General features: G+C 41.0%; 2 protein-coding genes and 1 long non-coding RNA gene across 9 annotated transcripts; 1 reads left to right on the plus strand and 2 right to left on the minus strand.

Annotated features, from left to right (window-relative positions):
* Positions 1 to 24102: 24102 nt before the first annotated feature.
* Positions 24103 to 229655, minus strand: CPVL (carboxypeptidase vitellogenic like). 5 transcript variants are annotated; one of them, XM_009203175.4, is made up of 14 exons: positions 229128 to 229655; positions 215310 to 215432; positions 154636 to 154814; positions 146714 to 146832; positions 129836 to 129950; positions 128845 to 128903; positions 126138 to 126217; positions 119966 to 120032; positions 105720 to 105842; positions 105196 to 105327; positions 99795 to 99893; positions 98078 to 98251; positions 58567 to 58749; positions 24103 to 24354 (listed from the first exon to the last, which is right to left on the minus strand). In XM_009203175.4, the coding sequence occupies exons 3-14, from the start codon at positions 154802 to 154804 to the stop codon at positions 24244 to 24246; spliced, it is 1431 nt and encodes a 476-aa protein (XP_009201439.1). In that variant the 5' UTR covers positions 154805 to 154814; positions 215310 to 215432; positions 229128 to 229655; the 3' UTR covers positions 24103 to 24243. The 5 variants fall into 5 exon arrangements, with proteins under 5 accessions (XP_009201439.1, XP_021790920.1, XP_003896208.1 ...); XM_021935228.2 differs by lacking the exon at positions 229128 to 229655 and having other exon boundaries at positions 215310 to 215539; XM_003896159.4 differs by lacking the exons at positions 215310 to 215432; positions 229128 to 229655 and adding an exon at positions 180424 to 180736.
* Positions 158746 to 167286, plus strand: LOC103882935. 3 transcript variants are annotated; one of them, XR_004183455.1, is made up of 5 exons: positions 158746 to 158824; positions 160178 to 160357; positions 160732 to 160834; positions 161752 to 161973; positions 167204 to 167286. It is a non-coding gene; the product is annotated as an uncharacterized LOC103882935 (long non-coding RNA). The 3 variants fall into 3 exon arrangements; XR_004183457.1 differs by lacking the exon at positions 167204 to 167286 and adding an exon at positions 164614 to 164742; XR_004183456.1 differs by having other exon boundaries at positions 158754 to 158824; positions 160175 to 160357.
* Positions 225630 to 232310, minus strand: LOC103882937 (translation initiation factor IF-2-like). Its single transcript, XM_031665860.1, has 2 exons — positions 232153 to 232310; positions 225630 to 229429 (listed from the first exon to the last, which is right to left on the minus strand). Exons 1-2 carry the CDS (start codon positions 232308 to 232310, stop codon positions 228265 to 228267), a joined length of 1323 nt encoding a protein of 440 aa, XP_031521720.1. The 3' UTR covers positions 225630 to 228264.
* Positions 232311 to 288358: the final 56048 nt, after the last annotated feature.

Genomic DNA, 288358 nt, shown 5'->3' on the forward strand with positions numbered 1-288358 from the left:
CCTGTTAATTCAGTATAGTTACACGTTTAAACTCCAGCCTCAGGGATAATTTCTGCTTCTGGAAATTGGTCTTCTTCTCATTTTCCTTTTCACCCTTAATTCATAACTTCTCACTTGTTAATATGATTAAATAGTTTGCTAAATTATATCAAAATGGCTTTCTGCTTTGGCTCATAGCATTGTTATATTCTGTCCAATAGGCTGAAAATAAAAAAATGCTAATCTTTATCAAGCACACATATATGTATACACACACACAAATTCACCTTTAAAAAAGAGGAAGCCTTGATAGTGTTTCCTATTTAAATTCTATTTCCCAAATGCATAGGGTTGACATTCATCTAATTAGTGATCAGATTTAACCCAACAAGTTTTTATTGAATGCATGTAGTGTGCCCAACAGAAACACACTTTGAAACCCAAAGCCTTTTACATTGGGTATACAGAGAGAACTTATATTCTAAAATTGCAAATTATTGAATAAAGACCTTGCTGGTTACTGGTTCAGTAAAAATTTATTTAAAAAAATTTATTGGGTATCTTTTTTCATTATCTTCTAAAACAACACTAGAAGATAGTGGTATTTCTCCCTTAAACACTATGTAAGAACATTTACATTAATAAAATAATGTACAGCCAGAATTATTAAATTTATTTTTTTCTTTTGGGTAAATCCTTTTGTATACTTTCATTAATTTTTAATGAAAAATAAATTAATTTATTAAATGGAAACACTGGAAAATCATATTCAATGGAAAGTCTCTATAAGATCTCTCAGAAATGTTTTATGCACATATAAAAATCTGTTTTCTATATAACTTTATGTGTTACTTTATTCTGGTTTTTCCCCCACAGGTGGAAGTATACCATGTACTCTTCTCTACCTTGGTATTTTTTACTTGAGTAATTTTGGAGATGCTTCCATATCAGCACATGTAGATCACCTCATTTTCAATGCTGTGTAATATTCCAAGTATGGATTCAACCATTGCTATCAATATACATTTAAATGTTTAAATGTTTTTCCTGGTTTTTACAATCTTGTAATGAATGATGTTGTAATAAATAACATGTAAATATGTCTTTGCATTTCAGTGCAGAATAGAATATCGAAAATAAAACAGCTATACCAAAGAGTATGTGCATCTATCATTTTTATATATAATGCCCACTTTTCTTTCAAAGAGCTCGAGCCAGTATACAGTTTTTGAGCCAGTACCCAACAGTGAGAGTGTTGTTTGCCTCGTGGGCACCCACACATCGCTTGAACGATTCTCTCCTTTCTCTCATTAATGTCTCCCTTTCTCAACTGGATCATTCTAATCACAGCACAAACATGTTGTCATTTCTTACATCTGGAAAGAATAATTCCTTAATGGACTTCACTTGCCCTTTCAACTACTGCTCCATTTATGTGCTCCCTTTTGCATCAAAACTTCTAGAAAAATGATGTATAAACTCCATGTCTTCGTTTTTCTCTTTCCATCCTCTCAAGTCTTCTCCAGTTAGGACTTTCAGCCTCACTACTTTACCAAAACTGCTCTTAGCAAGTCACTGATGACTGTTGCTGTATCTAGTGGTGAGTACTTGGCCTTCATCTTACTCTGCTTGAGCAGCCTTTGATAGAGCTGATGCATTCTTCTTGGACCACTGTCTTCACTTGGCTTTGATGATACCACACCCTCTTCTGACCTTAACTGCTCCTTCCAACTCTCTGTTGCTGATTTGTTCCTGTATCCATGATGTCTTGATGTTGGTGTGCCCGGGACCCAGTCTTTGGATCTTATCCCTTCTGTGCTCCCTCCCTCAGTGATCTACTGTAATCACATGGCATTAAATACTGTTTCTACCCTAAAGACACCCAAATTGTCCGTGGCCTTGATGTCTCTCTTAAACACAAGACTTGTGTCTTATGCTGCCTACTGGACATTTCTACTCAAATACCATAGAGATATATCAAATTAAACATGTCTAAAATGTGGTCTTATCCCTAAAGCCTGCTCCTCCCATATTCTTCCCCACGTTAGGCAACAGTCATTCCATCCTTCTAGTTACTCAGACAAAAACCCTTACACTCATTCTTGACCTCACTCTTTTGTTCACACTCCAGTCCATTAGGAAGTCTCATTGGTTCCAGCCTCAGTAGATATCCAGATTCTGACCACTTCGCATCACTTTAATCTCCAACGCGCTAGTACAGGCAGCAGTCCTCTCTCCTCTGGATTATTTCCACACTCTCCTGCTTCTACTCTTGCCCCCACCGTCTGTTCTCCATAGAACAACACAGCAGCTGTGCGATCCTGTTAATACTCATCGAGTCATGTCACCCCTCTGATCAAACCCCTGCAATGGCTCCCGTCTCATTGAGCATTTAAAGGTTGTATGTGATATCCCCCCAACCCACACACACAAACCATCCCTCTCTGATCTCACCTTCTATTACCCTTCTTGCTCACATTGCCGTGGTCCCAGTAGCCTTTTTGCTGTCCTGGTGCCCATGTAGAGCAGAATCCAGAAACAGACTTGTGTATATATTTAAATGCTTCATTTAAATAGCTCATTTTATTCACTAAGGAGAGGAATTGATAGGCTCTCCAACAAATGGGGACATTCAGGATTGAACTCAGACAGGCTAAAGTCTGGACCTCCTGGGGGGTTGCTCCATGAAACTGCCTTTCACTTTGCTTGATCTTTTATTTAACACTCAGAAATGCCTTGAGGTAGTTTTGCACACAGTGAGTGAGTAGGCACATTTGCAGACTCTTCAGAGTAATCAGGTGTGAGAGAGGGCCAGGTGGGTGTGAAAACCCATGGGTTGCTTCTTGGGCATGGCAGAATCCTCACGGCTCACGGTAGGACCATCCACAGCTGCCTTTCTCCATGGTCTCTTGGGGATCTGGGAAACTGTGTCTGTGTCTGAGAACATGCTGTTTTGTTGTCTGCCTTCTCTATGGAGATATAACTATCGCCATATGTTTTCACACCATTTGCCATTATTACTGGTACATTGAACAAACAGGTCTTAGAGGGTTCAATTATAAAGCAACCTTATTTGTACTTCCCAATATCTTTTTTTTTTTTTTTTTTTTGAGACAGAGTCTCACTGTGTCACCCAGGCTGGAGTGCAGTGGCACATCTTGGCTCACTGCAGCCTCCACCTCCTGGGTTCAAGTGATTCTCCTGCCTCAGCCTCCTGAGTAGCTAGGACTACAGGCACATGCCCCTATGCCTGGCTAATTTTTATATTTTTAGTAAAGATGGGTTTTTACCATGTTGGCCAGGCTGGTCTTGAACTGACCTCATGTGATCGACCTGCCTCAGCCTCCCAAAGTACTGGGATTACAGGCGTGAGCCACTGCACCTGGCCCCCAATATCATTTAAAATCCAATCCTTGAGATATTTCTTTTTTGTTGCCTGGATGAAATTCAGGCACGCCACAGTTTCTGGCCCCTCCAGGATGCAGGGAATGCAGGGAGATAGAGTGGTAAGAGCAGAAAAGCTCTTTCTTGATTGGCATTATTGTGGTCAGGTTTCTCCAGAGTTGGCAAATGTTTCAAGCCAACTGTCTTGTTGGGGCTTCTTAAGAATCCCCACTGAGAGAAGACCTCTTCATTAAAATAGACTTCTTGATTTTAATGGATGATGGGTTCCTGGAGGGGCAGAACCAGGTGGCAGCTCTTATCATCCAGGAGCAAGTTGGGGACAGCTGCCATAATGGTCAGAGAGCCTGGAGCAGCAAGTGGAACGTCATAGCACACAGAGACCTTTGCTATTGGCTCACTCTTCTTAGTGGCCCTAGGACCAAACTAGATGGGCAGTCTGCTAAGAATTATCTGATTTATATAATCAGAAAATCTCTAGGTCTAGTGAATAGAAACCTGAGTTGTTCAATGGAGAGTCATTGCCTGTCATCTACATTCCAGATCTGAGTCAGTTCTAAAACATAGAAATCCTTAGATTGCTGATTTTCAAACCGTGGCCAAGAAGTTCCAGCAACAACATCACCTGGGACTTTGTTAGAAATGCACATTTTCAGACCCTGCCCCCAAACCCACTGACACAAGAACTCAGGAGATAAGTCCTAGCAGTCTTCACTTCAGCTGATTCCGATGCATGCTAAGGCTTGAGAACCCTAAAGTTTAGATGAAGGAGAGGCTTGGGAAGTTTGAGGAAGGACTATATAACATTGCTATAAGTATCTAGCATAAATCTTCCTTTCAGTCTTCCCCAAAAGACATGCAGCCATTCACTAGGGTAACTGTGTACTGAGGAAGGAGGAATATCCAGGTTTTTGGTAGATTTCTGGACATTGGTTCTGAGTCTATGCTAATCTCTAGAGACCCAGAATGTCTCTGACTGACCCATTGGAGGGGGGTATCACTTATTGGTAATCAGGTAGTAAATGAAATTTGGACCTGCGGCTGCTCCATTGAATTCCAATGGGTCTCTTCACCCATGGTGTGGTTATTTTGCCATTCCTGAATGGACTTGTCATCTCAGAAACAAAAAGAGCTCACCTCCATATGGATTTTCTGACCTGTGTGGTGAGTATTAGTACGGTAGGCAGGGCCAAGTGAAAACTTCTTGGGATTTCTCTTTCCTATGTGAGAGTAAACTGAAAGCACTGCCTTATCCCTGGGGAAATGACAGAGATTGGTACTTCTATCTAACGTTAGAACAGTACAGGAGTTGTTCTACTGTGTCCTCATTTAGCTCCTCTGTCTGGCACATACAGAAGGAAGATGGTTATTGGAGAATGACTGTGAATTCTTACAACATTAACCAGTTACTAGACCAGATGTAGTCTCTTTTATTGGATAACACAGCAGTGCTGTTGGCACTTGGTATGCAGCTACAGATCTGGTGGATGCTTTTTCCCCCAATACCAAATTAGCAAAGATCACCAGAAGCAGCTTACTCTCAACCAGCTGGAGGAATGGCAAAACACCTCCCTATCTTACCTCAGGCCTGCGTTGCCTCTCCTGCTCTCTGACGAGAAATAGTCTGCAGGAGCCTGGACTGTCTTGGTATCCTGCAGAACATCCTGCTGATGTGTAGTTGACATGGTGAGCAGCAAGGAGCAAATATCGTACGTGCCTTAATGAGACAAATGTATGCCAGAGGGTGGGAGATGATCCCCAAGAAAAATCAAAGGCCTATTGCTTTGGTGAAGATGCTAGGGGTCCAGTGTGGTCTGGAGAATATTGGCATTTCCTCTCCAAAGTGAAAGACAAATTATTGTACTTTGTACCACCTACCACGAAGAAGAGCTATAGTATTCTGTGAGTCTTTTTATTTTTGAGGTAACATACACCCTTTGAGAGTCTAACGTTCAGAGCAATGTTTTGAGTTACCTACTAAACTGCAAGTATTGTGTAGGGACCAGTGCAAAAAAGGGCTCAAGAGAGAGCAGGATTTCTCAGTCTTAGAACTATTGACATTTGCGGGACAGGCAATTCTTTACTGTGGGGCTGTCCTGTGCATTGCAGGGTGTTTAGTAACATCCCTGGCCTCCACCTACCAGATGTTAGTAGCATCGCTTCCCATAGTTTTGAGAACTGAAAATGTCTACAGACATTGCCAAATATTTTCTGGGGTGCAAAATCACCCCCATTGGAGAACCACTGGGCTACAGCATGTCTAGTTAAACTTTAAGGTTAGAACTATTGGGCTACAGCATGTGTAGTTAAGTTTTAAGGTGACTACAGTACTGGCTGACAACTGGGACTGCAGGCTCGTGAGAGACCCTCAGCCAGATTCTGCCAACTGTGCTGTTCCCAGATTCCTGACCCTCAGAAACGACGTGAGATGATAAATGCATGTTGCAAAGTTTTGGGGTAATTTATTACTCAGGATACTCAGACAACTAATACACCAGTCCTCTGAGCCGTAAGGTTAGGCATGCATGGCAGAAATCCATCATCAGGTGTAAGTAGTAAAACAGTATATACCAGGCTTAGTTTGAGCAGGTCCTTCAGGCACAAGTAAGTTTCAAGAGCAAGTGGCTGTGACTCCCATAGCATCTACTTTTGCTGCCATTTTAATTCACCAATTAGTCCACATCTGTGACCTCTAGGACTGACTGTTGACAGAGGAGGAAAACATTTGGGCCTGGTTTGGAGGCACCAGGTAGATGTGGACTGCTGAAGCATTGCAGCCCAAATCAGGAATGTGGTAAGACGAGCTCTCTCAGGACCAAACACTGAGCATGTTGTCTGGAGGGAGAGATGGCCAGAAGTAGAGATATATACAAATGTACGGGTCATTAATGGTTTTATTAGTGTACTGGTGACAAGGAAGTCTAGGAAAAGGGTTTGCAGATGGACCTCTCCCTATGGGCACTGTCACATGTAAATTCTTGTTAGAGAGCATCCACTGATGAGGCCCTCAGGAGGCCACTGACGGGATGGCCTATTCTGTGGATGTCGGTCAGTCCATTCCCAGCAATCCCAAGGCTTGCTTAATAGGCTCATGAAGAGCATGGCCATTGTGGCAGGGAGAGAAGCCAGACATAGGTTCAACAATGTGGACTTCCCCTCACCAAACTGGTCTGGCTCCTGTCACTGATAAATGACTAACTTGCTGACAGGGGCTCTACCATCTAGTCTGTGATGTGGAGTCATTCCCCAGGGGGACCAGTCAGCCGTCAGATTATTGCATGGAACTTCTATTATGAAGGACATGATTTTGTCCTCTGGAATAGGCACTATTTATTTATTTATTTATTTATTTATTTATTTTTAAATAGAGACAAGGTCTCGCTCTGTCACCCAGGCTGGAGTGCAATGGTGCAGTCATAGCTCACTGTAACCTTGAACTCCTGGGCTCAAGTGATCCTCCTGCCACAGCCTCCCAAGTAGCTAGGACTACAGGCACTCACCACCATGCCCAGCTCTTTTTTTAAAAAAAAACTCTGTTTGTAGAGCCAGGGCCTCGCTATGTTGCCCAGGACACTATTTCTAAATATGCTGTGCATTCACTGCCTGCAATGGGTTTATCAGTACCACCATCTGTGAACTTAACACAGAGCCTTATTCAATAGCATGATGATTATGACCAGAGAAGTTCTTTGCTTATGATCAAAGAACTAATTTTACAGCAAAAGAAATACAGCATTGGTATCATGCCCATGGGACTTACTGGATTACCATGTACTCCAGCACCCAAAAGTGGTCATCATTACAAAATTTAGAAATAGAAAACTGAAGTTTCAAAAATGGTACCATCTGGAAGATAACTGCCTGCAGTCTAGGTGACTTTCTTACTGCACGCAGATTATGCTTTGAATCAGCAACAAATGAGCAGTGCTGTGTCTCTCATAGTCAGGATACACAGACCTGGGTCAAGGGGTAAAAATGGGAGTGGCTCCTCTCACTATCACATCCTGAGTATCACTCACGGAGTATTTGCCCTCCTTTCTACAAAACATAGATCAGCTGGTTTAAAGGTCTTGATTCCAAGGAGAGAATGCTTCCTCTAGGGGACACAATAGCATTCCACTGAACTGGAATTTGATACTTCTGTCTGCCCATTTCAAGTTTCTTCTGCCACTAAATGGACAGGCAAAGAAGAGGGTGACTTTTCTGGCTGGGGTGACTGATCAGAATTACCAGGAAGTAATTGGGTTGCCATGACACACAATGGTGGCAGGGAGGATTACATCTGAAGCCCAGGAAATTCTCTTGGGTGCCTCTTAGCACTTCCATGTCCAGGAGTAAAAGTTACTGGGATAATATTGCAACCTGCAGGACAACTAAAGACTTAGACCCTTCAGAAATGAAGGTTTAAATAATCTTGCCAAAAAAAGAACCCCAGACAACTAACTTCAGGTGCTGGCTGAAGGTAAAAGGAAGATAGAATGGACATTGGAAGAAGCTCATTCTCAATTATTATTTAACTATTATCATCATCAGTCAACTAGTTTTGTTAGCAGTCACCAAAACAAAACCTGTAGCAGCTATGCACATTTTCTTCTTTGTTTACTCTGCATAACACTGAGTATTGGTGGTTAATTTTACAACTTAGCCTTTAGGTTGTAGAACATCCATTATAAAAGGTGCAATGGTGACTGAAAAGAGGGAAAAATTTAACATCACCCTGGGATGAATACAGTGGGCTGAGGCCACTATCTTACAGTGGTTTTACTCTGAATTCTCTGTTTTGGGGAGAGAGTGAACTTGTATTCATTCATGTGAGGAATAAAATTGCATTCTGTGAGGAAGAAGTGTGATGTTGCTATTGGGTGCATACAATGGAATGTGTGGATGCTGAGTAGCAAAAGGGTGGATGTGCCGGATTGTGTCTCTTGACTCTTAAGTTCAAGTCCACCCTTCTGGATAATCCTCCATCCCCTTTCCCAGACTCACTCATCCAGCTGGTTTCATGGGAGGTGCTGGTGCTAGATTCCAGTGTGGGAGGAGGAGATTAGCCATTTTTCCCATCTGGCCTGGACTGCCTGTGCTCTGGGCTCCAGCAGTCCAGGGATAGTTTCGACAAGATCAACACTGAGTATCCCTGACAGGATTCAGTCAAGGGACAGTGGCAGCTTCCCAGCCTCTTTGGGTAAGAGCCCCTTGTTTTTTTGCTCCTCAGTCCTTCCAGTAGTTTTTAACCAGTTTCCTGTGTTCCATCCTACTCTACTTGAGAGACATAGAGTGGTTTCTACTTTTGTGTTTGAGCACTGAATGATACATAGTTCCTTCCATATCAGTCTATAGCGAGTTTCCACATTGTCTAGTTAAAAAAAAACCAAACAAACAGGAATACATCATATTTATATGAGAAGACCCAATAATGGATATTTAGGCTGCTCTCAATCTGCTCTTTTAATCAGTAAGAGTAGTAAGTACATTTCCATTTCAGGAAAGTATTATCAAAGCATATATTTGGAAATTTTTGTGTCTTACCCCACTTGGAATTATACACGCCAGAGCTCTTATGCAGGAATCTAAATGGCTGAAATAGGATTAAACTAGACTCTGGAATCCAGAGAGCATTCAACTGCAGCTGGTTATTTATTGCTTAATAAGTATTTTGAAGCATTGTTCGGGTATGTCCTAGCCTTATCTCTTCCAAATGAATTGCAAGCACGCGGAGGCTTGATTTTTTTGTCATCTTTGGAATATGTAAATGTGTCACGTTGGGAGGGGGGTTGGTAGTACCTCCCTCCTCTGCGATTCATGTCACCTGAATGTGTCATCCTACTGGCAGTTTAGGAAGAGCCCTGCATAAGTCTTAGGTTTTCTCTTGAGGAAGGAGGTCATGACACAGCCAGCACTTCCACATAGGGTAGTAGCTCAAATAGAGGTCCAGTTTGTTTTATTATTGGGCTTATTCCAAATTCCTTTCATGGGGCACTGTGCTTTAGAAATGATTTTTTCTTAATTATGAAATATTTTAATTGATTTGTGGGCAGTGCCTCTTATTCAGCCTGTGCAGCCAGTCCCTTTGGTCCAGCTCGGGGTTGGAGGGCTGCCTGGACCTGTCCAATGCCCTCAGCCCTGTGAGCCTGCCTCAGGCCATGTCACCCATCTGACACTCTGCTTCCACTGACCGCAGAATGAAGGCCTCTTTAGCTCTTTGCTAGCTCCACCCCCAACTCTGCTTCTTGATTTTATCTTCTTTAATTAGTGAAGCGCACTTTTGCTATCTTCTTAACTTTTAGGTATTCAGATGATTCTGCCATTCCATTTCCAGCTCTTAGACTCGTTGAATGTTCTAAAATGGGAAAGGCTGGGTCCTGTTTACAGTTGCCTTGCCAACTCCCCATCAGCCTTTTCCTAAGGAAGATTTTTCTTTAGCCAGTCTACACTTTCATAGCAACTTAGAGTGTGACAGGAATCCTCAAACATTCACAAGCGACTTGGCCGGTAGAGATATGGAGTTGCATTTCTAGCATGAATATCCAGCCTTGTTCCTTGAGGGTTCAACTTTAATAATCTTTAACATAATCCCTTTAAAACACAAATCCCTGGCAAATCCAAGCTGCTTTGCTACAAAAGTTCTAGAGATTAAAACCAAAGCTGCTTTTGGTGGTAATGCTGTTATGCTGTCAATCCCATTGTCAGGCAAATTAACAGAATACATTTCTAATAACCCACCTAATGCTGGTAAGCAATCAATGGCCACATCCATTTAACTCGCAGAAGCTTAAATGCGGTTAAATCACATTTCCTGTTTGTGGGGCTGAATCCTAGAAGATGTGCAAGGGTTGTTTTTCCCAATACTCAGTGGAAAAAGGTAAGAAGGCATGTAAAGGAACAGGTTTTAGTACTCATATTTTATGTTAATTATCCGTAACATTTATATTCACTGTAATATTGAACAAAAATAGTTTATACTGATCATTTACTACATGAAACAGCGTTACCTAGGATAAATGGTAACTGATTTGCTAATTTTCTAGATAGCCACATTCACAAGTAAGATCACAGCTGCATCAGATACACAATGAACAGAAACTGAGTTTTAAAACTATCAAAACAGGAAGAACATAGAAATTTCATCCCCAAATCCTCAGTGGCACATTGGAGATTTCTTAATGCATACTGCTTTTCTTTTCACTGGAATTCCACATGTAAGTTGTGAAGTGCAAGAACGAACTATTAGAAGCTCCAGGTTTGACATGATCGCAAATTAGTTTTACCTCTTGCTGGTACATATTCCCTATGTTCAGGTTCATAGAAATCCCAGAAAACACATAGGTCTCCATCTGAATTTTGGTCAAAGGATTCAGTTCTACCTCTTTCATCCTGGCCCAGTTTTACTGCTGGGAGTCTCGCTGCCTTTCTCTTTAACTGTCAACAAATTTGGAGCAAGGTTCTCTCTCTGGGAAAAGATTATATATGGCAGTCTGGATTTTAGTTTATATTTTCATTATAAATGAGAGAGTCTTTTAAAAAGCCACTTAAGAATCACTGCACAGCTTCATGTGGGATTTGGCCAACAGTTGTTGGAGTTCTAAGCTATTAAATCAGCTTTTTTTCTAACTGTGAAAAGCAGAGGTTGAAATTTTATATTTTTTCAACTCCTCAACCACTGGTTTAAGTAGTTGAGTTATTAAGAAGAAAACAATATGGAGTATTTTTCAGAATTATATGTTCGCTTTTGGTTTGTTTATCCACAGATGAAGAGAGTTGAGAAGGTTTCATCTTAGCATATCTAATTTGTATTACATATCTTCTACCCGAATCCTTTTCTCAGGCATAATGTAGGGGGAACCATCAGTTTGTTATTGCTGGCAGATCTCAGCTTGTAACCAACAGAGGAATATTCCAGTCCTGCCATGACACAAAATAGAATTTTCTATTTGTAATGGAAGAAAGGGTTGACTTTCTAAATACCTTATTGTAGTTTACGAGTTTAAATTAAGCTAGATTTTTTAAAAAAATCTATTTTTAAGGGTCTCATTGCCTCTGAAGAGCGAAACTAGGTCAAAATTTCCCTTAAAGGTGGATAAATAATTCTGTTTCACATAAAATGCCGTGAAATTGAAAAGATGACCAAACTCACAATTTCCCATTAGAAAACACCTCTGTTCACTCAACAATAAATATGAATGAACATTTACGAAGTGTCAGGTGCTCCACTAGGAGCTGTGAACACAGGACAGAACAAAACAGACAAAAGTACCTGTCCTCCTGGCTTTTCTTAAGGCTTTCTGGCATGAACTAAAACATCAATGAATTGTTAACATGAAAAACAAACTAGTGTTCTTCATTAAATGGGTGTAGTTGCCAATGTAATAAAAATTTTAAGTTAAAAATACTACACCAAGAATTTCTGTGACACCAAGACCTCTGAAGGTCTTCACTACTGTGCTGATTGTAATGAACAGAACTTTTATATCCATTTGTTCTAGGAAAGTGTTGTTTTCTCTGGATACCATCTCACCAAAGAAAAAAAATGTCTTTTCTGGGTAGATTCAGAAACAGAGCTGTAAATGATTCTGGCAGGATGAACCTGGAAGGGAGACGATATTAACAACTGGAAAGTGGCCTTGTTGCCAGAGGCTCCGTATGATGGCATTAGAAGCCACATGATAGAATTAGACTTGAGGTTATGTGCAGGTCTGGTTAAGCTCTAGGCACCCATCAACTCCTTATGAATTGATTATAAGACAGCCATAGAGGCAGCTGAATGCACCTTTTATTATCTCAGGGAGGGAAGTCTTAGTTTGAAATCCAATGTGTGGGGAGAGTGATAAGGAATCATGTCGACATTCCTAGATGACTACCATCCTACAATCCCACCCACCCATCCCTCAGTTTCCATCTTTAACCCCATCACACAGGACCCTCTCATTCTGAAAAGTTTCAACCTAGAACATTCCTGTTGCTCCAGGGAAAGAGGAAAGAAGAACAGAAGAAACAGGAGGAGGAGACAGAAGGAGGGTGGAAGGAAGTAATTCTGTGTTTGCAAGTGGTTTAGATGTTCTGGGAGGTGCCAGCTGAGACGCAGCTGCTTTTGTCCTCGGACATCCTCCCATCTGTGCACCTGGGTGCCATTCTCCATCTGATGCTAATCATCTCCACCAAACTGCGGGTTGTTTGTTGGTGGTGATTGTGGAGTTTTTGGGGTTTTTTTTCCTTATATTTCCCATTAATTTTGTCCTGGCTTAGGTTTGTTTTCCTTCTGGTAATACAAGTCTTGAATGAATTCATTTGTTGCTTATGGGCAAAAGCAAATCTAACACAGCCAAAGACATCTTCAGACCTTAAGAATGTTGGTTCACCTGTAAAATTTGCATCTACTCCAAGAACACTTAACAGAGCTCTCCCTTTTGGCTGTGAACATGTACCTTCCACTTCTCCTGGGGCTAAGAGGACACCTCAGAACAGGTCCCACAGCTTCTTCAGAAAGAGCTATGCCCAAAGCAAATGGAAGGATAGGAGGCTGCATCAGAGAAGAGTGTAGACTTGCTGTCTGATTTCTATTAAGTTCTTTCTGATTTTTTTTTTTAACTCAGGCATGTGTTTATTTTCATAGTCAAAGAGTTATAATCTTGGACATTGAAAATAAATACATTTTATGTATTTTAATTTATGGCTGTACTCTTCGGTGAGTTTACTTGGTTTGAGCTCTGTTTCATTGTTTTACAAAATGGTCTGGCTCCTTTAAGACGCCACAAGTTGTAGACATTGAATCAAGCTGAGTCATTCATCCAGAGAGAGAATTAGGAACAGCTGGGGGCAGCCACTAGTGGTAAAAGCAGAGGCCTGAGAGGAACAAAATGCCTCTCTAGGAAATGTTCCAATACTTCAACCCCAAACAGAGACGGGAAAATCTCACAGGCACCATCTTACTAATGATGGCAAATCTCTGAGCACTGTGAAGCAAGGATGTTCCTGGGCCGGAGACCAGACTCTGGCACCATGCAGCCAGGGGCCAGGAGGGGCTGTGTGGGCCAGCACACCGCCACAGGATCTTGGTCTTCAAAGGGTTTGGTGGCCCACGGGTCTCCCTTTCTATAAAATTCAGGGCTACTGAGCACCCTCTGTGACCCTTGAAAGGGTCAATTGCCTCATGACGTCTTTGCCCCAGTTGTTGGAGCCAGTAAGAGAGAAACTGAATTTCAGTGAGTTAAAGGATGATATTAAAAGTTGCAGTATGATTAAGTGAAGACAACAGGACATAGTATTGTCTCTGGTGTGGAAAAAATAGAATCTGCAAATAATGAAAGACTAGATAATAATACCGTGGTTATGTCTGGGCTATGGGCATTTTGGCCATTTTTTGTGCTCTATGTATTTATTTATATTTGTATGTGTTATGTCTTACTTCTCAGTGTGGCATAAATACCCACATTTGGCCCATCCCTTTTTCAGTTAGTATTTTCTAAGCATGTACTGTGTGCCTTGCACTCTGCTGGGGAAGCAGAGGAAGCAAGTCCCAAGGCTTTACCTTGAGCGACCACCTTCCATGGCACTGAAATCACCAAGCTCTCCCTGGGGTGGCTGAGCTTCTCTTCTCAGGGCCTGGGCCCCTTGCTGGTCCTCAGTGCCGGTCGTGGACTCTGCCCAATACAAGTAAGATTCCTGGCTGTGCTTCGCTCCAGCCCGGCTCAGATATCAGCTGTTAGGAAGGTCTTTCCTGGCCCCTCCAGGATCACACTCTCACCTCCCATCAGGCTTTACTCCCCTTACCCTGCTGAGATTTTCGTTGTAGCACTTAGCAATATGTCTTTCTGTATGCATGTAGATATGTGTGCATGTTGAACACTGACCTGTCACCGGAATGCACCGTCTTTGAGGAAGGGTCTTCAATCCTGCTCATTGCTGTATCTCCACCACGCAGAACAGTGGCACACAATAAGTCTTGTTGAATTGAAGTCAGGTGCTCTTCCTCAAAGGGAAAAGTTGTGTTATGTGTACTTGAATATATAGAGAATGAATCCCGATCCACAAATGCAGGTGATAAGAAATGTGGTGTCTATTTTCTACAATGATATTTTTAAAATTATGAGTTCCCACTCTGCTGGCACAGTGGGAAATTTCAGAGGGTCCTCTGCCAATCAGGCCATCACATTGTGCCTGTTCCCAAAGTCCCTTCATGCCTGGCAGCCTTCTGCTGCTTCTGGGAAAGGCTGAAAACCTCAGTACCTGTGGCCCCCACTCCCCAGCTCCTCCACCTGGAAGCTCTTCCTCTCCTGGCTCTGGCCCAGACCTGGCCCTGGCCAGGAAGAAGAACCCGCCGAACTTGCTCCTTGCCTCAGCTAGGGGAATTACCTTTTAGTCTGACAATTCTTGCCTGTTTTTCCAAGCCATTCTGTTTCCTCAAACCCAATCCTCCCCTTGGACTCTGGCTTTTTAGAACACAAAAGCCAGGAATGCTCCCAGGGTCCTTCTGCATCTCATCCTGCTGCTCACCTCCCTAAAGCAAGGACACGGGGTCAGCTATACCTGCTCAAAAGGGGAATGAAGAAGGAAAACGGCAGTAACTCTGACTAAAGGCAGAAATGTGCTTTCCCAGAGTTAGACAGAGAATACACAGAAGAATATGATTATAAACGGGGTGGCCAAAGGGAACGGGGAAGGCGGGAGGCTTACTGGCTCTCTTATGCTTTTGAGGTGGGTCTCGAAGGCTGGGCAGGATTTGATTTGACAGAGCACGCCGAACAGAAAGGCAGGAGCAGAAAGAAAATAGAGGTAGTGTTTGCATGAAGGTAAATAATCTCATCTGACTGAACACTTTTGAGCAGTGAGAAAATAAACCAAAAAAAGTAGGCTGGAGTCAGTTTATGGCAGGCCTTCAGAGCCAGGGTGTTTTGACGTCAACCTAAGTAGTTGGCAGCCATTGAGTCAGAGTGAGTTGATTAGACCGCTGCATTAGAAAATGAAATAGCAACGCTGTCTAGGATGGATTAATGGCTGGGACTGGTGAAAGACTAGAGCAGGCAGACCTTTCAGTAGGTTGTGCAATCATCTAGAAACTGGAAGGAAAAGGAGGAGCGAGCTACAAAAGATACTGCTGAAGTAGAGTAAACAGACTTTGGCCACTGGGTGAATGTAAAAGAAGGACAAGAGAAAGCTGTTGATGGTAAGAATGTGGATGTTCTCCCAGACCAGGGAAAATGAAGGGAAGCTGCTGGTTTGCAGGAGGGTGAGCAGGCTGGTCATGTTGAATCTGAGTTTCCATCAGGACAGCTGGAGCTATGGGCAGGGAGCTCAGAAGAGAGGCAGGACTTTCCCTGTGATAGGAAGAGAACATGGGTCATGATGCTGTGGGAGTATGTGGTGGTGAAAAAGGAAAATTGAGGGATATGGTGTTGGGTTGCTTTGATCTTCTCAGTAAGGTAGGAGACAAGGCCATTCGCTGAGAGTAAGGGAAGCCACTCTGTGTCATCTTGGAGTTTGAGAGTGGACACGGTTTGAAACACCTGCACCAGTGAACAAAAAAGGTATCAATTACTGAGGAACAAATGTGTAGACCTGTGCAACCTCAAGTGTTCTCTCACATAAATACAGAATCCTTTTATGGTGGTTTTATGAAATCTGTCCAGGCAGATGTGAGAAGAAATAGCCTTTAAATCGCATATCTAGTTTGAGGCATGTATTACGTTTTATACGGTCTGATTTCTGATAGCTAGTTCTCTCTTTCTTATTGTTATGCCATTTATTAGCAATTTGTCCATTTTATAAATTTATCAAGATGCTAGAATCCCTCATGGTACACATGGAAACATAGCAACCAGTCATTGCCAGCTCTCATAGTATATTTCCCGGTGTTGAACTTCTGTCCGCAGAGACGCTTGTCATCATCACCTGCTGTCTACTCCAAATGCCAAGTTGTTTTCTTCACTTGGTGGCTTTGGACAGAGGGGGAGAAGCGGCTCATCACAAAGACCAGCAGCACCTTGGGCTTCAAAGGTGGGGGTTACACCTGCACCTGGGGCTAGGGAGAAAGGGACAAGCCTAACATTCATCTCACTTTCTGGGGTGGTACCAAACGTTGCTGCTGGTGGCTTGAGAACTCATCCCATTTCACCTCCTTTTGGTCTTTTCCAAAACTTCCCACACCTTCCTTGTTCTCTATATTCTCATCTCTGTTTTCATTTTATGGTATCTGCTGTTGGGGATCTAAGGATTTGTTTGGAGTGAGAAGTAGGGGAGAATAACACAAACCTCTCTGCATTCTCAGCCTTACCAGCATTTTCTTTACTAAAAGACAACTCCATTGGAGTTGTCGGCACTGGTAGTTTTAAGCCACCTGGTTTCAGTTTACGTAACTGAGTATGTCCTAATCACACAGGATTACTGAATTGTTTTTCTCTTCCTTTAATGCTTCTACATTGAATATGTGACTATCAACTGTTTTTTTTTACTCTACTCCAGCCCAAGAAGAGAAAAATATTCCACTGAAGGGTAGGAAATGGCAGAAGATTTGGAACCAGGGCTCAGAATCGCATGCTTCCCAGGGTGGTGCACCTTTCCCTTCTGACTGTCCAGTGAGGGAGGAATGTGGCCTAGAAGCAAAGCAAGATGGAGCTTGTTTTACTTATGAGGCCAAAACAGAATTGCATTTCTCATTCCTTAAGAAACTAGAACTCTTAAGGAATTTTCTGAGGCTCTAGTCTAACAAATATTAACATTTTTCGAGGACAGAGGAGCTCATTTGAGGGAACCATGACTGATAAGAGATTCCTTTTCCTCTGCCCTAACAAGGAAGACACATTCTAGTGGAATTTTACCCTGAACAAACTACCTCATTGGAGTAAACAAAATCCTCCCTTCATCCAGTCCAAGATCAGCTTCCATTTTCCAGGGCAACATCACTCCAAACCTTTTTTGATAGAATCTTTTTTTGTTTTGTTTTGTTTATTTTTGCCCCAAAGCCTTCGGCATTGTCCTCCAGTGAGTCACACTGTGGAGCCATTTCAAAATATCCTCCTTAAAGAATGTTTCTCTTCCCAGGGGAGATGGGAAATTGGTCAATGACAGCATGTTCTGGCATGTTACCGTGCAACGTGTGAGGATTTTAGTAAGGAAATGCCATTTCACACGCCACCAAGGCCACTTGATGGATGGGCTTGCAGGAAGACAGCCTTCTAGATCTTTCCTGGCTCTACAGAGACAAGATGGGAAAACTAAAGCAGGCCATTAGGGGTTTCTTCCAATCAGCATAATATGGGAATCAATCCTTCTACTCTCCCATGACGGAAATTTAGGGCAGTCGTTTGTAAATTCAGATTTTGCAACAAAATAGTTAAATCTTCATGGGATAGAAGGCAAAAATAAGAGAAGGCAGATACTGGCATGTTTGGAGCCTTATCAGGCTCCAGCACAGTAATGCTGATGCCCAGGCCTGTACCAGTGATAGATACTCTCTTCCCCTGGAAGGTCTCCAGTCTCACCCCCACTCCTTAGTTTGGAGTAATTAGTCATCCTCTGTCCTCTGTTCTCAAAGCACTTTGGACCTTCATCTATTAAAGTAGGTGGCACACTGGGATTATTTATGCAGTGGTCACCAGCCTTCCCTTCATAAGCGCCTGTCCCCATTTAGAGCATCTCAGTGGCAGAGGAGTTGGATAGATTTGTCTTCATATCTTCAGCACTCAGAGCAGGTCTTCAAGAAGATTAACATGGCACATCCTGCTGTAAGATGGAAGCGTGACTGAGCCAGGAGTCCAGGGCAATTTCTGTTCCTGGTACTGAGTGTCTAGATTTTCCTATTCTCACACAACATCCCCCCATACTCGCAGGTCACTCAGGCACTTCTTTTGCTCCCTTTGACTCATGTATGAAAATTTAAAGTATCATCAAACATTAGTAGGTGTACATGTGAATTTTGATTGTAAACATTCATTGGGAAATTAGGGAAATTAGCAGTGCATATTCCCACTGCATGTCAACATGGAGACACTGGCTTTAATATTTTTACTGAGCTTTGATAGCTGCATATGGTGGATGTTTTTTGGCTCCTGGCTGCACAACATCCAGGCTCCCTTTCTTCTAATGATAATGCCCTGGGTTTGTTTTGTTTTTTTTGGTGGGGGGCAATTGTCTCTCCCGCACTGGGTGCAGTCTTGAGGACACTGAGTTCAAGGTGGCCCACCCTCCCTCCTCAGCCTGGGATGAGTTATGAGTGGCTGCCACTGGCTGTGGTGTGGGATTGGTGAGGGCAAGTTTTTACATTTGAATTTTTTGCAATGAACAGCTCTTTCTTTTGCAATTTGAAAATTAAAGATTTAAGAAAAAAATTAACATTTGCCCAAAAGACCCGGCTAGATACAGTGAAGTTTCCTGTGAATCTGTGTGAGCGGCAGCCACAGCCCTGGCTTGCTGTCCTCACACACACAGCGCCCAGGGGGACGCAGACAGCCCGCCTCATACTCCTGAAGTTGCCAAAAATCCCTTTAAAATGATTGAGCAGATGTCTTTTCTTGGGTTTGAGTGGATATAAATCACAGCAGTCTGCTTTTAATTCTTAGGCTCGGTGTCTTAGGGGCAAAAAAATCAATCCCTTTCAGGTTGGTTTTCTGAATGTTTTTTAAATCTTCAGAATTTTAATAACAATAACTGCTGCAATATGCAAGAAAAAGTAAACACATCTGTGCAGGTAGCTATATTTCACCCCTGGGCACACACTTCCTGTGTGATGGTGGAGTTAAACAGGCCACTCCCAGTCATCTCTGCAGCTGGCCCTGACCACCAGCGGTCAACCCCTCAGGGCCCAGCATGGAGAATGAAATGGTTTCTGAGCTTAGAGCCAGAGGCTTACATGGCACAAAATGGACACAGCCCAGGCCCATATATCATTAGCAGTAAGAGTGGCGGGGCGTGGCGGGGCGGGGCGGGGGGGGCTGTTATTCACAAGAAGAAACAAAGGGAACACCAGACCTTCCTCAGGAAATCAGGGTTTAAGTCAAGCAGCTCACCACAAGATCTTAGCCCTTGGTTTCTGGTCTTACCTGTCATATTTTTGGTGGCATTAGAAAAGATAACTTGGGAACTTCACATCAATCAATAATTAAATCAAAGCTCTTAGTACTTTCCAGAGAATCGCAATTCAAATTTACATTAGCCCCTCTTGGGTCTCCAGAGCAGAAACTGCATCAAAAAGTTACCAAGGATCTGGTTTACACCACTTTCAAAGTAAAGCCCATTATTAATGACAGTACAGACCCTAACGCCTACCCACTGATAGGCGAGGAAGAGCTGAGGGATCGGGAGCAGGGTGCCTGATGGGAAGACAATGGGGTTGAACAGAGACCCACTTTGATTCCTGATGGGCTCTGCCCATCTGCTGTGGAAACTCCTCAGGGGTGTGTGTGCGTGTGTGTGTGGGTGTCTTCCTTTTCTTTCTTTTATAGAAAAGAAAGCATCATATATTGTTAGATGCCTTGCGTTTTTTTTAAATAATATAACGAAATTGGAACAAAGTTTAAGGCTGCTTTTAGACTTTCTGTCATCTCAAACAGTGGTCTCCAAATCTTTTTGCTGTCAACTTTATCATTAAAAAATTACTGAAGATACATATATATAATCTATGTATTTAATATATAATATATACCAATTCGATTAAAATTTCATAAGGTTAATATTGTTAATACAGCAGTGGCATGATTATACTCTCTAAAGAAATAATTATATACATTATAAATATGTTATATATTTATTTTTATATAAATATATAAAATATATTTATACATTATAAATATGTTATATATTTATTATATATAATTATATAACATAATAAATTATATAATTATAAGAATTATATTTATGTGATATATTATAAATATGTTATAAATATATCATATATAAAATTATTTCATTTATAAAGTATAATCATGCCACTACTGTACTAACAATATTTACATTATGAAATTTTAATCGAAGTGGAAACTGCAAAAGGATAAATTTTAAATACTTAATTTTAAAAAATTGATTTTGATTTTTAATGGTAAAAAAATGCTTTCTAAAATATTACTGTTAATATCTTCGATAGGACCAATGTGTTGAATATGCCTTGTCATTTTCAAAAAGTCCTGGGTTACCCTTTTGTCATATAGCCATTCAAACGTCTGGCTATACATACAGTTTATTTTAATGCTTGGTTTCAAAGTCCATCAGAGCTGAAAAAGACACTTAACAGAGATATGTAGATTCAACAGAAGAAATGCCTCACCAGATGAGCTTTAGTAATTCCCAAAACTTATTTTTCAGTCTCATCTATTACACAGAGACAATTGTTGAAATTTTCTTTGCTTTTAAGGGTTTTTTAGTTTTGTTTTTGTAATGTGCATGTAGTAAGATGGGAACATTTCCAAACATCTGTTTTCAAAAGGCTCTTGCCATAGATTCAATTTCTTTGGAAAAGAAGTTAACTTCCTCACTAATTAATTTCACTAAGTGAAAATATCACTTCTACCTTGAAAAGATGGATTGTGTGTTTACTTTAAAAAATATATCTGCTAGGCAACATACTAACAATCGCCACTTGCCATGACAGCACGTCTGCAATGCTTGTCTTTTTGTCAAAGAAAGGATCCAGGACTCAACCTCAGGTTCCACAACTCCTTTAAATGCACTACCATGAGATAAGCAGTGTAGTACAGGAGTCCCCCTTGACCACTGGCCATCAAATTGCAGTGTTATAATCAGCCTACTCTTTGAAAGGCTTTGCTTTTATAAAACTAATCACATTGATAACATCCTATATGAATGTCAATTGCAATTATTGACAATACGCTAGATGCGGGACCGTGAGAAGATGCTTCGGTGGACCTCCTCCATGTGCCTCTCCCTCTTTGCAGATGTTGTCTGCCTACAGCAACTGCAGTCACATAAGACATCTGACTGTGTCATGTCTGTACTGAGGGAGGGCATCATGAGAATCCAGCATTACATACTAGGCAAGCTTAATTGTGTTCTCATTTTGAAATGAAGCAAATATAGACAGACATTCTGGTATTTTCTCCTTGGACTATAACAGATTGTCTTGAACATCTATGGAGGGCTTGCACTGTACTTGGAGAGTCTCTACACAAAGGACTCTCTACAATTAAATCCAAAAACAAGTTTTTCTTTAGTTTCCCTTTCTTCTAAAGTAAAATGCTTGCCAGATTCAATCTTTTCCTTTCTTCTTCTAAAGTAAAATACTTGCCAGATTCAATCTTCATAGAACTGTATCCTCAAATGAGTTGGCTAGGGTTGCTCCTGGAAGATCTGGCAACTCGTGCCCCCACCACCACCTCAGCGCTCCCCACTGGCCTCATAGCTGGCAGCATGATGATAAAAATGAAAACATCTACAATGTCCACATATTGAGCTATTATCCTGTGCTACTCCCTATGCTAAACGCTCTAGAAAGATAGTCAATTCTCTTTACCCACTGTAGCTATGTTCTATAATGTCTATGCAGACAGAATTAGCAAATTCTGAACCATTGCTTCTAAGGGAAATATACGTTTAGGTTCCTTCAAGCTTGTGGGTCACAACATTCTTGTCAACTGATCAATACATAACCTTGAGTGTGTTTCTTAGTCACCTTTAAAATGTTGATTCATTAATGTGGAACTCAGGGCCAACAGCACTTTAACTCATGCCTGAAAAAAACAAAATACCTGCTTGTATTTTCTCTGTAAGTCGCTTCACAGTCTTCTCGCACACTGGTCAGAACTTCAGCACTGTGCTTGGGGCCATTTTAAACAGCAAAATCAGCCACAAAAAAAGCACAAAAATGCCCCCAAAAATGTAGCACTAAACAGACTTAGAAAAGGACAATTGGGCTGGGTGTGGTGGTTCACGCCTGTAATCCCAGCACTTTGGGAGGCCAAGGTGGGAGGATCACCTGAGATTAAGAGTTCAAGACCAGCCTGACCAGCATGACAAAACCCCATCTCTACTAAAAATACAAAAATTAGCTGGGCTTGGTGGCGTGCACCTGTAATCCCAGCTACTTGGGAGGCTGAGGCAGGAGAATTGCTTTAATCCAGGAGGCAGAGGTTGCAGTGAGCCAAGAGCACACTACTGCACTCCAGCCTGGGCAATGAAGCGAGACTCCGTCTTAGTAAGAAAAAAGCAAACAAACAAACAAACAAAGAAAAAGGCGATTGTTTACAGTATGAAAGCTGAAACAAGAAGGCAGAGTGTCTCCTTCTTTGGCCCCAGCTGGGAATGTGTATGCTGGGCAACTGAAATGTTTTGCCACTCTGTACATGACCTCAAAAGAGCAAGTGTATTGATATTGGGGTTACAAATACATTTTTTTAGCAAGTAGACTTCATTTGCAAACATAGAATTCTTGAATAACAAGGATCGACTGGGTCATCTCATAGTACCCTTGTAAATAGGTACTACTCTAGTGACATGTGAACCCAAAAGAACCTCAGAAGTCTCTTCTTCTGGCTACCTTCCTTGGATTTGGGAGGCTGGTATGGTGAAGTGACTTCTCCTAAAACGTCCAGCGCATGTGTGATCCATATGAAACTAAACCTAGGTCTCCCAGCCAGTCAGTGCCCTTTCCAGTACATAGTTATGGGACATGGGACCAAATACAGCTAATTTAACTTGCAGATGGGACTACATGGAAAACTTCTTGCATCCTACCCTGCCCCAGTTTATTCTCTGCAATAATTAAAATCTGCTTTTGATCAGAATATTTGATTTAATGACTTCTAGGACATGGGTACAATGAACACTTTAAAAAGGAAGATCACAAACCTGAATGAAATCAGGCACAAAATGAGAAATTAAAGGAATAAACTCCATAAAATATCTGCCGCAAGAACAGGCTTTGACTTTTTAAATTTAATTCTCCACTGAGCCAATTCATAGATGGCTAATATGAGAAGGAAGTGATGTGGAAAAATCCACACATCTTGTAGAATTTAAAAGAGATGAGAGCACATGATGCATAAATCGAAAAGATGTGCCAGGATGTGATATTTTAGTTAGAAAACTGCTAATGAATGTATATTTATAAAGGTATATATTGATGCCAGCTTATCTTAATTTTTTTGATATTCTAACAATGATACAAAATTAGGTTGTTCTTTATTTGGGGAAAAGAAGTAGAGAATTTGAAGCCCAAATTAAAATGGCTCTTATAACTAATGTTGTAGCCTGCAGGCTCTTTGAGAAGTGTGTACACCTCAAACTCAAAGAAGGAAAAAGAAAACGAAAAGGCAAAGATTAAGTTGGTTCTCTGCATAAGAGCCTCTGCTTATCAAGAATTGGTTCATCATTACTTTTATATATAAGATTTTTATTTCAAAGAATTCGTTTGTTCTAAGACTTTATACATTTGAGAATCTTTTCCCCAGAACGATTATAGCTTCATCCATTTATCTGGGATGATAATTGAGTGATTCTTATCCAATAATATTTCCAAACACCTTCATATGCATGGCATGCCAAACTTCCGTTACTGGCAGAAAAAGATGCTGTTACAGCTTTGTTTGTTACAACTGCACTTTTCACTTACTCTTAGAAGAAACTAAAAATTCCTGTTCAAGACCCTAAATTTTCATTTATACCTCTTGTCTCAGTGTCACATCATCCATTCCTTTCATCCTTTAAGTTAAATCCTGTAAATCTTACTCATGTACTCATGTTAATTTTATAATAAACCATCTGCCCCCCAAAACAAAAGCTCACTTGTTTCAAGGATACTTTTTATTGATGAAAAAAATCTTGCAGATATGAAAAGATAATTTTCTTATTCCTATGACATTTTCTGTTTTTACAATTTTCTTTTCAGCAATGAAAACCTCTGATGTTCTCTTTTGGGAAGGTAGTTTATCCAACGTAAGGATCCCATCCTCTTCCATAAATGAATCGATTAATCATGTCAAAAGCTCTCAGAGGCTGGTCATAGGGTAAAATATGTCCTCCACCTCGAATAATTACCTTAAAAAGAAAAAGAACGGAAATTTAGAGAAATGGATATTCTAAATACATGAAAAGTTTTCATTCAGATTAAACTCTATTTAAAACTCACATGAAATACAGAACATACTCTCCCAATGCATGCCTTTGGATAGGCTTTAATAATAGGCATGTTAAGGTAGAAAAGTTTTAAAACTTAGTTAATTTTACGCAAAGTTGTGTTCATTTCTCATGAGTGTAAAAATTGAAAATTATTCCTTGTCTTTTTCCTCTTGAGAGTGATCTGCCTGCTCCCCGCAGTTGGGAGTGCTGGGCTGCAGCTGTTACCTGGTGAGGCCGACCTCCAGCCCACTACTTCTGGGGTATGTCAGGTCTGCCTGCAATGGGGTGGATTGTCTACTTAATTCCACCCTTCAATTAGCCAGCCCAATTGTCCCTCACACTGAGCCATACCTTCCATCTTAGCCTTTATCAGTAATAAAGCGGAAATTTTGGTTCTCAAAAAAAATAAAGAAACCAAAACATCCTTGATGGAGGCAGGAGGATGACCTGAGCCCAGAAGTTGGAGGCTGCAGTGAGCTAGGATTATGCCACATGCACTGCACTGCAGCCTGGGTGACAGAATGAGACCCCATCTCTAAAAAAAAAAAAACCTTGACACTTGAAATAAAAGAAAGTCATGTTTTGAGCAGCATAGAGTTAGAACATTCTTTTTTTTTTCTTTCTAATATTAGATTATAAAATATTTTAAAACATAGCAAATTTGAAAACAATTCATATAGTGATGATTTTGAGTCTCTCCTGAACATTCACTTTACTTGCTTTCTCACATAAGGGTGCCTCTCTCCATCCCACACCCATCCATTAATCCATCTTATCTTTCTGATACATCTCAAAGTGGGCACATAGCGCACTTCCCCCAAACACTTCAGCATCACATTATTCGTCAGAGTTCAATATGTGTTTACAGATTTTCTTCTTTTGAGTGAAGACACAATGAAATGCACTAGTCTTAAGTGTAGACTCACCACTTCTGACAAATGCATACACCTATGTAACTCAAGCCCTTGTTGGGTGATATAAAGCATTCCTAAAACATCTCTAATGACGAGTTCAAATCAACAAAAGGGGACTGGTCTCTGTACTCATTAAGCCTCTAGCATCAGCTAATATTCCAAGTAGAGGGAAACAGGAAGCTGTCATGATTCAATGCCAGAAGGGCAAGGACTGACACTGAGGGTTGGGAAGTTACATGCAGGAGAGGTCAGCCTGGCCTGAGGTATCTTGTTCCATATGTGGAGAATGCACAGGAGGTACCAGAGAACGAAGTGAATAAACATATGCAAAAAGGGCATCACTTTCAGTAACTTCTAGCTGCTGAATCACAATCAGCAATTAAACGTCACTTTCACAAGGCCCTTCCTAAGAGGTTGGGTTCTTTTACTTGTCTCAATCTGAAGGAAACTGAGGCAGAAAAAGTATATTTGGATAGTGCATTTATTATATTGAAAATCTGCCCCTGCCTCCCAACACATTCCATCTTACAACCTTGATGTGCGGTAAGTAGGATTAACACTATTAGATGATACTTACCTTGCAGCTCGCAGCTATACAAACTGTGCACTGCACAACTGCAGGGAGCACCATTCACATGAGCATTGAGATGACTGAGCTATTTGGAATCATTTAGTAGCTTGTCCAAGTCACACAACTGTAAGTGAGATAACTAGCTAGAACCCTGACTTCTGATGCAAACACCGGTGTGGTGTTTTTAATCAAATCCTAGTACTCACACAATCATTCCTTATCTTTGAACTGGACTTCGCAGCTTAGTCATGGAACATTTTTATTCACCTCTCAATAGCCCTCTGAGGTTTATTGATGAAACAAAAAAATCTTGCAGATATAAACAGATAATTTTCTATATTTTTGTATTTCACATATTACAGTGAGGGAGGCAGATCTCATTTGCAGATGTGGGACCAGACTTAACTCTTTCACATGCAAATGTGAAACTTTTGTGTTTTGCTGCAGTTGATCAAAGGTCATGTGTGCCTCACTGCAATGACAGCGAAACCCATCGACCATTTGTGTACAAGCTTGCAACTGGAAACCCAACATGTCCACTTTTTATCACAAACTGAAAGTAAACATGTGTGACAAGAACCCCTTCATAGGACTCTAGAGGGAAACTTTTGCCGCCCCGCAATCCCAGGCTACACATTTCTTCCTGCAGATTTTCATCTGTATCTCTGGCCCTGGCAGGAATCTGATGAGTGATTTCTGTGTGGCTTCAGCTCAGCTGAGGACACTTAACAAAGTCCTATGTGTGACAAAACCCAGCTGCTTCAACTGGAAATGAGTTTGGCAGCAATGGTCCGGAACAGCAATAAATTGAATATCCGAGAGCTAAAGGTCATCCTGCCCCCAGAACCAGTGCTGCAGCTGACAAAGGATAAACAAAGGATAGCACAGTGCTTCACAGCCCGGGCTCAGAAGTCAGAGTGCAGGAGCATGGCGAGAGGCACTGCACATTGTGTGACATTGGGCAAGGAACTTAACCTCACTGAGCCTCAGGTTCCTTTACTTTACAATTGGGAAACAAGTATTACCTCATAGGGTAGTTGTGAGTTGTGTGAGGAGTTAGTGGAATAACGTCCCTGGAATATTTAGTACAGTGCCCGACCTGGGATGGTCTTCAGTAAATATTGGTCATTTTCAGTATTCTTCCAACACTTATCTATATTCAAAATCCAAAATCCAAATGCCTATATCAGGAGGATCGCTTGAGTGCAGGAGTTTGAGGCTGCAGTGAGCTGACTGAGCCACTGCACTCCAGCCTGGGCAACAAAAGGAGATCCCATCTCTAAGTATAAATCAATAAATATATATGTATCTATGCCTATGTGAACCTAACTACCCTAGAACATGGTGTTCCTACATTTTCATAAAAAACCTTGGTTTAAAAAGGTTGTTTAAAACAATGGTTCTTGGCTGGGTGCAGTGGCTCACGCCTGTAATCCCAACACTTTGGGAGGCTGAGGTGGGTGGATCATTTGAAGTCAGGAGTTTGAAACCAGCCTGGCCAAGATAGCGAAACCCCGTCTCTACTAAAAATTTAAAAAAAAAAAAAAATTAGCCGGGTGTGGTGATGCATGCCTGTAATCCCAACTACTGGGGAGGCTGAGGCAGGAGACTCACTTGAACCCAGGAGTCAGAGGTTACAGTGAGCCCAAGATAGCACCACTGCACTCCAGCCTGTGCGACAGAGCGAGACTCCACCTCAAAAACAAACAAAAAAAACAAAGCAATGGCTCTCAGACTTGAACGTGCATAAAAACACCTGCGCTCATTAAAAGAGATTGTGAGGCGTCACCTCCAGACTCTCCAGTTCTGAAGGTCCAGGACAGGGCCTAAGAATTTGCATATCTAACAATTCCAAAGCAATGCTGATGCTGTTGTTCCATCTACTTGTTGAGAACTACTGTTGATAATTTTTTCTATTCTGTGGCAAACCAGGGAATTCTGTTTACATCAAGGTAATTTCATTAACGCCTACTCATGAATACAAGTAGAAATCTGTTTAATACCTACTCATGACCTCACTTCCTGGGCATCCAGTCTCCTGGTATTTATTCACACACACGCACACTCACACACACCTTCCCTGTCCATAATTATCAAGTGCTGAAGGAGAGCTGAAGGGGTCAGGTGTTCTTACTCTTCCTCTCAGTGACCTACCTGACCCTGGTCCAATTTCTGAGCTGCCATGTGTAATGACCCAATGACATTGTAAATTGTGTCATTAAGATTGGGGGAAAAGAAAGCTCGTTAAGGAACAAAGGTTGTTTCACATGCCACAAAATTCCCAAACAAAACATGTTCGCTCAAGCAGATTCACATACAGCATTTTACTGATATTAACTTCAAAAATAAATATATTTTTGAGTGTGGAAAAATAAACCACTTTGTCGTTTATAGTTAAGCCACTCAGCATTCACAAATCAAAGATACAGATCACTCGGCAGCTTTTAGAGGTGAGTAACAAAATGTGGCGGGGCTGTAATTACATATTTAAATGTGACAAGATTAATCTCAGGGCTCCCTGAATAGAGCTGTCTATTTTGGGTGCCTCCACACTATAGCTGTAGCCTCTAACCTCATGTGTTCCAGATGTTCCAGGGGGTCACAAGTGTGTCATTAATTTCAACAGGGTTATACAAACACTTTAAAGCTTCATTCCACTTTATTTTTTAGAAAACGATATAATTCTCCATGGAACTAGAAACACAGACCTGCCAGTAAAGGTTTCCCAGTTATGCCTGTTTAGATGACAGAAAAGAGAGGGAAGTTCACAGTGGGCTTGTTGATGTAGATGTGTCAGGGGAAGCTTCTTGGGGGTCTTGAAGGAGATCACTGGACGGAGAATGCTGGGTAGGGTGGGGGTGGAGGGATCACTGCAGATAGAGGAAACTGCGTGAAAATGCTGAGGCCGTGAAGCTGCGGGCACGTGCAGCACAGGGATCACCGCAGACAGAGGAAACTGCGTGGAAATGCAGGGGGGCGTGAAGCTGCGGGCACGTGCAGCAGTCTGTGTGTCGTCCCATTCGTCCGGGAATAGAGGGAAACAGAAGAGACAGATGAACAGGCAGACACTAGCGGGACCATGTGATGCCCCAAGTGACATGCTGGGATGAGTGGACCTTATCCTGTCGGGCTTTAAAAGCAACTGTGGTAAAATACACTTAACATAAAATTACCACTTTAACCATTTTAAAGTGTACAATTCGGTTAGTAGATTCACACTATCTAGTTGCAGAATATTTTCATCACCCCAAGGGAAACCCATATACATCAGTAATCACTTCCCACTCCCCTCTCCCCAACAGCCCCTGGCAACCATTAATCTGCTTTCTGTCTCTATAGACTTGCCTATTCTGGATATATCCTAGAGGGTTTTAAGTAGGGTAGTGACGTGCTTATGTTTGCATTGTAGAAAAATGACTTAATGTCTAAGGAGGAGGCTAATTTGGAAGGGAGTGATACTGGCACAAGGAGGCAAATTAGGAGACTACCAAATCAGGTGAGAGGATGTGGGCTCATGGGAGAGACGGGGAAAAGGGGAAGGAGAAGAGGTGAGGTGGAACCAACAAAATCAGTGATTAATCCGATATGAAGATTAAGTGAGACTTTCTCTACCCCATCCCCAACACATGCTCCGCATTTCAGGCTTCTGACATGGGCCAGTTTGCAAAGGTGGTGCTACTCACCAGGAAAGAGAAAAGAGCCACATGGGAGCTGCAAGTTTAGGAGGCAGAATATGCAGGATTGGTTTATTGTTTCTGCTTCCCAGTATAGAATGATGCATACCCTCAAGAGAATCTTGCTTGTTGTGGTTTCTGATTTACATGGAAGTTCTTTTCACTACTTTTATTCCATTCCACATTTACTAAATCTTATATTTTAGTTTGCTTTCAGACGCTAACTATAAGTAGAAATAAACAGCATTCAAATAAAAATATATTGAAAAGGAACTTAGGAATGAGAATAAAAAACAAGCCAAAGCTTGTTAGCAGACACTTCCTAACAAAGAATGCAATAAGTCACTTTTGAAAGAATGAAAAACCACAGCAGAGATCAAGGCTGGGAGTTGCTTCAACAGCACTCAGGGAAACGATTCTTGAGGTCTCCCACTGTGCATTTCCGGTGTAGCAAATGGTTATTATTGAACAGAAGGAGAAAAGGAGCTTCTAAGTGCTTCAGGAGACCCACATGTAGCCATCATAATGGTATACATTCCTAGAGCATGTACTCCTTTACAGCATCCCCAAGGGGTTTCCTATGTACACCATCTTAAACAGTTGCAACAATACTGTTTGTAATTTAGGACTTCCGCTTCTGACTGTGACACAATAAAGCTTGTATCAAACCAACCTCATTCCATAGAAAACAATATAAGCTGAATTAAAAAGAAAATAAGCTCTTTAGAGGTATCAGAGAGCAACCAAGCCTCGAGAGAGGCCACGATCATAGAGAAAAGAGAATCACAAGGAAGTGAACCTAACATTTTGTGCTGCTTTTCCCTTTGGGAAATTCACCAGTTTTAAAGCTTCTCTGACCAAGACGCCAAGTCAAAAGTGGCAGATAAGAGAATGAAAAGCTCATTAGTCTTATGGTGCTTGAGAGACCAAAAAACAAAAACAAAGAAAACCCCAAAAGAAAGAACAACGACGACAAAAATTGGAGTTGTAAAAGCCTGTCAAGGAGGGACAGCACTGGTAAGCACTACAGGCTTTCCATTAGTTCCATGAAAGACAATGCCTTGGAAGTAATGAAAAACCAGAAACACGTTAGTCCTCAAAAACCTTGAAATCAAGCACTGAATCAATCATCTCAATCCCAGACTGAATCAAGGTGATAATGCCTCTACTCTGCCTGCCTTCTAGAAAACATTGAATCCTTTTGGAAGAAGAATAACACTTTTCTTCACATATTTCTTGTACATTTTCTTCAACATTTAATAAAATTTAGTAGGCATGACAAAGAACAAGAGCAAATGACTAAAATTTAAGGAGAAAAAAAGATAACAGAGACCACAAGTGATCCAGATATTAGAGTTACCAGGTACACATTTTAAAGTAACTGTGAACAAAATATACAAGATGTTAGGTACAGAAAAATGATTCACAAGAGAATTAGAATATATAAAAGTGAATCAAATGGAAGTTCTTTAAAAAGTTATTCATTCATTGTTCATTGAAATTAAGAACTCAATCGATGTTTTAGCAATAGATTAGGCATGGTAGAAGAAACACTATATGAACTGGAAGTTAGGTCAGTAGAGGATATCCAAAATGAAGCATGGAGAATAAAGGTATGGAAAATACAAAAAAAAAAAAAAAAAGTAAGGAAGAAATGGGGCAAAAGAAATAAATAGTAACATTCAGAGATATTGACTGAAAATGTTCCAGAATTGACAAAAGTTACCAAGCCAGTTTTGAGAAGCTCTATGAATCCTAGATAGAATAAACACAAAGCAAACTAACTACATCATAGTACACATAACAGTATATTAGTAATAGTATATTATACTATAGTATATGTATGTGCATACACACAGACATACACACAGAATAGTATTTTGCTAAAACCAAAGAGAGAGAAAATCTTGAAAGCTGTCATAGAAAAGGAAACAGTACTTTCAGTACCTTCAAAGAAGCAAGAAAGCTGACTACTGAACAGAAACAATGAAAGCTGGAAGGCAGTGAAATAATATCTTGAAAGTTTTGAAATAAAATATCTGCCAACCTTGGACTTCTATAGAAATGAAGGCCTTGTAAAGATATTTTCAAGGAAAGAAAAAATTGGAAAACGTTTTTGTTAGCAGACCTGCACTAAAAGAAGTATGAAAGACTGTTCTTCAGACAGAAGGAAAATTGTCCGTAATGGAAACATGAAAATGCAGAGGAGAATGAATAGCAGCTGAGAATTTACGTATGTGAACAGAAGTAAGGAGTATCAATAATTAATAATGTCTTCTGGAGTTTGAACTATGTAGAAGTTTTTCAAAAGACAGTATTTGCACAAAGATGGTGTAAAGTGAGTTAAAGTGTTGTAAGGCAGCAGTCTCCAACCTTTTTGGCACCAGGGACCAATTTTGTGGGAGACAGTTTTTCTATGCACAGGGGTGGGGAGTGGGGGATGGTTTGGGGATGGCACTGTTCACCTCAGATCATCAGGCATTAGATTCTCATGAGGAGCACACAACCTAGATCCTTCACATGCGCAGTTCACAATAGGGGTCTCCTCTTACGATAATCTAATGCTGCCAGTGATTTGACAGGAGGTGGAGCTCAGACAGTAATGCTTGCCTGCACTCACCTCCTGCTGTGTGGTCTGCTTCCTAAAAGGTCACAAACAGGTACCAGTCTGTGATCCAGGGATTGGGGGCCCCTGTTGTAAGATACACTTTTATATCTGGACAATGGTAAATGTATTGACTCAAAACTGACTTTCTTAAACCAGGATATATGTCATAATCTCTACATAAACATAAAGGATAGATAAAATAATCTATTATTATCAAGTTAATAGTGGTCAAAGGGGAGGGCAGTATGACTTCCAAATAAGAGATCGGATAAAAGGATGAGAGTAAGTGGAAGAGGCATTACTGCATGATATGAGAAACAGACTTCTGACAATCAGGGTACTCAAATGAGAAGAAATCTTGTGGTCAAATAATACGCTCCTTCCTTTTAGAGAGATACAGAATGAACACCTGAGAGGTGAAGACTGTTCAGTCAAATCTGTTAGCCTTCACCAGATCAGTCAGATGTGCTTTGAATGTGTCTATTAAAAAAAAAAAAAAAGTCATGGAAAATTTTCTCTATACTGACTCCAAGAATTTCTGTGTTAACTTCAGCAAGGTTGGGATGAATGATTAAAGTTGAAGCTTTCTCTTTCCTTGGTCATTATAGTTAATGAAAATCTAAAAGCAGAGTACAGGATAGTAGGAAGCCATTTGGCCTGATGGCATGGACTTGGGATTTGGCAGCTCTAGGTTTGAGCCCAGTTCTGAGACCTTGGCATAATGACTGAACTATCTCTGTTTTCTCATTTGTAAAATAGGGATAAGAATTTTGGTGACCACTTGTCCCATTGTGCCTAGGGCCAAAAGGTTTCTGGGAACATAGGGCTTTGAGTGCTAAAAGTAAAAAAGGGTCAGACAATCTGGAATGGTTGCTCACTCTATGAATATTTAACTTTTTGTAAGGATTCAGAGACAATACCTATAAAATGATGCAGGGCACCCGGTCTACAAATATGTCTTTCTTTCTTTTCTTTTTTTCTTTCTTTTTTTTTTTGAGACAGGGTCTCTCTCTGTGGCCCAGGCTGGAGTACAGTGGTGTGATCCTGGCTCCCTGCAGCCTCTGCTTGCTGAGTTCAAGTGATTCTTGTGCCTCAGCCTCCCGAGTAGCTGGGACTACAGGCATATGCTACTACACCTGGCTAATTTTTTGTATTTTCAGTAGAAACGGGGTTTCAGGCTGGTCTCCAACTCCTGAGCTCAAGGGATCCTCCTGCCTTGGCCTCCCAAAGTGCTGGATTACCCATCACGGCTGGCCCATTTACAAATAGGTCTTAAGTTTGTACCATGTGCCAGAGTATTAGAAAGATAACAGGACTCAACCAATGGTCACTCTACTACTATCATCTGAGTTTTTATGACCAACAGAATATTTTTTTTCCCTTTAAGAAGCAGAGTAAGAGCAGAAGTTACAACACTAATAAATATAACTTCATTACTTTTTCAGAAAAAACGATTATAATACAGTCTTCAGAAGCGGAAATGTTTCTTTTCCAGGCTTCTTTGATTTCCCTTTTATGAATCCTCCCTTTCCTTGGAAAAGGCCCCAATTAAATTAATGAAGCAGCTTGAATGTGAAAGCAAACCTCTGTCATTGCACTCAACTGTGTCTGCAGTGAGTTTTATCCCTGCCAATGCCATGATCCATCCCATTCTTTCCCTCTGTCTCCTCTCCCCTTTCACCACATGCAATGCCAAACACCCTCTTCTTCCTACACAGAAATGCCAGGAAAGCAAGACCTTACTTGTCTTAGCAGAATGGCAAAAAACTGTTCCATCTTTTTCCCTTTTAGGAACCCACTTTACCACATAGGACTTGATGCAATTAAAAAGTAATCAAGATTTCCCATCCTCATTCTCTCCTTCCCTGTCCAGTTTTTATATTTGATATCCACAAGAGGATAAAAAGCACAATCCAGTTCATTATTTATACTTACTCAATATCTAGCTTTATGATCTACATTTGTAGTTTTCTTTTGGAAGACAGAATAAGAGTGGGGGAGGAAGGGGCAGAGGTTATAGCAGTAAATGCTCTCGCCAGGAGTGTTGCAAGGACTTAGATCCTGACTCATCATCTTCTGTGTACCATGGAAACAAGAGCCAGCTAACCTGCTAAAGATTTACTTCCTGCAAACAGCAATGCAAGACAGTTTTAGCAGCAGTGTGCAGGTACTCCCTGTCACTGCATCAGGAGAGCCAATTGTGCACATTGCTGCCCGACTCCATGTTTAGTGGTATGAAGTTGGTAGCTTGAAATTGGCTGTGTGAGAGTATTTACACTATGGAAATTGGCAAACACTACAAATCAGTGCCCTCTCTCCTCAGTTTCCCCTCAGACTCCTGGTTCTCTGACATTTTGGCTGTCCTGGGGAAAGAGGAAACATTCTGACATTCTTCTTCTTTCCAAGGTGAACTTAAGGAACATCCACCTATCGTAAATTACAAGGTCTAAAACTTCTTTGAAACCTTGGGTCCAGAAATCAGATGAGCCAAACTTCAAAAATTTGCAGAAAAGTGAGAAAGGCCTGTCACTTGTTTCCACTTCTGCCTACCCTCACTGAGTTCTAGCATAATTGACAATGATAGAATTTCAAGGCCATGCTACAACATCTACAAGACGCTTCCATTTATATCAGAACACCGTGAGATGCTCCAGAGCTGATCTGTTTAGGACAACTCCAGACCAGACAGGTATCTGGATTCAACTATGTTCTCAACCCACAGCCTAAGGGGACCCCAGAACCCCTAAATGTCTCTAGGTTCTGGGAATTTAGAATACAGAATTTAGATTTGGCAAATATCATTGCCAAATAGCATGATATTTTCATGATGCCATTTGTTAAAATAAAACAAGGTACACAGTTTTTACTGCCAACCCCAAAGCTGTACAAGGCAAAAGTACTGCTTTAGTCTAATTGACAATGTAGCACTATGTTAACACAATTTTTCCCATCCCTCTATTTCTCTACGCCACTCCATCGTCCGCCTTGTTTATTTCTTGCTTTGTTTAACATCCCCACAAGTGATTTTCTGAGTCTTTGGTTACACTTCAAATTAAAACAACAAAAAGTTACTGTTTAAAAAGCAAACCCCAATTCCCTAGTTGTTCCTCAAATATCATTCTCCATGTGTGGATAATACTCTAAAATATAGACTTCTTAGTATTTATCCTCTTTCCATTTAATGAAATTGTTCTCTGTTAAATTTCAATAGATGATTAAAAACCACTCAACAGCCAAGAGAAAGTTATGGATTGTTGCCTAGCTGTTATACCTCAATAAACAGATTTGCTAGCCAATTTATATTTTAAATAATGCAATAAATTAGCTTCCAGAGTACTAACTAAGTGCATATTTGAGTAGCTTAATTTAGAAGCATTCTTCTTATGCTAATCGGTTCTCTCTAATGAAACAGAACCACATGCACTAAGAAGACTCTTGGCAAATAATCAGAGTCAAATTGGGAGTTGCTATTGTTTATTATTTCCTTTGTCTTCAGGAAGCAAGCTGTGTGGTTTTTAAGAGAAGGGGAAAAAACAAAAACCAGGAATTCGATTATTTTTAAAGGAGAGGATGCTCTAGTCAGCACTGAGGTAATGAAATTTCTACAACTCTTATAAATTCGTGTCCCAGAATATTTCTCATTTTTTCTCCCATGCAACACAGAAAGGAAATAGTCTTTAGCTGACATAAACAATGCAGGCTTCAGTTTGAAGGGTATTTTGAACTGTTCATTATCTCAGCACGTCTACTCTGTTTCCTCCAAGATACTTTGGTGTGCACAATTGGTGAACAATCATAGCACTCCTTGAGAGATGCAGTATTAAAACACACACACACAGTCAGAGGCAAAGGAGAGGGGCATGGGAATGAGGGGGAGGCCGATTTGAGTTTAATTCACTGAACATTTAAATACTCAGTGCCATGAACTGTGCTAAGGGGTATGCTACAAAAATAAATGAGTATTTTAAAAATAAATTATTCCTGTCCTCAAGGAACTCAGCATCCAGGAAAGGAGGAAGGCAATTAAAGAGTTGAAGTGTGAAACCCCAGTGTAGTACATACAATAGAAGATGTACGTAGATGGAGAGAGTTGCCGAGAAGGAGGTATTCTGGGGAAGGATCAAGTATACCAAGATTGCCAAGATTGAAAGGCAAATGGGAGTTTTCCAGGTGTGTTAGAGGAGTAGAAAGGGCCTTATAAGGCAAGAGGAGGGAATCCCATGTGAATTTCTGGGTGCGTGTTTGGGGGATGATGTGGTATTTTGTTTTTCAACATTTTAATTGCAAAGGAGGGAGAGGGTAAGAGTTAAGGTTGGGAAAGGAAACAGAGGCCAGATCAAATCTTTTCATTAATCCAGGTAGACTTTGGACTTTATCCTGAAGGTATCAGAGTTAGTGAGCAGTTTTAAACAAGGAAAAAAACCACAATTAAACTTGCATTTTGGAAAAAGCACAGAGAGGAGGGCAGATTGGTGAGGAAGCAGATCAGTTAAGACCAGCCAAGTGGGCTATTGGAAAAGGAAAAAAAGTTTAAACAACAATTTAAAACAGTCATTCAGAGTGTTCTTGAATAGCATCTTAAAACTTTTAAAATACCACAAGGCAAAAACTTGCATTTTGAACTTTATAATGTGGGATAGCCCTCATGTTTCTTTTAATGTCCACAAAATGCTCACTAGTTTTATTGGTTTACATAATGCAGTGTTTTTCTTTTTTGCTAGTTCTTGTGGTTTCTATGCTGAGCACTAGGAAATGAATAAAATCAGGCCAGCAAGGATGTCATAAAGCAGATGTGAGAAGTGCTAGCTAAGGAACTGGGTGGGTAATATTTGCCAATTACTATTATTCTTCATTTTCTGGTAAGACTCACAGCAAAGCAACTCGACAAAGTAACTCTCTACCTTGTTGTTTCCATGGAAAAATGATGGAAGTGAGAGGAATTCTGTGAGAAAAAGATTCATTTTCTCCCTGTGTTCTGGGGATTGCTGGCGAACCCAAGGCATAAGCTGAAATCTGTTGATTTTATTTACTTGCTGCTTCTTCCTGAGCCACTGTTGGCAGAGCTGAATTGAAAAGGTGCTAAGGGAATAACTTTCTGATTTTTTTTTTTGAGCTGGATAGTTCGCTAGCCAACCTTAGCACAGGACACCCAGGAAGAAAAACGGACTTGGATGTAAAATGTCCACTCCACCTTCACTGTGTGTGTGTATGCCAGAGTCCTTTAATTTGATGGCATTCCAAAAAAAAAAAAACAAAACAGACAGGAGACAGCCATGGAAAGAGAATATAAACCATGACTTTTAGACATGAGAAAGGACAGTAAGCCTTCCTGTAATTTAACAAGCTCCAGTGAAAGAACTAGAGGCAAGTCCAAGTGTTTGCTGAGATTATGGAATGATCAGAACTCTTATACTTTACTGCCAAGAATAATCAATTTGGAAAAACAGTTTGACATTATCTAGTGAGGTTGACACAGGCACAAGGAGATATGTGCAAAAATGTCCATAGCAGCACTATCTGTAGAAGCAAAATACTGAAAACAACCCAAATGTCCATCAGCAATGGAATGGGTGAATAATACTTATATGATGGAATACTATGCAGCAATGAAAAAGAATAAGACACAATTGAGCATATCAACATGGGTGAATCTCACATGCAGTGCTGAATAGCAAAAGTATGTTTTTGCAAAATACATACAAAATAATTCCTTTTCTATAAAATTAAACATGAAAAATAAAATATTATATATGGATATGTACATCTGCAGTAAAACTATTAACAAAGCAAAAAGAAAGGGGATGATAAAAGCAAAATTCAGGACAGTAGTCTACCTCCAGGGGTAATTGGGAAGGGCAATGTTGTATTTTTTAAACTGGCTGGTGAGTGCAAAAGTGTTCATTTATCACTGTTTTATCTTACACAGCACTGTAAATATTCTTTGGTATGTATTCAATTTTAAATTTAAAAAAAGAAAAGAAAAACCACCTGCTGATGCTGCCATCCTTGCAAAAATGAATCTTTAGGAAATTTAACGTGTTCTCTGCTGTGCTTTTTTCTTCTCCCCTGCATAGAGATGATGAGATTGGCCCCATGTCTGAAAAACAGTATGTGGGGAAGGCATGGAGAAGCAATTGAACTGAAACAAAGTCAAAAGTGGGAAGTTCCCCTCTGGCAAGCAGCTCTAAGATGACAGAGCTGGTGCCAGAATCTAAACCTTGGGACTCTGGTTGCTGTATAAAAAAATAAATATTAGAAACAAAAATAAATACCCACATCTCCATGCTGGACAGCAGAAGAGCAATAAGTTGCCAAATATTTGGGTTCGTTTTGATAGTTTTTTACTCTCTAAATGTAAGCTCCTATATTTCCTGTCTTCCGTATGTTAGAAGCTCAGTACAAACAGGAGAAAAAGAAAAAAAAGCTGGATGCGCCTCGTTTGTTGTCAACAGGGATGTTTCAGATTATCGTTAAACTAGAAGGGACTCAATACTTTAGAAACAACTCATTACTCAACTCAGCCATTTTTATTTCCTATTAGGCTGTCATATAGCAAAATGTCCAACACTGCCCCATCCCTTTCTGCTACTACTACCTTTTGACAAGACAGTCTGTTTGTTACAGTCAGGTTAAAACTGGATACAACTGTGGTAGTTTCAGGCCTATCTGACAGACAATATTGAACTCATTCCATCATCTGAAACTTCAATACAAAATGTCTTATAAGGACTCTATGAACAGAGCGAGAGCTTCTTGCCCTGTGAAAATAGATTAATGCTAAGAGAGCTCCCTAATGGCAACAGAAACCAACATTTATTTTATGCTTATTAGGTGCCAGGTAGAGAGAGGGTCAAGTAATCTATAAGCATTATCTCAATTCATCCTAATAATGAGCCCTCCTGTGAGAGTGATGGGTGATAACATTATCCCAATTTCACAGGTGAGGGGGTTCTTGGAGAGGTTAAGTAACTTGCCCAAGGTCATACAGCTGGTACATGGTACAGCAGGGATCTATTCCAAGTCTAACACAGTATCGATTCTCTTAATCCCTATATTAGAACATCACTTGGATATGGTAACAGAAGTAGTTAGAATTGCCAGTGTAATCAACTAGAAACAAAATTCAAGCCTACTTGATAGTTTAGCTCATGAAGTCTGTCTGGTATCACCAATTGTGATAAGTGATTTAGGCTGGGGAGAGTCTATAAATTATTCTCAACAATTCAAATAGTCGAATGCGTGGGTTCTTCATCTGTTTTTGTGCTACAGTCTCCTGGAGACTGGTGCAGCCTATGGACATCTTTTCACAGTAATGTTTCTAAATACATGCTGGCTGGGTCTGGCGGCTCATGCCTATAATCCTAGCACTTTGGGAGGCCAAGGCAGGAGGATTACTTGAGCTCAGGAGTTCGAAACCAGCCTGAACAGCATGGCAAGACCCCATCTCTACAAGAAAATACAAAAATTAGCCAGGCGTGGTATCATGTACGTATGGTCCCACGTACCTGGGATGCTGAGGTGGGAGGATTTGTGGAGCCTGAGAGTTCAAGGCTGAAGTGAGCCATGATGGTGCCACTGCACTTCAGCCTGGGCGACAGGGTAAGACCCTGCCTTAAAATAAATAAATACCTAAATAATACACAGCGCACATGTACCCACACATATACATATATAATATACAGTGAATTAAAATCAAATCCTAGGCTTTGCTAGGATTGCAAATGAAACATTCCATTGAAATCATCAAAACAGTAAAAAAAAAAAATTGTGAGATAGCACATATATACTTCTATATTAGCACATTCAGTAGGAGAAACCAGAGGGTCTGAAAACTACTATAATTTTAATTTTAGTGATAAGGATAAAAGGTTTTCAAGGTATCTCCAACAGTGTATGTGGTATTTGGTATGAGAATGTCTCTGCTTTCTATTGGTGACAGAAGTCAAAGGTACTGCTGTGCCACTGTGATTTGTTGCCTACATTTATAAAGGAAGGAAATGTGAAATTTCACAATTCATAATGAAAGGAAATGCTATTTCAGTTAGAGGTTAGTGAAAATAAAGATGCAATTTTTTTCCCTTCCAAGTTCACTGACAACTCCTTGAATCCTAACCACAGACCCTGACTCCAGATTAAGAATCCTTATTAAATAACCTAATGACTAACTAATGGAAATACTGAGCTTACTTGTAATAAGACTTCACAGTCTAAAAGGCTGCACTTTTTTTTTTTTTTTTTGCGTTGACATGGAATTGTATGAATCTATTATCCAGAAAAAAATTCACTGTGGCTGGTGGACATCTTTGCTGCAAACCATCACTCTGGATGATGTTTAAAGCAGACACTGCTTGATAGTTTTTTCTTTGTTGAAAGGCAACACAGACACACTACTATCTAAGAGCACTGCACACCAGGACCACATAGTTTCAGTACAGCACAAAACTGCTGGGAAAAGGAAACCATGCTTTTAAACAAATAAAAGAGTTTTCTTACAAGTCTAAATTGCCAGTGATCTATCAGTAATTTAAGAGAACAAAGACCACTTGTAAACCTACAGTGCATGGCAGGGATTGAAGTCTACAATTTAGATTCAGGTTTTGGCTGATGATGTCAGAGAACCAGTGTCATACCAGTTGGTACTACTGACTGGAAGACAGACACAATGCTTCAGGTCAATGGCTGATTTGTAAAGAGTAAAACTGTGTTCTCCAATTTCTGGTTGGCTTGTAAATAAAAAATGGATTTAGAACACACTTCAGGAATCAGAATGAAAGTTTCTCCAAACATAAGCCACATGGGGGTTCCTGCAAGATGGAAGCCATGTCATCAATAGAGGGACAAAAGACATCATAGTGTAGGGTTCCCAAACTGGCTACATATTAGAAACCTCTATGAAGCTTCAATACCAATGCCCAGGTTCTACCCCAGACTAATAAAATCAGGATATCTGGACAGCAGGAGTGGAAATCTGTATCTGCAAAAGTTGAGACACATTGGTTTAGGGCAAAGGAGCAGATTAAAGATGGCTCCAAATTCTTTGCTATTCTTTCCACCAAAAGAAATCTGCTTTGCTCTGTGTTTTGCATTGACCAAGAGAGAATGAAATGGAAATATCTGGGACTTTTGAGTACAGGCCTTAAAAGGACTGGCATCTTTTGCTTTTCCGTTTGGAAGACCAGCCTGCTGTATTGGGGAAAAGTCCAGGCCAGGGACATGATTAGAGGCCGAATGGAGAGAGCACTGGAGTAGAGGAGATCATCTTGGATGTTCCGGCTTTAGCCAAACTCCCAGCTGAATGCAGCTGCACATATGACCTCAGCCTGCCCCATCTGAATCAGATCTACCCAGCTGAGCCCACTCAATCCACATATTTGTGAGAAATACTACATTGTCTTAAGCCACTGAGTTTTGGAGTGATTTATTATTCCATGATAAATAACTGAAAAAGGGAAATATTTTCTGATGATTCTTTTATCTTTTTCTTGAAAGATCCATCTTGCCTATCTTGGAATCTTGATATGAGTTAAAAACCAAGGCCCGATTCATCTTTGTAAGGCAAACATCAGAGATCATTACACTGAGAGCTTAGGCAAAATTTTATGTCATGCAAACAAAGGAAGACCAAGTTCCCATATTAGGCAAACCACCAGCTCCTGCTGCTCCCAACTCCCTGCCCCCAAATCCATGAGAGCTAGCAAGTACATTATCTGGGTGGCCTTTGTGGTAGACATAGAGATGCACCCCACTGGACCTCTCTTCAAGGATGTACTTGCCACTCAGCTGCAGGGAGTGCATTCAGCAGAAAGCCCCCAGCTGTCAGCTCCTTCAGGGTCTGCCTCAGCTGCAAAGAACTGCTTTTCCAAAATGATGACCTTCCTGGGGCAGCCCAAATTTGGTGAGTGAATGAGCTGGGCATAAAAGGCCTCACTATTTTGGCCCAGTGTGCAACGCTGATAGAAAATATGCTCTCGAAAGTTCCCCGCCTGGTTTGTCTGGCCTGTATCACAGTTTTATTTCTCCCTTCGTCCAATCCTGCCCCTATACCCTTCCTTCCACGGGTGTTGGTCTCTAACAAACTATTTGCACCCCAAACTTTGCCTCAGTGCCTGCTTTTGGAAGTCCTAACCTGTGACTTCAGGGAAGCTCTCTGGCTGGGAGGCGGGGTGTGGTTTGATTACTGTGTTCTGGTTTTCTGCCCACAATCTGATTCCCATAAATGGACAGAGGAACTTTGCCCATGTCTGGAAGATAGAGACAAAGAACCCATGAAAGAGGACACCCATCATTGTAGAAGGCAAGTGCTGGTGGGGGAGATGAAGATTCTGTTTGCCGATTTCTGTAATAAAGCCAAAACATATTGTTTTGTTTTGTTTTGTTTGAGACAGGGTCTTACTCTGATGCCCAGGCTGGAGTGCAGTGGCATGAACATGGCTCACTACAGCCTCAACCTCCTGGGCTCAAGTGATACTCCCATCTCAGCTTCCCATGTAGCTGGGACTACAGGCATGCACCACCACACCTGGTTAATTCTTATAAAATATATATATTTTGTAGGGACAAGGTCTCACTATATTGCCTACCCAGGCTGGTCTTGAACTCCTGGGCTCAAGCGATCCTCCCACCTCAACCTCCCAAAGTGTTGAGATTACAGGTGTGAGCCACCATGCCCAGCCAAAGCTAAAACATTTTTCCAGGGAATTAACTATATTTGATTATCATTGCCTTAAGCCTATTTAACAGTTATTTTCCTCCATTCAATATGTTTTTGAAAACTTCTCATTCCCTCTCATCTGGTCAAATGCAAAAGTGACATTTTTTGCTTGTTGCTTCCTCTGACCATGTCAATGTTATCAAGGACCTGCTGAAGACCTTTCTGGAACTGTTCCTTCAGAAACAGTTCATAATGCTTCCTAAGCTGTTTAAAATTCTTAATAAAACACACAAAAATGAATTCTCAGCAGTAATTCCAAGAAAGGCAGGTGGCTAGCTGTCTGTCATTCCCTCTGTGGCCTATCCGTGAAAATGTTCGAATCCTAGTCTGATCGTCCACTCGAAGGACTATAGTCATTCTTTCCTCCATATTCTAGTTGTGCATATTCAAGAAACAAACAAAAGTTAATGTGAGTTTTAGAAAAGCACAATTAGGAAGCTGTGGTTGTTACTGCTTTCTGCAGACAAACCATGCCTTCTCCATCCTCCTCCGTATAAGAACTCCTCCTTCCTTTAGGGGACAAAGTCTTCTATGGTGGTTAGGAACGTGCTGCCAAATATTCTGTCCACCACCATCATGCCACCCCCTTGCCACCACCACCACATACCCCAAGGGCAGTAGTATGGTTTGGATCTGTGTCCCCACCCAAGTCGCTTGTCTAATGGCAATCCCCAGTGTTGGAGGTGGGGCCTGGTGGGAGGTGACTGGATCATGGGACAGATTTCTCATGAATGGTGCTGTCCCCACCACGTCTCCTTTGGTGCTGTCCTGGCAATAGTGAGTGAGTTCTCATGAGATCAGGCTGTCTAAAGGTTTAAAGGTTTAAAGGTGTGTGGCATCTCCCCTGCTGATTCTCATGTCTGCTCCAGCTTTGCCCTCTGCCATAAGTAAAACTCCCTGAGGCCTCGTCAGAAGGAGATGCCGCCATGCTTCCTGTACAGCCTGCAGAACCGTGAGCCAATTAAACCTCTTTTCTTAGAAATTACCCCGTCTTAGGTATTTCCTTATAGTAGTATGAGAACAGACTAATACAGGGGGGCATGTAGCCTAGATCCGGCTACAGTTCATCCCTCCCCACTGCACTCCCCTCACAGGTACTTAAAGACAGTTTGGGGTGGTGGAAAGATCGAAATTTGGATTTTCAAATCTCAGATACTATTGCTGTTCAAAGCCTTAAGCAAGCTTGTCTGGTGAAGCTTCTGTTTGCTCAGTTATGAGTTAGTAAATACCATGACATAGTTTATAGGATAGCTACTCTGATTCCATAAAATTGTGGATTAAAAAAGTGTGTGGTAGACTATGGCCTGAGAGCTCACAGATGCTGAATCATCAGTTGCCATCCTTATCATCTATTTTGAACTTCCCATCACCCCTATGAAGTAACTGTTCTCACTCAAGAGTTTCCAGCATGGTGGCTCATGCCTGTAATCCCAGAACTTTGGGAGGCCAAGGTGGGTGGATCACCTGAGGTCAGGAGCTCGAGACCAGCTTGGCCAATACGGTGAAACCCTGTCTCTACTAAAAACACAAAAATCAGCCAGGTGTGGTGGTGGGCACCTGTAATCCCAGCTACTTGGGAGGCTGAGGCAGAAGAATCGCTTGAACCCAGGAAGTGGAGGTTACAGTGAGCCAAGATCATGCCACTGCACTCCAGCCTGGATGACAGAGTAAGACTCCATATCAAAAAAAACCCAAAACACAAAAAACAAAGTTTCCAGGACCAGTAACCAGCCCATAGCTAGCAAGTGACAAAATGAAAGTTTAAACCAGGCTTGTCTAACGCCACCTTCTTCTCCTGTCATAGACCCCCTCCAATTGGTGAGGGCTTTCCAGAACAGTCAAGCTTCGGGGTGGCATGCTGCTTCTCTTTGGTTTCCCTAGATGTAACCTCTAGCTGAAGGTCTGATTCCTGTTGGAAACCAGGACATTCTGGGAGAAGCCCCTGAGCACAGTGTGGCAGACCATAGGCCTGAGGGCTCTATATACTAAACCCAGGTCAAGGTCAAGGTGCAAGTCTTGGTGCAGGGCTTGCGCTTTAGGGGGCTGAGGATGCTTACTAGAGCCAGGGACACCAGCACTGAGTGATCTCCCTGTGGATACCGAGCCTTTAAGTTGGTGTGGACACACAGTTAACACCGTCTCTCAAACAGGGAATCAGTCCTCACAGCCTGGGCATTCCAAAGCTTATTCCCCCTGACCTCTATTTCAGGACTTCCAAACCAGTATCAATAAGGTGGACGTATGAAATAGATGGAGAATCTTCTTCCAAGAAAGCTCCTTATATGACTTCCTATTTCTAGAGTTTCCTCACCCTGAATTCATCCTAAAGTTACCATTATAAAGTTCCCAAAGAACAGCTTTTAAAATGTGCTTTGAAACCTCTGATGGTTCCCCACTGCTTAAACAATGGAACACACACTCCTTACGTACTATCCAGGCCCCATGTTCCCATTCTGGTTTCTCTCCCATTTCTCACTCTCCAAGCTGCAGGCTATGAGCCAGACTATGCACTCTGCCCTGTGCCCTGCCCCGTATTCTCTTATCCATGACACTGCCCACCATATTCTCTCTGCTCATTTTGGCCAATTTCAGCATGCGTTCTTTTATTAATATCACAAGTTCCCAGATAAAGCCATAACTTTTCTTAACATTATATGAACCTTGACTCACCACCAAATCTTAGTGCCTTTGTAAAAAACCCAATTGGCTGGATGTCGTGGCTCATGCCTATAATCCCAGCACTTTGGGAGGCCGAGGCAGGCGTATCACCTCAGGTCAGGAGTTTGAGACCAGCCTGGCTGACACGGTGAAATCCCATCTCTACTAAAAATACAAAATTAGCTGGGCATGATGGTGCATGCCTATAATCCCAGCTACTCGGGAGGCTGAGACAGGAGAATTGCTTGTACCTGGGAGGTGGAGGTTGCAGTGAGCCAAGATCATGCCACTGCACTCCAGCCTGGGCAACAGAGCGGGACTCCCTCTCAAAAGCAAAACAAAACAAAACAAAAAACCCCAATCTTCTCTCTGTCTATAGGAGGTGGTCATCTTGGGTGTGGATTCAGAGCTAACACTAGATGTGAAATACCTTATTTCTTGGCCCTGCTTTAATTATGGCAGGCATGCATATAGACTCCAATTTTAACTGTACCAGCATACTGCTGTGACTCCATTATTCCAGTAGTGGGTATGCTTGTGAAGTGGAGAAACTCTGGGGTGGAAGCCAAGACTCTAACCTCAGCTCAGACGTGAAATGGGTAGGATACTTTAGGGAAGTCATTTAACCTCTGGGTTTCAGTTTCGCTTCCCTGGAAAAGGAGACCTAAAATTCATTCCAGCCATTAAATACAACCTAGCTGAGATAATCCATCTTGTAGCTTTGGAAGAAAACGGAATTGATATTGACAGTGAAAACATAAAATAAAAAGGGCTCAAATTGCAGTCAGGAAAATCAGCCTGTTGGAGATCATGCAAAACTCATGATTGTAGAAGCGACACCCAGTAAGATTCGGGAAAAATGAAAACTGCTCAATGACTCAACATTTTTTCAATGTTTATATGAAAAATAATTTGTGTCAATAAAGATATTTTCAATAAAATAATGATGGAAAAAACAGAAGTGTTTTCTTTCTCCAGGACATTTAGCTTAATGACATTTATTCTAAAAAAAAAAAAAAAAAAAAAAAATCTTAAAGCAATTTGTCTGTATGGCTATTATTCCGATGAAAATTTTTAATTTTTTTTTTTTTTTTGAGATAGGGTCTCACTCTGTTGCTCAGTCTGGAGTGTAATGGTGTGATCTCAGCTCACTGCAACCTCCACCTCCCAAGTTCAAGCGATTCTCATGCCTCTGACTCCTGAGTAGCTGGGATTATAGGCATGTGCCACCATGCCTGGCTAATTTTTGTATTTTTAGTGGAGATGAGGTTTCACTGTCGGCCAGGCTGGTCTTGAACTCCTGGCCTCAAGTGATCTACCTGCCTCAGCCTCCCAAAGTGCTGGGATTACAGGTATGAGCCACCAGACCCAGCCAAAGTTTTAAATTTCTAAATGTGGAGTCAAGACTTCCTTAGGGCTGGCATGTTAAGAACAAAATGTCCTACACTTCAAATGCAGTGACAATATCAACTCAGATAATGAACAGCAACTTTGATATTTGGAGAAAGGCACAGAAAGATCCCAAAAGGGTGGCCTTGAGAGTGATGGCCATTGGTTGTCAGCAGACAAGGAGAAAGAGGACTCAACTTCTGGGACCCAGGGATAACACTAGTAAGGGTTTATGGTCAATGCCAGTGCAGAGGCTACTCATGACTTTGGTTATCATGTAGCCTGGGATTTACATGTTGTATATATTTCTCTCTGTCTCAGTGGCTAGAGATAGGTATATGCACATATATATATATTTACATACCTATGTAAGCATAGAGAGCATTATGACATTTGCTGAAAGTCACTACCCTATTCCACATTGCATTGCTGGCTAACTGAGCCCCTCTGGGCATTAATAAAATATAGATATTTCAGATTTTTGTTAGATAGTATCTTAGAAATAAGTTAGTCCAAACCTTGCATTTTACAGACAACTTCTAAATTTTACAGAAGCTCAGAAAGTCTGCTGCTCAGATTATATAACAGGACAGTGTCCAATCCTTAAAATGGCACCAATACCAAAGACTTGTTACCTTCTAGGTCAGAGCCACCAAGGAGGAACAAGAAGCACTCGCTCTTCCTTGGATCTCTGAAGGCTGGTGGGAGCTGCGTTTGATTTCTCTGGGCATGGCTTGATGTGAATACATAGGGAAAATTGCTCCCTCTCTCAGTACCCTGCTGCTCCCCTAGGAGAGCTGTCATTTCTTTAAGTGGACATTTTAGGTAACCATCCAGAGACAAGTCTACTTTGGTTTCAATTTTTTAAATTAAGAGCTGTGGTGTTTGGCAGAGAATGGGGTTGTTTTTTTGGCAGACACATACTCATGCTTCTGTTTTGTGTGTCTAATGCTGAAAAGCAAGTCCATAGCTAAGGTCCGTTTTCTTCATTATTAGACGCTTGACATTTGGACAGTATTCTTAGATCCAAGCCTCACAGAGAATGCCTTTGTTCACACGGGAGTGCTTTTCCCTCCTCATAACCCTCATCTCCACAAACCACCCCAAACCAACGCTGAGGCACTAAGGAGGAAGGATCTCTGCCAACATTTTAAAATCACCTACACAAAATGCAGATCCCTTGCTGCGTGGTAAAACACTCACTATCACAAACATATGTGGGCCTTGCTTCTTTTGTTACTTGTTTTTTGGCAGCCAGAGAAGTACCATTTCATCTCTAAATGTGTTTTGCATTCACAAGAAGAGTCAGCGGGTTGAGTGTGATATTTGCCACCAGTTTCTGACTGGCGGCCAATTCCTTTTCCCACCTCTGTGGGACATGTTGCCCTGAAGCAGCAATCTGGCCTCCCAAGCTGGACGTTTTATGCAAAGAGCCAAGCAGGACACATGTGGGATGCCACGCCTGGGAGCATTTCACAAGGCTGGTCCAGGGGATATGAAATAACAGGTGGTGGAGGCAGCCATCAAATAATCTTGAGGAGATCCTGTGTGTGCCTGGTGAGATGTTCATCACAAAGTAGTGTAGCAGACAGGGGTGGGTAACATGTCCATCACTCCCTGGCAGCTCAACATTTGAATATGCCCTTAATGGCGTGAATATTAATATTCCGACTTTCCCTTATATGTCGATTTTCAATAAACATATTTTCCTGAATCTTGACTATTACTATTTATAATTTTTTCTTTGTTATATGTACTCTTGTAAGCAATCCAGGGTAATAATAATAAAAATAAAAATAGCAAAATTTATTATAAGCCAGGAATTGCTCTAAGCTTATTAACTTATCTGAACCCTCTCAACAGTCCTATAAGGATACGATACTGGATGGCTTAAACAACAGGAATTTATTTCTCCCATTGGATGCATATATTAGAAATAAAGAAAGTCTAAAAATTCATGTTGCTTTCAAAAAAAGAATAGTAAGTCACACACAATGAAAAGAATAGCAGCAAGATAATAAGGATAAAGAACAAATTAATAAAACAGAAAGCAAAAATATAATCGAGAAAAATAAAGATAAAAATTGGTTCTTGGAAAAGAATAAAATTGTTAAACCTCAGGCAAGAGAGGTGCTAATTACTAAAAACACCAGAGATCTTAAGAAACATTAAATCATATTAAGATGATGTTACAGGCTGAGCACGGTGGCTCATGCCTGTAATCCCAGCACTCTGGGAGGCCAAGGTGGGTGGATCACTTGAGGTCAAGAGTTCGAGAACAGCCTGGCCAGCAAGGTGAAACCCTGTCTCTACTAAAAATACAAATAAATTAGCCAGGTGTGGTGGTGCACGCCTGTAGTCCCAGCTACTTGGGAGGCTGAGACATGACCTCATGTCTTAGAAGGCGGAGGCTGTAGTGAGCCAAGATCATGCCACTGCACTCCAGCCTGGGCAGACAGAGTGGGATTGTCTCGAAAAAAATAAAGAGATGATATTATAAAGCAACTTTATGTTAATGAATCTGAAATTTTGGATGAAATAGACAAATTCTTGAAAAAAAATAACAGCCTATGAAAACTGACACATGAAGAAACAGAAAAGGTAATTAATCTCATATCTACTTTAGAAATTGAATCTGCAATTGAAAACCTTCCGTTGGAGGGGCTTCAAGATGGCTGCCTGAGGCACCCGGCTGTCACCTCCTCCACAAAGAAGGACCAGAATGGCAAATAGATAATTAGATGTCAAATAGAACATCTAAAGAAAACAATGGAATTCAGCAGGAAAGTGACTGGGAACTTCTGAGGCATAGAAGGAAAGGGAAGTGAAGCAGCTGGCCCAGCCAAGATTAACTCAGAATCAGGGGAAACTCCCACTGTGGGGAAAAGGTAAGTAAGAGAGCTCCAGCAGTTGGCAGTCCATATTCCCACCACAGACTCCTACAATTTTAGCCACAGGAGAGCCCCTCAGCCCTCACGAGCCCTGAGACTAGTATAAAGAGATGCCTGGAGTCCATGTAATGACATTGTTCTACAGAAGATGTTCACACTGGGTCCCACACATCCCCTGAGATTCAAGCAGCTACAGCATGGTGCCATTTTGAGAGCCTGGCCCCCACCAGACTACATCACACCTTGGGGCCCAATATCCCCTACATATCTACATCCCTGAACCCCTGTAGACACCCCGCTACATCTCCCCAAAGGTTTACAGCATCACGATACTGGCTGGAGCCAGCAGTGCAGATGCATCCCCAAAACTTTAGCTCATGCAATGTCTTACACCCCAAGGAATGGGTAGTGAAACACATTGGGGAGGCTGCCCTAGGGACAAAGGGAGCCAGGGCATGCACTCTCCAGAGCCTGAGAGCTGCCTGCCTGGGGGTGTTGCCACTGAAAGCAAATCCTTACCCCTCAACAGCACGGCTGCTGCACACCTACACATATCTTAAGGGGCCTGGGAACTGGCTCACCCAGGTACTGTCCCAGGACCTGAGGACAGGCCCATCTAGCCTGCCTCTTGGCCCAAGGGCACCATCCAGGGTCCTGGAGGTCAACCTGGTCTGCTTGCCACCAGGAGACCTAAAAACAGGTCTGCTTGTCTGCCACCACCACCAGTGCCCATACATGTCATCTGGGAACCAGGAGATCAACCTACCACCCCCCACTGCCACTGGTGCCCACAAACACCATCAGAGTGCCTAAAGACACCCATTGCTACTACTACTGGCATCCTAGTGTGACATTCGAGGGCCTGGGGATTGATCCACCCCACACACTGCCACAGGCATCACCCACATATGCCATCTAGGGGCCTAAGCATAGGCCTGCCTCCGTACTGCCTTCACCTGTGCCCATGCACATTGTCCAGGAGTCTGGGGATTGACCTACACCACCCACTGCTACTGGCATGCATACATGCCTTCCATGGAGCTGAAGATGGGCCCACACAGGTTGCCAGTGCCTATGCATGTTGTCTGGGGGCCTGGGAATTGATCAGTCCTGCCTGCCACAGCCTTTGTATGCACACACCATTGAGGGGCCTGAGGACAGCTCCAGCTCACCTGGTCCCACCCTCACCAGTGCCTGTGGGCATTGTCCTGAGGCCTGGGAATAGGCCTTCCCTGCCCATCCACACCTGGGGGTGCTAAGGACAGGCCTCCCCAGCCTGCCAGTGCATATGTGCATTATCCAGAGGCCCAGGGATCAATACACCTTTCCTGCCAATGCTGGAGCCCATGCATTCCTTCCAGGGACCCGAGGATGTCCACTCCCAGCCTGCTGCCACTACCTCCACCAGCACTCACCTGCATATGTACCACCTTGGGGCTGGCGGACTGGCCCACCAAGTTTGCTGCCATCAGTGCTAGTGCCCACTGCTGCTATCGCCATTGCTGATGCCATGCACACTGCCCAGGAGTTCAGTGATCCACTTGCAAGCCTAGCCCACTGCTGCCACTGCCAGCACTTCAGCAAGCCACCTGGAAGCCTGTATTAGTCTGTTCTCATGCTGCTAATAAAGACATACCTGAGACTGGGTAATTTATAAAGGAAAGAGGTTTAATGGACTTACAGTTCCACATGGCTTGGGGCCCTCACAATCATGATGGAAGGCAAAGGAGAAGCAAAGGCCTATCTTACATGGCAGCAGGCAAGAGAGCTTGTGTAGAGCAACTCCCTTTTATAAAACCATCAGATCTCATGAGACTTATTCACTGTCACGAGAACAGCACAGGAAAGACCTGCTCCCATGATTCAATTAGCTCCCACCGGGTCCCTCCCATGACATGTGGGGATTATGGGAGCCACAATTCAGGATGAGATTGGGGTGGGGACTCAGCCAAATAATATGAAGGCCCATGGATCAGCCCATTCAGACCTGCTTCTACCAGTTTCCATGTATGCCACCTGGGAACCCAAGAAACAGCATACTGGTGCCAAAGAACTGGCCCACCTGGTGCCCCAATCCATAGCAAAACCTCACTACAGCGTCTACTAACAATCACAGCCTAACCCACTGAGGAACTCAAAGATATCACTGACACTGATTATAGCTGAAGAAGTCATCTGAAGACTACATTACTGTGTCCACCCAAAATCAAAACCAAAGTGCCCTACACAACCAACCCTATAGATACATCTATTGGAAAACATCTTTCCTATAAAAGTCAATTCAAAAAATCAGAATAAGGGACTGTTACACCAGATTCACAGATATCAATGTAAAAACAAACAAAGACGAAAAAGCAAGGAAATGTGACATGTGTAAAGAAACAATAATTCTCTAGCGACAGATTTCAATGAAAAATAAATCTATGAAATGTCTGGGAAAGATTTCGTAACACTGTTATTAAAGAAGTTTAGCGAGATACAAGATAATACAGATAAATAATACAAGGAAATCAGAAAAACAGTTCACAGTCAGAATGAGAAATTCATCAAAGAGACTGATACATAAAAAAGAACCAATCAGAAATTCTGTAACTGAAGAATTCAATGAATGAAACAAAAAAATATAATCAGGAGCTTCAATAATAGAGATCAAACAGAATACTTTTTGAACTAGAAGAAATGTCTTTTGAAATAACTCAGACAAAACAGTACATATATATAAAGTTTAATAAAGAGCGAAGAAAGCCTACATGACATATGGAACACCACAAAGCAGGCAATCAAATATTCACATTTTGGGTGTTCCAAAAGAAGAAGAGATAAGCAAAGGCATAGAAAGCTTACTTAATGACATTACAGCCCAAAACTTCCCAAGTCTTGCAAGAGATATAGGCATCCAGAACAAAAGCTCAAACATCTCCAAATGGACTCAATCCAAAAATGTTTTCTCCAGGGCATATTACAGTTAAGACTGTCAAAAGTCAAAAACAAAGAAAGAATTCTAAAATTAGCAAGAGAAAATTGTCAAGGCACATATAAGGGAATCCCCATCAGACTAAGTTTTCTCAGCAGCAACTTATAGGCCAAGAGAAAATGAGAAGATATATTCAAAGTGCTGAAAGAACAAAACTGACAACCAAGATTACTATACCCACAAAGCCATCCTTCAAAAAAGAAAGAGAAAGAAAGTCTTTCCCAGACAAGCAGAAACTGAGGAAATGCATTACCATGGGACTGGCCCTACAAGAAATACTTAGGGGACTCCTATATCTGGAAGTGAAAGGACGATACCTACCATCAAGAAAACATGAAAGTATAAACTCACTGGCTTCTCACAAATGAGAAAGATAAAAGATTCAAATGTTACCACTACAAAAAACCATCAAACCACAATGATAAGCAATAAGAGAGGAAGAAAGGAACAAAGGATATACAAAACAACTAGAAAACAATTAACAAAATGGCAGAAATAAGTTCTCACCTATCAATAATAACTTTGAATGTAAATGGATTAAATCCCCCACTTAAAAGACATAAACTGGCTGAATGGATAAAAATAAAACATGATCTAACTATATGCTACTACGTTAGGCCATTCTGCATCACAATAAAAACATACCTGAGGCTGGGTAATTTATAAAGAAAAGAGGTTTAATTGGCTCACAATTCTGTAGTATATACAAGCATGGCACCAACATTTGCTCAGCTTCTGATGAGGGCTTCAGGAAGCTTACAATTATGGCAGAAGGCAAAGTGGGTACATGTGTTTCACATGACAAGAACAGGAACAAGAGAGACAGAAGGAGGAGGTCCCAGACTCTGTTAAATAACCAGGTTTCACATGAACTGAGTGAAAACTCACTTATCACCAAGGGGTTGGTGCATAGGCATTCATGAGGAATCTCCCCCATCATCCAATCACCTTCCATCAGGCCCCATTTCCAATATTGGGAATCACACTTCAACATGAGACTTGGAGGGGACAAACATGCAATCCATATCAGCTATCAGCTACCTACAAGAAACTCACATCAGCTGCAAAGACATACACAGACTGAAAGTAAAGGAATAAAAAATTATATTCCATGTAAACAGAAACCAAAAGTGAGAAGGAGTAGCTGTACTTATATTAGATAAAATAGATTTCAAGATAAAAATTGTAAGAAAAGAAAAAGTTTTCAATTTAGCAAGAGGATATAACCATCCCAATCATATTAAATATACGCAGTCAACACAGGAGCACCCAAATATATAAAGCAAATAGTATTAAATCTAAAGGGAGAGATAGGCTCCAATACAATAATAGTTGAGGACTTCAACAAACAGTCTCAGAATTGGCCATCATTTAGACAGAAAAATAAGAAAGAAACATCAGATTTAAACTGCACTTTAGACAAAATAGAACTAACAGATATTTATAGAACATGTTATCCAGCTGCTACATAATGCATTTTTTTCTCATCAGCACAGGAAACATTCTCCAGGACAGATCATTTGTTATGCCATTAAACAAGCCTCAACAAATGTAAAATAATCAGAATCATATCAACTATCTTCTAAGACTACAATGGAATTAAACTAGAAATCGGTACCAAGGAAAACTTTGGAAACTGTACAAATACATGAAAATTTAAAACATGCTCCTGAATGACCACTGAATCAATTAATAAATCAAGAAGAAAATTTAAAAATTTCTTGAAACAAATGAAAATGGAAACACAAAATACCAAAACCTATAGGATATAGCAAAAGTATGCTAAGATGGAAGTTTATAGTAATAGATAAATAAATAAATAAATAAAAGTAGAGAGTTTAAATATACAACCTAAAGATGCATCTTTAAAAAACTGGAAAATCAAGAACAAACCAAACCCAGTATCTTTTGTTCTAAACCCAAAATTAGAACAAAAGAAATAATAAAAATCAGAGCAGAACTAAATGGAATAGAAACTAAAAAGAAATACAAAGGATCAATGAAACAAAGAAGCCTGTTTTTAAAAAAGATAAATAAAATCAATAAACTAGACTAGGCTATACTGATCAAGAAAAAAAGAGAGAAAACTCAAATAAATAAAATTGGAAATGAAAAAGGAGACATTACAACCGATATCACAGAAATACAAAGCATCATCAGAGACTATTATGGACAACTTTAGCCTAACAAACTGGAAAACCTAGGGGAATGGATAAATTCCCGGACACATACAGCCTAACAAGATTGAACCAGGAAGATATAGAAAACTTGAACAGACCAATAAAGAATAATGAGATTGAATCAGTAATAAAAATTATCCCAACAAAGAAAAGTCTAGGACTGGATGGCTTTTCTGCCAAATTCTGCCAAACTCAGGAAAGAGCTAACGCAAATTCTTCTCAAACTAATTCTTTAAAATTAAAGAGGAGGGAATTCTTTCTAATTAATTCTACAAGGCTATCATCCTGATACCAAAACCAGACAAGGATACACACAAAAAGAAAACTACAATCTCCCTAATGAATATAGATGTAAAAATCCTCAACAAAATACTAGCAAACAGAATCCAACAACACATCAAAAAGATAATATACCATAATCAAGTGGAATTTATCCCAGAAATGCAAGAATGGTTCAACATATGCAAATCAATAAACATGATACATCACATCAACAGAATGAAAGACAAAAACCGTAAGTTCATCTCAATAGATTAAGAAAAAGATTTGATAAAATCCAACATACCTTCTTCATGATAAAAACTGTCAACAAATCAGGCATAGAAGGAACATACCACAACATAATACAGGCCATATACAACAAACATCATCATACTGAATAGGGAAAAGCTGAAAGCATTTCCTCTAAGAATTGGAACAAGACAAGAATGTCCCCTTTCAGCACTTCTATTCAACATAGTACCAGAAGTCCTAGCCAGAGCAATTGGGTAAGAAAAAGAAACAAAAGGCATTCATACTGAAAGAGAGCAAGTCAAACTGTTTTTCTTTGCAAATGACACAATCTTTTATACAGAAAAAACTAAATACTCCACCAAAAAACTTTTAGAACTGATAAATGAATTCAGTAAAGTTGCAGGATACAAAATCAACATACAAAACTCACTAGCATTTCTATACACTAATAATGAACTAGCTAAAATGAAATAAAGAAAGCAATCCCATTTACAATAGCTACAAAATAAATAAATAACCTTAAAATAGATTGAATCAAGGAGGTGAAAGGTCTGTATAAGGAAAACTATAAAATGCTGATGTAAGAAGTTGAAGAGGACACAAACAAATGGAAGACATTTCATGCTCATGGTTGGAAAAATTAACATCGTTAAAATGATCATACTGACTCTAAAGCAATCTACAGGTTCAATGCATAATTATTAAAATACCAATGGCATTTGTCACAGAAACAGAAAAAAAAGTTCTAAAGTTCACATGGACCACAAAAGACCCCAAATAGTCATAGCAATACTGAGCAAAAAGAACAAAGTTGGAGGCATCACACTACCTGATTTCAAAATATACTACAAAGCAATAATAACCAAAATGGCAAGGTATTAGTATAAAAACAGGCACATAGACTAATGGCACAGAATAGGAAACCCAGAAATAAATCCATGTATTTATAGCCAAATAATCTTTGACAAAGCTGACAAGAACATACACTGGGGAAAGGACACCCTCTTCAATGAATGGTGCTGGGTAAACTGGGATCCATATGCAGAAGAATGAAACTAAACCCCCGTCTCTCACCATATACACGTAGAATAAGCTCAAAAACTAAACCCCTATCTCTCACCATATACATGTAAAATAAGCTCAAATGGATTAAATATTTAAACATAAGACTCAAAATGGTAAAACCACTAAAAGAAAACAGGGCAAACACTTCAGGACACTCATGTATGTAAAGCTTTTATGGCTAAGACCCAAAAAGCATAGGCAACAAAACCACAAATGGACAAATAGACAAAAACTAAAAAGTTTCTTCACAGCAAAGGGAACAATCAATACAGTGAAGAGACAACCTGTAGAATGGGAGAAAATATCTGCCAACTATCCATCTGACCGAAGACTAATATCCAGAATATACAAGGAACTCAAGCAACTGAGGAGCACAAAACACAAATAATACCATTAAAAAATGAGGAAAGGATCTTAATAGATATTTCTCAAAAGAAGACATACAGGTGCCCAACAGGTATATGGACAAATGCTCAACATCACTAATCATCAGGGAAATGCAAATTAAAACCACAATGAGGTATCATCTCATTGGAGTTAGAATGGTTATTACCAAAAAGACAAAAAATAACAGATGCTGATGAGGATGCAGAGAAAATGAACTCATACACTATTAGCAGGAATGTAAATTAGTACAACCATTATAGAAAACAATATGGAGGTTTCTAAAAAAACTACAAATAGAATTACCATATGCTGCAGTAATTCCACTACTCAGTATTTTTCTAAAGGAAAAGAAATCAGTATATCAAAGGAATACTGCACTCCATGTTTATTATAGTACTATTCACAAAAGCCATGACATGGAATCACCCTAAGTGTCCATAAACAGATGAATGGATTTAAAAAATGTGGCATATCTACACAATGGAATATTACTAAGCCATAAAAAGAATGAAATCCTATCACTTGCAGTGACATGGATGGAACTGGAGGTCATTATGTTAAATGAAATAAGACAGGCACAGAAAGACAAATATTGTATGTTCTCACTCATATGTGGGAGCGTAAAAAGTTAATTTCACAGAGGTAAAGAATAGAATGATAGTTACCAGAGGCTGGGAAGTGGGGATGGGTGGAAAGATGAAGAGAGATTGGTTAATGGGTGCAGACAGTTAGATAGAAGGAATAAATTCTAGTGTTCAATAGCACAGTAGGGTGACTATAGTTAAGAACGATATATTGTATATTTCAAAATAGCTAGAAGAGATTTGAAATGTTCCCAATATAACGAAATGATACATGTTTGAAGTGATGGATAGCCTAAATACACTGATTTGGTCATTAACATTAAATGCATGTATCAAAATATTACATGTATTCTATAAAGATGTACACTTATTATATACCAACAACAAAACCCTTCCTTCAAAAGAATCTCCAGGCCCAGATGGCTTCACCAGTGAATTCTCCTAACACTTAAAGATACTGTTTCCAACAACAGAAAGAGGAAACACTTCCCAACTTATGAGGCCAATATAACCATCATTCCAAAACTTGAAGAGGACATTACAAGAAAGGAAGATGATGAGAGTAACATCTGACCCCAAAGTGGAGGTTGCACTAGGATATCAGCTAGAGAGATTTTGTCCTGAGGCTCCACATGTAATACAAAAATGTGATCACACGTTTGCCAGAACAGATTGTGGTGAAAGTTCCTCTTACAATTTGTCAAGTTCTCTCCCCAAATACAATGCAATTCTCTCATTAATGATCTGCCTCTTTGGACTGAGCACTGTCTTTTTAATGAATTGTCTCCTCACCTCTTGAACAATGCCTAAACTTTTGTCTGGTTTTATATTTAGTCCTATGTATGTATGAACTCAGACCACTCTTCTCTGTGGAAAGCAGGGCCACAGAAGACACACACTGGCTGTTGTATGGCTTTGCTTAAGGTCGGCCATGTCTCATTGGTATTCAGGCTTTCCTTTCAATCCCATTCTCCCATTCCCACAACCTGCCTGCTCCCAAGCATCGTCCTACCTGATGGAAGTCACCCACTTGCCGGACGTAACCAGCCACTTCATTGTCAGATTTAAAGATCTTCCAAACTTTTTTCTCTGCCTTCTTGTATTCCTGGGATCCTTTCCAGTCCATACCCATCAAGGAGCGCTCTGTCAGGGCAGCTGCCACAATGATGTCCAGCTGGCCATTGTACATCAGAACCTGAAATGAAATCAAGCCATCAGCAAATGCAAGATTCAGGAGGTGAAGCTCATGAATCAAGCCAGGTATAAACAGTGAGCCAGCGAGAGAGAAAAAGAGACAAGAATCTCTCTGAGATTTTCTTCTAGTTAGCCATAAACAACAATCTGAAATAAACTCAAGCCTTGTCTCTACCACTGCATTCTTCATAGTAATCTGCATAAAGGCCTCTCTTGGTTGCAAAAACATTTGTGTTGTATTACCCAGTGATACATATATACAGGTTTTACTTGGATTTATGGCTATGTTAAGACAGAGGACTGTGGTTACATTTTAGTGGAACTAAGGAATACTACCCCCTAGGATTTTCATGAAGCCTGCATTTCATTAACTTCAACTTCAGGCACTGCAGTCACTGGCAAGCTGAGCATTCTCTTGGGTATTGCCAATCCATATTGTCCTCCTCTCCTACACTGATTTCAGTGGCAAGTATAATTTTTTTGCAGCAGCAGACAGAGATTCAGGTGCCTCAAATTTGTTTCTTATTGGAAGCAACTATGCCTGCCATGCCACTTGTAAAACTTCCTTTTTAAAAATATGACAGCTGCTTGTCAACAGTGAGGAATGTTCTTTCTTCCTAGAATACAATTTTTTTGTGTGTGTCAAACTGATGGTTATCATAGGAAAAACAACACTGAAGTAATTCTTTTCTTTAATCCTACAACAATTTTCCATTTGCTTGTAAAAAGAATTCAGATAACTCCCAATTCTGATAAAGTTGAAGAACTAATGGGGACAGTATAAAATGGCTCTACTTTTCAGAAAAGCAATAGCCAATTTTCTGCCCCCAAACTTAAAAATGTTGAAATTCCTTGTCCCAGTAATTTCAACTTATAGAATATATTCTAGGAAAACAGGTCCAAAGAATTTTTTTAAAATTATATATATTCATTGAGTCTTATAATGAAAAACTCAAACACAATCCAGAAGTCCTATAATTGAGTAGGTAAATGCACAGTACAGGAATTCTATAGGATATTATAACACCATTTAAAAATGTTTCATTGAACCATGATGCAATGTGGGAAACGCTTATCACATAATGTTACATATGAAAGCAGAAAGTCAAATATAATGTATATCACAATTATAACTATAAAAATCAGTGTACATATTCACATATATGGAATACAAAGTTTGAAAAATGTTAATAATTAATTTAGATGTTGGAAATCTGAGTAATATACCCTCCTTTTTTCTACTTTAATGCTACTTCTATGCAACTAACATATTATCATAAAGTATTGCCACTCCATCTCCAACAAAGAGGTCAGCCTCAACTCCATGCTACCTTTGATCTATTTGAAGGCTCTGATCTATTTGGCCCGGGTGGAGACCTTTGGTTGAATCCTCAAATTGGATATAAAATATTTCACTGCATATGTTTCTGTCTTTCCCTTTATGGTGCGGGCTTCTTAAAAGGCTCAAACATAATTAAAAAGTCCAGGACTTTTACACACTCCAAATCCTCAAGCAGCAGTGGGACAGCAGTCAGACTAAGATGAAAGAGCCCCGGGCCCCCACTGCAGGAACATGAGGCCTTTCAAGTTAGTCAGTCACCATCACCACCCCCACTCCCCTAAGAAGAAACCCACAGGAAAATCCTGATAGATTTAAAGCCTGTGAAAAAAATTCAACTCAACTCCAGTCATAAAATATTTGCATTGTTTATACAGAGAAATTACCTCAAAGACCTTGAGTACTTATGGCCTCTGCAAAACCTCCTATACTTGTTTTGGCCAACAGTATGGAAACAATTACATATGATCAGTACCAGTGAACAAGGTTTAATTACTTCGCCATTCTAGGAAGACCTGATTATAGCTGATTAGCAAAGATCATCATGCATAAAGTGATTCTTCTTCTAGAATTCGGTGTAAAAGATGCTGATCAATCAGGAAATTCATAGCACATCCATTTAGTTTTACTCTTCATGGCCACTATAGGCAGCTTGCATCTCTCATGTGTCTCCCACAGCTTTCTTTACTGACAATCATTACTATATTTTGAAATCAATGTGATGTTTTTTCATCCTTAAGGGGCAACAGCAAAGTCCCCATGTTACAGCAAAAACAAATTTATATGTACAGCACTATATTACATGTTGAACTGACGTGGAATGAGGACCATCCCTGAGTTGCTTCTCTTGTTAGTCAAGACTTATCATAACAAGAGCACCAACTCTCTGGACCAAAAAACAGTGAAGAGCTGAACTGCACAATCTCACACAGGCGATGTGTACTTTTGGGTACAAATGGAAACCCTTCCTTTGCAAAGCAAGGAAACCATTTTGTATTTCTGAAGGGCACATAAGTCAAATGCAACAAAAAATAAACCAGAATAATGATCATGAGAAGTGATTTCAAAGCTGACGCTTAAGGCAGGCCAGCATTAAACATAAGAATTCCAGAGCTCTTATTTTCACCTAAATGTCACATTTATTCTCATGAGCCCCTACAGGAATATCCCAGTTAGGTGCCTCTAGGCTGGATGAGTGGATGAGATAGCCCAGAATCCAGTGACTGAGCATGAGAAGCAGGTGGGCATGGCATAGAGGTGGTCCTGAAGCCCAAGGGCACACGCTGGCTGCCCACATCCTGATAGAAAAGTTACAGGCAGGACCTTAGCTCTGACAGGGACAGGTTGGCCAAATATGTCTGCACACTCATCTCACTTCTCCCCTGGTAGGTTGACCAACTGTCCCAGTTTGCCCTGGACAGGAGTTGCCCAGCAAGACATTCAGTGCTAAAACTGGGACACTCTGGAGCAAACCTACCCTGAGGCTTGCTGTTATTTTAAGCAACAAAGTCTAAAGACAGAAGGGAGGAGACAGAGATGAATGCAGCTTTTAGCTACACTTCCCTTGTCAATAGTGATTGGAACAAAACAAGGAACAAGGAAAGAGCTGGTTGGAGTTGGTTTCCAGCGACGTACCACGCAGTGCCCTGAACACGCATGTCCTCACTTTCCTTTCTGGTCAGCTGCAGGCCTCTGGTAAGGGAGCAAAGCCACTGCTTTTAGAGACTTCTTTTACTCCTTAGAGAGCTGGCTGCTTAGCTTATTGAAACTGACGGTTATGCAATGTCACAGAAAAATGTTTATCTTATGAAAAAAATCAATGAAAAACTGAGACTTCACTTGTTTGTACTCTAATTATCACATATTTAAAAATGCTTCAAACCTGGGGAAAGAACAAATCAAAATACAGTTAAGTTATTTGAACTGTGGTTGATTGTTTTAGATTGGCTATTTTCTAGGTTTTTGTTTTGTTTTGTTTTTGGCAAATGTGGTTACAATCCCTTTTTATTTATTTATTTATAAGAGACAGAGTCTCACTATGTTCCCCAAGCTGGAGTGCAATGGCACAATCTTGGCTCACTGCAACCTCCACCTCCTGGGCTCAAGTCATCCTCCTATTGGGACTACAGGTGTACGCCACTACACCCAGCTAATTTTTTTGTATATTTTGTAGAGATGGGGTTTCGCCACGTTGCCCAGGCTGGTCTTGAACTCCTCGGCTCAAGCAATCTATCCACCTCAGCTTCCTTCCCAAAGTGCTGGGATTACAGGCATGAGCCACTGCAACCTGGCCATAGAATGCTTTTTATTTATTGATTTATTTATTTTTCTTCAACTTTTAAGTTCAGGGGTATATGTGCAGGTCTGTTACACAGGTGAACGTGTGCTATGGTGGTCTGCTGCACAGATCATCTCATCACCTGGGTATTAAGCCCACCAACCACTACCTATTCTTCCTGATGCTCTCCCTCCCCCAACACCCTCCTGACAGGCCTCAGTATGTGTTGTTGCCCCCATGTGCCCATGTGTTCTCATCGTTTTTTAAAAAAATAATTCTTGAATATAGCACACTGATGGGTCTTGACTCCATCCAATTTGCCAGTCTGTGTCTTTTAATTGGAGCATTTAGCCCATTTACATTTAAGGTTAATATTGTTATGTGTGAATTTGATCCTGTCATTATGATGTTAGCTGGTTATTTTGCTCATTAGTTGATGCAGTTTCTTCCTAGCATCGATGGTCTTTACATTTTGGCATGTTTTTGCAGTGGCTGGTACTGGTTGTTCCTTTCCATGTTCACTGCTTCCTTCAGGAGCTCTTGTAGGGCAGGCCTGATGGTGACAAAATCTCTCCGCATTTGCTTGTCTGTAAAGGATTTTATTTCTCCTTCACTTATGAAGCTTAGTTTGGCTGGATATGAAATTCTGGGTTAAAAATTCATTTCTTTAAGAATGTTGAATACTGGCCCCCACTCTCTTCTGGCTTGTAGAGTTTCTGCTGAGTGATCTGCTGTTAGTCTGATGGGCTTCCCTTTATGGGTAACCCGACCTTTCTCTCTGGCTGCCCTTTACATTTTTTCCTTCATTTCAACTTTGGTGAATCTGACAATTATGTGTCTTGGAGTTGCTCTTCTCGAGGAGTTATCTTTGTGCCATTCTCTGTATTTCCCGAAGTTGAATGTTGGCCTGCCTTGCTAGGTTGGGGAAGTTCTCCTGGATAATATCCTGCAGAGTGTTTTCCAACTTGGTTCCATTCTCCCCGTCACTTTCAGGCACATCAATCAGATGTAGATTTGGTCTTTTCACATAGTCCCGTATTTCTTGGAGGCTTTGTTTGTTTCTTTTTAGTCTTTTTTCTCTAAACTTCTCTTCTCACTTCATTTCATTCATTTGATCTTCAATCACTGATACCCTTTCTTCCAGTTGATCGAATCGGCTACTGAAGCTTGTGCATTCGTCACGTAGTTTGAGTGCCATGGCTTTCAGCTCCATCAGGTCATTCAAGGACTTCTCTACACTGGTTATTCTAGTTAGCCATTCATCTAATCTCACATGCAGAGACACATATAGGCTCAAAATAAAGGGATGGAGGAATATCTACCAAGCAAATGGAAAACAAAAAAAAGGCAGGGGTTGCAATCCTAGTCTCTGATAAACCAGACTTTAAACCAACAAAGATCAAAAGAGACAAAAAAGGCCATTACATAATGGTAAAGGTATCAATTCAACAAGAAGAGCTAACTATCCTAAATATGTATGCACCCAAGACAGGAGCACCCAGATTCATAAAGCAAGTCCTTAGAGACTTACAAAGAGACTTAGACTCCCATACAATAATAATGGGAGACTTTAACAACCCACTGTCAACATTAGACAAATCAACGAGACAGAAAGTTAACAAGGATATCCAGGAATTGAACTCAACTCTGCACCAAGCAGACCTAATAGACATCTACAGAACTCTCCATCCCAAATCAACAGAATATACATTCTTCTCAGCATCACATCACATTTATTCCCAAACTGACCACAGAGTTGGAAGAAAAGCACTCCTCAGCAAATGTAAAAGAACAGAAATGACAACAAACTGTCTCTCAGACCACAGTGCAATTAAACTAGAACTCAGGATTAAGAAACTCACTCAAAACAGCTCAACTACATGGAAACTGAACAACCTGCTCCTGAATGACTACTGCGTACATAAGGAAGTGAAGGCAGAAATAAAGATGTTCTTTGAAATCAATGAGAACAAAGATACAACAAACCGGAATCTCTGGGACACATTTAAAGCAGTGTGTAGAGGGAAATTCATAGCACTACATGCCCATAAGAGAAAGCAGGAAAGATCTAAAATTGACACCCTAACATCACAATTAAAAGAACTAGAGAAGCAAGAGCAAACACATTCAAAAGCTAGCAGAAGGCAAGAAATAACTAAGATCAGAGCAGAACTGAAGGAAATAGAGACACAAAAAACCCTTCAAAAAAATCAATGAATCCAGGAGCTGGTTTTCTGAAAAGATCAACAAAGTGGATAGACTGCTAGCAAGACTAATAAAGAAAAAAAGAGAGAAGAACACAAATAGACGCAATAAAAAATGATAAAGGGGATATCACCACTGATCCCACAGAAATACAAACTACCATCAGAGAATACTATAAACATCTCCACACAAATAAACTAGAAAATCTAGAAGAAATGGATAAATTCCTGGACACATACACCCTTCCAAGACTAAACCAGGAATAAGCTGAATCCCTGAATAGACCAATAACAGGCTCTGAAATTGAGGCAATAATTAAGAGCCTACCAACCAAAAAAAGTCTAGGACCAGACGGATTCACAGCCGAATTCTACCAGAGGTACAAGGAGGAGCTGGTACCATTTCTTCTGAAACTATTCCGATCAGTAGAAAAAGAGCGAATCCTCCCTAACTCATTTGAAGAGGCCAGCATCATCCTGATACCAAAGCCTGGCAGAGACAGAACAAAAAAAGAGAATTTTAGACCAATATCCCTGATGAACATCGATGCAAAAATCCTCAATAAAATACTGGCAAACCGAATCCAGCAGCACCTCAAAAAGCTTATCCGCCATGATCAAGTGGGTTTCATCCCTGGGATGCAAGGCTGGTTCAACATACGCAAATCAATAAATGTAATCCAGCATATAAGTAGAACCAAAGACAAAAACCACATGATTATCTCAATAGATGCAGAAAAGGCCTCTGACAAAATTCAACAGCCCTTTATGCTAAAAACTCTCAATAAATTTGGTATTGATGGGATGTATCTCAAAATAATAAGAGCTATTTATGACAAACCCACAGCTGATCCCATACTGAATGGGCAAAAACTGGAAGCATTCCCTTTGAAAACTGGCACATGACAGGGATGCCTCTCTCACCACTCCTATTCAACATAGTGCTGGAAGTTCTGGCCAGGGCAATGAGGCAAGAGAAAGAAATAAAGGGTATTCAATAAGGAAATGAGGAAGTCAAATTGTCCCTGTTTGCAGATGACATGATTGTATATTTAGAAAACCCCATCATCTCAGCCCCAAATCTCCTTAAGCTGATAAGCAACTTCAGCAAAGTCTCAGGATACAAAATCAATGTGCAAAAATCACAAGCTTTCTTATACACCAATAACAGACAAACAGAGAGTCAAATCATGAGTGAACTCCCATTCACAACTGCTTCAAAAAGAATAAACCTAGGAATCCAACTTACAAGGGATGTGAAGGGCCTCTTCAAGGAGAACTACAAACCACTGCTCAACAAAATAAAAGAGGACACAAAAAAATGGAAGAACATTCCACGCTCATGGATAGGAAGAATCAATATCGTGAAAATGGCCATACTGCCCAAGGTAATTTATAGATTCAACGCTATCCCCATCAAGCTACCAATGACTTTTTTTCAAAGAACTGGAAAAAACTACTTTAAAGTTCATATGGAACCAAAAAAGAGCCTGCATTGCCAAGACAATCCTAAGCCAAAAGGACAATGCTGGAGGCATCACGCTACCTAACTTCAAAGTATACTACAAGGCTACAGTAACCAAACAGCATGGTACTGGTACCAAAACAGAGATCTAGACCAGTGGAACAGAACAGAGCCCTCAGAAATAATACCAACCATCTGATCTCTGACAAACCTGACAAAAACAAGAAATGGGGAAAGGATTCCCTATTTAATAAATGGTGCTGGGAAAACTGGCTAGCCATCTGTAGAAAGCTGAAACTGGATCCCTTCCTTACACCTTAAACAAAAATTAATTCAAGATGGATTAAAGACTTAAATATTAGACCTAAAACCATAAAAAAACTAGAAGAAAACCTAGGCAATACCATTCAGGACATAGGCATGGGCAAGGACTTCATGTCTAAAACACCAAAAGCAATGGCAACAAAAGCCAAAATTGACAAATGGGATCTAATTAAACTGAAGAGCTTCTGCACAGCAAAAGAAACTACCATCAGAGTGAACAGGCAACCTACAGAATGGGAGAAAATTTTTGCAATCTACTCATCTGACAAAGGGCTAATATCCAGAATCTACAAAGAACTCAAACAAATTTACAAGAAAAAAACAAGAACCCCATCAAAAAGTAGGCAAAGGATATGAACAAGACACTTCTCAAAAGAAGACATTTATGCAGCCAACAGACACATGAAAAAATGCTCATCATCACTGGCCATCAGAGAAATGCAAATCAAAGCCACAATGAGATACCATCTCACACCAGTTAGAATGGCCATCATTAAAAGTCAGGAAACGGCCGGGCGCGGTGGCTCAAGCCTGTAATCCCAGCACTTTGGGAGGCCGAGGCGGGCGGATCACGAGGTCAGGAGATCGAGACCATCCTGGCTAACATGGTGAAACCCCGTCTCTACTAAAAATACAAAAAACTAGCCGGGCGTGGTGGCGGGCGCCTGTAGTCCCAGCTACTCGGAGGCTGAGGCAGGAGAATGGCCTGAACCTGGGAGGCGGAGCTTGCAGTGAGCCGAGATCGCGCCACTGCACTCCAGCCTGGGTGACACAGCGCGAGACTCCGTCTCAAAAAAAAAAAAAAAAAAAAAAAAAGTCAGGAAACAACAGGTGCTAGAGAGGATGTGGGGAAACAGGAACACTTTTACACTGTTGGTGGGACTGTAAAATAGTTCAACCATTGTGGAAGACAGTCTGGCGATTCCTCAAGGATCTTGAACTAGAAATACCATTTGACCCAGCCATCCCATTAATGGGTGTATACCCAAAGGATTATAAATCATGCTGCTATAAAGACAAGTGCACACGTATGTTTATTGTGGCACTATTCACAATAGCAAAGACTTTGAACCAACTCAAATGTCCATCAATGATAGACTGGATTAAGAAAATGTGGCACATATACACATGGAACACTATGCAGCCATAAAAAAGGATGAGTTCATGTCCTTTGTAGGGATATGGATGAAGCTGGAAACCATCATTCGCAGCAAACTATGGCAAGGACAAAAAAACCAAACACCGCATGTCATAGGTGGGAACTGAACAATGAGAACACTTGGACACAAGAAGGGGAACATCACACACCAGGGCCTGTCGTGGAGTGGGGGCAGGGGGTTGGGATAGCATTAGGAGATATAGCTAATGTAAATAATGAGTTAATGGGTGCAGCACACCAACATGGCACATGCATACATATGTAACAAACCTGCACGTTGTGCACATGTACCCTAGAACTTAAAGTATAATAAAATAATTCTTACAAAATTAATTAATTAATTAATTTAGAGACCAGATTATGAGACTGGCTATTTTTAGTATTTTTGGTAGAGACAGGGTATCACCATGTTGACAAGGCTGGTCTCAAACTTCTGGACTCAAGTGATCCACCTCCCTCGGCCTCCTAAAGTGCTGGGATTACAGGCATAAGCCACTGCACCCAGCCTAGAATGCTTTTATAATGAAAAAAATAAGAAAAAAGAACAATGATGCTATGAGGTTGGACACCTGAGTCTGGCAAAAGATGAGCCTTTTGGAGAAATAATTTGTAAGAATTCAAATACCACCATACCAGCTCTCATTTTTTTTTTTTCATGACAACTAGGTAACAAGTTTAATATTAGTTCATAGACAATCTTTAAAAACTCATTCCAGAATTCAAGCATTTACAAGAGATGGCACTCGGTGACTTGGACCACAAGCATTTTTTTTTTTTTCTCTTTGTCAAAAGGCAGAGATGAGGAAAGCATTTTTATTATTATTAATTCTTTCCTGCTTTTCAACATGCTTTCATGTACATAGGGCTTTATTCTTGTACTGCCTCACGAGGTCAGGAAGAGAAGTGTTTCACTGTCTGCCTCCACTTTACTGTTATGGAAACTGTGATACTGTGAGGCACCAAAATGAATCCTAGATCCCAACTTCCACCCTTCTACCTAAAATTTTTCCTTAAGTTAAGAGCTAAGTTCCTTCCAACCAACAAGCATTTATTGACTCCCCGCAGCTAACCATTTAGTGCTACCAAAAGCTGCTGGAAGCTGAGAGTTAGTTGCATATGAGACAGTTTACATCTCCAGTTGAGAAACGATCTTGCTCTGTTTGTCTGGCCCTGGTGACATCTCTTAGTCACCTCTCACTTTGGCTCTATGGACAGGATGTGTGCGAGGGCATTACTCACAGTTGGTGGGGAGTGGCCTTGCTAAACAGCTATGAAATACCAGCAGTGCCTTAAAAACAGGAGCTCCCCAAGTGTGTGCTACATCCCCAAGCCTTGCACCGTGCCTGGTACCCCATAAAACTGATAGACAATTACAGGGTATGGATTCTGCTCTTTAACAGTTTCATGTGGTGGTGTACAGTGATCATCTGCTGCTTTTGCATGCCCAGGTCCACTATTTCTTCTCCTGGAAACTGTACTTTGGGTCACCCACACCCTCAGTGGATATAGCCCTGGTGGGAGCTCTCAACCACAGTGTCCTGCCTCCTCTGGCAAAGGATGAGCCCATGACCTAAGTAAAGGCACCCAAATGCTCTTTCCCTGGAATTGGCATCACGGGCAGAGGGACACAGAGTTCACTGATAAGTCTGCTTATTAGTTTTGCTTCCTAGATCCCTAGAATTTTCCCCGATCTGTTGTCTTTCTTCACCCCACTTCTTCCGTTTTTCGATGAATTCTGAGACCTATCCTGTCTTCCAATCAATTCCTTTCATGCTTCAAGTAACCGGAGTTGTTTCTGTCACTAAAACCATGAAATCCAAACTCATACACCTTCAGACCAGTGCAGTGCATGCCAACACACCATACCTGGGAACCCGCAGACATGTGGGTGAACTTCCAAGAGCTTCAGCCCTTTTTCCGGACGTGAGGATGCTAAGAACTATACTGAATTGTAATGAGGACTAATGAGACCATGTACACAAAGTGCCCAGCACAGTGTGTCTGACACAGAATAAGAGGTCAGTGAGTATTAGGTCCTCCTCCTTCTCAAGCAAGTTGATCATCTGATAATGATTGGAGAGACTCGACAAAGCACTTCTAAATAAACCTTCAGAATATAGGGACGGTCTTTTTGTGTCAAATACTCGGTTGTCAATCTTACTCTTTCAGAAAAAGGCCGACTGTAGAAGAAATCCAGCCAGGAGAAACCTGAACTGTACGTATTCAAGCTCTTCAAATAATAGCACACCCTTGACTACTAATTTTACATGCATTAGCCGCAGCATCTCAGTCTTTTCTTGAAAGTCAGAGCCATAAATTCATGTATTACTCTTTTAAAGGAACTTTTAATTTTGAAGCCTGGAATTCAAAATCATATGGAATTTCCCCACACTTAAATGCTAGAAAAGTGTGGTAAAGACTATAGCTTTTAAAAGGAAATTTTTGAGTAATAATAAGACTCTCTTGTTGTTTTTCTTATTATGTTCCAGGAACTGTGCTAAGCATTTTACAGCATTCTCAGAAGGCAGGTGTTATTTATCCCATTTTAGGCACAAGGAGGCAGAGGTGCAGGGAGGTAAGTCAGTGTACCATGATCCCCCAACAGGTGACTGAAATTCAAGTTCAGATTGACCTGAGCCCAAACCGTGTGCTTCTAAGTGCTCTTCCACATTGCCTCACTGTCTAAGGTCACTAACCTCCGTAAAAACACATTGAACAGGTGCTTTATTCTATATTTGTAATTCCACAAGCAAGTGGCCAACCTAAAGTTAAGTGTGACTCTTTAACATTAAGGATATATGTTTATCGTTAAGAGCATAAACTCTATGGCTGGGTTTGAATCTGACCCCTGCCACTAACTGGCAGTATTATCTTAATTGAGTTAGCCATCTAGAGCTCAGTTTCTTCATCTGTACAATGGGTATAAGAAAAGCACATATGAATCGGGAGAATTTATGAAACATGATGCACGTAAAGCTCTCAGCATCCCAAGCACAGAATGAATGTTCAAAATGTTAGCTTTTATCGCTTGTTATCACCTTTGAAGCATGATAAAGTATACAACAGTACAACAATTTCCAAATGAAATGTTACGTATGGATTAGAATTGTGACTTAGGATGGAGGAGTTAGAACTCCATAAATAACTGCACTAAGCCATTGACTGGACAGAACTAACAGCAGAGCCTTATAAAAGGGGCCAACACTTTCAAACAGAAGTCTTGATCTCTGGCCCTGCCTCAGTCCCGCAAGACCAGTGCTGAGTGATCTTGGATATGTCATCTACTCATTCTGAGCTTTAATTTTCTCCTCTAGAAAGTGGAATAGCTACATCCCACAGCTGTCAGGAAGTGCAAATAGGATACCAGACCTAAAGATGTCCTATAACTTGAAGAGCAGGTTTTACCGATGTTTTTATTACTCTTTATTAAGGATAAACTAAAACATAAATTCCTATACTGGAGTGCAGAGGTCTTAAGTTGGCTGCGTGAGGCTTGCATTCAGCATGCAGATGTATTTGGTTAGTCCAAATGGTGGTGTTCTGTGTTTTCATTTAGATGCCAGTGTTACAGAATGCATGTTTGTGTTGTAATTGTTTTTTCATTTAGATGCCAGTGTTATGGACCCAATGTTTGTATCCTCCAAAAACTCAAATGTGGAAAACCTAACAACCAAAGTGATGGTATTAGGAGGTGGGGCCTTTGGAGGGTGATTAGGGAATAAGAGCAGAGCCCTCATGAACGGAATTAGTGCCCCCACAAGAGAGACCCCACAGAGCTCTCTATCACTCTTTCCACCATGTGAGGATACAAAAAGAAGTCAGCAGTCTGCAACCTAGGAGAAGATCCTCACCAGAACCGATCATGCTGGTAATCTGATCTCAGATTTCCAGCTTCCAGAACTGTAAGAAACATATTTTTCTTGTTTTTAAGCCCTTAGTCTATATTGCTCTATTAGAGCAGCCTGCACTAAGACAGTCAGCATTTAAATATTGGGGGATCTGACCATGCTGGGCCTGTATTTCCTCTCAGCCACAATGAGCTAACACTTTGCAGAGCTGGAACCCTGAGGTACACCCCCACCCCTGCCCTGGTATCCTCACACACAGAGGCACAGGGCGGTTGTCATTTATTCAATGCTTATGCTACTGTTTTTCTTAGAAGAGAAAAATATTCTCTGTATCCATATCTGTGTCATGGGTAAAAAAGAAAGATCAGTAGGTCTCAATCCAACACTATCCATTTATTTCACTTCCTTCCTGGATTTGCAGGTGGTGAAGTGTTCCCTCCATCTGAAATGGAAGGGAAGTGGCCTTTTGTCTGAGTTGGAGAAGAGTGCATGCTCACTTGTATATGTAGTGTGTTTTGTTTGTTTTTTAGTTTACTCATATGAGATCTCTGCCTATTCAACAGACACATGTTTAGGGAGAGACTAAGGACTAAGTACCATGGGAACAGGTATGGAAAGATGTGACCCCTGTCTTCCAAAGGCTTCAAATTTTTTTTTTTTAACTTTTCAAAGCAGTGAATAATCAGAAAAGGAAAGGGAAATTTATGCTTTCATTATTTAAGTTTTCCTTAGGAGAGGGGCCAAGGAAAGTCAGTTTCACTTAAACCTTTCTAAAATGCTAATCTTTTAAACAATTCAAATCATAAATTGAATTTTCAGGTTCTAGATGCACATAAATCAGCAGTTTATTCATGAGTTTAACTCTCTCAGCAAGAAAACCTTTTCCTAGTAAAGACCTAATGGACAGAATCAGAGGAGAATTAACCCTTACTTTAAATGGAGTATGCCTCTGAGGGGTAAATAATTTAAGGCAGATATTAAGCAACCAACTTAGCCAAAGATACCTGCAGAAGAGTACACTTACAGACACCTAGAAAGATTCCACGCTCTATAAACTCAGACTTTCACTTCAAATTTAAGTCAGGCGGTGCCACAATGATAATCAAAGGTGAAAAAAGAACTCTGTGCTTTTAATACAGCCTGAGAGAATAGGGACAGAAATGTATATAAATTGGCATTTTAGTATATTTTCATTGTTGCTAGCATGAAAGGATAAGACTGAAAATAAATCATGTGAGGTCCACTTACTGTTCTAAACTTTATCTGTTTCTGCTGCTCAAAAAAACAAAAAACAAAACAAAACAAACAAACAAACAAAAACGAAGCACACATGTTACTGACAGAGAACACAAAACTTTTCTCTTCATTCCCTGCTTTACTTACTAGGAAAATTACAGAAACACCACAGAAGGAGGCTTTGGTATCTCAGCACAACAGGAAAGCAAATTGTGCTTTTGTGAGAAGGATGGATTTTTGTTGTTGCATTTTTAGACGAAAGATTTATGCTTATATTCTGGCCCATTTACAATATATCATAATACTTTGCAGACAAAGTTATGCTCTTTTCCCAATGATCTAGTGACCTTAATCTCTAACATTCTGTGGTTTCCTGTTTGGGGAAATGATTGAACAGCAGCCTAAGCTATTCCAGGCTGCACAGCATTCCCAGTTGGCCTCTATCTGTCTTAGTTTTGAATGTTCTCCTGTTCACTAATCAAAAAAAAAAAAAAAAAATTCTTTTTTTAAAGGAATTTTCCCTACAGATGCTAAATCAATGAAACTCCTGCAAATCAGCCCTCCAAACTTCCTCTTCTGGCTGCTTTACTTCTCATTCTTCTATTACAAACTCTAATGTGGCCAGGAGTTCTTTCGGACTGAAGCAATTAGCATGTCCCACCAGTGCCTTCCCCCTAAGCAGAAAAGAATTAATTCTGCTATTATCCAGCTCAATAAACAAAAATTCCCATGGGTTTCCAAAAGCTCAGTTGCAGAAGAAAACTTTAATTCAGCTGAGGAGTATAACATTTAAGAAATATCCCTGACTGGGGGCAGCCTTTTTATCTGTCCACGGGCAATGCGTTGGCCTCAGCTGCCCATCACTCTCACTGTTGGCCATACTTCTTCCTGGTAATTGTGCAGAGTCTTAGGGATGTAATACTCAGGAAGCCTGAGTCCCCAAGGCCTGCTTGAAGAAGACTGGTAGAAAAACTGAATTAAACAGTAGTCACTTCTGCAATCAAGTTGTTCTTAAAAAGAGACATATTTTGCTTTCAGGTTTTAAGAAAAAGGGAAGACAAGAGAGTAAGTGAACTTAGAATAAACAGCCCCATGTGCCTCCCATCCTCCAACCAGCTGGTTTTGTCAAGATGAATAAAGAAGAATGGAAGTGGAACAGCAAGTTTGAGTCAGTGTCCAGCGATTATATAAATAATGTCTTTCAGCCAAAAAAAATTATTCCTGCTGTCTTGCACCTTAACTCTAAATAATTTTGCTGCTTTTAGTGGGGAACAACAAAGTCAACTTGAAAAGGATCCAGAAAGCCATCATTCTGATGCAATGATCTTTGAAAAAAAGCTCCCTACCTAGAACAGCACACTTTTAAACGACTTTTAAGAATGACCCAGAATAATCCTTGTCCTCTCACTTGAATATAAAAGTCCTGGGGCCCCCTCTAGTCAGTCCTTTACTCTGCTTCTTGTTTCAGGGTCTGCTCTCGTGGTTGTTTTCTGATCCCCTTGCCTCTCAAGAATCTCCTCTGACCATAATCAATAACTGGGTTTTTTTTTTTTTTTTTTTTTGAGACAGGGTCTCGCTCTGTTACCCAGGCTGGAGTGCAGTGGTGTGATCTCGGCTCACTGCAACTTCTGCCTCCCATGTTCACACCTGGCTAATTTTTGTATTTTTTGGTAGAGACAAGGTTTCACCATGTTGCCCAGGCTGGTCTTGGACTCCTGACCTCAAGTGATCCACCCGCCTTGGTCTCCCAAAGTACTGGGATTACAGGCCTGAGCCACCACGCCCGGCCCAGTAACTGGATTTTAATACACTGAAAGTGTCCCAGGAGCAAGCTCGCCCACTCCCACAGACAAATCTCTCCAGAAGAGGAATGTACCCCAGCCTGTCAGAAGGTCAGCTTCAAGGTCACACCTAAGGGTCATCTCCAAAGACTGCAATGTGCTTGACAAAGTTATTACCCTACTAGGAGGCGGGTCAAGGAGCCAATTTCTTTCTTTTTCCATAGCATTAAATGTATTTAATTAACAAATTCACATTTGCATACAACCCAACCAACAAGAAACAGCCCTGCAGAGCAAAGAAAAAATGCTTTAATTTATAGACAGTTAAATATATGGTATCGACTTACATTCTTCAATAAAAGTGTCTTATAAGCGCTTAAAATGTGGCTAGTCAAAATTGTTATGTGCATCTAAGACACACACAGGATTCTGAAGACTCAGTACAAAGAAAAGAATGTAAAATATTTCAGTAATTTCTTAGTATCAATTGCAAGTTAATATGATGACATTACATATATAGTGTTAAGGACAATGTATTGTTAAAATTGATTTCACCTGTTTCTTTTATAGCTTTCGCGTACTTTCTAGTACATTTAAATGCACATATTTCCCTTGCATTTTGGTATATTTCTATTGGACAGCACTGCTATACCTTGGATTTGGCATATACTGGAAAGAAAATTGGTCTCTTTGTCAATAGCTGCAAAGTAACAGAAATAACTTCTAAGGACAGCCACTCTCGGATGAGCGGTCTGTGGTTCATGCAGTTGGATTAAGGAAATTGGAAACTATGTCCATGTGGAGGAGGAACAGCAGATACTCCCACAATATCTATCATTACAGGGCAGTAGACAGGAACTACGGGAAAACCTGCTTGTTATTGGCTTGCTCTGCCAGCTCCCCACTCCCCAACATTAGAACTGTCACTTAAGTTCAAAATATAATAGTAATGGGCCAGGTGCCATGGCTCACACCTTTAATCCTAGCACTGTGGGAAGCTGAGGTAGGAGGATCACTTGAGGCCTGCAGTTTGAGACCAGTCTGGGCAACACAGCAATACCCTCTCTCTACAAAAAAAGTTTAAAAATTAGCCAAACACAGCAGCATGCTCCTGTAGTCCCAGCTGCTTGGGAGGCTGAGGCGAGAGGGTCTTTTGAGTCCAGGAGGTTGAGGTTTTTGAATTCAGGAGGTGAGCTATGATTATGGCACTCGCTGTAGCCTGGGCGACAGTGAGACCCTGTCTCTAAAACAAAATAAAATACAAAACAAAAAATAATAGTACCACTAGTAATGGAGTGAATACATTAAGGATTATGAAGAGGGGGAAAAAATAACACAGGAAAGCTTTGCTCCCTTTCACTAACGGGAATGAAATGATCTTTCCCAGCTAAAGTGGTCCTGAAGGCCAGCAGAAAGCAGGACAGCCTCATCACAGGAGAAATGCTGAACAACCTGCAAAAAGTGTTAACCTAGAGATGCTGAGAAGCTCTCAAAACAAATATGGACAGTAGATGGGGAGGCTCTAGCATGGTCAGGGAGCAGAGCATTCTGCAAAGGGCAGCCCTCCTTGGATTCTGGCTGACCCATTGGCATTCCCTCTTCCCATAACAAACTTGCCTTCCAGCTTGAGAAAATTCCAGTTTGAATAAAGGTTACTTTGCCTTTCTCTGAAAACAGGACTCAGAGTGACAGTAGTAGGCACACATCCAAAGAACCAGAAAAGCTACTGCCAGGAGTCTCATTCCCACCTGTTGTTATCAATCCCCACACCCACTCCCTGGTAGACAGCAAAGTTAGTGAAAGGTTTCCAACCAAGTTGATCTCATAAAAGAAGGCAAGTGCCTGGTTACACAGCTTACTGTTCTTTACCTTTTTTAAAAAAAGTCTGTGCTCTGTGCTCTTTATGTTTTTATCTAGACAGGAAAACCTGGTATCAGTCAGGTGCAAGACTTTGTGCCCCATGCTCTCAATGGTTCTATTCACCAAAGCCACTCCATTACCTTGCAATTAGGTTTTTTGGTGTTTTTTTCCTTCCAAAAACACAACTCTCCCCTGTTGGGAGAATAAAGCATCCTTTTCCCTTTTCTTTCCAGAGAATGTCAAACAGGCTTAGAAGGAATGTGCAAATCACTGTAATAAATATGGGGACCATCAGGAGGCTGAAGAAACAGACATGAATCTTCAGAGTGAAACAAGCAGAGGAGAAAGCCAGAAATCAAGAAGGAGGGTGTTAGGAGCTTCTGCCCAGAGCTAAAGGTTTCCGCTTTTATGTGTAATCCTGTGCTGTTGCGTTGATCATTACCCAATGACAAGACTTGGGAACAATAATAATAATAGTCATAAGCAAGTAGATGGCACAGACTGACTCATGGCAGAAGTGTGGGTGGTTAGACAACTTCTACACCACAGACCAGGCAAATCCAACGAAAAAGCCCTAGAAAGAGCCCAGAACATACGACTGGGGCTTCCGTCGCCAGTGGGAAGTGTGACAATGCAGCTTTCTCTTTTTGATAACAGACCAGGGTCAACTGGTACAGAATTAAGTCATCCACTCTTACACGAAAGAAGAGGAAACTGGAGTGGAAAGAGCATGGGGCCTGGAGTCAGACTGTATGGCAGACAGACTCAAATCAGGATGATGCTAATGACGATGATGACTGGAAAAACAAAAGACAAAAGCATTGGCTTTCCATTCTGGCTCTAGACCATCTGATGTGTGACCTTGACATACAGACCAAATCAGCCCCCTAGGACCAATCTGTACATTAAACATCAGGCTGGGCATGGTGACATCCCTGTAGTCCCAGCAGTTTGGGATGCCAAGTCGGGTGGATCACCTGAAGTCAGGAGTTCGAGACCAGCCTGGCCAACATGGTGAAATCTCATCTCTACTAAAAATACAAAAATTAACCAGGTGTGGTGGCAGGCACCAGTAATCCTAGCTACTTGGGAGGCTGAGGCATGAGAATCGCTTGAACCCAGGAGGTGGAGGTTGCAGTGAGCTGAGATCATGCCACTGCGCTCCAACCTGGGTGACAGAGTGAGACTCTGTCTCAAAATAATAATAATAATAAAAAGAGTCAGCAAAGCTTATTTTCTTATTTCCTTTTGTTTTAAATTAAAAAATTAAACCTTTCTAATAACCTCTCACACTTTATTGGATGGTGGTGGGCACACACTGCTTTGGATTCCTACTGATTCCCAGTGGCCAATCTTTTAAAACATCTACATCGACTTTTTGCATCTCCTGTTATATTATGACATGAGGAATAAAGATGGAGTAGCCACTACAGCATGTGACATTTATTACACAACAGATACTACTAATTGTATCCAGAAAAGCATACTCTCCCCACCCTTTCTCGATTTGTCTTTTCAAAGTAAAGTCAACTGATGTATTGCCTGTGTTTCATACCAGTTGGGTTTCACAGCAACTGAATTTAAATATACATTTCTTAGCTTACTGGTTTTTAGATCTCTGGAATCTGCACAGCAAATGGTATTGTCATTTATTATCTTCTCTCTGAACCACCCTCACCTTGCCATATTTAAGTCACTCTAGATTAATTCTACATTTCCTGTAGCCACAATCACGAGTGCATTTTCTAATGTTTTAAGCATGAGACACTTTGAAACAACAATAAAATAAAGCCCTGACGACATGATGGTGGTGTGGACCAAGCAAAACAGCTTAAACCATCTCATGGGGAAGAATACATTATTAAATGGCTTAATGAAAGAACGAAGAGAAACTACACACACACACACTGATTATCATGTGAACATTTCATCTAACATAAACTATGAACAAGAGAAGATGTCGAAAGCATGGCAAGTTTGGGCGAATCAATATCCATTTCATAATTTATAGGTATTCTCTTTTCCCTTTATTCACTGAAATGCTTAAAAATCAAAAAAGCCCAGAGGCATGTCTCATTAAAAAAATTAATGCTACTCTTGCATTTGGATTATAACAGATACAGGTAAAGTGAACTCACAAGGAACTCTGCAGTATAAATTGGTTTTCGAATGTACACTATTTTTATTTGCCGATAATGCAGCAGTTGCTTCTCTATAGACTACAGTTACATAAAATAAATGTCCTAGAGTTAGCTTCCTTCTCTGCAGAAGTCATGCTTCACTGGGAGCTACTTCCTCCTCCCAGCAGTTTTTGTGGAATGATACTGGCGTTCCCTTCATTGTCTTCAAAGGGCTTGGGAGAAAAAATGATCACATAAAGCTCACAGTCAACAAAGTCAGACTTTTCCCATCATGGTTTGATAGAAGCTTAAAGTCCAACTAACAGTTGAAGAATTAGCCTCGTTTAACTGTTAATTGTTTCTTGATATGCATGCCATTTATCAAATCTAGTTTCCTGGCCACTGTTACCATCAACATTTTGCCATCAAAAAATGTTATGATGGAAAATGCCACCAGCAATTAGAATGACTAATAAAATGAGTTAGATTTACTGGAATATTTACCTTTCAAACTTCTAAGTCACATTTATTACTCAGGAACTCGCCATTCCTAAAGGAAGATCTTTTGATAGCCTGGGATAAGTAAATAAAACTCTCATGACCTGGGTGTTAAGATTTCAGTCTGGTAGTGAAGCTGAGAAACACTAACATCCTGAATCCTGAAGATGCAATTAGGTGAAATTTAATGAGCTGTAGAATGATAAGTGACAGGGAAATGTAACTTTATATTTACCATTTCCTGACTAGATGAACTTTTTTTTTTTGAGACGGAGTCTTGCTCTGTCACCCAGGCTGGAGTGCAGTGGCGCAATCTCGGCTCACTGCAACCTCCACCTCCCAGGTTCAAGCAGTTCTCCTGCTTCAGCCTCCCGAGCAGCTGAGATTAAAGGCATGCACCACCATGCCCAGCTAATTTTTTTGTACTTTTAGTAGAGACGGGTTTCACCATACTGGCCAGGTTGGTCTCAAACTCCTGACCTGGTGATCTGCCAGCCTCGGACTCCCAAAGTGCTGGGATTATAGGCATGAGCCACCGCACCTGGCCAGGTGAACTTTTAAACACAGCATATTAAGCCTAACCCAAAGGCAACTTAACCTTTAAAAGCACAAGTGCAAGTAACAATTGGCACCTGCAGATAGTTCCTCTTAAAACTGCAGTGACCTTCCAGACCACTTAGAAACACAAACAACCTCAAATCCAAGGACACATACATGCACACGCATGCAAACACACACACACACACACACACACACACACACACACGGTCTTTGAAAATACAGCACAAATGATTTTTTTTTTTTAAAGCAAGGCAGGAACTATAACCAGACAGAAAAGGGGGTTGAAAACATTTTCAGAATCTTCAAGAAAAACAAGAACAATGTAACTCCTGTATCACAAGGAGTATGGAACCAGGGTACAAAGAGCAGAAGTTTCAAAGCCAAAGCTCCTAGAGACTGTGGGTTGCATTTCCTAGATTCTAGAGATACTCTATCCTTTCATCACCACATTTAATTATATTTAAAATCAGGATACATCTTACAATCAATGTATGAGAGTACATTTGCATTTTTTAATGCTTCTGAAAAGACTAAGGAATATACATGATATAGTCAATGGTACTTGAGGTGGTGGATTATTTGCACTTATAATTGAATATACGTTTATTGTAAAGGTGGTTTATAGTACAAATGAACAAACCATTTGTCTTCCTTCTGTGATTCCATCCTTTCTTTTCCTTCGCTTCCTTCCTTCCAACTTTATTGCATACTACTATGTGCTGGCTGCTATAGTAGGCAGCTAAATCAGAATCTTTGGTGGAGTGGGCCTGATTAGGTGTTTTTAGAGCACCCCAGGTGTTTCTAATGCAAAGGGAACCATTAGAACCACCGCTGTAGTGGAAGTGCAGTTTCAGAATGGTTGGAAAAGGGAAGATTAAAGAAAGTCAAATGTATTAAGCAACACTTATTCTCCATCAAACCTTTTTTTGTTCCTATAAAAATTATTCTTTCATTTCTTACAGGTTACTGAGAATCTACTATGTACCCGCCAGTGTGCGAGGCCCTGGGTATACAGTGGTGAACAAGACAGGTAACATAGCTGCCCTCATAATGCTTAATGTCCATGAGATAGCATTTTACAGATTAGGGAGTAAAAGGGAAACTTTAAATTCCAAGCACTGAGGCTTCTGACATTGAATGCACTTCAATGCTACCATCAGGGAGATGTAACAGAATATGACCTGCAAGGTAAATCAGCTGCTCATCAACGGGCACGTACAGCCAGGTAGAAAAGATGATTTTAGTTACCTGCTATTTTGGATTGTGTCCTCATTTTCTGTCCGTGAGGAAAACTGATGGAACTCCCCATGGGAGTGTATACAGTGACTTTGCCTCCACCATAATGCCTCCTACTCCTTTGTAGTGTGCTGAGAGACTTTAAAGACATTGCCTTGCTAAGCAGACCAAATCCTCACAACATGGTCAATTAAATCTCTGCAGAGCATTTAATCACAGTTGCCTCCTTTAAAATCTTATTATTGGCCGGGCGTGGTGACTCACACATGGGGAGGCCAAGGTGGGTGGATCACTTGAGGTCAGGAGTTTGAGACCAGCCTGGGCAACATGATGAAACCCCGTCTCTACTGAAAATACAAAACTAAGCCGGGCATGGTGGCACACGCCTGTAGTCCCAGCTACTAGGGAGGCTGACACATAAGAATTGCTTTAACCTGGGAGGCGGAGGCTACAGTGAGTTGAGGTTACACCACTGCACTCCAGCCTGGGAAACAGAGTAACACCTCGTCTCAAAATAAATATATATATAGAGAGAGTTATTATTTCCTAGCCTACATATCTGTAAGTTAGGGAGCTTAATAAAAAACAGATACCCACAAATGCACCATCCACCTTAAGAACTTCTATGCTACCAATACTATTGAATCTACCCAATGTACTTCTTCCCCGTCCCAGTCCCAGCTTTCTATCTCCTGGACAGAGATATTCACTATCCTGGAGTTTAGACATAGAATTTTCTAATGTTTGAAAAAAGTTTTACAATATATGTTTGTATCTCAAAATAATAAATGATTTATTTTTGTTTGTTTCTGTGCTTTCTTTTATTTGTAATCAGTGACATGCCTTCTTCACTGAACACTGTGTTTCTAAGAGTCTTCATGTTGTTGCATCTAGCTAAGTTTATTAATTTTTACTGATGAAAAGTATACGTGAAAACTACAGAACTCTTGGAAGAAAACATATGACTAAATCTTTGTTCCCTTGGGTTAGGCAACGGTTTATTGGGTATGACATCAAAAGCGTAAGTGATCCTTTCCAGTAGATTTATCAGGTCAATAGGAATTTTTAAATTTACTAGTAACCACATTAAAAAAGTAAAGAGGCCAGGTACGGTGGCTCACCATGTAATCCCCAGCACTTTGGGAGGGCGAGGTGGGTGGATCACAAGGTCAGGAGATCGAGACCATCCTGGCCAACATGGTGGAACCCCATTTCTACTAAAAATACAAAAATTAGCTGGGCATGGTGGTGGGCGCCTGTAGTCCCAGCTCCTCAGGAGGCTGAGGCAGGAGAATGGCTTGAACCTGGGAGGTGGAGGTTGCAGTGAGCCGAGATCGCGCCACTGCACTCCAGCATGGGTGACAGAGCAAAACTCCATGTTGGGGGGAAAAAAAAAAAAAAAGCAAAACGAAAGAGTGACATTCATTTCAAAACTACATTTTATTTAGCCCAATGTCTTCAAAAGATTCTCATTTTAACATGTAACCAGTATAAAAATGATTAGTGAGATACCTTACATTCTTTTTTTAATACCAAGTTTTAAAAATCCTGTATTTTACACTTTTACATTTCAATTTGTACGCCACATTTTCCTCAGAAACACTTGATCTGTATTAAGATTTTATAAAATAAAGATTGCAGCGCCAACTTAGAGCAGCGTGCAGAGGCTCGCACCGTGAATTTTAGCTCCAGAATGACTGCAAGAACAAACCAAGAATCCTGAGAGAACCCACAGACCCTCTGAAGAAGTGGACTGCTCTTGCAGGACCCAGGAGACACCCCAAATACTCAGCCGCAGCAAGACCTGCCCAAGGAGAGTCTGAGCTCAGACTCGCCTAGCTTTGCCCTCACCTGATGGGCCTTCCCTACCCACCCTGGTAGCTGAAGGCAAACAGCATATACTCTTGGGAGTTCTAGGGCCCTGCCCACGGCTGGTTCCTCTCCATACCACCACAGCTGATGCTCTCTGGAAAGTGGCACCTCCTGGCAGGAGGCCAACCAGCACGAAAATAGAACATTAAACCACCAAAGCTAAGAACCCTCACAGAGTTCATTTCACCCCCCTGCTACCTCCACCAGAACAGGTGCTGGTATCCACGGCTGACAGACCCATAGACAGTTCACAGGACAGGACTCTGTGCAGACAACCTCCAGCACCAGCCCAGAGCCTGGGAGACATGCTGGGTGGCTGGACTCAGAAGAGAGGTAACAATCACTGCAGCTCAGCTCACAGGAAGCCACATCTACAGGAAAAAGGACAGAGTACCACATCAAGGGAACACCCCCACCCAGTGGGACAAAAGAATCTGAACAACAGCCTTCAGCCCCAGACCTTCTGACAGTGCCTACCCAAATGAGAAGGAACCAGAAAACTGACTGGTAAAATGACAAAACAAGGCTCTTTAGCACCCCCGCAAAATCACACTAGCTCACCAGAAATGGATTCAAACCAAGAAGAAATTCCTGATTTAACTAAAAAAGAATTCAGAAGGTCAGTTATTAAGCTAATCAGGGAGGCACCAGAGAAAGGCAAGGCCCAATGCAATTAAATCCAAAACATGATACAAGAAGTAAAGGGAAATAGATTGCCTAAAGAAAAAAACAATAAAAGCTTCAGGAAACATTGGACACACTTATAGAAATGCAAAATACTCTGTAAAGTCTCAGCAATAGAACTGAACAAATAGAAGAAAAAAATTCAGAGCTTGATGACAAGGTCTTCAAATTAACCCAGCCCAACAAAGACAAATAAAAAAAATAAATAAGAAAATATGAACAAAGCCTCCAAGAAGTCTGGGATTATGTTGAATGACCAAACCTAAGAATAATCGGTGTTCCTGAGAAAGAAGACAAACCCAAAGTTTGGAAAACAGATTTGGGGGAATAATCAAGGAAAACTTCCCTGGCCTTGCTAGAGACCCAGACATCGAAATACAAGAAGCACAAAGAACACCTGGGAAATTTATCACAAAAAGATCATCACCTAGGCACATTGTCATCAGGTTATCTAAAGTTAAGACGAAGGAAGGAATCTTAAGAGCTGTGAGACAAAAGTGCCAGGTAACCTATAAAGGAAAACCTATCAGGTTAACAGCAGATTTCTCAGCAAAAACCATACAAGCTAGAAGGGATTAGAGCCCTATCTTCAGCCTCCTCAAACAAAACAATTATCAGCCAAGAATTTTGTATCCAGTGAAACTAAGCATCATATATGAAGGAAAGATTCAGCCTTTTTCAGACAAACAGATGCTGAGAAAATTCACCACTACCAAGCCACCACTACAAGAACTGCTAAAAGGAGTTCTAAATCTTGAAACAAATCCTGGAAACACATCAAAACAGAACCTTTTTAAAGCATAAATCACACAGCACCTATAAAACAAAAATACAATTTAAAGGACAAAAATAAATAGCAAAAAAACCAAGGTACACAGATAACAAATAGCAGATGAATTCTATGGTACCTCATATTTCAATAGTAACATTGAATGCAAATGGCCTAAATGCTCCACTTAAAAGATACAGAACTGCAAAATGGATAAGAACTCACCAACCAACTATCTGCTGTCTTTAGGAGACTCACCTAATACATAAGGATTTACATAAAGTAAAGGGGTGGAAAAAGGCATTTCATGCAAAGGGACACCAAAAGTGAGCAGGAATAGCTATTCTTATATCAGACAAAACAAACTTAAAGCAACAGCAGTTAAAAGAGACAAAGAGGGACATTATATAATGGTAAAAGGTCTAAACACATATGCACCTAACACTGGAGCTCCCAAATTTATAAAACAATTACTAATAGACCTAAAAAATGAGATAGACAGCAACACATTAATAGTGGGGGATTTCAGTACTCCATTGACAGCACTAGACAGGTCATCAAGAGAGAAAGGCAACAAAGAAACAATGGATTTAAACTATACCTTGGAACAAAGGGACTTAACAGATATATACAGAACATTTCGTCCAATAACCAAAGAATACACATTCTATTCAACAGCACATGGAACTTTCTCCAAGATAGACCAAATGACAGGCCACAAAATGAGCTTCAATAGATTTAAGAAAATTGAAATTATATCAAGTACTCTCTCAGACCACAGTGGAATAAAACTGGAAATCAACTCCAAAAGGAACCTTCGAAACCATGTGAACACACGGAAATTAAATAACCTGCTCCTGAATGATCACTGGGTCAAAAATGAAATCAAGATGGAAATTTAAAAATTATTCAAGCTGAATGACAATAATGACACAACCTATCAAAACCTCTGGGATACAGCAAAGGCAGTGCTAAGAGGAAAGTTCATAGCCCTAAACACCTACATCAAAAAGACTGAAAGAGCACAAACTGATATCCTAAGGTCAAACCTTAAGGAACTAGAGAAACAAGAACAAACCAAACCCAAACCCAGTAGAAGAAAGGAAATAACCAAGATAAGAGCAGAAATCAATGAAATCAAAACAAGAAAAAAATGCAAAAGATAAATGAAACAAAGAGCTGGTTCTTTGAAAAGATAAATAAAATTGATAAGCCATTAGTGAGATTAACCAAGAAAAGAGGAGAGAAAATCCAAATAACCTCATTAAGAAACAAAATTGGAGATATTACAACCAACACCACTGAAATATAAAAGATCATTTGAGGCTACTATGAACACCTTTACACACATAAAATAGAAAACCTAGAAGAGATGGATAAAATCCTGGAAAAATACAACCCTCCTAGCTTAAATCAGGAAGAATTAGATACCCTGAACAGACCAATAACAAGCAGCGAGATTAAAATGGTAATTAAAGAATTACCAACAAAAAAAGTTCAGAACCAGATAGATTTACGCAGAATTCTGCCAGACACTCAAAGAAGAATTGATGCCAATCCTTTTGATACTATTCCACGAGATAGAGAAAGAGGAAACCCTCTCTAATTCATTCAAGGAAACCAGCAACACCCTAATACAAAAACCAGGAAAGGACATAACCAGAAAAGAAAACTACAGACTGATATCCCTGATGAACACAGATGCTAAAATCCTTAACAAAATACTAGCTAACTGAATCCTATAACATATCAAAAAGAAAATCCATCATGATCAAGTGGGTTTCATACCAGGGATACAGGGATGGTTTAACATACACAAATCAATAAATATGATACACCACATAAACAGAATTAAAAACAAAAATCACATGATCATCTCAACAGATGCAGAAAAAGCATTCAACAAATCCAACATCCCTTTATGATTAAAACTCTCAGCAAAATCAGCATATAAGGGACATACCTCACTGTAATAAAAGCTGACAGCCAACATAATACTGAATAGGGAAAAGCTGAAAACATTCCCTCTGAGAACTGGAACAAGACAAGGATGCCCATTCTCACCACTCCTCTTCAACATAGTACTAAAAGTCCTAGCCAGTCCAATCAGACAAGAGAAAGAAATAAAGGGCATCCAAATCGGTAAAGAGGAAGTCAAACTGTCATTGTTTGCTGATATGATTGTTTACCTCGAACACCCTAAAGATCCCTCCAGAAAGCTCCTAGAACTGATAAAATAATTCAACAAAGTTTATGGATACAAGATTAATGTACACAAATCAGTAGCTCTTCTATACACAGTGACCAAGCAGAGAATCAAATAAAGAACTCAACTCCTTTTACAATAGCTGCAAAAATAAAATAAAATAAAATAAAATAATAAAATAAAATAAAACAAAATACTAGGACATAGCTAACCAAGGAGGCAAAAGACCTGGAGAAATTGGAACTCATCTATTTTGGTGGAATTGTAAAATGGCCCAGATACTTTGCAATAAAGTTTGGCAGTTCTTCAAAATGTTAAAGAAAACTACAAAACACTGCTGAAAGAAATGATAGACAATACAAATAGACAAGACAAATAGAAACACATCCCATACTCATGGATGGGTAGAATCAATATTGTGAAAATGACCATATTGCCAAAAACAATCTACAAATTAAATGCAATCCCCATCAAAATACCACCATCATTCTTCACAGAATTCAAAAAGCCAATTCTAAAATTCATATGGAACAACAACAACAAAAAGCCCACATAGCCAAAGCAAGACTAAGCAAAAAGAACAAATCTGGAGGCACCACACTACCTGATTTCAAACCATACTATAAGGCCACAGTCACCGAAACAGTGTGGTACTGGTATAAAAATAGGCACATAGACTGATGGAACAGAATAGAGAACCCAGAAATAAACCCAAATACTTACAGCCAACTGATCTTCGACAAAGCAAATAAAAACATAAAGTGGGGAAAGGACACCCTTTTCAACAAATGGTGCTGGGATAATTGGCTAGCCACATGTAGGAGAATGAAACTGGATCCTCATCTCTCAGCTTATGTAAAAATCAACACAAGATTGATTAAGGACTTAAATCTAAGACCTGAAACTATAAAAATTCTAGAAGATAACATTGGAAAAACTCTTCTAGACATTGGCTTAGGCAAGGATTTAATGACCAAGAACCCAAAAGCAAATGCAATAAAAACAAAGATTAATAGCTGGGACTTAATTGAACAAACGAGCTTTTGCACGGCAAAAGGAACAGTCCGGAGAGTAAACAGACAACCCACAGAGTGGGAGAAAATCTTCACAATCTGTACATCTGACAAAGGACTAATATCCAGAATCTACAACAAACTCAAATAAATCAGTAAGAAAAAAATCCCATCAAAAAGTGGGCTAAAGACATGAATAGACAATTCTCAAAAGAAGATATACAAATGGCCAACAAACATGAAAAAACGCTCAACATCACTAATGATTAGGGAAATGCAAATTAAAACCACCATGCAATACCACCTCACTCCTGCAAGGATGGCCATAATCAAAAATTCAAAAAATAGTAGACGTTAGCATGGATGCAGTGATCAAGGAACACTCCTACACTGCTGGTGGGAATGTAAACTAGTACAGTCACTATGGAAAACAGTGTGGAGGTGTCTTAAAGAACTAAAAGAACTACCATGTGATCCAGCAATCCCACTACTAGGTATCTGCCCAGAGGAAAAGAAGTCATTATATGAAAAAGACACTTGCACACAGGTTTATAGCAGCACAACTCGCAATTGCAAAATTGTGGAACCAAAAGCAACCCAAATGCCCATCAACCAACAAGTGGATAAAGAAACTGTGGTATATATATATACACACAAAATGGAATACTACTCAACCATAAAAAGGAATGAATTAATGGCATTTGCAGCGACCTAGATGAGATTGGAGACTATTAAGTGAAGTAACTCAGAAACGGAAAACCAGACATCATATGTTCTCACTGATACGTGGGAACTAAGCTATGAGGACACAAAGGCATAAGAATGATACAATGGACTTTGGGGACTTTGGGGGAAGGGAGGGAGGGCGGAAAGGGATAAAAGACTACAAATAGGGTGTGTTGTACACTGTTCGGGTGATGGGTGCACCAAAATCTCACAAATCTCCACTAAAGAACTTACTCATGTAACCAAATACTACCTGTACCCCAATAACCTTTGGAGAAAAAAAAGTTTTATAAAATAGAGACAGAAAAAAAAAAGTTGATTCACACACCTAAATTGTGAATGCTTGGATGTTTTCCAATAACCAACGTAAGTATTAGTTTTTAAACCTATTTTTAACTTGACTAAAGTGAAATAAAATTAAGATTCAGTTCAAAAAAAAAAAAAAAAACCAAAAGCATAAGTGATGAAATAAAACACAAATTGGATTTTATCAAAATTAAAACTTTTGGACTTTGATGGGCAACATCAAGAAAATAAAAAGACAACCCAGAGAATAGGAAAAAAATCATATCTGATAAGGGACTTGTATTCAGAATATATAAAGAACTCTCAGGTTGGGTGAGGTGGCTCATGCCTGTAATTCCAGCACTTCGGGAGGCCGAGGTGGGCAGATCATGAGGTCAGGACATTCAGACCATCCTGGCTCACACGGTGAAACCCCGTCTCTATGAAAAATACAAAAAATTAGCCAGGCGTGGTAACATGCACTTGTAATCCCAGCTACTCAGGAGGCTGAGGCAGGAGAACTGTTTGAACCTGGGAGGCGGAGGTTGCAGTGAGCCAGGATCACGCCACTGCACTCCAGCCTGGGTGACAGAGCGAGACTCCATCTCAAAAAAAAAAACAAAAAACAAAAAACAAAAAAACTCTTACACCTCAATAATAAAAAACAAATAACCCAATTAATTAGCAACCCAATTAACAGGCAAAGTATTTGGATAGACATTTCTCCAAAAAACATAAAAATGAACAATAAAAAGCACATAGAAAGATGCTCATCGTTCATCATTAGGGAAATGCCAATCAAAGCCCAATGAAATAGCACTTTAAATCACTAGGATGGCTAGAAACAAAATGTCAGACACTAACAAGTGCTGACAAGGATATGGAGAAATCGGAACTCATCCATTTTGGTAGAATTGTAGAATGGCCCAGATACTTTGCAATAAACAGTTTGGCAGTTCTTCAAAATGTTAAATATAGATTTAACATATGACCCAGTAATTCCACTCTTAGGCATCTATCTACCCAAGAGAATGGAAAACACATATTCACACCAACACTGTACATGAATATTCATAGCAGCATTTTTCACAATAACCAAAAAATGGAAACATGCCAAATGTCCATCAATAAATGAACGGATGAATAGAATGTGGTATAACCATACACAGGAATATTATTTAGCAGTAAAAAGAATGAACATGCTACAACATGTATGAACCCTGAAAACATATAAAGTGAAAGAAACAGTTACAAAAGGCCACACACTGCACAATTTCATTTATATGAAATATACAAAATAGGCAAATCCATACAGACAGAAAGTAGATTAGTGGCTGCCAGGGGCTGGAAGAGGAAGTGGAAATCATTGCTAATGGATAGGGGATTTTTTTCTTTTTTCTTTCAGATACGATGAAGATGTTCAGAAATTAGATAGTGGTGATGGCTGCAGAGAAAACTGCAGTTGCAAAAACCACTAACTTGTACATTTGAAATGAGTGAATTCTGTGGTATGTAAATTATATCTCAGTAAATCTGTTACAGAGGCTGGTTGCAGTGGCTCACACCTGTAATCCCAGCACTTTGGAAGGCTGAGGTGGGAGGCCTGCTCGAAGCCAGGAGTTTGAGACCACCCTGGGCAACAGAACAAAACTCCATTTCTACAAAAAAAAAAAAAAAGAAAAAGAAAAAAGAAAAACCAACAACATTAGCCAGCACGTGCCTGTAGTCCCAGCTACCTGGGGGACTGAGGCTGGAGGATAGCTTGAGCCTAGGAGTTTGAGACAGTACATATGACCACACCACTGCACTCCAGCCTAGGTGATAGAGCAAGATCCTGTCACAAAACAAAACAAATGAAATCTGTTAAATAAATAGTATACCCTTTACATAGCCTTCACAAATGTTAACATTTTACACAACCATTGTATAATGATCAAAACCAGAAAATTAAAATTGATAAAATATTATTTCTTCTATAGTTAGTATTTCTTCTCATAGCTCAGATTTTCTTCCTGGAATAATTCTGGAATAATTCATTTTATAAAGAATATAAAAAATACATTCTTTAGAAGCTCCTTTAGTGAAAATCTGTTGATTCTAAATGCACTTGAAATAACTTTTTTGTTAAATCTGAAAATACTTTTATTCTACCATTTTACTTGAAATATAGTTCTAGATTATTATCTCATTTTAGTACTATGAAGATGTTATGCCTTCCATTGCTGTCATTGACAAGTCTGTCAGTCTGATTGTCCACCTTTTGTAGATGGCCTGCCTTTTCTTTCTGGACTTTTAAAACATTGTCTTTGCTTTTTGCTATTGTTCAATTTCATTAAAACCAGCTGAAATATGAATTAATTTTCTCTTTCCCACTGCTTACTGTATATAACAGGCAATTATGAATAAAGCTGCTATAAATATCGCTGTGCAGATTTTTGTGTGGACACAAGCTTACAATTCATTTGGGTAAATACGAAAGAGCATGGCTGCTGAATGGTATAGTAAGAGTATATTAAATTTTGTAAGAAATTTTCAAACTGTCTTCCAAGGTGGCTGTATCATTTTGCGCATTCCCACCAGAATGAGAGTTCCTACTGCTCCACATCCTTGCAAGCATTTAGTGTTGTCAGTATTTTGGATTTTGGCTATTCTAATAGGTCTGGAAGTGGTATCTCATAACTTTAATTTGTACTTTAATTTGTAATACCCTAATGACATATGATATTGAACATCTTTTCCTTTTCTTCTTCCTTTTGTTTTTTTTTTTGAGACAGGGTCTCTGTTGCCTAGGCTAGAGTGTGGTGGCAGTCATGACTTGCTGCAATCTTGAACTCCTGGGGTCAAGCAATCCACCCACCTCAGCCTCTTAGGTAGCCATGACTACAGGTGCATACCACCACATCCAGCTAATTAATTTATTAATTATTTTTATTTTGTAGAGACAGGGTCTCTCTATGTTGTCCAGGCTGGTCTCAAATTCCTGGGTGATCCTCTCACCTTGGCCTCCTGGAGTGCTGGGATTATAGACATGAGCCACTGGCACCCAGTCAACATCTTTTCATATGTTTACTCACCATCTGTATATTTTCACTGGTTAGGTCCCCAGGTCTTTTGCCCATTCCTAAATTGGGTTGTTCATTTTCTTATTGTTGAGCTACAAGGGTTTTTAAAAACATATTTTGGTTAACAGTCCATTATTGGATGTGTCTTCTGCAAACATTTTCTCCCAGTCTGTGGCTTATCTTCTCATTTACTTGACATTGTTTTTTGTAAAGCAGAAGTTATTAATTTTAATGATGTCCAATTTCTCAATTATTTCTTTCATGGATTGTTCCTTTAGCATTGTATCTGAAACATCAACACCATATCCAAGGTCATTTAGATTTTCTCCTAAGTTAATGTCTACAAGTATTATAGTTTTATGTTTTACCTTTAGGTCTATAATCCATTCTGAGAACATTTTTGTGAGGGGTGTAAGATCTGTGACTAGATTCATTATTTTGTTTTGTATGTGGATATATCCATTTGTTCCTGTGCCATTTGTTGTAAAGACTATTTTTGCTACATTGTATTATCTTTGCTCCTTTATCAAAGATCAGTTGACTATATTTATGTGGGTATATTTCCAGGCCCTCTATTCTAGTCCATCAATCTATTTGCCTATTCTTTTGCCAATGCCATTCTTAATTATTACAATAAATAATATCTTAATTATTGTAGCTTTACGGTAAACCTTGAAGTTGGGTAATGTCAATCTTCCAACTTTATTCCTCTTGTTCAATATTGTGTTGGTTATTCTGTGTCTTTTGCCTCTCCATAGAAACTTTAGAACAATTTATCCTTATCTATAAAATGTTACTGATATTTTGATTGGGATTGTATTGAATCCATGGATCAAGTTGGGAAGAACTGACATCTTGACAATATTGAGTCTTCCTATCCATGAACACAAAATATTTTCCCAACTATTAGTTGTTCTTAATGTCTTTTATCAGAGTTTTGTAGTTTTCCTAATATAGATCTTATACATATTTTGTTGCATTTATACCTAAGTATTTCATTTTTGAAGGGTGCTAACATAAATAGTCCTGTGTTTTAGTTTCAAATTTCACTTGTTTATTGGGAGTACATAGGAAAGTGATTAACTTTTATATATTAACCTTATATCCTGCAACCTTGTTATGATTAATCACTTATTAATTCCAAGAGGTTTTTTTGTTGATTCTTTTGGATTTTCTACATAATCATGTCATCTTCATTCAGTCATTATCCAATGCTCTTTTCTTTATATAGATGTGAGTTTCTGACCTATATCACTTATCTTCTCTTTGAAAACTTATTCTAACATTTCTTACAAAGCAGGTCTACTAGCAACAAATTCCCTCAATTTTTGTTTGTCTGAGACAGTCTTTATTTCTCTTTCACTTTTTGAGGAATACTTTTGCAGGGTGCAGAACTCTAAGTTGGTGGGTTTTATTCTCTCAGCACCTCAAATATTTCACTCCATTCTCTTCTTGTTGGCATGATTTCTGAGGAGAACCTAGACGTAATTCTTACCTTTGCTTCTCTATTGGTAAGGTTTTTCTCCCCTTTGGCTTCTTTTGAGACTTTTTTTCTTTATCTTTGTTTTTTTGAAGTTTCCATATGACTTGCCTCCTTTTCTTGGTTATTTGATTTTGACATTTATCTGGCTCCATGTTTTCTGAGCTGCTGGGATCTGTGGTTTGGTGTTTTACATTAATCTGGGAAAGTTTGCAATCATTATTGCTTTAAATATTGCTTCCATTTCCTTCTCTTTCTTCTTGTTCTGGTATTCCCTTTATGGTATGTTACATCTTTTGTAGTTGTCCTACAGTTAAGGCTAGTCAAAAAAAACTTTTTTAAGTCGTTGTTCTCTTTACTTTTCAGTTTTGGAAGCTTCTATTTATTGCATTCTCATGCTACTCTTAGCTGAGCTGTGTCCAGTCTGATAGTGAGCCCACCAAAGACATTCTTTATCTCTGTTACAGTGTTTTTGATCTCTAACAGTTCCTTTTGATTCTTATAATTTCCATATCTCTATTTTCAATATCCATCTGTTCTTGCAGGTTGTCTACTTTTTCCATTAAAATCCTTAGTATGTTACTCATAGATGTTTTGGCAAGTATTATCTTGATTCCTAAGCCAGGCAAAGATATCATAAGAAAAAAGAAAACTGCAAGGCAGTAACTCTGACATTCATGCAAAAATTATCAATAAAATATTAGCAAATCAAATTCAACAATACATCAAAAAGATTCTACAGTATGATCAAGTGGGATTTACCCGTAGCAGGCAAGACTGGTTTAACATAGGTAAGCCAATCAAAGTGACACATCACAGACTGAAAGACAAAACCACATGATCATCTCAATTGACACAGGAAGTATTCAACAAAATCCAACATCCTTTTTTGATAAAAACTCTCAACAGTTTGCGTATACAAGAAAAGTCCCTCAACATAAAAAAGGTCATTTACAAATGACCTTTGGCTGAGTCCTCACCCCACCCATGGTGTTTTAAACTCTCAGACAGGTCCCTATGGAGCCTCTAGTAATTTACCAATTACAGTTCAGGTTTTCCTGCCTCAGCATTTGTTTCCATGGAGGGTTCTACTTACGGGTTTGCTCTTGTTAAGTTGTGACTCCCCATATTCACCTCTCTCTCTACTATGACCTCAGTTTCGACAAATCTAAAAACAGTTCTTGATTGTATTTCAGTTTGTTTGGCTTTTTACTGTTGTTACAATGGAGTGGAGACTTCTAAGCTCCTTACACACTGGACTGGAAACAGGAAGCCTGCCCATTCTTTTTTATTTCTGTTTTCCAGGGTTTCTTGCATAACTTTTGAATGTAGCAAGAACTCAAAGGCTTTTAAAAATTTGTTGAACATTTTTGGTAATAGCTTATATATAAATAAATAAGCACCTTCTAACCACCAGGCACTCTTCTAAGTGTGTTTACATATATAATCTCATTTAAACCTCACAGAAACTCACACATAAATACTGTTTTTATTCTTGTTTTATAGACAAGGAAGCCAAAGCGCAGAGAGTTTAAGTTTCCTGTCCCAAAGGAGCATAGCCAGTGAGTGGCATAACCAGAACTCAAACTCAAGATGTGCAACTAAAGAACATGTTCGTAACCACCATACTGTATTAACCAGCTAACTCCTAAAAGTCCTGATCATGTTTTGACCTCATTCAGTCACAAAGAATTCAAATAGTCCAACAGATTGTTTCTCATTCTAGTTATTTTGGAAACTGCCAATATGATATTTCAATTTACCATCCAAACATCTGAAATTACTGAAAGGAAAATTTGAGTATGCACCTCCTGTATATCATTGTAAGAAAAGGATTATGTTTTCATGTAGTTTACATAGAAACTAACATAGTTTACAGAGAAGCTAATTTTTATATAAAAACTACATGAAAACATAATTCTAGAAACCCAGGAAGGTCTTCCTTCAACCATTAGAGATGCTCCTCACTGGCTAAAATGAACCCAGTGCTCGAAAAAGATCTCTACTTCCTATGAATAGAAACCGGCATGCTATTTTCTATGACAAATTAGTACCGAGTCTTACATAAATATGACTTTAATGGTACTAATGTTTTAAGCCAACCTAGGTTGTTCTGATTCCTGTTCTGAACATTGAGGTTCAACATCATTAACAGACAAGCCAAAGATAATCACTATCCTGAGGGCTTTGCCAGCTGCGTGAGTGAACATGCTGTCTGTTTTAGCATCAGCCATTTTTTGGTCTGCATTAGATTGATGGCATATTTTGTTCTGTTTCTTTATGGAAATATGGTTTATCTATATCAATAAACTCTTCTTTTTCTAGCAACCGATTCAGAGTTGAAAAGTTTATGCCGGGCACGGTGGCTCACGCCTGTAATCCCAGCAATTTGGGAGGATGAGGCGGGTGGATCACTTGAGGTCAGGAGTTTGAAACCAGCCTGGGCAACATGGTGAAACCCCGTCTCTACTAAAAATACGAAAAAAAAAAAATTAGCCAGGCATGGTGCCATGCGCCTGTAATCCCAGCTATTGGGGAGGCTGAGGCAGGAGAATCGCTTGAACCTGGGATGCGGAGTTTGCAGTGAGCCACGATCGTGCCACTGCACTCCAGCCGGAGCAACAGTGCACTCCAGCCTGAGCAACAGAGTAAAATTCTGTCTCAAAAAAAAGAAAACAAAAGAAAACAAAAGAAAAATTTAGAAAATATTGGATTCTGATTTTATTGGAATTCATAGTGGTAGGTTTAGGATACATGGGCAAGAGAGACAGAGATGTTTAAATATAAAAATGCAGGTTCATCTCTAATCAACATATTCTCCTTTATCAATCAAAACATAAAGAGAGTTTATGTCATCAGGTAAGCTGTTTGTTCCACCCTATCCCCACATGGCTGACAAAGGAATCATACTCTAGTTAAATTTGTACAGTGAGGCCAGGCGTGGTGGTTCATGCCTGTAATCCCAGCACTTTGGAAGGCCAAGGCAGGTGGATCACCTGAGGTCAGAAGTTTGAGATCAGTCTGACCAACATGGAGAAACCTCATCTCTACTAAAAATACAAAATTAACTGGACATGGTGGCACATGCCTGTAATCCCAGCTACTCGGGAGGCTGAGGCAGGAGAATTGCTTGAACTCAGGAGTTGGAGGTTGCAGTGAGCCAGTTGTGCCACTACACTACAACTGGGCAACAAGAACTCCATCTCAAAAAAAAAAAAAAAGGTTTGTACAGTGAGAAAATACATCTCCCAAGGGTGCAAATAACACATACCGAACTTCCTTATCTGCTCTCCTCTCAAAAAAACTCACTCTTTCCGTTCCTTAACATCACATTACAGAACATCATCTTTAAGACATGAATGCTAACCTCTTTCTGGTTTAACAAATTTGTGGATAATAAGCACCTAATGGATTATGGACAGGTTTATAGATATATTTTTGATACAGCACTAATCATTCATTCATTCATTCCTGACATCTGCTCCAGGCTGGTGGTGGTATGGGTGTCAGACTGAGAGTCTGCACATTAGAGTGTGCCATGTACAACTATGGGGGTAAAGACAATGCATTCCGAGAGCTCAGAGAAAAGGACAAACAGCAGTACCTTCTGGAGGTGCTCTGAGAAGGCTTGAAGCAGCAAGCACTAAGGGTCACTACCTGCACCCAAGTAAACCAAACACAAGGATGGCTGAAATGCTGGCCTGACCTAGTTAAACCCTTTCTTTCCTAGAAAGTAAGTATATCATCAAGTTTTGCAGGTTTATAATGGGTTTGTAGACTTGGCATAGCATTGGTCTCAGACTATTTTCAACAATGGTTATGTGTCCAAAACTGTACTAGGAGCAAGACCCGAAAATGGGCCTCCTACGTCTGGCATATTCTAAACCACAGTCTAGTTAGGGTGCATTGGCCAGGGACTCCCTGGATGGTATTGCAGATTGTGCACTGAACATTAATAAGAGACACCATTCCTAATACAGACATTATAGAAATGAATATTCATCATGCCAGCAAATGGCAGTAAAGAGTCTGGTTTTAACTAAGGTAAAACCTTAGTTATCAGGACAATTTCTGAAAGATGGAAATAAAGTATCTTGAGGAGAGGATGCCTTTTTTCTAATTCATTCAAAAATCCTGTGGGCAGTTGACTGCCCTGTTTTTTGTTCATTCAAAAAAGGATATAGGGAGGAAGTGGATCACTCAGTGGTGGTCTTCCCAATCATTAGTACAGGCATCCTTCAGAGTTGCCCCAGAGACGATCCCTCGGGCAAAGGCTAACAGCACTGGAGGACCAGAGGAGGAGCTGAGAGTGTAGTACGAGGAAAGAAATAATACACAGGATGACTTTCCCCATGTCACTTGCTCTTGGTGTCCTCCCTCCCAGTGGGAGTTCTAGGGCCCATGCCTCTTTGCCTGAACCTCCAGGGCTCCTTTTCTGTGACCTCACTCTCCACTGGCACCTCCAGCAGCAGAGGCAGAGCATTTCAACCAGACAGCATAGTGGCTTGACTTGACCTACTTCCAAACAAGGACCCTTTCTCATTCATCATTTCAACCTCACAGCCTAAGGAGAGACTCAAAACACTGTGGCTGGGTAAAGTAAATGAATACAATCATTAGGTAAAATGCATTTTTAGAATAACCAGTTGATTTCATTTATCCCTGACGTCATTGGGATTAATGTAACAAAGCAATACATAACAGAAATCTGGCTCTTACACACGGTCAGTCATCTTTTTGGCTCTGCAACTCTTCCTTTCTCAAGAAAGGATGAGAAATGGTATGTGACAAAGGGAACTTCATTTTAAGGAATGATCAGGGGAAAGTGGTTAAATTATTTTATTTTATTTTATTTTAATTTTGAGTTTTTGCTCTGTTGCCCAGGCTGGAGTGTAATCTCGGCTCACTGCAACCTCTGCCTCCCGGGTTCAAGTGATTCTCATGCCTCAGCCTCCCAAGTAGCTGGGATTACAGGCACCCGCCACCATGCCCAGCTAATTTTTGTATTTTTTAGTAGAGAGGAGATTTCACCTTGTTGGCCAGGCTGGTCTCAAAATCTTGACCTCAGGTGATCCACCCACCTCAGGCTCCCAAAGCACTGGGATTACAGTTATGAGCCACCACGACCGGCAAAAGAGGTTAAATTAAAAGGAACAATATAAAACTTTGAATTGGAAATCAAACAAAGAAGGGGTTGGTATTTATGTTAGTGACACATCATAAAAGTTTAAAAAAAAAAAAAAGGCAGGACTCAAATTACAAATCACCTCTGCTCTTGGTAATCTGAAAGTTCCTAAAATAATAACTGAAGTAGCTCTCTTACCTTATAATTATTCATGATTTCAGTTAACCATGGCTTAACTGACTGTACTGTATCTTCTCGCAAGTACTTTTCAACTACAGTTCCATCATTAAAAGTCCGATTTCCCACGTGGATGGCTTGTCTCACCTCTGGGAGTGACAAAAGTTTCACATAGTAAAGCTGATCCTCAGGTTCCTGGCAGAAGGGGGCATCGGAAAGACATAGGGAACATGATTGGTGGCAGGAACAGCACGTTGGGAAAAGCTGTGAATGTCTCATAATATACAACAGGAACAAATGTGATGGGACTATTAACTTGTCGCCATTCTTGAAATTTTAACTCAGAGGTTTCGAGGTAATTTAGGTGGAATCTTTTTACTAACAGGAAACCTGAATGACGTGATACTCTTAGAGCAAATACAGGATTTTCCTTTGCAGAAACTAATATTTTGCAATCTGTGACTCCCATTAGCAACCCCTCTAGAGGCAAAGATTGAGAAAACAAAAGAGGTGAGATTATCAAAATCGATTCACCCCTTGTTGGTGGTTCTTTGGAAAGAAGGTGAAATGGATCACAAGGGCCAGGGTGGTGGCCTGCTGGATTTAAAGCCAAGAATTTCTTTTCTGTGGTCTGCTGTTTATTAAAACCACACACACACACAACTGGATTAACTATAATAAAGGGGAAAAGATGTCAAATGTGAAAAGAGATGATGCTTTATGAAGGACAGAAGACAGAAGAAAAGTTGTCCATGAAGCTCATTAAAAAAAAAAAAAACTGCAATAAAGTCTCTATAATAATCATTATACTGAAAGAAAGGAGTAAATGCTTTTTTAAAAAAACAGTTACACAAGGATTTAAAAAACTGTTAAAGTTTGAGTTTGACAACTCTGTGCTTCATCAACAACTTTTGCTAACTATGAATATATTATGTTGTAAAGAAAAAAAGATATCACAAATTTTGTTTCTGTCTTGTCTACCACATGTTTTTCTCTTGGTAGAACCTAAATCCAAAACTGCAGCACTGGCGAATTCCACTGAAACTAACATACTTTATTTACAAACTAGTTCATAAATCAGGCAATTTAAAAAACAGAATGCATTGTCATAAGCATTAGACAAAGATTATACAAATTCAAACACCTACTTTGGCTCCTTCTGTTTGACTAATTCTACACAAAAGATACCAACTTTGGTCTACTTTTATGAAACAAACTACTTGAATACTTTGAGAAATATTCCAGAAGGCTTGAAGTAAGGGCCATACTAAATGCATTAAACCTCTTAAGTTAAAAGTAAGACAAAGCAAATATTTTCATTAAGGCTTTGGCAGTTTTGATTATCCAAGTGTCTTAAGTACAGAACAAAGAATGTGGGCATTTTCAAGAGACTCGTAAACAGACTTGAAGCTCTGGGACCTGAGACCCAGAACTCCAATCCCAGCCTGTGTCCTTCACAAAAAAGCCTCTATAACAAGTTCTACTGGGGGGAAATTATGTTAATCAGAAGTTGTTTTGAGTTATCTGAAATATCACACATTCTCAGTGGTCAGATTATAACATATACAACACTGATGAGGAAAAGATCCTACGGGTTAGTAGACCACATCATGCAAAACAGTTTGGACATGCTGGTCTAGTATAAAGTCATCTATAATATTTCCCAAATCAAAGGAAGTTCGGTTTTGCCAAAAGTTTTAAGCAAACATTATTATGGTTTTTAAAATGTTGTCATTACCGTGCACCGCAAAAAGTTATAGTAATTACTACATCCTGTAACATTCTGGAAGTAAGAAGGATCACTTGTTAAGTCGCCGTCTAGTAGTTTATCCAGTATCTAGGTTGGGAGAGAGGGAGAAAGAGAGAAAGAAAACATCAGCGTGGGTAAAAATGTACAGACATTTGTCATTTCCTTTATTCAACAACTTTTTCATTCCTCTATTGTTTCATCCAGTGCCCACTTATTGTGCATATTCTCTGTGCTAGACACTGCCATGGCACTGGAGAAACGGCCATCAACAAAACAGATCAATGGTCCTCCCCCATAGAGCTTTCATTCTAGGCGGGGGACAATAAGCATTTCTAAGTAAATTACGTCATGTGGTAGACAGTGACAAACTCTTGAGTATGTTAGGGAATGGTAAGGAGAAAACTAAAGAGGAGTAGGAAGTATCATGCGTGTGCATGTGTGTATGGGACACTGTGGAGAGGAGGTCACAGAGGATCTCACTTAGAAGGTGACATTTGAGTAAAGACATGTTGGATGAGAGGAATAAAGCCACGCAGACATCTAGGGGAAGGAAGGTTCCAGGCAGAGGACACAGCGAGCTCAAAGGCCTTGCCTATGGAAGTAAACCTTGTGGGAAGGGTGCCTTAACATGGATCACGAACTGCTCACCAGATGACATGGAGAGAAGACGCAGGATAAGGTGCAGCTTCAGGTTTCTGGAGCTGGTGGAAGTTATCTTTGGGCTGACATTAAAAAACCCAGTCACCAGCTGAGGGGGAGAGCAATCAGCATGGTTGCATGCTTTCCTCCAGCCATTGTCAGCTACGTGGAGACAAGCACAGCCTGGCAGAGGGGGAGATTGAGCCAGGGCTGTGATTCAGCCAAAGGAGTCGGAAGAAGTGCAAAAGAGGTTTGGGCTTGGAAATGTATGGAATGACTGACCCTGGGTTGAAGACAGGTAATTAGAGAAATGGAGACTTAAGGGTGTTAGAGATAGTGGAGAGGCAGGAGGATCAATGGATTGAAAGGTAGTGAGGGTGCAGGGCTGTAAGACTGGTACATTAGCGGAAGAGAGCTAGGACAGGAGGTGGTAGTTGGAGAAAGATGTTTGAATGTGTGATTGTGGATCAGCTGCCAGCTTTTTAGGGTATGAGAATCAGCAGCTAAGATGAAGAGGAGAACATGATCATTGAAAAACAGGAGGCTGAGGCACCAAGGACCACATCCTAAAAGGATCATCAATGTGGATCCTGGAATTATGACAAGAATAATGCTGGAGAGAGCGACAGGGAGGAAGGAGCTCAGCTATTCAAATGAGAGAGAGTAACCAGGGGTTGGTAGACAGACACAATTGGAAGTGGTCAGAGGCCCTGTCTGAGGACAGGAGAGTCAAAGCTCAATGCTTTAGGAGGAGGCAGGGAACATGATCTGAAAGTCACATGATAAGCAAGGAAGACACCTACTCCACCTATGAACCAAGAGATACAGAGAAACTAAGAGAGAGAACAGCCCCCACTCAAGAGGACCACAAGGACTGCAGCATCATCAGGGGAGAGCCAGGTTTCCGGCAAAGCAAGAGGCTGAAGACATGGAGGGGGGTTGTTGATGATGATATTACGTTGTAAGGAGTTCTTATGAAAGGATTCTAAGAAATGAAGTCAGCACATCTTAAAAACAATCTATCAAGTACAAAGTTAGGTCTCTTATCAGATAAGGTATTATTATTCTAATTTTATGGGTGAGAAAACTGAGACACATGAGTTTAAGCAACTTGCCAAGGATACCCCACTAATAACGTCAGAGGTGAGATGATCAGGCCACAACTCCTGAGCCTGCACACTCAACCACGCACTCACTGGCTCCCAGCAGTCAGCCTGCAATGCTTCCTACTTGCCAATTCCTTCTGGCCATGTTTCAGTGTTTGAGAAATATTCTCATTATTGTATTCATATCCTCTTTTTTTTGAGACAGAGTCTCGCACTGACACCCAGGCTGGAATGAAGTGGCGAGATCTCAGCTCACTGCAACTTCTGCCTTCCAGATTCTAGCAATTCTCCTTCCTCAGCCTACCGAGTACCTGAGATTATAGGTGCCTGCCACCATGCCCAGCTAATTTTTTTTTTTTTTTGTATTTTTAGTAGAGATGGGGTTTCTCCATGTTGGTCGGGCTGGTCTTGAACTCCTGACCTTGTGATCCACCCGCCTCGGCCTCCCAAAGTGCTGGGATTGCAGATATAAGCCACCGTGCCTGGCCTGTATTCATATTCTTTTTCAAACGTGAAAGAACTTATTGAAGTTCCTATTGCCATGGGGAGAGAGGCCAAGAAGGAAAAGGGTTATCGCCGTAGAAGGCGGTATGGGTGGAGGTGGTAGTAAGTATTCTCTACCAATGCTACCATTGCTCAGGGCCCCACATCTGGTTGTGCAGCTCCATGGTGATGCCTGTGGCTAAGGGGTGCGAAGGGACAGGGAACCAGCCAAAGTTCTGCTTGCTGAGCTGGACAGCCTGGTTCAGGGCTGCATCTGGAGAACTGGCCACCTCTTATCCTCACACAATGGAGTCATCTGCTTGCCCAGTCCTGAACCCACAGGACTGCATCACCACAGAGGAGGTGCTTTTTCTAATCTGTTCACCCAGAGGGGGCACCATAGGCCAGGGTCATTCTGAATGCACACATCATTTCTGAAATTCATTGTTAGAAATAATCTTCAACACCAATGGGAAAATAAAATATAAAGTCAACCTTGAAGAATAACTTTGCTTTTAGAAAGAGTTAAAAGTCATTTGTTGGCTGGTCGCGGTGGCTCACAGCTATAATTCCAGCACTTTGGAAGACCGAGGTGGGCAGATCACTTGAGGTCAGGAGTTTGAGACCAGCCCAGCCAACAAGGTGAAACCCCATCTCTACTAAAAATAAGAAAAATTAGCCGTTCGTGGTGGTGAGTGCCTGTCATCCCAGCTACTCGGGAGGCTGCGGCAGGAGAATCGCTTGAACCCAGGAGGTGGAGCTGCAGTGAGCAGAGATCTTGCCACTGCACTCCAACCTGGGCAAGAGAGCGAGACTGCATCTCAAAAAAAAAAAAAAAAAAAAAGTCAGTTGTTGTCAAAAAATAACATGGGTGGTTAGGACCTGTGAAGTTAAGAACTTTGTGATTCAGAAAATCATCATGGAAAAGGAGGTAATACTGGACAGCGGATCAGCCATTTTATATCTTGCAGAATATCTAAGACACCCCAGGATTTTTATAGAATGCCTGCAAATTACCATAGGAGAAATACTGTGGTGGAAATGCGGGGAACAATTCCAGTCCTCAGCCTGCCACAATCCATTTGTGTATCCTTCGGCAATTCATTGCTATCCTCTGAGGCTCGGCATCCTCTCCCCTCACCAGTAAGTGTGTGTGTGTGTGTCTGTGTGTGTATGTGTGTGTGTCTGTGTGTGTGTGTGTGTCTGTGTGTGTGTGTGTCTGTGTGTGCATGTAAATGCATAGGGACAATAGATGACCTATCTCTAGAGTACTCTCCAGCTCTGAGTTACTACTCTTTGATTAATTAAATCATTTTAAAGGATCAGAGCATCAAACAGGCTTTATCATTTTAGGCTTGAGATTCTGACATTTATATTCCCTTGGGTTTCAGGATTTGTTGGAGTCTTCCTTTGCAGTCATTGAAACACATTTCAACTACAAATTGTTTACTGTCCTAAGTATCATTTTATCTATTTTCCTTGAAAAAGCAAAGGTCTTGTTTTAATTCATCACTCAAGATGTGGGACCAATGGTCAAAAAGACATTCCAAGCCTTCAAAGGTTTTGCCTGCTTGGGGTTCCAGTTTCTGATGTATCCGGTTTGGGATAGATTCTAACCTCATGGGTCACGTTCTCATTATCTCTGAATACACAACATACCTGAACTTTTCTACAGCTTCACTAATCCTGTAGGTGTTTAGCCTGCTACATTATGTACCAGTCATCTTTCTGCTTTTTTTCTCAATATGAGCCTCTCAAATGCTCTTGCTCTTGATATTGCTTTATCCCTGTGTGCTTCTTTAAAAACATATCAAATGTTTCATTTGCAAATTGGTCTCATGCCACATAAAATTTGATATTAATTCTAAATAGTGAAGTTTCACTCCTTTGTCCCCTCTCTGACTACCACAGCAGAAAGTCTTGAAAATAATATCATTGCAAGTGGAAGCATGATCCTACATGTCCCCCAGGAGATCCCTCTTCCTTTGTGTTTACAATTACACAAGAAATTCTGAATCCACACTTTGCAGCCACATTTAGTGTCCTGACTCAGAGAAAGGAGAGCCTGGTGGAGCTCTGTAGGATGGCTCAGGACTCCCTTTGCTCCAACCATTTGCACAGCTAGCTGCTATCAGAATTCACAGCAAGGGTGGCCACTGCCTTGGTAGATTTTCTGATAGTGTCCCGACACCCTACTTGTAAAATGAAAAATAACTTTGTGTTATCCTCCACCTTCTCTCCAAGGTTGCACGTCTCCTATTTTGATCTGAACTGGCTGATCTGCAGTGCTCTTAAGACTTAATATCAGATTTCTGCTTTAATAACAATAACAACATTAGATATACTGTTACAGAATGTGTCTAATAACAAACAAATTAAAGCTCTCAAAATTCAGACCTTGCCTCATTTACTACTGTGTCAAACATGATAGCTCTATAGTAAATGTGGCAAAAAGTCTCTCAGGGAGATTGTTTACACATAGCTCTGTCTGCATTGTCCAAAAAAAAAAAAAAACAAAAACTTCCTGTATCCTAATATTTAGTATATTCTTACACTTTAAATAACCGAGAAAGAAAAGAGTGATGAACATAATTATTTATTCTCAAGTTTAATTTTAGGTGAGCAGTGTAAGGATATGCACAAATACCAATGCCCCTTTGTAAGAGTTTCAAATTACTACACTTTATGATCTTTGTTCCCGACACGTGTGTCACATGTCATTTGTTACACACTGTGGTCATTTCTCCCAGCTGAAACCCTGTTTGTGGATATAAAACTCTTCTACATGGTTTAGAGCAGATGGTGAAGCATATGCCTCTACTTCCTGGGTTGCCTTTCTTCTGATTTCCATATGATAGGGTCTGCCTTGAGGGCCTCCACAGTATTTAAAGAAATCAAAACAGTTAATGAAAGACACAGTTAGATAAACACTCCAAGATGATCTCAGGCTTAAAATATAGCCAAAGTAAATTCAAAGGAACACAGACAGTCCTTTTCTTTATTATAAGGCCACTCAACTCGCCTCCCGATCTCGAATGGAATAACAGAGATATACCTTCTTAACAAAAAAATGCCTGAGCACCAAGGTGTTCCTACTGACCCGCCCCCCTCCCCAGATGGTTTTAATTGCTCAAGGGCAGCACAAGGCCCCTAGAACTCACTTCAAAGGCCTGAAACCAGTTCTGCTTCCTGATGTGTTCTATGCATTCGTGGCACTGCTTCTGGAAGTACTTTTTCTGCTTCTCATCCAACAAGCCAATTTGGTACAGGAATGCCGCATAGCCCCCTATAATCTGAGGACAAAAAAGACACACATCAATGCCACAAAGGGAGAAAAAGAGACCTTAAGGAAGCCCATTTGCTTGGTGAAATAATCCTTTGTAATTGTTAATCTTGTGCTGGTTAGCCAAGTAGGATAATTACATGCACACACATATACACCCCACAACACACACAACAGAACACAACACAATACACACACACATATATTTGCACTGACAGCCAATGTAAGCTGACACAGTACATCGATACGTTGAAACATTTGGTAAAAATTAAGAGATTTAAGTCATAAAGCCAACCGGTATTTCCCTTATCAAGTTAGACCTCTAAGAGGAGCCTTCCATCTGATAAAAAGGCTTTTAATCTCCCTAAGAGACAAAATAGAAAGTCAAAAGGAGACACCTACTGATTCGGGATCAGAATATCCATCTCCAATAGCAATTCCTTTCAGGTTGATCTTCTCCTCCTTCACCGGGTTGAGGGAATGGATGAGGTGTGCAATGGCTGGCACATATTTCCCTGCGTAAGACTGAGAAGGACAGATGTTGAAATGGCCAATCACAAATGGATGCTAGTAAAATTAAATGTACTTAAGTTAATTAAAATCACAATGAAGGAGCAATCTTTCCACATGAGGTATACTATCTATTTCCTAACCCCGCATTATAGATTCCATAATAGCAAAAACCTCTGTCTTCCAATTCTTTTCTCGTCTCAAATAGCACCACATGACATGCACAGGTTCGATGCTCAAAAAATCACAAGTGAACATGTAATAAGTGAACATTCTAATTTCCTTCCAAAATAAAATAACTTGGGAGAACACAATTCTGCCATGTGTTAGGCGTCTCTTGCCAGAAAGCTCTATTCAAAGATTAGAGGGGAAAAAAATCTCAAGTTCAAAATTAAGATTTCAAAATCTGATAATGCTGCAAATTTTGAAATCAACATGTACTAATGGAATACATGTTCCATTAGTAGAAAGGAAAATAATATTTACTGCCACTAAAATTTTCACTTAAACTCATCTCTATTTCCAACCTTTTCTAGCACAAGGTCCTTTTTCAAGGTCAAAATATTTTGTAGATATCCTTCCCCCAACAAACGTGATAATAGTTCTACTTTTAGACTGTGCTGGAAGAGCTACTATTGACTCAGCAATATTTTTCAAATAATTTTGCATTTTGCATTCTTTCCATCAAAAGTTGCCTTCTTGATATCTCCACTTGTATGTCTAATATTAAACTGCAGACGTTCAAAATAAAGCTCCCAATCCCCAACCCTGAGGCAGCCTCCCTTTCAATTCATGTTAATTCTGTTTTTCTGCTGCTCAGGCCAACAATCTTGGTGCCATTCTTTATATCTCTCTTTCTCTCATATTCCACAAAAGTCAATCAGCCAAGCTTGTCAGCTCTACCTATTCTATCAAAATCTGTCCAGAGTCCAATGTCTTCCACAACCCCTTCTCCATCACATCATCTCTGGCCTGGATGACTGCAGTAGCCTCCTCATTGGCCTCCTTCTTTTGCCCTTATCCTTTAATGACTTCCCATCTTCCCAAAAGCAAAGGCATAAGGGCTAGCATGATCTGCTCCATTCTCTGCCCTCAACCCCTGCTACCCTCTTGCTCATTCCTCTCCAGCCCACTGGGTTCCACGCTATTCCTTGCACATACCAGGCACATGCCTGCCAGGCCTTTGGACTAGCTGTTCCCTCCACCTGGAATGCTCTTCTCACAGGCATCCATATATATGGCAAATTCTCTCAATTTCCTATATTTTTTCTTTCCTATTTCCTTAATACTTATCATTCTCCAACAAACTTTTACTTACTTATCTCATATACTGTTATGCTCCTACCCATACTAGAATATAAGATCTGTGAATACAGGGACATTTGTCCGTTTTGTTTACTTGAGTTCACTATGACTGATGCGTGTATTTGTTAGTGCTCAATAAATAGTTGTTGAATGAATGAATCTTAAAATGAATCCACAGACACCTGAAAAAGAGCAATGCATCTATGTTCAAAACAGACTAGAGACACTATGTGGATACCTGTGAGTTCACAGCATCTCCAAGGCTCTCCAGGGGGTCTGTAAGTTCAAAGGCTGGGAACCCCTGAACGCTCTTATTTTATCCATACCATAATCATATGCTGAAGATATCATTACTCCCATTTCCAGATGAGGACACTGAGGCTCAGAGAGGTTAAGTCGTAGAGCCAGAATTATACCTGAGCTGACTGACTCCAAAACCTAAACTCCTTCCAAGCAATGATAAAAGAAAGCCATTAATGTAATTTATCCAAGATCTCCTCATTGATGCAGCTCTCTTGTGCAATAATAATTATTTAGACAAAGTATTGAATCAAAGCAATTTATCCATTCATACTTGCAAGTATATTTTAGCTTCCTTGTGTAATATAAAGATATGTCCATATGTCTGAAATTTGGTTTGTTGTCTAACTGTGCTACATTCTCTTGTTAGTGACAATAAGTGAACATTTATCAAATAAAATTTCTGTAAAATGACAAAAAAGCATATTTCCCTGAGTAACCATTTTACTAGTAAAAATGTATTATTATATAGTCTTTATTCAATGATAGTTTATTGGGCAATTCTTCTGTCAAAGGCATTGACATGGTATGCCTCTGTGTCCTCAACCAAATCTCATCTCCAATTGTAATCCCTACGTGTTGAGGAAGGGATCTGGTGCGAGGTGACTGGATCACTGGGGCAGTTTCCCCCATGCTGTTCTCATGATAGTGAGGGAGTTCTCACGAGAGCTGATGGTTTTAAAAGAGCCAGTTTCCCCTGCGCATGCTCTCTCTCTCTCGTAGTATCTTTACAGCAGTGTGAAAATGAACTAATACAGGCATTATACTAGATACTTGAGGAGACACAAAAATGAATAAAGCACAAAACTTGCCCTCATAAAGGTCACAATTGCTTTCAAAACTATATTATGGAAACCATGACTGACACATGATAGAGCAAAGTTTACCATTTCTTAGATTATGATTTCCATAATGTATACATTGCCTAGCACAAAGTAGGTAAATAAAAACATACTTGATAAATGAATGACTTATCTGGCATTACTTCTAAATACTTTTTCCCTATCAGAAATTGGTACAAATGCTAAAAAGTTTATCTTCCAGTGATATTATCACTCCAATTTTCTTGTTATAAGACCTGGTAATAAAACATCTCTCTTGACACTTTCTGACATGGAAGGGCATGTACTTTAAGTTGCTGTGTAGGTAGTCATGAGAAATGTAGGCTGAAACATCTGCATTTTTATGGCACCTTCCCCCAGTGACCATCATGTGTATCTGGGTATCTGGGATACATCCAGACAGGGAATTAAGAAGGAACACCCACTCAGTTTTTGAGCATTACTATGAGCCAGGCTACCTCACCCACTTTAAGCCAATTTAAGATGAACATTATTTTCCAATATTTTACAGTGATGAAAACAAGGGCCCATGCATTTCATTCACATGCCTGGCTGGAATTCTACCCTGGCTTGGCTGTCTCCGCAGCTCCCCTTTGTCATATCTAATTGCATTTCAGTCAATGAAATCTTTTCTATTGAGAAGATACTCTTTAAAAAAAAAAAAAGCCACCATTATTATTATCATCATTATTATTTTTTTAGACGGAGTCTCGCTCTGTTGCCCAGGCTGGACAGTCAATGGTCCTGGAATACACCATGAGTCTGAGGTCCCCTAAGGTGGGACTACATCTTGGGTTTATCTACTCCAGGCTTGCTAAGCTGATCATTTATGAAAAACAAAACAGTGAGATGAGTAGTACTATAACCATATCCAAAATGAAATTCTTCAATATTCAGTCCACATCTGCCAACCTCGCAGTTTTTTTTTCTAACTTTCTAATGACTATCACACACTTCCTTGCTTTGTGTCAGTGTGACAAATCCGTCATTGCCTTTTTCATTAATCATTCCATTGGTTGAGTGACTCAGGCTGTCACAGAAAAGAAAATTATAGAATTATTTTTATGGAAAACAGACACTGAAACATTGTAATAAAATTTCAATTATTTTCACTCTCCTTGTTGAGAGAGGTTTTTTTTTTTTTTGGCAAGATCAGACTCATTTATTCTTTTTGAATCATTTATTTCTCAATTTAATGATTCTCTGACCGCCATTAAGTACTTCAAAAGACAACCGGGTAATAAATCAAGTATGTTTTATTTTACCTCATTTGCCTTTTCCTGTATATATTTTATAGAACCCCATATTTCGGGGGAAGAATTTAGGTGTGACTGCCTTATGGATTAGAAATCGACTATATGGTCCCTTAGGCTTATAACAGTGATTCTGTAATTTTATGAACTATTACTTCTTTTGTTCTGAGTTCTAATGAAAACAGCAACAACAACCAGAACTCTTGGTCCCATGGCTTCTCTGACCTCCCCATGGTGTTCACCAGTGTGGGCAGCAGCTGGTCAATGAAGCCCCTGAAGTCTGTGAATTAACACGAACTTTCTAACATGGGATCAGACGCTGGCCTCATAAAAGCTCAAAGCAATACCAAAGCCATTTTAAAAAGAAAGAGGGAAAGTGTGGCCAGAAACTATCTGAACACATATTATTTTAGAATTTGGCAGGGACCTTCAAATGAGAAACTCAGCCAGATAAACATAACACATCGAACAGAATTCAAACTAGGTTAGCACTCAACACATCAGAATTTTAGGATGTCCTTATTATTCCTTTCTAATTATTAAAGGAGCTTCAAGCTGCAATTTCCAGCACTGCTCTTACTTGGTTAATTTTTCCCATGGTGACCATATTTCGAGCGACCTCCAACAAGAAGGACCAGAGGTATTAGGGTGTGTTTGTACATGCTTGTGTTTGTACATGCTTGTATTTGCTGGAGCTTAAAGAGGCAATAAACTTCCAATTTTCCTCCTACATCAGAAGGATCTCAGAATTCAGCTCTCAGTCTTTTATTTCTCCCAGGAGAGAAAAAGGCCTCAACATCATAGTTGAATAGTAGTTTTGAATCTTGGTCTGCGATTTTTTTTTCCAGCCTGATGGAAATCCCGTGAGGAGTACATTGTACTTGTAAAAACAGAGAGAATGCAATGTTTGGTTAATTATCCAGATGTGTAAAAACACAATGAAATTGGATGTAGAGAAAACCTGTAATTGTGTCTTTTGCCTGAATCTCTCTTTTCTTATATGTTTCAACAACATACGGAGCCTACTTACTGTAACCTGCCATTTGGTTACACTCAAGAAAGGGGAAAAGATTTCATAGCTAAAGTCCAGCTTCAATCAGCTCCTCCAGAGGAAAACAAACAGTGTCAGAGAATAATATTAAAATGGAAACAATGTCCTCTTACAGAAATTTCACATATGGTAGCAGTTACTATTGTTTAAGCTACTCTCATTTGACCACATTTCTCTGAAGTTTAGTAGGAAAAAAATAGATACACTTATACAGTCATTCTCTGCCTTGCTTCTAGGTACACATTTCATGGCAAAAAAATTCACAACTTTGTCAGTGATAATGAGCAACGGCTTTTGAAATGAGACACAGCTAAACCTGGACACAAAGTTTCACCATCCGCAGGCCTTAGTTCCTATCCTTTGCCTGGCAGGTGCAAAGAGGGAGTTGTCAACTTCAGCAATGGTACACTGAGGATCCTGAGGGTCATTCTAAGCTCCTTGCCCTGCTTGAACCCCACTTTCCCCAGCTACACAGGAGAAAAAAAAATCCTTCTTTGAAGAATTCACTACTGGGCTGGTGAGAGCTCCTCTGTATCCCTAGAAGGAATCAAGGCGCACTGCCCTTCTGGAATCAGTCATATCATTCCCTTGTTCTCCAGCTCATCCCAGGCACAGACTACGATAGAGCTGCCACCCATTTATGGGAGAAGACCAGAGGGAACAAGACAGCTTCAATGCCTCAAAGAGAACTTTATACACACATTGAACACCCCAGGAAAGCCACAAAATCTGGTGAAAACCTCGGTGTAATGGGTACCATGTAGCAGCCAATAGGGCAAGATTAGGCTAGGGTGACCTACTTTGGCTTCATCTAGCCTAGGGTAGAATCTTATTTCCTTCAGTACCATTATTTTATCTGAAGAGAGAAGTGTGGCCTTAAAATGGTCAGTTTAGAAAATTAATGAATGAGGAAAGCTGGAATTTCAGTGTTGTGGTAACCTCTATAACTTCCTAGACATTTCTAGACCATGCGTCATCTAATTTCAAGACCACATTGCTGCAATTAAAAAAAAAAAAAAAAGCCTTCCAACAAGAATATGACTTTATCAAAGCATCTATTTCTTTTGGAATATGGGCTTAAAAAGGAACTTGCAAAATCTACAGGCATAGACTTATAGCAAAAACATTTCGATCTATAGCCAATTTTTAGTCACATAAACTTATGCAAAAATACATGCTGCCTCCCAAATGATATATTCTTATTTTCTATTGAGAAGATACTGCTTAAAAAAAAAAAGCCATCACTGACAGGCATAGGTGAACAAGATGCATCCTTTTCCCACCTACTCTGAGTTCAGTGGCAATTTGGAGAAATCCAGCATGAAGCCAGGTGACTCAATGAGATGAATAAACCCTTTTGTTTAAAATGGAGACTACAGTTAATTTGACTTTTAAATAAAGAGTCCGAACACACCGGGCCACAGTCAACAAACTGAATCTTTGTTTGCTCACTGTAGATACAATTCAGAAGGATGAAGCTGCATAATAGATGTAACTTAGCATTTCTCATTTCCAACCTAAACATCTCATCTAATCAAGTACTATTTAGGTCTCTATGCTGCCTGCTCCAGCATGGTAATTCATTCCTGACAAAGCTTATAATGACTTCTGATTTACGCATATTCTTTTCCATGCAACCTCAGTATATATGTATTGACTTGATTTGGATATGCTGTACAAAAGCCAGAGATCAAACTTGCAAACATTTCCATATGCCCTTATTCAGTTCTTTGGTTACAGCTTAAACCTTGATTTTTGTAATATTAAACTCATTAAATAGTCACAAATCCATTTTCAATTCTAAAAGAAAATATTGGCAAGTGCAGATGAACATAACTGAAAATAGAGATTTGTCATAGGTTCAAGAGTTAAAACAGCTTGAATGTTATCTAATAAAATTCAGCAAGTTCCAAGCCTTGAAAAATAATTGCATTCCAAAGACTTCAAGTCCTTATATCACTTGAAACTTCCACTTACTCTATAAAACTTAATGATCAAGGCCAAGTCTTTATGATTAAAACAGTCTTGGCCAGAAAGACATTCAAGAAGCTAGGGAACTTCTTTTCTGTTTGTGTAAGGTTGATAACCTTAGAGTTTCAGCATTAAATATGGAAGGGGACGTTTGGCTCCCTTCTACACAAACAGAATCTGAAGCAGGTCCTGGAGACAGTGCAAGTTCAAGGTGAGAGCACCCAGCTTGGTGAACAAGCATTTTGGTGAACAAGGCTGCACCACTAGCTCACTTCTTCCCCACCATCTTCAGGCTCTGGAGTCTGACTGCTTAGGTTCCAATGCTGGCTCCTCCACTTTCTGGCTGGGTGACCTTGGTAAGGCATACCTAACCTCACTAAGCCTCAGTCACCTCACCTGTAAAATGGGAAGAATAATCATAGCACCTATTTTTTAAGGCAGCTGTTAGGATTAAATGAGGTAATGCATAAAACAGTGCTTAGCATGATGTCTACCATACAGTCCATTCTTAATAAATGTTCTCTAGTAAAATCTACAGATAAAATACGTGAACTAGATGTTCTTGAAGGATCCCTTCTAGCCATTAAATTTAATGATCCCAAGCCCGGGCTAATAGGATGATGGTACAGGCTTACACAGAATGCTAATAATCATAGGCCTACTTCTAGAATTGCTCTCCCACCCCACCTTGGTTGCCAACCCCACTGCATGTCACTGCTTGAAATTACCCTATTACAAATATCTATCCATCAGGTAGGCTCTCTCTTTACTCAAATGCAAACATGTTGAGAGTCCACCATATTGGGTTTAATTTATCAGATCCTTTCTATGGAACAATGAGCTGATAACAAGTCAGAATGGGGAGAGAAACAGAACAATCATGAAAGGGATGGAAGAAGCATGGAGAAATAGAAGTTTGTACACAACAGACTGAGGAGAGGAAGGCTGAGGTGGGAAGATGGCCCTGGAAAACAAGGGAGGCCAAAGGAGAGTCCCAAGGGCCCGGGACATAGCGCAGGAAGAGAAGGGCAATGAAACGGAGGCGAGAAGAGCAGAAAAGATCATTACTGGGTACTGAGCTTAATACCTGGGTGATGTAATAATAGGTACAACAAATCTCTGTGACACGTTTGTCTATGTAACAAACATTCACATGTACCCCCAAACCTAAAATAAAAATTTTTAAAAAAGAAAGGGGCTGGCTGCAGTGGTTTACACCTGTAATCTCAGCACTTTGGGAGACTGAGGTGGGCAGATTACCAGGTCAGGAGTTCAAGGCCAGCCTGGCCAACATAGTGAAACCCCGTCTCTACCAAAAATACAAAAATTAGGCGGGCATGGTGGCACGTGCCTGTAATCCCAGCTACTTGGGAGGCTGAGGCAGGAGAATCACTTGAAGCTGGGAACTGGAGGCTGCAGTGAGCTGAGATCGTGATGCTGCACTCCAGCTTAGGCAACAGAATGACACTTCGTCTCAAAAAAAAAAAAAAAAGTCGGGGTGGGGGAGGTGAAAAGATGCAGGAAAGAAATATCAGTATTTTTATTTTATCTAAAGGCAGTCTTGCATGAACTTCATTCTATAATCATCATTATGCACTGTGCTTAGTATCGAATAAAACAAACAAACATGGCTCTCGCATACTGGGAGCTTGCCACCTAACCCAATGGGCCATGATGACTTCAGTAAAGGTCGTCAGACACTGTACTTCCAACAGGGACTTCACCCATGCAGATGAAGATAAAGTAGCCCATTATGCTCCCTAATTCATTTTTAAATAGCTTCAAAGTTTTGTCTCTATTGGGTCCTCAAATAAATTATGGTTGCAAAACTGTTTATAAAGAGAGTCTGCCCTTTTTTGCTGATGGAGAAGAGATGTCCCGTTTTAACCACAGGCCCTGCTAGTTTGGAAGCATTCCCATCCATTGCCACAACCTCCCACATGCACTGACTCTTCCCCTTGAGCGGCACATAAAGACACAGGCTCAGAGAACAATGGGCGGTCCCCCTGATCGTCACCTGCCTGCCTTCCAGTGAGGGCTGTTTTGCTTTAACTTCTACCTGGGCTCACGTACAATTGAGAGGATGCTAAATGTGTCTGTGCCTCAAGAACAAGGGCAATCTCACTAATAGTTACTGGCTCAGAAAGGATAACACTTATAAAGAAAGTTAATTATGGGAATTAAATGCAGCTTGTTTCTCTTTTTGAAGTATGTTTTTTTCATGTCTTGAGGAGGGTGATTTACAGACACATTTGTCTCTTTTTAGGGAAAATTAATTCCAGTTGGTGTTCTGGGCAGAAATGAAGAGAAGGAAGAAGACAAAGCAGCTTCTCCTCTCTCCTTTGCGCTGAGGGCAGGCCCACGCCACTTTCTCTGGTGTAGCCACACCATCGTCCGCATGGCGAGGCAGGAGCCTGGGGTGGGTCCTGACACATTTTGCCGCTGCCCATATAAAAAACAAGCACAACTTCTAATGTCAACTGCTAAGCTCCATTTTTTTTAGACAAAGTAACTATTGCTTTTAAAAATGATTTCAAAATCATAGACATAGAGTAGAGGGGACAATGCCATATCCCAGCAATGAGTTAGCGGAGCTTCTATTAACACTTCAGCTCTTGTCTACAGGCATTAGGCTGTGTGCTTGGGAGTCATAATATATTAACCCAGCTTTTCAACATGAATGGTAATAGTAGTCATCACGTGTTGGGTACTCACCACAGTCACTAGGCTAATATCTGAGGAGGATTATCTAATTAAATACTCAAAACAACCCTATGCAGTAGGTACTATTATTATTTCCAGACTCCTTTACATCAAATCAAGGTTCTGAACAGCTGCTCCAGACCCCTTGAGCATCAGGTTCCTCTCATTCATAGCACACAAACATGAGATATTTAGGTCTGGTGCATTTACATTGACAAGCAGAAAACCATTCTGAATTTGTGCATTTATTTTTTGAAGATGGCTCTACAAACTGAGCAGCACTATTCCGCTTTCCTAAGAGTGTGAGAAAATGAAGAGTTTAGAAGAGAAAGGAATTTTCTTTCTTGAAAAATCTAGAAGAATTTTTTTTTTTTTTTTTTGGTGGTGGCAGCAGCGAGAGGGAAAATGGGTAGGTACTACATTAAAACTGCAATTACACACAGATGCTTAAAGAGTAAGTCTAAATAACTGCATTTGAACTCCTAGTAAAGCAAAATATCCCTGTAAGTGATCTAATTGAACAACTCCTCTGATTGTTAGATGAAAAGCAGAGGCCCGGGGAGGCTGAAAGACTTTTCTGAAATCATCCAGGGAGGAGCAAAGCCAGCCCTGAGTCCCAGGGCTCCTAATGATTAATCCAGAATGCCTTCCACTTCTCTTTTCTGCCACATGGCCTTAAAACAGAAGACAACCCAGATGGGACCAACGAGACTGGAGAAACACAGCATTCTAATATTCATGATAAACCATCAAGGCATCATTATTTAGTGTTTTTTTCTTCTAGAAAGAGCAGTGCCCCCAGACTGAACGTATCCCATGTAGTTCAGGGAAGAACTGACAACGGCATCTCTACCTCACATCTTCCTTCATCACTCAGAAGGCACAGGTTTCCCTAAAAGTATTCATCCTGGCAGCAAGGAAGGTAAAAAGAAAACTGTCCTCTTCTACACACATTAGGAAATTATAGGCATAAAACCACAAGGCAGATGTGAAATAACCAAGTCAAATTTTTCATCTGGGATTTGGCAGCTTTACCAAACATCATGGTTTGTATCAACATCAGCATCATGGTTAACGACATCACCACATTATTTGCAAGACAAGGCATTACACACGAAGTAGATCACTCTTCTGTAGGAGGTGGAGAATGGGCATTTTCCAAATATTTTGCCAAATAATGGGGAGTGTCACTTCCTATTCGCTTTCCTAACCTGGCTCTGAAATTGGTTAAAAGACAAGGAACAGCCAGAAATTACCAGGAGAGGTTCTAACTCATCCTGACTGCATAACTGGCTTAAGAAACCTAAAGTGCAGTATGCCAAACAGTCAGAATATCCCTTCCAAATAGCTTATAAAGAGAAAAAAGAGAGAAGAAGTTGCTAGCTCCAGTTACTTGCCATTCCCTTGGAAAAACTCAGACCATTTTCCTCTTTCCCTCCCTGAAAGTGTACATCGCAGACATGCTTGCCAGCATCTTTACAGCCCTTCCTCTGGCATCATCACTTGGATCTTCCTCTGGAGACCATTCATCTCCTACTCTCAGGCCTTATGGTTCAGAGTATGAGGGCCCCCATCCCAGTCCCTACCCTTCCAGGGTGTGGAGTGGGCCTCAGGCACCATTCTGGCCAATCTGTATATTCCAACCACCTGGGTCCAGTTGGTGGCTCTAGGATAGGCATGAGATCCAAGTGGATCATCTGAGATTCAGGAATCTGGAGGGCAGGAATTATTGGGAAAGGGAAGTTGAATGGATACGCTATACCTGCCCTGCGATGGATGGAGAAGCGGGAGTGCCACATGAAAAGAACTTGCCTAAGAATGAAACCAGAAAAGTACAAAGCAAAGTACATAGATCAGGAGAGAATGACAGGCAGAATCCTGATGACAAAGTATGGGCAACCAGATCCAGCCACACCTGACGTTAAATCAATCAATGTCCTGTTTCACTAAAGCTGCTTTAAATAGGGTTTCTGTCACTTGCAACCAAAAGAGCCTTAACTAACACACCCTTATTTATCCTTCAAAACTTGGTTTCACTGCCATCTCCTCTGCTTGGCCTTTCCTGAGGATCCCATTCTGAGGTAGCTATTGGTACCTTTCCTGTGGCTATTAGTCTTTACAGTTACTTCTCTAATTTTTTTTCTTAACTTTTTTTTCTTTTTTCAAGATTCGTGGATCAGAGATAATATTTCTCTAATTGTGCCTTTCATCTGTATTGTAATTATTAGACCTTCAGATTTAGGGCAGAGTCAACGTCTGATAAATCACTGAATTCCTAATATTTGTCCAGTGCCTCAAACATAGCAGATACTCAATATATCTGTGCTCAGTTGAATTCGATTCTAAATGTTCTTTCAGTGAACACTGGACCCTCAATGGTTTCCCATTACTCTTAGAATAAAGTCCAAACTCTTTGCCACAGGCAGCCGGACCCTGCAGGATCCACTGGCCTCTTTCTGCTCAGTTTCCACCACGGCAGCTCCGTGCTTTTCCTTGAACCTGCCAAGCCTGTCCCCACTGGAGAGTCTTCGCATTCATTGTTTCTTCTGCCAGGAAAGCTCTTCTTACAGATACTGCAGAAATTACCCCCACCACATCATTCAGAGTTCTGCTCATCATCTCCTTGTCAAAGAGCCTTGCCCAGACAATCTTATCCAAAATAGCACCTCCTTCACTCTCCGGCCCTTGCCCTACTGCATCTCTTTCATGATGCTTGTCACTGCCTGATGGTACAGTACCTAGCACATATTTTAGTTATCACTGTCTGCCTCTCTAGAATGTAGGGCAGGGATTTTTTTTTGTAGTTTTTCAGTGTTATTCACCATTATATTCCTAGCACCTAGAACTGCACCTATGTTCTTAAATGATTGGCTGGTACCTATTTTTAAAATAATCTTAAAAAGGATGAAAAAAGCAAACCCTAAAATTGAAACCAACATAGACAAATGAATGTAACTGTGTATTAAATTTTAACAGAATCACCCTTAAAAAGATAGAATTCTTTTAACTTTTAAACACAGTACTTTGATTGTAAGTGTGTAGTGAGATAAATTTAAGGATAAAAATAATTGCAGCAAAAATATTGAAAGTAATTTTGATGTTTCTTGTTGGTAATGGTACTCATGTAGTAATTCTGAAACCATTTTGGGCATATTGTAGAAGCAAGCAAAAGAGGAAACACACTGATGTCATTAGGAACCACAGCCCTCAATGTGGGAGAAGGGGTAAACAAATATGGAACAGAGAAAAGAGAAGAGAACCTTGTGGTATGGAATCAGAAGTATGGGTATTAGTATGAAGTCATTTGGTTTCCTAGCCCTGCCCACAGACACATCCCAGCAGCAATGGGCCACTTAGTGCTTAGCACTTGCTTTTTAAATGCCATTCCCCATGAAAAAGAACCAGCATTCCATGAAGAACTGACTGATTCCAAGGCTAGGACAGGGAAAGTACAAGAAGTACAAGATGCTTCTGGAACATACATTTGTGTCAAAAAGCAAGGACATGCTTGGAGGCTAATGGGGACCTGTAAAAAGGGCACAGGAGCCAGTTGAAGGGGTTTCCAGTGACCAAATTTAAAACAATGAAAGCATTTAAAACAAAACAAATTTAACAGATCAAATAGAAATAACAGTCTGTGAATCCACAGTACTATTTTTAAAAGTAAGTAATAAGAGGAAAAGGGAAAAATTTTCCCTATGGAAGAATGCCAGGTGATATCCACAGAAAGATACATTAGAAAACTCACCATTTTATCACCCCCAGTGTAATAACTGATTCAGACAGAGATCATCAATGGATGCTAAAACTACTGGGTGGCATTTTTGAGGGAACAGTGTTCAAATGGTCTTGAATTATTAATTAATTACAAACAGAAACAGGTGCCTTTACAATGGCAAGATCTGGCAGACACCACCTTGACAGAGGGATCCAGTTTAGCATCATCAACAGTGGGACAAACTGACTTCTTGTGCCTCCTGATGTGAGGCACCAGAAAGTACACACCATCTATGTAATATTCGTGCTCAACTGTTTTGACATAACCTAAGCACTGAGGAAAAAAATCCGACAAATTCAGAATATGGGACATTCTACAAAGCACCTGGCCTGGACTCTTCAAATCATCACCATGAATGACAAGGAGAACAAACAAGGTAGGTGACTGAGCCTACCTAGTGCACCCATGGTAATATGAGAGCATGCATTGAGTCCTGGGATTTAAAATATGTTATGAAAGGGCCAGATGCAGTGGCTCATGCCTGTAATCCCAGCACTTTGGGAGGCCGAGGCAGGCAGATCACAAGACCTGAATAGGAGTTGGAGACCAGCCTGGCCAACATGGTGAAACCCCATCTCTACTAAAAATACAAAAATTAGCCAGGCATGGTAGCAGGTACCTGTAATCCCAGCTACTTAAGAGGCTGAGGCAGGAGAATGGCTTGAACCCGGGAGGCAGAGGTTGCAGTGAGCTGAGATCGCGCCACTGCACTCCAGCCCTGGGCAACAAGAGCGAAATTCCAACTCAAAAAAAAAAAAAAAGTTATGAAGGGTATTTTGATAATTGGGAGAATTTTGAATATAGGCTGAATCAATATTGATATGTATGTGTACATGTATATATGTATATAGATTTTAAACGAACAAACTACACTCATAATATATGTCAGTTCTGGTGATGTTTGAAGCACACAAGGAAACGTGACTTCTACTTACCTCCCCAGTGACATAAAAGTCATTATCTTTATATTCGGGAAATATCTGGAAAAACTGAATTAGTGCACTGCAAAAAGAAGAACAAAAACAATACAAATTAATCAGAAAAATGATTCAGGAGCTCTTCATGCTAGGATATCAAATCTAACCCTTTGGCAATAGGTTTCACATTTGAAATAAGATACCACTCTGCTATGAGCTCCTGTAGGACATTTTATTTACACAATACGTGTGGGCTTACTTTGATGATAAGAAGTTTGGACAAGTGGACATCAATACTATGGGCATGTTTCCAAATCACTGAGTTACCAGTTTGGATCATCTAACTGTTGAGGGCACTTTGAGCAAATAATACAGGTTTCACATGTTACGTAGCAATTCTTGGAGGTAGTTCTGCAAACTTTATGATCCCATTAGCCCAGATTTGTGGTGAAGTGAGGGAAATCTTAGTTGCTTACCAACCCCCACTGTGGGGGACTCTGAACATTTCTGCTGGAGCTCCAAGAATGTCAGCATTTTAATGACCAAAGAACACAAAAACTGTAAGATGACTATAATTTAAAAGAAAAACAGCAAATGGCCACAGATATTGAAATAAATGTACAGTAGCCTCTGGGCTAAAAAAAAGAAAAACACATTTACTAAAGAATGCCAACAGCTGGCCAGGGGCGGTGGCTCATGCCTGTAATCCCAGCACTTTGGGAGGCTGAGGTGGGCAGATAACGAGGTCAGGAGTTCGAGACCAGCCTAGCCAACATAGTGAAACCCTATCTCTACTAAAATCAGCCAGGCATGGTGGTGCGCACCTCTAGTCCTAGCTACTTGGGAGGCTGAGACAGGAGAATCGCTTCAACCCGGGAGGCTGAGGTTGCAGTGAGCTGAGATTGCACCACTGCACTCCAGCCTAGGCAACAGAGTAAGACCCTGTCTCAAAAAAAAAAAAAAAAAAAAAAAAAAGAATGCCAATAGCCACTTCAGTGATGAAATAGATTTTAACAGACTCAAGGAGTGATTTCATAGTAAGCAAGAAGACAGTGGATTTTTAAATGATTCTTTACTTGAACAAAATATTTCAAAAAAAAAGGAAAACAAAAACTTGTGAAACTCAGTAGCTCTATGAGTGTTTTGACCCAGACTGCAGTGCCTGCGAAGCTAGGGGAGGTTTTTGGCCCAGCTTCCTGCTGAGACACTAAAAGCCATGAACCATTCAGGGAAGATGAAAGGCAAGGAGACTCTGAAAACCCAGGAGGATGGCGAAGTTCAAGGGTTACAAAGAGGCAAAATTGGGTCATTACAATCACCATGATCCTAGCTATAATTAATTTTCAAAGGCTGCATAAAAATTCACCATGAAACACTACTGTAGAGTTTTGTTGTATTTCTGTATTCATTATTTATAGTGGCCTTTATAGCAACTAAATCTGAGAAGCTGTATTTTATAGCTTCTATGTTTGTGCTGGCAATAAGCTGGCTTTAGAACGCAGATAAAAATAGGCATTCATTCTCCACCCTTCCCTCTCCAACCTTCAGGCTAAAATCTACTTCCTTTTCTCTCTTCCTGCTTGTTGGAATGGCAATAGATAATTTAGCATAGTAAATCTCAATTAAGTCTTTGGCTTTAGCTTAAAGCTTATTTCCTTGTAGTATTTGCTGGAGAGTCATTAGGGTTGCTGGATTTAGCAAATGAAAACATAAGACATGGTTTAATTTTGAATTTCAGATAAATAACAAATAATGGCTTAGTATAAGTATGTTCCAAATATCGCATGGAATATACTGACATTAAAATGTTATTTGTTGTTTATCTGAAATTCAAATTTAACTGGGCATTTTGTGTTTTATCTGACAGTCTTATTTGGAGATAATCTCCCAGGTTACTTCTATCTTGAAAATGGCAGGATTCTCCAGCTCAAGTTTCCAAGGCAAGGCTCCACTTGAGGAAATTATCATCAAGTTTCATTTCACAGTTTTGATTTCACAGCCAAAAAAATTGGCTATTTTTTTTAAAGCAAGCACTTGGTAGCATGGTAGCACTCTCTTTTCTTAAAAGAGAGTGAAGAATGAAAAAAGTAAATTTAGTGAATTAGATTTGCATATGCCATTTGCTCATTTAACTGTATTTTAGTCAAGAACTCTTCTTATTACATGGTGAGCATCTTCTAGAAAATAAAATCTAGCATCAAGCCCAAATGAAATTACAAATTTTAGAAGCAGAACTGCTAAACATATATATATATAAAATACGTAAGTGGCCAGGTGCGGTGGCTCACGCCGTGGGAGGCCGAGGCGGGTGGATCACGAGGTCAAGAGATTGAGACCATTCTGGCCAATGTGGTGAAACCCCGTCTCTACTAAAAATACAAAAATTATCTGGGTGTGGTGGTGGGTGCCTGTAGTCCCGGCTACTCAGGAGGCTGAGGCAGAATTGCTTGAGCCTGGGAGGTAGAGGTGGCAGTGAGCCGAGATCACGCCACTGCACTCCAGTCTGGTGACAGAGTGAGAGTCAGTCTCAAAAATAATAATACATAAGCGTTGTGTTCACACGTGCACACTCCATGCATTTACTCAGGTACAAGAGCTACATGGCACAAGACGCATGCTTCTTCCTGGTGATTCCACTTGGCCACCTTGCTGGCATTGTGCCAAGGACTTGTCTAATAAACAGAATTTTAGTTGAGGGCTCTCTGCTCGCAAAAATGTATATTAAAGGACCAAAAAGAGAAACAGAGATTGCAAGGAAGAATGACTACAAGAAAATTATTCCTCAGATAAGTTTTTAAACAGAGATCAGGTGGATGCAGGGCAGAAAAGGTGAGTGGACATGATCATGCATTGTAGACCCAAAGACAGCACTGGAATCTGGTCAGTTCTAATGGACTGAGAAGCATAATCATAAACACAAGCAACATTCAGGATAATCGAGTTTCAGGTAATCTAAGCAAAAGCTCCATACCAACCAAAGCCAAGCAAAGTGTACCTACAGTCACTGGCAGTGGACATGAGGTAGGAGGTGGGACTCAAATACAGAGGTGGGGCTTGGATGCTGGATCAAACTGAGGACTAGCTAAGACAGGGCCTGGGCGGAAGCAGCTTTCCATAAGACACGCCTATCAGTGGGCCATGTCAGTTTACCATCGTGACGGCAACAACCAGGCGTTACCACCCCTTTCCATGGCAGTGACCCAAAGACACAAAAGCGACTATCCATTCCCTAGAAAATTCTGCATGAACCAACCCTTAATCTGCATGTAATTAAAAGTGGGTTTAAATATGACTGCAAAATTGCCCTAAGTTGCTACTCTGACTAGGCAGTAGCCCTGCAGGAGTAGACATGGAGCTGTAACACTGCCCCTTCAATAAAGCTGTTTTCTTCTACCTCCATCTCACCTTGAATTCTCTTTTTTTTTTTTTTTTTTTTTAAATTGAGACATTTTCGCTCTTGTTGTCCAGGCTGGAGTGCAATGGTATGATCTCAGCTCACCGCAACCTCTGCCTCCCAGGTTCAAGCGATTCTCCTGCCACAGCCTCCTGAGTAGCAGGGATTACAGGCATGCACCACCAAGAAGAGGTAATTTTTGTATTTTTAGTAGAGACAGGGTTTCTCCATGTTGGTCAGGCTGGTCTGGAACTCCTGACCTCAGGTGATCTGCCTGCCTCGGCCTCCCAAAGTGCTGGGATTACAGGTGTGAGCCACCACACCCGGCCACCCTTGAATTCTTTTCTGGGCAAAGCCAAAACCCCTCACAGGCTAAGCCCCACTTTGGGGCTCACCTGCCCTGCACTGGACCGACACAAGCTCAGCAACAGGAATCCTGGCAGTGCTGCTCTTGTTGGAGCCGGTGAGGGGAGCCTTTTTTGCATTCATTCAACATCTAGCGAGGCTGAGCCATGATCCTCTCCACCTGGCACAGGACACAGAGTTTTCTCATTTAATATAGGAAGCCTGCTTCCTAGCTGCATTGCTATGAAGCTTTGTTTAGCAACACTACATATCATTTCCCATTGCAAACCAACATGTAGGAGAAAACTATAGTAGCGCTTACATTTGGCTGCTAAGAAAATAACTATAGGTCCACCACTAGACTAAGCACCAGGAGGGCAGGGGCTTTGGGGATTGCTTACTACTGTCTCACCAGCACCAAGAACAGCAGCTGGCACATAATAGGCAATTGGTAAACAATGGCAGAAGAAGAGTGGCACCAGCTAGTGTACTCCAAATCAAAGTTAATAAATTTCATAATTTTTTTTAAACCAGAGAGGCATTGTGACTAAATAGCACATTCCAAATAAGAAAAGAGGGAGAGTATTTTAACATCTTGTTCGTGAAAAAGTTTTATTTCCAAACACAAAAGCAGCAAAACTGTGAATGGTAAATGTCTCCTTACAGCCATGCACTATTAATAGTCCAAAAGAATGGGATTTTCAGAAAAATGAAAGTTGGTTTTCAAAGGGAGCAAATGAAAGCTCCACTCTTTAAACCTGTAGTAGCCCGTTTGCAGGTTTCCAAGCGACCTTCTTATTGCAAACACCCATCTGGAGAGCTGGAGAGAAGAATGTGGCCACAAAGGGAAACGAAGAGTGTAAACTATAAAGGAAACAGCTGAAATCAGTTTTCTGCACTACCCTTGATTAGCTATTTTCCAGTTCTAAGAGCCCAAAGCAAAAAGAACTACAACAGCTATAAACAATAGATGCTTTGAAATAGGTTCCCTTTACATGTCAGGCAAGAGGAGATGGACCACATGTCAGCAGTCGACATCCCCATATGGAGGGGCAACTGGAAGCTGTAACAGTCTTCGGGGGAGGGGAAGGACACACAGAAACGGCTTGGCAGTGATGCTCTGTCTTAGAGGGGGCCGATGCAGCTCTTCAATACAGAACCTCTGCCCTCAGGGTGTTTGCTAGTTAACCACTGAGCTTGTTTGGATTTAAACCAAAGAGGGATGGGAGGTGGGGGTGGGGAGTAGGTCTCTAATCTGAAGAAAGAGAGCACACAGTGCCAAGAGAGCCCTGGCCCTGGCTCTGAGGAAGCCTGTGAGGAGGACTGCCGTCCGTCACGTCTGTGGAGGGAAGGGGAGGGGGTGCTGGGGGGAACACCCCACCAGGAACTTGGCAAATATGTCCCTAGGACCCCACTGTACATGGAAGCAGAAGTGTGGGGTCCTGGGCATCCCCCTAGACACTGAATAGAAGTGATTGAATCATGGAACATGTGAAAAACAAAAGTGGAGAAGACAACAGCCATATTCTTTTCTAGGTGGGCAGAGGGAGAGATCTTTGGGAAAGGGGCTTGGAAGTAGTTCTTTCTTCTCTCCCTCCAGCCACCTATCTGCCTTAGAGAGAAAGAAAAGTGAAACGGAAAGCTTTTGTCAGAGATCAGCGAACTCTGACTCCTATTAGATGCGTTTTCGCTTTGGGGATTGGTAGTAATTAACAGAGTGCTTGGTGGAGGTGTGGGGTAGGGAGCTAGTTAACTCCTTCTGGCCACTAGGGTTCTTTTAGCAAATTATTATAATAATTTAGTAAATTATTATAATGCATAAAGCGGTGCCCTAGTGACCAGAAAGGATTTGGTCTCTAGTAATAATTTGTAGACTGGAAAAATCTGACCAAATAAGAAAGGTCATTTGCTTTTTTTAAAATGCTAAAAATAGCACTGATTAATATGAGTAAATAAAGAAAGGGAGACATTATATGGACACTATTTGGCCAGACTTACAACTTTACATTTTTCCTTTTTTTTTTTTTTTTTTTTAAGCAAAAGAAAACTTTCACAAGAAGAAGGGAGAATACTAGAGACTAACAAGCTAAGTTTTCAGCATGGACAAGTCATGAACTAGACGCAGAAAGTAAAAAATTGCATCCAAAAGCCACAAAAAGAAGAATCCTGGGAAACAAACAAGTATCTGAAAAGATGTTGTCTCCCCAGAAATGCAAAGTTAAATACAATTTTGGAAAACAAGCAGAAACCTTTCAGATGTCTGGTTGAAAGTTTTAAAAAATAATCTTTAATTGAAAAATTCTGCTGTGTGTGGATGTGAAAGTATCCTTAAATTATCTTCAGGAATATTAAGGCTCAGTCAATAATAATTCCAATGCTAGAATAATTTTCCTGTTGAGATAGAAAAATGTTTGGTCTGAAGAAGGCCAAGAGAAAGCGGGAGCATGTTACCTATATAAATCCCGTGCTACGTCGTCCTCATTGACTGCATATCCGTGGGTATCATCAGTAAAACTGAAGCCTGTGCCCACCTGCAGAAGAAATAGACAAGCAGGTATAAATACAGAGAAACACATGCCTTAAGAGACCTGCAGGGAGGTCCCACACTGAAAGGCGACCTTGTTCCAAAGGCCAAGCTCAGACTTCAGATTTTTGCCATCATCTCCCCGTGCCTTTAGCCCTCCTCCCAGGAGGATGCTGAGTGCCACCTATTCTCTCTACCCCTCAAAGCCCAAACAAAACAGCAACACAGAGCTTTGCCCTGGGGTCAGCGGCTGAGCTGCCCTGGTCCTCAGTGGAGACTCTGCCAGATGTTGATTTAAGGAAGAAGAATTCATCTTTTCCATCCCCTGCTACAGTATCAAAAGATCCAAAGTTGTCTCCTCTCCCTGGAGAGTGCTTTGCTCTGTCCTGCCAAGAACAAACTCTTAGTCGGTGTGGTGGGTCACTTCTGTAATCCCAGCACTTTGGGAGGTTGAGGCGGGCAGATCATCTGAGGTCAGGAGTTCAAGACCAGCCTGGCCAACATGGTGAAACACGATTTCTACGAAAAATACAAAAATTAGCCAGGCATGATGGTGGGTGCCTGTAATCCCAGCTATTGGGGAGGCTGAGGCATAAGAATCACCTGAGCCTGGGAGGCGGAGATTGCAGTGAGCTGAAATCATGCCACTGTATTCCAGCCTGGGTGACTGAGCGAGACTCTGTCTCCAAAAAAAAAGAAAAAGAAAAAGAAAAAAAGAAACTCTCTAGGCTGGAGAAAAAGGTAGTTGTATGTTGTCTTCTTCTTCTTCCTCCTCCTCCTCCCCCTTCTTTTCTTTATTTTCGAGAAATATGGCCATTAAGCCATTACATCTTCAGTAGGTAAGGAGTTTTAACATAATTAAGACTAATTTTAAACTAATATTTTCTTATACCTGGAAGTTCACAGACAACTGAACTGTAAATTAAAAGAAGTAGCTACTATTTTTACGTCAACAATTTGCATAAGGAATGCACTCCCTATCTGGTATAAAGATTTTTGTGTTTTTGTTTTTGTTTTCCAAACACCCAAGGATGTTTAATTCATCTTTTATTTAAATACACAGTTGTGGACAAGGAAAATGGAAGGCTGACAAAACAAGGTGGGGGAACGAGCATGTTGACATTTTTTCCCCTTTTTTTGTGTTCTCTTTGGAGCATCTGAAAAGTGAAAGAAGTTAAAGATTTTAGTTAAGGACACAAAGATACTCCAAATCTGTAGAAGCTGATGCTAAGTTTCTCTCCTATTTTGCACCTTAATAGAACCAATATCAGAAGACCTCCCCAAGGAGAGTATCACTTTTGTCCAGAGATGAAGCATTCTGCTTGTCTTAATAAGTGAAGGAGGCCAGGAGCGGTAGCTCACACCTGTAATCCCAGCACTGTGGGAGGCTGAGGTGGGTGGATCACTTGAGGTCAGGAGTTCAAGACCAGCCTGGCCAACATGGTGAAATCCCATCTCCACTAAAAATACAAAAGTTAGCCAGGCGTGGTGGCACAAGTCTGTAATCCCAGCTACTCGGGAGGCTGAGGCAGGAGAATTGCTTCAACCTGGGAAGTGGAGGTCTCCAGTCTGGGTGACAGAGCAAGATTCCATCTCAAAAAAATAAAAATTAAAAAAAAAAAGTGAAGGAGACCCATTTTGACTTTGTATATCTATAACTCTATGTGAAAGATTAGAAGATTGTGAAAGATTAGAAGTTCTGACACTACATAATAACCCGTTATATAGGGAACCCATACTGTCAGTGAAAAGAAACAAATTCCTCCTCCTGGGTTATCTAATTCAGTGAACAGGACATCTCATAGGATTAAAAATAAGGAAACGGGCCAGGCGCGGTGGGCTCAAGCCTATAATCCCATCACTTTGGGAGGCCAAGGCAGGTGGATCACCTGAGGCCAGGAGTTTAAGACCAGCCTATCGGCCGGGCGCGGTGGCTCAAGCCTGTAATCCCAGCACTTTGGGAGGCCAAGATCACGAGGTCAGGAGATCGAGACCATCCTGGCTAACATGGTGAAACCCTGTCTCTACTAAAAAAAATACAAAAAAATAGCCGGGCGAGGTGGCGGGCGCCTGTAGTCCCAGTTACTCGGGAGGCTGAGGCAGGAGAATCACTTGAACCCAGGAGGCGGAGCTTGCAGTGAGCTGAGATCCGGCCACTGAACTCCAGCCTGGGCGACAGAGCGAGACTCCGTTTCAAAAAAAAAAAAAGGACCAGCCTATCTAATATGTGAACACCCCCACCCCCGCTCCCATCTCTACTAAAAATACAAAAATCAGCCAGGTGTGGTGGCAGGTGCCAGCTACTTGGGAGGCTGAGGCAGGAGAATCGGGTTGAACTGGGGACGCAGAGGTTGCAGTGAGCCACCAGCCTGGACGACACAGCAAGGCTCCGTCTCAATAGAAAAAAAAAAATGAGGACACGAGAGAAGGCAGCAAAGAAAACTGCCAAACTCTGATATGATTATATATGTTAACAGAATAACTAAATCTCAAAATGGTTTTAATTTCACAGATTAAATTCTATTTTGAAAAGGAAAAACTAAATCTATTTTTTTAAATGTACTTAGTAAAAAGGAAAAAGTAAAAGACAGGAGAGGCCAGCACTGACAGCTCACAGGATCATCCCAGACTTACTGGATTGTCAATGTAAAGCATGGAGAGCGTTGTGGTCCAGGGGAAGTCTCTGTCACGCACTGTGAAACCAGAGAAGAGGGGTGAGATAGAGTGGACAAGCATTCCACCGAGGCCTCACAGTGGTCAGAAGCCCAACACACTCCCCGGTCCTCGTGAGCTGTTGGTGTCCCCTCTAACATGCTTCATACTGTCATAGTGGGGAACAGGCACCTGCACCTTTACCCTCTCCACTCCTCTCCTTCACGTTCCCCCAGCCCAGAGCGTTTCCACACCTGAGATAAAGCTTGGAAACAAAACCCAACGAAAGCTTGGAACATGAAAAAACACCCACCAACCACCTCTGCAATAATATCCGTATGTCCAATTAAATCAATCATCCTTAAGGCTCCATCTCTTGAAGAGAACTACTTCAACAAAACTGGCACATAAGCCTTTATACTGAGTCATAAACTGGCTCACACTCCAAATTCTAACCCAGGGGAAAGAAAACAAAATTAAAAAAAAAAATTAGATGAAGGTAAACTTAGTGACAGCCAGATGTTGCTCTTTATCCTTCCTCCACCTCAGCCCCCACCTGGAATAGCGTCTTGCTTCCAAGTTATCAGATCCTAAGTGTGACCGAACCACAAAGTGTGTAGTTCATGTGAGTAATTAGGAATATAATTCCACCCATTAGTCCCCTGCAAAGAACTGTCCCAAATTGTAATAAATACCAACTGTTCTGCAAACCCAGAATGCTTGAGTCAGCAGCAGACTGCAAGAAAGCGGATTAGAACTTTTCACCCAAATATCAAGGGAGACAGCAGCCCAGTCAGGACACAGCCCTGAGGCTCCTCCTTCTCGGATGGACATTGCCAGAAAGTTGTGTTTTGGTAATCTGGAACAGTTAAGCTAGTCCTAGTGGTTCCGTGTTTACTCTAAATTAGTTTTGGAGCAGATATGAGGCTCAGATGAAAGATTCTATAGGAAATATAGTGCAAGGGATACTTACAGGTCAGGTTACTTGTGACAACATAAGGCCCATGTTCCACAAAGAGTCCAAACATGGATGAACCTCCTGGCCCACCCTGTAGCCAGAGAACTACTGGGGCATCTTCTGGCTGTATCTAGAGGAAACAATAAAACCAGTGACCACACAGAACACTCACTAAGGCTACAGAACACACACAAGTAAACTCACCCAAATCCTCTCTGTGTTACAGGGCTGTGACTAAATCCCATGAAACCTCCCCAGACCTCAGTAACCATTCGCCGCTATAAGCAAAGTACTGATCGTCTTTGGTTCTGTGAATGAGACTGTGCCTCATATGCTGGTGTCTTCTTGTCATGCAGTCAAGTCCTTTCCCACCAAGAGACAGAAAGCCCCTTAAATGTAGATGCTTGGCTTGTGCATGCTGCCAGACACCTAGCATACTGCCTAGGGCATATTTTTTTAGCTGTTTAAACTAAAAAAGGGACTCTTTAGGACTCTTCCATTTGACATGCATATTCCCAACAGAGGCACAACAAAGAATCCATTCTCAGCGACACTTTCCCTTCTGCACTGAGAGCCCAAATGTCTTTCTGATTTTATTCACTAAGAACATGTTCATAGCTGGGCGCGGTGGCTCACGCCTGTAATCCCAGCACTTTGGGAGGCCAAGGCAGGCGGCCATCAACTGAGGTCAGGAGTTCGAGACCAGCCTGGCCAACATGGTGAAACTGTCTCCGCTAAAAATACAAAAAATTAGCCAGGCATAGTGGCGCACACCTGTAATCCCAGCTACTTGGGAGGCTGAGACAGGAAAATCGCTTGAACCCTGGAGACGGAGGTTGCAGCGAGCCAAGATTGTGCCACTGCAGTCCAGCCTGGGTGACAGAGCAAGACTCTGTCTCAAAAAAAAAAAGAATGTGTTCATAGGGACAAGGACAACTTCATTCAACACCATGGAAAATGAGGAGGAGCAGACAGGCCCTAGGGGCCTTTAGCCAATACAAATAACAATGACGAATCCCTGAATAAGGTACAGATTTATTTAGGAGACGTGGGAGACAAGAACTAGAAAGGGGTATTGGCAGGGCTGTGAGGTTGAAAATGAAGCTCCTGGCCATAGTGTCAATACCATCACCTTCAATGACAGAGACTTTTTCAACTATTTCATTCAATGTGTATTTATTGAGCACCCATTATGGGCCAGGCACAGTGTCAGGAGCTAGGTACACAGAACAGTGAGTGAAGAAGAAAATGCATGTCCTTTTAGAACTTAGAATTGCATGGGCAATGTAGGCAGTAAGTAAGAAATAAAGACAAGGTTGGTCATGGTGGCTCACGCCTATAATCCCAATACTTTGGGAGGCCGAGGTGGGTGGATCACCTGAGTTTGGGAGTTCAAGACTAGCCTGAAACACGGCAAATCTCCACTAAAAATAAAGAAATTAGCTGGGCGTGGTGGCGGGTGCCTGTAATCCCAGCTACTCGGGAGGCTGAGGTAGGAGAATCCCTTGAACCGGGGAGGTGGAGGTTGCAGTGAGCTGAGATACCACCACTGTACTCAAGCCTGGACAACAAGAGTGAAACTCTGTCTCAAATAAATAAATAAATAAGTAAAGACAATGATTGGAGAGTGTGAAAAGGAAATACACGTGATTTAAGAGTCACTGGAGGCTGAAAAGGAGAAGGTGACTAGCGAAGGCTTCAATGAGGTCTGAGTGCTGCCCTGAGCCCTGAAAGCTGAGAAGGATCCAGCCAGGAGCAGAGCCAGGGAGCAGAGCTGTGCACGAGGGAAACGACAAGGGAAACCCTCACAGACCTAGAAAGTGAAGAAGGCACAGTCGCCAGGCGAATCCTCTAGAACCACCTGAAAAAAGCTCTACTTGGCTCCCCGGCTTGGCTTCCAGCAGGACCTAACAGTGGGCCCTTGCATGATGGCCTGGCTCGTTGGATGGTTAGTCAGCAAGGATCCCCTGGCTTCAGCCCAGAATAAAATCCCACCACCTCTGACTTGGCCTGGCTGTATAGACAAATCAAGATGTTGTTGGAAGGTCTGAGTGGATGCGTTCCATTGACCTGGATGGCGGGAGAAGGCTGAGGCAGAAGGCAAGACTGACTCAAAAGAAGGTAACTGGGATGCCACTGCCAAGACCTGCAGGAAGAGCTGAGCAGAGTTCTAACCATGACCACAGAGGGCACAGAGGAACTTCTCTTTCCCAGTCACCAAGAGCCTGACAGAGTCTTTCACGGCTTTGGAAGGGGCACAGGGGGACCTGCTACAAGATAGGGGCTGGTAAGAATGGCCATGAGCTGGGGCACACCATTCCTATGAGGCGCCACCTCTCGGGCTCATTCTTGAGCGTTAACAAATTAAGCGACATAATTAAAGCCCTTGGAACAATGCCTAATATATGATAAAAGCACAATAAATATAAATGCTTATTATGACTAAGGAAACAGGTAGAAATGGTAGAAGCCCAGAGTCCTACTGGGGCCTCTGATGAGCAGGCCTGAAGCTCCAGGGGTCAGCGCAGTATTACATAATGAAGAAGCGCGGAAGCTCTTGTCCCAAACGGTTTGGATTCAAATCTAGGCTTTACTACCTACCAGTGTGAAACTTTGGGCAAGTTGCCTAAGCTCTCTGGATCTCAGTTTCCCCACCCATAACAACAGGATCAATAGGCCAGGCACAGTGGCTCATGCCTATAATCCCAGCACGTTGGGAGGCCGAGGTAGGCCGATTGCCAGAGCTCAAGAGTTCCAGACCAGCCTGACCAACGTGGAGAAGAACCCTGTCTCTACTAAAAATACAAAAAAATTAGCTGGGCCTGGTGGCACGTGTCTGTAATCCTAGCTACGTGGTAGGCTGAGGCAGGAGAATCGCTTGGACCCGGGAGGCAGACATTGCAGTAAGCCGAGATTGCACCATTGCACTCCAGCCTGGGCAACGAGAGCGAAACTCCGTCTCAAAAAAAAAAAGATCAATAATAATAGCTACACTGTATGCTTGCTGGGAGAATTAAATGAATTCCTTTCCATAAACCTCAGCTTTATAGTATATGTTCTCCAAATATTATCTATTGCTGTAATAGATGAACACAAGGAATTTGTAGATGGCTTGAACACAATCTATCTGTAAATGACAGAATAAGAAAGTGGGCCGTGTGGTGGTTTTTTCTCGCTCCTGTAGCCCACAACTTCCCTGATCAGTTTTACTAGTTACTCCCCCTGCCTCAAGTGTTCAAATGTTTATGAACAAATAAACAGAATGAGGGTTTTGTCTCATAAGTCAAAGCAGAGGCTGGGCACGGTAGCTCATGCCTATAATCCTAGCACTTTGGGAGGCCAAGGAGGGCGGATCACCTGAGGTCAGGAGTTCAAGACCAGCCTGGCCAATACGGTGAAACCGCATCTCTACTAAAAATACAAAAATTAGCCAGGCATGGTGGCAGGTGCCTGTAATCCTAGCTACTCAAGAGACTGAGGCAGGAGAATCACTTGAACCCAGGAGGCAGAGGTTGCAGTGAGCCGAGATCATGCCACTACACTTCAGTCTGGGCAACAGAACAAGACTCTGTCTCAAATAATGATGATAATAAGTCAAAGCAGAAAAAATGAAAATCAATGACAGCCTTTTAAAGCTGCTGCTTGGAAGCAGAGTGAGCCCTGGAACTGGGAGCCAGACAGGCTGTGGTTCCAGTTGGCCACATAACAGCTGTGCCATCCTGGCCCTCAGTTTCCTCATCTGTCAAATGACCATAATGCCTGCCCCGCAGGATTGCTTGAAGGCTCTGAGGAGCAAACGTATATGAAATGATGTTGTGAACTCTAATGTGCTGAATAAAAATAACCAGCTTGCCCCAACCTGCCTGTGGAACTGTGTTTTTTTGTTTAAATAAGTGATTTTTATCTCCTCTCGGATTCACTCACCAGTATCACATTCCTCTTGTATTCACTCAGCAGTAGGAGCAAATTACACACATGAGAAGTGGAAAAACAATGGGATCTGGGTGGAAGGTAGTCCCTGCTCTTCCCAGCCTCCCAGGGAATATGAGATGCTGTGAGTCCAACTGATTCCAGCGGATATCCAGCCCCACTTCCTTCCTAAACTACATGTGAACTCCTAGAAGCCACAATGTGCTCATTAAAATTTTGGAGAGCTTTTCTCTTTTGGAGAGTAGTATTTTTATACTACTGCCTAGATCCAAATCTCAGAGATTCCAATTCTGTTGGTCTGTGGGGAGGAGGCCTCATCAGTATTTCTCAAAAGCTCCCAGGTGGTTCGAATGTGTAGGCGAGGCTGAGGGTCTGAAGGAGGATGGAAAGTTTGCCCTCTAAATATCTCAGGCCTCTGGTCTCCAGCCTGTTCTCCCCTATCCTCCACCCTATCCTCCCTTGGCCTTCCATGTCCTTTCCTGTGACCTGGCACAATGAACCGGACCTCTGGACTCTCAGAAAAATAGCCTAATCCTGAGAGGCCACACTACAAAGTCAAGTCAAACACCTCAGTGCCAAACATCTTTATTATGCAACTTTGAAGCACAGGATACTGCATTCTCGGAATGCTTAAATAACAAGATCTGTGTATACACTTCCAGCCTCAGTTGACCTTGCTCCTGATTTACTTTCCTGGAGGAGGTGAATGAGGCTCAACAACCCTGGAAGAAGCCTGTTTTTATTTTTTTATTTTATTTTATTTTATTTTATTTTGAGACGGAGTCTCGCTCTGTCGCCCAGGCTGGAGTGCAGTGGCCGGATCTCGGCTCACTGCAAGCTCCGCCTCCCAGGTTTACGCCATTCTCCTGCCTCAGCCTCCCGGGTAGCTGGGACTACAGGCACCCGCCACCTCGCCCGGCTAGTTTTTTGTATTTTTTAGTAGAGACGGGGTTTCACCGTGTTAGCCACGATGGTCTCGATCTCCTGACCTCGTGATCCGCCCGTCTTGGCCTCCCAAAATGCTGGGATTACAGGCTTGAGCCACCGCGCCCGGCCTAGCCTGTTTTTAAAGAAAAGCCCACACATACATCTTTCTACTTTGATGGGCCAACCAACCTGTGAACTAATGTCACCCTTACCTGTGATAAAATGTGAAAGTCAGATCTGGAAAATAAAGGTGTATGTGTTCAACGTCAAAAGCCCAAGAGTCAGTTGTGTCACGGCATGCAGACTTTTGTAATATAATATGGCATCAGATGTCATGATATGCAGTATAATATTAATTATGTCCATAACAATGGCATGAGGTTATTCTGTGACAATCCTTAGGGTGATATATTCAGCTCTCAATTGTGAGAATGCAGCCCTTCCCCTACTCTCAACTTTGGAAAGAATAAAAGACTTCCTGAACAAAACCACACTGCAATACTTAAGACTGAATGAAGAAATGACCACTTTAATTCATCTACAGCATTACAAAATCCAGGAATTTAAAAACATTTATTATATTGAAGTTATAATTCAAAAGTGTATGAAGCAACACAATTAATGCATTTGTTTTTCCAAAAGCTTTAAAATTTGGCCGGGCGCGGTGGCTCACGCCTGTAACCCCAGCACTTTGGGAGGCCAAGGTGGGTGGATCATGAGGTCAGGAGACGGAGACCATCCTGGCTAACACAGTGAAACCCCGTCTCTACTAAAAATACAAAAAATTAGCTGGGCGTGGTGGCAGGCGCCTGTAGTCCCAGCTACTTGGGAGGCCGAGGCAGAAGGATGGCGTGAACCAGGGAGATGGAGCTTGCAGTGAGCTGAGATTGCGCCACTGCACTCCAGCCTGGGCGACAGAGCGAGACTATCTCAAAAAAAAAAAAAAACTTTAAACTTTTTCTTAAAAGTTTTCTTAAAATTTTTTCTATTATAAAAACAGTACTTATTCTAACTAAAGGTTTTTGTTTTTGTTTTCATTGAAGGTAGTTTTAAAAGCCCCTCTTCCCCGACAAATTCTACTTCCTAGAGATGATCATGGAGATGCTTACGTTTACCCTTCCAGATTTTTCTCTATGGTCCCCCTCCATACAAACACATATATACATATGCTGTAGCTATTACATATGCAATATACATACACACGCTTTTTTCCAAAAATAGGATCAGGCTATACTCTAATATGCTCTAATATGCTGTATTCACTTAACAATATGTTGTGAAGATCTCTTTATATCAGTACATACCATTATTCTGCTGAACAGTATGCACTCTATGAATTTACCACAAGGTATTAACTCATTTAACATATAACGCCAACTACTCACAGGGATTGTCTAAGGCTGTGGATGCAGACCAGCTCCCACCCATGAGCAGGCAGAATACTTTATAGTTACGAGCGTGGATTCTGGAGCCAGAATGCCAAGGTTTGAATTCCAGCTATGCTATTTTAGAATTCTGTGACCTTGGGCAAGTTACTTAACTCCTCTGTGTTTCAGCATCTGCTGACTGAAAATATGGATACTATAATGTCTATCTCCTAAGGTTTTCATGCAGTTTTAGGGTCGATATATGCACAGCACTGAGAACAGTGCCTGGCACATCTATTTAAGTGTCAGCTCTGATGATTTTTCTGCTGGTGTGGGAAGGCAATAAACAAGTAACTAAATAAATGAGTGATATGAAAGAGGAATGGAGAGACACTAGATTAAGCACTTAAAGAAGGCCTCTGGTGGTGGGGTAACATTTGAGCTGAGATCTAAAATATGAGTAATCCCCTCATACTACATATTAAAGAAGAAAATAAAACCTCTACTAATGACTTACAGGTCAGAGTCCTGCAGCAAGAACTGATGATTAAAACGGAAGGGATAAAAAAGTTCTAAATATTAAAGAAAGAACAAAGGAATCCTAAATACTTAAGTGAGAAGCCTCCCTAGCAACAGAAGAGGGTTGGCCCGTGGGTCCCACAAACCTGGGCCCTTTATTGGAGAACAAGAAGCAACTATGGCTTTGCCTCAGAAGCCCTTTCGATTCCTCTGGCGACCCCTGGTGACCAATCCATGAACTTGGACACTCTTTATTCAGTGTTTCTTCCAGAAGGAATGGCCCAGAAGGAGAGACGTTATCTATTCTGCCAGAATCTCTACAAAAGGGAATTTCACAATTTCTCACATTAGCAAATTCCATTGCTTATTCACAATGATGGTGAAAAATCTATTCCATGTCTTAATGGAATGTCATTCAAAGAAAGTGAAACTCATTGAAACAAAACTAGTACTAAATCCTGTCTGCCCTATTGTTCCCCAGGTTGACATACCCTCCCTGAATAGCATCACCTTTGCCCCGAGTCTTCCTTTCCACCCTCATCCTCCACCAGCCCTTATCCCAGGCCCTCCTTTGCATGAGAGAGAGAGAGAGAGAGAAATAGATAACCTCCTGCTCAGACCATATACATATCACTGAAACAGTAAGTTAATATATTGACTAGGGGGGTGCTAAAAACTTGCCAATTTCAGTACTTTAAATAACATAATTTTTTTTTTTTTTTTTTGAGATGGAGTCTTGCTCTGTCGCCCATGCTGGTGTGCAATAGCGTGATCTCGGCACACTGCAACCTCCACCTCCCAGGTTCAAGTGATTATCCTGCCTCAGTCTCCTGAGTAGCTGGGATTAGAGGTGTGCACCACTACGCCCAGCTAATTTTTTTGTATTTTTAGTACAGATAGGGTTTCACCATGTTGGTCAGGCTGGTCTCGAACGCCTGACCTTGTGATCCACCTGCCTCGGTCTCCCAAAGTGCTGGGATTACAGGGTGGGATTACATACCCAGCCTCATGATTCTATTGTATAAGAGGACTTTATTGGAGTGGCCCTAGGAAATTTTAGGTATCTCAGCAAGTGTTAGGGCAACATTCCGGACCAGAGAGTCACTTAAAGTAGACAGGCATCTGCCAATTCTTCAGGACTGGTTACATATCCCTAGCCACCCCTTTTCTCCTGTCTCCAATAAGGAATGCCATGCTTGGTTAGAGAAAACAGCAACTAAACCACTAACAGATCCACATCAACGGCACTGCTTAAGATGAGAAGTGCAATTAGTAAATTAATTAAGGCCCTCTTCACACTTCTATATGCAGAGGCTGATCATTTGCTTGGTTTAAGTAATGTGTTCTACCTTAATTGAAGTCATTAGTACCCCAAGTAAATGTCTTTAAATTCCCACAAGTATGTTTAAATGGACTCCCATTTTGCCATACAGATCCCAGTTCAGCTAATACTTCAGCTGCTACACTAATGGTGTTAATCAAGGCAGAGCTTTTTATTTAAAGCAATTAATTTTGTGACTAGAATTGTTAAAGAGGTACATAACATTTTAACTCTACACATACACACTCAACACATACACACAAGTTGCTAAAGACATTCATGTTTTTCAAAGAAATTTTATTTCAAGTGGTTGGTGTTGACCACTCACTAAATCTTCCTTTACCATGATTGCTGCCATGGTATCGTCATACAGAAAATTAATTTTTTCAAAATCTTTTTTGTTTTTTGTTTTTCAGATGGAGTCTCGCTCTTGTTACCCAGGCTGGAGTGCAATGGCACGACTTGGCTCACTGCAACCTCCACCTTCCCAGTGCAAGCGATTCTCCTGCCTCAGCCTCTGGAGTAGCTGGGATTACAGGTGCCTACCACTACCCCCGGCTAATTTTTGTATTTGTATTAGAGACAGGATTTCACCGTGTTGGCCAGGCTGATCTAGAACGTCTGACCTCAAGCGATCCACCTGCTTTGGCCTCCCAACGTACTGGGATTATAGGCGTGAGCCACTGCATCCAGTCTCAAAATCCTTTTTTGTTTTGAGGCCTCCTTGTGTCATTCCCAAGTTCCCCTGACTCTCATCAAGCTTTGGCTTGTCTCACTGATTTGAACCAGCTTACACCCCATTAGAATCCTAACTTTCTTCTTCCTAACCTTTCTACCTGGCTCATTCCTTCATGAGATAGTTATGGCTGTTCTGTTTGTGCCTCCTACCAGAAACTTACACTTTATAAGGAATAGGGAAGTGGGCGGATGCGGGGAGGTGTGGAGAAGACACCTTACTTTCCCTTCTTGATGCAAAAGTTAGCTACTTTCTGTCTATGTTATTTCATTTCCACAAAGGAAATCGGGCATGCAAAAGTTTCTGCAGAGTGTTCAAATATACCTATGGGTGGTGATCTATAACATCACCTTTAGCTACTGTCTTTTTATTTTGTCTCTGATACCCTCTATTCTTCTATATCCCTGATGCCATTAAGTACGTAGCAAAGAGAAGATAAACAGAATCAGTTTGAAGAAGACAATTATCTGCGATCTCCAAATCTTTGCTGCATTGCTGGTGGATTTGTATCCACCTGTGTTAGATATATTTTGAGACATATTTTAATAAATCTGTCCAGTCCATGCCCCCTTCTCTAAGAACTGAGTCTCCATTCATCCATGGCTAATACCCAGTACCTTCAGTCTTAGCTGATTGGACCAAGGAAGAAGATGTAAGCCAGACTGTGGCAGCCATGGGTGCTAGTTAATCTCTGTTGGCTACATGATGCAAGGAAAGGTAAACTTGGAAATGAAAGGTTGGTCATACTCGGTTGAGTGCTTGGAGAAGCAAAGCATGTTGATCTGCCAAGGGAGAAGAATGAAGCACAGATGAGGGAATCCTGCGGTCTCAGACAGAATAGGGCTGAGACAGAAAGACTGGCTGCCCTGCCTCCTAAGACTTTGCTATTAGTCGTTTCCTAGGCCAGACCACAAGTCCAGCCCTTGGTGTCTCAGGGCTGGAGAAAGATTTAGAATGGTACCTGCATCAGTTAAGGCCCAATCAGAAGTCAGAAACCACAGAGTCATTTTAATTTTTTATTTAATTTTTTTTTTTTTTTGCCTGGAAATATTCACCTTTAATTCTCTTACAAGTTCCAGTGTTTACTCTGGCCCCAGCCAGCCATGGGTATCACAGACACCCCTGGGCAAAAGTGAAGATGAAACACCAGAGGGGCCTGCTCTCCCACAGCCACATCCTCAGTGTTGGCCAAAGACCGGCATGCTAGGTAGGCTTCCTATGTCCACTAAGGAACAGGGAAATGTTAATATCTAGAAGTATTCGTTATAACAGGGGACTAAACATACATATATAAAGAGAACTCCAAACAATGCCCTGGGCTAGGGGGAGTGCTCGCAGATGGACCTTATGGTGGGGAGGAGACCCTTCCCAAGGCTGCTGTCCAGGCCTCGTTGGAGAAGGTATGGTTGCAGCCCTCTGAGTAGCTGAGAATTTCACTGGGTTCCCTGGTCCAAAGCTGGCCAACCATCCTTGGGTAATAGGAACAGGTAGGCTGTGACTGGCAGGTGGACACAGAGAGACTCAGGAGTCTAGGAGCCTGCTTGCCTGAAGGGTGGCGCACAGCCTGGAGTGCACGGTGTCTACACTGGGAGCACCGAGGGAACAACCCTCTGGTGCGCAAATGGTTGAGCTAGTGAGAGGGCTGCAGAGAGAGCAGGGCTATCGGGGGTCTGCTCACCGGCAAGGCCTAGGGTGTATGGTGTTCACACTGGGAAGGCCACAGCCAGGTGATCACCTGGACAGAGCCAGGGATATCATCTTGCTAAGAGTCTTGGTGGTCTGGGTGCATAGCTAAGACAGAGTGCCACTGGATGTCCCCACCCCCTACCTCAACACACTGCTAACAGACTAGGCAGTGGGCCAAGAAAAATCGAAAGGCAGGACACAGAAACAGAAAGAGAAGCCAAATTCCGCCTGCAGTGTCTCTCCAGCACCCTCTACTGACAAAGCTTAACATCGTGCTTGCTGCATAGGAGAAATGCTGAGAGCTCTATTATGGCAGAACAGGGAAGAGGGTAGAATTGGAGCTGAGAGGCAAAAAAAAAAAAAAAAAATTGGAAGTAGCTGGCATAGTAATCCCCACTCCTTATGTCCTTATCCTTCCTCCAGGTTAAGGAGTATATGCTAGTTGTCACAAGATATCACAGCCACAGCCTAAAAGTACAAGACAAGAAGCTATATTAGTTATCTAATGCGACACAACATCTCTCCAAAACTTAATGGCTTAAGACAACAATAATAATTTTTGATCTCTCGGGATTCCCGTGGGTCAGAAATTTGAGGGTGTCTGGCTGGGCAGTTCTGGCTCAGGGTCTCTCATGAAACTGTGGTCAAGGAATCAGCCACAGCTGCAGTCATCAGAAGGCTTGACTGGTACTAGATGAACCTCTTCCAAGGTTGGTACCCACTGGAGGGTAGAGGCCTCACTTCCTCTCCACAGAGGCTCAGCCATGGGGCTGCTTGAGTGTCCGTCCTCCCAATACGGCATCCTCTCCTCAGAATGACGGACTCAAGAGACCAAGGCACAAGTAACATTGCCCTTTATAATGTAGCCATGGAAGTCAAACACCATCATTTCTGCTAGCATGTTGGTCACAAAGCCAGCCTTGATTCAGCAGTGGAGGGGACTGCCCAAGGGCACATACGCCAAGAGATGAAGAGGACTGGGGACTAGCCTGAAGGCTGGCTACCACACAGGCCACACGTTCAAGGGCTCCTTCATTCAATCCACATCCTGATTTGGAGTTATTGGATGTTTTTATACTTAACTATAGAACCACAGAATGTAATGCTGGGATGGAGCCTTAGCAATCCAATAGGTTTAACATCTTTATTTCTATAGGAGAGAACTGAGGCCCAGAGAATACGAATGCCATCTCCCAAGTTATACAGCCGGGAATCGCAGACTTGGAATTAGAATCCCTGTATCCAAACCTCTAGTTCTGTTTTCCCAAATTCCAGCCCACTGACTCGCTGCACTGGGACCACTGTGGAGCACATTGCAAACACTGATCCCTGGGTCCTCTCCAGATCTGCAGAATCAGAATCTATGCTGGGTGCAGCTAGACAATGAGCTGGGAGATCTATCATATTTCCAAAGCTCCCCAGGTATTTCTGATGAGCAGTAGCACATTTGGGAATTCCTGTCCTCTTCCACATTAACTGTGTTACCGGAGAAGTTCAGATGTGCAGATGAGGGAGTGTACATGGCACCATGCTGAAGCATGGTGGGGCCTGATTCCACGCCTTAACCCCGAGGATAGGCTGTTCTGTTGGCTTCCAGGCACTTTTGGGACATGCTCTTCTACTGCCAGAGAGAACGCCTTTTGTTTTGGACCAGGAGCATTAGAGTGGTTCATTTTCCCTCCAATTGACTGCTGATTCAAGGGTACTGTGCTATCTGATCATCCTAGTATCTGATTCAGCAGGGCCCAGCCTGTAGGATCCTGAGCGGCAGTCCTTCTCACAGGTTGCCCCGGCACCTCACGGGCCTCATCAATGTGATCCTGATCTTTCACAGACACTAGATTCTCAAATCCAGGAATCTGGGCCTTTCCTCTTGGCCTGAGGATCAAGGTGGGGTCCTCTGTAAAGAGGCCTAGGCCTGACTCTAAATGCCCCAGGTTTTGGCTCCACGGCATTTGAGGTAACTGATCTGAAGGTTTTGGCTAAATGTGTCCAATGAATTATCTATGTTCCTATATCTATAAGATAAAGTCATACTAGCAATTTTTTTTTTCCAATGAGAAGGATGCTGACTTTAAAGAGTAATAATCTCTATGTCTTTTTTATCTTCTTCAGTGCGAAAAATCCCAGTTTCACTTAGTAATTTCCTGACCTGGTAGCAATGAATCCACCTTGATGGCTGGGGTTCAGGTTCTTCTAATTCAGAATTTCCCTCTATTTGCTGTCATCTTTAACCTCTCAAATTGTGACCCGCTTAGTTCTTGACATTATTTGTGTTAATAATTTAAAAAGTAATAATAACCATAATAATCATAATCATAATGAAATAATGACAATAGCAACTATAGTTACTATGTTTTAGGTACCACTCTAATGCTTTCCCCTATTATCTCTTCTGTCTCAAAACCATTGCCAAGTAGGTATTCTGATCCCCATTTTAAAATGAGGAAACCAGTGCTCAGAGACACTAAGAAATGTCCCCAAGGTCACCTTTAGCATAAGTAGTGAAGCCAGTATTTCTATCCAACCCTGACTTACTGAAGAGACTGTACTTTCAGCCACTATACTCAAGTGCCTTCCACGGCTCGTTTTCTCTAGATCTAACACATGACGGCCAAGATCAAGGATTTCCACATCAGAGGCCTAATTTTATATTCCAGTTCTGCCAATTTCTAGTTGAGTAACTCGGGGCTGATTATTTAATCTCTTCATCTATAAAATGAGGATAACAATGCCTTCTCATGGGGTTCAGGTAAGGATTAGATAAGAAAATGCACAGTGCCTAGCACATAGTCAGTGTTCAATTACCAGCAGCTATAACTGCTACATTTCTGCTGGTTTCCTTATACTTTTTATACCATACAAAATGCCTACTCCTTTCTCTTGCAGGTTGTATTCCCACCGCACACCAATTTCAAGTTCTGGAATTTATTCTGTTCTGATTTGTATACAATAACAGGGCAGTCTCAGAGCAGTAACAGGAAAACAAAACTAATTTGAGAAACAGCATCCCCCCCCAAAAAAACACTCGGAGGATATGACAAGTGTGGCATCCTTCCTGGATCTCTTATTTTCTCTACCTTCAGTTTTTTAAAGGGGTCATTTCTCCCTGGTGACAATATCAGCTGCTTCCCTATGATAGACAATGAACTGATATCTCTGCCAAATACAAAGGACTCCCCCCGTCTCAGTGACCACTGCTGCTTCTTGTCACACCTGCTTTATCTCCTTCACCCAAACTGGTGTGACTCCAAAATTTATAGCCAGAAGCCTCAGCTATCTGGCTCTGCATGTGGGCTTCCTGGTAAGAGGTCTTGGAACAATCTATCTTGGCTGCCACATGGTGGTACCCATCTGTGGATACCGTTTTTTCATCTCTGCCCTTCTTGTCCTGAAGCTTCATCTATCACTTTCACTAGAACACCATGTACTTAAAGGCATTCTTTCCCGTTGTGTCTCCTGGGATCCTCTTAGGTTGTGTTTGTGGCTACAGTACTGGACTCAAAAGAACATAACCTGGTCAGGGGATGCACAGCTAGGTTTTCATTTAATTAAGGGGAAAAAACGAAACCCAGCAGTCCAGTCATTGTTTAATGAAGGGGGTTTTCAGACCTCAATCTGGCAACCAGTAGAGCATGCAAACTAAACTCCTTTCCCTGAACAGGTTTATGGTGCCAAAGCACCACCTACATTCTAGACACAGCTGTTCACCTGACCAGAGGCAACCTGAGAAAGAAAAAAACTGGGTTTTTGCTTTGTTTCCATCTGATCTCTTCTCTCACTCTTAGTTCCTGTTTTTACAAATCTGGATCATTACCAAAGAAGACAACATTCAGAAGGTAATAAGGAACTGACTGGTGTCATAAACAAGTAACAAAGCAGAAGGGAAAGTAAGGAATTGGTATTTTCCAGCTAGAGTGGGGGAGGAGGACGAGAGTGGAAAGAAGATGGGGAAGCAGTCCTAACAGGTCTTAGAGAATCCGCAAGCTGGATTAGGGAAGCCGACCTCCACAGGCTGCATTGGTCTCTTCACTTCCCTCATTTCAACCCTCAACATGGGCAACACATCACCTCTGTCTGGGTTTGGCTGCTCTAGGCATTTCTTTCTGGTAAAAAGTGTGTTGGTCACTTTCCAGCCAGGAGCTTCAGGCAGAGGGTAGTGGCCCATAGGCTGGAGTGATGGTTTCACAGAGCATGGTTCATTTGGTAATTCTGTAACCTGCTGGCCTCTGCCAATTTACAAGTCAGAATCTCTGGGGGGAAGTCAGAGAATTCTTGAATGCAATAACATGTAAGAATCCCTGAGATAAAACATATTGAGACTCAATAATCTAGGCAAATTTTCAAGTATCCATTTTGTACATTATAACAACTCCCTAAAGATGTTTGTGTCTTAATTCCTAGAATACGTTAGGTTACAGGACAAAAGAGAATTCAGGTCGCAGATGGAATTAAAGTTGCTAATCAACTGGCCTTAAAATGGGGAGATTATCCTGGATTATCCAGGTGGCCCAAATGTCATCATAAGAGTCCTTTTAGAAGACAGAGGAAGAAAACAAGAGTCAGAGAAGGAAACATGACCATGGAGATTATGTGATGTGAGAAGGATTCAGGCTGCCTTTGTAGGCTTTGAAGCTGGAGAAAGGGACCATGAGCCAAGGAACGTGAACAGCCTCTAGGCACTGCAAGAGGCAAGAAAAGAGATTCTCCCTTAGAGCCTCCAGAAGTACCACAACCCTACTGGTCCTTGATTTCAGCCCAGGGAGACCCATGTCAGACTTCTGACCTGCAGAATTGTGAAATAAAATGTGCGCTGTTTTAAGACACTAAGTTTGTGGCAATTTGTTATAGCAGCAAGAGAAAACTAATATAAACAGGTTACTGCAGATAAATGACTGCATTCAATGGCATCAATAGATATGATATAAAAAATGCACACACACAGAATGTTTCTGAAAGGCATAAAGTTTAAGAGACTGAAGGCCCATTATCCACCCTCCTCCATCCTGCTCTGTGCCCTGTTAGGCAGACCTCTATGGGCTAAACTACCCAACTCCACCCGGCTCCCAGTTGAGCTCTACCCATGGGAGGCACCAGCAAGAGACTGGAGGGTGCTCAGGCTCCAGTGCTGACCTTGCACTTGTATGACCCTCAGGGTGAGTGTCTCCTTACATCGGACGCTCTAGGCATCTCGCTTGCCTCACTCAACAGGAACAATGATGAAGAAAGAAGCAGCCCTCTCTAGGGTCCAAGAAACCCTTCTAGAGAAGACGGCAGGCTGACGGCTACTGTGAGCCCAACCACAAAGGATCTAGAATTCTTCACCATTTCTGACATGCCCCAACCTGACCACATCCCACCACAGGCTGCTCCGGGGTGAACTATGTCAAGAGGCCATGTAGTTGAGAAAGCAGGAAAGAAACGTCAAGAAAATATAACTCAATAGTACCAAGAGAAACAATGTAACTTGAAAACAACCCTGGATTAAGCAATTTACTCAGTTACTATAGATGCAACCCAGCTATATGCAAATCAATGCAAATATAAACAACACCCTCCATAGGGATAGCTTTTTCTTTGCTTTCTCTAGCCTCTAAAACAAATCCAATTTGGAGGATGAAAATAGAAAATTACGCTGCAGTGGAATAAGATTTGTTTATGCATCTCAGCACTTCTACCACTACCCGCAACAGCACCCCTAAGCTAAAAGTGTCTTGTTCATACAGAAGAAAGGCATGATTTAGAGGCAAACTACATAGAATTGGTGAAGTAGAAAAGCATACCCACCTCTGCCTATAGAGATTTGGGAAAGTGATGGCCTTTCCTGCCAGAAACCTTTCTACATCAGCAATCCTCCCACTCTTCTTCCGAGTGTCTGAGTTCAGTTCTGTCTCCTCTGTGGCCCCACAGCACAGAATATGCTCAATAAGTGGGTACTGAGTGCATGAAGGAGTCCACAGACAGGGCAGTCATACAAGGCCACGGCTGACTAGATATAAACATACTTTGCCATGCATTACCTGTTAACTTCAGGAATCTCCCTACTTCTTATCCCCCTTGGGCACCCCCCACCCATTCCCGCCCTAAGTATTTTTAGAACAAAAATACAACAAAACGATAGGAAGAAGACTGTGGCAGGAAGAAGGTGGTAGTATTAACACTCCAAATAAGGCTGCAAGAAATTTAGAAGCTGGACACTTCCCACTCCCGCCAAAAACATTTGTTTCCTGCCCATAAATAGGAACACCATGCAGATTTGCTTATTTTTAGAAAAAAAAAAAAAATCTTATTTTTAGAAAAAATCTACGAGATTGTTTTAAAGACTTGTAGGTCAGTAGGCTAACATTTCTACCCTCAAACGGCAAGCCAGCTCTTGAACACTGGTGTTCTTTCTGTTGGGCGTCTACCTGAGCCGGGAAGAACCAGAAGAAGAGGTTGCTGTTGTAAGTCTTATTCACGGTGAGGAAGCCGGCATAACTCTTCATGTTCAGTCCTAGGAAAGGACTGACCAAACTCAATTCTTTTCCTAGTGGGAGGGAAAAAAAAAATTTACTCAAGGATTACAGAAAACAACAACAACAACAATGTGAGCCATCTATCTCAGTCTGGATGAAATGAAGTGATTAGATAAGCTAAAAGGGGATTGGTATGAAAGGTAGTTCCTTCAACAAATTCCAGCCTGCCCCTGGCCAGTCCCACATAGTCCACATTCACAATTTAGCCAAGGATACGTGAAAGTTTTAAGTCTTTGGGGAGGGGTGACCAAATATATTTTACAAGCTGTGTTAAGGTTGTTTTTAAAGTTCTTTTAAAAAGAAGAAAAGAAAATCTATCATCACACCTTGCATAAACCAAGGTGTTCACCCTGGGCCACATGGAAAAGAGCAGGATAAAGTAAACTGACCTGAAACAGTGGGGTGCAAGAGTAACAATGTGGTGAAGCAGCTCTCGGCCTCACCCCAAGAAGGCTGGTGTCCTTCATGATCTTGTTTTCATGAAGGCAAAAAGGCTGTCACATCTACTAAGAGGAGTGGGTCGAGGCATATGGGAGTGTGGGCGGCTGTGGACAGTGGGGAGACTGGGGGTGACCTCATGGCTACTCAGGGGGAACCAAACAGGACAATGGGACAGTTGTAGAGGCCAGGGGTCCTGGTTTTTTTATGGCACCATTGGGATAGGCACAGGGAAGGAGTAATTGGGGATGCTTAGATGGCCAAGGATGCCCAGGAGTAAAGAATGCTACTAGGAGCTGACATTTACAAGGCCACATTACCAGGGCTTTTACATGATGCGGGAAGTATAATTCTCATTCCCACTTTAAAGATAAGAAAGCTGAAGCACAGAGAGGTTAAGTGACTTGCCTGAGGTCACACAGCTAGTAGAGGAGAGGCTGGGATTAAACCAAGCAGTCAGGCTGCAGAGTTTGTTCCTTCCTCCAGGGCTTTCAACTAGAGTGAGTCAGAAGGTGCAGGTGGCAGGGAGTGGGAAAGGAAGTAGTGGTCAGGAAGGGAGTGGCAAAGGAACAGAAAACAGCAGAACGTGGTGGGGAAGTAAAAGGGAAAATTTGGGCGAAGGAGAAGAATCCTTTAGTGGTGACAAAGAATGTGTCCCCAGTAGGAACTAATCACGCAAGAAAAGCGATGTAGGTCTGAGCCATATTAAGTTGGAGACTGGTTAGTAGCTTAGGAAGCTTGACTCCTCACATGCCATCAACTAAAGACGCCTTTGGTGGTAGGTGGAGTCCTTAGACTCTGGAGGGCTAATTGTTAGCATCTCTTCCCAGCTCAGCATTCAGAGACAACATTGATAGGATAAAATAAGCCAAGGTGATAATATTTACACTCAAAGGAATAGATGCTGTAAGTCAGGGTCCTGACTCCAAGGGCTGGTTGCTAAACTTTCACCAGCACACTGCTGTTTTGGGACCACTAGCTCCTCTTTTAAAAGAGGCATGCCTCTTAGCCGAGCATGGTGGCAGTGCTTGTAGTCCCAGCAACTTGGGAGGCTGAGGTGGGAGGATCACTTGAGCCCAGGAGGTCAAGTGATCATGCCACTGTATTCCAGCCTGGATGACACAGCAAGACCCTGTCTCAAACACAAACATATATATAGGCATGCCTCTCAAAAGGAAAACCTCTCATCTAGACCACACGGTTCCTATGCTGATCCTAGCACTCCTATCGACCAGCTGGTGACCCTCTGTATTTAACCTCCCTGTACTTCAATTTCTCCTCTGTGGAAGATGGACTGCCCGTGGGCCACCTGGATTAAAAGAGCCCCACATGTAAAACCTATAGAAAGAAGCTGGCAGGTAGGGAGCAGAATTACTGTTGCTATCTGTGAAATGCACCTGCTGATTAGGAACAGGAGCACCTCTGAGCAGAGGAGGTCATGGGGACAAAGGAAAGGTCTCAATAGCTGGTCCTTGAGGGTCCTGTTAGGCCAACACAATAGGAGAGCATGGGTTTCCTAGCCTGACAGAGCTGGGTTTGGAATCCTAACTAGATTAGGACTCCCCAGCAAGTTGCTCCATCTCTCTGAGCCTCTTTCCTTTTATGCAAAATACAAACACTGATTCTGCTACCCTAGGCTTTCTGTGAGGATCAAACAACAAAAATGCATACGAACCCTTAGCCTAGCACTACATATAAAATAAGGGTTCAGTCAATTGGAAGGGAAGGTTATAATTAGCCTTTGGCCACTCCAAGTGAAGTCTAGAAGAATTTCCCTTTTCTGGCTCAGCCTGGTGCTCCCAGGGAAGTCTGCTTAATGCAACCTCTGTAGGTCTTCCCATTCTGTTCCCAATGAGGTCTATCCCTCCTCCATCAGAAAAAAAAAGCCAAAGAAAAAGAGAGAGGGGAGGATCTTATGAGAAAGAAAAGGGAGGTGTTCGGGGAAAGTAGCTTTTGCCGCTCCTCCCCTCCCACTCTTCCCACCATCTGTCTTTTTTCTTCTCCCCTTCTTCACTTCCACTCTTAATTAGCCCACAGAAAGATCACCCCCCAGGGCTGGGCAGCTTTTAAAATGCTTTTGAAATATTTTTAGCAGAACTATTAATCTTCTCAAAATCAAACAGAGATACTAGCCCCCTCCCCACCCCCTGCAAAAAACGAGAGGAGAGAAGTAAAAACTGTGGATCGGAAATGAGTGAGATGTGGACCACAGAGAGGTAAATGGGAAGAAGAGGATTTGAGAAAGAAGACAGAAAAAAGTGAGAAAGGTCCAAGTATAATGAGAAAAAGAGAAAATATATAATAGAAAGGAGCTGGAGGGAATGGAACAGAGGAGAGGATGATTGAATCAATTTATCTCTCCCAAGACCAGCACCCCACAGGGTCCACGGACTGCTCTCAAATGATTCAGATGTTCACTCATCCCTCCCTTCCCGAGGATGCCAAAGTAGCTTCTCTGCTACCTTGTACTTGCGTATATTTCAGGCCTTCCCTCCTAGGTCAGGAGGTTGGGAAGTGGGGAATTTGTCTTATTTAACTTTGCATACCTTGGGACTTGGCATGCTGATTTACACATCTAAGACATTCAATAAATACTTTTTAATGAATGAATGTTAACAAATGAATGGATGAACGAGTCAACAAATGAATGAACTAAAACAAGCCCCACTGACAATGCACTAAGACTAGCTCATTTCTACAAAAACCTCCTAAGGCAGACCTTGTTAAGAGATCTAAAGAAATTTAGAACTTTTCTCTAGCCCATAAAAAGAGTTTTGCCCTGTTTCAAATTTTAAATTTCCACTAACTACATCCCAGTAAAATAATAAAAAATGTCATCAACTAAAATGACTTTTTATATTTTCAAATGTCCTGTGCATCCTATTACTGTAATGTGGAAAACAAACAAACTCCCAAGGTGGAGGAGTTTCTATCTTTCCGGCACCATGACTCACAATCCAAATGTTTAGAACAGTTTTAAAAAGGAAAAGGTTCTCTTTGAAGTGATTTTACTTCCTCCTTGTTTTTTACTGCTGCTACCAGTGTTTATGATATTAACACTTTCAAAAACATTGGAGTGTGACCAACAAAGGGCTTCAACCAGCTAATCAGCATGCATGTCAGATTCACAAACACTCAAGTTATCAGCAGTGTGGACACACAATACCAGATCATAAGTAACAATAAATTAGGACCTACTAGTAGAATAGTCTTTAAAGTGTGAAAATGCAGTGTTTATAAACAAGCTAAAATGTGCCTCCTACGTTCAGTTTGTTTCAGGGAGTAAAGATTTATTCTAGCTTCTGAGAAAGTAAACATGCAATTACAATTACACAAAACTAAGCCAGTTAATTGGGGATTTGAAAAATAAAAATTTCCCTTGTTTTTTTTTGTGAGCTACTGTTTATCTCAAAAATGTTCCATTGCAATAATAAGACTCACATTCCTAGGGTTTTGACAGACTCGATAAACAAAAGGGATTTAGGGGAGTGAGCTGACCATCTGTCCAGAGCTTCCTGAACTTTCAGCAAAGCGGATGAATAAAATTATCCTTAATTATGTTGTCAGGGCTACATTTGAATACCCAGATGTAACAGATTTTGAATCAGCCACTTAAAATTCTGTTCAAAGAATTTGACTGTGTAGCGTAACTTCAGGAAGTGATATTATACACAGATTTACTATTTTAAATGTTGTCAATCATCAGATGAAGATCTACCAATCTTGACATAGAGGGTGGAAGATAAAACTACTTCCCTTGGAATCTTTCTCGGCTGCTACTAGTACCCATAACTGAGGAATGCTTATAGGCAAGAAAGACAGGAACAGAAGGGATGTCAACAGTCTCTCAGATGGATTTCTCTGTATTCTTTTTACTTGGTTCCACCAGATGTATGATACAGATACACCACCACGGTCACTTTCACTTAATGCCTTTGTTTAAGCTGCTTCTCTCCTTTGGTATGCACAGACCTTTCGCTATTTACATAAATCTTACCCAACACTCTGAAGTCCACAGCTGGTCATACAGCACAGTGGTTCATACCATGGGCTCCGGGGTTGGCCAGTATAGGGTTTAATTCAGAGCTGCTCATATAGCATAGTGGTTCATACCACGGGCCCTGGGGTTAGCCAGTACAGGTTTTAATTCCAGCTCTGCCACTTACTAGTTTTATGGCCCTAGGCAAGATATTTGATTTTTCTGGGCCTCAGTGTTCTCATTTGTAAAATGGGAACAATGCTTATGGATTTTTCATTAGAGTTGCTCTGAGAACTAAATGAGCTAATGGATGTAAAGCACAATGCCTGGCACATGGTTGGTACCCAAATTTAAATTCCATACATATTTATACATACATGTATAGGTACTATACTAGGTACTAGGGATATAATGACTAAATGTTAGCTACTTATTATTTTTACTACAACTACTATAGCTTTAGTATTTTCTCCCTAGATTATGCCAACCAACAGGCATACGTTCCTTCTCCGAATCTCCAGTGCACTTACTTCAAATGTACTACTTTAGTACGTTAGTATGCACTACCCAATTCCTTAATTGTTTTGTGTGTATGCATCCGGTCACTTTAGAAGAACACTTTAGAAGCTTGTGAAACAAACAGAACTAAATTATAGTAGGCAAATCACAGAGTAGAAGTCAGAAGATTTGGGTCCTAAACCCATCTCTGCTACCCAACTCTATTGCACACATCCCGTTGGGCAACTCAGGTAAAGTATTTCAGTCTCAATTTCCTCGTATGTGGATTGGTAGAATTTGGTTATAACAATTACTTAACTCCTTTTCAATCCTACAATAAATGGTTTGCTTTGATTTACTGTTAATGAACATAAATCTAAGCCATCAGAATCCACTTGTTGAGAAAGCTGAAATACGTACATGTAATCCAATTTGGAGGGTTTGAGTCAATGATACTTTGCCTCTTCACACGCATCTGTATCAGCCCATACAGTGGGGCAGCCATCTTCCCATGACTTCTCTATGCGAGGTAAAAATCAGTCCTTTTTAAAATACACTAAATACATTATCAAAGTTTTTCATCTTTCCTTAGAAAAGAGATGGTGAAACTTGAAGCCAATGTGTATTTCAGAAAAAGACATATGAGCAGCACTTACACATACCCTTAAAATGTAAGAATGTCTTCGTGTAAAATGAAAACCAAAAAACAATGACATCCTATTGGCTGTGAGAATACTTCGAATGAATAAAATTTGCTTTATTTTAAACTTCTTTGTAGAGTATTTAGATTTGCTTTTGATCTTTAAAATGACCATTTGTGTAAAATTTCCAGTGTTCTTCTTCATTCCCATCACATCTGCCAAGCTGCCAGCTTCACAGGCACCATCTCTGCCTTTCCACCTAAGACAAGGGACAAACTTGGGGCTCCTGTGTGCCAGATCCCTGTCTCTCACCTTCTTAAACACAATCTCCAACAATGGTTCCCCAAACTAAACCAACTCCCCACTCATCATTTCCATCAGCAAACAAACATTCTCTCCTATTCTGTTGAAGACCCTTCCTGGACCCCAGTGCTCCCTCCAGCCACTACGCCATTTCTCTGCTGTCTTTGCAAACAGCTCCTCAGAATAGCTACCTGTCTACTATTTTATAGCCCAGGAACCTACTGAAGTCCAGAAAGTTGAAATCATTTACCTGCACAGTGATTAAGCACAAAGAAGCATTAAGAGCAGATAGATACAGGGCCAGAGGCGGTGGCTCACGCCCATAATCCCAGCACTTTGGGAGGCTGAGGCAGGCGGATGACTTGAGGTTAGGAGTTTGAGACAAGCTTGGCCAACAAGGCGAAACCCCATCTCTACTAAAAATATAAAAATTAGCCGAGCGTGGTAGCGCACGTCTGTAATTCCAGCTACTCAGGAGGCTGAGGCAAGAGAATTGCTTGAACCCAGGAGGCGGAGGGTGCAGTGAGTCGAGGCTGCGCCACTGCACTCCAGCCTGGCAACAGAGCAAGATTCCGTCTCAAAAAAAAAGCAGATGCAGGTCATAAATTTTAGTCTCTGATAACACTAAGCGATATATATTTTCCTATTAGTAATAACAATAGAAAAACCCACAATCTCTAAATAAAGCCATTTGCAAACACTCATATTTGGAGAACAATTTATAGAGTACAAAAAATTTTCATGTGCCTTATCTCGTTGGATTTTCATAATATCTCTGCAAGTTGGGTAAGTTGTTAAATCTCCATCTTATCTTAATGAGAAAACTAAGGCCTAGACTTGCTGGATAAGGGGGCACAGCAGGGAGGCTGCAGTGAGGCTGTCTGAGTATGAAGCCTACACACCAGCTGGTATCTGCGTGAACTCTGGCTAGTAGTTCAGTCTCTTTCTGTGTTGGTTTCACATGTATAAAATGGGTCCACCTCCCTAGGATGTTGACATGTTTAAATAAGTTCATGCAGAAAGCTTGGAACCAGTGACTGACTCATAGTAAGTTTTAAGGATAGTACTAGCAATAAGTGCTCACTGGGGGACAGGCACTCTACTAGTCTTATAAATAAAATGCTGCAACTCACACATGCAGGTAATTCAGCCCTGGCTAATTCTCATTTTAGCTAAAAACTCAGATAACATATGACATCAAGTCATTAATATTTGAAATAGGCCAGGTGCGGTGGCTCATGCCTGTAATCCCAGCACTTCTGAAGGCTGAGGAGGGCGGATCACCAAAGGTTAGGAGTTCAAAACTAGCCTGGCCAACATGGTGAAACCCCGTCTCTACTAAAAATACAAAAATTAGCTAGGTGTGGTGGTAGGCACCTGTAATCCCAGCAACTCGGGAGGCTGAGGCAGGAGAATCACTTGAGCCCGAGAGGCAGAGGTTGCAGTAAGCAGAGGATGCACCACTGCACTCCAGCCTGGGTGACAGAGAAAGACTCTGTCTCAAACAAACAAACAAACAAACATATATATTTGAAATAAAACAACTGAGTAAAAATACTGAAATACATTTTGCATCCTATGGATTGTTTTAAGAAAAACTATTGGCCAGGTGCAGTGGCTCACAACTGTAATCCCAGCACTTTGGGAGGCCGAGGTGGGCGAATCATGAGGTCAAGAGATCGAGACCATCCTGGCCAATATGGTGAAACCCCATCTCTACTAAAAATACAAAAATTAGCTGGGCATGGTAGCGTGGTAGCGTGCGTCTACAATCCCAGCTACTTGGGAGGCTGAGGCAGGAGAATTGCTTGAACCTGGGAGGCAGAGGTTGCAGTGAGCCGAGATCACACCACTGCCCTCCAGCCTAGTGACAGAGTGAGACTTCGTCTCAAAAAAAAAAAGAAAAACTGTTGAATTCATGCCAGTGGTTCTCTGATTTAATTAAACTTACTTACCTTTTTGGATCTTCCCAGCTTCAATGTAAGGGGTGAGAAACAATGGCTGTCCTGAGTCTCCCTTAGGTGGCATGGAAACACTTCTGTATAGGGAGCGAAACAGCCCATCACAGGGGCCAGGCACCAACAGGACCAGCGAAACAATCACCTTCCACATGGTGCCAACCATCTCTCAGGGTCTAGGATAAAAACAGCATTCCAAAAATGAATCAAAAGAGTAAATATTTACCTGGCCCTTTTACATGCAAGAAATTCATTTATTCACTTAAAAACATTATTGTGTGTAAAGGCCCTCTGCAAGGACCTTGGATAGCACCATAAATAAGCACACCCAATCCCTGCTTACCCTTAAATTCACAGGCTAATGGGAGATCCTTCAAGGGATTTACAATGTCAGTAATTTTTAAATTACTGATTTTTTTTTTTTTTTTTTTTTTTAACAGAGTCTTGCTCTGTTGCTCAAGCTAGAGTGCAGTAGCACAATCGCGGCTCACTGCTGCCTTGACCTCCTGGGCTCAAGCAATCCTCCCATCTCAGCCTCCCAAAGTGCTGGGATTATAGGAGTGAACCACTGACATTTTCTAAAATGCAGTTTGGAAAGTAAAGTCAATGGAGGATTCAATAAAGCCTCAGAACAACAAGAACTCTGTAACTGACCATAAATGGGTGGTAGAAATCACTATGTCACCACAGAAGGGCAGAGGATTGAGAGCATATTTCAGGTCAAAAGATCATAGAAAGGCCTTACCCAAGTTGGATGTGGACAAAAGGTGAATGGTTCTCAGACAGGTGGGAGAAATGGGAAAGGCATCACGGGTGGGTGGAAACAGCTTAAGCAAAGGTGAGACCTCAGGCATCCTTGCACACCTTGCAGGGAAATTTCAAAGAAGCAATGGATTTCTGCTTATGTTCTCTATCTCTTATAAGCCCCCAGTTTGTATCAAAGAACAACAACAACAAAAACAAAAACGGAAATGAAGAAAGAAAGGGGGAGGGGGTCCTACAACTACCCTTAGGTCCCTCCCCTTATTGCTAGCTGATAAGTAAATTAAAGACATTAGGCCCCAAACCATTAGCACAAAGCTTTCCAAAGATCTTCAAATCTGATGTTTGCTTAGAATATTCATCTGAGATGATAATAGTAATGGCATAAAATTGTATAATGATTTACTTGTACATCAATATGTAAATTATACATATAGTGGGCTTTCCCATGTATTTGCAGCTGATTTGAATCTCCTAATTTCACCAGTGTTAGAAAAAAATGAATGGTATTTGTTAAAGCACGCAGACAAAGACTTTATTAGGATAATGATAGGCACAGGGACCTTGCAGTCAACAGAGTCTTGCAGCAAGGGAGAGAGATTGGGCTCAACTCCAAATGCAGCATGGGCCAGTGGGAATTTATAGCTAAGGAGCAGTGTGGGGGTCAGTGGATGGAAAATTACTCAAAGGAAGCCTTGGGGTAAGGTGGATCTGGCTAAACCTAATAGGATTCTCGCTGAAGACAGGCCAGGGTGATCAGACATCACCTGGGGGATGGTGCAGGATGAGAAACCTGGTCAAATGTTGAGGTGATCGGATGTTGATGCTGGTGGTTCTTGGTAAAACGACTTACCAGTGTCCTTTGCTAAAACTGGATTTTACAAGGAAGTGCACCAACGGGCCAACCAGAAGATTCAGAAGCCTGACTAAAATTTGGCCAAGGAAAAAATCCTTGTCACCAGGAGAGTGAGGATTATTATCACCAAATTCAGATAAGGAAAACTTGAATCAAAAGAGTGTCTCATGCAAGGACATGAAAGTAGAGAAACCAGGACTTGACCCCACTCAAGGCCAGGACTAGGGAGAAATGAGGGAGGTACGGATGTAGGGTCAGAGCTCATCTTGATCTAAAATGTTGACCATTTTTGTTATCATTAATTTTTCTCTGTATTATACAGTTTTTTAACTATTACCTTAAAATATCACTGATCTTGAGTTTTTTTTGACACTTTATTAAGTTTTACACCTGAGGCAGTGCCTCTCTTGTCTCGCTCTAATCCTGACCTTGCAAAGTAGGGAATTATGACAAGCACACCAGGGCCGTTACATGACTCTGCACTCCTGCTATTTAAGCATGATCTGTGTTCTTAGCTGTAAATTCTAAATCAAATACACGAAATGAATGAGTACTCCACACACATTTCTGGATGCAAAAAGAGATACATAATTATGCAAATACAATGCCTGCTTTGGTTCAGTGCTTTAAAATGCCAAGCCATTAGAACATCTTAAAAATACAAAATGTGTAAAAATCTTTTAACCACATGCTTATTACAACCCAATTTGGCATAACATGAAAATATTGATTATAGCAAATTTTAAAAGCTTTTCAGGCACATTTCCCCAGTAAGATAAAGGTTTATAATTATAACATGATTGAATATATAACCCTTGTCATGTCTCTCAGGGTTAACTTACTAGAATTCTCCACACTTAATGTAAATAAGGCCAGCCGAATCCAGTATGGAGCTAAAAAATGCTTTTGCCTATTACTGACTATAATAAACAACAAAATGAATTTAGGAACTGAAATTAGGTTCCCAAGAAGCCCCAGGGTAATGACCTCTATGGCAATGTTAAAACATTTTTTAAAATTATGTGAACTTGTTTACACTGATGCTTTTATAGCATAGCTACTTTCAAGGGATGCCTGAAATCAACAATCTTACTCTCTAACTGGTTCAGAAAAAAATATATATATATATATGCAATATTAAAAAAATAATGGAAGAAGCTCTTCCAGTAGGAGGTTTTTGTTTTTTGTTTTTTTTTTTCCTGGGGACAGAAACAAGAAACCAATCATGCCGTCTAATTTCTCAATCTTCCTGCTGCCAATCCCCAGCCCCCTTTAATGGAAGCCATTAATATTTAAATAACCAGGGTAGTTACAGCACTTCCCTTGTAAGCAGATGTTGACTCAAAGATGTTAAAGAATGAAAAGAGGTAAAACTGGTCCTGTTTTAATTGATATAAATCTAATACATAAAAGTAAGAACTGGGTCAATTTAGTAGATCTCATTAACATTTAATCAAATAACTATCTGAGTCATGGTTTCCCATGTAGGTGAATTAAAGCGCCGACATATTTCATTTCACAGTTCTCATTCAACAGTCAGAATTCCTGAACTGTGCTTAGCTGTTATCTCTCCTTGTGAGAATGAAAGCTATTATCATAAATGGAGAAGTGGGTTTTTTAAACACCCTCTCGTGTGTTTTTGCTTATCCTAAATTAGCATGAATCTTTTTATTTATTGAATATTTATTGAGCAATTTCTAAACCAAGAAACCTGATACTAGATAGAGGATATCTCCCACAGAAAGTTGAAAAAGAAAACTGTTAACCCTACACTTTATCATACCTACTTGAAATAATGTGAAAACAGTGGTGCTATTTCCAGTTCAAACATATCATATTGAAGAATTCCAACAAAATGTTCTTCTTAATAAATGTTTAGAAACAGAACAAAATCTAGGTAAACACAATACAATATTGATAGAATCAAAGAATCTAAAGGTCAAAAGTATATAATTTGCTAAAACTGTCTTACTAAACCTTACATATTAAAGTTGAAAATCATGTGTCCAATATATAATTTTTGATATGGAACAAAGCTATTTATCCACAGTGTTCTTTAGAATAAAAAAAACTGTCAATAAATAAAATTTCCAACAATAAGACATCAGATAAGTAAGTTACTATACACCAAAAAGATAAAATTATTATACATATAGCAATTAAAATGATTCTACTAAGAATGTTTTGAAAAATATAATATTATTAGGTAAAGAAAAGCAGAATATTAGATTGGATATGTGGTTTTTTCCTTATTTAATACTTCTTAATAATTTCTAAATTTTCTACAAAAATTTTGCACTCAGAAAAAAATAATTTTGTTGCTTCTTTAAAAAAACAAAGTGAAGCAACTGCTAGACATGACAGAAAAAGTGCTTATTCCTTATTCCTTATTACTACCTGGGTATGACCTCTTCTGTTTCCTAGGAATAAGGTTCTATTTGCACTTCTAGAATGGCTTTTTCTCTCTCTAACATTCTGTTAAGATGTGTCCTGATCTCCTAAAGCCACAGAATCCCAGAGACTCACAGTAAATTTTCTCTTCGGTAAATCAGAAGGCTCTGCATAAATGTGAGATGCTATAATAATATTTATTATCATATCTGTAATTCATTCTGCCTGGAGTACAGTTCATAATGAGAGTGCATATAGTTGGTACTAAGCAAATATTACTGAATTGATGAAACTAAATAAGGAACCACATTTTAGACTTACAAGATATTAAATGTTTATGTGGTCCAATTCCTGCATCTTCAGATTAGAAAACTTATACCAGGGAGTAACTGACTTGATCAAGATGACAAGGCCAAGACTCAAAGCCAGAATTTACTTATAGCTCTAAATCTCATCTGCTTTCTACTCTCCCATCTTTTTTTTTTTTCCTTTTTGAGATAGAGTCTCGCTCTGTCACCCAGACTGGAGTGCAGTGGTGCGAACTCAGCTCACTACAACCTCCGCCTCCTGGGTTCAAGGGATTCTCTTGCCTCAGCCCCCCAAGTAGCTGGGATTACAGGCACCCACCACCACACCCAGCTAATTTTTGTATTTTTAGTAGAGACGGGGTTTCACTACGTTGACCAAGCTGACCTCAGGTTCCTGACCTCAGGTGATCCAACCGCCTCGGCCTCCCAAAGTGCTGGGATTACAGGCGTAAGCCATTGCCCCCGGCCCACTCTCCCACCTTTGTTCCAGATATATTCAAATATTCTGACTCTTACTGTCTCAGTAGATAATAACAGCCTGTAATAGTCCTAAATCCCTTTTATGGATTGTTAAAGGATGTAGTAAAGAAATAAACAAATGAATAAAAAGAAACACTGATAAGTAAATCTGTCTAGAGAAGTCTGGTTTTTAGAAACAACTCTGTAATAATCCAGGTCCTGCCGTGACTCATCCAAGGACCTTGTGTAAGACAGTAACTTCTCTGGGTCCCACCTGATGTGCTAGAGCCAGCGCAAGAGACCTGATGGTTAAATTTTCAGGAATACTGAGAGTCAGTTGTTCAACAGAGCCACCGTTAACAATTAAACTGTCATTGAAGAAGTTACATTTTAAAACATAAGTTCAAGTACTCAAAACTTATCATTTCTTAATGATTTTACTACATTTTACTATTACCTGTGATCTCGAGTTATGATTTTTGTATCTGTGTGGTAGACAGCTTATACATATGATGGTTTGCTTCTGGGCATCTTTTTCCAACTATGTGTTCAGTAATCCTGTTGGTAGCTTGAAATAAACTATGGTAGGAGTATTTATACCACAGTAACCAGCAAACACCAAAAATCAGGGCTTCTTTTTCTCAGAGAGCCGATTGTTAAACATTTACCTGCACACACTGGGCTCATCTTCATTATTGGTGAAATGAGCTAGACGCTATTTTCCATTAGCTCACACTCCAATTCCAATCTACCTGACCAGCAGAAGAGACAAAAAGGGAAAATCCTGGCCAGTTCTCCCCTACCTGATCAACCACTAACATAATCAGACTTGCAAGACCTCAAGAAAAGAAACCTGAAAATGCCACTGGAGGTGTGTGTTTTGCCAAAGAAAAACGAATCAAAAACAAAACCTGCAGGATGAGGACAAAGAAACAAAGAGCAGGTATTTAAACCAGTCTTAGGTTCTCCCCTTCACTCATTTCCACTTCCCCACTTTACACTATCGATTACTCCAGTCAAAGGATACATATCTTTCATATAATAACCATTGTAGCTGCAATTAAAATAGTTATTGCCCGGCACATTGGCTCACGCCTGTAATCCTGGCACTTTGGGAGGCCAAGGCGGGAGGATCCCTTGAGCCCAGGAGTTTATTTATTTATTGATTTATTTAAGGGACAGAGTCTCACTATGTTGACATCCTGGACAACACTCTTGTAGTACTCTTTTCCCAGGGGGGACACAGTCATGGCATGTAAGGTAAAGGGCAACATTTTGCTGAAGTGGCACTGAGACACGCCTATCTCCTTTTCACAGGTTCCTCTCTGGCATCAGACGGTGGTGTCTAATCTCTCTAACGAATTAGTCATCCCTGTCTCTGCCACCGCATCCTTGGATGTGCAGGAAAAGGAAACTAGAGGTGTGTGGCAGGGAGAGAACGAGAAAAATCAGGAAGAGGAGAAAATAATATAATCCGACACCAGAGTCTGGAGCTTTATCTTGAAATCCCACTCCAACCAGAAGGAAAATTTAGCTGGGCACGTGGTGGAAAGTAAAATGTAAACATTATCCCAAAATGTTTTTCAACAGTTTTGAAATAGAAGGGCCATGCCTGTGACTAAAGGCACCATCACGATAATGATACCAGTTAATAGCTACCAATTACTGAACGCTTACTCTGTACAAGAAACTGTGCTGATTGCTTTATATTTTTTATTTCTAACCAGGTAGGTAAGGGTTAGAAACAACCTGACCTTGTCATCTCATTTTATAGACGAGATACTGATCCTCAGAGAATTTAAGTGGTTTGCTCAGGTTCACAGTTAGTAAGTGGTAAAGCAAGCAACTGAGGTGTCAGGCCTGGCTCAGAACATGATACCCCAAAATAATGGCACCTTGGCATAGTGAGTATTTTAAACAGCAGGAAATTGAAAAAACAGCAGAGGCAGGAAGGCTGCTCTCTGACCCTTTCCCACCTTTTTCTCCTGAGAGCTGGCCATGAAAGAATTCTCTGACCTACTTCCCCTGAAAGTAGGTCATAAGACCCTCATTCCGGAGGGGTCCTGCCCTGTACCCAGAGGGAAGGAATGTCACACCGAGGTTGAAAAGAATCTGAACAAATAGGCCTTGCTGAGTTCCCCGGTTTATTACTATTAGATCACATTCTTTTGTCCTCCAATTATACTTCTGCACAACTGTCCCTAAACACATATGGTTTTCCCCGGGTCCTTGGGGCTTCGTTTTCTAAAGGTTTCTGTGTCACTGAAAACTTATATTAAATACAACTTTTATACTTTTTTCATTTAATCTATTTTTTTTTCCTTTTATTTGTTATAGGGGTCTCAGCCATGAACCTTGTGATGGATGAGGAAAAGATATTCTTTTTCTCCCCTTACACTTTCTGGCAGCCAACATGGGGTGGCTGAGACACCCCACTAGTTCCAGGACCTGCAGATAAGATCCTGGGGCAACTAATAAAAAAACAACAAAAGGTTAAGAGTTGTTTTTTTGTTTTTTGTTTTTTAACCAAGATCAGCTCTCTGGGATCTCTTCTTCTAGGTAAGAATTTCCTTTCCAAATTCAGATTAGCAGAAGAAAAATCATTTGTTTGCATTGTGACTCATGTAAATCTGATTTGGGGGCACCCATTAGTTATTGATCCTTTCCCTCCCAGGGACAGCTATCTCATTCCTGTTTCTCTCCTTTCGTTTCCTGAGAGCTTCGCTTCATGACTGGTGACAAAACTCTCTCTGGGCCTGGCATGATGGCTGATGCCTGTAATTCCAGCACTTTGGGAGGCCAAGGCAGGCAGATCACTCGAGGTCAAGAGTTTAAGACCAGCCCGGCCAACATGGAGAAACCCTGTCTCTACTAAAAATACAAAAATTAGCCGGGCGTGGTGGCACACACCTGTAATCCCAGCTACTCATGAGGTTAAGGCAGGAGAATCGCTTGAACCCAGGAGGTAGAGGGTGCATGAGCTGAGATTGCACCACTGCACTCCAGCCTGGGCAACAGAGTAAGACTTTCTCAAAAATAATAATAATAATAATTAATTAAAAATTAAAAAAAAAAAGAAAAAAAATTTCTCTGCTCTCTGCCAGATGGGGTGCAAATGTTTCAGCTAACAATGAATGGGAAACACATCTCTGAGTAGATGATCTGAGAATGAGAGGGAGCCGGCCTTGAGGAAACAGTGCAAAGGCCTTGCAGTGCAAACAAGGTGCCTACTGTGGGTTGGTGGGCACAGTCAATAGGGGAGGGAGTGGTACACAATAAGGTTGGAGAGATAAAGCAGAGCTCGGAGAGTCTTATCTTCCTTCACCTGTGTTAGCATTTTATTCTAACAATAATGGGAGACCACTGGAGAGTTTACAGCAAGGGAGGAATATCATCTGATTTACACTGTGACATGATTGCTGTGGTTGCTATCTAACAAGTAGACTTAAGGAGAATCAGGATGGAACCAGGATACCTAATAAGAGGTTGTTGTTATAACCCAGGAGCTATTATGAAGGCTGGGGTCAAAGAGTAGCAGGGAAGGTAATGAGAAATGGTCAGCTACATTTTGAAGGCAGATCTACGAGTATTTACTCATAGACCAGATATAATGGCTGAGGGAAAGACAAGAAGTACAAGAATGGCACCTGTTTTCTGCCCAGAGTAAGTCCAAGGATTATTATGTGCTGAGTTGAAGATATTTTGAAGTCCTAACTCCTAGTACCTCAGAATATGACCTTATTTGAAAACAGGGTCTTTGCAGATGTAGTAAGGTTGATGCAAAAGCAATTGTGGTTTTCGCCATTACTTTTTTTTTGGAGACAAGTCTGTCTTGGTCGCCAGGGTGGAGTGCAGTGGCATAATCTCGGCTCACTACAACCTCTGCCTCCTGGGTTCAAGCGATTTCCCTGGCGCAATCTCAGCTCACTGCAACCTCTGCCCCCTGGGTTCAAACGATTCCCCTGCCTTAGCCTCCCAAGTAGCTGGGACTACAGGTGTGTGCTACCACTCTGGCTAATGTTTTGTATTTCAGTAGAGATGGGGTTTCACCATGTTAGCCAGGATGGTCTCGATCTCCTGACCTCGTGATCTGCCCACCTCGGCCTCCCAAAGTGCTGGGATTACGGGCGTGAGCCACACTACTTTTAATTAAAAGTAATTTTACACCAACCTAATAATTAGCTACAATGAGGTTATACTGGAGTTGGGTGAGGGCAGAGCTTTCATCCAATAAAACTCGTGTCCTTATAATAAGAGGAGGGAACTACAGAGGAGAATGCCATGCGACAACAGACACAGACACTAAGTGATATATCTACAAGCCATGGAGCGCCAGGATTGCTGGCAAACACCAGCAGCTAGAAGAGGCAGGGAAGATTGTAGGCTACAGGTTTCAGGGGGAGCATGGTCCTGCTGACACATTAATTTTGGACTCTAGCATTCAGAACTGTGAGACAATACATTTCTGTTGTTTTATGTTATCCAGATGGTGGTGTTTTGTTATAGTATCCCTAGGAAACTAATACATGAATAGTGGGGCCATGACTGGAGATCAGGAAGACTATGGAAGGAGTTGGGATGGAGGATGTGAAGGCACAAAACCCTAAGAGTTCTACTTTAAGTTGCCTGGTAGGCATCCAGTGAAAATTCTGACTGGCCAACACTAAGCTGGAAAAGGGAAGCAAAATTGATTTCTTACATCAAATATGTCTGGCATTATGCAAGCCAGGATCTCCCACAGGGTCCTTTATGGAATACCAATTCTGCAACATATTAACAGATTTTATAAGGAAAAACATTTGGGAAAGTCTGGGTTAAATACAATTAATGAGGCTGAGGCAGGAGAATCGCTTGAACCCAGGAGGCTCCCTTGTTACAGAACACCTCATAGCCGTTCACTAACAGACAGCACACCTTTATCTTGACTGTGATACTATTCTTAGACAAGCCCTAAGGTCAGAGCTTTATATAAGACATATCCATATGAGTAAACTCAGTCCCAGGTGAAATAATTTTCTCATGCCCCCTAAGCTATTGAGTAGCAAAGCTGGAATTTGAAGCCATATCTAGGTGATGCCAAAGTCCATGTATTTTCCATATACCACTATATAAACGACAGAATATAACAAAATCTGCCTCAATGCAACTGTTGATAAAAGCAGAATTCTGAATAAACTGAACTGTTTTGTCCATTTGCAGCATTTATAGGTACTGAAACTGCAAGTGATTGGAAGGCATACTTATCTGTAAAGATGTGAAAATCGCAGGTCCACAGATTGCTTCATAATGGATTTCTAGTGTACTTCTTTCAGTTTCAAAAATTACTTTTTGGGGATAAGTGAAGCTCTCTACTCTTTGGGACATTAAAATCTCATGGCAAAGTCAATGTCTTCCACTAAGAAATTTTTGTTAGTTTTGCTTAAGACAGTGTAGCCCTGTTCTTCTTAGAATTGCCTCCTTTTGAATGGTGTGAACCCGGGAGGCAGAGGTTGCAGTCAGCCGAGATGGCGTCACTGCATTCCAGTCTGGGCGACAGAGCGAGACTCCGTCTCAAAAAAAAAAAAAAAAAAAAAGAATCGCCTCCTTTTTATTGCCTACTATAATTAGAATTTTCAAATAAAAACATTAGGATACACAGGGTGGCAAATACAAGGCTAAGATTGGGAACAATGAATGAGAACATTTTATATGAGGATAATCCTAGTAAATTTGGCAATGTCATCAGTTTAACCGCCAATCCCTGAAGTGACAGGGGAAACTTCTCCCTGATTCTAAAAGAGCAACTACTGTTTGTAGCAGTAACCACTCTATAGGATTCGCTTCCACGATTCTAGTACATTTCTCAGCTCTTTTCCATATGTTATCTCATTCAAGCTTCACCTCCACTCTTTGTTTTTGTTTTGTTTTGTTTTTTTGAGACAGGGTCTCACTCTGTCGCCAACAATCTTGGCTCACAGGAATTTCTGCCTCCTGGACATAAGTGATCCTACCACCTCATCCTCCAGAGTAGCTAGGACCACTGGTGCATGCCACCACACCCAGCTAATTTTTGTACTTTTTGTAGAGATGGAATTTCGCCATGTTGGCCAGGCTGGTCTCGAGCTCCTGGGCTCAAGTGATTCGCCTGCCTTGGCCTCCCAAAGTGCTGGAATTACAGGCATGAGCCACTGCGCCTTGGCCCACCTCCACTCTTGAAAAGAGTTAGTGTAGTACTTCAATAGAGGCCCAGGCTGACTGGGCCACTTTGCAAGTGATAATACTCCAGGCAGCAGCTGAGCTGGAACGGACTCCAAGTTGACTGGACCATCCACTCATTCACTGAATAAATATATCCTTAGCTCATACAATGAATAAAACAGAAAGCATCTGCCTTCGTGAACTCAGGAAGAAAGACAGGCGAGGCTTTTAAGAAAATCAAAGCAGGATAAACGGAATAGAAAGGAAAGGGGTCAAGCAGTGGCACTACTTGAGATAGGTGGTCAGGGAAGGCACCCCTGAGTAGGTGACACCTGAGCAGATCTGAGGGCATGAGACAGTGTCTAGGAAGAAGAGAGTTCCTGGCAGGAGAACAGTGACCGCAAAGGCCATTAACAGGAAACAGTGCAGATGGAAGCCCACGGTGGGAGCCAGTGAACGATGGTCGGAGTGGTTCGAAGGGGGAACAGGTATAGGCTCGTGCTGGGTATTGAAAGCCAACCTGTGTTTTAGGGCACTGCTTCTTCCCAGCTCTGGATATCTCTATCAGTGTCCAGGAAGTCCAACAGTGTAACACTGCTGGCCCCTTGCTGCTGCCTTCTTCCCTCTGTAGGGGCAGGATGTCAGGCAGAAAGGTTCACCTTACGGGTACATTTGGATAAACTGGTCATGTTGGGCTCACCTCACTCCCCATCCCCACACGGAGTGGTGCTTTTCTCTCTCCACCCTGTGTGAACCTGAGGATTGCTGGGCAAGTCTGCTCAACTCGGGCATCAGTCATAGGAAACCCATTTGCCCAAAAGGCAAAGTGCCATTCCAGCCCAGCCTCCCTCGTTAATCAAGCTGATGTTTCGCTGTCCTGCCGCCTTGCTCTTCTGTCTTATTTCTCAATTTCTTCAGAACTCAGGAGAGAAAGACAAAGTGCTGTGTTTTGGGCTCTCTCAGAGACCTTAAAAATGGAATTTAGGTTTTATTCTAGTGTAACACCTACACTCCACTGTCTTTCTTTTCCTGCAAACATTTCATCATACATACAATTGAAGAAAGGCGTGGTTAACAGTATCAGCTTCATCAGCCATACCCAGAATTTAAAGCCCCACACAGTCTGGCTTGCTCACACCAACCCTGAAAAAGAGCAAGTGGAGCATGAGAAATGATCTCTCAGATCAAACCAGCCAAAATGTCTTCACACAGCTAATCCAAGGGCAACAAAGTCACTGCATTCCCTCATTAGGTATTTGAAAATCCACTGCGTATAGTATCTAAGGTGGAGACAACACAAAAAGCCCACAGACTGGTTCATCTGCTTCATAAGCCACTGAACACCCTCTATTATTGCTTCTGTCAGCAGTTTCTGAAAGCAAAAATATAATAAATAAATAAAACCCTGTTTTCATTCTTACTTAATGTATTCTGACTTCTGTGCATATCATCTTGCTAAAATCATTAATAATCTCCATATTTCTAAATTCAAAAGAAAAATCTGTCTTTATCTTTATTGACTTTTCTGACACGCTGCTACTGCCCCTTTGGTAAATTTATTGATGCCTTGCCTTCTGTAATTTGTGTTTTCATGGTTCTAAAATTCTTCTAGGATTCTATCCTTGGTCCACAGCTTATGATGCTTTCACACACTAAAGAGTGGTCTCATCACTTTAACCAGCACTTTCTGTGGACACCACTCAAAATGAGAGTGCCTCTCAAAAGCTTCCGCCTCATCTATCCAACTGCCTGCCTAACATTTTTACCTGATGCCCCACGGGTATATGAAACTCAACATGTCAAAATGGCATTTAATCCTGCTGAAACGTGGTGAGTGAGAAACATTTATTTCTGTCCCCTCATGAAACCTCTCTAAAATGAGAGTGAAGACATTTTTTAAAGTTATAAATCCCAATACCCAAGAAAATAGGAGAGACAATAGTAAATGGGGCAGATCAAATTTTTGTTGTTAGATGGAAAGTGAACAGATAGTTTGCAGAGAATGAACACAGAATATAAACGAGAAACAAGCTAATTCAAACCATACAACTACAGAAAGGGTCAAAACTGGTAAGTACTATAGAAGGCAAAAGCGAAGTATAGGGCTGAAAATGGAAGAATTGATATGAGTCTATAACAGCATTTAGATCCTCAAGTCCCTCCCCAATCTAAAAGAGGAGGTGAGAGCCTTATTCTGTAGAAAATTCATTATTTGGACATTTTCAGTAGAGACACTCTAGACTTGGGAATATAAGAAACAGTGAAAGTTGGGGAAGAGATACTCTACTGAAAACTCAGAAAGCCTACACACTGACAGACCTCAGCCCCTTGAACACTCAGCTCAAGGGAATGTTGGCAGTAAGGATGTTGGCAGTAAGGACTCTATACCTTCATTCTTCAGCTTCTGCAGGAGACTGAAGGATTCTTTTTTGCAACAACTGCATTCTCTTAGAGAAAGAATATACACATAATGACATGTAGGATCCTCTAACGAAGCGTGTTGAATCCACCAATCAGCTGCAGGGAGCCAGCGAACTGCTGACAAATCCCTTTGACACAGTGTCCAACCACCAATTTAGTATCTCACACTTAATACATAAATAGACTTCAAGGAACCATTGGGTATTTGAGGAAAGCCTCCAGCTTGGTAGAAAATCCAAAAGAAACGGCACAAAAACAAAAACTCACAAGAAATAGCAATATATGAAGCAGAATAACTCTCCAAAAATCAAAATGTCTTTAAGGAGATAAGAGAAGATATTTCATTCATTAAACAACAGAATAAAAAATAAGAACATGCTTCTGAAAATTAAAAATACAATAGTAGAAATCTTAAGAATTTGATAAAAGGACAGTGCAATTAAGTTATAGAAATCTCACGGAAAATATAATTGAAAGATAATAGAACTTTTAAAAATAGGGAGAAAAAAGGTAAGGAAATTAGAAGATTGGCTCCAGAAGATCAATATCTGACTAATGGAAGTTCCAGAAAAAGATGGCAGATAAAATTCAGGGGAGATAAGGTGGCTCATGCCTATAATCCCAGAACTTTGGGAGACCAAGGCAGAAAGATAGCTTGAGCACAGAAGTTCGAGACCAGCCTAGGCAACATAATGAAATTTCATTTCTACAAAAAAAGTCTACAAAATTAGCCAGACATGGTGGCACACACCTGTGATCCCAGTTACTTGGGGAGCTGAAGTGGGAGGATCACTTGGGCCCCAGGAGGTCAAGGCTCCAGTGAGCCATGATCATACCACTGCACTCCAGCCTAGATGACAGAGAGAGACCTTGTCTCAAAAAAAAAAAAAAATCAGGGTAAGAAATTATCAAAGAAATAGTGCAAAAATATCTGCAGAGGTATAGATATGATTTTTCAGATTTAAAGGAACCATCAAGTTCCCGGATCAAGAAATGAAAAGATGAAGAACACATTTCAGAAATAAAGTGACTATTAGAAACTTTCCAGAGAAGAAGAGAGAAAGAGAATGGTATCACATAAAAAGAATCAAGACCCAAAATTGCATTAATTTTTTGTTTATTGTGTTTTTTTTTTTTTTGAGACGGAGTCTTGCTCTGTCATCCAGGCTGGAGTGCAGTGGCGCGATCTCGGCTCACCACAACCTCTACCTCACATGTTCAAGCTATTCTCCTGCCTCAGCCTCCTGAGTAGCTGGGATTACAGGTGCACGCCACCATGCCCAACTAATTTTTTTGTATTTTTAGTAGAGACGGGGTTTCACCATGTTGGTCAGGCTGATCTCGAACTCCTGACTTTGTGATCCACCCACCTCAGCCTCCCAAAGTGCTGGGATTATAGGCATGAGCCACCACGCCCAGCCTCTATCAATCATGAGAATTAAGTAAATATTCAGAAATATATCAGATTTATTTATGTATTTGTTTATTTTTATTTTTTTAGAGATAGGGTCTCAGTCTGTCACCTAGGCTGCAGTGGCAGTACAATGCTGCAATCACAGCTCACTTCAGCTTCTAGCTTGTGGGCTCAAGTGATCCTCCCACCTTAGCCTCCCAGAGTGCTGCTATTACAGGTGTGAGCTACCACGCCCAGCTAGATTTTGATTTTGATTTTTAATTTAATTTTTTTTCACCTAATATACAGCTTGGGAACCAGCCAGTTTTTTTTTTTTTTTTTTTTTTTTTTTAATGTTTTTCATATACCACTTCTCAGAAAGCTACTGGCAAATGTGGTCCACCAAAGCAAGGATGTAAACCAAGAAAGAGGAAGACATGGAAGCCCCGTAACAGGGGAACTAGGACTGAAGAGGGGAAGTGAAATCACAGAATAACAGTTATATCTAAAGAGCCACCAGTGCATAATGGAGCAGTAAGACAGAGGGGGGGTCCACATGAGATGTCCTCAAGGAAGAAATGTTATCTATAACTGACTACTGCATGAGCTTTTGTAAAAAATCATATCAATAAGGATATTACAGTTCTGTCAGCAAGTTTGGACAGAAGTTATAAGAGTGATAGAGAAAACAGAACAATGCAAAGAGGCAATTTTTAAGTTGATGAAAACAAAACTGTACAAGACATGGATTGCAATTATAGTATACTATTTGGCTCAGCAGTGAGCAATATTTACATAATAAGGTAAACATTAGATATTGATTTAGCAAAAGAGAAAAATTATATCACCATTTGGACAGGTTGGAGGGTAGGAAAGTCAGGAGGTAAGGTATGTAAAAGTGGTAAATTCTCACCTTGTTGAATAAGTCAATAGAAAATACCTCAAATAAAAAGTGTAACTCTAAAACCAATAAATCAAGAAACAGATTAGGCAGATTACTTGGAAATTTGGAATTAAAGGCTAGAACAAATAGGTAGAAGTATGAGAAGAGGTCTCAGAGATAAGAGAAGGATGGGGAGGGGTGGAGAAGAAGACTAAAACGTTTTATCATGAGAATTATAACATTACTTTTATTATATTGACAAAAATCAAAAGTAGTTAAGAAGAACTCAAAAACTAAACTTATTATCTCCTTCCCTAAACTTGTCCTTACTTCCCTATTTTTCATCTTGGTTGGAAATACTCCCATCAACTCAAGTACTAAAGCCAGAAATCCAGGATGTATTCTTGATCTATCCATTTTTCTCTGGCCCTGCATTCCCGCAGCCAATCAATCACCAACTGAATCTCCTAGATGTTTTTCAAATTCACCTTCACCTCTCTAAATCTACTCTCATGGCCTAATCCAGTTCTTTATTTTCACTTGTCTGGACTACTGCAAACCTCCAAACTAGTTTCCAACCTTGACTTTAACTCCTAATTAAATGAATCCCTCTATACTTCCCTCATGTGCTGCTGTGTCTCCTATTGAGGTGGCATCACTGTCTGGGGTAAATACCTGGGGTTTGCCATCTCACACCAAGATTAAGGACATGGACACGCACAAGGAGTGAGTTTAGGAGCGGAGGTTTAATAGGCAAAAGAAAAAGGAGAACAGCTCTCTCTTGCAAGAGAGAGGGGCATCTGAATGGGAAATCTGGCCCTCCGTGGAGTGTACCGGATTTTATAGACAGGCTTGAGGGGGTGGTATCTGATTTATATAGACATAGATTGGCTCACAGATTGGCTGGACCAGTTTAACGTTTACATAGCATGCAGGGAAGCTGGCCACCTCACCCTAACCTTATTGTGCAAATGGGCTTTCCACTTAGAAAGCACTACTGTCTGCTCCCTACTGCACACGTGGTTGGAAAGGAAAAGGGAAGATGGAGCTGCCATTTTGAACATGCCTAGTCCAGGTAGCCTTTTCCTATTGGCACAACTGCCGGCATTCACTCGTGCAAGCTTCCAGCTTACTTGTCTATGTGTGTAGCTCAATTTTATAGGCAGGCTGCTCTTTGTTAGAAAAGAAAATGATTTGGGGTCTGCTTTTCATCAAAAGGAAAACCTTACCGAGGACTCCTGTACCCTCACTATCTGCCTAAATAATTTCTTCTTAACGCCTATATCACTATTTTGGCAGGTCATGGAATTTATAGCGTTTAAAAATTTGTTATGCAGCAATAGATAACCAATACAGAGGCAGGAGAAAAGCCTAAGTAGGAAGAGGAGAAATAGGATGGAATCTAGAGAAGTCAGTAGAGAGCCAATCAGAGAGAGTTTTCTAGATAGGTTAAGAATCTTTATCCTCTCGTGACTAGGAACTACTGAAGGGCTTGACAATTTGAAGAGTACTACGGACATCCATGTAAGGATGGACTTAAGCCAGAAAGACAGAAGGCAGGAAGGCCAGTTAATATGTTTCACAATAATCTAGAATAAAGATGATGGGAGTTCGAACTAGGGCAGGAAACTAGTAATAACAGCATGGTGAGGGCAGACTTAAAAATAATTAGAAGGTTGACTGGGAGCAGTGGCTCACGCCTGTAATCCCAGCACTTTGGGAGGCCAAGGTGGGTAGATCACCTGAGGTCAGGAATTCCAGACCAGCCTGGCCAACATGACAAAACCCTGTCTCTACTAAAAATACAAAAATTAGCCAGGCTTGGTGGTATGTGCCCATAATCCTAGCTACTCAGGAGGCTGAGGCAGGAGGATCACTCTAACCCTAGAGGCTGAGGTTGCAGTGAGCCAAGACCACACTGCTGCACTCCAGCCTGGACGACAGAGGGAGACTCTGTCTCCAAATGATGATGATGATAATAATAATAATAATAATAACACTCCAGCCTGGACGACAGAGGGAGACTCTGTCTCCAAATAATAATAATAATAATAATAATAATAACAACACTCCAGCCTGGACGACAGAGGGAGACTCTGTCTCCAAATAATAATAATAATAAGAATAATAATAATAATAATAAAAAAGAAGAAGAAGAAGAAGAAGAAGAAGAAGAAGAAGAAGAAGAAGAAGAAGAAGAAGAAAGTAAAACTGGAAGAAACTTGTGATCATATATTAGAGTTGAAATAGAACAAAGAATCTAGGATGATCCCAGATGTGACTTAGATGGCTGGGTGGGTGGATGATGGTGCCATTAACCGAGAAAGAGAGAGACCCAAATCCCTGAGAGTGAAAATCAGCTCTGCTGCTAATCAGTCTAAGATGCTCCCAACAGAACATTAACAATATTTCTATATACCCAAGGCCACTCTGCAGCTGCAATATGATGGACAGTCCTTTTTTCTGAGCAACTGCTGTATTCTTACCAATGATAGCGCTTTGCCCCACCCATCTCCTGAACAGCGACTGCTGAGAGTCTAAGTTCCTAAGCTGCCATGGGCACTTGGCAGCAGCTAATCCAGTGGGTACCTCTTCCCTGATCCCTCCTTTCACTCATTCAGCACAAGGCCAAACCTTTCAGAGGCCTCTTCCCGCTTCTCCCATCCCTAGGGTATGTGTCCTCCTTTGCGGCACATAATGCTAACAAACCTAACTTTGTGTCATTATACATGTATTTCTCATATTCTCTGCTTAGTGGGTTTCAACTTCCATCCCACTTGAAAGGTACACTTAGAAAAGGTAGAAGGAAACTAAAAAACAGAGAGAAAAGAGACAATAAAGCCAGACCACAGAGGATGGCTGCAGGCTCCCTATAGTACATTTCATTCTAAGATGAGCAGGAGAGGCTCTGCCACAATTCCTGAATGTACAAGGTCAAAAGTTGCAGCCTTCACTTCACCGACAGGTATATCCTTGGGCAAGCCAATTCACTTCTCCCCTTGGACTTCAGTTCCTTCATTTGTAAATTCTGGGGATTAGATGGACTATATAATTCCCAAAATTCCTCTCAGCTTGGAATGTCTAAGATTCTAAAAATGCAGCCAAGGAGATCAGGCTAAAACTGCTTCAGGCTTTGAGTCACAGCGATGATTCACGCAGGCTACCGTAATGAAAGAACTTCCACATCTGCTCTGGGTGCCCTGAACCTACACATTTCTGTCAGTGTTCGTAAGACAACCTAAAAAACCTAAGAAAGGTTGTTTTTTTTTTGGGGGGGGGGGCTACAAAACTGATTAAATTACATCTTTTTTGAGCACGGATTTTTAAAAAATCCTGTCAACAAAATTCTAAATCAGTGGCTTCCAGCAAATTTTCTCTGAAACAAAAGTCTCAGATTTTGCAGACACCAATGTTCACACACATGTGTACACAAGAACGGTGGAAAGAGTCATGGCTTCACATGGATTGTGCAGTCTGCCAGCTCAGAAAGCTCCTGGTTCCCAACGGCACAGGCAGTTCATTCTCCTGCCAGGCAAGTTAATTCCACCAACACGCCAATAGTTAGAAGGGGAGAAAACAAAACAAAACAAATTATTTCCACTTGACTTGCTGATTGCTAATAATATTCTTCATCAAGTAACCCAGGCAGGAACATTTCTCGTTTTCAGAATTAGCTATGGCGGCCATTTCCCCTTGTGTCAAATATAAGGAGATATTTCCTAGGGTCTGCATATGACTCAGAATGGCTTCATCTTTATTTCACATTCTACATTTCTTATTGCTGGACTTAGGAGCATATGAGCTTTTCCCTAGCCAGGCCTTTCCCTGCAACCTACCTACCCTCCCTCAGCACTAAACAATCACATTTCTTGATCCATTCAAACATGCAGGCCTCGGCTGGGCATGGTGGCTCATGCCTGTAATCCCAGCACTTTAGGAGGCCGAGGCAGGAGGATTATTTGAGCCTAGGAGTTTAAGACCAGCCTATGCAATGTGGCAAGACCTCATCTCAAATCAAACAAATAAACATACAGGCTTCTACCCACACTCTTCTATACAAACAGTTTTCTCTCCTTTAACAGATCTCAACTCTTTAGAGATTTTCTAGCCATACAGTAAAGGGTGAGAAACTTTGCTAAAACTTGTGGAGTAAAGATGAAAAGGGGACAGCATCTACCTTCAAGGAGCCCTCATTCTAGCAAAGAGAGACATGCATGAAAACCAGTAAACCCTAAATATTGTCATAAAGCATGAGGAATGCAGTTCTGTGCCCCATTACAAATAAACACTGCACTTAGTAAAGTCCTCACTGGAGGATGACCCCATTTACAACACAAATCCTATTACTCACTATACAACTTGCTACTTCTAACTTTGGGAAAAAAGCATTGAGGAAGCAGCGTCATTCTTACGGCTTCCAGAGTCCACCGGGGCTAATCTTGCTCTAGGCTCCACATTCTATCGCACCTTCTCTCCAAAGACTCGCCAGGGAAGGAAAATAAGAAAAAAGCAAAAAGTGACCTTAGACAGGCACAACTGTGGGACAATGAGGGAAGGCAGAAGATTGATGGGGTAAAACAAACACACAAGTGAAAACAGAGCTTTTCTCCATTTTACCCTTAAATCAGCCAGGGATTGAAGGTATGATCTTAAGGAGAATGAATGAAGTGATTGTTGAACTCAGGGAAGTAGGAAGGTTGCATGACCTTTGTACCAGCTTTAGGGGCTGGCATTTCTGAGAGGGGTTGGCCCTTCTTGTAGAGTTCAAGAAGTTGGGTGAAAACAAGGCACGATCAGAGGGCAGACATCCCACCAATTGTGCAATAACCAATTGTGCAATGTGCTTTGAGCTTCCTTGCTGATCATCTTCCCAAAACAGAGGGGCCACAGTAAGGAGCCTACATGTGCAAACGCCTAATACAGTGCCTAGCATACAGTCAGTAGCATATAGGAAGGCAATGCAGTCCAGTGAGAATAGCATGACAGATTTAAAATATGCCTTCAGACTGAGAGTGGTGGCTGATGCCTGTAATCCCAACAATTTGAGATGCCGAGGTGGGCAGACCACGAGGTCAGGAGTTGCAGACCAGCCTGGCCAACATAGTGAAACCTTGTCTCTACTAAAAATACAAAACTTAGCTGGGCAAGGTGGCACATGCCTGTAGTCCCAGTTATTCGGGAAGGTGAGGCAAGAGAATCACTCGAACCCAGGAGGCGGAGTTGTAGTGAGCCGAGATCGCCCCACTGCACTCCAGCCTGGGTGACAGGGCAAGACTCCATTTCAAAAAATAAAAATAAAAAATAAAAAAACAAAGTATGCCTTCACAGCTTCAAATGTGGTTTCTGCCACTTAAAAACTCTGTACCTTGGCCGGGCATTGTGGCTCATGCCTGTAATCCCAGCATTTTGGGAGGCCGAGACGGGTGAATCATGAGGTCAGGAGATGGAGACCATCCTGACCAACATGGTAAAACCCCGTCTCTACTAAACACACAAAAATTAGCCAGGCGTGGTGGTACGCGACCGTAGTACCAGCTACTGAGTACCAGCTACTCAGGAGGTTGAGGCAGGAGAATCGCTTGAACCCAGGAGGCAGAGGTTGCAGTGAGCCGAGATTGCGCCACAGCTGAGATTGTGCCACTGCACTCCAGCCTGGACAACAGAGTGAGGCTCTGTCTCCAAAAAAAAAAAAAAAAAAAAGGGGGGAGCTGTTGCCTTGTGAAAAGATAGACAAGTTCATTAAATTACCTGGCTTCTGATCTGGAAGTGGGTTACCTGGAAAAAGCACTGTACGCTCTAAAAGTCCTATATTAAAAAAATTATTTAACTTTCTCTTTTTCTTTCCTCTGCCTCACCTTACCCCCTGCACTTCCCAGAATGGGAAAAGGAAGGACTTACTTCACTTTACTAGTGTGGATATGGTCTTCTAGTTAGAGACTGTGGTCAATTATTAAGGAGAACTACAGCTACAATAACACTGTAGATAAACAGGCATTAAAATACTAACAGATCATTGAACACCTGTATTTATTTTTGTTCCAAGAACTCCATATATTCAGATTTTCTTCAAGATCTTGTCCTTCTTTTTTCTTCTTCCGTACATTCCCATTCAACCACCCCTTGAGTATTAATCACTAGTCCAAATGTTTGTTCAGTCCTGACACTGCTATTGGGCATTTCAGGACTGTTATTACCACTGTCAACTGTCACCTCCACAAGGATAACCAATCAGTCCCTCAAAACCACTGACTCTATAACAGGACATCATCATTCTCCTCAAACTTCCTCCTTCTATGACTTGCAGATGCTTTTTTTTTTGAGACAGAGTCTTGCTCTGTTGCCCAGGCTGGAGTACAGTGGCGCAATCTCAGCTCACTGAAGCCTCTGCTCCTGGGTTCCAGTGATTCTCCTGCCTCAGCCTCCTGAGTATCTGGGATTACAGGCATGCACCACCACGCCTGGCTAATTTTCGTATTTTTAGTAGACACAGGGTTTCACCATGTTGGCTAGGCTGGTCTCGAACTCCTGACCTCAGGTGATCCACCTGCCTCGGCCTCCCAAAGTGCTGGGATTACAAGCGTGAGCCACCACACCCAGCAACTTCCAGATTCTTAATGATGCTCCCTTATTATTGCAGACGCCTGAGTTCTGAAACCAGAAGTCCTCAAGTCAAATCTGTCACCAAGTGCTATTCTACTTCCTTTTTTCTCTGTTCTATCCACAGTTAAACCCTTACTTGCCCCGAGACATTTACAAAGCTTCCTAACACATCTCTGAGACTTGCAGTCCTTTTCCCTCCAACTTAGCCTAACGCTGATACTGCAATGAGCTTTCTAAAACACAAGGCACTCCCTTCCTCCCATGCCTTCAATGGCTCCCACCTGCAACCAGGATAAAGTATAAACTTCCTACGATGAAATGTAATGTCCTCTACCGTACAACTCCAACGTAACTTTTCAAACCAAAGTTACATGATCCCTTCACAAACTCTAAGCCTGTGCTCTGCCAAATCAAAACTCTCCTTGTTCCCTAACCCTATCCTGCCTTTTATGTTTTTACGGCTTTGCTTAGCAAACCTCCAGGCAAAGGGTAGGAACTAATCAATGCCAGTTGATTAATCAATTGAAATCAATACCCTGGCTTCTAATCAATAATAGAATATAGGTAGATTCTAGATTGCAAAATTTTTTTGACTTTTCTTAAAGTTTAAACCTTTTCATAATCAAACACTGGGAAAAACATTAGTTAAATGAATAAATAAATGAGAAAATGAATCAGTTGGGAGCTGGGTTACATTGTCTCCCAAGAATCATACAGTACAACAAGATATGTCAAGCAGTCTTTCTGAAAGGGGTAATGGGACAGTCTCAAAAAGGAAAGGAGGAAGGGCTTAGCCTCAGGGTTCTAAGTAAATATTTTGACCTGTAGACAACTCTAAGCAATTTAAAGACAACCAATAACTAGAATCAGACTAGAGATAAAAAGTTGGGAGATAAGTCGCGACTGTATTGGAAAGATAAGCTGCAAAGAATTTGCTTTTTCAGGCTCCAAGATGTAAGGACACAGTCCTTCCCCCTCTTTCACCACCACCACCCTGTCCTGCACTCCAGGGTCTGAGTTAAAGCAATGAAAGCATGTGATTTCATGTTCAAGGTTATACCTATAATATCTCTGAAGGCAGAGAAATCTCAATACCCTGGTTTCAGTTCAGACACGCTGTAATAGCTGTCTTGTAAACTGTCTATTAAGGCTTACATCTTTGAGCTTGCAAATATAGTATAAAAGTTCAAACTCCATTACTGTTTTTACCAGGAAAGTACAGTTCTTAGCTTTTTGCCCAGCTTACCTCTCTCCCAAGTCAATATAGACGTTAATGAGTCATTGTTCTAGAGGTATCTTTCTAATTCTGAGAAGCTTGCCTACTTCTTTTAAATGTTCTTAGTTCAGTCAATGAAAATCCCACACTATAAAGCCATTGGAAATGTTAAACTAAAACAATCATGTTTGATCTTTAGTGAACCATACTTCCTATCAAGAAGGGGTCACTGGCCAGGCACAGTGGCTCATGCCTGTAATCCCAGCACTTTGGAAGGCCGAGGTGGGAGGATCACTTGAGGTCGGGAGTTCGAGATCAGCCTGGACAACATGGCAAAACCCTATCTCCACCAAAGATACAAAACTTAGCCAGGCATGGGTGTACACCTGTAATTCTGGCTACTCAGGAGGCTGAGGCACCAGAATCGCTTGAACCTGGGAGACGGAGGTTGCAGTGAGCCCGAGATGGTGCCACTGCACTCCAGCTTGGGTGACAAAATGCGACTCTTATCTCAAAAAAAGGAAGAATGGGTCATTACCTATTTACCTTGAGTATCTGGGTGATAATAAACAGATATCTGATGATACCTGAGGCAACAACTGAGTTCCTCCCCTCTCACTGCCTTAGTTCTGTGCATCCCGGGGTAGTATTCAACACTCAATGTTTCCTCTGACAAACTAGATGCTCCCCAAAACAAAAACAAACTCATTTTTTAAAATTCTGTTATATCATTTGCTTCTTGTTTTTATTTTTTGTGGGGAGTGAACTGGTAGACCCAGCGGACTTTCTTAACATACTCTTCTAAGTCATTCAAACTGTCAGTTAAAACCCACCTATTTCTCAGGTTAGTAGAATCCCACTATAAAGTGATTTATAAACTGGATTTATATAAACTGGGGGACCAACTGCCCCTCTCAAACAACTCCTATAAAAGATTAATAAAACAACACCGTGTTAAGAACACTGACACTACATTATAAAGGGTTTCCCCTGTATAGATAGCATGAGGTACACATCTAGAATGCCCAGTTAGTCAAAGGGTCTTGACGACCATGCAGACTTTCAGATGCCAACTAAGTCAGTGCAGTGTACTTTTCCAAAAGTGCTCCAATTCTCCTTTTGGACAACTTTCTTAAACGTTATTTATCAAATTAATAAAATGTATTCTCGGTGGACTTTTATTTCTGCTTACATCTTTGTTCTTACTCATCCCAAATCAAAGACAGGAAAAAAAAAAAGGAGTTGAACATTTAAGCGGGGAAGGAAAGGGTAAGTACTGAGAGGCTCCTTTTTCGTTTACTGATGCCAAAACTGAGGCTGTGGAAGATAAGTAACGTCCCTGATGTCATCCAAGTAGTGAACACTAGAATCAGGAATTGCACAGAATTGTCCAGCTCCAAAACCCAAGCACCTTTCTTGGGACCCACTGGGGTTGCAGAGAAGGTGGGGGACTCAAAGGTGACTGCACACGGGTCATGCGTTGCCACAGTCATTATAGGGCCAGAGTTTTAAACATTATTTTGTTCTGTCTTCACCATAGACTTCATCATCAATCATAACTGATGAGGAAAATTACACTTAGCTGAAAAGCCAAGTCCCGCGCTAGGGAGGCATTTTCTATATGTTATTTCTATTTCCAATAAAACAAGTATTTAAAAAGAAAAACTTATTATCTCCATCTTTCAGATGGCAAGACTGAGGTTTAGTAGGCTTAAATAATTTACCCAAGGACACTAACTAGCCAAGGCCAGAGCTGGGATTTAAATCCATAAATATTTCAAAGTCCTTTTGCTTCTGTATCATCAAGCTGATCTACACGTCGCAGGGAGCTGCTTCCATCTGTCTCCTGTGCCCTTGGTTTCTCCTAATCCTACATTCCAAGAATAAAAGTCTTCCTATGTGTTTTCCTTCCTAGGCTGAAGCCAAGTTTCCCTGCTTTGGGCACGTTCAAATAGAAGGCATTTTCCGCCTCTCCTGCTTCTGAGCACCTACGAAATCAACACATCCCCAAAAGACGCGTTGAGGTAGTAAGGGAAAGTGTCCTGCACTCGCCACCCTCCAGCGCTAAGAGCGGTAGAGGACCCCACAGCTTCGCACTTCCCCAGAGGAGCTCCTGCAGTAGGAGGCGCCTTCTAGCCTGGAAGAACGCTGGGTGCGACAGTTGTGCCAGGAACTTTCAAGAGTATTCCCTCGGCTGGGCGCACGCAGTGCATCGCCAATGCTCCAACTTTAAAACTTTGACTCGGCCACAACCACCCCATTCCAGTCTCACCCTGCGGCGCTTTGTCCCCTGTTGGTGCTGAGGGCTTTTGAGATCACCTGTCCCGCGCTCCCTACGTCCGAGGGTCCGAGGCGAGGACCTGTCCCGCTGAGCCGGCACGACCCACGCGGAGCAGCCAGCACTTACGCGGCGCAGTCTGTGCTCCTCCCAGAGCCGCGGTACGCAAGGACCCCAGCCGGTTGTGCTTGCAGCGCTTCCCAAGTCAGGCAGAAGTGAGGCAGCCCCACCCAGTCATGAGGACCCTGCAGAACTCCAGCCTTTAAGCGCTCCTTTAGGCTCACATGACCCAGACCTAGAGGGCAAAAGGTACGTCGTGTCCCCACCTCCTGGTCCCAGAAACCTGTCCGCACCAAGTCAGCGCTTCCCATGCTGGGTGGAATCTTAAAAATTAATAAAGATCGTCGGCTGCGGTGCAATTCAGGTTGGTTTGTCCCTTTGTTTTATTCTGATTTTGTCTCCCACTTTTTAAAATCTGCTATCTTAGAATTTCAACCCTGTATTTTGAAATTATTTCTGCACTGTAGACTTACTTGCAAGCCCAGGATTTACATTTGGAAAGCGAGTCATGTTTGATTCCCACTGTTTAAAAAGGCAACACACATTCACTGATGGTCTGCATTCCAGCTGCACTAGCAGTAAGCGCGCACCAAGTGCCACTGTCCTGCCAAGCACTCTCCTGAATCACTGCGCTGGAGTCTCAGAGCCACCTGATGTGTTCTGTATCATTATACCCATTTTGCAAGTGGGGAACACAAACTAAGTGAGGTTAAGTAACCCATCCAGGGTCACATTGCTTTTAAGTGAGTTGAGTGCGTATTATTAACCATCACCAGGTGCTGGGCATTGAGCCAGACAGTACGGGAGCAAGAACTAAAAAAGGCAAGGCGGTTGCAATGGCAAGTAGATAACACAAAATAAAGGAAGGTCATCATTATCAGCAACAGCAGCATCAACTGCCAGACAAGTGGGAGAGGCCATGGGGAATCCTATGCACTGTCCCCGGCCAACCTCCATCTCCTCACAGCTAGCTGCAGGAGTGAGCCCAGGGAAACCCGCAGCAGAGCAGCCTAGCCAACCTGACAGTCAGGGGAAAAAATTGTTTTACGCCACTTTCAGTTTCGCATAGTTTGTTATGCAACTAAGGCTAACTAAAGCACTAGTTTTATGAGCTGGAACAAACTAATGTCACTGAATATCTTTTTTCCTAAGTACCTACTTTATTGGGTTGCTGTGAGGACTAACTGAAAAAACGATGTGTAAATCACCCCGCACAGAGTATGTGCTCAGTGACTGCAGTCATTCTTTGCTATCATACCTTCTATTTGGAAGTACTTCCTACCCACCTACCTCTTTACGGAGAAAAATCGGTTTGTGGCAAAATAATTTTTTAAGGCCAAAATCAGCCCACCTTTAATATTTGCAGGACCCAGGGCAAAAGTACAAACAGAGATTTGTATGCCAGATATCTAAATATTTAAAAGTTATACACGAAGTTAACAAATGATTAAGTACAATAAGTTCTACCTTCCTACCTAGACAAATATGCCTTGAGAATTGACATGAAAGGCCAGATTGAAACTGTGGATGATCTGCCCTTAAATATGATGGTGCAGGGAGAAGTGGTTTCTAGTTCCTGGTCTGCAGCCACCTCCTCTCTTCCCACAGGGCTCTAGTCCATTGGTGGAAGCTCAGTCCAGCTTCCCAGAAGCAGCTGTCCCCAGCCACCTCTTGGGCTCAAGAGTATGAACACCAGAGTCAGCAATGTTCGCCCATGGGAGTACAGACATTAGCAGACAACACCGCTGCTGGTGTGCAGACCCTTGAAGGAGGCTCAGTGCCATTTGGGGAGGGAATTTGGAATTTGCCTTCTTAAGTGTGGGCCCTGGACAAGGGCTCCTTGGGTCTAAGTATAAGGACAACTACTGGCCAAACAATACCTATGCCCACATGGAACCACTTAAGAATTAAACTGAATTTTACAGTAAACACAGGATGAGTCATACTGTAGCATATTTATTCAAAAACAGTGTGTCCCAAAAGTCTTCCTGCAGTTTTAATAACCTCAAGGCTATAAATGCTGCAACTTATAAGAACACTGTTTGAAAGTTAATTTAACACTATTTATCTCTGTGAAGAGTGTTGAATAACACATTTTAATTTTCATTTTTGTTTCAGTTCCCCTGAGTGAAATATGGCATACATTAACCAGAAAAGAAAATGACAATTACATTTATTAAAATAATTAAAACAGAGTCAAAAGAAGTAAATGTTCAAATGAGTTTTGTAAGTCTGTAACATTTCAACTTAAGAAGTTATTAAAGCTTAAAACTGCAGTAACCTTTTTGGGGTACCCTGTATTTGGATTTGTCGTGTGTCAGGCAGGTTCTGTGCTAGACACTTGATTAAAAAGAAAAAACAAGGAAAAAGATAGTCTTCTTTAAGGTACTTGAAGTTTAGTTGTGGGGAGGGGATGAAGGGGACACAGAGATTGATCCCATCATACAATGTAAGTGCTGTAACTAGGGCTGATAAAGTGTATGGGGGGAACAGAGGACAGGGACCAAATGACTCTGCTCGAAGAGCCAGGGGAATCCTGTCAGAGGAGGTGACTTGAAGCTGGACATTAAAAAATGAATAGCCACTGAGGGAAAAGGTGGCAGCACAGGCAATGAGCAGGCCACCTGCACTCAGGTTGATGCTGTGCTCTCGGACAGATGGACTGTGCGACACCAGGTGTGTTCAGGGTGGGTCGGGGGTTAACTAATACTGAGGTTAGAAAATTAGACTGGAGCCAGCTTGGAAAGGGCGTGAATGCTGAGCTCTGGAGACTGGTGTTGTTCAAAATTAGTAGATTGGGAAATCTGTTTCTCTTTTTTTTTGAGATGCAGTCTTACTGTGTCACCCCGGCTGGAGTGCAATGTCGCAATCTCAGCTAACTGCAACCTCCACCTCCCGGGTTAAAGTGATTCCCCTGCCTCGGCCTCCCGAGTAAGCTGGGACTATAAGCACCCGCCACCACAGCCAGCTAATTTTTTGTATTTGTAGTAGACACGGGGTTTCACCATATTGGCCAGGCTGGTCTCGAACTCCTGACCGCAAGTTATCCACCTGCTTTGGCCTCCCAAAGTGCTGGGATTACAGGTGTAAGCCACCGTGCCCAGCCTGGAAATCCATTTTCTTAAAGAAAGAGAATAAAATAGAACAAAACAGTACAGAACAGAATAGAACAGGAGTATGTGTTTTCCAGGGAGGTTGTGACTGAGTGGCTATGAACAGTAGAAATTTATTGTCTCATAGTTCTGGGGGCTACAAGTCTGAAATTAAAGTGCCAGCAGGGCCGGGTTCCCTCTGAAACCTGGAGGGGAAGGATCCTTCCTCGCCTCTTCTAGGTTCTGGTAGCCCCAGGTGTTCCTTGGCTTGTGGCAGCATCAATCCACCCTCTGCTTCAGCCTTCCGCGGCTTTCTCTCTGTGTCTTTTCACAGTGTCTTCCCTCCATGTGTCTGTCTCTGTGTCCTAATTTCACCTACTTACGAGGACACCAATGACATTGGATTAGGGCCCGCTCTAATGACCTCGTTTTAGCCTGATTACTTCTACGAAGACTCATTTTCAAAATAAGGCCACTTCACTGCTGCAAGAGATATTTTTAACCCTTTTCTTGTACTGAGAATAATCAAAGGTGGGCCAACAAATCGGTTTGCAAAGAGATTTGTTAAGCCTTCTTCTCTGATTGGCTTTCTTGAAAACAAAGATTTAAAACTGTCAGGTCGATCACAAGCCCTTGTGTTCTCTACACTTGCATATTCTAGCGAGGTTTGGGATTGTTAAGCCCTAGTGGTTCAGAGCATGGGTCAGACCCAGTTCGAATCTAGAACCTTGCACCAATGACCATAAGCAAGTTACTTAATCTCAGTTTTCTCATCTGTACATGATAAAAACACTATTAGCTATCTGCAGTGTTATTAAGAGGAAGAAATGAGATAGGAATACATATAAAGTGCTTGTCATATATAAAGGCTCAATAAATGGCAGCTATAACAATAATAATGGTGATCATGACAATCAAGATTCTAGGCTGTGACTGCAGTTCTTTCCAACTGTCTATCCAAGACAACTAAATTGTATCTGGACACCACACAAAAGGATGCCTCTCACTGACCTATAGCCGGAGCTTTGCTGTGCTCCTTAAATTCCAGTTAAGAAGACACAGAGAACAGATCATTTACACATTTTGATCAGGTAAATACAATTCCAATTGTCTAAGTGTGTAGGTTTGATTTTACATTTGCAGCTGCTGCCACCAAGACAAATGTGGAGCTGGAATGGAAACAAGGGGAATTGATTAACCTTGTAGGCAATCATGCCCCTCTCGGAAGTGTCTAGGTCTCTCCCTGCACTTGTCAAGGCTTCTATAGCCATTGTTCCTTTACAGTGTTGTTACTGATCTTCAGTGGGCCGCCTCGCAGCGTGGAAACACAGCTCAGAGGCACAGCAAAAAGAGAAATGTCACAGCCCCCATGCGCCACAATTAATTGTTCAGTAAACACTTTTCTTAAGGAAAGAAGCCAGATGTGTCACACCCACACACTTGCAAAACAACACTGTGCTATTAAAAAAGGGAGGGGTGTGTGGTGGATCCAGCTGAAGAAAGTCTACAGCTGTTCTGCACCTTAGCTATAAGCACTGAAGGCTTCATTAAGTGAGAAGTAGGCCCAGGTGGCGGTAACCAAACTATAAGACACAGGCACATGCCCTGATCAACTTATTGAAGTGCTTCAGTCTTCTTGTACTTGGTAAGGAAGGGGCACCTCCTAAGACTAGCCACAGGCTACAGACTCCAGGGAAGTTGTGGATAATTACATGGTAATTATTTCTAATAAGTGCTTCCACTCTCAGCATGATTATCCTTCCCTGGGTTGCTTGCCTCCTTATGCCTGGTTTATGTAGGGAAACAATGTCCAAATTAATCTACGTCTTTTGTAAGTGAGCCTATACCCCTTTGACAATCCAGATGGTTTAGCGCCCTTTAGCAGCAGGTGTTAAGGCTTTCTTACAAAAGGCATATTTTCAGTTTCCCTTCGGCTATGGAAAAAGCCAGGCAAATAAGACTTTGGTGGTTTAAGGATAAATTATGGGATTAATATAGACATGGCGGCCACTAAGGACAGCTGAGCAAGCCCTGTGTAAAACCAAGAGAAATAATCACAGCCAACCTTTGGAAGGATTTTGTGGTTTGCCCAACAGTTTTCATATATATAATCTCTTAATTTTCACATCAGCCCTGCGAGGTATATTTTGATATTATGATGCACCTGCCAATGTGCTCGGGATAGTATCTGATTAAGGGCATGGCCCTAGGAGTAGACGGAGGGGATCTGAATCCCAGCTCAACCACTCATTAGCTGTGTGACCTTTGCTGTGTTAATTAACCTCTCCAAGTCTTAGCCTTCTCATGTATGGGAAGAAAACATCACCAACCCTACAAGGCTGATCTGAGGATTTGATGAAATTGTATGTGTAGTCATCAACACAATGTCTAGCCTATAGCAAGCAGATCATTCATTGGCTGAAGGAAAGACATTTGCAAATGACTAACAGAGTGTAAAGAAACGTCCTTGGGTGAAGCAGTATTTGGAGTCTCTTCTTTTTCTCTTGTTTAGGTTTTATTTTATTTTCTTCTAATGGCAATAGTGGTTAGTGCAGGTGCTCTCCTCACTCATATTGTGCCTATGAAGACTTGCATGATCCAAAGTGGGTTATCTAGAAAAGTGATTCTACAGCCTCTGAAGGGTTTTCCAGAACATCAAGAACTAGATTACATCACCAAATAAAGGAATACAAGTAAAATGGACAAAAGGTATTTTTTTGGTAGCAATGCTCAAGCAATTGCATAAAACCTTATGTTGCTTTTAATACATGGCAGCTCAGGCTAGACTGCTCAGAACTTCTTGCTGGGTTAGCTGCTATGGGTTTAAAGGATTCCCCCTTGATTCTGAGACAGCTACACCTAGGAGTACCAAGCAGTGAGAAAGAGAAAAGGCGCTAGAAGGCCAGTCCCCAGGTCTCTTTGTTCTCTATTCTCAGTTCCTGGCTAAATCTTTCTTGCTTTCCTCATCTGAAAATGGAAGTCATAACAACTCACCCACTCTATCCACCCTTACTGAGCCAAGGAGTCTGAATGCACTAGCTAAATGATACAGTGCCTGTCTTATGCCACAGGTAACACCATGATCACTAATGTGATATAAATTGCCTGGGCTTAGTTTGTTCCCATCCACCCCACCCAGAGATCTATCAGCAAAAAGAAAAAAGGAATTATCCCTTCTCGTTCTCAGAAGAAAAGTGACCTGACACTGAGTTGTTAAATTCTGGGCTCCTTTGTTCTGAGACGGTTGGAAGAGTTAACGCCATTTTTTCTCTTTCGGTGCACCGCATTGTTAGTTTCTCTCAGTAAATTTTGACAAGAAACAGGCAAACAAAACAAAATACACTTGATCCTTGTTATTCATGGATTCCATATTTGCAAATTCTCCTCCATGGTCCGGATAACAAGGACCTCAGAATTCCTTGTCCAAATGTCCACAAGCTGGCTTCCAGAGCCTCCTTGGAGTCATCCTCCATCTGAGGGATGGCCAAAGGCCATGCTTACAGAGCTGGGGTGTGCAGGGAAGGATGTCCAGGAGAAGGACAGGCGTAGAGGTAGTGCTCTACATCACCATGTTCCAGCACAGAACTTCAGGAAGTCTCAGAATTATAAACTCAAATTGATTTTCTAGGTTGCTATCAAGGTATACTTTTCAAGGTAAGAGGGTATATTTCATTTAACAGTTTGTTCCCTGGTTTATAAGTGTTACATAACTAGACATATGGTACGTGGGCCTCCATGTGTACTCTTGCCCCAACCCTCCAAAGAAAGAGGCAGGCTTGGAAAGAAATAAACATCTGTTGATTTAAACTACAGTTGACCCTTGAACGCATGTGTTTCAACTACACAAGTCCACTTATACAAGGATTTTTTTCCAGAAAAGTGCCACTGAGTGTGTCCACCTTCTCTCCCACCTCCTCTACCTCTTCTGGTTTTGCCACCCCTGAGACATCAGGACCAACCCCTCTTCTTCCTTCTTCTCCTCAGCCTATTCAATGTGAAGACATAGAGGATGAAGACCTTTATGGTGATCCACTTCCACTTAATGAATAGTAAATACATTTTCTCTCCCTTATAATTTTCTTTTCTTTTAAACGGAGTCTCACTCACTTTGTCACCCAGGCTGGAATACAGTGGTATAATCTCGGCTCACTACAACCTCCGCCTCCCAGGTTCAAGTGATTCTCGTGCCTCAGCCTCCCAAGTGGCTGGGATTACAGGTGTGTGCCACCACACCCAGCTAATTTTTGTATTTTTAGTAGAGATGGGGTTTCACCATGTTGGCCAGGCTGGTCTCGAACTCCTGGCCTCAAGTGATCTACCTGCCTTGGCCTCTCAAAGTGCTGAGATTACAGGCATGAGCCACCGCACCTGGCCTCCCTTATGATTTTCTTAATAACATTTTCTTTTCTCCAGCTTACTTTCTTGTAAGAATATAGTATATAATATGTCTAACATACAAAATATATTAATTGTTATGTTATAAGGTTTCCAATCAACAGTAGGCTATTAGTAGTTAAGTTTTGGAGAAGTCAAAAGTTATATGTGGATTTTTGACTACAGAGGGGGCTGACAGCCCTAACCTCTGCATTTCTCAAGAGTCAACTAAACTAATATCTAGGACCTGTTTGTCACCACGTCACAGCCTCGTTTATTCTGACAGTTGCCCCTGGGGAGGAGGGTGGTAGGGTTCCCGTTGCAGAATCTGTGGAATGGGATGCCAGCAGACAGAGGAGGGGCTCCAGCTAGCAGCTCTGAGTAAGTGAAGGAACAATAAGGGCAACAGCGGTGTAAATGCTGGAGATCAGGCCCCTCTCCATTTGTATGCAGTGAATCAGCCTCTAGCATGTCTGTATGATCTAAATGGGAGGGGCTTCCCCATCCCTTCTCTTTGCCTCCCTACACCTATAGATTTTGAATGTTCCTGCCAAACTCAGCAAGTATGAGCTCAAACTGGATTCTTTTTCAAAAACATAAAAATAAATGACATTTATTATACTCTAGATGTCATGAAACAGTTCACACCTGATTGATATTTAAAGAAGTATTGTTATTAGACTGGCACAGTGGCTCATGCTTGTAATCCCAGCACTTTGGGAGGCCAAGGCAGGCGGATCACTTGAGGTCAGGAGTTTGAGACCAGCTTGGCCAACATGGTGAAACTTCATCTCTACTAAAAATTTAAAAAATTAGCCAGGTGTGGTGGCACACACCTGTGGTCCCAGCTACTTGGGAGGCTAAGGCAGGAGAAGCCCTAGAACCCAGGAGGCAGAGGTTGCAGTGAACCAAGATTGCACCACTGCATTCCAGCCTGGGCGACAGAGGGAGACTCCGTGTATTAGTCCGTTTTCATGCTGCTGAGAAAGACATAATCGAGACTGGGCAATTTACAAAAGAAAGATGTTTAATTGTACTTACAGTTCCATGTGGCAGGGGAAGGCTCACAATCATGGTGGAGGGCAAGGAGGAGCAAGTCACATCTTACATGGATGGCGGCAGGCAAAGAGAGGGGTGGTTGTGCAGGGAAACTCCCCTTTTTAAAACCATCAGATGCCCCCATGATTCGATTAACTCCCACCAGGTCCCTCCCACAACACATGGGAATTCAAGATGAGATTTGGGTGGGGACACAGCCAAACCATATCACTCCATCTCAAAAAAATAAATAAATAAAAACGAAATAAAGAAGTATTATTATTATGTAAACTTGGGTTGCACCATTTCAGGGAAAACAAATACATTTTAACAACCTAAGTTAAAAAGCCATTATCAAAAATAAATAAATAAATAGAACTCTTTCCAATGCTAAGAGGAAAGACAAGGCTGAGAGAAGAGAAAGGAATTAAAAGATATTAAATCCTTACTACCAGCCAAAGCCATGCTAAGTATATCACACATGATGTCATTCAGACCTCACTGTAACCCTAGAAGGTAGACATTATATTCTCCATTTTCTAATGGATGTAACAGAAGAATAGAGATGTTCAAACATTTGTCCCAGATCAAAGAGCTACTGAGTGTCAGAACTGGAATTCAAACATAGGTCTCTCTGACACCAAAACTGCCATTCTTCTCACGTCTTTGTCTAGCCACCTGCACTACGATCCGAAGCTTGGAATACAAGCTTTGGATTCTTCCAATCATCGCCCCGCTTCCCTGTTTTTAAATCCTGTCCTTTAGCAAGGTCAACTGTGGACAGTCCTCCCTCATCGGGAGCCAGGAGGGTAGGCTGGCTGGAGGAGTCCTGTTGACAAATCTTATCCTTGTGATGGATTTTTTTTTCTAGGCCTCAAGACACCTGAAGAGGCGAGGACATTTCTCAATGCCCTCTGTCCTTCAGACCACATCGGAGTGTCATGTCAGGGTCTGCGAGCTGGGAAACAGGCCCTGAGCCGATAGATATAGAGACGGCCACGTGCTCTTGCACAGCCTAGCTAGCTGTGCCCCTTGGGCTGTTAGTGAGAAAACTTACTTTTACGTTTAATCTTGGTTTTCTCCCCTTAAATCAAAAGAGTGCTGAGGGATAAACAAGCGAAGCATGGTGAGAGAGGGAGGAGTTAACGTGTGCAAGGTGAACCCTCGGACAGAGGCAACTGGAAAACCATGTATTTACTTTTGAGTTTTTTGACATTCAGATCTATCTTCCCTTCCCCCACTGGACTGGTCTGGTTTTTGCCTGTGTTTAGAAGTTCTTCTGTGGCCTGTCACCTTCCTTGCAAATCTGTTGCAAAGTAATTACATCTCAGTATTGGGATCTGTGTTTCAAAAATGTCAAAACAAATTTCAATGATTAAATGCCACAGATTAAGCTTGTTACTTCTCTAAAATTGATAGGAAGGACACGTTTTAATTAGAAATTATAAATCTGAGGCACTGTACCATCAAGCTACCTCCAAAACCCAAAAACTCCATAAAGCTCTAGCTCTGAGGAAAAAAAAAAGTTAAATTCAATCTAAAGATGGCGATCTTGTGAAATAACCAGCCATATGTCATCTCATTTTATTGAGGCTGAAATTTTGCCCTGAGGCATCTGAAGGAACTCAGCTAAGGCATCCCCAATAAAGGTCATCTGTGAGGGAAACTTTGTGGGGTTTTTTTCCTCTTTAGATATCTATAAACGCTAATTAAATATGCATTATTGGTGTAATTTTGACCAAGGAGCTTTATGTTAGTATGAAAGCGACTATGTATTACTCTCCAGCACAGCTTACATAAGCATTATGCTAAATTATCAGATTTTTAGCTTCTGCATAGCTAAAGACAAAGTCCAAGAAGTCATAATTCTTTATCAAAACTGACAGTTGGTTTATGCACCTGCCGATTTATCTAGCGAACTCTGCCTTGCATTCTCAACATGAAAATCCTGTGCCTGCCAGTAGGTGATACATCTATTTTTAACACAAGAAAAGACATCTAGCAAACATCAAAACAAAAGCTACCCTTCGAGCTCAATTTTCTTTTTCACACATTGGTCCACCCTACCCCCACTTGATGTCAGCAGGAAGTAATCTCATCTGTGGAAAGGAAGCCAGCCTCCTAACTGCAGCGACAAATTGTAGGGAAATGAAAAGGCTTGATGATTGCTGAATTTTATCCCTCTTTATTTCCAAAAGAATAATGAAGAGCTGTCTTTTCTCCCACTTAACATCCTAATCACCCACATCAGCAGTTTACACTGCAGCTACCCACACCTCTGAGTGGGGAGGAAAAAAAGAATGAGATGTGACCCCCTCCCCCACCCTGCTACACCCATTGGAACCTGTCAGTACTGCATCTTTAATCAACCTCAAAATTGCAATCCTCCTCCACTCAATGCCCAGCCCCTGCTGGTTTAGGGCACTACATAGCTTGTGGTAAACTGCTATCCATTATTCGTCTATATTTAGAACTTCTCTAGAGAAATGGCATTATCTCAGTCACTAAGCTGAAAACTGTTTAAAGTTAGCTTTGCACAGTGGCTTATTCACAGTCTCTTTCATGGGTCCTTCATTCACCTTGCTTTAAAATGTTCAGACTGATGCACAACTACAGAAATCCAAAGCATGAAAAGATCACCCTATGGAAAATTGACTGATTTGCATTTTGCTAATGTTGGGATAGGTCAAATGTTATTTCTCTCCTCTCCATAATGTTTCATTGGAGATAAATCCTATTCCCCTTCACTCAATGACCTGAACAAGATCTGGTGATAGAAAACATATTTTCAATAATACTAAACTCATTTTTCTGCCAGAACAAATTAGTCAGTAGCTATCTCATATGTCACAGAGGTTTTCAAGAGGCACTTAGGAGGATGCTAAAAAAAATTCCTTCTATGTAGATTATTAGAAATGTCATGTGCTAATGTAAAAATGCTCTGGCAATCCTTTCGTTTTACTCTTCCTTATGAAAATACTGTTTCTCGTTTGTGATTCCACTCCTAAAGAGATGTTTTTTGAAAATGCTTCCAAAGAGGAACAGAAGGAAGTGTTATCAGTTAGCCCAGAAAAGGCAAGATGGCAGGGAGGTAATCAAATAAAGGACGAAAAGACACAATAAGCTCATCACCCCTCCAAATTTCCATCTCCACTGAAAACTGGTTAAGAAGAGGGGAGCGGGCTGTATTGGTAGGAAGGTTTCTTTAGAGTTGAATATATTAAGAAGAGCATGAATTCCTGAATGAATGAATGTCTACAACCAAGGACTGTCTTCCTTCAGTGTTCCTTGCCATTTGAAGGAAAAGCAGTTTATAGCACACACATATTTTCTTAGGACCTCAGTTTCCACCATTCTATAATAGAGCAAACAATTGATTTTTATTGCTGTAGAGCAGATTAAATAAGATGATGTGACTAAAACATGTAACATGATGTCTGATCCATAACCAAAGAAGACTAGAGGAACATGTAATGAAAGCTATGATGTGTGTGGGTAAGAGTGGGGATAGCTGAATCTTGAAAATTCAGGCAGAATGGCTCACTTTATTTTATTGTGTAGCCTAGTCTTTATGTGATAATATTGCTATTTAAGTTTACCCGAGAGGAAAATATTTCCTTCAACATCCTCTACGAGATCTGTTTTCACATGTGTAGAGCTGACTGTAGGCCTGAATAGGTGAATTATGCATTTCACCCAACTTTCTTTTATAATTTGAGTCATTAGACATGGCCGTAGAGTTAACAGTTTAATATAAAAGTGTTCCTGGAGACTTTGCTTGTTCTTTTTGGACTCTAATCAAACATGAAAGAGATTAGGAGTAGCAATATTTGTGATTTCACCCTATTTTAAGTATTTACAGATGCTTAACTCTTAGAGAGATACTTCTGACATTCCAACACATTTCAACTCTGTATAAACATTCCTTTGGGGGCTTTTATTTTGTTCTGATAGTAAAAATTACTAGAGGAATGTAACTGAAAACTGATTTCCAAATAAGATACCCTGCGGCAATCGAAATATCCTATGTAGTTATTATCCACTGTAAAGTACACTTTCCCTCAGGGAATCTGCTATCAGAGAAAATTAAAACCTAGACACCCATTTTAAAGCCCATTAAGCCATTAGGTGGCTCTTCAGTGTTTTCCTGATGGGCTACACAGCACAAGGAGCCCTCCCAGAGCCAGTGAGAAAGCATTCTGCAGACTCCTGTAAGCAGATTTCTTTATCTGGGAGTCACAGAAGTTTAGACCTGAGATGCACCTTGAAAATTATTCAACTTCTTCCATTTGCAGAAGAGGAAACTGAGCACAGAAGAGGTCACATGGTTTTCCAATATCCACAGCTGGTTAGAGGCAGAATAAGGGTTGAAACCTAAATTCCTGCAGCATTCTGGCATCACAGAGCCTTCATGGTCTTAAAGGTCGGATGAATTATTCTATACCAGAATAATTTTTTGGATGGTGGTATTGGAAAACTATCTGCCTTGGAAGTTGCTTCAGATGGAATAAAAACCTATTATTTTTAAAAAGTAAAGCATTTAAAATGTGTATTATTATGTAACATGTATGTGTTACCATTGTAGTTCTCCTATGTAGAGTGATGAAATGGGGCGGCTAATTGGAGAAACCCTCTTCCCACACAAGTCTTATGCCTCTCTCCTTCCCCACTTTGCACAGAGGACATTTTGCTCAAATGTCACCTTCTCAGTGAGATCTACCCTGACCCCCTATTTAACATACCTCAAGCACACATCCTGGGATTACTGATCCCTTTTACTCTGTCCTATCTCTTCTTCAAAGCACCTATCACCTGCTGACTTACTATGTAGTTCACTCATTCTTATGCTAGAAAATAAGCCATGAAAACAGGAAATTATGAAATTATTGTGATTTGCGTTAACTAGTGTAATGCAAGTGCCTAGAACAGTGCCTGATGTAAAATAATTCTTAAGTATTTGTGGAAGGAATTAATTAATTGTCCCCACATGGCATCCTTTGTGTGCCCATGGGTGCACATCATTTTCTGGTTGGTGGTCATCTTCTGACTAGATGTGCCCTGTTCATCAGCACACAGTGCTGTGGAGAGCCAAGCTTCATTATTACCTTGCCTCACTAAAAGTTAAACATTGTGGCCTGGCTCTCTGATAAAGAAAGCTCACTTTCCTAAGATCAACATGGATTCCTGGTCCTCATAATATTTCTACATGTTTAAATCTTACTCAGTTTGCTACTTTCTATATTCACTTGATCTAAAATATGTACTGGCCACCCATAGTGTGTGAAGTTGGTGCCAGACATTCATGTTGACAGACATGAGCAGTACATTCTGGAACCTATCAGACTAATGTCTCATAAAACTTCTCTGATTCCCTGATGTTCTCCCATCAATTTTCCTGTTCCTCTATGTGGCACATAATGTTACTGGTTTATCTATGTCATTCCCCCTCCTGTTTGGTATCTCCATTTAGTTTGAGCAATAATGTACCCAGGAGTTGAGTGATGTCTGACCCTAGTCAGTCAGGGCAACCCCTTTTCCCTTTGCCACTGATTGGTCTACAAGTGGGTGTGTAATCCAGTCCTGGTCAGTGAAATATAATGAGAAGTCTAATGGAGGGCTTGGGATAGATTTTTCTCCCTGTCAGAAGGTAGGGGAAGTACCACAATCTTCAGCCCTAACCCCAGCACCTTGATTCCTAATTTGGATGGTGTGTTGTGAAAATGTGATGATGCCTGGTTCTGTGGTTGCCATCTTGCGACCATGAGGAAAAACCACATATGCCCTGAGGCGGACAGGAAGGGCTAAAGGAGCCCAGGCTCTTAATGACGTTGATCTAACAAACCCACCCTGAGACCAGTCTACCTTTTGATTTATTTATCGCATTCAAATGATAATATCTATTAATCATTGACACTAGGTTGATAGTCTTTTCCATTTCTTGATTAACGTGAAAAGCTATAGATTAGTTTTTTTTTAATAAATATCTGTCAGCCCTGAGATAATAATATTAAGAACAAGCATCATTTCCTTGAGTCTTTCCTCTATGATTTTTTCCTGCTTTTTTAAACTTTAATTTCTCACCCTTCTTTTCAACTCTATAAACTTATTTTCTGTATAATACCTAGAAGCTACTTGACTTCTTACCAGATATTATATTAAACCCCTTCTTTCTACCTTATCTATAGTGAGCAAGATAGAGGAAGGTGCTCAAGGTTAGGGGAAAAACTGAAATGTTTTCAACATTAGCCTTGACTGGACTCATGTCTTAGCACATGAGGGTTTGTGCAGGAAAACTGAAGCAAAGGAAGGAGAGCATGGTTACTCTCTTTCCAGTCCACTTTGAACCCCATTACCAAGTGAATCTTCCTAAAACATTCCCGATAGCACATCTTTCTCCTGGTCAGAAAAACCTTAGGTCAGAAACCTAAGGATTTCACTGAGCCTGCCAGATGAGATTTCAACAATTTTCTTAGCATTCAGCAACTTTCACAATCTACACCCAACTTCCCTTTCTAGCTGGACCGCCTCTACTTATCTGGAACCCCACATTTTTGCCAGTTGGGTCTGTCTATTCACCTTTAACTTTTCATACCCATTCATGCTCCTGGTCCTGGTTATAGTGGTCCTGGACCTGGAATGATCCCTAACCGAATTCCATTTATTCTCTAAGCCTCTGCTATTCAGTAGGTAACCACAATGGGTAGACTGGCCTTTTCACTGAGTTTTTAATTTAAATCCATTTGAATTTAAAAACAGATATTTGAAAATTAAAAACTTGTGAAAGACCCTGTTAAGAAGATGAAAAAGACGAGCCACCAACTGGAAGAAAATATTTGCAAATCATATGTAAAAGATTCATCTATAGAATATATAAAGAGTTCTCTAAAGTCAACAGTGAGGAAACAATCTGATTTTAAAATGGGCCAAAGAGTTGAACAGACATTTCACTAAAGAAGATAGACAGTTGGCAAATAAGTACATGAAAGATACTCAGCATCACTAGCCATCAGGGAAATGTAAGTTAAAATCACCAAGACAGATCACTTATAGCCCTATTAAAATAGCTAAAATAAAAAATACTAATACCAGACACTGGCATGGATGCAGGGAAGCTGGATCTCTCAGACATCGCTGGTGGCAATGTTAAACAGCATAGCCACTCTGGGTATCTGGCAGTTTCTTAAAAAGTTAAACACGCATTTACTATACAACTGAACAACAGTACCTCTGGGCATTTATCCTAGTCAGGTAAAAACTTATGTTCACACAAAAACTGTTCACAAATGTATGTGTAATAGCCAAAAACTGGAAATGACCCAAATGCTCTTCAAAAGGTGAATGGTTGAACACACAACCATATAGTAGAATACTATTCAGAAATAAAAAGAAACAAACTACTGATACATGAAACAGCTAGGGTGGATCTTAAGAACATTATGATGGCTGGGCGCGGTTGCTCATGCCTGTAATCCCAGCACTTTGGGAGGCCAAGGCGGGCAGATCACCTGAGGTCGGGAGTTCGAGACCAGTCTGACCAACATGGAGAAACCCCGTCTCTACTAAAAATACAAAATTAGCTGGGCGTGGTGGCGCATGCCTGTAATCCCAGCTACTTGGGAGGCTGAGGCAGGAGAATCGCTTGAACCCGGAAGGCGGAGGTTGCAGTGAGCCGAGATCGTGCCATTGCACTCCAGCCTGGGCAACAAGAGTGAAACTCCATATCAAAAAAAAAAAAAGAACATTATGACAAGTGACAAAAGCCAGTCTCAAAGGATTACACATTGTATGATCTCATTTACATAACATTCTTAAAATGGCAAAGTTACAGAAAAAACAGATAAATTAAATGGCTGCCAAAGGTTAGGGAAGGGGAGGGAGAGCCTAACTATAACAGAGCAGCACTAGGAGATCATTTGTGTGATGGAACAGTCCTTCTGTGTTGGTTGTGATTGTGCTTAAACAATTCTGTACATGTGATAAAACGTTATAGAAATATACACAGAGATAAAACATTTGAATGCATATGAATAACAGTGAAATATGCATGAGGTGTAGTTAACTCTACCAATCAATATCCTTGTTTGGATAATGAACTATAGTTATGCAAAATGTTACCACGGGGTGATGGGTTCATGGGATCTGTTTATACTACTTTTACTCCTTATGAGTCTGTAATTATTTCAAAATTAAAAATTAAAAAAAGACACTCGATTCTATTATGGGAAAATGTTTAAGCATGTTTGATATATGAATCTATTTCTGCATTGTAAATTTTATTAAATCTAAGATGTGCTATAAGTGTAAAGTATATACTGGATTTTGAAGACTTAGTATGAAAAACATTGTAAACTACTTTGCTTATAATTTTTATATTGATTAAAATACTCTAAAATATATTGAATTAAGTAAAATATATTATTAAAATTATTTTCACCCTTAAAAAATGTTTTAAAATGTGTATTTTAGATAATTTAAAATTACATATGTGATTCATATTATATTTCTATTTCCTGCTCTAAGCAAAGAATATGGTGCCCTGAAAATTGACACATATGTTAATGGGCATATGCATATGAGCAATTATTACCTAAGAGACAATATCCCTGTTTTTTTTACAATCATATTAAGGTATAACTGGCATACAATAAGCTACATATAAAGTGTACAATTTGATCAGTTTCCGCTACGTATGAACCCATGAAACCCATCATCACAAGATAACAAACATTCTCATTGCCCCCCAAAATTTCCTCACTCCTGCCATCTCTGTCACCAGGCAATTGGTGATCAGCTTTCCATCACTATAGATTAACTTCCATTTTTAAATTTTTAAATAAATACTATTATATTAATTGGTATCTTTCAGTCTGTGTAATTACTTTAAGATTCATGTATGTTGTACATATCAATAGTTCACTCCTTTTCATTGCTGAATTGTATTGTATTGGACTGAAATATATTTGTCCATTTACTTGTTCAAGGACATCTGGGTTGTTCCCAGCTTTTGACTATTACAAATAAAGCTGCTGTTAACATTCGTGGACAAGTCCTTATGTGGACATATGCTTTCATTTCTCTTGGGTAAATACCTAGGTTGACACACATAGTATGGAATGTTTAACTTTTCAAGCTATAAAACTGTTCTCAAAAGTGTTCTGCCATTTTCCATTCCCACCAGCAGTGTATGAGAGTTTTAGTTGCTCCATATCCTTCCCAACACTTATAGGGTCTTTTTGATTATCGCCATCATACTAGGTGTCAACTCACTGTGATTTAAACTTGAATTTTCCTAATGACTAATGATGTCCAGCATCTTTTTATGTGCTTATTTCCTATTTGTACAGTTTCTTTTTTGTAAAATGTCTATTTGATTTTTGCACATTATTTTAATTAGGTTGCTTATCTTCTTATTAAGTTGTAAAGGTTTATTTTATATAAAATGTAAATCCTTTATAAAATATATATTTTGCAGATAATTTTGCCCAGATTTTGGCTTGCCTTTTCATTTCCTTAACAGTTTTTTTTGAAGAGCAAAAGTGTTCAATTTTGGCCAGGCACAGTGGCTCACACCTGTAATCCCAGCACTTCGGGGAGCCGAGATGGGCAGATCACTTGAACTCAGAAGAGACCAGTCTGAGCAATATGGCAAAACCCCATCTCTACTAAAAATACAAAAATTAGCCAGGCGTGGTGGCACATGCCTGTAATCCCAGCATCCCTGGTGGCTGAGGCAGGAGAATTGCTTGAACCTGGGAGGCAGAGGTTGCAGTGAGCCAAGATCTCACCACTGCACTCCAGCCTGGGTGATAGAGCAAAACCTGTCTCAAAACAAAAACAACAAAAAAAAACCCCAAAGATTATTCTTTCTTCACTGAGCTTCCCTTTGAAAGAAGTCAATTGACATATATGTGTAGGTCTATTTCTAAACTTTCTAGAGTGTTCCATTGATCTTTGTATATCTATTATGACAATACCACACTGTCGTGATTACCATAGCTCCATAATAAACCCTACATATAAACTCAAGTGTACAGTGTAAGTTCGACTACTTTATTCTTTTTCAAATGTTTTTGACTATTCTACATCTTTTGAACTTCCATATAAATTTTAGAATCAGTTTGTCAATTTCTAAGAAACAAGCCTGCTGATATTTTTATTGGCATTGCATTTAATCTAAAGATCAATGTGGGGAGAATAGATATCTAAATAATATAGTCTTCTGATTTATGGGCATGTATATCTCTTCATTTATGTCTTTTTAATTATCTCAACAATGTTTTATAGTTTTTGATCTAAAGGTCTTGCATAAGTTTTCTTCAAACCAATACTTAAGTTCATATTTTCGGCTATTTTAAATGGTATATTTATTGCAATTTCGGATTGATCTTTACTACTATATAGAAACAAAATTGATTTTTATATATTACTCTGTCCTTTAACCTTGCTAAACTCACTTAATAGTTCCAATAATTTTTTGTGTGTAGGTTTCTTAGATTTTTTTTTATATCACCTATACTGGTTCAAAGAATTTTCCACAGTCATGTTGTCTGTTACTAGAGACTGCTTTATGCCTTTCTTTTTAACCTGTATGCCATTGTTATTTCTTTTTCTTTCATTAATACATTTGCCATAACCTTTGTTACAATGACAAATAGAAGTGATAGAATGGATATACTTGCACTATTATTAAATTAAAAGCTTTCAGTCTTTCACCATTAGGTGAGGTGTTAACTGTAGGCTTTTCATAGCTGCCCTTTATGTGGTTGAATTTTCTTCTTTTCTTAGTTTGTTAAATTTTTTCATCATGAATAGATGTTGAATTTTTGTCATATGCTTTTCTGCATATATTGAGGTGACCATATGTTGTTTCTTTTTAGGTGTATTAACATGGTGAATTACATGGGTTGATTTTCAAATGTTAAACCAACCCTGCATTCTTGAGATAAACCTTTTATTTGGTAAAATTTGTGAACAGTGTTTGTCACTATGTTCACAGGAGGCATGATTTGTAGATTTTCTTTTGTTGTAATATCTTTGGTTTTGGTGTCAAGGTAATGCTGGCTTCATAGATTGAGTTGCAAAGTGAGTTTTTGCTTGTCTGTTTGTTTTGAGACAGGGTCTCACTCTATGCCTAGGTTGGAGTGCAGTGGTACAATATCAGCTCCCTGCAGCCTTGACTTCCTGGACTCAAGTGATTCCTGCCTCACCCTCCCAAGTAGCTAGGACCACAGGTGTGTGCCACCACACCCAGCTTTTTTTTTTTTTTTTTTTTTTTGGTTTTTGTAGAGGTGGGGTCTCACTATGTTGACCAGGCTAGTCTCAAACTCCTGGCCTCAATCCTCCCACCTCAACCTCTCAGAATGTTGGGATTACAGGCATGAGCCACTGCGCCCAACGTGGATAGCAAAGTGTTTTACCCTCTTTGATTTTCTTGAAGTTTTGTGTAGAATTGATAGTCTTTCTGATTTAAATGTCCGGTAAAATTAACCAGAGAAGCCATCTTGGCTTGATATGTTTTCTGGGTTTTTAGTTTGTTTGTTTGTTTGTTTTATGGGGAGGTTTCTAACTATAATAGCTTTATAGTTAGAAGCCTTTAATAACTTGAATAGCTATTGAGCTATTCAGGTAGTCTATGTCTTCTTGAGTGATCTCTAGTGGATGGTTTCTTTCAAAGAATTTGTCCATTTTATCTAAGCTGTCAAATATTATGGCAAAAAAGTTGGTTGTAATATTTTCTTATACTTTTAGTATCTACAACTGTATTGGTATCCCCTCTCTCATTTCTATAATTAATAATTTGTATCACTTCTATTTTTTTCTTGATGAATCCAGCTAAAGGTTTATCACTCATTGATCTTAAAAAAACAGTTTTTTATTCCAATGATATTCTCTATTTTTTGTTTTCTATTTCTTGTACCTTCTTGAACATTTGAAATATATTTATAATAGCTCTTTTAATGTCCTTGACTACTAGTTCTACTATCTGTGTCATTTTTGTCCTGTTTCCATTGATTGATTTTTCTCCACAATGTAAGATATATTTCTAGGCTTTTTTGCATGCATAGAGTACATATACTATATATGTACAAGTTAAAGAATAATAACAAAGTGAACAATGTTTACAACTCCAAACAACTTAACAAAAAGAATATTATCAATACCTTAAATGTGTCCCTGGTAACATCCCTACCTTGATCCACTCAAAGGTAACTACTATCTTGAATTTTGTGTTAAACTAACTTTTAATTATTTATTTTTGCTTAGGTATGTAATCCTAAAATAATATATTAATTTTAACTTTTTTAGACCTTTGTCAAATACAGTAATTCTAGGCTTACTTTTTTCATTCAATATGTTTTTGAAATTCAACCAGATAAACATGTATCTGTTCATTCATATTCTATCCTAAATGGTATTTCATTAAATGAATATTCAAAAAATTATCTACTATCTGCAGACATGAGAGCTATTTCCAGTTTTTCTTTTTGCTTGTTTGATTTCACTGGTACAAACAGTGCTTCTATGACCCTATTTGAATATGTCTTTGGTGCACATATGCAAAAGCATTTCTAAAATATGTATCTTAGAGTGGTATTGCTGAGTTGAAGGTTATATGAATTTTCACCTTTGCTAAATGATACTAAATTGTTTTCTAAAGTAGTTGCACCAATTTACTCTTCAGTCAAAAGTGTGTTAATGTTTTTATTGCTCTACATCTTCACCAATATTTGGTTTTGTCAGACTATATAGTTTTGCCAATCTGATAGAAAAAAACTGGCATCTATGAAAGTCATTTGTTTTCCCTAAACATTTCCAGTTCTCCCTGCTTCCAAGCACATAGTAGAAGGAATTGCACTTCCTAAATCCTTGTTATAAGTGAGTTTGACTCGTACTGGATTGTGAAGGAATGTCTGCCAGTCCCTGGCTGGAGCAATTACTTACTGATGCAAAAACCTCTATGCTTTCCTTTCCTCTGGCAAGGAGGACTACAACATTGGAGGTAACTGTTGTGTGTCCCTGGGAACAGGAGTGATCATAATGAAAGAGGACTGACCTCAGTTCCCAGATGACCTAAAATGGACATTTAATGTGAGTAAGAAGTAAAATTTTGTTGGTTCCTGAGTGTTGGTGGCAACAATATTACCTAGCATATCATAACACACAGAATATCTCATTGTGGTTTTAATTTGCTTTTTCCTGCTTACTAATGAGACTGCACATCTTCTGATGTTTTGTCTGGCTATTTTTTAATTTCATAAAATGCTCATTTGTTTATTTATTTAAACCATCTTTCAATGAGTTTCTTTGTCTTTCTCTTATTGATTTCTATAAGTTCTTTAGACATTTTGGATTCTCATCTTGCGTCAGTTTTGTTTCAATCCCATTACACAGTTTGTGGTTTTTCTTTTAATGGTTCTTAAACAAAACTTTTTATCTTAGAAAATTTCAAGCACACAAAGGAGAATATTATAATAAGCCTCCTTGTAGCCATAACCAGCTTCTACAATTGTGGACTCATAGTCAATCTTTTTTGCATCTGTAATCTCTACCCATTCCTCCCACCCCTAGATTACTATGAAGAAAATGCCAGACATCCTATAGTTTTATCTATGTATCTCTAAAGATAAGAACTCCTTGCGATTTGGAGGCCCAGTGTTATGTGAGGGTCTCTGTTCCAATCCCCCAACCTGTACAGGCTGAAGGCTTTCCCTCTTCCCTCTCAAACCTCAGCTGTAGACTTCCAGGGAGAGTTTGTGTCTCAGCTAATCAGATGACTAAACACACTTAAAGACTATTTTTCCATTATGCTAAAAGCACTAGAAATAATTTAGTTTGGCATGTATGCATGTTCTTTAGACATGTACTACTAAGTATGTATTATGTGTGCATGATTTTTACATGTGTGTGTTTATCACTATCCATTTAATCTATAAGCTTCCAAGAGGTATGAACTATTTCTATTCGCCATGTTTTAAGTAATACCCAGCCCAATGTGATTCAGAAATAAATGTATAATAAACTCTATTTGATGAAAATAAAAGTCCTGGTGATTATTAGGACATCATGAGGAAAATGAACTCAAATTGTGGCTTGATTTTCATAGGCAATTCTAAAGGACATATAAGAAATTTATCTTACATAGAATAAAATGTGGAATTTTCCCCATTTTATTCATTTCCGTTTTCTTTCTTTCATACTTATTCTAGGTAGTCTATGCATTGTATATTCAGTACTGTTTTTGAAAGGCATGTAACTCAAAATATATGGTTGTACTAGGAATAAATGCACTATGCTGATATTACCACTGTAGAAGATTCTGGGAAGAACATTCTATTATTCAATTCCTTAAAATATGTCATCCTATTGAGTTGCTTCTTCTAAGACATTCATGTACAGTGTGCTCTGTCTTTTAGAGTTTAACAAAATTCCATTTTCATACCTCTCTAAACACACCATTTTCATTGTCATTTTTAAAAACTTACCATTAGTGATTTCTGTCCTATTTTGTTTTTATATAAATGTCTATATACAATAACTGTTTTGTTATTGTTCTATTATCTTTCACTTAAACAAGGGGAAAGGGAGATTAAGTAGCTAAGGGTGTACTAAAGAGTAACTGAAAAGACCAAAACAGGACCATTGGCTTTTTCTACCTAGTCTTCTTCGGCTTCTGCCTTTTCGTGTCCTCTGTGTGGCTGCCATCATGTGCTGCTCTGTCTTTTCTTCTCAGGGCCTGCTTGATACATTTGATCCAGAAAAGCTTCTTCCTCCTTTCTGACTACTGTTTGCTCAGTCAGAGCTGGTGTGCCTATAGATCTTCATACCCTTATTCCATGGCTACCTAGCAGGGACAAGATGTATTTTTTATATATATATATACACACATACACACACACACATATACATACACACACATACAGGTTGCTGCTCTGTTGCTCAGGCTGGGGTGCAGTGGCACCATCATAGCTCATTGCAGCCTTGAACTCCTGGACTCAAGCGATCCTCCTGCCTCTGCCTCCTAAAGCACTGGAGTTACAGGTGTGAGCACCATGCCCAGCTGTGGTGTCCTTTTGATCCTTGTGTTTGGCCTTCTTGACTAATCCATTGCTCCCAGACTTCTACCAGAAGCCCATTCTCTGGAGGTAAACTGCCAGGAATCCTATGGGGTGGAGGGGGATTCTCTGAGCTCTTAAACCTGGTCCTAAAGTGCTTCCTTGGCTACTTTATGTTTCACAACAGATTGCTGGTGATACTGATGAAACTCTTCTTTTGTTTTAATATCTGACAAATTTCTTGCTAATCTTAATTACCAGAGCAACTCTAGGGAACAGTGAATCTTCAAACACAAGATTTTAATATGCTTTCCTTCACGTCAGTGTTCCTTTTATCTATACCTCTAGTAAAACATTTGTTCCATTTGATGCCAAAGATCTGCCCTTTCTTTAATTAATTTTGAATACTACACATGTTAGATTTTCCCCCATCATTCATATTTTCTCCAGTTGTTCATCTTGGGACGAATTTAAGTCATTTGTACATGTCCTTAGTTTAAAATGGGTTTTGTACATTCACTGAATATTTTGAAGAAAAACCAACCATTACATGACAAATGTATGTCTTCTAGAATTTTTATTTCTAAACTCCATGGAACACTTCTGTGTGACTTTCTGTAATATCTAATCTCAGGCAAAAATGACTTACTATATTAGTCTGTTTTCACACTGCTGATAAAGACATACTCGAGATTGGGCAATTTACAAAAGAAAGAGGTTTAATTGGACTTACAGTTCCATATGGCTGGGGGGAGCCTCACAATCATGGCGGAAGGCTAGGAGGAGCAAGTCACATCTTATGTGGACGGGGGCAGGTAAAAAGAGCTTCTGCAGGAAAACTTCCCCTTATAGTACGATCAGATCTCGTGAGACTTACTCACTATCACGGGAATATCATGGGAAAGACCTGCCCCTATGATTCAATTACCTCCCACGGGATCCCTCCCACAACATGTGGGAATTCAAGATGAGATTAGTGTGGGGACACAGCCAAACCATATCAGTTACATTGCTCTATGACTCAGCTGATTCATTTCAAAACGACTGTTTCTGAGTTGTGTCAATAGAGATGGAAGGCGCTGGACATAATGAACTGCCGGTTTCCCCCTAGTTCTGACTCTTGCCTGCAGAGCCCTAACATTGCTTACATATGCGCTGCTCTTTCACATGAAGGAACGGTGCAGACATCAACTAATACGCTTCCTACTGCATTCTTTCTGCTACGCTCGCGGAAACCCCAAAGCTCTTCGGAGCATCCAGGGGATTTCACAGGTCTGTAAAGAAGAACAACCTGTAAATTGGGCTTAGTGATTCTGTGGGGATACAAACCAACATAATACATACGTAATGGAATAAACTACAGCATTAGCCAGTTCAGAGTCTTAAAGCTGAGCTTGTTAGAAGAAGGAGCGTCACAACTCAAGTAAACTAATATGGTGGGGATCCTAGACGGAGAGGAATCTACCCCGAATCCTCCTCAATTCAGCCCCGAGCTTTTTTTCCCCGAGGGCCTTCTTTGTACAGAGTTTAAGGTCAGAGACTTTTTTTTTTTGGAGACGGAGTCTCCCTCTGTCGCCCAGGCTGGAGTGCGGTGGCGCAATCTCCACTCACTGCAAGCTCCGCCTCCCGGGTTCACGCCATTCTCCTGCCTCAGCCTCCCGTGTGGCTGGGACTACAGGCGCCCGCCACCGCGCCCGGCTAATTTTTTTTTTTTTGCATTTTTTAGTAGAGACGGGGTTTCACCGTGTTAGTCAGGATGGTCTCGATCTCCTGACCTCGTGATCCGCCCATCTCGGCCTCCCAAAGTGCTGGGATTACAGGCGTGAGCTACCGCGCCCGGCCAGGTCAGAGACTTTTAACCTTTCTTTCACATGTGGACCGGAAAGACAAACTCTAAAACTTTAAGGGGCACTATTAAATCAAATTCCACAAACTAAATACTTGTCCGGAGATGAACAATTCAGAGTACAGCAGTTATTGCGGGCTAAATCCAAGCATATGACATAATTTAGAAATCTACCAGTGTGTCTCCAGAGAATGCATTTTCATTTTTCCATAAAATAATACATGCCTATCAAATCTATCTAACATTATCGAATCCATCACTTTTTAAGAAATGAAGTTGTTGTAGCTGAAGCTTTTAAGCATGCCCTCACATATAGTTCTTACAAATGGACTTAAGGGCTGATTTGGAGGGATGCCCCCAATTCCCATATGTTTATCTTTAAAGAACAATCCAGCTGTATCTGAAATAATTGTCCTCCTCAACAGAGTGCGCAGTGTAGGGTGCAGTGGATGGTACACAGGAGAAAAAAACTCATGGAATGGTGGAGACAGCCCGCTAGTCAGCCAGATGGGCCAAGTCAGATGTAGGGTCAGCAGGATCACATGTATATGCTTGGATTACATTGCCACCTAGAGGGAACCCAGGAAGTACCTAGGTTTCCATATATGGGGGGATTCTACAATGATTCAGTCTTTTAATGGGGCATCTTATTGTAAATCATTAAAACAGCACCACCTCCTCTTCAGCATCCAGCCCACTGAGTTCTCAGCAGCATGGTTGCTGTGGGCATCGCAGCTGATTTCTGTTAGTTGATTGGTCGTATCCAGTTGATCAACATTCTGCTTCAGGAACACTGGGACTTCTACACCTAGGCTCACCCTTGGTTATGATAGCATCAGTGTTTAAAGTTTCCTTAATATGCTATAACAATAATCTCTGTCTCATCTATCATCATGTTGCCACCTATTTATCATCCAAAAAAATTATTTAAAATAACCAAGCCTTCGGATTCAGGAAAACCACTGGAATCAAATTGATTTCCCTTGTAGTTGGGAAATGAATTTTAAATTATTCATGTTAACACCCTCCAGATAAATTGAATTTTTAGAGAATTTAAGAAAAGCTTAGTAAAGTCGATCTTTGACATTAACAGATTCCATTTTTTAAATATTAATTTCATATTAACCATTGCTTGTTGACATACAGTCATCTGACCAACGATTTCAAGAATCATTAATGTTAATTGGGAAAGAAGTAAAACCTTAACATTTTAATATTATAAAACATTTTTTTTCCAACTTTTGTTTCCAGCTATATGACTCACTAGATACCTGGAGAAGCTTTTCTGCCACTTAAAAATGCTGGATAAGGCCGGGTGTGGTGGCACACTAGCGTTTTGGGAGGCTGAGGCAGGTGGATCACCTGAGGTCAGGAGTTCGAGACCAGCCTGGCCAACATGACAAAAACGTGTCTCTACTAAAAATACAAAAATTAGCTGGGTGTGGTGGCAGGCGCCTGTAATCCCAGACACTCGAGAGGCTGAGGCAGGAGAATCACTTGAACCCGGGAGGCGGAGGTTGCAGTGAGCTGAGATTGTGCCACTGTACTCCAGCCTGGGCGACAGAGCGAGACTCTGTATCAAATGAATAAATAAATAAATAAATTTTAAAAAGCTGAATGAGATAGTTTTTAAGAAAACATAAAAACATTTTTAGAAATGCACACCTAAGCTTAATGGAAAGTCAAGGAAATCTTCAAAGGCCAGAAAAGTAAGCAGGAACCCAGAGAAAAAAAGCCCTGTAGTTGGCATTGTGCTGAATGCATCTGCCAGGTGCTGGTAGCCTCCAGTGGGGGCCTAACCTTCTGCAGCCATATAATTTATCCTCCAGTCCAGAGTGATTGTGAAGTGAAAGGTGGTGTTATTAATAATATATGAGGATTTCTGCCCCTGCTTGGGATGTAGAAAGCTATGAGAGAATGTCACCCCCATCCTAACAATAAGAAAATGATGAACAGTGTACAATATTATAACTTTCTTTCCTTAAACTCATCAGAGACTTGAGGTCACAAGGCAACCAGGAAAGTGAACCTCAAAGGATAAAAAGCATTTCTAATAAGAGTCAGGATATGGAATTGTTGCACCTTTGGCAGAATATAGGAGGAAGAGGGGGGTGCCATGGAGTGAGTAAGAAGAAATATTTTTTTTAAAAAAAATAATGAATTCCTTACTTTGGGAGGCTGAGGCGGGCAGATCACTTGAGGTCAGGTGCCCAGCCTATCCAACATGGTGAAACCCTGTCTCTATCCAAAAAAAAAAAAAAAAAAAAAATTAGTTGGGTGTGGTAGTTCATGCCTGTAACCCCATGTAATCCCATCTACTTGGGGGGGCTGAGGCACTAGAATTACTTGGACTCGGGAGGTGGAGGCTGCAGTGAGCTGAGCATGCCACTGCACTCTAGCCTGGGCGACAGAGGGAGGCTCTGTCTCAAAAAAAAAAAGAATTTCTAAAGACTGAGTGTGCACTCATATCTCATATTAATTTAGAATAACTGAGAGAGGTCCAGACACAAGCAGAGTTCACACACACTCCCGAGCTTCTCTTCACAGTCTCCATGGGGAAGAGAGGGTGCTCTTGAGGAAGACTGGGGCAGGGTAAAAGGCTGGAGAGAGCTCCCCTTTGATGGCACAGGATGCAGGAGGAGGTGGCTGCCCCCACACCTTGATGCTCCTCTCATGGGAGCAAAAGCCTTAATTAAGCTGTCAGGAAGAAGCAGCAAGCCCTTGAGAAGCAAAGCCCTCTGCCTCTGGAGGGGGACCAGCAATCCCGTCTTTCCATATTTTGGTATGCAGGCAGAGATCTGCTTCTGGGGAAAGGATAGAAGCAAAAGCCATCAGCCCCTGAGGAGAGACAGCAAAGCTCTTCGAGGTCTGAAGGCTACACCAGTAGATAGCCAAGGTCTGCTTCTCCTCCCAGAGGGACAGGAACCTGTCCAGACAAGGGACAGGTTGCTCAGCTGATTAGCCACGGGGGCATAAAGCAGGATGGAACATGGTAGAGAGTGGATTTGGAAGGGGTAGAAAGAAAATATCCAGCACAATGATTAAAGAATTTTGAGAGACCAGGTGCAGTGACTCACATCTGTAATCCCAGCACTTTGGGAGGCCGAGGTGGGTGGATCACCTGAGGTCAGGAGTTCAAGATCAGCCTGGCCAACATGGTGAAACCCCTGGCTATGCTAAAGATACAAAATTAGCTGGGCATGGTGGCATACGCCTGTAATCCTAGCTACTTGGGAGGCTGAGGCAGGAGCATTGCTTGAACCCGAGAGGTGGAGGTTGCAGTGAGCCGAGATTGCACCATTGCACTCCAGCCTGGGCAAAAAAGAGCGAAACTCCATCTTGGAAAAAAAAAAAAAAAGAATTTTTAGAGTGACACAGGATCAAGAAGCTAGAAGAGAGACACAAAATAACCAAGCAAAATTCTATAAATGAAAAATATAAAAATTGTGTTCATTTCAGTTGATAAGCAGTAGATTAGACAATGATATGGTTTGGCTGTGTCCCCACCCAAATCTCATATTGAATTGTAGCTCCCATAATTCCCGTATGTTGTGGGAGGGACCCAGTGGGAGATTATTCAATCCTTGGGGTGCTTCCCCCATACTGTTCTCATGGCAGTGAATAAGTCTCACGAGATCTGATGATTTGTTTTTGAGACAGGGCCTCTCTCTGTCGCCCAGGCTGGAGTGTAGTGGCACGATCTCGGCTCACTGCAACCTCTGACTCGTGGGTTCAAGTGATTCTCCTGCCTCAGCCTCCTCAGTAGCTGGGATTACAGGCACATGCCACCACGCCTGACTAATTTTTGTATTTTCAGTAAAGAGGGGATTTCACTATATTGGCAAGGCTGGTCTCAAACTCCTGACTTCAGGTTTTCTGCCCACCTCAGCCTCCCAAAGTGCTGGGATGATAGGCATGAGCCACTGCGCCCGGCTGAGATCTGATGATTTTATAAGGCATTTCCCCTTTTGCTTGGCTCTCATTCTCTCTCTTGCCTGCCACCATGTAAGACATTCCTTGCTCTTCCATCATGATTGTGAGGCCTCCCCAGCCATAGGGAACTGTGAGTCAATTTTTCCTCTTTCCTTTATAAATTACCAGTCTTGCGTATGTCTTTATTAGCAGCAGGAGAACAGACTAATACAGATAAACTGATAGACAGTCAACAGGAAGGAGAGTAGTAGAAGATAAGTTTCCCAAGCAGAGCATAGGGAAACAAAAACAAAACAAAACAACAACAACAACAACAAAAAAACAGTGAAAAACATGAAAGAAGGGTTAGGAAGTATTGAGTGAGAAAGTCTAACATATGTCTAATTCACTGACATTTTAGGACAGATTAGGCAATATTCAAAGAGATCATGGCTATTTTCCATAATAGAAAAAAAAAAAACCATGACTATTTATTTATTCTGACTACAGAGATCCAGAAGAGAAGTCAAGAAAGCCAATAGGTCCTGAGCAGGATAAATAAAAATAAAGTCACATTTAGATACACTGTAGGAAAGCTTCAGATTCCCCTAAACAGAGAGAAAAAAAGAAAAAAAAAATGTCAAAACGAAATAATAACTACATTAATAGTGGACGTCTTATTGGCAAGAAAACATGTCAGAACACAATGGGTTTGTCTTTATTAGCAGTACGTCTCTTCAAATTGCTGAAGGAAATTAACTGTCGGCTTGAATCCTATACAAATCTAACTTTGATTCCAAAGGAAAGACAAAGTAAACACATTTATAGACAAAAATTGAAAGGGATTACTACTAAGACACCCTTACAAAGAAGCTTTAAAAGGATTTTTTTAGGAAGAAAAAAGAATACAGAAGGAAGACCTAATATGCAAGAAAGAATTTTGAGCCAAGAAAATGGGAAACTTCTGTTTAAACCTAAATTAACATAGACAGTATAAAACAACAAATAATGGCTAACTTCTCGTGTTTAAAAAATGAGATTGAGCTGAAATACTTGAAGGAAGAGCATATAAATAGGAAGCCAGGAAGGAAAGGGAAAGCAACTTCGTGCTCTTTGATCACTGGTCAGAATGGTAAGAATACGGATAAACATTAGGCTTGGTTAGCTTATATGTTAAAATGCTTAGGTTAACTTCTAAATGAATAGAAACAGTGTTTATAACTTCCAAATAAATACAGAGAAAATGGGAATAAAAAAAATCATTTAATGCAAAAGAAGGCAGGAAAGAGAGGGGAGAAAATATAGAAGGAAGAGACAAATATAAAATAATTTTCTCCATAAGATAAAATATTTTTAGTTTAGTGAACATTGTCTTCTAGCACAGAGACACTAAAAAATTTATTCACTGGGAAACTTATTCCTTTCTAGTCTTCAGATCGCTTAAAGTGATTTATACCTATATAGGAGATCGTTTCTTTTTCTTTTTTTCTTTCTTTTTTTGTTTTGTTTTGTTCTCTTTTTTTTTTTTTTTTTTTTTTTTTTTGAGACAGAGTCTCGCTCTGTCATCCAGGCTGGAGTGCAGTGGTGCTATCTCTGCTCACTGCAACCTCCGCCTCCCGGGTTCAAGCAATTCTCCTGCCTCAATCTCCTGAGTAGCTTGGATTACAGGTGCACATGCCCATGCTGGGCTAATTTTTGTATTTTTAGTAGAGATGGGGTTTCACCATGTTGGCCAGCCCGGTCTCAAACTCCTGACCTCAAGTCATCCACCTGCCTTGGCCTCCCAAAGTGCTGGGATTACAGGTGTGAGCCACCATGCCTGGCCCTTTTTTTTTTTTTTTTAAACTGACTTTTCCTCTGTCCCCTCATTTTTTTTCTAGCTCTTTTCCTTCTTCCATCTGTTTATCTATCTGTCCACCTACCAATATCTACCTATTTATCTGTCTATCTGTCCATTCATCCATCTGTGCAGTCATCCATCCATCCATCCACTTTACTGTCTATACCCCAACCCTCTTTCCTTCTAAACACCTACCCTTATCATTATGCTCCCGCCTATCTATCTGTTCTTTCATTCATTCACTTTATAACCAAAATCTTTTTTTCCAACACAGACCTCTCTCGAAACCCTGCTACTTGACATCTCCTTAGACATTTCATAGGTGCCTCAAACTTCACATGTCCCAAACATAACCCTTGGTTCCATCCCTACACAAAGTTTCCCTCCCCAAGCCTTCACCATCACAGCAAGTGGCACCATCAACCATTTAACTGCTCAGCTAAAAACCTAGGAGTCACCTTGATGATTGTTTATCTCATGCCTCACATTCCATCATCAGCAAGTGTTGTCAGATTCTACCCTGAGTCTGATGGTGTCTTGCCATCTCTGCTGCTACTATCCTCTGTCCACACAATCAGCTTTTCTTTGAAACCACTGGAATAATCACATAGCCACCATGCACCCTGCTCTTCTGACTATCCTTTTCCACAGCTGCCAAAGTGATCTTTTCAGTATGAATCAGAACATGTCATCCCCTTCCTAAAAGCTTCTGTGGCTTCCCATTGTGTCTAGAAATAAACAGAAAATCTCCACTATGACCCACGTGGCTGCTAGGATCTGACATCTACTCAGCCTCTGACCTGGTCTTCCTCTGCATGCCATTTAATTCCTTTGACACCAGCTCCACTGGCCGCCTTTCCTGTTCCTCTAACACACCCAGCTCGTGTCTGACTCAGCCCTTTAGATCTGCTGTTCCCTCCTCCAGACCTGCAAGATCAGGTCTCTGCTGAAATGTCACATCCTCCAAGAGACGTTGCCTGAGCATGCTGTTTTATGTTCATCTGAACACTTATTTTTCAGCATTTGAAGTTATCTTTTTAAAAAAACAGTTCATTGTGCCTCTTGAAGGCAGGGACTTTGTTTATTGTTATATTCTCAGGGTCTATACATATGCCTGGATCATAGTAGGGGCTCAGTTATTGTTTGTTGAGTGACTGTTTGGCATTAATTAATTAATTTCACAACTTGGAGTGGAATTCGCCACCTACATTGATATGAAAAATGACTTAAATCCCTATGCTATATCAAATTAAGGCAGATAATCAGCCAATAAAAATGCACTTGCCACAAATTTGACCAATCAAAGGTTAATTACTATGTAAAGAGTTATTACAAACTAATAAAAAGAACACTAACACACCAGTTAAGGGGCATTATAGTCCAGGCAGGACCCCACCTACCAGAGCTAACCAGCATTTGCACCTCCTCAGTCATGGTTTTGAGGTCTCCTGCCTCCTTAGGATTATAGGGGACCCAGCATCACTCTTGGTGTCAGAAAACAGGAGGTGATCCTCCAATATCATGCAGAAACACTTACAGTCCTCATGGACCCTTTGAAAGCAGCCCCTCGATTTTCTTTTTGCCAAGCTTGGGCATAAGGCTTATTTGTGTTAGGCCATGCTGCCATCTTGGGAGAACCCTTCAGAAGTCTCCATCCCCTCACACAGCACTGCATGAGAGTGGGCATGGGATGCCATCCTTAAGAACCACCCCATCCCACTCCAAGTCATGAGGAAGAGTGCTCCCTTCACTCTTTGCTAGATCAGTTCTGCCTGCCTTCCCATGCAGTGTCGGCCTTCCTCGGTCAACCTTGTTGAGAAAAGACTCCTGAATGCTCTGCACAGAAACTCGGGCTGAAGTTTTGCACTTTGAGAATTTTTTGACCACTCTCAGATGCTAGAAAACCTAGGAACCTAGACTCAACACAAATTCTTCATGGAGTGAGAAGGAAAGACTGTGACACTTGTCCTAAGTCTCCTTCCTAAGCAAGAACAAGGCAGATGTTAGTAACACGAATGATTATTATTTTGATATATGTCCTTTGCCAAATAGAATTACTCTGATATATGTAAATAAATATTCTCCTTTTTCTAAGTAGAGAAACCATCAATAATTACCAGGTTTTTTATTTCTCAAATTACAAAATACTTAATAACTATTCTATTTTATATCAGTGCAAAACACAGGTAAGAACTGGACATTTGTGGAGGGGCTATATAGCATTCGTTAGGTTCATTTTTTTTGTTATACTTTGCAAAACTAAGTTAGTGCATGTGAGGATTTATTTATTATTGCAAGCAAATCAACTTAAGTATTACAAATAATCTAATCACTGTCTTATTTTGAAAGCATTAAGATAACTTACATTGCTAAGCATTCTATTGGTCTTTTGTTATTTGTCTTGTATTTTCAAATGATTATATTTCCCTGCAAACAGTGGAAATATCAATGAGAAATAAGATGTCCTTTCATCAATGATGCAGATTATTTTGTTTCCAAATATTCACATATTATGCTTACATATGTTTCGTTATTAATATTCTGAAGTCAGTCTGTTCTCCAATAGTTTTTTTTATTAGAAAGGAAAATATTTCACATCAAACATTTTAATAATATTGTGAATCAAATTTAAAATATTTTAAAAATGTGATAAAGTACCAATAGTGACATCTAGGCCGGGCATGGTGGCTCACGCCTGTAATCCCAACACTTTGGGAGGCTGAGGCGGGTAGATCACGAGGTCAGGAAAGATCAACACCATCCTAACAAACATGGTGAAACCCTATCTCTACTAAAAATGCAAAAAAATTAGCCAGGCGTTGTAGCACATGGCTGTAGTCCCAGCTACTCAGGAGGTTGAGGCAGGAGAATTGCTTGAACCCAGGAGGCAGAGGTTGCAGTGAGCCAAGATCATGCCACTGCATTCCAGCCTGGGCGACAGAGCAAGACTCCATCTCAAAAAAAAAAAAAAAAAAGGTCATCTAAATTGATATAAAAATGACTTAAATCTGTATAAATCAAAGTAAGGCAAATAATGAGCCAATAAAAATACCTTTGCCACAAATTTGACCAATTAAAGATTATTATGATTACTATATAAAGAGTTATTACAAAATAATAAGAAGAGCACTAACACACTAATTAAGGGGCACTAGAGTCCAAAGATTAAGAGCTCAGGCTCTGGAGTTAGAGCTGGGTTCAAATCCAGGCCCTGTCACATTCTGTGTGATGTTGGACAAGACTCGTATCATCCATCTACCTCTTAAGAGTTCTAATTTCTAATACGGAGATAATAAGCATGACTGCTTGCAATGTAATTGAAAAGAGTAAGTAAGATCAGACATGAACAACTCTTGGTGCCAATTACTGTTACTCAGTATTTACTATTATTTTGCCAAAAGATATGAATAGGCAGTTTGCAAAAGAAGAAATACAAATGACTAGTAGACATAAGCAAAAAGTTAATCTCCCTAGTAATCAGTTAGATACAAATGAATACAGCAATGGGAGGCCATTTTTTCCTAGGGAATTTGTGTTTTAAAATATATTCTAGTTCTTGATCATGATATATGTGGTGAGTTCTGGAATGAATATAAATTCAGACACTTTTTTCCAGAAGGCAGCTAGGCAATTTTTATCTAGTGCTTTAAACATTTTCATAGCCTTTGACCAAGGCTTCAGCTATTATTCTACTCCAGCAGGCATTACTCACATTGTAGTTTGAACTGGGGCTCCTGGCAGCAACATTTATGTAGAATACACTGTGTTTGGTGGCTCCTAGCGTTGTGCAGCTGGTGCCCCTGCCACTGATGTGTTTAATTTACAGCAATCAAGCCTAAGAAAATAAACAGAAAGGCACATATAGATTTATGTGTAAGGATGTTGGTCCAAGAGTAATTAAAAAAAAAGCCAAAAACTGTGAAACAACCTAAATTTGAATCAATGGAGGAATAACAACATGAATTATTGTAGATTAATGGAAAGGAATTTTATATTGCCATTAAAAGTCACATTAGAAATCTATAATGACATGGAAAATAATTGTACAAGTTCATTCCAAAAGGAAAGTAGCTTTATTATTGCCTCCAACTAGAAAAGTAAAATGTACTCATTTAAAAAATTACACAATCTAGAAAAACTAAATAAAGTAGACACTAATAATCTTAACATTCCAAAATAGACATTTTTTATATAGGTCCTAACAAACATTTTCCACATGAATGTTCATATTGATATGTAATGTAAACTGCAAAAATCAGGCTGCTAAACTGCTAATTCCCAAGGCGGGGAAAAGTACCAAAGTATTTTTTCATGGTGGAGGGAATATGGATGATTTCTTTTTTGTCTTACTTATCTCTTTTTTTCGCCTCTAACATGTCTACAGTAAGCATGAATTACTTTATAAGCAAAACATCTTAAATAGCATAAATGCTGTAAATGACTTTTTCTTACTTAAATTATGACTATGTCTTTCAGTGCTCTGAAAGACGGAATATTTTTTGAAAAGACAATATTCCCTTTGCAAAATGAGAACTCACACTCATTAATCATTGTGCCGTCTTCCTCTTAAGGAAAACCTGCAAATGCATATGCAAATGAGCTGAACTTCTATTATAAGATGGTGACAGGATGCTCTACAGAAGAGAAGGTAATGATAGAGTTTGAAAAATAGGAATGCAGAAGAAGGTTAGCAGTGGTGGAATCTTTCTATTCAATGCCTTAAAAGAGTTGTATTAATCTGATAGTGTTCCACCTACCAATAATGAAATAAGATCATAAGCAGCATTAAAACACAAAAGCTCCTCATTGTGACATGACACACAGAGTGTAGCAGAATAGGGATATGGGGACCCAGATCAAAATGAAAAGGTAGAAAGTTGTAATATTCTTCAGACGTTTTCATAAGTCCTGTCAGATAATCCTATTTAACTACTTGACGAGTTTAGTCTGTATTACCCACATTAAACCTCCTAGGGTATTTTTATCCAATATCACACATTTGGATCAAAACTTTAAAATATCAGCTCAACGTTCAAATACTTTGTCTACACAATTACATACACTCATGCCTAAAAATACAAGTTGAGTAAACCCAATGTCCCTCAAGATCGTTAGCATTTAGCAAAGATTTAATGTCAAAAGAGGGTCTGAAGCATTAAGGTTCTTGAATATAACTGTCCCAAGGAGAATTGGAGGTAGGCTTATAGGAAATTAAATTCCTTGAACAGGATAGAAGAGAATAGAGACAGCATCCTATTGTGTTAATCCCATTTCTGCCCTTTCGTGTGGAAAATCAGGACAGCCTGCTGCCTTTAAATGGCTTGAGAATCCAGAACAAAGATAAACACTCAGCTGGATTCTACATTTCTGAAATTCTATTACAGGAAAGATTCTTGGGTTAGAGAAGGGATATATGAAAACAGCAAAGCATCATCACTGCCCTCCAGAATCTTCCCATTGTATGAGAGAGACAGGTAGGAAGGCAACTGGTAAATATGGCAGACTTTTTTTTTTTTTTTTTTTTTTTTGAGATGGAGTTTTGCTTTTGTTGCCCAGGCTGGAGTGCAATGGGGCAAACTTGGCTCATCGTAACTTCTGCCTCCCGGGATGAAGCAATTCTCCTGCCTCAGCCTCCTGAGGTAACAGGCATGTGCCACCACACCCGGTTAATTTTGTATTTTTAGTAGGGACAGGGTTTCTCCATGTTGGTCAGGCTGGTCTTGAACTCCTGATCTCAGGTGATCTGCCTGCCTTGGCCTCCCAAAGTGCTGGGATTACAGGTGTGAATCACCGTGCTTGGCCTTTTTTTTTTTTTTTTTTGAGACAGGGTCTTGCTCTGTCACCCAGGCTGGAGTGAAGTGGCATGATCTCGGCTCACTGCAACTTTCGTCTCTCAGGTTCAACAATTCTCATGCCTCAGCCTCCCAAGTAGCTGGGTTTACAAGTGTGCACCACCACACCTGGCTAACTTTTGTATTTTTAGTAGAGACAGGGTTTCACCATGTTGGGCATGCTGGTCTCAAATTTCTGGCCTCAAGTGCTCTGCTGGTCTCGGCCTCCCAAAGTACTAGGATTACAGGCATGAGCCACCACATCTGGCCCAGAATGTTTTAAGTGCTGAATTGGTGGCATTCTCTAGAGAAAGAGAACCAATAAGAGAGAGATATATAGAAGATATATGTATAGGGTATATGATATATGTAGATTAGATATAGATTAATAGGAGATACATATGTAGTCAGCTCTCCATATTTATAGGTTCCATACCCGTGCATTCAACCAACCAAAAATATTAGAAAAAATGATAAAAATTACAATACAACAATTAAAAATAATACAAATAAAAAGCAATGGAGCATAACAACGAGTTTCATAGCATTTACATAGTATAGGTATTGTAAGTAATCTAGAGATGATTCAAAGTATACAGGAGGCTATGCATAGGTTATCTGCAAATACTACACTATTTTATATAAGACACTTGGGCATGTGCAGATTTTGATATCTGAGGAGGGGTTCTGGATCCAGTCTCCCATGGATACCAAAGGACTACTAACTGTACAGGAGATACAGATAGATGATAGACAGATAGATGGATAGAAGAGATATTCATAGAAGAAACAGATATAGGAGATATATATATATACACAATCTACATATAAGATATATAGTGGATATATATGATATATATATTTAGGAATATTATATATGGTATATCATATCTCATACATCTATATATCTCATAGATATATATATTTATATGAGAAAATATATGGCTATATGAGATATACAGATAGGAGAGATTTAGTGTATGCAGTTGGCTGATTATGGAGTGAGTCCCAGATATGCAGGATGACTTGGCATGTAAGAGACCCAGGAGAGCTGATGGTATAGTTCCTGTCAAGATAGCAGGCTGGAACCCCAGGAAGAGCCAATGTTTCAGTTTGAATCTGAAGGCAGGAAAACAGCTGACGATTCATTCCAAAGGCCATGAGGAAAGTTTTCTCTTACTGCCACGGGAGCGTCAGCCTTTTGTTTTCTCCAGGCCTTCAACTGATGTGATGGGGCCCATCTACATACTGGGGGACAATCTGCGTTACTCAGTGTGCTGATTTAAATGTTAACTTCATCCAAAAACTCACAGAAACACCCAGAAATAATGTTTGACCACATACCTGGGCACCCCACAGCCCAATCAAGTTGATGCATAAAATTAAGCATCACACCTGAGTTAACCACTGTAAACATTGTGGTTTACTTAATTTTTCACCCTTTCAATGTCAGCCCTGAGGAATGGGAGTTTATGTGGATAAGGACGAAAATCTTCGGGTATAAAGAGTCAGCTAAAATACTTTTGCCTCCCTGTTTCTGCCACCGTTGAGAATGGATGGCAAGTGCATTCGTTTGTGATACCACCTCTTTCTGTCCAAGCTGAGGGTTTTATTTTCTTATATTCAGAACACATAAGAAGTTGTGAGATATTTTTTCTCCAAACCAATTTTTCTAGCTGTGGTCTGAAGTATTTCTTAGGCATAAACATCACCTTTCAACCCCATCTGAGCTGAAAATCCCATTTCTAATCTTCTTTATGATTGAGAAATGATAGAGTGGATTTGCTGGAAAACATCTGCCTCACTGACAGCTGGCTGTTCTTGTGGGAGTGATCCTAAAGTAAGTGCCTATTGTTTACGCTTATTCATTGAGAAGTATATTTTAAAGATCATAATATGGACCAAAATTTGAAGAAGAATTGCCCCACATTGACTGAGAAAATTTCATGCTAATGTTAGATTTTATTCTATTTTCTCATATCATGATGTCTGTGGTTACATGATCTTGATAAGAATCTGATTCCCTCTCTTTCCTTCATGACCAGAGACAATCCTGGCAAAATCATGGAGCAACATTAGCGTTTACCATTTCCAGCCAAACTCTTCAACAATATAATCTGTTCTCTGAATCCCGTCTTTCTTATCAAACCTTAGCAGCATATCAAAATCACCTGGGAATTATAAAAAACAAAGGCTGATGTTTGTTTTCTACCTTCTGCCACCCTCAGATTCTGATTTGTTTATTCTGGAGTGTGATCTGGGCACTGGGATTTCTAAAAGCCTTCTGAGTGATTCTCATGTATACCCCAAGTTGCAAACCATCGCCCTAGGACCTTTATTACTCAAAATTATTCACATCACCTCCAAGCTTGTTAGAAATTCAGGGGCCTGCCCTAGAACTGCTGGATGTGAATCTGTGTTTTAGCAAGACCAATATGTAGTTATATTAAAGGTTATGCAGCCCTGTCCTATGTGTTGGTCCCCTTGGAATTAAATTCAGCTTTTGGGGATAGGGAAACTCACCCATGTGAAAGTCGTTATTTTATTTAATTCCTTCAGTTCCCCAGAGGTGATTAAATTATAGCAGATGCTCACTGTATTGTTTCAGTAAGTTTAAGAAGTAAAGTTCTCACTATGGAACTCTGAGCAACCGGAAGTTGAACAGGATGGGGTTTTTGATTAGGGAATAATTTTGATCCCTTCCCTGCATTCGGGCAAATGACTTCTTCGTCTCCCTATACTATGCCTGTCCCTGCCAGGGCCCTTGGGGTCAGGAGTACAAGTCCTATGAGCTCCCTGGAACCTGGCCTACCCCAAAGTTTATGTTTTAGGCAAAGAAAAATGACAGTATCATCCTAGGTTCAAATTGAAAAACGTAAGTAGGCCATGCCCGGCCGCTCATGCCTGTACCAGCACTTTGGGAGGCCAAGGTGGGTAGATTACTTGGGCCCAGGAGTCTGAGACAAGCCTGGACAACATTGCAAAACCCTGTCTCCACTAAAAATTTTAAAAAACAGCCACGTGCCTGTAGTCCCAGCTGCTTGGGAGGCTGAGGTGGGAGGATTGATTAAGCCCAGGAGGTTGAGGCTGCAGCAGTGAGCTGTGATCGCGTCACTGTATTCCAGCCTGCGTGACAGAGAGGGAAGGGAAGGGAAGGGAAGGGAGGAAGGGAGAGAGGGAGAGAGGGAGGGAGGGAGGGAGGGAAGGAGGGAGAGAGAAGGAAGGAAGGAAAGAAGGGAGGGAAGGAGAGAGAAGGAAGGAAAAATAAAAACAAAAACATGAGTATTCAAGCAAAGAACATGGATTTTAAAGACTTCTCACCTGACTAAAGTCTCAAACAGGAAAATACTTACCATAACAGTAGGCTGAAATTTCAAGTAAAAACAAAAGGGTAAGGTTTTTTTTTTTCATTGTATATTGGAATGAATCAGCCAAAGGTGTGTTCAAATTAATGCCTGTAACCTTGATAAATTACTTACCCTCTCTAATTTTTTGTTTTCTTAACCAAAAAGAACAGGGATGATAATATCTATAACTAGAGTTGTTCAGCATTTTAATTAAGATATTATATAAGTTTTCTAGCCTCAGTTTCCCCAAATGGAAAATGAGGATAACAATTCTCACTTCACAATTGTTATGGGTATATGATAATGTTTACAAAGTACTCAGCATGATCCCGGCACATAGTAAATGATTATTTAAGGAGAGTGGCTTTTCTATGTCACTAATGGCAGAAAACATCGTGAGAGTGGTCATAATAGTTGCAGCAGTAGCAGTGGTCACGAAATATTGGTTTCTACTCCTTCATCTTATAGGGGCCAAATTTGGCAGAGAGCTTAAGTAATCTGTCTATACTTTTATTGAAATCTACTTTGAAATTCCACCAGGTTTCTCACCCAATGGGACGGGATAGGGATATGTCCAGATGTAAGACATTATCATCTAGTGGGGTATGTGTGTGTGTATGTGTATGTGTGTGTGTGTGACAGAGAGAACTTGAGAGAGAAAGAGAGAACTTGAGTATGCTCTTTTATATTATACATGCCACTTCCTAAAGATTCTGATGTATGGCCAGGCACGGTGGCTCACACCTGTAATCTCCGCACTTTGGGAGGCCGAGGTGGGCGGATCACCTGAGGTCAGGAGTTCCAGACCAGCCTGGCCAACATGGAGAAACCCTGTCTCTACTAAAAATACAAAAATTAGCCAGGTGTGGTGGTGTAATCCCACCTGTAATCCCAGCTACTTGGGAGGCTGAGGCAGGAGAATCACTTGAACCTGGGAGGCAGGAGCTGAGATTGCACCATTGTACTCCAGCCTGGGCAACAAGAGCAAGACTCCCTCTCAAAAAATAAAAATACAAAATAAAAAAAGATCCTGATATATTGTCAACATCCACTCTCTCCCCAGGAATCAACACAGTTAAAAACTACCTGCTGTGCAGAATATAATTGAATGCTAATAACATTACTGTTGGGCATACATTCATTTACATAAATATGAAGTATATTATTGTCTCCATTTTACCTGATGAGGAGACTGAGAATGTGAAAGATTATTTGTCCAAAGTCACCAAACTGTCTGTAGCTAAATTAGGATTTGAACTCAGATTTATCTTCAAAGCCCAGGCCTGGCTCATATGTCTTAATATACTCGCATAGAGGTGATGTAACATGGAGGTGATAGGGAGAGATGAAAATTACTTTTGCATCAGACCATAATTCTCACAGATTACTCCAGAGAAGCAGATGTGAGCACGCTATACTTTGCTCTAAGGAACAAAGGCCACCTAGAATTCCTAACTGGACTTCTATGCTTTAGACACTGGATTCCATCTATCACTTCATTCGATCATCACCAAGTCTGTAAATAGGGGTTATTAACCCATTTCAGAGATCAAGAATGAAAGATTAAATAATTTGCTCAGGGTCACACAGCTAATAAATGACGAGCTAGGATTGAAGCCCAGGTCTTTTTGACTCCATACGTACATATTAAACTTTGCTGGAATCATTTTTACATGCTCTGTTTTACAGACAATCTGGAATATTTGTAAAAGACCAAAATACGTTTTCTGTATCAGAAGATTGGCTCAGATATTGTGTCTGTTAGCTTTCCTTCAATGCCCATTTACTCTCCCTTTTTTTTTTTTTAAGAGGATTTCTGTTTTGTTATTGAACGTATAGCTGCTACAGGGAAAGAAATGAAAATATTGATTCAGATTTTCTTGGGGAGTGAAGGCAGAGGACATTCAGAGTACAGTATCTGCTCTGTTCCCTGGGCTGACAAGCTAAAACTGTGGATGAGAAAAAAGGAACTGTCTAGAAATAGGCTTTGAGGCTTGATTTTGGACGTTTTGTTAAAAGCAACAACAACAAAACTGCTGAAAAGAAAGTCGTCACCAGCATGGACAATACCTATAATTCCCAAACAGAAATAATTTCTATAGCTATTTTAAAACTTTGTCCCAGCTGAAATGTAAATGTCACAGGAAGGAGTCGAGGTTGTTTTGTAGGATCCCTCACAGCAAGGGTATAGGTTTCCCTCATGTCTTTTTTTTTTTTTTTGAGATAGAGTCTTGCTCTGTCACCAGGCTGGAGTGCAGTGGCACAATCTCAGCTCATTGCAACCTCCGCCTCCCGGGTTCAAGCGATTCTCTTGTCTCAGCCTCCCCAGTAGCTGAGATTACAGGCGCACACCATCATGCCTGGCTAATTTTTATATTTTTAGTAGAGATGGGGTTTCATCATGTTGGCCAGGCTGGTCTCGAACTCCTGACCTCAAATGATCTGCCCACCTCAGCCTCCCAAAGTGCTGGGATTACAGGCATGAGCCGCCGCGCCCAGCCAGTTTCCCTCATATCTTTATTCCCCAGCCTCCTATACTCCCTGGCACATAATGAGTGCTTAGTCAACATGACTGAGTGAATTAATGAATGCTTGAATAAACGGACAGGTAGCCGAGAATAAATATATACCGTTATGAAAGCAAATTTTCATAGAAAAAGAGTATAAGGCCTAGGAACCCCCCACCCCCGCAGAAGACAAGAAAAACAAACTCACTCCGTGCTTTTGCCCAGAGCAGGCTTACAGCTGGCTTCGCTTCAGTTTATCCTAGATTTCTCTTAGGACATTGAGGACAGAAAAGATTTTTGTAATCTAAAATGTCAGGGAACAAAGCCAGAGAGTGCAACATGCAGAAGAAAACATATTCAATTAGTTTCTGAATGCTATCCTGTTTTTCTCTTCAAACAGAAAGAAAAACTCTCTCTCTCTTTCTTCTCTCTCTCTCTCTCTCTGCCCTTCCCCCCCCACACTGCCCTTCTCCCTCTCTGTCTTTCCAGTCAAAGAGACTGTAGATGATGGCATGCCTTAAGTGTCTGCATGTGCCGATCTGATCCGCCCAAGCTAAGTGGCCAAATAGGATACTCCAGGCAATACCCCTGAGCCCCGCTGCAGCTCCGTGAGAAAGACGATGCAGGAATACCTGTGCCTGCGTCGTGTGCCGCCACTAGGGGTCCCCAGCAGCAGGCGATGTGAACTGGGAATTGGGTAGCAGAGGCGGCCTCCCTTTGTCTGCACTCCAGGTGTGGACTCCTCTTTGTTCAGAGGCAGGGCCGCTACCTGCGGCGTCTGAGCTGCCTGCTCACTAAGCCATCCTGGGCCGTCTGTGCACCTCCTAAGGAAACAGCGGGTTTCTCAGCTCCTGCCCCTAGTGATGCCTGCCTCAGAAGAGCCAATGCGTTGTCTTTCTCAGGACTAGGTGTCTTTGTATTTGAAATAAGGCTTAAACTACAGAGCGAAATATTTCTCACTACAGCAAAAGAGCATATTGATGTTGAGAAATTGATGGCAAAAGGACCGCTTTCAGGGTATGGTTGAGTATTTGCCATAAAATATTTAAAGCTAGTTGACGAATAGCCCCGCTATTCTCCTGTGAATGCCGACCACTAGATTAATCTTGAAAGTAAGGAATACGGTATTTCATTCCGTGTTTAGCACAGGGAAAGGGAATGACCTTCACTAAGCAACACCCCAGAGTGCCTGCAGTGAGGGAGCACAGCTCCTGCTAAGACAGCCACACTCACCCTGCAGTGCTTTCTTGTCTGCTTTTAAACTTCAAAAGAATGGTGAAACAAAATAAACAAATTACACCACCGTAAGAGCTACCCTGCAAACAATAAATCATGTGAGTTGTAACAGCCGGTGATGGAGGGTGGAGTGGGGATTGCAAATATTTACTCCATCAAAATTTTATTCTTATGTTTCACCATTTCAGTCTTTTTTGTTCACAGCAAAGGTAGTATCCTTAAATGACCATCAAGTTCTTTTTTTGCTGCCGATGTGTTACTCAATGTCTTGTAGCTCAGTAGTCACAGCTACTAATGTGGAAAGTACTGGCATACAAGAGAACCATTTACAGATGTCCTTAATTTGCTCATTTATTCAAGAGTAAACTATTGAACAACATCCACTGAGCACCTATTGTATGCAAAGTATGGTAGACAATACAGGGGCTGGGCAAACAAGGATCCTGCTCCCACCATGCTTTTTTTTTTTTCTTGAGACAGGGCCTCACTCTGTCTCCCAGGCTGGGATGCAGTGGCGTCATCATAGCTCACTGCATCCTTGCACTCCTGGACTCAAGTAATTCTCCCCGCTCAGCCTCCCAAGTAGCTAGGACTACAGGTTTACTACAACGCCTGGCTAATTTATTTTTTATGTTTTTAGAGATGAGGTCTCATGTTGCTCAGGATGGTCTCAAATTCCTGGCCTCAAGGGAAGGGATCCTCCCACCTCAACTTACTGAGTCACTGGGATTATAGGCATGAGCCACCATGCCAAGTCCACTATTAATGGACTAAGGAAATGAAATATATACCAAAAGTACCATTAAAATGAGAGCACGAGATCTGCACATTGAGAGGTACAGTAGATGGGCTAGAGAAATCTAACAGAAGAGCTATTTTCTGCCTTGGGAATCAGGGAAGACTTTCCAGAGAAGGTGTATTCTAGTTGAACTCTTTTAGTATAGGAAGCATACTAAAAGGATGGGAAGCAGGAAGGAATGGCAGAATCCAGTGCTGCTAGCCCCAAGGGCATAGGCCACTGTGAAAGAGGGTTGCATTTGTGAAAGGGGGGAACAGAGATTAGATTGGAATGGTAAGTTTGGAAGGCTTTGAATGCCAGATGAAAGCTAAGTTAAACCAAAACGATAATTTCTATTCTTAAGAAGACCACATTATCCACAAGACTCCTTTTATCCCATAAGTCTTTTAATATTTGGAGACAAAAGGTGGAAATGTCTTTAAAAATTCTACTTTCCAAACACCTAAGATTTCTCCTTTCCACTGGCAAATAGGTATTACCTAGAATTAAGGCAATACATAAATGAATAAAATAGATAACTTTTTCATTGTTTCATTTGGAGAAATACTTTAGAAGGTCCACAAACAGGTGCCAGAGCCTACCAAAGAGGGACATTAGCATTTTATTTCCAGCATGTCCTGATAACTTACTGATACTAGACATTTTTGCAAGGAGCAGCCAGCCTTTAGGCTCCTGAATCTAAGAAGGATGATAGTGAATTATTATTCATATTGAGTTTTCTCCATTGGTTATGGCTTTATCAATCCAGATGATCAATCAACTTTCAGATTTTAGTTCTGAACCTGGAGCTTTCTGTTTGGTGTTCAAAATAATGGATGTCAAAGTAATAGCTCATCTCCTACCGACAGACTGGACCTCCCCGATCAGCACATCTCTGTTCAGCAAGCATGTTTGTTGGCCTTGTATCCCTCTTCTGGCCCCAGGATCCAGGAAAACATGAGTCTCAGCTTTTTTCTACTTCTGTACAGCACAGGGTGGCCTTCAGGTGGTGCCTTCACAGCAAATACTCCCCTGTCCCTTCGTCTGTCAATTTAGGACAATAAAAATAATCTGCCTCACAGAGTCATGCTTTACTTTCTCCAGTTAAAACTCTATGAAGGCAAATATGAGTATCCAAACTGCAGAAACAGAATCTGTTGTCCTTTTGTGAAATTTCGAGATGAATAATGAAACCTGCTACCCTATTGCACAATTTGGGACAAGAAATATAAGCTATAGGTTGAAGATAAGACATTTCCCCCTAGTAGAACAGGTCACAGTTGATTAGTTATCTCCAGATGCAATGAAGAAAGCAAAAATTGTTCAAACTATACATTCCTTCCTTAAAGTGAGCAACTTACAATCACTTTGGAACACAAACGTCATGCCAGGTACACTGCAGCTTTCCACATAGCGTCTTATTTAATCTTCACAGCATCCTGTGTTATCAGATTTTTGAGGAAGGTGGAGAAACTGAGGCTCAGTAGGTCTAAGTAATTTGCTCAAGGTTGCAGCTAAGTAACAGAGCCAGAGTTTGAACCCAGTTGTCTTCGAAGCCCAGATGGTAACAATTCGACCAGGCAACATAGCCAAGTCAGATAGTCCACCATCTAAAGACCTGGAGGGATACATAGATTACTAGTCAAACAAGTAAGTGCTGTTTTCTACCAGAAGAACTCTGGGGAAATAATAAGTTCCTTCTGATCTAATCCACAAGCCAAGTGTGTGATGGGTCACGTGTCCCTGAAGCCTCCAGATTAGGAAATGCATGATTTCATGCAGTCCACAAAATAAAGGATAGTGGTAGGGGGCTGGGAAAGCGGGGGTGCTTGGGTCTCCTTAGACCAGCAAGGGCTGTTTCCAGGTCCATACAGTTGAGGGTCAGGAAGACACAGTCCGACGTGACTGAAGAGTGCTGACACACCTTTAACAGTTTAGCAAGCTGTATTTTTAAAAAATGGACCTTAATGGGAAGACACACTGGGATAGCATCCTGGAGGGACTTTTTTTTTTTTTTTTTTTTAAGTTCTAATCAACTAGAAAATGTGACGTGGGTGCGTACTGTGATTATTTAACATTCATTATTCACTGTATGTTAGGTGCTTGGTTGATGTGAATCCCCAGGGCCTAGCTGCTGTTCTGTGTCACTCCTGATAATTTTTAAACTGACTATGTTCTTTTAACCATGTTTTAAAAAGTTGAACTACCCCAATGTGAACCCTTTCCATTTTTGCTATATAATGAGAGTATTTTCATTCCTTTAATGCTTGCTTTTCCCTTTGATCTAACAATTTCTCTTCAAATTTCACAGTTTTCTGTTGCTTTAGGATTGAAAGAACAGATTAGCCCGCTGGGAGCGTGAAACAGATTAAAAAAAAATCTGCATGATATTTCCTCCCAGTGAAATTAATTTAGGTTTAAATACAGGGGGAAGGGGCACACCTTGTCCTCGAGTCTCTTTCTGTCACACACCTGAGCAGTTCCTATCCTGAAAGGGCACAGTCGGACTTGCTGCTAAGTCAAGTCTTTTGTGAGAATCTTTTTTGCAAGGCACAGTAGGAGAACCTTTTTCTCTTTGACACCCGGCTTTGTGTGGGCCTGATGACACGTTTGGACGGCTCTATTTCTTTGAAGGCCAACCTCCGAGGCCCATGGACGCGTCGGGCACTGTCCGTGGCTGGGTTACTTAAGTGTAGCTGGGTTGGCTTCCCGGGTGTTTTAGGAAACGCACCTTCTTGCAGGGCAGGGGCCGTCAGCTCCAGAGCAACAAAGGATAATTTGGAGGGGAGTGGAAGGAGCGCTCCACAGTGGCTCTGTCATCCCAGGTTCCCTTCTGCCTAGCACCGTGGCCCTAGTGATCCCGCCTTCGCCCTCTGGATCCCCCACCCCCACTGTCTCGCTGCTCCAGAGCCCAGCGGGGCGCGGCGAGCCCCACCACCTTCCCCCACACCCTCCCTCCCCATCCCCTTCAAACCCTAGGAGCAGCGCTGCGCGCCGCAGCCGCGCTCGCCTCGCGCCCCGCGCCGGCCTCCCCAGCACCCCGGGAACCCGGTCCCCCGTCTCGCCTCCCCGTGTCCAGCAGTTCACAGCCTCCCCATCCAGCCCCACTGGCGGGAGCTGTCAAGCCCGCGGTAGCCGAACCAGCCCCCGTGCGCCCGCGTCTCCTCTCCTTCCTTTGTGTGTGCGCGAGCGGAGTTGGGGCGGAGGGAGAGGGGGAGGTCGCTCTGTCTGTCCGTCTCCCGCCGCCTCTGCCCGGGCTACTCGAAGTGCGGCCGGAGAGGCGGGAGCCCAGGAGAGGGTGCGGGAGCTGGCGGGGCGGCTCCGGGCCGCCGGGACGCCCTGGTCCTAGTCGCGCACAGGGTAGCGCGGCCGGCAGAGGGGCTCGGCGGGGAGCCGAGATCCGCCCGTCCCGGCCGCCCCTCGGCCTCCCTCTGCTCCCACCTACCCCCTGACACCCGGAGAAAAGCGTGCAAAGGCGCGGAGCGGGACGGAAACCACAAATAAATAGCGGCGGCGGCAGCGCGTCATCTGGTGGAGCAGGAAGTGCAGGCAGAGTCCGGAGGCTGGTGCTTTCTGCGCGTCCCCAGGACTTTGCCATGGGCTGGGGGCCGCGGAGGCTGCGAGCGGCCGGGCGAGGGCAGCGGCTGCGGCGCCCGCACCGGGGCTGAGCGAGCAGCGACGCGAGGGGCGCGCGGAGATGGCAGCGTCCAGCAACTCCAGCCTGTCCGGCTCTTCGGTGTCCTCCGGTGAGTTTCAGCCCGTCGGGCGCGGCTGCCGCGCCGTGTCTCGCCCCCTGCCCTCGCTCCGCACCCTGGGATGGACAGAGCCTACCTGTGGCCGTCCCGCCCGCTCTCTTGGAGTGGGGGCAGGCGTCTGGGGTGACACTTGTTTGGTTCGCTAGCACCTCGGTGAGCACCTCCGCGCGTGACATCTGACAGCGCAGAGGTGGGAGAGCGGTGGTGCCCTTAGTGTGCGGACGCGGGTGTTCTCGGGCTTGAGGTGCAGCGGGCGAAAAGCGAAAGGAGCGGGCAGGCTCGCACTTTCTGGCGCAGCTGGAGCGGGGGCTGGCGGGGCGGAGAAGGTTGAGGTCAAGCTGAGCGCCCCAACCTGTTTGCCGTGCCTCGTCCGCTACCCTGGACACCCAAATCCGGAGCAGAGGGGAGCAAACCCTCGTTCCTCGCAGACTTGATTTTCTTTGTTTGTTTCAGAAATTAGCTCTGTGGAGACACTCGCTTGGGCATGGGTTTGAGACAGCAGCGATGAAGGGATGTGTCTTTCTGATCCTGATTGAAGTGGGTTAGGGGAAGGGAGGTCGAGCCCAGCCTCTGACTCTTGGCATATTTACAAGTTGTGTGTGTGTGTGTGTGTGTGTGTGTGTGAGAGAGAGAGAGAGAGAGAGAGAGAGAGAGAGAGAGAGAGAGACTCCTTAGACATTTTCTAATAATACTGTCTGTAATTTCACCAGCAAGGCATACATTTTTTTTTTTTCCTTTTAAGTATGGTTGAGCAAAGGGAAGGCTTCTTTCAGCTTTTCTATGGTTGATCCTCGGGTCTAATTGAAGAGAAAAAAATTGCTAATGAATCTGAAGGAGTAGGAATCAATAGAAGCAGACCCACTGGTTTCTGAGTATGACAGGTTTCTAATCAGAATGATGCATTAGGTAGAATTCCTCTACCTCTCTGGTCATTGAAAACTTTAATGACAAACCCAAAAGGACAGCTGATAAGACATTTAGTGTAGTATACGGTATTTAAGGGTCAAGAAGGTCATGAAGTCCTAATGGAAGTGTTCAATATATTAATATTGTATTAAGTCCCATTGGGCTGTTTTTATTATTATTCACAAATTAAACTCAAAGGAATAAACACCTTTTTGGAGGCATTGGAGAGCAAGCAGAGCGTAAAGGCAACCGCAGCTTTCGATGTGTAACTCACCAAATCATAAATGCAAGGTGAATTTGACTAAGGTGCAATTGTGATGTGGTACAAGGTGATCACTTGAAAGCCATCTGTTATCTTTCTTGGCAGGTTTAGTTCCTGGGAAATGGCACTTCCTTTCTCTATCACTGCCAACTAATCGAAAACACGTCGTTGTTAGGTGTGTGACATAGTTCAAGTTTCTACTAGTAGCAGCCAATGAGGCAGAAGTCATATCTTATTAAGAGCAGCAACAAGTTGACCGCCGTGGTTTTAATTCTGAGAACTCAGCAAATGCTACAGTTTATTTTTAGTACCCTCAAACCACTGCTGCTGTTTTTCAATTCATTTTGGTTGACTAACATTGAATTGAAAATACAGTGGTGTTGGCTTTCTATTAGCATATGGTTATTCCTCTCAGAAAACTGCCCACTAGAAAATGAACTGGTGGGGCAAAAGAAAAGACGAAAGGAGAAAGGACAAGGAGGTGGTGGTGTCACATGATTTACTGGTGGCATGAATTACAGCTGCTGTGGCATCTGAATTTCCAGATCTTGATGTAGCTTAAGAAGCCTGATTGAAAATCCTAACAGCCTTCGGAAGAATACATTGGTTTGAAACAACACAGTATGAGATTTAGATGATGTTAATTGCTTTCAGATAGGATAGAGATGCCCATGATGGTTCTTTTTCCTGCTTTATTTACCCGTATTTTTAATCCTAAGGAAAACTGGGAAATTATGTAAAAACTGAAATTCAAAAAGTGGGCATGGATGTATTGTTTGGCATGAATCAGCCTAGCCCATGAGTTTATACTGCCTAATTCCCCAATTAATCAGGCACTTTGTCTTGAAAAATACAGCATTGTAGTTCTCTTTTTAAGCACACTTACCATTGTGTGGATCATGAATAATTCAGATGACACAAGCAATTCACACCTGTGAGAGGTGTTGGGCAGAAAGAATAGAGCCTATTTGTGGTGGCAGCTGGGCTCTCTCAGGCGAAGGCCAGAACCTGAGAAATTAGGGCACTCCATCAGTCTATTAATCACTATTTTCAAGGGCCTACTATGTGCCAGGCAGTAAGTTACAAACCTCAGCTTCAAGAAGGCTAAGGGGGAAAGATAATTATAGGCTTCCTTCTGGCTCTGAAGTTCTGGGAGTATTGTCTTTTAATTCTGGCTTCACCACCAACCAGCGCGGTATCTTGAAGTGCGTTACTTAACTTCTCCAAGCCTCAATTTCCTCATTTGTAAATGAGGCTGATACTGATGATAAGACCTACTTCATAGAGTGTCTTGGGGATTGAATGACATAACGTATGTAGAGTATTTAGCACAGGGCCTAGCATTTAATAAATGCTTAATGTGAATAAATTTTACTTCTTCGAGGAATGAAAAAGAAGGCATTCACGGGCTCAGAATTTAGGTGCAGACATGAATCCAACACACATACAATCCACTTCTTTCAACACATGTTAAATTTGATCTTGAATTTTGGGCTTCATTAAATAAACATGCGAGTGTCTTTCAGGTTTCAGGCATAGTCCTGAGTGTTTGGCATGGAAGGATGAGTCAAGATCCTTTTCCCTTATGATCCAGCAGCCGAGACAAACATGCAAATAGCAACCTCTACTCCAGTTTGATAAAACAAATTCTGTGGAGGAGGGTGCAGAGGAGAGGGATTGACTTAGTCAAATTAGAGGGGTCAGTGGGAATGTCATACGAGTTGGGCCTTGAAAGCTGAGTCGAATTTTTCCAGAAAACAGATGGAGAAAAAGACATTTCAGGAAGAGAGAAGAACTTAGGCAAAGGCCTGGAGATGGGTAAGTTCATGGCCTTATTTTGACTTACTTTCTTGGGGCCGTTGATCCTTTTGCACTTGGGAAAGTTATGCTTACAGTCCCATAAGCAGCATCGTGCACAGAGCTGCCAGCTCACTCATTGCTGCTGCTGATGTAGGAGGTTTTCTTTCTGTTCAGGTAGCAGTGGGTTTGATGGAACAGCTCTGGAAGCCGTAGGACATTTGGGCAATTGAGCACTGAAAAAGGAACAGTTGATTCTGTAGTGTCCAGCATAGACAGAGGTGAAGTCAACATGGGTTATACCTCTCATAGAGGAATAGCAGCGGGAGATTTAAGTATGTTTGTGTTTGCAGAGTTAAGATCTAATAATTTGCTCAGCATTAGGTCAAAGTTACCTGATTTTCCTGAGAATTTGCTCTCACTAGCTGCTGTTGAGCTACGTCACCCAAATGTGTCATTTATTTTACAGTACCAACTGAGACATAACAAATGAAATAATCAGGTTACAATTAATTTTAAAATACGTTTTCTGAGAACTCTTCACGAATTTTCTTCTTTAATATTCAATTATGTGTAAAAGAAATTGCTTTACCTTTGTTTTAATGATAACCACTGGTAATTAAATTTCACAATCACCTGGATTGGCAGGAAGCTTTGATTACCTTTATTATTTTAAATTGCAAAAAAGAAAAGTTCTTATCCTTAAGCTTCTAATTTAGCCTGTGGTACTTTATTATATTCTGAAATAAACAATGGCCAATTTGCAAAACAGTCTTCTTAATAATCATGGGTTACGTTTGCTTTTATAATTGAAATAAGAACTTTTTGCATATTAGCAATATGATTGCCAAATGGATAATTTCACAGTCAAGAAAAAAATCAACCCAAGCAAGTCAATAAATAAAGAAGATATGAGATGTTCTCAGTAACTGAAAAAGGTAAAACATTAAATATTAAAGGAACCCCAAGGATAAGAAGTTAAGATCTGGAAACATAAACACACTGTATTATCAAAATAAAATTGACACAGACTTTTAAAATTAAAATGCAAACAGAAAAAGGTAAAAAGTCAGTATTAGGTGCAGTCCTCAAAACCTTAATTGGGAAAAGAACATTCCTGAATGGATTGAGGTATTCATTTCTTTAGATTCTACACAACAGTAATGTGGGCCAGGTAAATCATGCTGTTTTCTGCTGTCACACTGGTGTTGATGTAGAAACGATAAATAGGAATTTTCATTACTCATTATTGGGGATTCATAACCGGTAACATAGGTAAGTCTTCCGTATTCCTAGATGCAGATGGCAAAACTGAACTATAGTAATTCTGGCAAGACTTATGTATGTCTAACTAGAAATTCTCTGCATCCAATACTACAAAACAGGGTATTTTATTGAAACAGACATTCTCACTGAGAAGTTTTCTTTTGGACTTTTGGATTTTTCAGAAATTTTCTTCTGGAATATTCAATTATGTGTAAAAAATTGCTTTGCATTTGTTTTAATGATAACTGCTCAATAATTAAATTTCACATCGCCTAGATTGGCAGAAAGACTTGATTGCCTTTTTTATTTTAAATCACACATGCACAAATTCCGATTTAAAATATGATCTCAAATAAAACACTTGCAAAGCTAAAATTAACTCTGTGAGAGAAATTATTCACTCAGATGAGGAGTACTAGTCCTTGTTGTTTTTCTCCTGAGCATTCCACACCTCATTTTAACTTATTAGATTTTATTTTCCACTGTGGCAACTCAGATGAACCGAGTGATAGAGTCTGAGAGGTAAGGAGATTTTTCTTAGCATGCTACATATTTGCAGTGTTTGACAAGGGGGATCCAATGATTTGTGAACTCGTGCTGAAACGCTGGTTCTCCCCACTAACGCCATGAAGTGCACTGGGTGACCCTGTCATTTGCCTAACTTTTGGGGAATGTGAACACCAGGTATTTTCCATGGCCAGTCTGTGCAGGGTTTAGCTGGACAGTATGTTCTGAGAGCTGCCACCTGGGGCCTGGCCTGAGTGTCAGCCCTGCTGAGGGCCATCTGCTGCTGGGCAGGGTCTCCCATTTTTGCACAATGGTGAAAATAACTGGACATTCGGTTTGGAACACCTATACATGAGCGGTGTCACATAGGAATGTTTTGGAAGAGTTTTCTGCCAGAAGATCAAGATTCCGGTCAAGGCAAATACAGACAAAAAGACATGAACCTAGCGATAGACAGACATATGATTAATAGCATCCCCTATCACCCACCAATCATTTATCTTTTATGAATGTATGTATTCTCATTTCATGGCTTCTGAAATATGTCATTTAATTTTCAAAACAAAATGGCTTTTTCCCCCTCCCTCCTTCTCTACTTTCTTTCCTTTCTTTCTCCATTCTTCCCCTCCCCTCTCCCTCTTTTCTTCCCTCCCTACCTTCCCTCCCTGCTCCCTCTACCCACCTTCTTCCTTCCTTCCTTCCTTCCTTCCTTCCTTCCTTCCTTCCTTCCTGCCCCTCTTTCCTCCCTCCCTCCCTCTCCCCTCCCTCTTCCCCTTTCCTTCCTTCCTTCCTTATTTTGTCTCTTTTTCTTCTCTCATCTGTTGTTGGTCAGATTTCTATTTAGAGATGTTTTCATCAATCTAACATTTGATTTTCTTTACTGTTCATAGTTTGCAAATCCTCTAGGCACCTTCCTGCTTTTCCTTCCCTTTGGCCCATGGGGAAGGAAGCTGGTATTCTGTCTCTCACATGGATTCAGGTTGGGAGTCAAGATGGATACCTGTGTCTCTGGCGCAGGCTAGTTGGTGTGACAGAACACAACGATGTGTCTCCAAGCTACAAATAAATGCAGAGGTTTATTTAAAGTCTCCATGGCTAGAGGAAATGGCAGTTAGAGATGGGCCAGCCCTATAGGTAGTGTGCTCTGCAATGGGACCTAGGTGGCTCTCCTCTGGGACCTGAAGCTGAAGAATTGGGATGAGTATATCATCCACTGGCCACAAACCTTTCAGCTGTGCATTCTGGGAGAGCCAGCCACTAGCTGCTTGTGCAAATAACCTGCCTTTCTCCTCATTTATAATTAATCATACACCTTTGTGAGACTAATCTGAATATAGTCTGTATAGTATGAACTAATTGTAGCATTCCCTTGCTTCAACAGTTTGGCCTGTCAAAATCACTCAACCTCAGCCTATTTTTAGTGCAGTGTAAAGTATTATTTTCAATCAACCAATATTTTAATGTCCTAAGAAAAAAGAGCTGGACTGACTAGATTGAGAACAAGGAGGAACCTTGGTAGTTGTTTAACAGATTCCACATTGTATAAGAAAATCAGAGCCCAAGGAACTCAGAAACGATCTCATGCCACTCAGTTACTTGACAGCAGAGCTAGAGCTGGAACTGTCATCTAGGATCCAAGCTCCTGTGACATTAATGCTCCCTGCACCCACTTCCTGGCTTATCCTAAAGAGTAGCATCATCCTTAGAGAATTTCTTGTAGACTTTTTTTTTCTTTCTGGCCTCATAGAGGCTGCTCTATTTAATTACTTAATACTTTCAAAAAAGAAGTCATAAAGTGCTTTATGTTTTAAATGGGCCTCAGATCTCCAGGCTGTTGTGCCCATAAAGGCACAAAGATTTAAGTGGCCTAGGTCTGCCCTAACTGTGTATAGCTGTATTGTCCAGTATGGTAACTACTAGTCACATGTGGCTATTTAAATTTAAATGTAAAAATATTCAGTTCCTAAGTAACCCTAGGCACCTTTCCAGTGCTCAATAGCACACATGGCCAGTGGCTACCATATTGGACTACAATATGATACAAAACATTTTTATCATTTTTTTACAGGAAATTCTCTAAGACAGAGACAAAACTAATGTAAAATCAACAAGCTAAAAAGAGAAAATCTGATCCAGTGCTCTCCCATTGCTGTGTGTGCTTCTTGTGCTGTTTAGGTTATCTTTCACTAATTTTGCAAATTGACTTTTTAAAAAAGTAATTTCTTTATGACCTTGAGGGAAACTGTGGAATGACAGCTAGAGGATGATATTGGGGAGGGTAATTAAAAATGTTTATAAACTCTCTAGTCCTGAGGTATGATTCAATCTTTATTTAAAAAGTGCTTTCTTGTTTCCCTAATGGCAACTCAATTTCTTTTTCAAATAAACCCACAGTGAGTTCTGATTTCACCCTCAAAGAGGAAAAAGTGCCCATGTCCAAAAAACGTTTGGATCTTACCATTGTATCTCCTTTAAAGACATCGTAAGGAAAACTGAATGTGTGGACTGAGGTTGCTAGTGGCATATACAAGCCATGTTATTTAAAAGAGCTTTTCTACCAAGCTGGCCATCAGCGGCTAGCTAGAAGGATTTTTACTTCTACAAAAAGCCCACATCGGGGCAAAGCAATTGCACTGGTTTTTAGAAAATAAAGTTAGCTTTTGGAATTTTCAGCACATTTAATTGGGGTGAAATGCATGCAAATAAGATGCAGGAACATGACAGTTTCTAAGAAAAGGAAACAGTTCTCCTTGAACTTCTGTTACCATCCTGAAGTGCAACAAAATGGGAAGGTGGAAGGTATCTTTAAAGTGTCAAGTAACTGTCAAGAAAGAGGTGAATGTTGAGGCCATTGGATTCAGAAACGATAATAACCAAAAGACTATGACATGGTAATTTGTTATTTATTGACAACTTATAGGGCAATATGAATCACAGAAGCACTTGGGTGATAACCTTATGCAATTCTTTTCTCATCGGAGGCCCAGTTCCTGGATTTTATCAGGCCCCATTATTGCCTTCTGCATCCTCAGTACTGGCTGGATATTGTCCTTTTCAAGGAAGTGAAACCTAGCACTTACTTATTACTTCACGTAATGCCATATTAGCAATGTAAAATGCTTTTTCTTACATGTTGTTGCTTCCATGGAATAAGCCCAAGAGACTGTGTTGGGACAGCAAAGAAATGGGAAGCAGGGAGCGTGGCTGTCGCAGTAGATCTTCTGCAGCATCTGTCAGAGGGTGGGGGCTGTCATTGACCTCTAAGGGCCTGATTCTCAAGACCTAGACCTGCACTGTCCAGTGTGACAGCCACATGTGGTTACTGAGCCCTTGAAACACGGCTAGTCTGAATTGAGATGTGCTACAAGTGTAAAATTCACACTAGGGTTCAAACCCTTAGTACAAAGCCAAAAAATAAAAAATATCTGATTCATAACCTTTGAAATATTGAATATATGTTTAGGTGATAATATTTTGGATCTAGGCCTGGCACAGTGGCTCACACCTGTAATCCCAGAACTTTGGGAGGCCGAGGCAGGTGGATCACCTGAGGTCAGGAGTTTGAAATCAGCCTGACCATCATGGTGAGACCCAGTGTCTACTAAAAATACAAAAAGTAGCTGGGCATGATGGCGCGTACCTGTAATCCCAGCTATTCAGGAGGCTGAGGCACAAGAATCGCTTGAATCCAGGAGGCAGAGATTGTAGTAAGCCGAGATCGTGCCATTGCATTCCAGCCTGGGCAACAAGAGTGAAACTCCATCTCAAAAAAAAAAAAAAAGTGTGTTAAGCCAAATAGCTAAATATAATATGTTTAAAAAATTACTTTTACCTGTTTTTAAAAAAAATGTGTTTAAGGTAACTACTAGAATATTTGAAATTACATGTGTGGCTTACATTATATTTGTATCGGACAGCTCTGGTCTAGATGACTCCAGTGAGAATGTTCTAGCCTTGATCACAGAATCTGCCATACAAAACCTGCTGATGCACTGCTCAGTGGCTCCTGTAGCCCTGTCTACTTACCCTCCATTCACAAGGCAGAACTTACCTTCCATTCACCAAGGCAGAAACTTACCAATGCAGCTCAGCCCTGATTCTCAGGTCCCTGTTTGGTTTTAGTCCCAGACATTGAGAGATGTCCTTAATTTTTCTGAGTCTTTACAGTGATTTTCAAGTGAAGTTCTATAAAGAGGAACAGGTTGGGATATTTGTCAGATTCTTGTTTAGACAGATTTTGTGTTTTGTTTTGTTTGGGCTTCAGTATAATTCTAGACTTCATATATTTCTGTTAGATTTATATATACCCCTCCTTCCAAAGAAAGCCTGCAATGCTATGAAGTTAGAAAGAGAAGCTGAGGAAACAAAGCATACATTTTTCTTTGTGTGTTTGTGTGTAGAAAACTCTTGTCTCATGGCCTTTGTACTGTGATGTCCTGCCATGGAGAAGGATGTGGGTTTACATACACATCCACACGTATATATATGTGTTTGTGTATATATATGTATACACAGAGAACGGAAGTGGATTAGGTTCCAAACAAAAGTTATTTCCAATCAAATTTATATCATATATAAGTTAATATCAAGGGAAACGAAAAGTCAGGCCTAGCATTACTTTTAGTAATGAAGTAATTCACTTGGGATTATACTAATGATATGTAGATATTAATACACATAATTTGGCTGCCTAATATTGATTTAAGTTGCTCATTCAGATAATCTTTATTACAAAAAAATAGCCATTTTGTTTTACAGTGCTTGTCCTCAGAGACAGTGAGATCCAGTAAACCATGCTTATTTGGTGAATAATACTATTTTTGCTGATTTTCATATACACAGAGAGCACTACTCTCTTTCAGTATGTACCCTTTGAGTTGTTAATTTCTGGTTGGGAGGCTGGTTAGCTCTAGCCAAATATCCTCTCTGGATCTGCCTCATGATCAATGCCTAGGGTTGAAGGTACTCCCGGTGACCAGGGCACAGAAGTTTTTCTTCTATGTGATGTTAATATGCCCTAGGATTGAACTTTGGTCTCAGGAGAGCCCGAGTCCTATGCTTGCTTTAAGCAGCCAAACTAATCCACATGCCTTTTTTCAGAATATGAATTCTTCAGAGGAAAAAGCAATTGACAGAAGCTTTGTAAACTCTCCTGAAATAATTAATATCAGATTAAGGTTAGAAATAGAATCACAGCAAATCCTAAGCAATTACACATGTAAGACATGATTTTGAGTTAAACGATGTCATTTGGCTTAAGAACATAGTAATTGCCACAGTACTTATTTGGTTCTGTATTCTAAAGTAAGAGCACTAAGGGTATTTTGTAAAAATGCACAACAGCCTTTCAGGGAGGAGATGCCCTGCAGACATCTTACATTTCATAAATAGCTGAGTGTAAATCTGTCATTCAGGAGTTAATGTAAACATGTCTGAATCCATCTGCAGTTTCAGCTTGTGCTCCTTCTTACATTCATGAGTTTCAGCCATTTTCTACTTACAGAACGAATAGCTGTTTCTTCCTATTGCTTTAAATTTAACTCTCTGAAACTTATTTTTAGCATCCATTTTTGGGTTTCATGAATTCATGTGGGTTCATTGGAACCACACAGTCCAAGGGTGGCATTGTGTTACAAGCACTAGGAAGCTGGGGATCTGGTCCAAACACCAGCACCAAATAGCTCTCAGAGTTTCTATTTTCTTATCCATAAAATGGGCTAATAATACTAGTTGTTAGAATCCAATGTGTGAATGGCTGTGAAAAAAACTTGAAAATTTGTGAACAAAACCTAAAAGTCCCTGATCTCATAAAACTCATGTTCTAATAAGATGCACCACAGGTTCCTTTCGAGTGATAAGTGACCACTCAGAACTCGTGATCTTCTAAGATAGCTGGAAAAGTGTCTCCTAGATACCTTACCTTGCTCTTCTTCATCAGCCTTTCAAATCCTTGAAGTGTAATCATGCCAACTTAGAACTTCTCTACTCTGTGTAAGGTTCCAGTATGCATCCTGCAGTCCCAATATTTTAAATTAGCTCAGTCAATCCAAGGAATACCACTGTTTATACTTTCCCATCTAAAGGAATGGTTCTTTTTTATGCAAAAAAAAAATGTATACACATTTTAGGTAAGATGCAATATATACAAAAAAAAATCAGTAATAGCATAGCCACATAATTATTAGGAAAGCCACCACCCAATTTAGGAACATTACCTAGCCTTGTATCTTCCTCTGTATTCCTCTCTCTTTCCTTCCCCATCATATTTCATTCCCTCCTTCCAAAGACAACCACTACTCTGAATTTTCACCTTATTCCCTTGCTTTTCTTTTTAAAATAATTTTATCATGTATCACTAAAATACCTGCTTCACATGGGCAGCTATTTTTGTTTTGTTCACTGCTGGATCTCCAGTGCCTAGCACAGTGTCTGGCATGTACAGGCACTCAGTAACTGTCACAGGAGTGCAACTGCAGCCCCTCCTTTATCTCTTGTTTGTAAATAAGTTCTGCAAGGACCCTGTCACCAGTTCACATTAGCCACACGCCTTCAGTAACTTTTAGAAAAATTTTTTTCCCCAAGATGGAAAAAACTCTATCGCCCAGGCTGGAGTGCAGTGGCGTGATCTCGGCTCACTGCAACCTCTGCTTCCTGGGTTCAAGGACTTCTCCTGCCTCAGCCTCCTGAGTAGCTGGGATTACAGACGCGTGCCACCACGCCCAGATAATTTTTGTATTTTTAGTAGAGATGGGGTTTCACCGTGTCGGCCAGGCTGGTCTTGAATTTCTGACCTCGTGATCCACCCGCATCGGCCTCCCAAAGTGCTGGGATTACAGGTGTGAGCCTCCACGCCTGGCCTAGAAATTTTTTTTTTAACTTATTTTTACATACTTGCAACAGGAGACTCTGAGCAGAATCACATGAATTTATCTGAATCAGGAGTTTTTACCTTGATTTGTGGTTCACAAGCACATTTCAGGAGTGAATAGTGAACACTGAAGAAACATAAGTAGTAAAGCTAGAGTTCAACATGGAGAGCCACAGGGAAATTTTCAAAAAGTGGTGCTGTATACATGCTACACCAGGGATGAGCCTGGAAAACAGTACGTTAAGTGAAAGAAGTGAGAGACCGCATACTGTATGATTCCACGCATATGGAACACTCAAGGTAGGCAAATCCTAGAGACAGAAAGTAGATGAGTTGTCCCTTGCGGCTGAGAGGTTTGGAGTGAAATGGGGAGAGACTGCTAATAGGTATTAGTTCTTTTTGCAGTAATGAAATCGTTCTAAATTTGATTGTGTTAATATTTAATAGTTAACACATATCTGTGAATGAACTAAAAGTCATTGAATTGTTTGCTTTTAAACAGGTAAATTGTAGGGTATGTGATTTATATCTCAATAAAGCCATTACTTTAAGAAGGAAAAGAAATTGATATTGTAAGAAAGAGAAGGTGAATCAGTCATAAGGTGAGCAAACAGAAAAAACAAACCCATAGGTTAAGTCCTTCCTGGACAGGATGCTTGTAATCAGATGGGAGGCATTTCAGTCCATATTCACTGATAACTTGCTCAACACATGGGAATACCCCTTCTCTTCCTCTTTTCATTTCCACATGCATCTTTTTCTGCAGCCAGCCCCTGAGCTTCTCAGATAGTTCCATAGAGACCTGCTCTCTGGGGCTGGTTAGCTCAGCCTCCACTAGATAAATGCCTCCCTTCCCCAGTATCCCCAAAAGGCCATGGCACCCTCCTTCTCACTGAAGAATGAGGGAGAGCAGCAGGTCTCCTCTACTAATGCTGGACAAAGAAATTAGTGCATTTCTTATGACTAGTTAATTAGCTTTTTATCCAGGTTTTTAAACTCTGGGCACAACTCTGTGACCTCGAAGTAGAGTGTGAGTCATCGAGGAAGCAAGTTTCCCGACTGTGTGCCCGATGCTCCCGAGTATTATTCGTACAGTGATGCGTCTGTGGCTGCCTCCATATGCCCCCACTAGATGGATGCTTGTACAGACGTTTCCAAGGATATCATCTGCTGGCTCTTTTGTTGTTTCTAATCAAAGAACCGACACCCTTTGATCACAACAGATCACAGTATTGTACTATAAAGACTTTGTTAGAGAGACTTAAGTATTACACGCTTCTAGCTGTCACAGAGGTTCTGACAGTATTTACTTTTACCCCAAACAAGTAAAGAAAAAATGCATTTGATCAGATCGCATGGAAAATATGAGTGACTATAAATAGTAAATTTTCTAGAATCATGTATTGTTCACTATAAGAAACCTAGTCAATGAGTATTTTTTAATACTTGCTGGTTTTGAGTGCCAGGTTGTTGCAAAAGTCCTCTTTTTCCTCCCAAGTATAGAGACTCCTCTAGGTAGATAAACTTTCTGTTAGTTGGAGGAAGACTGGCCCTGGCATGGAACTAATGAAGTTAAAGACAGATGTCTTTGGGGAACTGAGTCCCTGGGTAGCCACTTTCTGGGCGGCTTCAATATCCTATGGCCTGCGTGAATTTATAGGATGGCTGGCTCCCCTTCAAGTTGTTCATGGCCTTTCTTCCTTTTTCTCATATGACAACTGAAACAGGCACCCCCACAAAATACAAATAAATGCCCCTTCATGGGAGTGTAAAGAGAATGCAAGTACTGGAACTTCTTCTTTAAGGTCTCATTCAGAGTGTTTTCCTGGCAACCCCTAGAGGAAGTGGGCACGGGCTACAGTGGCTCTGTTGTTCTGTGTCCTCCCTCAGGTGAAATCTGGCCACCCTAGGCCCCCTATGACAGCAGCACACGTGGGGATGGTATTGTGCCTTGTGCTGGCCTCTGCAGCTCCCCTGACATCTCAGATTTTAGACTTTGCTCCCCCTGCTTTCTAATGTCACAGGCTAAGCCATCTCTAACAAAAGACTCACTGTTCCTGGGACCTGCTGTTCACGCAAACTTTTCTCATGCTAACACCAACACATATAACACATTCACACCTCCTCACATCCTGACCAGACCATTCCAGGATGCAATTATTGTAAGGGTTAGGATGTTTCACCTGCAAATACAGAAAACCCTAAAAAGAAGTGCTGAGGGACCGTGGTTATAGACACTGCAGTATCTGGCTCTGTCTCCTTCTCTCAGTGCTGCCCTCTTGGTCGAGGGGCCTTGTCCTCAGCCTCACTGTCTTTACAGTGTCAAGATGACAACAGCAGTCCCCTGGCATCATATCTAGAAACAGAGAAGGGGAAATCTGTTCCTCCTTGCCCTGTGGAAGATAAGAAAGACTTTCTCAGACACACCTGCCCTCCCCACAGCCCCGGCAAAGTTCCCCTTGCCTCATTGGCCACAGCTTTGTCACATGCTTAGGTGTTAACCAATCACTGGCAAGGGATGTACTTAGTCCAGTTGTGACCCCCTTCCTGGAGTGCAGATGGGCCAGCCTCTCCTGAAGGGGTGAGGAGGCCTGAACAGAACAGGGTTCTGTTAAGGGGGAAGAGGGAACCAAGAACATCCGCCACAATTATGTCATGAATGTCCTCAGCCCTTAGAATCTCTAAGGCCACCAACAAAACACTGAGAATTCCAAGACACATGGCCTCTCATAGTCAAAAAGCCTATTATAGTCTTAGTTGTGAATCAGGCAATTAGTGCACCTGTTCACTTTGTAATAATATCACTCCCTGAAAAAAATGTTCTGCTCACCTACTACATTAAGATGACTGACAACTCATATGTTGTTTTCACTTGTTAGTGCTTTATGGTTTGAAGCACTTTGTTTTATGGTTATGAAAAAATACACATCCATTAATTTAAAACTGGGTAGAGTCTTTAGCTCTAATGAGAAGTAGGACAGTGAGGGTTGAAGGTTTTGATTCTTGACAGGCTTTAACATCCCTGGGCTTTAACATCCCTGGGATGTAAGTTGGAACTATATTATTAGAAAGGTAGGGAATCATAGTAGATGATTCAATCCACTGCCGGTTGCTATGGGAGGGAATTTTTAAGGCTTTCATTTATGAGAAATAGTGATCATTAGCAGCTCTTTGTTTTTAAAACAGAGATTCCTACAAGTGGTCAAGTCCAGTGGAATAAATGTATTGGTGCCTAATTGGAGAAATAATTTCAGGTTATTCCCAAGGAAAAGGGAACCGGCAGAGGGTTTTGGAGAGCAGATTACTGTTTTTCATTTTTATCATGGGCCAGGGTGTGTAAAGATCACTGGATGAGGGGTCATGTGACCTAAGTATATGCTAGTTCTGTCTCAGCATTTACGTTTTGTGTGTCCAGGGGCAAATTACATTATCATTTTGTGACTTTGATGCTCATCTGTAGAATTATTAGTTTGGCCCAGATCATCTCTGAGGCTTTTAAACATTTTTATGATTTTTCCGATTCTGCCTATTTCCTCTTGCCAATTTATGGTGCCTTGGTGGTCCCGCAAGGGAACAACCCTCTTGTGTGTAAACCAGTTACACCCACATACACACAATATTTCAAGTAGCCATTACCACTGGCATCATTTGTTCCAGGCACCCAGTCTGTAAGACATGAGGACTGTTGGCTGTCTGTACCATACTTGCTTTTCAGCCTTCACTCTTAGTAAGTCCAGAGGTAGTCCAAGTATGCTCCAAGGCAGTGTCATACAAGCCTTTTGGAATGTTACCTACACTATGAAACCCAGCACGTACACACACAGGCACACACATACACACCCACACACACACCATGCACACACCCATACTTCATTCAATATGTGCTTATTATTTACCATGTTCTGGATTTTAGAGATACTGCAATGAACAAAACAGACAAAAATTCTGGACCTTATGGCATTTCTAAATACAGACAGACAGTAAACCAAAGGAACTATAAATAATTTGTATATATAAATGTGTATCTTTATATATAATTATATCTAATTATTAATTTATATGGTATATTAGAGGGTGATAAGTTCTATGGAGAAAAATAAAGCAGGAAGGGAGACAGGAAATGCTGGGCGTAAGGGGGTCTGAATTTTAAGTTTAGTGGTCAGAGAAGGCTTTACTGAGAAGGTAACACTTGATGGTGAGGGAGTCAGTCATGCAGATATTTGGAGAAAGAACATTCCAGACAGAAGGAACTGCAGCTGCAGAGTCCCGACGCGAAAGTGTAGCTAGTGTGTTCCAGGAACAGAAACAAGGCCAGGAGAGTGAGAAAGGGGTAAACAGGACTGGCAGGGAGGAGGAGGCAGATCATGGAGGGCCACTGTAAGGACTCTGGCTTTTACACTGAGGTAGGTTGTCCCTGGAGGGTTCTAGAAGACAGTGGCATGGTCTGACTTAGGTTTTTTTTTTTTTTTTTTTGAGACGGAGCCTCACTCTGTCACCTATTCTGGAGTGCAATGGCGCCATTTTGGCTCACTCCAAGCTCCGCCTCCTGGGTTCACGCCATTCTCCTGCCTCAGCCTCCCGAGTAGCTGGGACTACAGTCGCCCACCACCACGCCCAGCTAATTTTTTGTATTTATTTATTTTTTTTTAGTCAAGGCGGGGTTTCACCATGTTAGCCAGGATGGTCTCGATCTCCTGACCTGGTGATCCGCCCGCCTCGGCCTCCCAAAGTGCTGGGATTACAGCGTGAACCACTGCGCCCATCTGTGATTTAGATTTTAACAGACCCATTCTGGCTATTATGTTGAGATTAGACTAAACACAAATGCTGCATGCGGGCACACATACACACACACACACACACACACACACAAAGAGAGAGAGAAAGAGAGAGAGAGAGAGAGAGAGAGAGAGAGAGAGAGAGAAACAGAAGTTCCACAAAGAGAGTTCATCCTGTTATGTGTGATGTGCTCTGATACTGTCTTTTGTATTTCTATTCATTTATCTAAAAACTATCAGGGCCCACAAGTTGGTTTCAGGATCCACTCTAGAGTGGTGACTGGCACTTTGGAAAACAGATCAGAAATTGGTCTAGAAACTCCAAAGATGTAGTAAATTCAGTTAGCCTGCTCAAGGCATGGTTGCGGTATACAGAACACTCTATAGGCCCATAGTGCTATTTAATAATAATGTTCAAGGAGATTTTGTTAATTTTTTTAACTTGCTACACTGAGTAGCACTATTTTATTGAATGATCATTTAAAAGTTTCTTCTTTCCCTACATATTCAGCAGGCTTTTTATTACAAATGTATATTTTAATAACTTTTTATAAAGAACATTTCAAATATATTTAAAGTAAAGAGAAAACTATAACGAACCTCTTACCATCCAGCTTCAACAATGATCGCATCATAGCCTGGTTTCACCTTCACTCCACCCCATACCCGGGATTATTTTGAAGCAAATCCCAGGCTTGGCATCATTTCATCTGTAAATATTTCAGATGGTATCTCTAAAAGATAGGGACTCTTTTTAAAAAAAAGAGTACTGCATTACTGTAATCTTTGTGCATGCATTCACACAAGCAATAATTGCCCTTTTTAGTCTGATCAGCAGTGTCTTTATTCACTGTAATCTCAGAAGGGAAACACCAGTGATCTTAATGAAAGGAAGTCGTGATCATGTTTTCTCCTTCCTGATTCCAAGGATGGCATTTCTGGATGCCGCTAAAGCCCCCCAGTAAAGAAATACTTTCTCATCTACAAAAATGAGTCAATTAGATCCTATTTCCCTTTTCAGACTTCCATTTATGCTCAAATATGGCCTCTTTTTTCTGTGGCTCTTGAGTAATCATCGGTAAACACCCGGAGCAGGGCCCTAGGTCTTAGTCATCACGGTGCCACCGCAGCGACTTAGCATGGTTTCTGGCACGAAGTAGCAGCCCTCACATTTTGTGAATGTTTTACTTCTTTTCCTTTGCAGGAGCTGGAGTATCCTCTCCCTAGTCCTCTGGCCTGTCATTCCCTTTTATCCATACGTTATAACCTCTTTAAAACCTGACTTTTCGGCTGGGCGCGGTGGGTCACACCTGTAAACCCAGCACTTTGGGAGGCCGAGACGGCTGGATCACGAGGTCAGGAGATTGAGACCATCCTGGCTAACACGGTGAAACCCCGTCTCTACTAAAAATACAAAGTTAGCCATGCATGGTGGCGAGTGCCTGTAGTCCCAGCTACTCGGGAGGCTGAGGCAGGAGAATGGCGTGAGCCCGGGAGGTGGAGCTTGCAGTGAGCTGAGATGGTGCCACTGCACTCCAGCCTGGGCGACAGAGTGAGACTCTGGCTCAAAATAAACAAACAAACAAACAAACAACAAAAACAAAAACACCTGGCTTTTCTAGGAAACCTCATCTCTACCAGGATGGAATGCCTTTGTGGATTAGTATTGACTCTTTGACAGGAGCCTTCGAGTTGATCTCAACTCTTACAGAATTCCTTCTATTCCATGAATTTATTACCTTCAGTCAATACGGTAATGCTTGTCTTCCTGTGGTATCATTCCTAATCCTCACCAACAGTTTATTGGCCAGAAAGTGATTGATATGGGCTACATTACTGAAAACTTTGTCGTTTCTGAAGAGATTAATAGTCATAATTTCAGATGGAGGTAGGGACATATTTTTACACTTGAATATATGTTATATACGAATTCAACATTGAATGTCCCTTAGTTAATTACCCAAATATTTTATCTGTGATACTTGGCAGGGAGATGGCAGTATCCTGAACCTTATTTTTCTCATTGTTTCTCTTTCCTCTTTCTCATCTCTCTTTCATAAAATGTGAGTGCAGAGTGGATGCCAGCCACCATGCTTGGCTTTGAGGACATAAAGAGATATGTAGCAGTCCACTTGTGACTCTTTATTCAGTCTGTTCTCAGTGGCTGTCACTCCAGGAAGGGAGGGGCCCTTGGGTCACCAGCTACTAGCAGAGAGACTGCCACACCAGAACTTCTTAGAAACTGTTTTTTTTGGATGAATGACTGAGTAAATGGAGACACAAACTTCACTATAAAGGAGTTCACAGTCCACAATTTGAGAGTGAATCCAAACTCTGTGAAACTCTGCAGAACTTGTGAAGTCATTAACAATTAAATATTTTAGTTCAAACTTTTCCCTTAAATTATTACCCAATCTGAGATTTTTGTGCCCTTTCATAGATGCCAGCAGAAGTTCTGCATGGGGACTCTTACAGTGGCACCAGTACAGCCCCTAGACAGAAAAGAAGCCTGAAGCCGTCCTCTGCATTCGCTGTCCATTTTTCCCAGAGTATGTGGTTCTAGCTACTTGAGGCACTCCCAACTTCTCATTCTTTCTACTTCTGTAAATGTCACAGTCTTGGGAGGCCTCCCAGAGGTCCCCATAAAGGGTCTTATTTAGCCTGGAGCCAGAACTGTAGTTGTAACTCCTTAATACCAGGAAAGCATTTTTTAAAATCAGCACGCTAATCTAAGTCTGTTTCCTAAGGTGTTTTCTTCTATCAGAGTTACAATTTTATGTTCTGTGCCAGGAGACATTTGCTTCTGGTTCAATAGGAATTAAAAGTACTTGTTGCTATGTCATTCCAGGGCAAGGATTTGCTTCTGCTGGAAAGTTAGGTCTTTAGTGTGTGAGTATGTGTGAGTGTATATGTATGTCTTTGTAGGATGTCACACATAAGTGTATGTCTGTGTAATAAGGCAGATTCAATTTCTCAGGGAAAGAAAATGTTCCAAGGACCATAACCTATGGGACAAAGTATTAGTTACTATCTTTTCTTTTGGTTTTAAATTATGTACTCCTCTTTCTTAAGTGACTGATTCTGAATATGAATGCGTTCTTTTAAAGAGTGGAAATGGTATCATTTAACATTTAAATAGTTATATATAATTAATCTTATTATGTAAGCCAATTTCTTAAAATCCCCAGATGGAGTTTGTAACTAAGCCTAAGTAATTCTCCAGGTGTAGTGACTGGCAAGCTGTAGAGTAGAAATGACAGAGAAGCAGCTATTGTTGGGCGAGGCTGGAACTTCTTTTTTTTTTTTAGTATACATTTTAGTTGCTGAAAGAGTCCTTGTAGATTTTCCTCAAAATTAAAAAAGCCAGAGGAAGAGGAAATTACAATTAATAGCCTGAAAATTCCAATTAATCTCTCAAATAGTGATTAATTTCCAGAGACATGGAGACTCTGCAGTATATCTGAGAGGAAGGAAAAGACAATTAGGGTTGGGGAAATTGGTAGAGGACGCTTGGGTAGGTGGAAATCCCACCAGGATTGAGGACTGCACTAGGATTGAGATAATTGACAAGGTTGGAAGCTTGCCAAAAACTGTTATCAAGTGCTGTCTCTTCCTAATGGGCAAATGTGCCCATTTTGAAACCCACTGGCCATATTTCCTAAAACTGTCTATTATTACTTTGTGGAAATGTTCAAATAAGATCCGTTATCAAATTACATTTCTTTCTTTGTCACTTTTTGGCTTATCATTCTGCCAAGGTTTTGGCCCCTGCCCTTCTTCCTGCTTCTTGCCTCCTTGAGGCTGAGCTCTTCTCTCTCCTCAGCCTCTCAGTGAGCTGGTTCAGGTCTGTGTTGGTTTAAGATAGTGGATGCTTTAAATTTAAGGTAGTGAAAACCGCTGATCTAGCCTGGAATTCACAAGGACCAATTGACATATCAATTTTTCTTCTATAAAAGTAAAATAATACCATGGCAATTTTTTAGTGCAGATTATTGAGGCTCAGATGAATCAGAATGAAGGGGAAATTAACTGACTATACTTATGAAACGCGAATGCTATGTTTGCATTGTTGGATGGATTCAGTCTTAAGCAGTTCGGAACTTATTTGTATGTACCTGAGGTTTTAACTATGTGGTAATGAAGATGGTGTTAAGCTTTTACAGGAGCACTGCTTTTGATCTGCTCTTTCTCCCCAGCGTACTAACAGTACTTATTAGGAGGAAAAACCTCCAGAGAGTCAGAATAAATATCATAGTCCTTTGAACATCTAAATATATGCAGCATTTTACAGAAATAATGTAAGCGAGCTAACCATTTGTGGTCAGCTGGAAAACTTAAGTTTCAGAGGGATTTGACCAGCTATACTGACCTAGAAAACGAAATAAGCAGTTTGGAAAATCTGGTTCGTGCATATAATTATTTTTTTATTATCTCAGGCTGTGCCTTGCAATGAGTAAACCACAGTAGTTATCTGACCTATTGCTCTACCACTGCCGTTGCTTCAACACAGTAATTATGTAAGACTCAGCATGTTTTTAACTAACTAAATGCATGCGGGACATTCCTTAGCTTTGGCAGCCTATCTGGAGACTACTCAAGGGCTCCCTATCAGTCTTTCAGTTTGAATGGAAAAGAGACCGTAAAATCATGACCTGCGTTAAAATGTGTAGACTGGGAGGGCCATTGTGGAAATATTTAATACAAGCACTTAGCACTTTTGTTAGCCAAAAATGTCCTGAAAGTTATGACATATCAAATATTTCTAATTAAAATAGAAAATTAATCTTCACGATGAAAGAATCCTAACAGTGCTTTCTATTTGAATACAAATATTTAGTTGGGATATAGGTTACAGGATGTCTTTAAGGCCCTAAAGTCTTTTGGGTTTACTGTTTTTCATTCTAGTTCTTACTTTAATAGCTTGGAGCAAATAAAAGTGATTTCCTTTAGAATGTGCACGTGCTCCTAAGGATATCTGAATAAAAGATACATATCTGATAATTTGCCATCTCAGCATCATCCCTTGGGCAGCAGGTTGGAAGGCAGTAGTTTAATCTGAATGTGAACTAATGCTTATGCGCAAGGACGTGTATATCTCTTCCTGGATTTGAAGGAACTGAGAGTAGGGCAGTTTAACCAGGATTCGCTGGATGGCTTATCATCCTGATGAGCTAGCATTGCAATCAAAAGACGTTCACTTTTGCTTAAAACATAAAATTGACTGGTAGAGTTCAGATATTAATAAAACTAGTTTTAGCCTGTAGTTTTAACCCTTTCCATCTTACATTTAAAAAACAAAAAAGACAGTTAAAAGGAAACAATTAATTGGAACTAATTACAAAGCTGTAAAGGCCCTGGGTGATGTTAGTCTCATTAGGGATTGTGATGTCCCCTCCCACCTGTCTCCCAACCCTGACCTTCCACCCCCTCACTCGCCAGCATAACTCTCTTTCATTCTTACCTGTAACCATAAATACGAGATAGCAGAAGTCATGCCTCGTGAAGGTAGGCACGTGGAGTGGTGGAATCATACAGTATCTGTGCTAAAAGGTTATATCCTAGTAAGGTAAGCCTTTTAAAGTTAGGTTCTAATACAGACAAGTTTAGGCTGTTTTAAATGCGGACAGGCTCTGTCAGAGACTGATCCAGTGCTTATTATAAATCCTGAATCATGAGGAATGGGTTTTGAAAACACAGTGGCCCGGGCCACATTCAGACCTGAAAAAGTCGACTCTCCTAGAGCTAAGGCCAAATTATATTTATTCATGTGTAGTCAAGGTAATGACTGTGCGGGAAGCTGTTTAGAAACATCGTTTAGGAAAGGTTAAAATTATGAATTTCAAGAGGACTGAAATAAGTCAAAGGTGTATTTTATCATCTTTAGGGTAATCATTAAAATAATAATACAAGAAGCTCAATTAAAATTCTAATAAGGGAGAAAAATAATTTAAAAAACACTTGATTGACTAAAAAGAAAGTGAAAAGAAGAAATACAGGAACAAAGAATAGGTGTGGTAAATGGAAAACAAATTAAGATGGTAGACTTATAAGAAACTATATCAGTAATTATATTAAATGTAAGTGGTTTCAGCAATCCTATTAAAAGATTGCCAGGCTGGATACGGATAACCAGCTGTAGTAAGTTTAAATCTAGTAGGTTTTAAGATACTTTACTAAGTTTAAAATTTAAGATACACTATGTAGACTGAGAAAGATTGAAAGTAAAATGTTAGAAATTTATATACCATGCAAAAATTAACTAAAAGAAAGCTATAACCATATTAATAGCAGACAAAGTAGACTTTAATGAAACTTAGAGAAAATTGACAACTTTTTTTAAAAACACAACTTACCAAAATGGACATAAGAAGAAATTTAAAATCTGAAAAATCCTAAATTTATTATTTAAATTGAAGTGACAATTAAATTCCCCTAAATTTAATTTCAGACCAATATTGCTTTAGTAATAAATTCATCCAAATGTTTAAGGAAGAAATAATGCCAATCTTACACAAACTCTTACAGAAAATAGAAAAAGATGAAACATTTCTTAAATCATATGTGAAATTAGCCTAACCTAAGTCTGAGAAGAACTTACTAGTAAAGAAAATCACCACCTAGTATCTTTCATGAATCTTAAAATATTTGTTTAGCAAATCAAGTTCAGGGATATATAAAAGAATACATCGTGATCAAATGGGATTTACTCCAGGAATCCATGGTTGATTTAACATTTAAAAACCAATCAAAGCCTCATTAAAAGAATCAAAGAGGAAAATTATGTAATTATTTCAGTAGAGAAAGCTAATTTGAGTCAACAGTTGGTTATAATAAAAATTCTCAACAAACTAATAGAAGGGAATTTCTTTGATGTTATGTAACTGCATACTTAATGATAAAGTAATAAATTATTTCTCTGAGTTTGGGAACAAGAAAAGAGTGCTCATTATCACCAATTTGCAATTCTAGCCAATGCAATAAGCCAAGAAAAAAATTGTCGTGAAGGTTGAAAAGAATGAAGTAAAACTGTTTTCCACAAATTATGTAATTATATATATAGAAAATTTAAAATTATTGAAAATAATGTGACTTTAACAAGAATGCTGGATGCAAGGTCAGTGTAAAAAAATCAAGTCTCTCTATACTAGCAAGAAATAATTCAAAAATGAAATTTTAAACCATAATTTATAGTAACATTAAAAAATCAAGTACCTAGCAGTAAATCATTTTTTTTTCCTTCAACTTTTATTGTAAGTTCTGGGGTATATGTGTAGGATGTGCAGGTTTGTTACATAGGTAAACATGTGCCATGGTGGTTTGCTGCACAGATCAACCCACCATTTAGGTATTAAGCCCAGTATTCATTAGCTGTTCTTCCTGATGCTCTCCCTTCCTCAACCCACAACAGGCCCCAGTGTGTTGTTCCCCCCATATGTCCATATGTTCTCATTGTTCAGCTCCTACTTAAAAGTGAGAACATGGGGTGTTTGGTTTTCTGTTCCTGCATCAATTTGCTGAGGATAACAGCTTCCAGCTCCTTTCATGTCCCTGCAGAGGACATGATCTCATTCCTTTTTATGACTGCATAGTATTCCATGGTGTATATATATACCACATTTTCTTTATCCAGTCTATCATTGATGGGCATTTGGGTTGATTCCATGTCTTTGGTATTGTGAATAGTGCTGCAATGAACATACACATGCATGTATCTTTATAATAGGATGATTTATGTTCTTTTGGGCATATACCCAGTAATGGAATTGCTGGGTCAAATGGTATTTCTGCTTTTAGATCTTTAAAATCAATGTGCAAAAATTGCTTGCATTTCTATGCACCAATAACAGGCAAACTGAGGGCCAAATCATGAAGGAACTCCCATTCACAATTGCCACAAAGAGAATAAAATACCTAGGAATACAGCTAACAAGGGAAGTGAAGGACCTCTTCAAGGAGAACTACAAACCACTGCTCAAGTAAATCAGAGAGGCCACAAACAAATGGAAAAAGATTATATGCTCATGGATAGGAAGAATCAATATCGTGAAAATGACCATACTGCCCAAAGTAATTTATAGATTCAATGCTGTTCCCATTAAGCTACCATTGATATTCTTCACAGAATTAGAAAAAAAATTTAAAAATTCATATGGAGCCAAAAAAGAGCCTGAATAGCCAAGACAATCCTAAGCAAAAAGAACAAAGTGGGAGGCATCACGCTACCTGACTTCAAACTGTACTACAAGGCCACAGTAACCAAAACAACATGGTACTGGTACAAAAACAGACACACAGACCAATGGAACAGAAGAGAGAACTCAGAAATAAGAAGCAATAAATCTAATGAGAGATGTTCAAAACTTTTACAATGAAAACTGCAAAATATATTGAAAAAAACTGAAGATTATTTAAATAAATGGAGTGATATAATCATGTGCCTGGATTAGATGATTGTAAAGATACAGTTTCTCCTAATTTGATTAATAGATTCAATGCAATCCCAATAAAAATCAGTTAATTTTTGTGAAAATTGTCAGGCTGGTTCAAAAATTTAAGTGGAAATACAAAGCACCAAGAATAACTGAAGCAATACTAACTAAAGAAGAAAAAACATGGAGAACTTACACTGTTAGATAGTAAGACTTATTATAAAGCAGCAATAATTAAGATACTATGATATTGGCTCAAGGATACATGAATAGAGCAAAGGAATAGAATAGAGTTCAGTAGTAATGGTTACAGACATATGCATATCTGGCGAAGTACTTGTATCCAAAGTATGTCAAGAATCTTACACAGCAGTTGGAAAAGTATAGTCAACCCAATTCAAATGTGGGAAAAATACTTGAAAAAGCTTTCAGAGAAGAGAATATCACAATTTACTGTAAACATAAAAAGATGCTCAACGTTATTAGTCATGAGAAAAATGCAAATAAAAATAACAATGTTATATCACCACCCACCCACCAGAATTGCTAAAATGTAAAAGACTGACAATGTTAAGCTATTATTGCAGATTTTTGGTGACCTGGAGAAAATAATTCACTCTGTCCGCTCTGTCCTTATGGTTCAAATCCTATATGATCGGGTCTTTTTCCAGTTTTTGGCAGTGGCATACCAAACCCCTCTCATGGATTTAGTCTTGCCTTGTGTCCACAGCCTTCTCATACCATCCAGGTAGCTATAGCTAATATACTCAGGTCCAATGAAATACTAATTATCACCACTCCCCATATTAATCACTATGCTGACTTCATAGCTGTAAATTAATTTTGCCTGTTTTTGAATTTTATATGCATGGAATCATATAAGATTTACTTATGTAGACATTCGTATTTGGGTTATTTTACTCAACATCCATATATTGAAATCTATCTATATGTTATGTCTACCTGTGGTTCATTCTTTTTTATTGCTGTAGGCGATTCCAATTTCTATAAATTTAATTGTATACACTTATTAATTCTGTGACTGATAGACTTTTGGGTTGCTTCCAATTTGGGATTATTACAAAAAATATTGCTATGAATATTCTTATGTATGCACATATGCACACACTTCTGTTATATACACTTGGAATTGCTAGGTCATGAGGTACATATAATATATTCAGCTTTACACAACACTGCCCAACAGGTTTCTAATCCCTTTCTAGTTTGTCCTTCCACCAGCAGTGAATGAAAATTTTAGCTGTGATGTATTGACACCATACCCATGCACTTAAATAAGAAATTTAAGTCATTTCTTATTGACTTAAAACTCTTAAAATTCTTTTGACTTGGCTCCCTAAAACCCTATAGGCAGTAAAATTCAAATCTTTTCTATTTCAAGAACAGGAAGCCTTTCATCACGGGAAAGGTGGGCCAGACTGTTGAAAACACTGCAGGAGTAGCAGCAGCAAATAAACATGGCGGGAAGGACTGTCACAGCTGATGTTCTAAAATTGGAACATTCTAAGGGCCACTTCTGAAACATGACCAATTAGGTGGGATTGCTGTCCAAATTAAGAAGCCCTTACTTCTTAGTCATTAATGTAGTTCTTTTTTCCTCCAGAAATGTTCCAATTATGAAAAATTATGAAACAATTTGTGATTAAGTGATACTCCTTGTAAACACAGTAAATATAACTGAAAAGGATAGACTTTTAGGCCATAGTCAGATACGATTAAATTTTAATTAAGTTATATTCATATCTAAGTAACATTAAGTTATAGTGAGAAGGAACTTCACAGTACAAACATTTTTTCTATGTGTGTTGAATGCACAGAGCTTATTTCTAAAGCCTGCTTGGTTTAAGGAGAGATTACAGAAGAGAAATTCAGAAGCTAAAGGTTCAGGGGCCATTTCTGCCATTACTGTGTGACCCTAGTCACTTAATATCTTTGTCTCAGTTTTAAGTATCTGCAGAAATTATGGAGGGTTATATCTTCTCTGTTTACCAAAGAGATTATTGTGAGGAACGATTGAAATGGCCTATAACAGCTAATCCATACAGGGATTTAAAGTTAACAGAGAATTTTCCACCATGTGTTCATTTCTATATTTAAAATAATCTTATAGTTGCTGAAGTGCTATTCAAACATAAGTTATATTTTTTCATATGTTAAATCACCAGATAATCTTATCTGTTATATGCCTTATGCCATAAACAGAGCCCAGCATAGTGCTGTCTGTAAGTGTATTTTTCTCATTGTTCTTTACCTTAGTAGAAAGGAATGGAGAGAATGATTCATAATGAGTAAAACACATATCATCACTGGAGATAGAAAATAAGGATAAAGGCAGATTTCCATTCAGGAGAATTTATTTGGGCTTTGGAAGTAATTTAAAATGGCTATTCCCTCTGTTGGCAATTTGTAGCCTGCCTGAGTTGACACCTCCATTTTCAATCACAGCAAGATTGCTTTTAGTTGCAGGCAATTGCTAAAGCCAGAGATCTGAAATGGAGCCCTTTTCAAACTCCTTATAGATTTAAAATGGATAGAATATGAATGTAATTTTTTCTCCTGATTGTCATCAAATGCTTCACGAATAATTTAATTTAATCCATAATTTGTCTAAATCAAGAGGAGGAAAGCATGGCCTAATCATAACATTGTCCTGTTGTACCTGGACATAGAGAATTAGCCTGGAAAGATTTGTTGCTGTCAAATCTGTAAACTTTATTGTAGAGTAGTTGTTTGGGCTCATATATATGTATGGACTCTAAAAGGAACAATAGCAAACAATAACATATACAGTGATGAAGTTTCCAGATCAGCCCACCAAAACCAATATATGAAGAACTGTGTGCAAGTGTGTGTGCCTGAGCGCCTTCTGACTATCCATTTCTACAGACAGGTGTATATGCATGTTTAGAGCATTAACTCCAAATATTTGTTTTGCAAAACTAAGTTTGATTGTGTAGGACATTAGTGCTGTAGTTTAGCATCACTCTTCGTTTCCTATCCTGGTTTTACAGGATATGGAAAATCTAATCCAGAAGTAGAACAAAGCTGATAATCCTTGCTATGTTTTGAAGGCGCAAGGAGACTGGAGCTAATCACCTGCTGTGAGCACTTTGAGACCTTTTTTTGAGGAATCACCACTAATCACACTGGAAAAGATGCCTTGCCTCACGTTAAGGTACAGTTACTATTTTTTTTTTTTTTTTTTGAGACAGAGTCTCGCTCTGTCGCCCAGGCTGGAGTGCAGTGGCCGGATCTCAGCTCACTGCAAGCTCCGCCTCCCGGGTTCACGCCATTCTCCTGCCTCAGCCTCCGGAGTAGCTGGGACTACAGGCGCCCGCCACCTCGCCCGGCTGGTTTTTTTTTGTATTTTTTAGTAGAGACGGGGTTTCACCGTGTTAGCCAGGATGGTCTCGATCTCCCGACCTCGTGATCCGCCCGTCTCGGCCTCCCAAAGTGCTGGGATTACAAGCTTGAGCCACCGCGCCCGGCCGGTACAGTTACTATTGAAACGGTGTTAGTCACTGAGCATTACTGTAGTTAAAACATTATTCTGAGACATGTCCTACAAGCCATGGGATTAGGCACTTATTAATAAAACTCCCCAAATGGTATTTGCAATGTGTCATTCTACTTGAGAAGATAAATAGGATAGAATTAAACTAACACAGCAAGATTACTTATCTTATAATTAAGAACATTGTACAAGAATGAATTTTGAATTTATAACAGTTTCTGGGCTGGCTAGGGAGATGTATTAAGTAACTTTTCTTCTTAAAAAATATCTTTTGAGACATAAATATTCTGTGGGGAAAAAACATAGAACAATGAGCTGTCTTTTCTCAATTGATTGCCTGTAGTGTTACAAATACTTGGAAAAATGAAGGGAAATTTAACATTTTAAAATGGTCTTTCAGAAATTTATTATTATGAGTGCGGAAAAAGGAACAAAAGTCCTTAAGTGTTTAGGCTTTTTGAAAACTTCCATGATGTAAGTTAGGTAAGTCTGGGGATAGCCCGGCCCACAGAGTGCAGCAGCGTGAAACACTAACAAGAATCACTGATTTTTTATAGTCAGCTGAAAAACAGCACATCTAATGTTTTTTTTCAATAGAAAAATAAACAATATTTCCTGCCATGAAGACAGTTACTGTCTTAGTTCCTTCTTGGAAACTTCACAGAGTTTTATCCTATTTATTTTCAGTGCACAGTAACCACTAGCATCAGCTTGAGTCTGTGTATTTTAAGAGTGTGGCTAAAATGTCATCTGCTGTTACATATATAGCAATGTAGGGAGTGGAACACTCACTCAGTATAAAAAATCAAAATAAAAATCCATTTATACAATCAGAGTAAAATTTATATCAATTTGGCTATGCTATGACTTTTCAAGTTTCCTCTAGAATTATCCTGGTGATCCTAATTTTGCTCTTAATGTCTTCCATGTATGCCCCAAATAATTAACATAATGAAGATAATTTTATTGTAAGGTTTTTGATAACCTATTTTTGTCTTTGTTTTTCCCTGAAATGAGTTTCCTTAACCTAGTCCTTAAGTCTCCCATCTACAAAATGGAGAATGAAAAAGGCTGCCAACGCTGTGACATATGTAGAAAGTGTTCGTGTTTTCAGAATGAAGTTGTAATGAATACACACACACAGTTCCTGTCACTGCTGTGCAGATGAGGGTGTCATAAATGGTCCCTGACCTCAAGACGTTAGATCTATGGCGACATGGGACATGATGCTGTCATTTTGTTAAGACTATTCTAGGACTATTCTACTTCAGTGTCTAGTCTAGCATTACTGCAGACTATGTGTTTCGGCAGAGTTCGTGGATCTTGTTTTCCCAACAGCTCCCACTGTGACAGTGGTGCACCCCGCTGGCAGCAGGCAGCTTCTTGAGAAGATGTCTCCATGCCTTGCTCGGTACTGCAGCCTACGTTAAACTATCCAGTTTCCATTTTCATATTTTTCTGACTTAGAGTCACTTTCCCAACTCAGTGATCTCCTTTCTGCCGTCAGCATCCTGTACATCATTAAATTGTTCCTTGTTCTAGAGGGATGGATGTACTGAGTTCCTTGTTAAAGGCTTGTCTGCTGTCGAGAACTACTACTTCTCGTGGTAAAAGCCCCTAATTTTCTTATGGTGTCCACTTTATCATGAGTCCATATAGGTCTGCAGCTTCCTGGGGTGGCTCATGACTCCAGCTTCGCCCAGAACCTCAGGGATTGGGCCAGAAAGGGAGGGTGGCCTCATTGGAATTATTGGCCATTGCTCTAGCTTTTGCTTGCTGGATTTGAACCGTAGTCATTTTGCTGTCATCTGCCTGGGACCTGAGATAGACCACACTCCTGTGGAGGCAGAGCTGAGAGATGGAGAACTGAATTCTGATTTTCTTTTTTTTTTTTTTTTTGAGACGGAGTCTCGCGCTGTGTCACCCAGGCTGGAGTGCAGTGGCGCGATCTCGGCTCACTGCAAGCTCCGCCTCCCAGGTTCAGGCCATTCTCCTGCCTCAGCCTCCGAGTAGCTGGGACTACAGGCGCCCGCCACCACGCCCGGCTAGTTTTTTGTATTTTTAGTAGAGACGGGGTTTCACCATGTTAGCCAGGATGGTCTCGATCTCCTGACCTCGTGATCCGCCCGCCTCGGCCTCCCAAAGTGCTGGGATTACAGGTTTGAGCCACCGCGCCCGGCCTGAATTCTGATTTTCATAGTTGGAACCTGAATCCAGTAGTGGTTGAAGTTCTGTTCCTGACCTTTTGACTTCCTCAGCACTTTCCCTCCCCTCTTTCGCTTAAGCCAATCGGAATCGGTGCTTCTGTCGTCTGTCACTTGGAATAGAAGCAATCCAAGTTATACACACCAAGTATCTATAGTCCAAGTTCAAAAGAATTTCACTCTTTCCTTGTTTTAGCCTGCGTTTCCTATTCATAAATCAAGATTGAAAAATCTTCCTTCATCCATGGATGCTGGCATCCAACAAGCTTATTGTTAAATTAAAGGCTTCAGATTGTATGACAAACTCTCAGCCCTATATATTTTCTGAGTTCTAAACATGGTATCAAGTTACCTTAAAATCCGGATATCTACAAGTCATTGCTTCTGATTAACATAGAAGCTGCCTTAAAAAAAAAAAACAAAAAACAAAAAAAACCTGTACACACACTAATATGTGTGTGTGTGTGTGTGTGTGTTTGTGTGTATGTGGAGAGAGAGACAGAGAGAGAGTCATGTGCCACACCACGATGTTTCTGTCATCGACAGACTGCATATACCACAGTGGTTCCATAAGATTATAATGCAGTATTTTTACTATACCTTTCCTACATTTAGATACACAAATACTTTCCACTGTGCTATAATTGCCTACAGTATTCAGTATCATACCATGCTGTACAGGTTTGTAGCCCAGGAGCAATGGGCTCCAGCGTACCTGTCTAGGTTTGTGTAAGCACACGCTATGTTGTTCGCACAACACAAACTCCCCTCACAATGAATTTTTCAGAACAAAGCCCGTTAAGCCACACATGACTGTGTACATATACAGATATTTATATGTGAATGTGTAATATGAATATGCATAATAAACATATATGTGTGTGTATTACATCTTTAAAATGACTAGACCAGCACTATGTGATTCCTTTCACTAGTTAGACGAAACAAACAAACAGAAAAACACAAAACCTCATTGGGCAATACTGGGAAATAAATACATCAAGGGCAGAGAATTTGATGTGATCAAAGTCCAAGGTGCTTTGGCTGCAGGCACAGTAGTAAGGGGGGCTGTTTGTCTCCTTTGACCCCAAGGTTTCAAGGAGGCCAGTCCACCCACATGCCCTGGGGCAGGGTGCCAAAAAAAATGGGCCTCTGGTGCTGCAGCCGCCCTCCTTCCTGAGCTCTGCTTTCACGCCCACTCTTCCTTTTGCTCCCACTCCACTCCAGTTGGGCATGATTTCCGAGCGGAGTGACATGCTCTCCTTTCTGGTCCATGGATTCAGGGATGGACTCGATTGCCAGCTTTCACCCTGAAAGCTCTCTGGAGTGGTTTGCCCAGCTGTGGCCCCCTCACCTGGACTGACCAGCTCCTCCCTGCTCTTGACCTCCTCCTTGCAATAAGGGTGTTGTTTCAATGTGCTTTGCAAGAGTGGGGTGGGGTGAGGAAGAAGGATGAGATAAAAGAGTGACAAAAGAATAGCAGCTAGAAAAAGGACAAAGGTAGCGTCTACCCACACATGTCTTTACCTTATCTAAAAATACTTCCCATTGGCAGGCAGGATGAAGAAGCTGAGCAGATGGCATATGCTTCCTAGTGCACCAGATTGTAATATTATACACTTGGATTACAAAGTCTGGGTATCACAGCTATAAACATATGTAAACATTTTTATGTTTTGCTAAAAGGAAAAAAAAATCACTGATGATGTATTATCCTAATGAGCTGATTATGAAGATCTATTAATTATATTTCCAAGATCTAGATAGAAAGAATGGCATTGGCTCCAGTGACACACCATTCAGATTCAGTAGTATACTGTTATTTTTCATTTTCATTTGGTTTGTCACTATTTGCTACAGCTGTGTTTTGCAGCTTAGAATCCTAGAACTGGAAAGAACCTTTAGATTGAAGAATTGGAAAATGATGTACTACCAACCAAATCCAACCTGACACATTTTGTTGTAAATAAAGTTTCACTGGAGCCGGGCATGGTGGCTCATGCCTGTAATATTAACTCTTCCGGAGGGCGGGAAGGTTGTTTGAGCCCCGGGGTTCAAGACCAGACTGGGCAACATGGGGAGACCCCATCTCTTCAAAAGTACAAAAATTAGCTGGGCTTGGTGGCATGTACCTGTAGTATCAGCTACTTGGGAAGCTGAGGGAGATGGATTGCTCAAGTCCAGGAGGTCAAGGCTGCAGTGAGCTGAGATCACACCACTGCACTCCAGCCTGGGAGACAGAGGGAGACCCTGTCTCAAAAGTAAATAAATAAATAAATAAATAAATAAAGTTTTTCAGAATCCAGCCGTGCCCATTTGTTTAGGTATTGTCGATGGCTGCTTTCCCACTACCCTAGCAGAGATGAATACTTGTGATAGCGACTGTGTGGCCTGGAAAGTGTAAAGTATTCACTGTCTGGCCCTTTAGAGAAAAAATTGCCAACTTTGCGTTAAAAGGCTATCTAAGATGATTTGACTGTTTTCTGGAATGCTTGTATTTGGTTGCCTCAGAAAAGTGTTTGCCTAGTTAAGATTTCTAGGGACACACATTGTGTTGTCTTACTGTATCCCAATTCTAACTAAACAAAAATTCTTTGTAAAAATAACTTACCTAAATCTTTTATAAAATAATGTAAACCCAATTCCTCTTTCTTTCTTTTTTTTTTTTGAGACAGAGTCTTGCTGTGTCTCCCAGGCTGGAGTGCAGTGGCATGATCTCAGCTCACTGCAGCCTCTGCCTCCTGGGCTCAAGTGATTCTTGTGCCTCAGCCTCCCGAGTAGCTGGGACTACAGGCATGTGCCACCACGCCTGGCTAAATTTTGTACTCTTAGTAGAGACAGAGTTTCACTATGTTGGCCAGGCTGGTCTCGAACTCCTGTCCTTAAGTGATCCTCCCACTTCAGCCTCCCAAAGTGCTGGGATTACAGGCGTGAGCCGCTGTGCCAGGCCTTCTCTTTCTTTTTTTCTTTCTTTCTTTTTTTTTTTTTTTTTTTGAGATGGAGTCTCTCTGTGTCGCCCAGGCTGGAGTGCAGTGGCCGGATCGCAGCTCACTTCAAGCTCCACCTCCTGGGTTCATGCCATTCTCCTGCCTCAGCCTCCCAAGTAGTTGGGACTACAGGCACATGCCACCACACCCAGCTAATTTTTTTGTGTTTTTAGTAGAGACGGAGTTTCACCGTGTTAGCCAGGATGGTCTCGATCTCCTGACCTGGTGATCCGCCTGCCTCGGCCTCCCAAAGTGCTGGGATTACAGGCGTGAGCCACCGCACCCGGCCGCTCCTCTTTCTTAAAAATACAAACAAATCTTTAATTCAGTTGTTTTTATTTCAGCTGCTCAATGAAAGATTTTTACATATTTAAAGATGATCAAATGGTCTGATTTTTGTGTTTTTTTCTCCACAAAATATCCATCCCTGTTTAACATTCCCAATGAAATATTTTTTGTGTCTTATCTACAAAACCTTTTTCATTTCCTGTAGTGACAATTCTTTATTTACTCAGGTCTAGACATTGTACTTTAATATTTACTTATTACAAAGTACATCCAGATATATAATCAGTTTGCATCTTAAAATACCTTATGGTACCAGCAAGCATTTTTATTAGGCCCATTTTGCAGATGTGGTACAGCAAGGTTACTTGTCTGGTCTGTGATCACACAACCAGGAATTCATAAACCTTTTTTCCAGCATACCAAACTGCCAAGTGCATTGTGATGAGCCTGGCAGGAGGACACGGAACCGTTCCAATAAGCTATACGGCATGTGTCTGATCCAGTACTGTGCTTGCTTTGGGGAAAAATATTCTGTACATCACTGTGTATCTGCTGGCTTAATTTTGGCTCAAAGTTGGTTGCACAAGGAGCCGGTATGACCTTGGTACTTGGTCCGCTATTTAAATACTGCAACGGTATTCTGCAACCACAGCAAACAGGTTATGTGATAGCAGAAGAACTGGGAGAGTATGGTGAAATGAACAAAAATTCATCACCGGTAGGAGAAGAGGTGTGTGTTTTGGAGGAGGAGGATGTTCGATGGCATCATTTTTATATAAAAGGACAATATTATCTACATACCTGTCTTTACTGCATTATGCAGAGCCAGCCCATCCCCACCTTGTGTGCTGTGCCATTTATTTTCCCTCATCTGATGTACTGAGCTATCAAGCAACTGCAACAAAGAGATATCTCCTTAATGGTGACATACTGTTCTCAGCAAAGTCCAAAGATTGCATAGGGGCACTGCTGTGGAAATATGAAAAAAAAATTAGTACTGCACTTTTGGGGGTGGATGTTTTCCAACGTATTTATTTTAGCCTTTTAGACGTTTCTTTTGGGACCAAATTACAGCTCTGATACTATCATTAGCACTTTAAATTATTGGTTACGGTGTGTAAGGGCAATACAGGCTGCTTCTTGAACATTCTGTATTTTTAGTTAAACACGATGCTTCCTTTTTTGGTCGTATGTTGCTTGTTGTTCATCTTTATCATCACATGTGATCATGATTCCTACCTGAACAGATCATCTTACTAATTGAGTGTCTGCAGGTTGTTGCAGCTTAAGTATTTATTTTTACTTCTAATAATCTTACAGAACGGGTCAATCACTTGAAGGGTAAACCACTTTTCCTTACACAAACAGCAACAACTCTTCCCTCCAGTGTCTTTGTTTTTGAATCATAGAATTCCTGGTGATTGTGTTAGGAGCAGAAACAGCACGCTTTGACTACTGAGACCCTGGGCTGTGCTTGAGAAAGGCCAGAGAGGAAATTCCTCTTTGGATTTGTAAACAGACTTGTAAACCTAGGACGTTTTATGAGGACTTCATTGGGAAACAATAGATTCAGGACCCTGCTGTCATTTTTTTTTATAGTCAAAATTAGAGTGAAATGAGACTTTAAAATAAAAATTTCTCTTTTCTTACTCTTTCTTTCAGTCTTCCTTTCAAAGCTATAAGAAAAAAAAAAAAATCCTTTGTACTTTCCTAACCTTTTCTCTAGTTTAGTGGCCAACTCTTATTCTCATCTTGTCAGATTTCTTCTCATCCTTTTATGTCTGCAGCCAGGAAGCCTTAGTAAATTACTCTCCCGGAGTACCAGCTGCTTTCTCCCTTTGAGAAACAATAGTCTCTAGCTCTCCTTTTTCTTTTTCCTGTAGAGTTATATTCAACAGATACTATTTCCATGTCTAAGAAGCAGTCATCCTTGAATTTTGCAGACTTAATTTCATTCTGGTAGCTTCAAACCTGAAAACACGATGAGTGATCTGATGTATTTATTTCCATCCAAGAATAGCAGTGCATCTTTTTCACAGTGTTGGGGCTTGGTTGAGGTCATTCCTTTCCATCTGAGCTGATCATGTATCCCATCGGTGTGCACTCACATATTTTAGAGTTGTTGAATGCTTGTTGAATGCAGGATACCATTAAATTTTGCAGGCTTCTTTCTAACTGTTATTTATACTCCCTATGAAAACTTCAGTTATTTTTATGACAGACATTATTTTAAGCAGACAGTGGTGACAATGACTATTCATTGATTATTTTCACTGAATTGTCCTCATGTGTACATATTATGGTCCAACCTTTTTAACATCCTTGTTATGACTTATCTTAATTTCCATTGTCCTTATTTAGCTTGAACATTCACATTATTTCAACGATTTATATTGCTTTTGTTTCCTTAATTAATGCCCCCTCTTTCTTTAAGTTTTCTTAATGTCATACTAGAGAGCAAACTAGTACAGATTCAGAGCTCAGGTACCAGTGTCCGAGTGCCTGTGTTTAAACTGCACCTTGCCACCAAACTAGTTATGTGATCTGGGCAGGAAACACAGGCTCTTTGTGCCTCATTTCCTTCTCTCTATAATAGTGATAATCATACCACCTAAATCCTAGGCTGTTTTATGATTAAATGAGTTAAGTCGTATCATATGCCTCGAATGGAGTAGCACAGAGCAAATGCTCCGCGATGGCAGCTATTGTCATCATCTTTTATTGTTGTCACCTGAAAAGTGAGGACCACGTCAGAAAGTTTATCCTCAAAATCTCTTACAAAATCTCATACTAGAAGTGGGTGCTCAAAACAGGTATTAAGTAACTGTAGTAAGTAGAAAAATGCACCCCCACCCAAGATGTCCACATCCACCTGGAACCTGTAAATAAGTTGTGTGGCTAGTGGGAATTAAGGTTGGAGATGGGCTTAAGGTTGCTCTCAGCTGATCTTGAGATAGGGAGATTATCCTGGATCTTCCTGTGGGCCTGATAATATTCACAAGGGTCCTTTAAATGTGAAAGAGGGAGACAGCAGGGTCAGTTTCAGAAGAATGCAAAGTGAGAAAGACTCAACGGGCCGATGCTGGCCTTGAAGATGCAAGGGGACCACCAGCCCAGGACTGCTGGCAGCCTCTAGAAGCTGGAAAAGGCCAAGAAATGGATTCTCTTTCCCTAGAGCTCCAGGAGGAATGCAGCCCTGCCAACACCTTGATTTTACCTTGAACTGTTTCAGACTTCTGACCTCCAGAACTGTTGTATAATAAATTTGGGTTATTTTAAGCAACCAAGTATATGGTAATTTGTTACCGCAGCAATAAGAAACTGATATGGTGACCAACTGACTGAATGAAAAGATTAGTTGTTTGAGATCATAACACCAAAAAAGGACAGATTTTCATTATGGTAATGACATAATGTCTGGTACCATTTCTTAAAGCAGCAGGTTCTAAACCTTCCTCGATCAGACTCATTCTTTTAAAATAATTCATTGCACAAAATCATAAAATTTAGTGGGGCCCACCCATAAACCTCATTGAAGCCCTCCATTGGCCCCAGGTTATAACTCTTAAGTTTGCATGGGATTTTTAAAGTCTCAGTCAATGATGAGGTTTTAAGGGTGAGCATAGGAGCTTTCTGGACAGAGCGATCTTGTGCTTTGAAGTTCTAAGTAAATGAAGGCTTTGTGAATGCTCATCAAAGCTACATGGTAATTTAGAGATCTGTACCCCTTGTTGTTCAGTCAAATTGAAACTTTAAAATTTTATTTTCCATTTCTCATCTACTGTGGCAATGTCATGTCTCAAGTCACATGACCCTTCTGTACTCACCACTTTTAAGAAAGATTTTGCATCATTAGAATAATTAAGTTGGTGTTCTAAAAAGTGATTTGAAAGCTAAAGTAACATAAGCATGATGGTTATTTTTAGTAAGCCTTTTCCCAAGGTCTGATTTGTTTTAGAGCTGTCATGAAAACAGGTTTTTATCTCTGTATCAGGAAGTGCTGACATTTAGGGGAGATAGCATAGGAGGGGATATGTTGTCTACTGGTACAATTTTATTAATTCATTTAGTAAGTATTGATCTAAGGCCAACTTAGTTCCAGGCGTGGTATTAGGGATGAGAGATGCCAATGATAGAGAACCTGAATGTAGTTTTAGTCCTCAAGGCACTTACAGTCTTATTCTGATCTTTGTTAAAAAGTAAATACCCATGCATCTAACAAAGGTCTAATATCCTGAATCTATGGAACTTAAACAAACAAGCCAAAAAACAAACAACCCCATTTAAAAAAAATGGGCAAAGGACATGAGCAGACACTTCTCAAAAGAAGACATACACACAGCCAACCAGCATATGAAGAAATGCTCAACGTCACAAACCATCAGAGAAATGTAAATCAAAACCACAATGAGATACCATCTCACACCAGTCAGAATGGCTGTTATTAAAAAGTCAAAAAAACAAGAGATGCTTGTGAGGTGTGAGAAAAGGGAACATTTACTGCTGATGGGAGTGTAAATTAGTTCAACTACTGTGGAAAGCACTTTGAAGATTTCTCAAAGAGCTTACTAACCAAACTACCATTTGAACTACCATTTAACCAAACAACCCTATTACTGGATATATACCCCCCAAAATATAAATTATTCTACCATAAAGACACATGCAAGCACATGTTCATCACAGTACTATTCACAATAGCAAAGACATGGAATCAAACTAGATGTCCATCAACAGCAAACTGGATAAAGAAAATGTAGTACATGTGCACCATGGAATACTATGTAGCCTTAAAAAAGAATAAAATCATGTCCTTTGCAGCAACATGGATGGAGCTGGAGGCTGTTATCGTAAGAAAATTAATACAGGAACAGACAACCAAATACCACATGTTCTCACTTATAAGTGGGAGCTGAACATTGCATACACATGGATACAAAGAAGGGAACAACAGGCACCGGGCCAGCTTGAGGGTGGAGGGTGGGAGGAGGATGACGATTCAAACACTACCTATTGGGTACTATGCTCATTACCTGGGTGACAAAATAATCTGTACACCAAGCCCCCACAACACACAATTTATTCATGGAACAAACCTGTGCATGTAGCCGCTGAACCTAAAATGAAAGTTGGAAAGGAAAAAAAATAAAATAAAAGCAGATACCCCTTGGAGGTATGGTTTAAATGTTGCAGTCATTGTTTACTTTCTAGCAAATAGGTTTATCAGATCTTGTCTTGAAGATAAGCTTCCCTGGAGGAGAAAGGAGTTTAGAAGTACAAGGAGAGCCTGAGGGGAAGAGTGGAATTTCTGTGAGAAGATAAAAGGCATGATAAGAGTATGTATACTGGTGTCAGTGAGTAATATCCTCGCCTGTCTCTTGGATTTCTCCAATAGTGGATCCCAACTACTCTTACAAGCTCCCCTAGAGAGTACTTGACAGTGAGGGTGGAGATCATCCCAGGCCTGGTTTGAAGCCCATCTTTGTGACTCAGTAAATGCATTGGTTGTCCTAATGTGTCTGGCATTTCTTGCGGCCCTCTTCATGGAACTTGCCGTGGCCATTTGCAAGGTTGCTCCTGTGCAGTCAGTGAAGAGCTGCCACTACATGAGTTGTGGTTTCACATACAACTTCAATATCTTCTCTCTTAGCCTGGTCCCTAGAAGACCTAGGACATTCTCCAACTAGATTTGCTGAAGGACTGAACATGGGAGTGAGATCAGAGACATGTATTGGTTTCTTGTTGCTGCTATAACAAATTACCTCAAATCTAGTGGCTAACATAATACAAAGTTACCAGCTTGCACTTATGTAAGGTCAGAGTTCTCAAATGGGTTGGCAGGGCTCTGTTCCTTCTGGGGGCTCTAAGGGAGAATCCATTTCTTTGCCTTTTCCAGCTTCTAAAGGCTGATCATATTCCTTGGCTCGTGGCCCCACATCACCCTCACTTCTGCTTCTGTCATGACTTCTCTTGACTCCTGCCTCCCTTTTATAAAGCCTCCTCTGATTACATTAGGCTCACCCTGGTAATTCAAGATAATTGTCCAACTCAAAATCCTTCATCACAGCTGCAGAGTCCCCTTTGCTGTGTAATGTAAGATATTCAGAGGTTCCAGGGAAGAGGACATGTACCTCTTTGGGGTCATTATTCTGCCTACCCCAAGGTGCCAAGGATGACAGCACCAAAACAGCTGAAGTGCTTTCTTTGCTAACGGCCTTTCAACCAACACCTAAACTCCACCTAGTTTTTGGAGCTACACAAACCTTTATAACTAACTCCAAGATGGCCCTTTTCCATTTTCCATGATAATGTATGAGACAGAAAATGTTTCAATGTGATTAGAATTAGCAGTGTCTTATCTCACACTTGGCTCAATGGAAAAAGTTGGTGTAAAGTGTTAGAGTTCCAGGCTGCATGCCTTGCCTTTGCAGGTCTGTAAATTCCTCATCAGATTCCTGACTGTTTCAGTAACTCCTCATCCCATGCCTTTTCAAGTGTGCTTCACACCGCATATCTTTGGAGGAGTATGACATACCTTTTCAACATGTGTTTGACTAAAGCTATTCTGAAGGTTTCAGTTTTATGACTTCTTAGTTAGAAGTCATCACAAAACTTGATTATTTTTTTCCAGATAACTTCAAAAGTCTGATGGAAAAGAGAAAGGAAAAAATTAAAAGCATCTCAGTAGAGTAAGTGCCTTTGCCAGAAACTTTCCTGGGTTCCTTTCTGTCCAACATCTACCCTCTAGGCTAAAGCAGACAGGAAAGGAGGTTGCAGTATTGAGCCTGGAGGCAGGAGATCAGCTATGAGCCAGGAGATTAGGCAATGGAGCTGGAGGCCTCAGAGTCAGACAAACAAAAGTTCCAAAGCCAGGGAAATGAGAGATGTATATAGGAGACCAGTGGACAAAGGAGAGGTTGAATAATGCTTGGTGCAGAGTGGATAGCTCTTGCACATGAAAAATTCTAGACATGGTGTCATCCTTTGTACATGCTTCCAAGGGACCAGGAGGTTTAAAAGGAGCAGAACTATCTTTCCTGCTGCACGGCACAGCATTGTGTTACGTGGTCCTGCAAGTCTCTGTCACTCCATCATCCGAATCTGTGTCATACACTCATACTTCAATATGTGTTTTTTGTTTTTTCCTTAGGAGTGTCACTCTGTCACCCAGGCAGGAGTGCAGTGGTGCAATCTCGGCTCACTGCAACCTCCACCTCCTGGGTTCAGGCGATTTGCCTGCCTCAGCCTCGAGTAGCTGGGACTATAGGCGTGTGCCACCACACCCGGCTAATATTTTTGTAGTTTTAGTAAAGATGGAGTTTCACCGTGTTAGCCAGGATGGTCTTGATCTCCTGACCTCATGATCCGCCCACCTTGGCCTCCCAAAGTGCTGGGATTACAGGTGTGAGCCACTGCACCCGGCCATATGTATTTTTTATGAAATTAAAACTTCAGGTCTAATATGTGTATTATCCGCCAATTTCATCTCATCAGGCAGACCGCTAAATAGTTTTGCATGGGGAATGATCATATCTAAGTATGATTTCAAAAAATAGCATATAGAAATAATATGTATTTATTCGTTTATTTAACATTGACTGATCATGAGCTATGTGCCGTGGATTCTTCTAGGCACTGAGGATGTGGTAGTTAACAAGACACATAAACGTATTGAGGATTGTCTTTAAGGAGCTTATATTCTAGCTGAGAGTTACAGACAACAACAACAACAAAAATAGGTACAATTTAAAGAGGAGAAAAATGGGGCAAATATGAGGATATAAAGTATTAAGAAGGGCTGAATTTGAGATAGGATGATCAGGGAGGGCCTTCCCAAGGTGGGGACTTTTAGCAAAGCCTAAATGAAATGAGAGGTCTGGGGAAAGAACATACTAGGTAGGGGAAGAGCCAGGACGAAGACCCTGAGGTGGGAACATGCCTGGAGTGTTCAAAGAACAGCAAGAGGGACAGAGTGGCTGGAGCAAACGAGCAAGGCAGGGCAGAGTAGTAAGAAGGAAGTTGGCGTGTGTAAGTAGAGGGTGGTTCACAGATCTTAGGAGATCGTGTAGGTCACAGCAGAGGCTCTGTCACTCTGAGTGCATGGGACATCATAGGAAGGTGCTGAACTGGCAATGATGCGACCTGACTTTTATTTTCGTATGATCGGTCTGGCCTCTGTACGGAGAAGGGACTACAGGAGGCATGGGCAGAATTAGGTGCAGCATTTACGAGACTGTTCCAATAATCTAAGAGGGAGGTGATTGCTCAGGCCAGAGTGATGGCAGTGGGAGTCAGATATACTTGAATTCTGAAGGGTTTGAAAGTAGAACTAGAACAGGATTTGCTGACGGTCTGGACATGGGGGTGAGAGCATGTGGAATCAGGGATAATCTCAAAGTTATTGGCCTGAGCAACTGGAAGAATGAATAGAGGTGCCATTAACTGAGATGGAAAAGATGTTAGGAGAAGCAGGTTTGGGGAAACCATCCATAGTTCCACTGGGACATGTTCAGTTTGATATGCCCATTAGACATGTCAAATAGGCAGTTGGATAAACAGATCTGGAATTCAGAAAAGAGGTCCTGGCTGGAGATATGAAATTTTACACACACACCCCCCTCAAAAAGCCATCCACTGTCACACTTTCTAAAAAATCTGTCACATTAATTCTAGCCTTCATTCAACCCTACCTTTCATATCACTTTCCTACCTTGGCGTAATTCTCAAAGTTCTTACAGAAAGCTCTTGTCCCATTGGTTCAGGACTTCTTCCCACATTCTGATCTGATTCCTCCAGATGACATGTCCTTGCCTCAGTACTTGGATTCTCTTGCTGAGCCTAGCCCGAGCTGCAAACTCCTTTGCATAGTGCTCAGAGAGTTGAAGTAATTGAGTGAGGGGTGGAGTGTGGGAAACTGCAGAGCACATGCCCCACCTAAAGAGGGCAGCACTGATCCCCTCCGACGAAGCGCTCCCACCAGCAATAGTGACCCATTGTTGCCCATTCTTCTAGTTAAGCTAGAAATCTAGATTATTTTTTAAAATGCCATAGTCTGCAAATTTTTAGACATTGGCAGCTAACTCAAACTTTTTTTAAGACCCTGTGAGCCAAACAAAATATATCTGGGGCCACATCCAGCCCACAGGCAGCCACCCTTTTACCAATGATGATCCCACTGGATGGGCTGACTGGCTGGATTTGGCATTTGGCCCTTGGATGGAGCCAGTTGGGGTATCCACCTTGGGCTTCCCTAGTGCAGGCTGAGGCCATGAACCACCGCACCCTAGGAAGGCTCCTGGGGCACACTGTCCCCTGAGCCTGGCCCTCAAGGACCTGCTTCTCTGAAAAGGAGGATGAGGCACCTTCCCCAGAAACTATTTGGAGAGCATTTGGCCCCCTTTCGACTTCACCCCTTCCCTCCAGTGTTGTATCTCGCTTCAAGAGCAGAATGAGTATTGATTCCATCTCTCAGGCAAGCCAGGTAGGGGCTATTGAATCAGCACATCTGACATCTGTCTTAAATGCTTGATGGTGAAAAAGATTGCAAAATCGTAGCTGAATGACAGTCTGAGGGAGAAAGCTAGTCTTGGGCAGGTAGAAGAAACTATATATTTTTTCAACAATTATTTATTGAATACCTGCTAGGGACCAGTTATTTTACTATGTGCTGTGTGTACAGAAAAAAGATAAAATGCCATCTACTCCTATGAGATTCACAGCCTCTTGGAGGAGACAAATATGAAAAGAAACAAATCATAGCATCATGAAAAGAACCACAGGCCAGCAATGCCACAGACCAAAGATGAGGGTGGGGGCGGTGGGGTGTGGGAGGGGTGTCAAGGCGTTTTGGGAGCAGTGGTGTTGCAGGACTTTTTCTTTCTTCTTCTTCTTCTTTTTTTTGAAACGGAGTCTCACTGTGTCACCCAGCCTGGAGTACAGTGAGGCAATCTCAGCTCACTGCAACCTCTGCCTACCAGTTTAAGTGATTCTCCCACTTCAGCCTCCCGCACAGCTGGGATTGCAGGTGCATGCCAACACACCCGGCTAATTTTTGTATTTTTAGTAGAAACGGGGTTTCATCATGTTGGCCAGGCTGGTCTTGAACTGCTGACCTCAAGTGATCCTCCCACCTCGGCCTCCCAAAGTGCTGAGATTACAGGTGTGAAACACGTGTCCAGCCTGTACTTTTTCTTAGTTCAGTCAGAGATGGGGTTCTTTGTCCCATGGCCACAAAAATTCAGGCTCACAGACAATTTGAATGGTGACTAAAATAGGGTTTTATTGGGTGAAAAGGAAGAAAAGGTGGAAACAGGGACTCTTACTAGGCCAGAGTCCCTGCTAGAGTGCTTCCCACCTGGCCTTTGGAATCTCAGGTTCCACACAGAAAGAGGAGGGGCCAGGCTCCTCCCCAGTGCAAACTGGGCAAACTTCCCAAGGTTCCACCCCAGTGTGCATTCCCCCGGTGCGCTGGCTGGTTAGAGATTCTCTGGGGACCCCCTCCACCTGGCTGTCTCAGTGGTAGCTGAGCCAAGTTTTGGAAAATGAAAAGGATACCAGGCAGACCATGGGGGGAAAGCCTTCTAGAACACGGGGGCAGTTTAGGAACTCTGTAGTCTTAGTGACAGTCACACTTCTCCTTAAAGGGTGAAGGAAAGGGCAAAGCTGGGCAGGAGGGGAGGGAGAAAGGGTAGGAGAGAGTGCCAGGTAGTAGGTCCTGAAGGAACTTGTCCAGCAGGAGGAAAGGAGGCCTCACAGTTTCCCATCTGCTAGATGGGCTAGTGGCAAACTAGAGGGCTGAGTGGCAAACATAATTTTAGTTTGAGAGGTAAACAAACAAATAAACAAAAATCTCCTTTCTTCTCCCAAAATTTATGCCAAGAGGAGAGCCACCATCCACTGAGGCAACTTAAGAAGAAAGTTTGATGTAATCTTCATTAATTACCTAGAGATCTCATGCTATGCATGTAAGATATGGAACATAATAAGAATATCAGACACTTCCATGGTGTTTACCATGTGCAAGGCATTGTCCCGAGGGCTCTATACACAGATGCATTTGTAGAGCTCGTTTAATTCTCACAACCACCCTATGGTTGTGTAACTCTTTTATTTCTCTTTGTAGTTAAGAGACCCCAAAGTCATATAGCTTATGAGTGACAGAAATAGGCATGGAAACTAGGTAGGCTGCCTCTATAGGACATGTATCTATTTCTGCCACGTCACAGTCCTCGCCAAAGGCTTTGGAAGGCAGATAGCAAACCTCCAGCAACCAGAGACTGTGCTACTGTGTCTGTAATAAAACTATCTTTCTGGCATTGTTGAAAGTAAAAATTAAAAGTGCCAATCATCAGAGACCCTGCCTTAATTCAAAGGTCTATGGGAGCTGCACATTTAACTGTGGCTGCCCTCTGTATACTACTGGCTGTGATGTCAACACTGTGTTTATATGAAATCCTTCAGCCAATAGCAACATCTTCAAGGCATCAGCAGTTTGTCTTGGTGGAAGCGGAATGGGCCTCTCAGTTTTTTACACATTTTTTTTTCTTTCTAGAACTGGGTTCAGGTGGATAGGCTCCAAATAGAATACCATGCCAATGCCAATTATATTCAGAAAGTATTGCAATTTCTCATTGATGCTTATTTACATTAATTAAGAGCAAACTTAGATAAAGAAGGGTACAAGTTTAAATGCTAAAATCCTGAAGTGAGATACTTTGTAGTCTGGAAAAATATACAGAACTGACTTTCCTTCTGGAAAAAAAAGAAAAGGAAAAAACGTGAAAGATTCAGATGACATTTCTATGAGGAAAGCAGTAATTGTGGTTCTCAGGGTGAATGCTTGTCTTTTTATTTCATGACAACTTTTTTTTTTTTCCTGGAAATGAGCTTTAAACCTTCCACACATGTTAAAAAATACTCTCACATGCAGGGAAAGAGATTAATTTTATTAATACCTTAATTATTGATATAATTAACAAGCAAGCATACAAATAAATATCACTGAAGGAGATATTTGTGAAAAATTTTTAATGGACGTATTTTGTGTTTTCTGTGAGCTGGCTTAGTTCTGTTAGAATTCTATTTTAATCTAATCAGTCAATTACTAAGTTTTGTAAATACAGCATGGGGAGGATTTTACTTTTCAAAAAATGGAACTCAATTTTTTTAATGTTATGGTAAAACTCCAAGAACAAAAAAAGCAACCTTTTAAAAATATGCGACTTCTTTTGTTCTTATGCCTCATTTTTCATAGAACAATTATATTCCTGGCATTTTCCACCCAATTTGAAACCATCATAGTCTACTGAGTGTAGATGCACTTCACTTTGGGTCACAAGTGTAATCCTGAAAAATTGTAGAGCAGTCAGAGTTTTCTAAGTTGAATCATCTAAACTGCATGCCCTCTTTTTTCCAAGGGGATTCTGTGGGGAGTCCTTTGGGGAAATGAATAAAACCGTTTATATGACAATATCTTCATTTGCCTATTTTTACATTCAGATTTTGATCTATCAGTTTATTATAAAGTAGGGAGTTTACAATAGTTTATTATAATTTTACTTTGTGTATGTTGTACAGATTTTGAATGAGAAGGATCTTAAAATACTCCAGAAATTTTTTTGCAAAATATTTCCAGGTAGGTGCTCATCACTGGTTGGGGTGGGACAAATTAGAAGAGACAGCCAGGGAGAATTTCACCAAGCCTCCATGCTACAGAGGGAAAGAGAATCCAAAATTCCCACATTCGTTGTTAGCATTCTTGCCAGTGTATCCTTTCAGTGTTGAATACATAATTTAAATAAGTCTGAAGTTAATTACAGTTGATCTCCATCACAACTCTATTTTTAGATGTCAAAGTGCACCCAAGTCAAACTACCAGTTAAGATCTGGCTGATCTGAACATTCAGTGCCTCTCTTTTTAAAAAGAAGTTGCTCCTGTAACAGTACACTGGATTGTTCTATTGTTAACACTAAGGAGGGAACTTCCTGATTTTTTTCTTCATTTTTAGTTAGTGGTTTCTAAACTAAAAAGGAAACATTGAAGTGCTTAGTTTCATTTAATGGTGCTGTGGGTTAATGCATTATTTTCTTTCCACACACCCACTTTCCCCTTTCCTTGTCCTCATCTTAAGCGATGTGTTTACTTATTGATGCTCTCGGGCTCTCATTTCCGAGTCTGGGATTTCCCCTTCTGCTTCTCAGTTGTAATTTTCATGAGCAGACAAGGTGGCATAGAGAACAGATAGAGGTGGCCCTGGGTAACCCCTCTCATTGGCTGGTGACAGAATGTCTAAGACCATGACAGATACAATTCACCTCCCACACAGAGGGATGCACCAACCAAGTGACTCTTGTAAGTAACTGAGTCCTCCCTCAGTCATTTCTGCTATTCTCTGTGGGAATTTCAAAGCAAGCATTTTTGTATTAAGGCAGCAAAGTGAGGGCTTGAAGTCTGATAGGTTTCACCTCTAGGGGCAGCGCCGACTATCGGCAGATACTGAAGCTCTGCGTTGAGGATGGTGAGGCTGGACCTGCACCACCAGGAAGGAGCCCCAATCGATTAGAAATATCTGCCTTGGGTGAGGAAAAAGGAAGTGGTGTACGTGTGTGCCATATGTTGTCATCTCCCTGGTGCTACGTGTGCGCCATATATTGTCATCTCCCTGGTATGGAGCTTACAGATCTTGACTGGTAATCAGGAAACTGGGGTTTTCATCCCAATTCTGCCATAATGAGCAGAGTAACCTTGAGCAAGTTAAATTCCCTTGCTTCGGTTTCCCAGTCTTTTAAGGAGGTGTGAACTCTCCCTCTATATGAACCTTCCAGATCTCAAACTCTGTGATCCCAGGCCCCATCACTTGTGGCTGTCCATTGTTCATGAGATAAGTACTGAATCTTCATCTTGGTCTTTAGCTCTCTCTCAGTCTGACTTTACACTACTTTTCAGGCTGTGTCTTCAATTTCTTGTTCATACTGACCAGGCCAGATTGCCTATGGTTTCTTGAATATGCCCCACACTTTCCTGTATTGATTTCTTCAGTAAAGTCTCTACCCGCAATACATTCTGTCTTTCCCTCTTCTCTGCTTATTAAAATCCTACCTATTTTTTTTTTATTAAGACTCTGAGCCTCATAGAATTTCTTCTGTATGGGAACTTTATTACTTTACTATTTATTACAGTTGACTGTGAATTTTTCAAGCGGTCCTTAACTAATCTATAAATACAGGGTAGATAGGATCTGTGTTTCAAGCATCCAGTGTCCATGGACTCTCTTCAGTGTCTAATCAGGCTAACAAAAGGTAGTGAACATTTCTTTAAAGAGGAAAACAGAAACCAAGGAACGGTAATAGAAATAAAGTGACAAGGAGATAAATTTAAGTCAGCACATACTTAGTATCTTTTGAATTTGGGCAAAACAAGGTGGCAGGTATTTCAGTGGGGACAAGTAAGAGTAAGAAATAGTCTGTTTTCAAGAAGCTTATAATGTAATAATGATAATGATAATATCTTCCGTTTATTTTATGCATTTTTAACCACATCCTTTACGTGCATTATGCATTCCTAGAACAACTCTGCAAGGTATTATCATCTCTATTTTACTGATAACAAAGATGTAGGCCACAGAATTTAAGGGATTTGCCCAAAGCCACACAGCCGGTACATGGATGCCTGGCTTGAGAACCTGAGCTAATTCCAGGACTGACATTGCCTCCCTGGTTGGGACTGTATGACAAGGACTGGCAGCACCCTGTGCACACACTTACTACTTTCGTATTTCCATGCCTTTACTCTGCTCTTCGGGCCGCTTGAAACACTTCTCTTCCACACCTCTCAGCTTGTGGAAATGCTTTCCATGCTTCAAATACGTCTTGGATATTTCCTTGTTGAAGCCTTTGCTGCTGGGCTCCTGATAACGAGGGACTCTGTACACGTAGGCAAAATGAATGCATTAATGCCAACTTCATCTTCTTTTCCATTAGGAAGGCTCTAAGGGTGAGGTGAGGATATCTAATAAAACGTGACCAGGGAATTTTGTTTCATTCAACAAACATCCATAGAGCACTTGGCAAAGTCTTGGTAACATACCAAGGAAGTTGTGTTACAAGAGGAAGACCCCTAGTGTAAAGCAACTTTCCCCTGCTTTCTAGAAGAGTCTGTGGCGACACCCACGATGACATCAACCTATAGGATTTATGCTGCTTGGAGAGAATTGCTTCTTGTCTCAGGCAGAACCAGAGAGGTTCCCAGAGACCTCTTGTCTCTTTCCTGGTCCTGGTCCGCGTGGCTGGGAGGGGTGGGGGTAGGTGGGCACTGATGTGGAGTGGACAGTCTCAGAGGGACTTGTTTGCTGGTAGTTGCTAAACCAGAATAGTCTTCTGGGAGACCATCAGAACTTCTTCCCTCCTTGTTTCCAAGGAGTGAAGGGTCAAAGTAAAGCCATCATTGGCATAGTTTCTATTCACTGATCTTCCTGTTAGTAAGTGATGAGTTTGATGTGTGATCCATATGGCTCACGGGGGTCATTGAGCACCTGCTTGCAGGTGCTGTGGAGTCAAAGGTAAATAAGGCACATCCATGGCTGAAACATAGCTCACGTAACTTAAGTACATGTCTTAGTCCATTCAGACTGCTATAACAGAATATCCTAAACTAGGTGGCTTATCAACAACAGAAATTTACTTCTCACAGTTCTGGAGGCCGGAAGTCCAAGATCAGGGCGCCTGCAGATTTAGTGTCTGATGAGAGCCTTCTTCCTCATAGATGGTGCCTTTTCACTGTGCCCGCACATGGTGGAAGGGATGAGGGAGCTCTCTGGGGCTTTTATAGGCACTAATCCTGTCATGAAGGGCCAGCCTTTGTGACCTAATCACCTTACAAGGGTCCCACCTCCTACTACTATTACCTTGGGGGTTAGGATTTGGCAGAGACACACTCACTCAGTCCATAGCAGTGTAGAGTGGCATGCATCATGTGGGGGTCATAATGGAGGTGTGTACCTTGTGTTGTATGAGATCAGAGGAGGGTGTAGGGTCTATTGAGCCTGGGAGTGTCAAAGAGTATTTCATGGAAGTGGTGGCACCTTTGCCTGGAATTGAAAGATGGATGGGATTTCACCAGGCTGAGAATGGGGGATAGGAGGGCACTCCAGGAAGAGGGAACAGCAAGTGCAGAGATAAGAGTAGGGAGAGAAGTTTGGCATCTGGAGCTTGGGGAGTGAGATCAGAGGCATAGTAAGAACCACAAATTTTGGATTTCTGTTTCAAATATTGCTGATTTTTATGCAATCACACAGTGACCCAAAGTTGCCAGAACAGGCATTTCCTCCCTGCCACATGTGTCACACAGGCCTGGCTGCCTCCTTTCACCCTTCTCCAGCACTCAGGGAAGTAGCTGCCCACACCTCCACAGAATCAGGTGGACCATTTGTCCCGGGGCCACATGCTTCCCCCAGCCTTCTGCCCACAGCCAGCCTGACCTGCTTCCTGAGCTCAGCTTGCCAGAGACTGGCTCAGCACCCCAGCATTGTGCAGTGTCTGTGAAGTGGCTGAGAAGGGGCCAGAATTTATTTGTTCTTCCCCCTTGCAAAGATTGTCAGCCCCTGGGTTACAGAAAACAAAACAAAATACACAAAAAAGCCTCACCGCCCCGGTGGTGCCTCACGAGCCCTGACCTTTCACAGCCAGCCTTGACCTTGGTGGTATCACCGCCTGATCCACTGGGAAAGGAGCGTTGATGCTATTCTGTTGTTTCCTCTGCCAGCTGTCTTTTTCCATGGCTTTGCTTTCCAATTAAAAACACAGCAAAGCAAAACAAAAATCATGCAACCCCAAAATCCTCCCTGCTCTTTATCCTCAGGTGGTCAGTGTTTACACTGTTTTTGAGTTTAGTTGAGTCGTCATTTTTATAGAAACAGCATCATTGCATGTGAAACCATGTGCTTTCTCTGCCTTGTTCAGGCACTGATGCCCGAGCAGGCCAGTCCACCATGTCTGTAAGAGCAGAGCTCAGAGACCAGCCAGCTGGCAGTGGGTTTGAGAAGGGCTGGAGGGCATCTGGAGCTTGGAAAGTAGGCCCTGTCCCTTGCAGCGAAGCACATACATTAGATCTGATCTGACTGTGTTGCAGGTGATGGGAGCAAGTCTGACCAGGCAGCTGAAAGTGTGGGCCAGAGCATCTGGAGAGAAAGTACTATAGCAGGCAGTGGTCCTAGCAGCTGCTGGCAATATCAGGAAGAAGTGACACGTGCTATCGGACCAGAAACCTGAGCTCTAGACTGGCAGCCACATGGGACACTGGGCCTTGCAGTCAGACCTGCCTTCAGCCTGCTCCCTTGCCAGCCTGCGACCCTAGTCTGCCTCCAGCTCATTAACCAAGTCTCCCACCCTGTTGTCTGCAGCTTTCAGTTCTTCCTCTTCACTGCTGCTGTTGTGACATTAGTTTGGGCCCTGCGTCTCACCCGGATGGCCACGATCAACCTGCTGATGAATTCCCTGCCTGGAGTCTCCTCATCAGGTCTGCCTTTGGGCCACTGCCAGTTGTCATTCCCCAAAACACAGTTCTGATCATGTTATTGTGCTATCCACAGAGCCCCCGGTGGTTCCCTCCCTCTTAAGCCTGGCATTTCAAGGCCTCAGACAGTCTTCTCTGCTTTTCTTGTGCTCTGAATATTTCCTGTAGATTCTTACTTTTTGTCCAGTGCTTCAAACCTGAACCCTCAGCAGCATCTACTGGGGAAACAAAACATACAGTTCTCAGGCTCTACTTTGAGAGACACACACCAGTAAGTTGGGTGCTGGAACCTGAATACTTCATGATTTAAGCTCTGTCCATGTGACTCTGGAGATGAGCTGGGTTTAGAATCCTGTGTCTCTGTCATGCCATTCCTGTACCCTGTGTGCCCTCTCCTATCACTGGGCCTATCTGTTCTTCTTGTTCCAGATCAGTTGTTACTTCCTCTTGAGGAGTTCTGTGATTCCCGTAGTCAAAAGCAATTTCTTCTTTTGCCCCTGTATTGGTCAGTGTTCTCTAGAGAGACAGGCTCAATACGATAGCTAGCTAGCTGGATAGATATAGAGATAGGAGAGGGGATTTATCTGGGGGATTGGTTCATGTGGTTATAGAGGCCGAGAAGCCCCATGACAGCCCATCTGCAAGCTGGAGACTCTGGCATGCTGGTAGCATGGCTCAGTCCAAGTCCAAAGGCCTCAGAGCCAGGGAAGCTGATGGCATAACTCTCACTTTGAGGCCAAAGGCCTGAGGACCGGCGGGGCTGCTGGTGTAAGTCCTGGAGTCCAAAGGCCAGGGAGCCTGGGCTTGTTGTTCAAGGACAGGAGAGGAAGAGTGTGTCCCAGCTCCAGCAGACAGATGGACACTTTCGCCTTTTCTCGGTTTTTGTTCTTTCCAGACCCCCAGCTGGTTGGATGGTGCCTGCCCCCATGGAGGGCTGATCTTCCCCACCTAACGCACTCAGACTCACATGTCAACCTCCTCTAGAAACACCTTCACAGACACTCCCAAAATAATGCTTTACTAGGTTTCTTTTCTTTTCTCTCTTTTTTTTTTTTTTTTTTTTTTTTGAGACGGAGTCTTGCTCTGTGCCCCAGGCTGGAGTGCAGTAGCGCGATCTCGGCTCACTGCAAGCTCCGCCCCCCTGGGTTCACGCCATTCTCCTGCCTCAGCCTCCCGAGTAGCTGGGACTACAGGCGCCCGCCACCTCGCCCGGCTAATTTTCTTGTATTTTTAGTAGAGATGGGGTTTCACCGTGTTAGCCAGGATGGTCTCGATCTCCTGACCTCGTGATCCGCCCGTCTCGGCCTCCCAAAGTGGCTCCAGTGGCGCAATCGGTTAGCGCGCGGTACTTATAGGTTTCTTTTCTAAGTGTTCTTTAACCAGGCAAGTTGAAACCTAACCATCACAACCCCCTAGGTTGTCCTGCGGCCTTTCTGCTCCAAGCCATTTGTCTTTTTCCTGCTGGAATACAGGTTATTTGAGTGTAGAGAATGTATTCATCCACGTGTATCTTGCAGCTTCCAGGAAAGCAACTTAAGCTTAATAACCACTCCAGTGTGAAAGATTTATTATGGAATAAATTGTCAAAAAATACAGATATTACATTTACCTTTGTGATAGTTTACATCTATAAGGAAAAAATAGGAAAGATGTTTCAGGAATTGTAGCGACATGAATACCAATAACCAATTCCATTCTTTAAAAGTGTAAAAATGTGAATTTAAACAAGTGGCAATTTTAGTTGTAAAACCATGTATAAGAATTACCTTTTCTTCTACTCTCTTGCCTGGTGAAGAGAGTCTAAGGCTTCTGAATATATCTGCATTGCCAAGACCTTACCGACTTAACCTTATTTAACACGAGATGTGATTTTATTGTTCATCTGCAACTATGTTGTCTGTTATATTTGCTTCTGTTCACTGCCAGAGACATCAGTTAGCTCAGATTTCTATTAACAGGCATAATGTCATGGCACTCCCTGGGATGAAAGAAAGAGAGCAGGAATTAGCCATTTGTAGCTTTTACGGCACCACCTTTATCGATATATTCTCATTTTAAAATATCCTTTTATCTGCATTGCAAAAATGAAATTATATAGCCATTACCAAAATTAGATAGGAGATTCATTGAATCAGAAGTGCTTTCTTTCTAATCCTTAAATGACCAAAGTGTTCTTCTTTGATAATTCTATAACAGAGTTAAAATTCTTTTTTATCCTGAAATGTTACAGATAGGAGGTTAACCTAGTTATGCTTCACGCATGTAAGGAGTGCATGTCTCACGGAATCAGGCAGCAGCAACAGAGGTTTCTGATGTAGGAAGGTACAGAAGACATGAGACTTTCATGAATTAGAGCATGACTCCTTAAATAATACAAAAGTACTTTACAAATAATTAGCTATTTTAGACTAGGAACTCTGATTTCCGGTTAAACCTTAAGTTGCTTCCTACTTGTTGATGTCTAATAATGTACATGGAGCACCCCATCTAGTAAGAAGACTCTTCCCTTTTTTTACCTGAGCTTTTTTTTTTTTTTTTGAGGCAGAGTCTTCCTCTGTCACCCAGGCTGGAATGCAGTTGTACAATCTCGGCTCACTGCAACCTCTGCCTCCAGGGCTCAAGCGAGTCTCCTGCCTCAGCCTCCCAAGCAGCTGGGATTACAGGCGCCTGCCACCAGGCCAGGCTAATTTTTGTATTTTTAGTGGAGATGAGGTTTCATCACGTTGGCCAGGCTGGTCTCGAACTCCTGACTTCAGGAGATCCACCTGCCTCAGCCTCACAAAGTGCTGGGATTACAGGCATGAGCCACTGCACCCAGCTTGCCTGAACTTCTTTACAATTTGGTAATATTTTGATCACTTATTGATTATGGGCAAGGATGGCAAAATTGAATAGAAATACTAAAGTTAGTCAGTAAGCATTTGTTATGTATCTACCATGCAGGATGTTTTGCAAGGGATTATGATTTAAAATAAAATACCAGACCAGACGTGTGGCTCAGGCCTGCAATTCCAGCCCTTTGAGAGGCCAAGGCTGGCGGATCGCTTGAGCCCAGCAGTTCAAGAATAGCCTGGGCAACATTGCAAAATCCTGTCTCTATAAGAAAATACAAAAGATAGCTGAGTGTGGTGACATGTGCCTGTTATCCCAGGTACTTAGGAGGCTGAGGTGGGAGGATCTCTTGAGCCTGGGAGGTCAAGACTGCAGTGAACCGTGATCATGCCACTGCACTTCAGCCTGGGCAACAGAACAAGATTCTGTCTGAAAAAAAGAAAATAAAATAACATAAAATAAAATAAATAAAATACCTGCCTTCTCATAAGATTACTTTTTAGTGTTGTTATAGGGATGAGATACATATAAAGCACCGAACATGGTGAGTACTGAATAAATGCGAGGCAGTGTTTTCAAGGTAACTTTGTATAACTAACACTTACGCAGAATTTCAGAGAGAATAAGATAATTCAGACATATTAGTAATATTTGGTAAACAGAGATTTCACTCTTTCCTCAACATAGTGTTGTGAGATTGAAATGAAGAGAAATATGTCAGTACATGTAAACTGTGAGTGTTTACTTTCAACTGTGAAAACGAAGCCAGATTTGGAACTAGTAAGGTATGCATCACAAAAATAGAACCTAATTATATGTAATTGAAGATAGGGCTTGATGCATGGCACTTCTTTTAGAGATTCAAACATGTAAAATAAGGGTGACAGTGGTTTTTGAAGGTGCTTTAAATTTTATATCCATCTAAACAATCTTACACATGCTATATATACTGAAATAGGCCAAATTCATTATCATTAACCCACAAACAGCAATAGAAAGCCTCTGGGTTAGGAGAGAAACTGAGGTTTAGGTAAAAATTTTGCTACTGTGGTGAGTTGAATAATGTCCCCCCAAATTTACGTCCATCCAGAACCTTAGAATGTGATCTTATTTGTGATCTCATTATGCAAATTGGGCATAATACCACATAAGATTACACAGGAGTTTATTTTTTATTTTTTTAGACAAATTCTTGCTCTGTTGCCCAGACTGGAGTGCAGTGGTGCAATCTCAGTTCACTGCAACCTCCACCTTCCAGGTTCACAAGATTCTCCTGCCTCAGCCTCCCGAGTAGCTGGGACTATAGGCACCCACCACCATACCCAGCTAATTTTTTGTATTTTTAGTAGAGATGGGGTTTCACCGTGTTAGTCAGGATGGTCTCGAACTCCTGACCTCGTGATCCGCCTGCCTCGGCCTCCCAAAGTGCTGGGATTACAGGTGTGAACCACTGCGCCCGGCCAATTATACAGGATTACATGAGATAGTCTGCAAGTACTTGGGACATGCACAGATGGTATTTATTTGCTGTTTGTCTTAAATTGCATTCTCATGCATCTTATAGAGAATGAGATTTCAGTTTAAGGAGAAGAAAAAATATTTTCTACAGGACCATCCAAACATGTAAGTGGCTTTTCATGGGACAGTTTCCCATCACGGGAAAGACATAAGTCGATTCTTAGTCATCCAGAATGTTAAAGACAGTATATCAGTTAGAGACTGAGTTTCAGTCCATATAACAACAACTCAACTATAGGGGCTTCATCAAATAGGGATTCCCAAGAAAGTTTTCATGTAATAAGATGTGCTAAACTGTGTCTTCAAGGCTGATGTAGAAGCCTCCTGATGCCATCAGGGACCCAGGCTCCTTCTCTCTTCCGGCCTGTCATCCTTACATGTGGCATTCATCCTTGCTGCCTGAAGATGGCTGCCCTACCTCCAGCCTCACTTGCTCCTTCCAGCAGGAAGAAGTGTCAAGGAGGAAGAGGTGGCTCATGTTAACAAGGCAAAACTTTTCCAGAAATCCTCAATACATTCAGCTGGATTCATGTTGAATAGAACTGGGTCACATGACCTCTAATAAATGTGAGAGTGTCTGGGAAATTTAGTTTTTAGCTGGATTCGGTGGTGCTCTGAACAAACTAGGCATTCTATTTGTGAGGAAGCAGGGAATTATGGATTTGGAGTAGGAAACTAGCAGCATCTGCTATAAAAGGGACTCTGGAATAGGTGGGAGATTGGGCTAGATGAGCCTTCCAACTATAAGATTCAAAGATGAACTTAATAGATTTTCTACCCTCAAGGCATTAACAGTTTATATTGGAGGCAGCTTTTAGAGTCAACTATGTGAATTTAAATTCAGTTTTATCCCCTACTAGGCATAAAATTCTGATCATGGGCAAGTTATTTATCCTCTCTGAACCTTAGTTCCTTCAACTGTAAAATAAGGATGATGGTGTCTGTTATTTTGATAATTATATGAGTTAAATATTTAAAGTGTCAATTTTAGTGTTTGGTAGGAGTAGATGCTAAATAAATGTAGCTTTTTTTTTTGAGACGGAGTCTTGCTCTGTTGCCCAGGCTGGAGTGCAGTGGCATGATCTCGGCTCACTGCACCCTCTGCCTCTAGGTTCAAGAGATTCTCCTTCCTCAGCCTCCTGAGTAGCTGAGATTACAGACACGTACCACTGCGCCCAGCTAATTTTTGTATTTTTAATAGAGACAGGTTTTCACCATGTTGGTCAGGCTGGTCTCAAACTCCTGACCTCATGATCCATCCGCCTTGGCTTCCCAAAGTGCTGGGATTACAGGTGTGAGCCATCACGCCCAGCCACTATTCTTTTTCTACTAGATTGTAAACTCTATGAAGGCAGGAGCTGTGTCTTATATGTGCACCATGGTCATCTCAATACCTGGTACACCGTACCCCTTTAATAGATCCTTGTTAAGTGAATGCTAGTCTACAAAGCTGATATAAAACATATTCAAGGTAACTGAGACTTGCCATTTCTCAAGTGAAATTTGAGGCATGTACCTGAAGCACTTTCTGTGACAATGAGGAGGAGACACTACATTAAGGATTAAAAAACGTAAGGTATAAGATAAGAAGTTGTTTTGATTAATGTTGTTAGTTGCAGACAATGGAAGCCACTCTAAGGAGTTTAAGCAGAAAATGACTTATGACAGGGTTTTAGGGACCTTAGAGAACCAGGACTGCTCTAGTAGTAACTCCCTTGGCACCACCACTCACACCCAGCATTGGTTACCAGGGACTGGACATGAGAATCTCTGCGAACTGCCCCAGAAAAATCACACATACTAGGTATCTAGGAGGGGCCGATCTCTTTGTACAGCCACTACTTGGCACCATCTCCTTTCAGATGTCATGTAAATGTGTCTGCTCCTCAGGGCCTGGGTCACATTTAGACTTGCTGTTGCCAGGGAGTCTCGGAAATGTAGTTTTTAGCTTTCCAGTTTCTGTAGTTCAAGCGGGTTTGCTAAAAGGAGATTGGTCAGAGTGCTCAGCTAACAATGCACAGTGTCTAGCTGTGCAGTGTCTGGAAGTCATTCTGAGCAATGGCATGCAGTTGTCCCACCAAGAGAGCTTGCAGGTCATAGAGCAGCGAGACCACTGGGAGGAGGTACTAGAAGACCAGGGGAACACAGTAAAGAGTTCAGGTCCATTTACCCCAGGAGCCTGCCAGACAGGCACCCAGGAATGTACAGTGGGTTACTAATGGTCATAGAGAGCGGCAGAAGAGGAGAGGGGTAGAAGTAATTTTCCCTGGGCATGCCTGGTGGATTGTGTGCGGAGGGAGACCTGCTTCTATATTTCCCTTTGCCTGGTCACTGTCTCAGGCACTCAGTTTCAGACAGACATGTGCCTCCAGGAAAGGCCATCAAGAGCCCAGCCAGCCCCATCCCAGCAGTGTCAGGATGGCAAAGGCAGGGCTCCTGTGGCAGCTGTGCAGTGCGACTCTTGTGGCCTGGCCCATGTGACCCCCAACCAGTCCTAAATCTTAGGGCGTGGGAAGGAATAATCACAAGGCAAGGAGGAGACGGAACACCCTCCACACTGAGAAGCCTTTGTTAGAACCTTCCAGCCATGAGGTCAGAGGAAGAAGCTGAGTGATCTCTTAAAAAAATACGTGTATATGTATCGGTTGGGGGTTTTCTTTTCTCTTGTCTTCCTTTTCAATCTAGGTTTGCATTTTATAGACCACGTCATACAGGCAATGGGACAACTGGGCAATTAGTTGGAACTGATCTTGCAGACAGCCAAGACGGCAAGCTGGGTGACTCAAGTTCAGAATGGGTTTTTATAAAAACAAACAGCCATGATTGATGTCTCCCTTCCCATCTTTTATATATTCTTTTTTGTAGGCAGTTGTGGAGAATTGGACTGGTTTACTGACATCATTTCTGTCTTTGCAGGCTGATTTCATCTTAGTCCTTTACACAGATATACCTTCTGTAAGGACAGAATCTATCAAAGCAACTTGCGGCATGCAAAAACCATTATCTGGAAACTGATTCAGTTTAATGCTATTAAATGCAATCAGAAGTTACCAAGCCTCTTACTGGAACGCTCTTCCAAATGTAACTTAATCCAATTTACCTTTCCTTTGGTATTTAAGTTCCTGATAGCCAGAGCAGACATTTCTCAGACAAGAGTGATTTGACTTGTAACACGTGTCTTTTTTCTTTCTTTTCGTTCATGTTAGCAGCTAGGTGTGATGTTACAGTGAGCTTCTACCTTTAAGTTATAGTCAGCTCTAGACCCAGTGAGAGGCTGCCATGCCATAAACTTGATTTAAATGCCATGGTGTGCCAGATGTTTTTGGGTGAACGAATGAGACATAGCCCTGCCCTCAAGACTGAGATAACTTCTCAGTCTATTTCAGAATCACAGAATCATGTGACAGTGTGAGAATACTTTATCTCTAATAAAGCTGGAGTGTACTGACTCATTCTCACATAGTTTTAATGTTTCTTTATTGATTCCAAGTGTTCTTTCTTGACAAGAAAAGGTTTGTATGTGAACATTCGAAAGAAGAGCAACAGGCATTTTTTGTTCTTTCAATTTGAACACAAGAACAATATTTTAACCTTTACCTTGTGATTTTTGGGTGTATGCAG

The sequence above is a fragment of the Papio anubis genome, chromosome 4, assembly GCF_008728515.1.
Source record: "Papio anubis isolate 15944 chromosome 4, Panubis1.0, whole genome shotgun sequence".
In the NCBI taxonomy this organism is placed as follows: domain Eukaryota; kingdom Metazoa; phylum Chordata; class Mammalia; order Primates; family Cercopithecidae; genus Papio; species Papio anubis.

Excerpts from the sequence above, each read along its gene's own strand:
- CPVL (XM_009203175.4), bottom strand. The coding sequence starts at position 154,804 with ATGGTTGGCACCATGTGGAAGGTGATTGTTTCGCTGGTCCTGTTGGTG. Across the intron at positions 146,833-154,635 it reads AGCTGGGAAGATCCAAAAAG|GAAAAGAATTGAGTTTGGTC; the intron begins GTAAGTAAGTTT and ends CCCTCCCACTAG. Across the intron at positions 105,328-105,719 it reads GATATTCTGATCCCGAATCA|ATTATAGGGGGCTATGCGGC; the intron begins GTAGGTGTCTCC and ends TTTTGTCCTCAG.
- LOC103882937 (XM_031665860.1), bottom strand. The coding sequence starts at position 232,310 with ATGTTGACTTCACCTCTGTCTATGCTGGACACTACAGAATCAACTGTT. Across the intron at positions 229,430-232,152 it reads TACATCAGCAGCAGCAATGA|GGTAGCGGACGAGGCACGGC; the intron begins GTGAGCTGGCAG and ends TTGGGTGTCCAG.